Source organism: Pseudopipra pipra, chromosome 14 (assembly GCF_036250125.1).
Source record: "Pseudopipra pipra isolate bDixPip1 chromosome 14, bDixPip1.hap1, whole genome shotgun sequence".
NCBI lineage: Eukaryota > Metazoa > Chordata > Aves > Passeriformes > Pipridae > Pseudopipra > Pseudopipra pipra.
This window is the reverse complement of record NC_087562.1, coordinates 17,530,169-17,818,526: the sequence shown is the minus strand read 5'-3', so window position 1 is coordinate 17,818,526 and position 288,358 is coordinate 17,530,169. Positions and strand designations below refer to the sequence as shown.

The following is a 288,358-nucleotide window of genomic DNA, read 5'->3' as shown; positions in this document are numbered from 1 at the left end:
ACTTACTGGATATTGTCACCCTTCTGTGGCACACAAGAGATTCCCTTTTTCCAGGAGCAGGATCAATAGGATTAGGGGATTTGTGCTCAAAGCTTGCCTGTGGCTTCTCGTTAAGCATGTCGTGTGCTTTAGAGCTGGCTTTGACTGGCTCTCTGCACTGTTCTGGGGTGTTAATCACCTAAATAATGTTCCTTCATCCTGCTGGTCTGGGCAGTTTTTTTTTCTATTAGCACTCTAAAAAATATGGTATTTAAAGAGGAGTCAGAAGTCGCACTCCGAAATTCCTGTTTCGAATTTTTAATAATAGTCCTCCGAAATCCTGAGTCCTCTTCAGCTCTCCTAGAAACTGGTGGTGCTCAGGGTTTTATTTTTATTAGAAAAGCTGTTTGGCTGCGGGTGTTCTGCAGAGGAACTGTGGCCTCTGTGCAGCAGACAGGATGCCCAGGGAAGCCTGCAGAGCCAGGGGAGCGATGCAGTCTGGCAGACACATCCAGTCAGACGGGGAGAGGACAACTTGGCTGGCTCCTTGCAGGTCAGCTGGCAACCATCACAAATGCACCAGGGGAGGTGCATTTTGCAAGGCATGATTTGCATGAAATGGTGAAGTTTAATGGTAAAATTTAATTAATGGGCTGCCACTGAAGTGTGGAGTTTAGGCATTTTTTCTCTGGTCTTTATTGCTGGTGGTCTAAGGGATTGGGATAAAGCAAAAAACAAAGCTCAAAGAAGTGATTACAGAAGCAGCTGAGGAATCAAGCCTGTTGCAGAACCCTACAGGAAGCACTTGAAGTGCCAGCTTTGAATGATGGCACATAATATTTCATTGCCCCAGTTCAACAACAAGGCAAGAACATCTTACCCCCTTTAATCCAGTTTATAACTTCTATATGTGCCCCCTCTGTGGGGACAGAGGCTGTTGGGACAAACCCTGACTGCACACACGGGGGCTCATGAGGGGAGAGGGGATCAGCTAAACCTGGAGCTGGGCACGCTGGGAGGGCCCATCCCTACACAGAGCCCTGGAGGGGGAAAAGGAATTTTGTTACCAGTGTGGGATATTTTTAAAAGATCTCCCATAGAGCAGTTAGAAAAAAAGATGCAGCATACCTGCTTTGCAATTGAGCAGTTCATTAGAAAGCTAATTAGATGAAGTGCTTGATCAGTGATGGGTAAAATATGTCAGAACTTATCTAAGCACTGGTTTAAGAATAGGCTTATCCTTCTACCGTGCAACAGAAATAGACTCCAAAAGCAGAATGAGCTGGTTCTCAGGAGAATTTGGCTTAAGAAGTTCACTATTAAAGAGAGAGATTTAACTCAATTTTATTGTTTTGGAGCTGAGTTAGTGGACATGAATTAAGCTTTATCATCCTATCAATGGAAAGGAAAAAGCACATAATTTTATGTAAAGGAGTCCAGGAGGACAAGACTGCATGGAACTTGTTGAAACTCAATATGTGTAGATTTGAATATTTGGTACTTGAGCAGAGGCAGGTAATAGTGACTGAAATTGCAATAGGAATGGACATTGGTGCCAGCTCAGTGAAAATAAATGTACTGGAAAAACTGGGCATGAGGAAAAGCCTGGTTATATATACATCCTCAGCTCTTTTATAAAGGACAAAAGGACACAGGAATCATTGAGAAGAGTGAGTTATATGCCTACTAAAGGATTAAACTTTCTCTGATATTCCTCGTCTAGCAAACTGGGATGACTTTTGCAATGATACTCTTCAACTGCAAAAATGGTCAGCTAAAGAGAGGAGGAAACATTTCTACTAAAATTGTCATACAGACTTTTAATGAGAATCTTTGAGAGTTACTTTTCTAAGGACACAATCAATGATCTTGAAAAAAAAAAGATTTCTATTCACAACTAAGTACAGATATTCATCCAGGAAATTATACTAAATAGATTACAGATAGCTAATAATTTTCTAATTTATTCTGTGTTAGATACCTGGTGCCCAGATTGAATGGATGACTTCAGTTGTGCTGGTTGTGCTACAACAGCAGCAGTGATGGTCAAAATAAAGTTTAACACCACGAGAGAAGTAGTTTTGATTAGAAAAGGTGAACAGGCAGTAGCACTGATAATAATCGGATATTTTTTAAGTGACTATCATCTTTAATTGGGGAAAAAAATTAATTTTGGCATAAATATTGGAGAATAAGCAGAACTGATGGAGTACACTTATGGCTTATGCTAAGGGAAACCAAAATTTTCCTGTTCTTGTCACAGATCTCTCAGTGGTTTTAGTGTGTTGAGTATTTCAGTACCAGCTTCCATCTCTCCTTTCTGTTTCCAGATTACAAAATTAGTGAGAAAATAGTCTGAACCAAAAGCTTCCTTGAAATTCAAACTGTTGCTGAACATGTTCCTTTTTTTCTGTACTAAACTTTGCTGATATTTTTATTGGTGGGGTTTTTTGGTTGTTTGTTTTTAGTTGTTTGGTTTTAGGTTTTGCTTGTTTGTTTTTGTAAATTTTAAACAGAAAGGAGAAAAAGAGCCTAAGTTCCTGTCCTCAGAATGAAAATTACACTTGTTGGTGGAGAATGTTTGAGTTGTGATAAAAATGGTGTGAAAGGTCCTGAAGGGAAGAATCTATTATTTTAAAATGTAAGGAACTGTGAGAAAATAAGAATTTCTTAGGTAACTCTATGTGCTTGTCTGTCTCTTCACTTGGGTTAAGTTAATATTACCAGCTTTAGTATATTTTAATAATAAGGGAAAAGAGAATGATACAGTCAGTACTGTTGTGGTGATCTGTATGGTTTCCTTGATTTTTTTAATGACAGTTTTTTCCACCATCCTTGGAGTGAAAGTTAGGACTTCCTAGTAGAATTATGGAGTAATTAAGTTTGGAAGGAACCTCTGTGGGTTAACTGGTCCAGCTCCAGGTACAAGGCAATTGAAACTGGTTAACTTATAAGAGACCATAGTTGGATTCTTGGTATAGGAATTTTTAGCTACCTTTTGATTTAACTTAATTTATTTTGTTTTTAAATTTATCTTTACATTTTTTTACATTTACATTATGTGCAGAGCATATTCATACTACTTATGGAGGTAATAAAACCAGGCCCAGTCTGAAGAGCATGGAGTGACAGGACAAGGGGGAATGGCCTCAAAGTGACACAGAGTAGGGTTAGATGGGTATTGGGAAGAAATTCCTCCCTGTGAGGGTGGGGAGGCCCTGGCACAGGTTGCCCAGAGAAGCTGTGGCTGCCCCAGCCCTGGAAGTGTCCAAGGCCAGGTTGGACGGGGCTTGGAGCAACCTGGGCTAGTGGAAGGTGTCCCTGCCCATGGCAGGGGGTGGAACAAGATGATTTTTAAGGTCCCTTCCAATCCAGGCCATTCAGGAATTCTGTGACTGTGACACAAGATTATCAACTTCAGAAACCATTTACTGGTGGGCCACTGAGTTAAGATGGCTTTGGCTACCGGGCTGGCAGATGATTCTGACTGCTGAGGTACCTGTCACAAATTGTTCATCAGAAATGCAGGATTGTTGTTTGCAGTTCATGGCACAGAGCCAGGAGTGCCCTGAGCAAAATGACCCATCATGTCACTGTTTTCTTGTAGTTCAGGGAGTGCCAGGAGACATTCCTGGCCGAGGTCAGGCATTCTGGATGAGAATGATGAAGCAGCAAGGAGCTAAAAATGCAATAATTTGATAATTTGATGTGATAATGCACATTACTAGGCCAGCCTCAAGAAGACTGGGGAAGGCTGACAGTAGCAAGGCTTCAAACAACTGAGAACAATCATCACAAAAAGTCACACAACTTCATAGGTGTAGTGTGAATAGGAAATAGATGTCATTTTTAATAGTCTTGTCTGAGAATAAGGTGCAGGATTTCATTACTTAAGGAAAATGAACGTCCTGTTACGAGAAAAAATAAGGTGTCAGAATTACCTTGTCTTTTTAATCTTGATCTCCCAGTTCAGCCACTTTGCCCTCTCAGGAGTCAGTGGAAGTTTGCATTCCTACCGAAATTCCTGATGCAAAATGTCTTCCTAAGTCCAAATATGAGTAAGTAGAGGTATAAAATTTCACTTTAGAAAATATGAGGAAAAATAAGGAGAATGTTCATTTTTTACATATAAAAGTACTAGCTAAGAAAGTTTGAGTTTGGACACAATAAAGTTTGGGGACACAACAAGTGTGTGGATAAGTTTATCAGCTATTATGGTAAGAAAACCTATGGAAGTTTATTATTTGATGATTGTAGAGCATCTGGATGCCTTTATCAAAGAGAAATCACTGCAACACATCTCATAAATTCTTTTTCTGAAGAGCATTGAGTGGGAATTCCCTACTTGTAATTTACTGGGGCATTTAGGAAATCACTTTATATACCCAGTGAAAATATTCAAAAGACTACTCCATCTAAATCAATCCAAAAATACAAATGACTAATCAGTGAGATCAGCAAGTTACAAATTATGAGCAGCTCAAAAATGCAGAACTTGATTGGATCCCAGTGACAGAGGGCAAATAGGAACGACAAGACTTTGGGAATTAGAGGTAAAAATGCAGGTGCACAAAAGATCAGGTTCCAAACCTGCTCTCAGATGTGTTGGCTCATTTAGGTTATAAACAATTTGGAAGAAGAAATGCAGAGTAAGGCACAGAAATATGCTGAGGAAACAAATCCAAGGCAGGGTGGTCAATACAAAGGGCAGGAGAGTAACAGCAACTCACTAGAAAGGAGGTTACATCCCACCTTATTAATGACCTAATGTGGAAAGATTTGATGTTTTAATTGAGAGAAGCCTGGAAAAATTCAGGTGACAGTGCAAAAAGGAGCCTAAAAATGAAAGTCTGCAAAACTTCCCTGGAAATACAAAAAGACAAAGCTTCTTGTGAATTTAATGGGCGTTTTTATTCTCTGCCATAATGGCTATTTTAGCTCATAACCAGAAAATAACTCATTATTTTGAGCTATTGTATCCATCTAAATTGGGACCATGTTTGAAGGGTGTGAATCAGAGCCAATGATCCTTTATTCTTTGAACCTGAAACCTCATTCTCTGAGTTCTGGTTGTTTCTCTACAGTAGAGGAGATAAAACTAATTCAGAAAAGAGTATAGATTTTTGTCCATCATCAATCTTTATTTAGTTTATTAATATTTTTTTACAGAAATAAACATCATTACACTTCTGAGAAACACTATTTACGTTATTCTGGAAAGGGAGTTAAAAGTAATAAATAGACATAAGATAGACCAAAGTAAAAAAATTAAAAATCCTTCTTGAAAAGAAGGCAAAATGTAGTAGCATCACCCATCTTTATTCTTAAATATTTTCTATGATTTCAAGTCACTAATCATTACACACGCTTAACAAAAGGGAGAGATATGGTTCAAGTACCTATTTGAAGCCAATGATTTACAGTACCACTTTCTTAGTAAATCCAGGCATAAAGAGTGGGATGGAAGGTCACTATTGGTTTGCCTTTCATTGTTCTCAGATTAACTTCCTTTGTCTTTACCTGGATAGTCCCCTTCCTGAGGGAATTGGCTTTTTTTTTTTTTCCCATAAAAACTGGCAGACACACTAGAGATCAAAAAAAGAAATTTAATTTGTGACAATTCTGGCCCCTGTGTCAAGGAACTGAAACACAGCCCTGAGTAGGTTCTTTTCCTTTGATGGACCAATTATTGAAAAACTTTCAGAGATAAACAGAGCAATAATAAAACAACAAACCCTGTGATTATAGTAGTAGTCTTCTGAGTTTCCAGATATTTTCTGTTTAACGTTTGAGCAGGAACACCCCAAAATGTTTTTTTTTGGTACTTTCTATACATTGTGATATTTGTTTTCTGTACCTGTCACCGTTTTCCCACTAATTCTACTGAAGTCTTGAATTTTGTTATGCTTATGCCCATGTAAACTATTGTAAAATGTGAGATAAAGGGTGGTTTTCCCATAACAAAATGAGATTATCTTTTTTCTTAAACAATTATGTCCATTTGATTAACTTATCCTAATGACTTCAGGATGTTCTAAAATCCAATACATGATTACATGATTGAATTCAATCACCTATGATTACATGATTGAATACAAAAGCCAATTTGTGTTCCCAGGAGACCTCCCTGAACGAACACGAGGAATGGAAAATGACCCCTTGAAACATAATTTCAGTTGCTCTGAAATCCAGCCTTGGAATTCTGGATGTTTCTCTTCATGCCTTCAACAGCAAAGAGATAGTTCCCATATCAGCTGAGTGGGCAATTTTGCCTATAGCCATTTTAGGGCTTTCAATGTTTGTGTTACTAAAATATAAATAAATAACAATTAATTAATTAATTAATAGGATATCTAAACTAGATGTCAGTACACAAGTAAATTAAGAGCTGTTTCATCCACTTCCACATAACCTGTTTTAAAATCTAGGACTTGTCAGCTTTGTCCCCAGTCACTTTGCTGAAGCTCCTTATCTAAATCTTATTACTAATATTTCTGCAGGGCTGTTTTCTGTCATCCTAAATATATTTTCTCTCCATAGTCATCACTTTTTCCATCATTCCTGGGACAAATCTTAAATGCTGAGGATGTGAAGGTTTTGTTCACATTTTCAGTGGAAGTTTTGCTCAACATAAAAGAGGAAAAAATATCTATAGTTACCAAGAAAGAGTTGTAGGTACTTTGCTTATTAATCATAATTCCATGTTTTGGGAATTCTGGTTCTAGGTGAGGATGTGAGCCTCAGAACTTTTAAAATCACAACTAAATTAGAAGTTCTGAAAGTAATTTCTGTTGGATAAGACACTTCTATGTTGGATTTGGGGGGCTTTTTGTGCAGGTTAGTGCTACTTATGCAAATGAACAAGAAATATCTCCTACTCTTCCTTTTCATGTTGTAATTATTTATGGAGCAACAGCAAACAAGAGGTTTTTTTTCCTCACACAAAAAATATTTGCAGTAATTCCTACAAGGTAGTCTGACACCTGTGAGTGAGATTGGAAGTGCAACTGTGCAGAAACTCCCCAAACCTTCAGAATTAAACCTTTTTTTTTTTTTTATAATTCTGACAATTTCAGGATGCATATAAAGCTATAAGTACACACACACAAATTCCTCTCAGAAAGAAGCATTTCTGTGGTCATAAACTTGCCACAGAGCAGCAGTAAAAGAGTAGAAATAAATCACCAGGCTAACCTTTCACTGAGACAATTAGCAGGGTGGGCATTTAACAGTGTGAGATAATTATTTTTATCAGAGGCAGGGGATTTCATACAAAACAAGAATAACACTGCAGGTGAATGGATGGACTCAGGGTGTATCTATGACTCGTACGAAGTCTCTAGTTGTGCAATGATTTTAGAATATTATTTTTTTAAGTATGTATATAAGGAAAAGTGTACACACATCTACTGATTATTTCCAGCCTTCTACTTTCACTGCAGATTGGGAAAAATCTCATTTTCTATTTAATCTCAAATTAGAGGTGGCAGTTTTCTGCCACGATTTGTTTCTTGCAGGATGGCATGAACACAAAATTCACCCAGAGTTGGCTTTCACCCCTTCCAGCATCACTAGGGAAATGGGAAGTGGTCATGTTCATCTTTCCACTGTGCCAAGGATTGCTTTGAACTATTACTGCCCAGCTTTTGAGCCCAAATCCCTCTTTATCTTGCTCCTATTGGTTATGAATATACAAATTTCTCATTCCTTGCTCAGAGGGAAGTTCACAGTTATAGAATCACAGAACCTCAGAGTGGTTTGGGTGGGAAGGGACCTTCAAGATCATCTTGTTCCATGCCCACAGAACACAGACAGAAATCCCACCAGCTTTGAGGAGCTACAGGGTTTCCCCCCAGGAATTTAAGTCTTCCAGCCTGTATTTGATTTTTACTCTCATGCTTTGCCTCATTACTGAAGGGTTTAACACACTGGAACATCAAAGATGAGACACCACAAATCACCTTTTGCTCCGACATCAGAGACTCAGACATTTTGTTCAAAGGTGTAACAAATAGCAACACAAATTTAATCTCCTTCCACTTCTCAGAGACAGTCCTGGAAGAAGCAGACAAAATGCCTTTGAGCCTTCCCACACTTTCCAGGCTGATCTGGCTTTGATAAAATACACGGTGTGAAGAATTTGAGTTTGAAACAGATTCCACTAATGTTACCTATTTGTTTGAAATACACGTTGTTCGTGTTATCCTCAAGTGCTGTACCCAACTATATTCGTGTTTTTACCAGAGAAAATGTGATTATCATAGTAATTATGGCATTAAACCTTTAAAATTAATGTACTTTTTCAGCTTTTATAATCATCTAAAAGGGCATTTTCTTTGAGCCAAAGCAGAATCAAATCTTATCGTGTAAATAGTTTAGGATAGACCTTTAGGTTCCAGGGGTTTTTTCCCTCCCACAGTTACTTTAATATTAAAAAAAAAATAATGTTCTTTGGGATATGTCCACCTCAATTCCACCCACACATCCAGCAGAAGCTCCAAACAGCAAACAAATTAGATTCACATTTTTAAAAAAATACTTTTAAAGCTCTACTGGAATCCAACACAGTTACAGAATAATTTATGGAGAAGGGAGTAGTTACCAGGCTCTTCTAATGCATCTGAGTAGCTAATTATTAGCTATCTCTAAAATTGGCAAACATTTTTTTATTTGAAATTATTTAACTTTATCAATTTAAATAACATCAAAAGTAACACTTGTCCTGTCCATTTTTTTTCTTGTCAGTATTTAATATCTGAATATTTGTCTACTGATCAAAGCTACAGAAAGCACTTTTCTGTAGGGAATTAGTGCAGTTTCACTAACAGCATCAGACATTTATCTATACCATATGTTAGACAAATAGCAGAATTCTGCTGTATTTCTATTTCTTTCCCAAGGGTAGCCATTTTAAAGATTTATTCTCCACCACCCACTCCTTTTATTTTGTTCATACTAAAAAAACACTTCTTACTTCTTCTTCCTACTGTGTTCAACCTAATCACTGTCAATACACCCATACCATAAGCTCTCAAAAAGCACTATAAGGTGGAGAGAATATCTGTTAGGTCTTAGTTAAGAGAATAGCAAACCATGAGTATCCAAACATTAATATCCAGCCTTAATTATTTAGAGGGAGAAGTCAGAAAAAGTACCTCTTTACTTTCATCTAAATATTCCCCCCCCTACCCCGAAGGAAAAAAAGGATTCTGAAAGCTTTATAAATAATTATAAACAGCTTTTCAAGGAAATGGGATACATAGGGGCTGTGCATTGTTTCAACATAGTAATTGCTACAGCTAATTAATCACATTATCAGAACAGGGGCTTATTTTCCTCATGAAGTTATGATGAGTGTTCCATTAGCTCCATAAGCCACAGTGCATTTGGCACATCCCAGGAGGAATATTGCAGTGGTGCCTCAGTCCATCCCCTGCTGTCCTGGTGGGCTGACCTTGGGGCAGTGCCAGGTGCCCACCCAGCTGCTCTGAATTCCCTCACCTTAACGAGGCAGGAGGAAAACACCAGCCAGAAGGTTAAAAGCAGAGAGGTCTCCTACAATCACCTTCCCAGGCAAAACAGGCTCTGGGACAATTCATTTTATTTATTGCTGATTAAAGAAGATTTGGGTGGTGAGAGGCAAAATCAAAAATGCCTCCTTTCCACTGGCTCCATCTCAGTCCTTCATTCCCAGCTCCTGAATCCCCACCAAGTGGCACCGGGAGGTGACCAGGAGAGGCTGCAGTGCCTCCAGAACAACTGCTCCTTCCTCCTCGTGCTCTTCCCCTGCTCCAGCACGGATCCTGCTGTGCACTGCAGTCCTGCAGCATAAACCTGCTCCAGCACGGGCTCTCCAGAGGCTGCAGTTCCCTCAGGACACATCCCCATCCCAGAGCTGCACTTTGGATATCTGCTCCAGCGAGTCTTTCCACAGGTAAACGTTGTGCCATGATAATCCTCTGTACAGGCAGCAGGGAATTCCCACTCCAGCACTCAGAGCACCCCCTCCTGCCCCTTATTCCCACCTCAGTGCCCCAGGACTGTTTGTTTCCTCCTTGCTTGACACAGTTCCACTTTTCCCAGATGCATTTTCCCAATTGTGACACCTGGAAGTGTTTCCCCCAGAGAGGGTTGGGATGGTTTTATTTCTCCTGAAAATATTAGGGGGGGTGAAATATTTTTGGGAACCTTAAACTTCCTCTGGATCATCCCATCCAATTGTCTGGAGCTTAGAGGTTTTTGGAAGTTAAAACTTGTGGATTTAAAGGGAATTGTGTGCAACTGTAGTGATTTCAGTCTGTGTTGGTGCTGGTCTTTCCTGGTGTAATTTTGATAAATAGGAAGAAGCAGGGTTTGTTTCATAAGTGATACTTCATAATTTTATCATTTCACATGGTTTTAAATTCAAAAAGGGCTTGAAAAGCAACAATGTGTGTGGTGTTCTATTAAATTATATTCCTTTAGCAGTGTTTTTACATGAATGCTGGTTTTGCTTTGAGATCTGAAGGCAAAACTAGTAGTTGGCATCCAGTATTAAGTGGATTCAGGTGTGGGAAAACTTTGTTAGGCAATTTCTCACCTGAGGAGTGGCCTGGGCTGCTGGGTAACACTGTGGCTGAAGTGGCTGTTTTTCTGCCTTCAGAAGACAATATACTTCGGTAGGACCAAAATGACCTTTATTTGATTCTTTCAGTTGGCTGTTTTTAATTTTGTGCAATAATGCAGTTTTCCACGAAACATTTGCCTTGTTATTCTCCTCCCTCCTTACAAAATTTCTCAGTAGTTGTCCTTAATTGCCTCCTGACATTACTGCTGTGGACCTTCACACGCTCCTATAGACAGCATGGCTCATGAAGCTTAATGAGAGTAAGTTCATTAAATTAATCCTAGTAATTAACAAACTTGCTGCTTACTTCTCAGTTGTCTAATTTGTGACAGTCTTGGCAATGGGCTTCCACTGTAAGTAGGATTGCATCCAAAAAGCCCACAAAAGTGAGAAGTAAATTCATCTTCATTAGAATTATATTATTGAATTTAAAATCTTTTGCTGATACCTATTGACGTTGAAATGTTTTTTCTCTTAGAAAAAGAAATCAATAAGAAGAGATTTCACTACAGTAGCTCTTCTTCCTTTACACTAATGTCTGAAATAGATTTTGGATACAGTGCCATTCCTTGAGTCCTTAGAATACACTTTTGGGCTCGGTGGGAAGTCCAAGTGGACAAGGTGGATCTAAATAACATGTTCTAAAAACCTAAAACCAAATGCTCAATGCCTTCTGGTAATGTCTCAATCTTAATTTAATATTTGTATTCAGTATTAAGAATGTCAGTCAGAATAAGATGAATCTTTTGTAGCAAGTCCTATAAAGGAGAGGTGATGGATCTGACAGTCCTGAGTGCCAGCCTTAATAATGGAGATTGATTGGGAAGACTCTGGATGTGCTTCGATTTTTATTTTTATTCAGTTGACTTTAGTGAAGTTACTTGTTTATGTTCCTCTATCTGAAACTAGAGTTGGGACTGTTGAGATTTTATTATTGTTAAAAGGTTTTATCCCTGAGATAAATTTTGGTCTTTGATAGAATTAACCATTTGCTGATACAGGAAAAAAACTTTAAAGCCTCTTTTCTTTCTCTGGCTAAAATTAAGAAAATGTCATGTTATTTCAAATGCTGAATTTAGGTTTTTAAAGCAGGTGGGGCTTTGCAGTGAGCAACCCTTGTAAGTGTTCATGGGTTTTATTTGAAGCAGGATGCAGAGCAAGGGGACAGTGTGCTGTGTCAGGAGACCCCAAAGCTTCCCCCAGCCCCACACTGCTGTGAGAGCTGAACTGGGGAGGCTGCAGGGCAGGACAGTGTTTGTCATCGAGGTACCAAACCCATGGAGACACCTGAGTTCAGCCTGGGGGGAAGGGGAGCTCCAGTAATTTGGGCAGTTGCTGCCTGAGGTGGAATTGAGAGTGTGGCTGGAGGGAGGGGCCTGGCTTCCTTTCCCATGGGAAGGGTGAGCAACCCAAAAGCTACTGAAGCTTATCACTTCTAGGCTTAGACTAAACTTGGACCAGATGTGCCTCTTTCTCCTAAAAGTAATTTCTGGAAAAACATCTGAAAGAATAATGATTTTCTTTCTCTTCTCATGCCATACATGTAATATCACAGTGGTTGGGCTGCCTCCTCCTGGAGCCACTTTCTTGCAGCTAAACTCCAATTCCTGCCACCGAGGTACCCAAATGTATGTTTTGTAAACTGCAGGCCCTTCCTGCAGTCAGCTGGGGGGTCCTGAACTGCTGCTTCTGAACACCTGGGGCTGTGCAGCAATTCCAGGTTGGTGGATGGGAGAGGGAAGCAGTGGGGAAGGGGAGTGTGCTGGCCAGGACTGCACTGCTGAAGGAGTTCAGGATGCACAGACAGGCTGTCCTGTCCAGGGCCCCGGGCAGGAGGAGCAGTTGTGGTGATTGTGGTTTGTATGGATACAGGGCATTTGAATTTAAAATAAAATTAAAAAAAAAAAAAAAGCAATATGTTGTTAAATAGAATTCAGCTTAAAATAACTTTTCTAAAGTTTACTTTTGTAAATGTAAGCTGTTTGACCAATGGCCTGCTTCCAAAAATAAGAATATTGCTTTAATTGCAGAATTAGCAAGGCTGAGGAGATTTGTCTGATTATAAAATGCCAGAGAGATTATGATGTTCTCTACTATTGCATATGGGAATTTATTTTTAATTTTGCTGTTGGGTGGCTGATTTTGTTGACTGTCCCACCATTCTTACAATTAGTTATTTTTGTAGACATTTGTTCATGGAATAGATTCATGGTGCTTTTAGGCAGGTGATCTAGGCAAAGATCTTCACAAGTGACTGTGTCTACCTAGGTTTTCAACAGCTTTATGAGTCTGCAAATCAGTGGTATGCATGTGAAGGGACACAGTGGTTTCCTTTTTTCTAACCTGATTTAATTCAGCTTCCCCAAGGTGATTCTGCTAATGATGATCTAATTCAAACTAGGATGCTTGGCTCCAGGACAGGCTCTTTTTCTGTTTAAAGACCAACAGGAGAGAATGCTCTAGGGAAGAGAGAGGCTGAAAGCAGCTTATATCAAGCTAAAAAAAATAAAAAAGAGTTGTAGGAGGAAACATTTCTTCCTAAGATCACTGCAAGTACATGTATAATCACAGAATCATTGAGGTTGGAAAAGACCTTCAAGACCATCCAGTCCACCCTGTGCCTGATCCCCCCCTTGTCCCCCAGCCCAGAGCACTCAGTGCCACCTCCACTCCTTCCTTGGACCCCTCCAGGGTGGGGACTCCACCACCTCCCTGGGCAGCCCCTGCCAAGGCCTGACCACCCTTTCCAGGAAGAAATTCCTCCTGAAATGCAAAAATAAGTATCTGAAACATGTAACCAAGTGCCTCTTTCTTCTCAAACAAAGTTTGCAGAGCTCGAGTTGCTGGTGCTGGTCTGTGAGAACTCGGAATGTGGTGCAGGCTGTTGCATTATGAGATCTTATGCTTCCATCTGTTTTTTATGGCTTTTGATTTCACTAGTTGAGAGGCATCCTACCTTTCCAATTTCCTTGATTAGCTGCAGTTAGGAGGTTCTGAATGTGTGTCTATTTGTAATCTTACATAATTGACTCCAGGCAAATTGTTTATTTTTAGTGTTTGAGTAACTGAGATCAAAATTACTCTTGCATTGTTAGCACTCATCCAGGTGCTTTCTTTCATTTAAAATAATGAAGTTGTTCAAAAAAAGAACCAAAACCCTTTGCATGTGAACATGTGCTGCATGTCTGATTTCCTGCTTTAAGAAAAAAAAAACAGGAGAAAAGCTCAGATTTAAAGAGTTAGAAATCTTTGTTCAAGTTTTGTAGCTAAGATTCACCACAGTGGGTTTGAGTATGTTCCTGGGCATAATCTAGAGATTAGGAAAAAAAAACCCCAAACTTTCAAATTTGCAATTTCCAAGATTTCTGACCAAAATGTAAACTCTTCATTTGTAAGCACTGAAGAAAAACAGAAAGGTAGTAAATATAAGAGTGAGAAAGCAACAGCACTGATAGCTTTTCAGACCCAACTTTAATTATTTCAGTAGTAGAAATTTAATAAAGGACTGTATAGGATTTTCAGGTAACTTCAGAGGGAAGAGATGTGATTTAAATAGTCTGAATCTACTTGATATAAAATATTTCTGTGTATCAAAAGCTAGACCATTATATATATTTTTTTTTTAATGCAAAGTAAGGAAATCGCTGAAAGGGCAATAGAAAGCTTAGTACTGAATGTTACTTGGTGAAGAAAAGAATTATTATAAGAGGTTAATATTTAGGAAAACAGAGAAATGTTGTATCTGCTCTGAAAAATGAACCTTCTGTCTTCCCTTTACCCTACTTTTTGGGACTATTATGTTTTAATAGAACAGATATATTAATAACTGATGAATAAACCATGATAACTTTCTGTTAAATAGAAGAGTGAAATTAGCATCAGCCTTTTAATCTTGATGATTGGTTTAAGACTAAGTCATTAAAATCATAGTTAGAATAAGTCATTTATTCTCTAATGAATTCTGTAATCAATAACAATAAGGGATTTTGTGAAGTCATTATTTTCCTGAGTAAAATGTGGCCGTGTGTTTAAATCCACTTTTTTCCCCCATTTACTGATCTGTTTATTGCTGTTCATGTTATTTATCCTCGCACAAAGTCCACACTTTGTGGAAGTTCACAAGCAATATTCCAGCTCTCAGTTTAGTAGTCTGGGGAACAAAACTAGTGGCTCCAGAATTGCCTCTGCTGTAATAAAATTTTGAACAAGTTATTAAAAAAACACCAAAAAAGCAACATTTTTTTATTGTAATTTGTTTACCTGCTATAAAGAAAAACATATATAATTGTATTTTCAAGATGAAAGGATTATTTATTGAAATAATCCAGCATATTACTCTCAGTCTTAAATAAGTATTTGTTTAATAAGCCTGGGATGCAACAGGTTCTTGTGGGATACAGAGAATATGGAACAGAGCCAGGAATTTTCTGAGGGTTGTGCTGAAGTGTGACTGGGTAGTGATGACCAGTATTGATCCAAAAACCTAAAACATCTTTTTATATTTTTTTTTTAATGGCGTTAAGACAATTTTGGTACTGAGGTAAGGAATGGAACTGTGCAGGTGACAGCGTTTTCTCAGTAAATTGGCAGGTGGTTCTGAGTTTTCTATGGGCAGAGTTGAATGTATCCTTGAAAGCTGCTTCAGATGTGAAGACAAGAATTCAGCCAAGGCTGTTTTGTGTCACTTGTTTGCCCCCCAAGACCTTTGGCTTCTGGATTCTGGTGTCATTCTGTGAGCTGAGCCACAGGGAGTACACAGCTGCCACGCTGACCTGAGAGAAATGTCCTGCCATGCCTGACACTTGCCTGCCGTTATCAAATGCAAGAAAAACTTGATGCAGATGAAGTTGTTCATTTCAGAGTAAACTGAGCCGATGTACTGTTTGCTTGAGGGAGGTTAAGAACATAAACACAGCCAGCTGTGGGAGTGGAGGGCGTGGGAAGCGCTTCATCCACGTTCCTGAAGCGCTTTTCAGTGCAGTGTGATCTGGCACCTCTTCAGCTGAATGATCCACAGATCTTTGCCTTTTTAAGTAATTTCTTTGATGGCCAAAGAAAAAGAAATAGGAAAGGATGAGTGTTGACAAGTCTTCATATTTGTTGTGGTAAGGCTCTGAGTGATAGGTGTGTGCTGAGTGGTCAGAGGGTGATAAGAAATGGAGAACCAACAAGAAAGTACTGCTGACCTGTTTATTTTGTGGGGAGTTAACAGACTCACAGAGTGGTTTGGGATGGAAGGGACCTTAAAGATCATCCAATTCCACCCCCTGCCATGGGCAGGGACACCTTCCACTAGCCCAGGTTGCTCCAAGCCCTGTCCAACCTGGCCTTGGATGCTTCCAGTGGTGGGGCAGCCACAGCTTCTCTGGGCAACCTGTGCCAGGGCCTCCCCACCCTCACAGGGAACAATTTCTTCCTAACATCTAATCTAAATCTCCCCTTTTTCAGTTAGAAGCCTTTCTCCTTGTCCTCTCACTCCAGGCCCTTGTCCAAAGTCCCTTTCCAGCTCTCTTGGAGCCCCTTTAGGTACTGGAAGGGGCTCTAAGGTCTCCCAAGAGCCTTCTCTTCTCCAGACTGTCTTCTCTAATTATAAGTTTGGAGTAATGCATGAAGCTCTCATACATTTTCTTAGTGGATAACAAGCAGGAATTTACTTCCAGTCTCTTATATATTTAACTACTTTCCAAAATATGCCTTTATACAATGTGTGTGTTTTTTCAGTGCCATGAATCCTAAATCCTAATATTTTCATCTACAGTGACAAAGTCATAACATCTCCCGGGAGTTTGACTTCTCTCAGATTAAGACCACAAAACAAAGACTTTCTTGTGCTTCTAAAAGTAACAGAAGCTGAAAATTGATTCTTTGCATTTTTTTTTTTAAATTTTCTTTGGTCCTTTAAAAAAAGGAGGTGTTTATAACAATATTGAAATGTCTTTCTAGCCTTTGTATTTTCTGTTGTCTCTTGAAACCTCAGATGCTCAACTATTTCTAGAAAATGTAATAATATTGCAATGCTTCCCAGTGATCTGTCAAACCCAGACATTTATTCCTGAATCAGATTGTTTGTGTATGTGGACATGGAATAGATGATCTATCATTCAGCACCTTTTGTCTGTTCTAGTCTTGTCTGGAAGTGTATGTTAAGTCTTGTTGGTTTAATCCTGTGTTCCCCTGTTTCCCAACACACTCAGATAAAACATGAAAGGCAAAATGAAGATAAAGAGAAGTGACAAAAAGCCTGAATTTCTGCTGATTTTTATATTTGTGGTGGTTTCTTCTGTGCTGAATTTCAGGTTAAGGCATGTTGTACTAGCCTTTCATCCCTTTGATGTTAGAGTAAGATCACCATTTTATGCTGTCATAAAACCTCTTTTAAAGGCAAATCTTTCAACATATTTGAAATAGGGGAAAAGAATAAAACAGTTGAAACTACTCTCAAAGCTGTAAATGAATCTACCTGCCAAAACAAACCTGATGACAAAATTGAAGCATTGAAAAGACAACAAGGAGTACTAGAAACAACAGAAAGGTGTCTCAGAAGTAGATGGGCTTATTTTTAGTTTGGGGTGGTGAGGTAGAGGAGAGCTTTTGATTTCTGATATGATTGTTCTGGAAAGTTTCCATGCAGACATGGAAAACATTCCACTAAGTTTTGTGTGTATTAAATGACTTCTTACAGAAAGTGGATGAGATGAGCACGTTCTTCTCTCTTCTGTTGGTGAATATTTTCGAGCTTTGCTGGGATTTTCTTTTTATTTTATTTTTTTATATTATTATCTACTTGGGAGTGATTGAGTTCATGGTTTTGACTTCCACCCCTCTGCCAGCAGACTGGTTTGTACAGGTTTTGAATCTCCAAACAACTTTCTGTAGACACTCTGTGGGGCTCAGAGTAATTTACCCTGTGGCTCAGTCTTGACATAAGAATGCTCATGTGATTTGCTGACCTTTATCTCGTACCTCAACGTGATACCTTTTTTCCCCCCTTATCTTGCTTCATGTCTCTGTAGAGTGTATATTTTTTGGCAAGGTGAAAAAGGCTCTGCAGTGCTAAAATACACTTAGATTGCAGCGTGTTCTCTTTTCCCAATAATACTTTGTATATTTGTTTTTCTGTGTGAAAAAAGCCTAGAGAGAAAGTGTCATTTATTTCTTGCATTAAAGCATGAACAAAGTAAACAAGTGGGAAAGAAGTTGAGATATATCCAGGTATTGTGTTACTTTGCTCTTGTTGACTGAATTGGTATTTGCTTTGAGAGAAGATGTTTCCCTGTAGAGTCTGATGCCTTTCTCCAAGTTTGAACTGTTTGAGGAAAATGAGCGGGTTTTTTTTTTGCTTTGTTGCACAAAGGTAATAACTAATTCAGTTAATCAATGTATGGTATCCTTTGAGAAGAGCTTGGAGATGAAATTTTTAGGTGCATTTTTGATGTTAAGACTCGTACAGTACAATTTCTTTTTTTAATAATAGTAGTATAGGTGAGGTTAAGCAGACTTATTAGTGCATGATGACCCCAGAAGTGTTTCATGCAGATTATAGCTTTTGGAGAAACTCTTTTCCATGCCAGTGTTCACATACTTAGAAGCTTCGGTCTTGAGTATTTGGTAGTGATACCATTATTTCAGAATAAACTTAATTAGGTTCCTGTGTATAAACTTCACTTTAAAAGACTAACTTGCAATGTGATATGAACATAGAATATATCAGTTCTATGCTCTGAAACACAGAAAACTGCAGATATTTTAACTGATTATTGCTTAATGATTGCTGTTGACTTACAGGAATAATAAAAGCAGAGTCAGCTGCAGAACTCAATATAAATTCATGCATCATGTAATGCTGTGATAGGTACACCAAGGACTTATTGCCACTGTAGCTTTTAGCCTGTTCATTTGTTTGAATGGTCTCTAGCTGGTCTGTGACCAATTTCTTCATCTCTTGTTGCAGAATGGAAGCACTAACAATAATGCTCATGTGATACTTGGGGATAAATTGAAAGAGCAGTGCCAGCAGGAGCTGCTCTCTAATCCACTGGCATTCTTTCAGCCCCTGAATATGACAATTTCTTTGTCCTAGATTACATTTCTAGCAGGAGAGAACACTCCAGCTCTGTGACATAGTTTCCCCTCTCTGAAGAATGCTTGTTCTACCCTGTTTGTGTCTGAGAGGGGATGTGATTTATGCAACCAGCAGTTGGTTTCAGCACCACAGAACAACTCTTTTAGAGTAAGTCAGATTATTTACGTGTTGTGGTAGCACTGCTTATATCTCTGCCTGGTGACTTCTGCTTCGATTTATGTCACTGCAGAAAGCATCTGGTTGTTCTTTCAGTTTCCTGACAGTTCAGGTTTGGGTTTCACACTCTGCTTGCAGTGTTTTCACATTTCTGCCTTCCCTGGCTGACTGTTGTTATAAATCAACATTTGGTCAATTTGTCTTCCACTCTGTCTCAAGGCTCCCCTAGATGCATGTTGACAGTCTGAAATAGTTTCTTCATACTAACCACAGTGGTTCCTGCTTGCATGCAAAATGTATTAACTTCTGCCTCTCCAGGAGGAGAAAGGAGTGAATGGAGAAATTAAGCCTAAACTGTATTTATCAAATAAATACTATGGAAATCCTCTGCATTCTTTAGAGCACTTTAGTACAGCCCTGCACTTTATGAAATTCAGAGTCCCTGGTAGTTCTCACAGTGGAAAGTGTCACCATAATGGTGGTGCCAAAAGAATGGTTCCTTCTCAGGAAGGTTTTGTGTCGGGAAACAGTGCAGAACAACAAATAATGCACTGTTCAGAATGACCATTTCTTGGGGAATAACTGGTTGTACAACTCCAGTGCTGCATGTGGAGCTGATGAGCTCCCCTGTGGAAACAGGTTGGGAGAGCTGGGGCTCTTCATTCCGGAGAGGAGAAGGTTGTGGAGATCTCCCAGCACCTTCCAGGATCTAAAGGGGCTACAAGGGAGCTGGAGAGGGACTGTTCATCAGGAATTGGAGTGACAGGACAAGAGGGAATGGCTTCAAACTGAAAGAGGGGAAATTTAGGTTGGATATACGGAAGAAATTGTTCCTGGCTGTGAGGGTGGGGAGGCCCTGGCACAGGTTGCCCAGAGAAGCTGTGGCTGCCCCATCCCTGGAAGTGTCCAAGGCCAGGTTGGACGGGGCTTGGAGCAACCTGGGCTAGTGGAAGGTGTCCCTGCCCATGGCACGGGGTGGAATTGGATGATCTTTGAGGTCCCTTCCATCCCAAACCACTCTGTGATTCTATGACCTGGATGTAGTGCAGATTTTTAATAATGGTGAAGTGGTTCATGGGTGACATTTTTCTTCAAGGCAGAAAGATGCTGAAATACCTTTAAGCCCAACAACCTCTTACAAAATGAATGAAGCATGGGAATGGAATTTGCCAACAAGTGAATTTCCTGCCTTGCCAAAAGAATGTTTATTTACTGACAGGTGAAACCAAAGCTTTCATCTGGAGTTTTGAGCCTACTTTAGTATGTCTGGCTGTACAAATTCACTAAGCTGTTTTTAAGTCTGCATAGGGAAAAGGTAGGAAGAATTCACTGCAGTTTTGATGAAATCAAATTAAAAATTCATGGAACTAAAGCACTGTTCTGCCTGATCCAGTTGGAGACAAGTTTGGGAAATATAAAAGCATTAGGAGATGCAGAAGCCTCTGGTGCATTATTTTATTTAATTTTAAATGTAACTTGTCTATTTTGTGATGATATTATCACTTGCCTCTTGAATACAGTAATTCTCAGAGGAATAATCTTCCCTCCTACGCTGCTGATGTAGGAATGTGCTGTATTTGATGATCAACAAGAGTATACTCCAGAAAGGGCTTTAAGCCAGTAGTGCTTGGAGGAAACAGAGATTGTATCAGTAGCAAATCAATACTTTCTTTTCATATGTGGGGAACATACATATTTGTGCTAGATAAATACAGCAATACCTAGCTTTGTTTAGTTTGCTTACCTGCACAAATTCCAGAGATCATATCTGCATTTTTTTCATTATGATCTCAAAAGTCTATTCACAACAGATAGCTGCAATATTAGGCTGGGTTTTTTAGCATTCCCTTTTGCATGATGGAAGTAGGCACGGTCTGGAAAATAATACAGGACTAATAGTAAACCTTCATTAAATTAGTTATTGCAGTCAGGATTAGCAAGGAAAGTTAATTCTCCCTTACAGGGAGAATTGAGCTATTTCAGTGGGATACCTCACAGATGAGGTATTGTTCTTGCTTTAAGCAAGAACAATAAAGCAGGAATGCTATGTGACTCTAATTTGCAGCATAGTAACTCAATTAAAATGAGAAAAAATACAACAGTGTGGAAATGAAATGGTGTGATGCACAAGTGCAAATTGTATCTCCAGTTTCATGCATTTTGATAATTACAATTTCTTGACTAAGTCTGTGTACTTCCAGCGGTGTGTCAGGCAATTTACAGGAGAGAGAGAAGGTCAAGTTCAGTAAAAGTCCAAGTGTGGTCTCACATCATTCCAGCAATAATAAATCAGGTTCCTTAGAAGTTGGGGCCACTCAAACCCATACTGAAGTGTGCAGAAGAGACCTGCTCATTAGATGAGCAATATTTTGAGAACCAGGCACCTTGGTATGAGATCTGCAATGAGCAGATACCCTGAGCAGGAAGCTGGAGGGGCAGGGATGTGACAAGGAGAGCTGAGCACAGAGGTGTGCAGACCACAGCTCAGTCCATTTTTGGGGCACCCCGGGCTGCAGGGACGGCAGGAGACATTTTGCTTGTACAGCACAGTGGCTCAGGACTTTGTTCTCTCCATGTTCAACAGTGTCAATATTTTCATGAAACACTCCTGGCATCCAGGACTCTTCTCTCCTGGAGTTGCCTGTGCTGTCTAAGCAGCAGGAGACTTCCAAACTTATAATGATAAAGCAGCCAGCACTCCAAAGAGCCATCAGTGAGGAGAGGGGGTGCATTTCTGCTTCCACTGCAAAAGGGCACATGAGAGGGACGAGGTGGGTTTTTATGAGTGCAGAATTTTCCAGTTGCTGAAGTTCTGTGTCCCACTTTCCATATTAATGCTCTCCATGCAATCGCTCGGTATGGCTGTAATTCCTGGGATGTAAGTGGTAGCCTAAAGGAATAGATTTTATAAAGTCCTGGGAAATTGCTTTGCATTATGTTCAGGGGAGTATTATGTAATGGAAGCAGTAATTTAAAAATTATGTACTTTCGTCTCAAGATGGAGAAATGTTGGGAAATCTTTATTGTCTAAAATGTTTAATGGTTGAGAATTCCGTATATACTGCTCTGGATCTTGTAATAAATATTGTCCTAATCTGCCATAGAAATGCAGCAACTTCAGCTCTAGTAAATGAATAGTATTGTCTGGGCTCTGTAAGTGGATTGGATTTAAAATGGTTGGATTCTGGCTTTGTCAAGTAGAGAAAAAGGAGGGCTCCTTCCTGAGATAGCTGTCTAACTGAATAGTCCTTTTGAGATAAGGCATCAATAACTTTCTCCTAATCTTAGTTGAGCTTAATCAAACACCTCACTTATCAGACTTAGCTGCTCTCAGGTAAAAGCCTCCTTATCTGGCATTCACAGGGTTTTATAGGAAGTTAGTTAACATCAGAAAGCGCAGATTTTGAGCATGACAAAGTCACCTCTACTCTGCAGAATACAAGCAATCACACTGCTCACATCCATAAAAAGTAGCTAAAGCTGAAACCTTTAAAGGCTCCAGTCACAATTGGGGAAAATTTTCTTTATTAATGATGATAATTGCTGGGATTTTTGTTCTTTGGAGCTGTTGTGTTCCTGCACAGAATAGCGTCAGGTTAAATGTGCATGGTGGGTTGAATCTTTACTGCTTAGGGGGAAAAAAAAATATAAAGGACAGTGAAAGGGACATAAATTTGCATTGTTGAAGGATTATTTTCATAATAATTCAGTACACCAGTGGGCCTACATTGCCAAGTTAAGTTATATATAGAAAGCCAACTGTTAATTTTGCTTGTTTGATGCATTTCTATCTCTGAATTTTTACTTATTGGACATGTCATCCTGTGCAGCAGAGGAGGGCTGCCTTAGGATCCAATTCTGCTAATTTCATTTAGAACAGCATCTTTTTTTGTTAGTAAATACCCAGAGAAGATCCAGAGAAAGGAATTTGTTTGTTAAATAGTAAAGGAGATATGAGAGAAAAGATGTAATCCAGAAAGGGAATTGACTTGGCACTGATGTAAAGTAATAAGGGTGATATGAAAGTCTAAGGGAAATGTTTCATTTCAAAAGATAAAAAGCATTATGAAGATTTCAAAGACCTAGACTGCTACTGAACTGTATCTGGTGAAAGAGGAGTGTGAAATATTAAGCATTTGAGATGTTTTGTTCATATGGGAATTCATTTGAAATTGTTGTTGATTTTATTATGCAGTTCATGTTAATGGATATTTGACTGTAAGGTTGATTATTAATGAAGGACAAATGAAATCTATGCCTAATGTTATGCCATAGCATGTCACCTTGAAACTTTAATTGTAAAAATTCAGTAGGGCCAGACTTGATCAGTATTTCAATTGAGAGCCATGGGATACATGAAGTGGTGCTGTGACAGGCCCCAGAACAGCTTTGTGACGATTCAGGCCACCTTTAGAGACAGGGACTGAAGGGCTGCAGCCTTTCATGAGCTTATATTATTTTAAAATAGAAAAAAAAAAACACCCCAAACCAACAAAAGAACCCCATTTTAGAAGTTCTTGGCTGGACTCCAGTCAACAAAACCTGTGTAACACTTTCTATAATAAATAGTTTCTTGCTGGCTGTAATATTTATTTTAAACTGTTTAGAGAATGCTGAGTGATTGTTTTGTTTTACCCCATGATCTACAAGTACAAATTTGCTTCAGAATTCGAGGCCCCCTTATAAAATGTTTTACAGTGGTACAGTAATACTCTTTGGAGCAGGACAGGACTCTTTGATGTCCATGTGGATGTTGAGGGTGGAGCTCTTTGATAATTTTTTTTTTTTTCTGGTAGAAAATATTGGTTTGTCAAAAGTGCTTCCCCAAGTATCAAACGTTAGCAGTAGGATGGTCCTTTTCTCCGAACTAAGGAAGAGCAGTCTGCTCTGTTCCCTTCCCACAGTCCCAAAGCACAGCAGCTCCTGGCAGTAACCCAGCACTCAGGGTTGCAGCCTTGCTTTCCCAGCAAAGGGACCCCAGGAGAGTGTGGGCTGGGAGCCTGGCCTTGGCCATGGTTCTAAGTGATGGAGAGTGATGGGAGCAGAGCTGGAGAACAAAGCAGTTGTTTCAGAGGACGTGTCACCCACGTGTGCCTTTCTGTGGGTTCTGTCACGAACTGTCTCCCTGCTCCAGGGAAAGAACTGCACGTTTGCAGTTGGAATGTCACAGTGCCACGCTGTGGTTGTTTGGAAGATAGATCATAAGCAAGGAACTCATCTGTGGACCCCCAAAACCATGGTACAGAGCTTTGGGCCTTGCTCATCCCTCACTCAGGTGAGACAGGCTTGCATCAGGCTGATACCTGTGAAGAGGATGAGCAGGGCTTTTTGTCTCCTCTGTTATTCTTTTCCATGTCGTTGGAACCAGCTCTTGCCTTGGACAGGTTTTTATATTCCTGTGAGTAACTTGCTCTGAAGTGAGCAAAGGGGAATAATATCATGAGAACCAACGTAAATTCAGTAGTCTTCAGTTTGTTCTTGTTTTCATTTCTTTCCAAAGCAAAAAAAAATTTCAATATCCAGTTGCTTTAGTCAGGCTTCAGATGTAACCTGTATATTTAATATAATCTAATATTCATTAAACAATTCTAAAGATTCATTGTTCAAAACCGTATCTGCCACTGGAGCCTCCAAAGGATTCCCTCAGGTGATCCCTGTGGAACTGTTCATCTGCAGAAATCCCTCTCTGATCTCATCTGTCTCTCCACTCAATGTGCTTGTGAAACTAAAAACCTGCACAAAATCAAAGAAATAAACCGGGAGGGAAGGACAAATCTTTTAAAGCTGCATCTTTATGTGTCTGTGGCCCGAGCCACAGAATGGTCACCCTGTGCCTGTCAAACAGCTCAGGGTGATGCCAGAACATCACCTGCACAGGTTCAGCCTGAAAAGTAAGCAAGAAGAGTAATACTCAAGCAATTATCCATCTATTTGAACTTCTGCACCTCCAGCTGGATTTCCTCAGCTGCCAGTGGGAAGCAGGCACAGATAGTTGCAGTGTTATGTTGTTTGTCTTACATGTCCCAGGGATGTTATAGCCACACAAATTTCAAATCTTTTGAATGATGGCAATTCGAAGAGGCCTAAAGGGTAGAGAACAAAAGAAACGTAGTCGGGGTGTGCAGTGGCTGTAGCAGAGCTAGAAAGAGAATTAGAAGTTCACTCTTCCACTTCTGTACGTTAGCAGAGATTCTTTAATGGTGTCAGGTCTCAATGTTTTTATAGGTGTTGAGAAGAACAATTGAAATGCTAAAATTGATTGAAAATTTAAATCAGATTTTTTAATGAACAAATGAATGTTCCTTTGTGACATGGGATACTGCTGGAATCTTTAGAATTGAGACATATGGCCTTACCACGGGTTGAGCAACCTGCATATAATTAAGATTATAGAAGTCTTCTCAAGTTATAATAACAGTTCAGTGTTTCAGGCACTGTTGTCTTTTCCCATTCCTTGCTACCAGCAGCACATATGTGACTTTGCACTTTAACTCTGTACATTGTTCACATTATATCACATTAATAAGGTCAGTGCACCTGAGGTAGGATGAGCTATTGCACAGCTTTTCCCCCTCTCTGCTCCAGCATGTGTCACACCACAGGCTCCACAGGTCATTGTGTTGGTATCTCTGGGCTTTCTTCTGCCAGATGGTTGGGTTGCAAGTGTGAGGTCTCAATCTCATTCCTCTTTTATTTTTTTCCCTTCCTTTGGTTTATCTTTAATTCTGGAGAGTTTGTTAAATCTGAGTGCAGCATGTATAATTTTCTCATTAAATCAAAGGACAAGGTCATTATATGTTAAAAGGAGGAAATAACTAGTTCACACATGTTATCTTCACAAAAATATGAGCTGAGCAATTCTGTACTGACCTTTCAATATCATTCAAAATTAAATTCCATATGCACTCTGCTGCTATCTTCTGTTCTGCTGCTATGATGCTGGATTGGCTTTTAGTAAAAATATAAATGGGAACTATTTCTTTGTAACTGTTCCACTGCAGTTGCCTGGCTCTGATTTTTGTTTGTTTATCTATATTTAACTTTGTAATGTAACACACACATGTTTTCACTGTACTGGTCGTGGGAACATCAGGTAGTTGCTAATGGCAATAAACCCCACTATGATCTTTGTATGCACTTCTGTCTCCAGAAATCCAGGCCTTGATGTGCTTAAAAGTAACAAGTGGAAGGACTTGCATCGTTAAATACAGTAGAAAAGACATTAATATAGATTTGTAGTCATAAAATGAATTGGTCTGTCTCGGTGGCAGGAAGTAATTTCTGCAGGGTGTAATTCCAAACACAAAAGAACATTGCTACAAAGGTGCTGGGAAGATATAGAACAGTAACAGATAAGCCCCCAGAGCACACATTTACTAGAGCAATATTAGAGTGATTTGAGAATGTAGAAATGGAATAATAACACTCAGGGCTGCACTGTTCACATCTGTGAATATGCTTAATTGTTTTATTGCAGAGCTTTAAATGTGGTGCCTGACAAATAGAAATGTTTAAGGTGCCTCCTTATTAGGGCTTCACCTGAGGCCTTAGGATGGAGGCATTTATCTTTGGCAGCAGCAGGGTCCTGTGTGAGCTAATAATGTATGAAAATGCATGGATACTGTGCCAAGGGAGGCAGCTACTTCATGGGGAAAGCTTTGCCTGGCTCTGTTTTCAGAACCTATCCAGAGATGGCTTTCAATGTTTACTGTGGTCTTGGAAAATAGCAGAGCATAGAGAAACATTTGGGGGATGGGGTAGAGATGATGACTACTTACTTAGGCACTTTCTCTGCCTAAAAGTAAGGTTTGAGGCCAGAGACTGTGCTGGATAAGTGGGTAATATTTTATTGAAGTCTTGATTGAGATCTGATCTGATGGTGATGAAATTAGAGGTGGGTAAGAAAGTGTTTCATCTTAATGCAGGTTGTCTTTGGAGGCTCCAAACAAAAGATCTGTGCAGAAGGAGAACAAACTTTACCAAGGTTGAGGACAAAATATTAAACAGCAGTAGGAGTGCCATGTTTGGTTGGTTCTGTTCCACCCTAGATTAATGTCCTGACCTTCCTATTTTATTAGTCTGGGATATCTCCATATCTTTCTGGGTTTGACCAGAGTCCTTTTTCCAGTGTATTGCTGAAGCTGGTCTATTATCAGCTTTTTGTCTATTGTGGCTAAAAATAGTTTAGTTGAGCTAGTCAAGAATTTGGCTGTTTCAAATACAGACAGACAGGGTGACTTGCCAAACTAGAAAGAGCACAATGAAATAGTTTCAGTTTGAAGTTCAGTTCATCCCTTTGCTTTAAGATAAAAAATTCCTGAACTGAGAAGGCAGCTACAACTTCGACTTTAAGAAAGGACACAAGGAAAGGTCAAAACAATTTAGAAGAGATTTGCCTCTTCAAATAAGGCAAGTAGTTATGTTGTTTTAAAAAAGGAAATGAAATCTTCATTGTGGAGGACTTATTCATGTAAAACAGATTAAAATATGCATTCATAATATGTAAATATAGAGTCAATTAACATGAAGCTTTTTTACAGTATAAGTGATTGTAACCTGCCAGTGTCCTCTGGGACGACTTTGAAACTGAAATGCTTCTTCTCTGTAGTCCCAGTTAACAAAAATCAATAAACAGTAAACAGAGCAGTCTGTTGCCAAGTGAGCAGTGTCTGAATAGGACAGTTTAATTTTCAGCAGATGAGCAGAATTCACTGGGAACAGATAGACTCAGGAGCCCTGCCTGCATTCCAGGACCGGTTCCAGTAGGCAACAGAAAGTAAAATTCAGAAAGAGAATTAAAATCCGTGTGTTTGGGCTGACTCCTTTCTGGTTTACCTCAGATTTCATCAGTTACACCCCTATGAAATCAAGATGAAGGCGGTATAAAAACACTGAGACGTTTATTTCCAGTTTGATCTTTTCTTTGATCCTTGAAAGCTTCCGTCAAAGCAGGACAGCTGGAATCTGTCAGGAGGCCTGTTGGGGAAGAAGGTCGTGGTGTGTCAATTTAGCAAAGGTGACATCTTTCCCCTGCATGTGATTCTGCTCAGAGTCCATGAAAGGGGTGCCAAGGACAGAGGTCAGGCTATTACTAACTCTTAGCACTGCCACAATTCACTGTGACTGATGCTGTCAGGGATGCTCGAGTCAGAATAAAGACATAACATTGTTTATATATAAAATTAGGCGAGTCCATGTCTGATTTTTTTTTTTTTTTCCCCTTGAGCAGGTGGGGTAATTACTTGATAACTGAGCGATCCTGTGTAACAGAGTCTTCTAAGTGGCCATGCTTTGCTCCCTTATCTAGGAATTAGCCTTTTCGAAGTCAGAGAATATCCTGAGCTGGCAGGGACTCACAAGGACCATCCAGTCCAACTCCTGGCCCTGCACAGACACCCCAACATCCCACTCTGTCCCTGAGAGCGTTGTCCAAACCCTCCTGGAGCTCTGGCAGCCTTGGTGCTGTGCCCACTGCCCTGGGGAGCCTGGGCAGTGCCCAACCAGCCTCTGGGGGAAGAATCTTTTCCTGAGATCCAACCTGAGCCTGCCCTAACAGAGCTCCTGTCATTCCCTGGGATCCTGTTCCCAGTGACAGGATCTAAGGGAACAGCATGAAGCTGTGCCTCCTATATGAATTCTCCCTGTACAAACACACGTAACAAGATATTTGAAAATTATTACGTGGGATCTGCTTATGTGCCATGCTCGGTTCATAGCTCTGAATTTCATTTTGCACATGATCCTTGATCCTCATGACCACACCTTTAATTGCATTAATCCAAGTTGCAAATAGCCTGCATGTTTCTGGCAGTGCAGAGTTTGGCTCAGCTAAGTACAAAACTCTGAATTTTAAGTAGATTGATGAGGGTTTTGAGCATTTGGTATGTTCAGCTTTTGAAAGCAGTTTCTGCTGAAAGTCTGTCTGCTTAAAATTCAAGCACTCTGCAACTAAGGAACTCCAAAAAGAGGTAATGAACCATAAATTATTGCCGTTAGATATTTAATACTCAATCAGTATGTGCTCTCTCATGCATATCCCACTGGCATTGCATTTATTCTGACAGTGTGGTACTGGTTCAATTACTTTGCTCATTTACAATAAAAGATTAATGAAAAGAGGTATATTTTAGTTCACAGAGATTAATTGCATCCCCTACTTTCCCTACTCTAGAAATATTCAACCCATAATCCTGATAGCTTTTTCGTCAACAAGTACATGGAAAATTAATAGACTTTCTTCTGCTGGAATCCTCGGTAGGCTTGCAGATACAAACATCCAGGGAAAAGCTGACTGAAAGCTGGCTTTCTGGTATGGAGGAATTAATTTACCTCCTCTCTCTCATTCTTTCTCTTTCCTTTGCTCTCTAATCCTTTCTGATGACACTTTGAATTAGCCAGAAAAAAAACCAAACCAAAACAAAAAACAACAGGTTTTATGCAGCGAATATTTGATACCAGAACACCCTTTGTCTTATGTCATCCAACTAAAACTTGTGGTGTCTTTTCCTACTGATGTGTGTCCAAAGAGAGCTGGTCATTGTGAGGGGGGATGGACATTTGAAGAGCTTTCTGGGGTGTTCATGCCTTATAAAATTTATCAGCCTCTATATTTGCAGAGTACTTGCTAAGGTTACTAGTAAAATTCATTTTTAACCTTGACATGAATGGAGTTGATACTTGCTTAAAATTGCAAAGGTTCTCATGTCGTTTAAGACTAAGTAACCTCTTGGGCATTTCAGTTTGGAATTGTGGCTCTACTGTGTAAAGATAACTGGGGGGGGAAAAATCAACAAAAAAGGCATCATGTGTGCTTTGACATGTAGGGAGAGAAAGACATCTTGTTTTATCGGAGTCCTATCCACATTATGAGGAAAATGAATCTAAGAAAAAGGCCATAACTACAATATCACAAGAAAACACACCAGGGAAAGTCACTTATAAAAACACAAAGTCGATGCTTCCATGCAAGCTGCAGAACCTCAAGGCAGATCTTCAGCACTTCACATTTGTAGCAGGGCAGATTTCAAGAGGATTGCTTTGAGTTCAGCTTAGATAAACATGCACAAGTTCAGAACTTATCACAAATTGCTAAACCTGTTCAGCTTACAAAACTAGAAGGGAAATCTGATTAGAAGAATAATTCTTGCAATGTTATGGCATTTGTGGATCTGTTCGCTACTGGAAACTACCAGTGGGGGGAAAAAAGGATAAAACATTTCAGTATTTTGAACTTTAAACATTGGTATAAAAGTAGATGTACACTTTAAATACGTATCTAGTAAATGCACGTGTTTTACCTAAATTGTTTGCCTCTCTCCATGGTCACATAGAAAAGGCTCTTGGAACGCCCTTTGAAATGCTTCCTGGATATCCTACTCTAGATCTACAGTGGAATATGTAACAGCTCACCTAAAGTCTATATCCAGCTCAACCTCAAAGTGCAGTTTTATGCATTATGATTCTTTCTAATCTGTACTATTTTCCATCTTATGAAGGCTCAGCATTAATTCAGACTTAGGGAGTAGAATGAAAGCTGGCCTGGTTTGTGATGGGATGGCACAATTTGTGGGCAGTTTAGGCCAAGGTAAAGGAAGACTCCTGACTTCAAGGAGTCTCTGTGCTCTGTGGCCACTGCACAGCCAGATTTGTCTCTTCAGAGGGCTGAACAAAGCTGTGGATAAAATATTCAGGCTTGGGTTGTTGGCATCTTACTAATGAGGGCTTGAGAGGGCTGTTTAACCCACCTGGAGTAGGGCCTGTGCCTCTTTTCAACTTTGTCTTGCTACCATTGGACAGTAGAAGGGATTCTGAGTTCTCAGCTTGAAAAGGAGGGATTAAATCACATATGCTCGTACAAGTTCTGAAGGACTGAAGTTAGACAATATTGCTTGATCCATGAGGATCTTTTTGTACGATGCTGTTGTTCATTTTCCTCATCCTGCTAAGCATGGGGCATCTCTCCAGAAATGATTTCACTGGGGGGGAAATGTTGTTTGCTGTTCTTTGGGATAAACTGGGTTTGCTTCTTGGTACTTTTTAATGAGAGCTGAATAGTTTGCTGGTAGCTACATCTGATTTAGAAAACTGCAGCAAACCGCTGCTGCAGCATATAATTCTTTTCTGTGTGAAGACTGTGTTTTAAATCTGAGTAATTTAGCTTATTTCATGTCTGTCTATGCCCACTATTTCTTTGAGTGCTGGATGATTCCATATTTAATTTCTGATCTTTCGACTAGCGGATTTTTTAATTTAATAATACAATAATATGCTTTAGAGCTGCCTGTAATTACTTGGAAGATATGACTTCTCTTTGTGTAAGTTATATGTCTGTAATTAAAAGAAGATCTGGCACATATATCTCCAGTTAATAATACTCATGATAATAGAAAACTTGTGTCGATTTTAATAGGAAACAATTTTTAATTTGCTTTTATTGAATCCTGTGTAAATTGACACAAAACTTCTTCCCTCCCATTGCACAGTATGCCTGAAGGAGGAAATCTGATAAAAAGACAGTTTTAAGTTCTGCATGTAGAGCCTGCTTTGAGCACTTTTGCAGAATTCCACGTGGAGCTGTGTCCTGCCATCGGGTTTCTCTGCAGGAACACGACACAGCCAAACTTGCAATGGTGAAGAATCATTTGCCTTAACCCTTGTAGGCATCAAAGCTGTGTGCACAGCTCAAATTCTGACCTTCAACCTTTTGTGCAGAGCTGGAATTTTAGATGTTTGTCCTCAGTGTGTTGCTCTCCACAGCCTGAGAGATGAGCCTGAGAGTCAGACCAGAGCTGGTGGGTTTAAATCTCCAGTGGCACAGAGCCAGGCCTGAGGTCAGGATCGAGCCTCAGGTCCAGTGTGACAGGAGACAAAAGAGATTGTCAGAGCTTTTTTCAACAGCATCCTTTATTTCTTGACACATATCATCAAATCCCAGACTGGCTTGGGTTGGAAGGGACCTCAAAGATCATCCAGTGCCACCCCCTGCCATGGGCAGGGACACCTTCCACCAGCCCAGGTTGCTCCAAGCCCCGTCCAACCTGGCCTTGGACACTTCCAGGGATCCAGGGGCCGCCACAGCTTCTCTGGGCAACCTGTGCCAGGGCCTCCCCACCCTCACAGGGAGGAATTCCTTCCCAATATCCCATCTAACCCTACTGTGTCAGTGTGAAGCCATTCCCCCTTGTCCTGTCACTCCAGTTCCTTGCCAATGGTCTCTCTCCATCTTCCTTGTCGGCCCCTTCAGGTATTGGGATGTCGCCAAAGGATTTTTTGTCCCAACATAAGAATGAAAAATGTTTTGAATATCTTGAGGCACACTGATGGTTCTAGACTAGAACTCCAGAAGTTATAGAAAAAGGGAAATCTTTTAAGTTCTGCTATTTCTTCCTCAGTCTGATTACCCAGCTCATCGTTAATATTCTGCATGAACATTTTGTCTCTGTTTCTCTGTTTCATACCACAGAAGGACCGGGTGGTCTGTAATTTGAAAGTGCAATTATTCTTCAAGCAGAGACACCCCTTGAAATAACATTTGCAGTTCAGCAAGTCTTACATACTCATACAGAACTCCATCTTATTGCACCCCAAATCCTGAACCAATTAATTCAGTGTGTATTAAGAGATGAGAGCAAAGGATATTTGAGAGAGAAAGATGTATTTTTAAGCTGGATTTGTTGATCTTGTTTCACTTTCCCTCCACTCTGTCTTCTACCTTCTATCACAGACCACATCTTAAATTGTAACATTTTCAATCTCTTTGAGACTCTTCAAAAATAATCTTTGTAAAACTGTATGTTTTTCTACATCTTAAGTCTTAACTGATTCTTAATCTAAAATTTTGGACAGATAATTTTCCACAGCCCTCATTAGATAAATCAGAGCACCTGTTTCTTTAGCATTTGATTTTCTTGCTGTTGCAGTCAGGGATGGACCAACCAAGGGAGAAAAGAAGAGCATTGATCTCTTTTTTTTCCACTTGACTGAGTAAGATCTCTGGTGATGTTTGCTTCTAGGATGTAATTCAAAAGTTCAGGAAAATCAAAAGTCTTCCCATTTACTTCAGAAATCTTTGAATATGGCTTATAGTGGAAAATTACTTTCTTTTTTTTTTTTTGGGTGTATGTATATAAATATTAAACCCAGGAAAATCTCTGTATAGACCCAGCTTCTTTAATTAAAAATTGGCTTATACAGGTATTGATTCTTTAGTTCAGCAAAAACACAAGCAAAAACAAGGCAAAGAGCCAAATGATGATGTGTCTTGGGGGAAAAAAATCTAGCAAAACACTTTACATCAAGCCAGTAAAAAGTAATATGGAATAAGAAACATGGACTGATGTGTTGAATTCTTCTCATGATCTAGAATGCTGACTCAGACTGCACAGAATTTGAATTATTTTCTTGAGGAGGAGGAAAATCACCTTCCTACTAAAAAATGCAATCAAATATCCAATGCAATTCTGCTCTTCCTTTAAAGAAAAGAAGGCAAACTTTAGTTATTTTACTTATAATTCAATTCTACTGAAACTTAGTGTCTCAACCTTATTTATTAATGCAATATTTTAAATCGGAGCAACTCAGTGAATGACTTTGTTGGGCAGAATAAGCAGAAAACAATCAGTGTACATATCAATAGTTGCATATAAGAGTGGTTCTATTGTATTCTCAAAACTGTTGTCCTTTAACAACATCCTTTTCCCCTGGAGTCAAATAGGGAAGGCAGGGAAGAAAGAAGTTGCTTGTATGTCTCTGCATCAAATATACTTTAATATTGCCCTCAAATCCTCATTCTGCTACCTCCCTAAGCTGACACTGCTTAACTCCCTGACAATAAATGGACTATATCAGTTTATGGAAGGGTTTATATGACAGAGGCAATTGCTCAGGAAATTCCATCTGCCTCTACGTACTGGGGCTCAAGAGGGAAGAGCAGGCACAGTTTGAGCTGTAAAGCTTAAAATTACTTATGCATTATAAATCATGTAAGGGAGAGGAAAAGGTCTAGAAGCTTAAAGGGTAATGTAGGCCAAGCTTAGGTATCTTTTCCCAAAATCACACTGCAGTGCTTCCATGATCAGCCTTTCCATGGTTGACATCCCGGAGTTCTCAAAATTGCTCTTAGTTGGGTTTTTATCCAATGTCTTATTTTTTCACTCTTGGTTTTTATCCTCCAGAAGTAATAGTTAAGGATGGTAAAACTGGTTAATGTTGGGAAAGTTCGTAGATGCTTCATGAAATGGATTTTCTTTTGTACATTTACAAACAATACATCTGAATCTCCATAAATTCAGAGATTTTCTTGTGTTCAATTTGATCTTGGTGTGAAAAAATATGGAATTTCATTGCCTGGCCCTTCTGTATCAAAAATTCTACTGCAAAGCAACATATCCTGATACTGGCTATTCCACTAGATTTTGTGTTTTGTTTCTAAAGGGTAAAACTGTTGAAAACAGCATTTATTAGCTGAGAAAGAAGGCATTTTTACTAAACTAAACATCACCAAACAAGTTGTTATAGATCACTATCTTTACAAAAAGGTAATTGAGTGAGAAAGTTGATTAGGGATCAGTATTTTCTGCCTTTTATTACAGATTATTTTGTATTTAAGTCTAACACTTTAGGCTTAACATTTTTTATGAGCTGAACTTTCTGGAAAGAAAACCAAAACCAGCCGTTGAATTCATGATGTTGGGATAGCTTGTTCTGTACAACAGCAGTTCTTTGTGAATATATTTAATGACATCTAAAGAGCTGTCATTAACTACAGGGAAAAAATAGTTAATTATGTCTTGAAGTAAAGAAACAGCATTCTAAAACAACTTAGAAACTCACCTGTTGCTGAAGGAAAGGCATGTGTTTTCTTCTTCCTTCATCAGGAAGGTAATGGAGCAGTATATTTTTAGGGATAGCAATATTGATGGTGACATATGTCTCACTTAAGCAGACAAAGGAACAAAAGCCTTCAGAGTACTATTGAGGGTCCAGTGGCTCCAAGATGTATGCCTAGTTTTGTAACTGGTGTATGTTTGCTAAACTTTTTGAACTTTTCTAATGGCAAAAAGAAAAGAAAAGTACCTGAGAAACAAGTTAAAAGGAAACATTGCACAAGTGCTGTTTGACTAGTTGTTTAACCTTCCCACACAATATAAATCATTCTGAGGAAGTGCATCTGTGTTCTGAGGTTTTGTTCATGGAATTATAGAATATCCTGAGCTGGAAGGGACCCACAGGTCCATCCAGTCCAACTCCTGGCCCTGCACAGACACCCCAACAATCCCACCCTGTCCCTGAGAGTGTTGTCCAAACCCTCCTGGAGCTCTGGCAGCCTTGGGGCTGTGCCCACTGCCCTGGGGAGCCTGGGCAGTGCCCAAACATCCTCTGGGGGAAGAACCTTTTGCTGAGATCCAACCTGAGCCTGCCCTGACACAGCTCCAGCCATTCCCTGGCTGCTGTCCCTGCTCACAGAGCAGAGCTCAGTCCCTGCCCCTCCTCTGCCCCTCGTGAGGAAGGTACAGACCCCAGTGAGCTCTGCCCTCAGTCCTCTCTCCTCCAGCTGAACAAGCCAAGTGCCCTCAGCAGCTCCTCTTATGGCCCCTCCAGACCCTTCCCCATCTTCTTTGCACTGCTTTGGACACTCTCCAATGGCTCAATCCCTTCCCTCCATTGTGTCCCCCCAAACTGCCCCAATGTTGAGGTGAGGCCGCCCCAGGGCAGAGCAGAGTGGGACAATCCCCTCCCTGGTGCCCCAGGACAGGGATGTCCCTCCTGGCTGCCAGGGCACTGCTGACTCAGGGACAACTGGCACCACCAGGACCCCCAGGGCCCTTTCCTGGCTCTGCTCTCCAGCCTCTCATTCCCAGTCTGTCCGTCCATCCGGGGTTGCCCCATCCCAGGGGCAGAATCCACTGTTGTACTGTGCTGCCAATACAATCACTGAGTATGTCCTGCCTCTGCTTCAAAACCACAGGAGTTCAGATGTGGGATAAAAACTAAAGGATTAAAATAAAAGTGGAAAGGGAGATCTGACTGAGCCATCTGAGGTAAGAGTGGCAAGTCAAAATTAAGTTGCAGTCATTGCTTTTGTGAGCCAGCTAAGTTTAGAGCATGAACCTTCTACATATTTATTTACCTTTTTTAAACACCCTCAAAGATAAAAAGAGCCAAATTTGGGCATCAATTAATGCAGCTCTGCTGTTGATGTTTGAGACATTACTTGTCTGATAAAGGTATGATGACAATACTTGGATCCTTTGTGTTCTGGAAGCTGAGTGTTCTACTTCAAAGTGAGAGGTTAGGTGTGTGTGAACATGTCTGGAGCTGAGAAGGAAAAGGAGATTGATGGTAGCCAGCCTCCACAGATGAAGCTTGGGATAGATCAGTTCCATAAAGAAGAGAGAAGGTGAGGTGGTGATTTCAAGGATGAGTACATAGACATCCTCACCCTGTGCAGGGGGGATCATATCAGTTTATTTCTTGCAGCAATAAGAAACACCAAAATACATTAAGACCAAACAGTTCTTTGTGACGTTCTTTACTCTGCTATTGCTCTTCAGCTGTGACATGTCTGAGAGCCCAAACACTGGCTCAAACACTCATTTGGGGGCATTTTTCTCATGAAGGTAACTGTCAGTATGATCAGTAGTTCAGCTGGACTCAATAGTTTGCTGTTCAAATAAAGAAAAGGAAAAGACAGTGTGTATGTGTGGGGAACACCTTTATAAAAAGCCACTTTTCTGTATCTCTTTGCACTTAAGGCAATGTTGTAGCTACAAAGCTGACTTGAATGGAACTGAATTTGAAAGAAATAAGGACTACACGAGACAATTGGCTGTAAATCCATAGATTCTGTGACATTTGGTAAAAGAATTGGTTCTTGTGGGTTAACAGGATAATAAAGAGAAATTCTTGGAGCTTATTCTTTTGTTTGGTCTTTGTCAGAACATTGTTTTATTTAATGTCAGGTCTTTGCACTTAGTCAGCTGCAGAGATGTTCTACCAGTTAGTCTCTGCCACCACTGACTGTCTTGCTGATCTTGCCATGACCCAAGTGTGGAAGAGAATGCTTTGAAAGGCTTATTTCTTCTTCTGAAGGAGTTAGGCACTATACCTTGTAGTCATTGAGATTACACTTAGAGGGTAAAAAAAAAAATCTCAAGTTGCCAAAGTAAAACTCACATTGATTTGTTTTGTGACTCTGAGGAAGAGTTACTGCCAAAGATTCAAGAAAATAGTCCTGCTTTGAAGGGTGAGAATAAAAGAAGCCAGGAGGTGTAGTGGTTTCTTCCCAAAATAGAAAAGAAATGGCTGGTGGGTAAACAAGAGAGTGAGAGAGTCTTGACAGGGAAGAATTGGGTCATTGTGGAAAGGGTGATGTGCCCCTGACAAAAGGCACCAGTTGGGCAGAGCAGTCAGATGCAGACCAGGAGAGAGGCAAAAAAATTATATGAAAGCTAATGACATTATTAACAAACTTATCACACGTATTTCAGAATAAGACTTGATGTGAATACAACTGAAATGACCAGCTGGTGCATTTGTAATCCTTGAACCTTTTGGTTTTATCCTCTTCCAAACTCTCTAGTGATTTTTCTTCTGTGAATTGTTTTTTCTTTGCAATCTCTATCTCACTATAGGGTTCTCTATTCAAAGCAGAAAATGAAAGAGTGGAAAAAGGAAACTGAACCATTTCACAAGAAATTTATTGCAGATAGCAATTTAGTAGACTCATTATCCCAGCATGAGGAAAATACAGTAGAATCCTAAGAAAACCAACACAATACAAATGCAGTGAATATACCCAGTCATTGAATAGACAATATCATAATTTCTCAGTTCAGGTTAATAAAGATCCTAATTCATTTTGCTGTAATAGAATGTATTAAGTAAATGTTAAGTGCTAATTAGTATCCTGCTATTGAAAAAGCAAGAAGTAGATCACATGAGATGAGTTCAAACCGGTAGAAATTCTTAAGTTTCTTGAGAATTCTATACCTAAGGTATGGGCAGAAGCCTCAGTAGCAAAAAGGTTAAAAATGCTTGTAAGAATTATCCAAGCAAGTCTAGTTACAAAAAGAAAATAGTTTCACTGCGGAGTTGGTGGGGAAGGGCAGTTTTAAGTTTTCAATATATATTTTAAGACTGCAGCAAACAAACTAGAAGGGCAGTTTCAGCATTGCTGGTGCCATTAAGTTTTCTTCATTGCAGCAGTTTTAATGTATGCTGTTTCCTGATGGATTCCTTCTTGTATCCCCACTAAACACTTTTTTGAAAGACACCCTTGTGAGTGGAGTCAACAGAGCTGGTCAAAACCAGTGAAAAGGCAGTGATTTTGTGGAACATATTCTGACTGGCTATGAAAATCAATAACACTTCAGACACTGCATTTAGATATATGCTCATCTCTGTGGTATATCTCAGCTTTTGACTCAATAGGAGGTTTTGTTCCATGGCTGTGCAAGCCATGCAGTAAACTCTGCTGTCTTGAAGGGAATTGCATTTGTCAGCCAGCTCTGACAGCCTAACCCGGGCTTTCCCCACCACTACAGAAACAGTAATTCTAATTTAGACGGTGAAGTGATAAGTAGTGCATCAATTTATTCTTAAAAGACACATTTCATAGAATCATAGAACAGTTTGATTTGGAAAGGACCTTAAAGATCATCCAGTTTCACCTTGGCAGGGACACCTTCCACCAGCTCAGGTTGCTCCAAGCCCCGTCCAGTCTGGCCTTGGACACTTCCAGGGATCCAGGGGCAGCCACAGCTTCTCTGGGCAACCTGTGCCAGGGCCTCCCCACCCTCATAGGGCAGGATTTCTTCCTAATATTCCATCTAACCCTACTCTCTGTCACTCTCTTGTCCTGTCCCTCCAGGCCCCTCTCAAGAGTCTCTCTCCATGTTCCTTGCAGGCTCCCTTCAGGCACTGCCGGGCCACAATTAGGTCACCCCAAAGCTTCTCTTCTCCAGGCTGAATAATCACAATCCCAGTTCTCTGAGCCTTTCCTCACAGCCGAGCTGCTCCATCCCTCTGATCACCATTTCAAGTCTCTATCCACATTATAGCAACTATGAGCTGATACAGAAAGCACAGTTTGCCTGACCAGCAGCACACACACCAGAATGCTGAGTTAACAGATTTAAACTTTGTTGACTTATGGTGAATTAACACAGCAACTAATGAAAATACTCCCTGCTGTTACTGGAGTTCAAAAGGTCTGCCACATGAAAACTGGATGTTTAAATGAATTCAGTCAGGTAAGGGATACTTTCTCAGTGAAACTGTTCCCAGACACCTGGGAACTGTGCAATATCCACATGCCTTAAAAGCCATCATAGCTGACCCTTCCAGCAAATCAAAGTTTACTGTGGTTTGGGCTCTCTTTTGTGTAGTTCAGTGCCAAATATCTAGTGCAGGTGTAACGGTGACTCTGTTAGTAAAAGCCAAATATTGACAAGAGTGATCTCTGGCTTGTCCAGCCTGTGTAGGATCCGAGTGCTCGTAACAGACTCTGTAGTACCAGCCCCAAAAGGATAAATGTGCAGTGAGTGGCTCAGTGTGCTGAATGTTATCACAGGAATGAAATATAAAAGAGTTGCCACAAATAGCTTGTGGTGGTTTTGAAAGCTGCACACAAAGAACGTTGCCTCTTGCAGCAGTGGGGAATTGCAGCAGTTATTTGCAACAGGGTGTATATTACTGGTATCAATGCTTGTAATACCAGGCCACCCTTCCTCAGACGGAGAGAGGACAACCAACACATGATTAGGACATGGTGGAACTTTGGTAGAGTAGAACTTAGAAACTTCAGGGCTGGAGATGGAAGGTCTTGGCCTTTTGCCCTCAGCAGCAGCATTTGCTTTATAGGAGGAACTCGACAGCTTGGCTGTTTTCCCTCTCTTCACCCCAATTCAGCCCCAACACCAGCTGTGGTCTCTTTGCCTGCTTTTAATTTTACTTTCTTAAACTAGAAACCTGTTCTTTGGGGGTTTCTAGACAGGAAAGTAAAATATCTTCATCTCTAAGTTCCCCAGCTCCTCTGCCACTGCTGCACACGTGTGTGATTACTGCACTAAACCCTTATCCTGACTAATAGCACAAAAATGTGGGCATTTACTGCTTCCTGAGGGGAACCAGCTACAAATCTAATTTTAGGCTTCTGGTGAACAATGGGCAGAAAGACTGTTCCTGTTCGTTCAAGGACTTCACTGTATTGTTCCAAAGGCAACATCTGTGCAAGTGTTTGCTTAAACTTTGGGTTTGACTGACCTTTTTGGGTCTGTGAACAGTCTGAAATGTGTCGGATAGATGTCTTAGTGACACAGAGAGCAAACTGGAGAAATGGAGTCTGATGTCTCATAAAACTTGACAGAGTAGACTGAAAATGTATGCTCTTACTTAGTTCAATATAAAAAAGAATAGATGACCTTAATCCTTTCTCTGTTAAGAAGAAAAATGTGTTCTTATAATTAGTTATGTTAACTACTTGCCAGAGTCACTTTGTGCCATCCCAAGATCTTGTAAACCTTTACTAAATTGAGCTATTGAAATGCACTTTCAGATAGACTTCCTGTAATGGATTTGTATTTGTGCTGCTGATGCATTCAAGAGGAGTTATTGAGTCCTTCTGTGCCTCTTTGCCCATTCATTCAAATGGTGCCCATAGAAAGTGCTTTCCAGGGCTAATGCTGCATTTTCTGTGACTATATTTTTATAAACTCATTAAAATTACTTTTTATGTGAATGCTACTCTTTGGGGATGAGATGGCAAAAAGTCTTCTACTTGAGAACAGCAGGGAGAAAAATAAAGTCCGTTTAACAGCGCACCAGACTTGGTGTACAATAAAGTGTGTATTAAGCACATGAAGAAAACTTGTACCAAATGAGGTGCTTCAGCATGTGAGGTGGAGTTCTATATGTGACATAAATGTGGGGAAACTTACTGTTGTCGCTGAGCTGTTGCAGAATTAAGGATCTAATTTTAATTGAGTTTCCATGTAATGATGACTTCAACAGTAATTTACTAACTTTAATTAAAATACTTTCCAGCTAATCTTTGGACATTATCCCTTTAATTATAAAAGGCATCTGTTATATTAATAGCCTTGGAGATGGCCTTATTTGCTTTAAAATGTAGGTGCATGTACAATTAAACTTTTGCCATGTTTCACTGTGTTCTGGGCAGGATCAGTGACCATTAAGCATTACAAGGTTTACAGAGCTGTGATAATGAAGCAAATTTGTGCTGAAAACCTGTACTTCAAGGGAGTATTAAAGCTCATTAATTTCGTTAGCTGAATGTATCTTCTTCAACATAATTTTAAAGAAATCTTGCTACACCATGTAAGAGTACTGTGGCACTGCAGAATGGACCAATTTATTTAATAACTGTGACTTCATAGCAAATAAACATTTTCACATGATTAGTCTAATAGTGTGCTAAGGCAGGATTTTCTTTCAAAGTTTGGCATTTTCTCTTTTGCATATTTCTGAACTGCATTCAGCAGTGACATGTTATATTCCACATCATTAGGAACTAGTAGAGTCTCAAGAAATGATATTGCTGGTACAGAACAAGTGAAGCTCAGAGTTACACAGAACAGGCTCAAGCATGAGCAGAGCTGGAATCTAGGATGGGAGGACAAATCAAACTGATGTCTGAGGAGGCTGGAGTTGGCTGCTTTCAACTCAGCTCTTGTCTTATTCTTGCAACTTTCAAGCTTCAGTTGTTGCCTTTTCTGCAGATATGAATCGGAAAAATCTAGTCTTTTGGGACTGCTGTTCTAGTTGTACATCTTTCTTCTGAGCTCTTTTATTTCCTGAAGTAAGAGAAGACTGCAGCTCTCTACTCATTTTTTTTTTTCATTGGCTGGGAAGGGTACACTGTGGAGGAGACAGAAAAGAAAAGCTACTTCTATTGCAGAGGGCGTTGGCAAAAGCTTGAAGGTGCACAGTTTTAGGACAAGAGACATATTGAATGTCAGAGGAGTTTATGATGAGCAAGGGGAATTTTAGGAGTGAAGTGGACTGAGCAAGGTTGGCTTTGAGGTGTGTCTGAGTTCAGTATGGGGTGGTGCAAACAGGACTCAGAGTTCTTGGAGACAGAAGAGCTCTCCTTTCCCCTGGTTGGGTGGGCAGAAGATGTCATTCACACCTGTTTGGGTCAGCTTTAAATACCATCCTGATTGTTTTGGGAGACCACCTACCAAAAGATGAACTCCCCTTCTTCTAATGAACCCATTTCCATACTGATGCAATGGAAGTGCTAAATTAGGATCAGAAGGGACCTCGAGGATCACCCAGTCCAACCTGGCAGAAACAAATGTTGGTTTGCATTTGTGAGGGCCCTGTATTGTGTTCTACAGGGTTGACTCTCTCCAGCTACCAAACTGTGGTATGTCAGAGGTGACACCTCATAAAGGCTGTTTCATATTTAGGTGAGTGTTTGTTTAGGTGAGGTTAGGGTTAGGGTTGCCTTTTCAAGAGTTTCACGTCAACAACAAAAGATGGTTCTTTACAAAATGTGGTTGTGGTTTCTGCTCTGAAAGGAGCAGCAGCCCAGGCTCCAGCACTGGTTTCAGAATCCCACTGACAGCAGTGTTATTGTCAAGAGGCTGCTAAAGGGTGTCAGAATTTAACCTGAGTCAGTCTCCTGGAGATTATACAGCCTCAGCCAGTTAAGCATTTTGGTTACCTAGCTGTTATTCCAAGAAATACTTGCTTTTCTCAAATAACAGGCTATTGGTGATATTCAGTGCTGCACTTAAGAAATGAAAATGTCTAAATATCCTTTCTTTGACAATACACTATTACATAAATATTTTCCCCCTTTTTCTCTTTTCTAATGTGAGATCTAAGTGTTGTGGGCCCTAAATTTAAAGAATCTCCATAACCCAGCTACTTAACTAGAAGTACTTACTGGAAATTGTTGCCTTCATATCTTCCACATGATAATTGTTTGCTTTATTTATGTGAAGAGCTAAAAACAAAGAAACCCCACCTGCTAAAGTCAGAACAGTTTAGTCTGATAGGGATGCATCTCATAAGGATAGCTTAGTCTAAAGGCTCAGTTTTGCTGTTAATTGAAGAACTTCACTGCACCCACTCAATGAGTTACTAAAAATGTACACCCCCCCAAATAAACACAACTCTTTACTTTTAGAGAAGTCCCATATTTGTTTCTGCACTGAAGGAAGTAATTTAAATAACGACTTGATCATTATAATGATCATAATTCATCATAAAATTGGTTTAGCTAATATTAACTCTGAGCCTCTTTCCGTAGTTCTTGTTCCTCTGGAGTAAGAACCTTCTGTACAGAACCTTCTGTACAGTCTGAATTATGGTTTTGTTTCTGGCGGGTCATTCTCCCTGCTGGTTTGGTACTCTGTATTTCCAGAAGTGTCCCTTTGCTTTTTGCATAGTCACTGTTCTTTTTTTAATAGGCAGAAGATGCAATAAGAAATTCAAGAGAGCCAGATGTTCCTAAAACAGGGTAAAAATCAGGTTTGCAGTTTTGAAAAATGAGTTTAAACGTGATTCCTTAAGCATGAAACTTAATCCTTTCAAATAATGGCAGTACATTTTCTCATAAAAATATAAACCTGTTATTTCTTCTGTCCCAAGAAGGATATTAAGACAGGAAAAGTGCAGCTCATATAATTTTCTTTGGTGTTGGTTATTTCCAAGCTCTCTGCATTTGTTGTACATGCAGCACAACATCAGCTGTAGAAAGAAGGGCAAAGATCTTGACACACGTGCAAGGAGCAGCCAAACCCAAGAGCAGGGAGGAAAGCCTTCATCCTAAGCCAGGCTGGTACCTGTTCTGAAATTTCAGTTCTTTCCTTAATCACTATCATGTGACACCAAGGGTTTTGGGTAAATCTTGTCTCCTGGCTGAGAAGAGTTTGCATTTCAATACATTTTCACTGAACTGTGTTGTTTACCAGGTTTTGTTGTTTACCAGGTTTGGTGGTTTTTTTTCCCTTCTTTCCCTGATTTGTCTGCTTTAAGTCACAAAGTAGCATCTCCCCTGATTTACACAGCCAAGATAAACCCTCAACCAGAAAGCAATTGTTGTTAATTAGTATCACACTGCCTTAAAGAAGAGTTGTTGAGTCTTTTAATTTTGCATAGTTGATTTTATTTTAATGTCCCTACAGACTGCTTTCTCCATGAAGTTTAGTGATGTTAATGATAGTAAAGTCATTTGCAATTACTGTGATACAACTTTGGTTAAGACAAGCTAAAAGGGGAATTGAGCTAGAAACTAGTGATCCTCTCCTTATTTAGTGGTTGCTTTTAATGATGTAATTTAGTTGAAGGGTATCTATGAGGTGCCTTGGGGTAGAAGGATAGATGTTTGCCTAAAATTAAATCAATGGCCTGAACTTGGTGGCACAGACAATATTTCAGTGTGGTAAAACTCTGGGTCAGCTTCTCTGCTTCAGTTAACTCGATTTGACCTCAGTGGAGTCTTTGTGCTGCTTCCAAAGTGACTTCCAGTCCCATTATCTTCCAGGGAAATATTCATCAAAGCCCTGATCTGTTTTGAATAGGAACCACTTGGCAGAAGAGAGAACGTGTGCCACCCTCTCCCTCATGTTTTTTTAATCCTGTTTTTGAAGAGCATAACACTGCTTCTATTACAATGGTCCCAGTGCCAGTGTTTTCGTTATGAATATACTTTGAGGGGAGGGAAAGGTGAAAATAGAAGGCAGCATATGCTACATTTGGATTTTCTTAATGTGCTAACCTTTTTCTAATTACAGAATGAAAAGACAGGCTTTTGTCACACTCTAGGTATTTGTAGAAATAATGTTGTCTGCACTTACTGTGATAGGAGACCAAATAGAACACAATGAAAAATGAAAATATAAATTTTTTCAATCTTAATGCAAGGTGTTGTTAATGCCCCTACCCTTGTTTGTCCTACAATGCTGATATTGAAATTGTAGTTGTGTGGTGTCTTGCTAACTTGCTAATTGTTTTATCTCTAATGGAGTGTTACTTACTAGGTCTTGCTCTTGATCTTTTCAAAATTATCTATTTAAACACTCTTAAATGTAGTTCAAGACCGAATTAAGACAGATTTATTCTATTAGTGCTTAACTATTGCACACTACTTTCAGTTTGCAACACAACTGTGATTAAACACCACACATTATATAGTGAGAATAACTTCTTACTCTTTCTAAATGTCTCACTTGCTCTCTGTGCCACCAGGTCCAACTTACTGAGACTGAGGGTTTTTTTGTTTTAGTCATGGTCTAACCTGAGATAACAGATGAAGCAATGTTATTCATGTAAAAAGCAAAAGGGCTTATACCATTTTACATAATCAAGTTTTTGACTGTTTCTGATATAGGACTGTTCTGTGATAATCATCTTGCTTTCAGGATTTCCAGAGGTTTCAGCTTTATAAAAATCAGGCATTTAGTAGAGGTTTTTGCAGCAGAGTTAGTTCAATAGTTATTAGTTGCTTCAAAAAATCATAGAACCATGGAATCATAGATGGGTTTGGGTTGGAAAGGACTTTAAAACCATCTCATTCCCCCCCCTGCCATGGGCAGGGACACCTTCCACTAGCCCAGGTTGCTCCAAGCCCCGTCCAACCTGGCCTGGGACACTTCCAGGGATCCAGGGGCAGCCACAGCTTCTCTGGGCAGCCTGTGCCAGCCAAGAAGTTCCTCCAAATATCCCATCTAAACCTACTCTGTCGGTGTGAAGCCAGTCTCCAAGTATGTCATTTATAAGCATATGATTTTTAGCCTGCATATGTCTTTGTTTGAAAATCTTTCTTGGCCCTGAAGCCTTGCAAAGGTGAAGGCACTGCCTCGTGTCTCTTTAAAAACCAGAAATGGGACGTTTGCCTTTGACTTCCAATTACGTAGAGTTTTGAACAAACTGCATTCATATGTTCCTAATTTAGAAATATCTTACAGTGTATATTTTAGAATGAAACTGTATTTTTGATAAGCAATCCTCCTTCAGGCATTAGTAAAAAAAAAAGTAGCAAAGCAGTAATTTTGTCAGCTGGGCCACGTTGATAAGAGACAGGATCAGCTGGACAACAGGGCGTTATGTGCTGTGTGGTGCAGAAGGGGTGTGTGGGATGGAGGCCTGAAGCAGAAAACCCAAACACTGGCTACTGAAGGGACAGGCCATGAAGTGAGAAGGGGACACTGGATGCTTGAAATGACATGAGTTCTTAGGAGAAAAAAAAAACAACAGAAGATGAAGGCCCTTGATTAAAAAAAGTAGTGTGAAGAGATTTCAAGGTTATCTTGAGAAGAAACATCTCTTGAGAATCCTGGGACAATACTGTAATACGCTTTTCCTTTGAATTAGCTACCTGATCTGATCCCTTTTTCCTTCCAAAGGTCCAGCAAGGCATCTAAAATCATTTGCACTCAACTATTCCAAGCTGTATAAATATTTGATGACATAAAGTCCTGTGGGCACTGCAATAATTATACAAATTGTAATGCTAATCCTTGGTATCAATAATGCCTTTGGAGAAAATAGCATTATATACTTCACTCCCAGAGAATAATAACAATATTAACGCAGCGCTGACACTTGGCAGAACTGCTTCCCCAGCCTGTGTTCACTTGGCAATTGGAATTACAAAGAAGCATAGAAAGCAGACATTTCTGGCTGCAGTTCTGCTTCCAGAGTGGCAGAAAGAATTTGGCATTTAATGATATGCGAAGTGTTGTTCCTGTTTGATTGTAGTATACTATACATGCCTTGGAGCATGACTTAGAGTAATTTAACAACTGGAATAACAGGCATTTGGGAAGAAAGTAATCTCATATGAAGGCAGATCACAGACATTAGGCTTGTTCATAAAAATGTTGCCTTGTCATGCTGTGTGAAGTTGGATGCCAAGCTAGCAAGGTGATGATGTGGGGGGCAACATCACTGAACTCAGACTGGATGAGATCCACTTGAGAAAATAACACCATTAGTGAGATGTGAACACTGCCCTGACCTGCTCTGCAGCCCCATATCAAAAGTCAGAGGTCTGTGGTTTTTCTTGATTTTTCTCTGATTTTCAGTTTGGACTCTTGCACAGGTTGCCCCGAGAGGTTGTGGACTCCCCATCCCTCAAAGTGTTCAAGGCCAGGTTGGACAGGGCTTGGAGCAACCTGGTCTCTTGGAAGGTGTTCTTACCCATGGCAGGGGTTTGAAACAAGATGAGCTTCAAGGTCCCTTCCGACCCAAACCATCTTGTGAGATTCTGTGAGATCACAGAACAGAAGGGCCCACAGTGGCTCATCTGGTCCCACCTCCCTGCTCCAGCAGGGCCACCCCAGAGCACAGGGCACAGGAGTGTGTCCAGAGGGTTCTGGAATATCTCCAGTCAGGGAGACTCCACACCCTCCCTGTGCAGCCTGTTCAGGGCTGGGTCACTGCACAGCCAAGAAGCTTTTCCTCCTGTCCAGGTGGAACCTCCTGGGCATCAGTTCCTGCCCGTTCCTCCTGTGCCACTGCTGGGCCCCCCGAGCAGAGCCTGCTCCAGCCTCTGCCCCCTCCCTCAGTACTGTTGGGTCCATCCCCCTGGGCCCAGAGACTCGTGGGTGTCTAACAGGCACAGCAGGTCACAGCTATTTCCTCCTGGACTATGGGGGGTTGGAATGAGATGATCTTTAAGATCTCTTCTAATCCAGACCATTCCATGATCCTGAGGGCTTCACTCAGCTCCCTGGCACAAAATTCCAGCCCTGGGAGCTGGGTATCCTGATTTCAACTTCAATAGGTTTGGTATGAAAGACTTAGGCAAAAGTACCTCAGCCTTTTCCTCGTGCCCTGACACTGCTGCCCTCTGCATCCAGCAGAGGATGGAGACTTGCCTGAGCCCTCCTTTTCTTGCCACTGTATTCACAAAAACTTTTTTGTTGCCTTTAGCTGCAGTTTCCAAATTAAGTTTGAGTTTGGCTTTGGCCCTTCTAATTTTCTTCTTCCATAACCTAAAAACATCCTTGTATTCCCTTCAAGGAACCTTCCAGAGGTTCAGCCTAAGTTTAACCAGGCAGGTCTTTTTCCCTGCCAAAGTGTATGTGATGTAACTCTAAAATACCTTTAAATATAAAGATATATAAATATATAAATAAATCTATAAAATAAATATAAAATACCTTTCTGTGAGATGCACAGGTATCCTTACTTAATGCATAACTATATAAAATAGGGTGGAAATAATTCGGAAAAATCAATATAACCCAGCCTTCAATCAGTGGACTTTACAATTTCTTGATATGGATGTCTTGCTTAAAAAAACCCTACCTACTTCCAAAATAAATTAGGAAATGCAGAAATAAGACTAAAAGTGGTATATTCTTGCCATTTCTGTGTTACTTTTCAGAATCCAGTGTGTCTGACAATGCAATCTGACAAGTGCAGTAGGAGATGGGTGTTATATCCTATTCTGAATTTTCTTACACTTGCCATTTTTGGTGAATAATAAGTTCTATTTGACACCTCTCCTGAAACAGTAGAATTCAATGGCATAATGAAAATCATAGTAGAACATGCCAATGCTCATTTGAGAGCTGTTTGTCTTATTCCCTTCAGTTAAATGAAAAAAATCACTTAGGAAATGTTTTAGGTGAAATTATAGATTAGTGTTCTATGTGTTCATGCTTAAAATTGGGTTCAATTTCAGCTGTGGTGGCCTATAAATCTGATATTTTAGAGACTTTTTTTTCCGCGTTAGTTCTTAAAGTTCATTGTGTATCAGCAAGTGATCCTTTTTCTGCATTTTTAGCAACTAATCTCTGATCAAAGGAATATAAGAACCTAGACATCAAAAGTGCTTTTTAAGGGTTTACAAATCTCTGCTTTCTTCTGTATCACAGAATGTGGCAGCTAGTTTTGAGGATACTGCATTTTATTTTGGGGGAAGAAGCCTTCAACCACGTAAACAGTAACAGATTTACTGTTAATTTATATCCCTATATATTATATTAGTTTTTCTGTTTCTTCATCAGAGCCATCTGGGAGTTAGATCACAATAAAGACATTGAATATAATTATAGTAATTCAAACAAAAAAACCCTGTTATCTAAGTAAAAATTAATATTGTTAAAAATTCTAGTATGACTTTCAATTACTGAAAACGCTCAGCAAAACCGACTACTCTGAAAGACCAACAAAGCAAGTGCAGTAGAGAAATCCATAAAAAGAAGGAAAAAAACAGAGGAGTCAACTAAACATCAGTGACTGAATGCTGGTCATCTCCCCCACTCCTGGTTTTTGTAGCAGACTTTTACAGGATTTATTTCTTCAACTTAGTGTGTAGGGTTTTTATATGCATTATTATTCCTTTGTTCAGGAACTTTGACACTACGAGAAAATCTGAACATCCACACACAGTGGTACATTTATCCAAATTTTAGGCATGAAGCAGAAATCAATGACTCCCAGAATGGTTTGGGTTGGAGGAGATCTTAAAGCTCACCCAGTCCCACCCCCTGCCATGGGCAGGGACACCTTCCACCAGCCCAGGTTGCTCCAAGCCCTGTCCAACCTGGCCTTGGACACTTCCAGGGATGGGGCAGCCACAGCTTCTCTGGGCAACCTGTGCCAGGGCCTCCCCACCCTCACAGGGCAGGATTTCTTCCCAATATCCTTGCCCTCTGTCAGTGTGGAGCCATTCCCCCTTGTCCTGTCCCTCTAGGCCCTTCTCAGTTGTCTCTCTCTATGTTCCTTGCAGGCTTCTTTCAGGTAAATCTTAGGTTAGTTGTGTGGTCTGTATGTGCTGCCTTTGCTGTTAGAACCTTCAATAGATCTCAATAATCAGCTGTACTTTCTTGAAATTTTCCGGGGAATATCCCCTAAAATCCCTTGTTTTCTGCCAAACTTACTATGTTTTGATGTTTCCTAGTGTGCTTTGCCATGACACTGCAACTCTAAAAGCATATATGATCAAAAACCTACCATCCATGTAACCAAAAAGAACACTTATTTCACAGGTCAGGTGAGATCTCAAGGTCTCTAAGACTCTGGTCTCATCTCCTTTCCCTTTGTCAAAGCTCAGATGTGATCTCTGCTCTACTTCCTTTGACTTTTCTGCTCGTTTTGAACTCTTTCCTTGCTTGCTTTCCGCTGGACACAACCCAGCATGTCCTCTTCTGCTCTGCTCCTGTAGTTAATCACTGCTGGGCCTTGTCAGGTTATCATAGAATATCCTGAGTTGGGAGGGACCCACAATGATCATCAAGTCCAACTCTGGGCCCTACACATCCCCATGATTCTTCCTCTCTTACCCAATCTACAGGATTTCCATTTCCCCTCTTTTTTTCCTTCCTGCTAGAGATTCTTCCTAACGTTGTGGTTATTGGGTTTTTAATTTACTCTGCATTTGGCAATTTCAACATTTGGATACTCTTTTTCTTTTTTCCTCCTTCTTTCTCTCCTGCCATGGTACTACATGACAGATCCCTTGACATGACCATAGGAAAGAGTGCCCTGTGCTCCTGGAGGTTTGAAGAGGTTTGGTGGCTTTGTGTTCTCAGCGTGTAGGTGGTGGTACAGTTGTGTTGCAGTAGTAAACTTCAGCCAGGACAACACTGGTTTAAACCAAACTGTGACAGGTCATCACTTCATACTCAGGGGAGAATAAATAGTAAGGGAGATAGTAATGATGCATGTGGGAAGAGGATCTGCAGCCAAAACCTCTGCCCCCGCCATCTGCTTGTATGGAGCGCTGACAAAGGTTACACACTGTGTTTCTGTGGCAGACCTTGGGTTGGCCCAGATGTGCCAGGCATAGATTTTTGGGAGGTCTGTGGAGTCCCCATAATTATCCAGTGTGATGGCATGGAATTCTGCACAGAGTAGCTACGTGGCTCTTCCCTTCTGATTGCTATTGTCCTGGAAAGTGATGTTAAACTCCACATTGATCCGTATGGGAACTCAGCTGGACCAGCTCCAAATGCTTCTGAAAGTCCTACTGGTTCTCCCTACACTTTGATTTATCCGGTCTATTGTAAAGGGCAGTTTCAATCCCTAATGGATGCCATCAGTTTTTTCAAATGAGGCACCTTCTAAAACGTGGAAGGAGCTTGGAGAACAATTCCTGGTAAAGCAAACGTTGAGTGTTAGCTTTTTGTCGTTGCTGTGCAGAAAAATACAGTTTTGCTTGGGGTCGATAAGAGATTGAAAAGTGTGGGTAATAATAAAAGCTGAAGTGGGAGTTACTTTAATAATGGGATGTCATGTGTAAGCCTATAAAATAAACAGTAATTATCACATTTGAGAAACGACTCTGTTAGAATTCACATTGCTCTTGACAGCTTCGTCTGTACATCAAGCCTTTCTGGAATATGCACTTTCTTGTTCTTAATGAGCAAACAAATGAAACAGGAATTCTTGCCCTGATAGAAGGTGTTGATTTCAACAAAACCTAAACAGAAAACCAGATAAAAGAGAGCCAGTGAAGCAGCCTGCAGTTAGTTCTTGCTAACACATTTTGCTGTTACAGAACAAGATGAAAAACCAGAGCTATAGTCTTATTGGTGATGGTTTCCCTCCGTCTTCTATATGGCACATGTTGAAGGAAATGGGCTTTACATATTGCATCAGAAAATTAGAGGTTTAAAGAGCAGTAGTGAAAATCAGAATAAAACTGTAGTTTTTGCAAAGACACGGTAATGTCTCGTGATTGCGAATCCAAAAACTCAGGTATATAAAATTTGGAGGAAATAGTGAGTATTTGTGGTGTTTTTATTCTCTTTCTCTCTATATCCCCTCACAGCTAACATTTAAGGAAAATTCCACCTGTATTTGTTCCTTGAGGAAATTTATGTCTTTATCCAATTTAACATGATATTAAAACTACAGATTTTTTCAAAATGCTCACAGCAAATATATCCAGGAAAATAATCTATTTGCCATATCACTTTTATAACTTTTATTTAATTATTTTTATTTTTTTCCCAGCATTTATAATTGAATTTCCATATTTTTTTGCATTCTTTGGGAAGATTGAAAGTGCAGCACTTTCCAGCAATGGAAAAAGCTCTTTGTCTTATCAAAATGAACTTCATCAATACCTAATCCATAAGAACACAGTCCAAAGTGGATTCACTTTGGCAGCAAATAACATATACTGGGTTACAAAGATAAAACTAACTTCAATAGATATTTAAAGATATGTAACTTATCTTCTACACACTGGTCCTGGATTTAGACTTTTGAGGCTTGGAGAGCCAGAGTCTGAATTGGGGTGTATCAAGAAATAGGAAGAGTTCAAGGGAAGTAAGTTCAATCAAGGGAAGTAAGGAGCAGAAAATAAGTTGCTGGAATCTCATTACACTGTCCCTTGGAAAGAGTTTTGCCATGTTTTTAAATTTTCTTCCTTTATTTGGGGCAATAAATTCACTAGTCTGTGAACTGGAGGCGCTGTGTGTGAGGAGGGTGTAGGGCACACACCCCACCACACGCACGGATTTGCAAATCTGAATCACTTAATTTTTCTGTTTATTGATGAGACATATTTTCAGTAAAAGTTGTTTCAACCGTCGACTTCATTTCCAGGGAAGTTCGTGGCAAAGCCATTGATTTGGACATTAGCAGGATTAGAGAGTCTTTACAGTGTTATCTGAATTTAGCCTTGTGTCCGCAGGCACACTCTGATGCCAAGGAGAAAGGGCAGACGTGCCCGTCCAGCGCGTCACATCAGAAGCTCAGTTTTCCAAAAGCACCCGAGGGAGCAGCACCAAAGAGCAGCGGCAGCGCTGCCTGAGCTTTGTTTGCACCGCGGTCCGGGAGGAGGGACCGCCCGGGCGGGGTGGGAGCGGGGTGGGAGCGGCTCCCCAGCGCACCCCGGTCCCTCCCGCGAGGTGGCAGGGCGATCCCGGCTTCATCGCGGCCACTGGGGAAGTGGAAGCAGCACAGTTTCGTTCCAGAACCTGTTTGTCATCCTGCTGCAGCACGCATTGATGTTGAGTTAATCGCGGTGACAGCGCGGCGGTGGCGGGTCGGGGCTGCCCGCGGCTGTCGCGGCGATGCTCAGTGTCACCCTCCGGCCCGGGGGGTCTCTGAGCCTCTGGCCGGCCCTGGGGCTGCTTTGGCAGCACTGAGGTAACAGCGGTACTGCAAAGGCTGTTTGCAGTTCCCTGACAGTCACACAACAGCCCGAAGCTTTGCTGCAGCAGAGATCCTTTTTGGACAAGGATAATGTTTGAGCTACACTTCTAATGCAAAGCTGCAAAGTGAGAGGCATTTCATTTAAGCAGCCGGGGCACAAGTGCCAGCAGGTCAGGCTGCAGCCCCAGTCAGCTGCAGTCCCAGTGCAGCACCTCAGCCATTCATTTTTCCCCATGGTACTGGCTGTTGGCACCCAGTTCCGGAGAGTGAGGTACAGTCATATGTTCCCACATCTGGGAACGTGGCACTGCGTGTTGATGGTGTGGGGAGGGAAGGGAGCAGGGCCAAGCAGTGCAGATGGCATGAGGGGCTGTAAAACCCCAGGTGCATATTCCTGGGCAGGGTTTGAGCAATAGGGCTCTGTAGGGAAGAGCCATATCTGAAATCTAAACAACTGGGGAGTTTATCTTCAGTTATTCTTGACTGTTCAGTGAGCAGTCAGGGTTTCCTGTTGGCTCAGTCACAGCTCTCAGGCACTTGAACGTGGTCTGCAGCTTCCTCGTGTGTTCCTCCAGTAAAGTGTTTTAAACCTATGTGTTGGTGCCTTTATAAAGCATTATTTTCGTTGTGGAGGTTTCCTTTGTGGTGATGATGCAAAAGAAAAATCCTATAATGCCAGAGCTGGTTACGCACAAGGAATAAATGCTGTAGGAGATTGATGTGCTGTGGAAGCCTGGGAGGAGCAATAACACAGGACTAAAAAACCCTCCTGAATGCATTGAGCAAATGGATTGATATTTTTTTGTGGTTTGTGTCATCCCCCACTCCTACTCAAGGCTTTTTAATGTTCCAGAGAGAGCTAAATACAAAGAAAATCAAGGGAGCAACTTGGCTGTGTTTTTGAAAGGGTGAAATGAGACAACAGAATGAATGTTAGGCCACTGTCCCCAGTATGATACACGCTGTGCTGTGTCCAAGTTCAACTCTATTAGCTTTAGAAAACTTCATAAGTGAAGAAACCCTTCCTAATTGTGGGGTGAGACGAGCCTGGGATTTATGTTCATTTTGTGCTGCTTCATTGTTGCATGAGAGTCTGCATTTTAGTCATGGAATAAAATCACTGCAAAAGCTAATTATGATAAATCAGTGGTGGCAGAGGACAGTGCCAGCACAAAACCCTAATGATCAGGAATATCTTGGCTAGTCCACACCACGTTAGGCAGTCAGGCCTGGCCTCTGCTGATGCATTCTTTTTATAGTTTGGCTTCTGTTCTCACTCCAGTCTAGAGCCAACTGGATCACGAAATGGGGAGACTCTAATATTTGCTGTAAAAAATAGCAAAGGTGAGGCAGAGAAGTGATTGAGAGCAGCCCTGGGAGGGGGAAGGACTTTGGGGACTGGTGGGTGAGAGGCTGGACATGCCCTATCCCAGAAGCCCTGGGCTGATCCCACAGCGTGGGCACCAGGGGAGGGGGATTCTGCCCCTCTGCCCCCTCAGGTGAGACCCCACCTGGAGCACTGTGCACAGTTCTGATGCCCCCAACATGAGAAGGACATGGAACTAAAGTCCAGAGGAGGCCACCGAGTTGATAAAGGGAACTGGAGCACCTCCCCTGTGGATGTAGGATGGGAGGGTTGGGGCTGTTCAGCTTGGAGAGGAGAAGGTTGTGTGGAGACCTCAGAGCACCTTCCAGTGTGGGAAGGGGCTACAGGGAAGTTGGAGAGGGGCAGTTCATCAGGAACTGGAGTGACAGGACGGGGGGAATGGCTTCACACTGACAGAGGGCAGGGATAGATGGGATATTGGGAAGAAATTCTTCCCTGTGAGGGTGGGGAGGCCCTGGCACAGGTTGCCCAGAGAAGCTGTGGCTGCCCCTGGATCCCTGGAAGTGTCCAAGGCCAGGTTGGACGGGGCTTGGAGCAACCTGGGCTGGTGGAAGGTGTCCCTGCCCATGGCAGGGGGTGGAACTGGATGGGCTTTAAGGTCCCTTCCAATCCAAACCACTCTGTGATGCTGTGATTCTAATTCCAGTGAAATACACTTATTTTCCAAATGTCTTTTCAGCTGTTCCCAAATAATGAAAACAACTTGCTATGGTGTTTGCATTTCTTTTCACTTAATGCAGTGCCTACTCTTTGCTTCCCTCTTTATAAAAGCACGGATCATCCCATATGGGGTAGAGCCATAGCTCTGCAGTAAATTTTACCTGAATTCAGAAACCCCTGGGAGTTAGTTTGCATTTGAAGCAGAGGTGCTAGCTTTTGCTGTTAAAAATTAACATTCAGAGATGTAAGTCTTATTTACCAATGTCCTGCTGTGTTGAGAATAACATTAATATACGACATAGCTTCAACTAAGCTAAGATTTCTATCTTGTAATTATATTTTTTCCACCTGAATTTTTCTGTCCCTCACTGAGAAAATGCTTTGTGTTATACAAAGGAGTTTAAAAAGCCACAAACTGATCTGGATTTGTGGTGCATAATTTCTAGTCATTTTTATGTATATTAATGTTAAATCATGTTCTTGATTTCCATAAATGACCCACATAACATGCCAAATTTCTTCCACACTTTAAACAGCCTTAGGTTTTGATGAACAAAAATTGATAGGTATGAGATGAACAAAAGAATACTGATGACACATAATATAAGCCTTGATCTAAAGTTGTGAACTTGTCAGATGGTCTGCCAAAAAATGGATTATTTTCTGAAAGTTTGAAATATGGTCGAGAGGCATGCTGGCCATTATTCAAAGCCTTTAATTTATTCCATTGATGCTGTTAGACAAGTGATAATCATAGGCTTTAATTTCCTGCAGAATTGGGCATAGGTGTAGAATGCTTTATATCACTTAACATGCAAAAAACCCTTCAGAGCAGAGAATGGAATTTATATCCATGTCACTATAGGTTGTCTAATCTGACACAGACTGATATTAATACTCTGTATAAAATTGGAATTTTCCTAGACCTGTGGCATTTTTGCTGCATCCTTGATGTTCACACTTCTGGAAAAATGTCTATATTCAATTTTATGTCCATCTTTGGTCATATACAATCTGTAGCATTTTGTTTCATAAAGTGTCCTATCATTTTCTTCTGACTTCATTACACTCTTGTTCTTTACTCTTCCTGGATTGCTAAGATCTCTAGAAGGTTGTGCATAAATCATAAACTTACTAATTCCATTGTCTTTTTCTGCACTTAATAGTAACCCACAGTACCTGTGAACTGTGTGACAGTTCTCTAACACACATAACTGTTTTGAGTAGGCACGTTTTTCATGTAGGTTTTGAGGTTTTATTTTTTGTTTCCTTCTGCAAGAGATAAAAAGAAGGTACAAATTGGTAAAGAACTGCCTGAAACAGTGTCTGTTCCCCAGGACATGGCTCCTCTGGCCCTGCAGGGAGCCTGAGCAGCTCAATAACACTGATATTCCCTGGGACTTCACAATATGGTAATTTTACTCAGCTACTTATAGGATTCCAGAAACAAGAGATTTCCAAAGATTTATTTATTTTTTTTTTAGGTTCTTGTGAAAAATATTTAATGCAAAATGTTTGGAGGATAACTCTGCCTTACCTTAAAGCAGCTGGTTCCCTCTGCAGGTTTACAGTAAACTTTGTATTTCCTTCCTGAGGCTTTTTTATTAAAAACTTTAAGAATATTTAACAAAAGGTGTCATTTCAGCCTGGAGAAGAGAAAGCTCCCTAATTGCAGCCTTCCAGTGCCTGAAGGGAGCCTGCAAGAAAGATAGAGATTATTTCCAAGGGCCTGGAGTGATAGGACAAGGGGGAATGGATTTGAAGTGACAGAGGGCAGGGTTAGATCAGATATAGGAAGATATGAAGGTGGGGAGGCCCTGGCACAGGTTGCCCAGAGAAGCTGTGGCTGCCCCTGGATCCCTGGAAGTGTCCAAGGCCAGGTTGGACAGGGCTTGGAGCAACCTGGGCTGGTGGAAGGTGTCCCTGCACATGGCAGAGGGTAGAACAGGATGGGCTTTAAGGTGCCTTCCAAGCCAAACCATTATGGAATTTTGACATTTTCATGGTCTTTATATTACTCAAGAGTCTGACACAATATTCTGTGGTCTAAACGTTCTAAAACATTTTCCTATTTAATGTATTTTTTTGTTGAACTAAGAGTATAGAAGGATCTGACTAACTTCATGTTGTAGAAAAGAACAGGTTATGTCTATTTGTAAGTAAAAGCTAATGTTTTGCATTTTAACAGGGAAGGAAATGAACAGTGGCACTAAAACCACATCTGCCAGAGCAGAGCCTGGTGGCAAAAGTTACTTCTTGTTACTGCTGTGACAGTATCCAGATGTCACACAGTTAGGGGCGTTCGCTAAAATCTTTTTGAAGTAGCAACACCTGTGACCGTCAAAAGTGATAAATATTAGATAATAAAATGCATTCCTGGTAGGTGTGCTGTGTAACCTATGCAGTTAGTGATAGAGCAATCAAATTCCTTGCACTTCCCTTCAAAACACTTGCTTGCCTCTTTTTATTCCTATTTATATAGCACTTCTCCCTTGGCTGAATGAATCTTTGAGGGCCTCTGACTTTACTTTTTTTGCAGCTGTTTTATATGTATGTATATATTATTGTGTGGCTTCCCATTTACTTTCCTGCTTTGTTTTTTTTTTTTTTCTTTCATTTTTAGACTGATATTCTGCAGGACTTAAGTTCAAATGTCTGTAGTTTTAGATTCAGTTAACCAAGGAGAATTGAGGGTGCATCTCCCTGTACAGTTGCACATTTGCTTAAAGTCTGCTGGGTGCTGCCCCATTAAAAGTAAAGAAATTGGATACAATGAACACATTTCCATGAGCTACTTTTAAGCAAAAACATGTGAAATATTATTCTGTGGCTTTGAGATGTTATTCTGCAGTCTTTGCTTTCCTTGGTTCCAGTGAATCTGAAGTAGAGTTTGAGGCTCTTGTGGAAACAGAACGTCCAGCACGCTTGAGTTCTTTATTCATTTAACTCAGAATATTGCCTCACCTAAAGCAAAAAAGAATCCAAACTCATTTATTTTGCAATGGGCCGTAAAAGCTTGACCACTTGTAATCCCTCTGTCTGGATAGTTGACTGGTGCCATTGCTTTGAAGCTGCTGGCAATTCCCCCCTTCTCCAAAACAACAAAGAGGATAGTACAGCACCCTCCTATTGCCATGGAAAAGGATGTTGTCTTCTCTAACTGCACTGCTTTCAATCCCAAAAGGATATTTAAGGTGTCCTCTGAGTATCTGGGTTTAAAGGGAAATGCATGCAATTCTGCATTTCAGGGGGAAAAAATATGATTACACTTTTAGTTTTTGAATAAAAATGAAATGACGTAAGTCCCTGCTGTATCAAAATCCCCTGTTTCTGTTTGATACATCAAGAGTGACCTCTGGGGTTGCTGTTCTGCTTCTCAAGGGGATTCTGTCTCTGCTATTCTGGCTGGACTCCAGGTTTGGATGACAATTTCAAGGTTACAGTTTGTTTATTTTTTTATCCAGAGGCAGGGGAGATCAATCCTAATCTATAGAGAGAGTGAATCTCAAATGCCAGAGTGCCAAAGGCTTGACCCTTGGAAGTGCTGAGCACTCCTTGCAGGCTGTTGTGTGGCATTTGGCACCTCACGGGGTCAGACTCCCCACTGCCATCCCCTCCTGTGCCCTGAGGACTGAATTAGTCTCTTACTTTGCTTTCACACCAGAGGATTTTCTTCCAGTTTCTGTTGATGCCATTGAATTCTGTCTTTGCAAGTAAAGTGGATAGTGGCATTTACTAATTTTGCTCTCGAAGTATTATTTGAGACTCACTGGTTGTTTTCATTTTATCCTCAGAGTGTTTTCCACTGGTCTTCTCTGCTCTTGCACCCTGTGATCCTTTGTTTCCTGCGTTAGCTCAGAAATATAAGAAGTCAGGCTCCTGGTTCAGGCAGCAACATCCTTTTCTAGGAACTAACCTTTGGTCTTTGATGGACTCGAGGCAATGCTGAACAACACAAGGCACTGCTGTTCTGGTGTTGTCAGCAACAGCAAAGAGAGACGTAGGAAAACTGTTTCAATTCCTTCTGCTTCATGTGAATCCTGAAGATGTTTCCCTGTGGTCCCTGAAGGGAAGGTATCCCTGCCTGTCCCTGGTGCTCTGTGACCTTTAGCAGTCCCAGAAGGAAGCTTGGTGCTGGTGACAGTAGGGAGATGTCAGCAGACTGCAGAACCTGAGTGAAAAAAATCCAAGCGCAGCACTTCTCCAGGATGACTGAAATCCTATTTATGGAGACGATAACATCATAACCTTTTAATTTTCCCTTCTATTTTCTTCCCTGGTGACAGATTGACAAGCCTAGAGGATGAAGGTGTCTATTCATAGCTCAGGTTTGGTGTGGGCAGCAGCACCGAGTGTTTCTCACTCCTGACCTCGGGAGGCTCCTCCTGAGCCCTGGGAGTTTGGTCCAGAGTCCTTCTCCCTCCCACTGCCCAGGTGAGGATGCTCAGTGCCTTTTCTGTTCTTCTCCCTGGTTCTGCAGAGAGAACAGCTGCCCACCAGGCCTTGCACTGATCACTAACCAGCCGAGCTGTTCAGAGCCTGCAATTCCAAACAACCATCTCATTTCCTGCCCCAGCCAATTTTTTTCTTCTGTTCTCTTAACCACTGCTCCCGCTTCAGATGGCATAATTAAAATCTAAGAGCAAAACGTGGGTCTCCTCTTATGCAAAATTACTTCAAGTATTACTAGTGAGGTAAAAGAGATGGACAGGATCATATGGAATTGGTTTGCAAGTTGTTTATTTAATGTTTGTTTACAGGTTATAACGCAGGTTAAGAAAAAGATGTGTCACAAATTAATCTTTTCAGTTTATTTTTTCTCTTAGATAAATAACTCCCCTTTTCTAAATCCTTCTTTCCAGTGTTGATAGTAGTACTGCCTCCATTTGTTGTATGAGAAAGACACCACTTTTTGATAATGAAGTTATTAGTCATACAATTACCAGAATTGCTCCTTCTGAGTGTTTTATTTTAAAAGAAGTTGGGGGGCCTTGCAGCAAATATGCAAGAGATGGTGCACAAAGAGAATGATTCTGCTGTCCCTGCTCTTGCTCGTGTGAAATCTCATCCACTGCCTCTGAGAATGAACAGCAATAAAGAATATCCAGAACCAAGATAGGATAATATCTAATAATTTCCTGCATGGACAAAGAAAGTTTTAGGGTGACTTTAATGATATGATACTTATATTAATTTAAAAATCCTCGACTTCAAAATATGCTCGTGGCCTCCACTCTCAGCCCACACAAACCTGTTAAGACAAAGTACCTTTCCAGGCTAAAAAGAGCCATCAGTCAGCAGCACACAATAGATATCAAAGACATCACAGTTCTAAAGGCATCATTAATACCAATACAGAACAAAGTGCACTGCAGCTTTTCATACCTTGCCTGAAAGAAAACCACACAGTAAATCCCACTTTGCCTAGCTGGGAAGGAGGAAGGGATGATGCACTCTTAAGATTTCTCAAGGATGAGCACAAATTATGTCTGGTCAGACAGTGTTACTTGGCTTTGTATTTGCTTGTGGATCACTCCAGTTATTCCTTTAGGAAATAAGGCATTATACTGTCAGTCTTCAAAACTGTGTATTGTTAACATTAGCTTTGCTTTGCATTAAACATTTAAATTATATATGAGACAACTCAGGGTAAGGGTGTGCAGTGAGCTGTGGTGTGGAGACTAAAAGTCTGTCTGGAGGCACTTTAGCAGAGCACTCTGTGTGAAGGCCATAGCCCTGTCCAAGCATGTCTGGGCTGAACTGGAAAGGAAATGATGAATCCTGTCTTACTGCAAACGACAGCAGTCACTGACTTTTCAGAAGAGGTCTTGCAATGTCCTGAAGGTTTGCAGAGCTCTGTGGTAAAAGCACAGGTGCCCAGCGACCCCTCTGTGTGCACACACGTGTGCTGGTTGTGAGGCTGTGGGGACAGAGCAGCTGGGCAGGATGGTGGGAGTCACCCCCCCACACTGGAGTGAAAAGGAAAGGCAGAATTGCCCTGGGAAGGCATCCTTAGCTGGGGGCTTCCAGCCCTCCTGTCTCTGCTGGCAGCATCTTCCCCTTTTCCCTGTCAGCCCAGCCAACCCAGAAGGAAGGTATGGCAGGGGGTCCTTTCAGAGCATGGCAATCACTGAGACGTGCACCCGAGGGAAGTCTTGGTGGGGACACAGCTGGGAAGTGGTTGCCAGGGAATTTTCAACATTCCCTTCACTGTGCTTGGTTGTACCTGTGCCTAGGAGGACTGCCTTATCTTAGTGATCCATTTGGAACCACGATACATATTTTATTCCTTGTTTGTCCTACAAATTAAACTTTCTATTTGTAAGCAAAGTGTCACTTTTCAATAGTCAGTATGTTGCCAGTCAGAAACAGATGCCTTATTTATGGAAACTTTAAAGCAAAGTAAAACATAGCACTAGTGGAAGCTTGGGTGTTATTTCTACTGCCTCTTGAGCCTTAGTTAAATGAAGTGATAGGAGATGACACTGCCTTTTTTTTTTTTTTTTTTTTGCCAACTTTTCCAAATAAATAATCTCCTGGAAATAAGGTATGACATTATGAGGCAGGTACTGAAGTGAAAGCTCAGTGCTTGTTTGCTTTGTAGCATTGTTTTACTTGTGCACTGAAAAGAAAAGAATATTGTAGCAGTGTGAGTGGCAGCTTTACATAATGGAATATGTGTTTATCCTTGGTTATATTTGCAGCATCATGTGTGTTAATTAGAAGACTATATCTCCAGTGCAGTCCTAGCTGCCACATGTAAATAAAGCTTACCTGGTTTTAGGTGAGTTATCCCCTCGTGTAAACAAGCAAACCAGACTTAGTTCAAACTTTTTTGATAATTCTCAGGAATATTCTTTCACTAAGATTTGATTTATAAGATTCTTTAATATTCTGCACAGTGTTTACACTGCATAATGGCAGCACTCCTGCCAGCAACCCCATGCACCTGTCTACCAAAAAATAACATTTCTGTAATTACAGTATGGGTGATGAGGGATAGAGGAGTGGGAAATGGTGAGGGACTGGGAAGTTAATCATAGCGACAAAACACACAATCTACAGTAGACAAGTCAAAAGAATATTACAAAAATAAACAAGAACTTGTAGGGATTACATCAGATTAAGTGTTACTCTGGTAAACAGAATGGCTTAGCTACAAAAAGCACAGTAGTTGAATAGAGAGGGCTTTTTATTTTTGTGTGCTTGTAAATGAAAAGAATTTCCAACTAAAGCACCATTAAATTTTAGCCTCTGATAGATGTGAAATGCTGATGAGTTAGATTTGGTTTATTACTGTTTGCCATTTGATTTTAATCAGTGTTTCTGTGCAGTGCAAAGCTGAGACAGGCAGGTTACCTGGGTGTGGGCTCTGCACCTACAGCCAAGGCACAAAGAGCAACGGGAGTGCCCTGAAGAGACAGAAATGTTACCTAGAAGTGCCATAAGTGTAGGGGCACACTGGAAGTTTTGGAGGTGTGCTAGAAAAAGAAATTTCCTTCTGGCAGGGCTGCAACGTTGTGGGTTAAACTGTTACCTGGCATTTGGTTTGATGGAGAAGCTTTTGGCTGCAGCAGTTTGTAGAATAATTAAAAAGGCTAAGAGAGAATAAGCTGAGATAAATTAATGCCAAGGAAAGAATCTGTGACACCGATACAGGGATGATGGGGGGGCTGTATCCCTCTCAAAGCTTTTACTGCCCAATCCTTTGCAGCCAAACTGGCCCTTTCTCTTGTTTGCAAGGTGTGGACTCCTGAAGATTTCCTGGATTTCCAACTGTTGCTGTCACACCTGTGCTCTGCCAGTGACAGCAAGGGGGGGACTCATCTCTGCAGGCCTGAAACTGGTCTTTGAAGCCCTTTTAATGGGGTTAGATGCTAAATGGAATGCTAGAAACACGGATGGTGACAGGCTTTCTTTGTGTCAGCTTAACTCAGTTCTTCAGCACAGATAGAGCCAAGCTAGGCCTAGAAAATGAGAATAACTGAAGAAAAATGCTTAGCAAAGATGCAGCTCCTCACCAGCCCATCCAGGCAGGGAGCTGAGGCTTGGGGAAGTACAGGTTGTTCTGTCCTGAGAGCTGACCTTGAGTTGAAGAGGTAACATATGGCTCCCTTCTCCTTTTTCTGTAATTGCAGGGCTATCCAAAAGAAATACCTCTTCTGTTCTTTTTTTTTCCTTCTTTCATATCTTAAAGGCATTTTACTAATGTAATAGATAAAAAAGAAATATGTTAAATAAAAACATTTATTGGAGGGCATAATTTTAAATATTTAATGCTATAATTAAGTCTTATTAATGTAATGGTCTTTATTCTTCAGTTTAAAAATTCACAAGGTTAATTTCCCTTTCATCTTTATTACGCAATGTTTGCCACAATTATTTGTTATATGCTCTTATAAATATTTTATGAATATTAGAGATTTTAATTTAAATACAAATATGGGTTGTTTTTTACCACAGTGTTACTCCAGTATTAGGCTGGAATTAGTGAAATTAGCACAATAGTGAGGCCCTGCTATTCCTTCAGTTATTGCACAGATGGGTTATTTGATTTGAGTACTTCATGGAGTACATGGGTTTTACTCCTGTCTCTTTACTTCTAAGGACTTGCAAAGAAGCTGAGGATCAACAAGTAGCAGAACTATTAGTCACATCCTTTTCATGCTCTTTCCTCCTGGGGACATTATTTGCATCATCTCAGTCTCAGATACTTATTCACTTGATTTTACTACATTTGACAATAAAAACCACCTATCAAAGTTCGTAAATTAATGTTGAATATATTTCAGAAGGTATTTACTTGATTCCCTAAATTACTGGCATTAAAAATATGTAGTTTGAGTAAAATGGTCCTTCCTCGACATACTCTGCCATTTTAGCTCCTTACTGAAGAAACGTCCTTCAGCTCTAAATCCTGTGGATTTAAATGGTTTATGTTCTCCTTCATTAGCAGTATCTGTTATATATGGACCAGAAATATTTTTAGGGGAAATGGATGCTTTCTTTTACCACAGCATTACCTTTTTTTTAAGATCAGTCTGACAAACTACGATGTCAGCACTTGCTGAAAAATCCCTTTATGGGCAATATGTTGACTTACCTTCTTAATTAACTAAAGAAACAAACCAGAAATCTCTGGAGAAAAGTACTTTGAAACAAGCACATACTCCTAATCTGTCACTGCATTCAGAATGGCAAAACAAACAGGATTTGAGCTTGCAGCCAAATTTCAGCTTGTGCTGCCGTTAGATTTGGGGTATGAGGTGTGCAAAAATACCTTTTGGGGAATTTCTTCAGGTGGTATATGCTGGAACCTGAGACTTCTGCTACTTTTCCTTTTATTAGTAACCACAGGTACCTTTGGAACCCTTGCCTGCTGTCATTGTCCCCTTCACATGGCCCTGAGACATGCTGTTGCATGCAGGGCAGGCAGCACATGGGGCTAAACTGAAGAGATTTGTTTGGTTCAGAACAGAGGCAGGAGAGTGCTGTCAATCTGGAAGTTATCCATTTTATAGCAGGAAGCTCCCCTTGCCACTGAGGGGCTTTCCCCTTTCCTTATGTGATCCTGGTATCCAAAGCAGTGTACTGGCTCCTGCTGTGATAGCAGCTCACCCTCATGGCTGTGATGATCTCACATCTGATGGTAAGGAATGCAGGTTGTTGTCCCAAATCACTGCCAAGACCTATCCAGCCCCTAAAAACATGTACATCAGCTCTGTACTTGCTCTGAAGTGGGAGAGCAGTGTTTCTGGAATAAGTCTGGTTGTTACATTACTGCCACCACCTTGCCTGGGTGCAGTGTGGCTGTTAAAATAGATAAAATAGGCCATTAAATGTTAGAAAAGTGTGGATTGGCAAAGTGTGATGCTTAGGTCTCTATTCTGTAGCCTCCTATGCATGTTTAAGCTTTGCTAGAACAGTGTATTCTCTGTAGAATGCAGGAGGAATAGTTAAGGCACGAAAATTAACCTTCCAAAAAGCCAACCTGCCAAGCAGGGAAGAGTCTTAGCTGGCAAACAGGAAGCAATCCTGTGGGCTTCTCACTTGGAAACCACAGCCCCAGCTCAGAGACAGCAATGATGAGTCTTTCCACTTATAGGAAGTCCTACTGATTTTACAACTCATAAAAGATTCAATTCTCTCACCTTGCAGCGTATCCCTGTTATAGGCAACCATTTCATCTCTCCTGGGATCCACCCATCCCTCTTACCTCAGCTTTCAGAAGTCCATTAAAAATCTGGTTTATGTAGGGTATGCTTAAGCTTGCTATTATCTTGGAATTTTATGGTAAATCCTGCTTGAAAGTGAGTACTTGGCTCTGATTTCAGGCCACAGTGAAATGAAGAATGGGAGGTAAAACGTAAAACTCCTCAGTGATTCCCCCCAAATTAACTCGTTTGTGCAGTGGAGAAAGTCAGGTGGGTAACTCAAGTGTTAAGTCTGATTTTTAAATACAGAGGAGCCCCTCAGAAATAGGATTAAGTTAAACAACCACCTCTTGCAGGTACACCTACTGATAATTTTTTATTCTTTGTTCCTGGAGCTGCACCCAGTGATTTTACCTCTCCAGACTTTTATCTCCCAACACCTTCTCCTCCTCCCACTGTTCTTTATCTGTCATCAGGAAGTTGCTGTACAGAAGTTGCTCCCACTGACAGACCTGGCTCCATTTATCCAGCCCAGGGATGGCAGAATTTTGACAGACAGGGCAGATCAGTCCTGCTGGAGATCACAGATGAGAACACACAGAGCTTGTTACATGTGTGCCTCAGTCATTAGATTCATGCAGAATTGCCTGTTTTCTAAACTGGGGACAGAAAGTACTGTTAAAAAACTCTGGAAGCATAATTAAGGGGTTTGTTGTTAAATCTTTTTCTAAGGTCATGCTTTGTTGATGAATATGTTAATTTTCTTTATCAGAGGGAAGGTTTGTTTTGATTCTGATAGCATGGAAAACTGTACCTCGACATTTGCACAATGCCCAGAAGAATTTTTTGGGCTTTAGTTAACTAATACCTCTGAGAATAAAACCTTGACAGCAACAGGGGTGATTTGATTTTCCATGGAGGAGATAATTCATTTATAGCCACACGATTAATGCAGCGAACACTGAATTTCTCTTTCCTCTGGAAGAAAAGCAGTGTTACACATTACTTTGGGATTTAGAAGAGTGGCTGTTAGGGGAAAAAAAAAAAAAAGGGAAAAAAATATTTTAACCTGCCTAATTACTGCACACTAGAGGGCACTTGAGGTAGAGCAAACAATATTTGCACAGCTACTGCAACCGATCCAGTTATCGACGCTCACAAAGTACAGTGAAAACTAACAGCAAGATTAACTTCCCAAATTGCATCCTGTATGACTTTTACCCTTTTGCACATTAATATGCAAAAAAAAAAAAAAGAAAAAGGGTTGAACTCCTTGCTGGATATAATTTTCTTTCGTCTTCATCCTAGGGTTTGATGCACAAAAGGAATAATTGTTTTTTCTAATAGCCAACCTGACAGCAACTAGTCAAAATTGCAAACAGTGCCCAAGGAATAACAAAACCTGATAATGTGTTGTTATTTTTATGCACTCCATAATACCATTGGTGTAAATGGTACACAAATGAGTAGTTGGGGGTTTTATATTTTATAATCTCTAGAGAGTGAAAAGGGCCCAGAACTACTTATGTTTTATGGTACTAAATGGAGTGATCTGGGGATGGGAAAAGGATAAGTTAAGGGCCCACCAGCCCAGTGCTGCTGTTGGATTAAACCTGTGTTTCTGTTTGAGTGTCCTTAGGCCAAAAGAGGAATTTCAATAGTTATAAGGTTGTGTTTGTCAACAATCTTATATTGTTGACATACAACAACATATGTGTGGAGTAACAAGGGACTGGACTTGGATTAGGTGTCTTTCTCAGAGGGCCAGACTGGAAAGCAAGTATTTTTGGGTGGTTGAGAATCACTTTTGTCACTTATGGTTGCTGCTGCTACTTTATGGGCTGCTCTTCCTTCAGTGGGACTTTCCAAGCTTTCTGTTCCAGTGTTGGATATGGATACTGGAATTTTAACCTCTGCAATCCCTCACTTGAGTTTCTCAGTGTTCCTATGCTTCCCTGTTAAAATGTAAACTGGAATTACTTTCAGAGGGGGGAAAAAAAAAAGAAAACCAAACCCACCCCAAACCATATACCTTTATCTTCCTTTGTTTTAATCTACAGCATCAGTTGTAAGCATTACATAATGGATTTTTTTCAAGTTACAGATGTCTTCAGTGACTTCCAAAACACAGGAGATCGTTATTTTTCCCGATAACCAACTCGTGATAACTGTATACAAGCAGGTTTTAAAGGTTGCAAGACGGTGATAAGAACCCATGTCCTAAAGGTAATTATGTCTCTGTGCTGGCACAGGGAGCTGATAAAAGCACATATTTTATTCAGAAATGTTCTGGATTTCAGATAAATCTTGTTTCTTCTTAGTTTATGGAATGTGAATTCTAGCATGCAAAGCAAATTAAATTTAGGAATAATCCCTCTCATGATCTGAGCAAAAGGTGCAAACGATGCAGAGTGTTTGGGTATCACCTGAGAAAACAGCACTGATTGTATTTAAAACTTTAACAGAATAATGGCAGGTGACACCACTATTCTGTAAACTTCCTTTAGTAACTTTCAGATCAGTTATTAATTTCTTATTAATAGTATTGCTTTGAAGTGGCATTGTAGTGGTAATCCCTATAAGCAAAGGTAGCTTGCAGCAAAGTCATTTATCTTGATCAAGCAAGTCACGCTGGACCCATTAATTTTGGATCAGGCCTTATTTTGTGTATTAAAAACTGAAATGAGCTACTTTGAGGGAAATCTCTCAGTGCTAGGTGATCTGATGGAATAAAACCTGAACGGGAGGAATTAGAACAGTGCCTTCTTTTCCCTTCGCTCTCCTCCCCACCCCTTTCAAGTCCCGGCTTTGGCATCGTAATTGAAATGAGATGACGCTGAGCACTGACATCAGCAGCAGCCCTGCTAAGGCTGGGCTGTGATTGAGTTGCCCCTGAAGAGCTCATTTCAAGTCACTCCTATTGAATATTTTTAAGCAGTAAGGTCTAAATTCTCTGTCTTCACAAAACAGTTTATTGCACTGCTGAGGAACAAAGAATTAGATGATAATCAACAACTGTTTTCATGAAAACATAAAAGCGAGAAAAGATGGTTGAATTCCATTATGCCACGTATTTTAGGTGATAGATATTTCCTGTCTTATATGAAAGGGAAGTCACATTGGGGTTTTAATCCTTCTTGCTCATAAAGCAAAGCAATATGGAAGAAAATCTCCAGGTTCTCTTCCAAAAAGAGGTTATTTTTTTCCCCATTGTCAGTCATGACCAGTCAAAAACCAAACAAAAACAATCCCAAAACCCACCAATAACAACAAAATAACAAAAAACCTGCCAAAACCCCTGAACCAAACCAAAAAAAGGAACCAAACAAGATGAAAAATAAACCCCAAATAACAAAAGCAACAACCAACTCATCCCACAAACCAATATACTTTTTGAATATTCTGGTTTGTTGGTTTTTTTCCTGATGCAAAAATTTAATATGAAAATTGCATTCCAGTTTGATCCAGGATGCATTCAGTCATATGCATTTTGCAGATGACATTTGTTCTTCGGTACAGTTATTAAACTAAAAATTTTCATCCCATTTCAATTGGAGTCTGAGCTGCTTTTTGCTTAAAAAATGAAATGGCCATTTAGGAGGTAGAGGAATAATCTTCCTTTTAATATTTATTTAAGAGGAAACAATTTTTTAGCCAGCATATTCATCAGTGTTATGCAATAGTGTGTGTATATATATCTCACTATGGTAAATATCATTAAATCATTTCATTTGGATAGGATGCAGAAGGTTGCAAATGTTCCTTTGCTGTTCCAAGATTATTTTTACATTAATTTTAATCCATACCCTTCTTGCTGTCAAGATTTACTCCATCATCTGAAAGGCTTTCCAGCAGGGGAATCCATGGATGACATAATCCATTTTAACAAGACACTTACCATCCTCTCCTACAACTTGAGGATGAAAGAGCAGAGCATTTGCCCCAGCAATTTCCAACTGCAAGAGAGGTCACATAGAACAAATGGCACAAGTCAAAGGTTGAAATCAAAACAAAGACCTAAACTTTTAAGCTGCACTTGGAGGTACAACCTCCACCATTAGCTTTCTTCCCACACTACTGCGCTGCCTGTTTAAAGCAGAGACACAGGGGATCTTATTAGAGAGAACTTTTATTCTTGGTTGCTTCCATCAGGTGTTTTTAATAGAAATTAAAGCAAGGGGTGCAACTACTCTTACTGAAACCCTAAAAAAAGTTTGAAAACTGTCATTAATTACCAGGAGTAAAGCCAGGCTAAGCATCCTCATGCTTTCCTTGTGACAGCATCTGTTTTCTCGCCGTGTCGTTCAGTTGGTAGAAGGACGGGGGAGAAAAACATCCTTTGCCTCTGCAGAACCTCAGGTAAAGGGAAGCCACATTTCTGACCTTGTCTATTGCACTGCAAAGTGTTTTGTATTTCCCTCAAGGCTCTCTGCCTGCTTCAAGTCAGGATTGTGTATTTTTATATCCATCCTTCTCCAAGGAATCTTCCCAGGCTCTCAGCTTGGAAAGTGGACGTTTGGGCTGAGGGAGGCAAAGAGATAGTTGGATGTTTCTTCATTGTCCTTGAAAAATGTCACATTCTGGGTACATTTTGCTACATTCCCATGAGTTGGAAACTTTTCAGAATGAGGATTTGTGCAAGAAGAAATGCACCTCTTACCTGCAATAACTTGCATTTAGTTAGAATAAAGTCAAGCAGGTAAGAGCTCCAAATGTGATCTCATTCACTGTCTTACATGTGTGTGTGCACACATTGTAGTATGAGCATGAAAAATAAGATTAATAATCATTCAACTAAATTATATTGTATTCTTACTATATAGAAGAATATTAGGGTTCACTTTCCATCATCCTAGATTGATCTTCAGCAAAAGAGTCATCTTATCTTTTGCTTAGGGTGAAGAGGTTTCCAGGTGCTCTGAATGAGTTTAAGACGACCAGCCTTTTAAACATAAAGTTGAGCAATGAACCAGGTTCAGTAACATAGAACCACACTGAATGTTCATTTTAAACACAGCATATTACTGGTCAAGGAGAGTTGGAGAACGAGGATGGAACTGAGTGCACTTAAGCTTCCTCAAGAGCACTAGTTCAGTGTTGAATCAGTCCTCCATTTTAAGTCACTGTCTGTACCTGACCACGTCTATACCTTGTGCTCTTACCTCTTCTCTTTTGGCAAACATTAAACTTGGGAAATATTCAGAGCTATGACGTATGTAATTATCAAAAATAATACATTTAACCTGCTGATGGATAACCCATGCAACATAAAAAGGGGAAAAACTCAAACTCAGTGGATAAAGAGGGTGGTCACGGGGCAGGCAGGGTTCCCTTCGCAGGGTTCCTCAGCCCGGACCCGTGCGGAGCCCTCGGATGGGATGAGCCACCTTCAGCTCTTTAAGCCAAAGGCAGGTGCGGATCCCCAGCGCTCAGGATGCCCGAGCCTCTCCCGGGCTGTGCTGGATCCCGGCGCTGCCAGTCACAAAGCGGATTGGGAAGCGGGGCGAGGGTCAAGGACTTACTGCGCGGCGCTGCCCTCCAGCCGGCTCCTGCTGCGGGGAGGTCTCGGCGCTGCCTCCGGGTTCCCGCTCCCCGTCCGACCGCCACCCGCGGCTCCGGAGCAGCGCCGGAGAGCGTTCAAACCCGCCTGCGGTTCCCCGGAGCGCCTCGGGAAAAGGGCTTTTAAAGGATGCCCTCCCTGTCCCCGGGGCGCCCGCCTGCAGCGTCTGTCACACGGGGATGAACAGCTGCCCGCGGCCCCTCCGGGAGCATCCCCCGCATCCCCCCGGGTGCCCCCCGCACCCCCCGTGCCCGCTGCCTGTCTCCCGGCCTCCCCTTCCCGGCGGGCATCGCCCCAATCGATGGGGGGCTCTGGGCACGTCCCAGCCCCGGCGGGCGCCTCCCCCGTGGCCCCGCGGCTCAGGGCCCGCCCGGTGCCACCCCCGCCCTTCTCCATCCCTCCTTCCCTCCCTCCCTCCCTCCCTCCCTCCCTCCCGGGCGCAGGGAGATGCCCCGGCGCGGAGTTGGCGGCCGCGGGGAGCGGGCGGCACGGCCGGCCCTGGAAAAGTTGTGTGCTTCCCTCGCCGGGGGGAAGGCGGGGAGCGGGGTGCGCGGGAGAGGGAGGGGGAAAAAACCACCACCCCAAAGTGCTTACACGAATTTCCCAGCGCTAGACCTGCCTCCGAGATCAGCCCAATAAGAGCTGTCAGGGGAGGCTCCCGGCTCACTTTTCCACATCGCTTCACAGTTACATTTGGCAGGCAGGCAGGCACGGCAGCGCGCTCAGCCCCGGAATTAGCGGATTTATTTGGAATATCCCTGCTTTCCTGGAGACGTGCTGCTGCCGCTGGCTCGTGCGAAGGGAGAAATTAATAACTGCGCTCCAGCATGCAGGCACAGAGAGCCGGGAAGCCCAGCAACCAGCGTCTCCTCCAGCATCAGCAGCCTCGGAAAGCATGAGAAGAAAATCTGGAGAATCTTGCCTGTTCCCACGGACTGGCTGATGTTTTTTTACCTCGCCCTTTCAATCCGTGCGTGAAGTGGCTGTGGGCGAGCGGTTCCCTTGCTCCTTGAAAGAGTGAGTATTCATTTTATTAATACAATTTGTGGCTGGCTGGCAGAGGGCTCTCGCTCCGCGGGTTTCTGTCTGACTTGGGCTCTGTGTGCGTGCAAGGTGCGCTGTGCGAGCGCCTTCCTCGTCCATAGGTGCGGTATTGGGCTGAACTGTGGTGCCTCATTCGGTCAAGACGTTTTCAATTTCCCGATACTGAAAACGCTTGTTAGGATTTTTTAAAATTATTATTATTATTATTATTCCCTCGAGAGGAGAAGTGGTGGTAATTGTGTTTCTCCTCCCGTTTGGTTTTTTTGGGGGTGGTTTATTTTCCTTCCCTTCTTCACCCCCCTATAAACGATCAGAAGGACTTTGGATCACAGAGGGTTGCTTCCAAGGCTGGAGAACCCGTTTCTTTTCCTTGTTTTCTTATTTAGTACAATAAGTCTCTGGGCTATTTCACTGTGTTGAATAGATGCAGGGCTGCATTCATGCATTGAAATAGATTGCAGTTTTCGTGCTGAGAATAAAAATCACCCACCAGCCAGATATGTAAATGAGGGAGGAGGAGGCTGGAAGAACCGTGAGGGGGGGAAATCCCCCTGTTTTATCACCATCTTCCCTCCTCCAAAAGCTTTGCATCCCCTAAATAAGTAAATAAATAGGAATGGCTTCAGAGCTTCCTTTCCTACTTTCGGAGAGGAAAGCATCCCAGAAATACCGCTCTTCCTCTTAAAAGCTCAGATGGGAATGAATCTTTAGCCATAACTAGCCAGGAGTCATCCTTGTCCCACAAGTTGTTTTGCTTTGGTTGACTAAACAGAGAATGCACCCAGCTGAAACTTGGGAGAGGGGGAAAGCTCCCCAGCTCCAGTCCCTCGCTGCCAAGGCTCCCAGAGAAGAAATGCAGGACTCTCTGGCCCCCGGAATCTGGCTGTGCCACTAAACGCTTCATCTTGCCTTTGAGGGAGGCAGAGGAGTAACACATCTTTCCATTCTGCTTGGCTACACTATCTGCCGGGTAGCAGCATCCCAATCGGGAGCCCCGAGCTGCCAGGCAGCATCCCTGCTAGACAGCATCAGACCTGAGCACGGGCTTGGCTGGGGAGCCTGGGAGGCACTGCAAAGCTTCAGCACAGAAAGCCTATGGCAGTTTCTAGGAGGGTAATATAAAAGAGATTAATTCAAATCCTTATTTAGACTCTGCCTACCGCCATGAAGGTGACACTACTTAACACAGGCAGGAATTCCTCTGCGGTTCGTTGCTATTCAGTCATGTCTTGAATTTGTCTCAATTCAAACAGTTTGCATTTAGTACCAGACTAAATAGGGTGGAATCAATCCAACCTGGCACAGAACGGCTCTACACAAACCTGCTCGTGTTGCCAACAGGTATCAAAGTCTGTACCCTCGCTTCTCCCTCCCTCTTTCTCTCTTTCAGGCAGGCACAAACACACGCTCTGTTTCATGCAAACGAGTCTGTCTCCTCTGAAAGTAGGAATAAACACTCATACAAGTTTTATAAAGGCTGACACCTCTAAACAGCCAACTTGATCTCATAAGCGGCTCACCATTTGTGGCTCTGGTTATCGCTGCCAGATGTTTTTTGGGGGATGCTGGTTGTAAGAACTCAAATAGCATTAACTGTTTATTGTTTCAAATCTACCATGTTAGTGCTTAATAGAAGGGAAGCTAACAGCTGCTCACTTCAGTTTCAATTAAAGAATAGAGCTGATAACTACCAAAGCTATAGATAAAGAATCCTCTTAACTTCACTCATCCTCTTTTGGAAATTCTTCAAGAGTTTCTCTGCAATGAGGAGAAGGAGAAATATGCAGTGCTCTTGTATGAATGATGATCCCCTCTGTGTTCAATACTAGGCTGCTATGAACCAGCAGAGATTTCACAATAGACTTCTCAGTAAATATAAGTAAGTAACAAATAAATTCAGAAGACTGAAAAATTACCCTTGTGCATATTTTGCCTCTCTTAAATGAAATGATAAAGCATCTACAAGGAGTCAGCATTTTGCATACCTGTGAAATTATCCAATTTCACACCCATAAAATCTGATAACATCAAACCCCAAAAGCTCTCTGTAGTGTCACCTCCCAGCCTAATTGTGTGGATATTTGTGACAGAAGAACCCTAGGAAAGGAAGTGATTATTACATGACATTTTAATCCATTAAACCTTATTGTTCCACCTTACTGCTTACAGAATGAGCCCAACTCTCTCCCGGCTTTCTCCTTGGCTATTATCTCCTTTCTTTTTCCAAAACTTGCATCCTGACTGTGGAGAACTTTGATTTCCATGTCTAGTTGTAAGCTGAGGGCCTTCAGTGTCCTCAGAGATCAAAGTATTTTGTGTAAGTTGGTTAAATTATCCAGCTGAGCAACTTGTTAACTGGGCATGCTACTGGCCAAGAAACTAACTTTGGACATTTTCTTCAATATTAAAAAATCAATAACACTACGTGTGCCTGCTTAACAAATGCAACTGGTTTTAACAAGAAGTATCCCCACATAGGACAGCTACTCCTTCTGCATCTTTCATTAAAAAATAAAGGGAGTTTTCATCACTGTGAGGTGAAGTAGAATCCTCCTTAGATGAAGTCACCCAGTGCTTTTTCAATATAGTCATTCCCATCAGCTCCTGCTACTTAGGTCCAAACCAGAGTTGTAAGGGGGGAAGTAGTCCCACAATCAGATTTAAATTCACTTTTTATCACTTGTAACCATGTTGCACCCTTATCAAATACATTTATTTGATCCCTGGACACTGTATTTGGATCGCTGTGAACACATGATGCATTGTCTTCTCTGGAAAAAATATACTTGTACTCCCTCCTTCAGGATACACAACCGTTCCAAGAACACACAATCAGCCATGGATGTAGATTTAGGTCTGTTACCCCTTGAAGTACTTCCTGAATTTTCTGTCTCCTCTTGCACGGTTGCAGGTTTCATCTCTTTAAATCTTCATTTTGAAATGAGGTTCCTACAGACTTTAGCTGGGATTTCTTCAGACACTTATTGATAATCAGGGCCTGGAACCCACCTACTCGACTCTTGATATTCACAGATCATTTAATTTCCAAAACTTGAGAGTCTTTAAAGGGAAACAAATAGTGACCTTTGCCTTTATGAGAGAGAAGGAAATGTGAACACACACTGTAAGTTATCGGAGCCGTGTATTTCTAAGTGATGGTTGTGTGTGCTTTGTGACAGGAAGCAACTGCTCATGATACTTAGTAAAACAGGTATTTTTATAGCATACCTCATAACCATATATCTTAGCAGTATTCCTTTTCCATTTTAGTATTATTAAAGCCTGACCTACTGTTAATACTGACAGTTGTATGCTTACATTAGACACTAAAGTGGTGTCATAAGAGTCTTTCAACTACGAGTATAAAATAATAAAACCTAAATTCTTGCAGTAGGAGGCAAATGCTAAGGCAATTTGAGCTTGGAACGTTTTAAGGATCATTGCTACCAGAAGATCACATCAATAGAATTAAATTAGATCATGGAAACTCAACATTTTTCCTAGTGTTGTTGCCATAGAAAAGGTGGCTCACTTCATATCTTTCCAAACATAACTATTTGAGCAGTAGACAGACAGAGAACAAGGTAAAGTCCAATTTGAGATTTCAAATGTGTGTGTATATATATATATTTATTTGTTTTTCTCTCAGACAGATCCCTTTGTTCTAGAATCTCTTCGGCACGTTTCTCATTTTGTAAATCGAGTAAATAATGCCAACTCAGTGGCATTAATAAAATTTTGTTCCCAAAATACATTAGGTACTGATGGTATCTGGAGTAGTAAATTCAAGCTGAAAAGAAAAAAAAAGTATTTCTGAACCAGTTCAGTTACCAACAAATGGATTTCAAAGCATCTGACTCCAGACAAAAGACTGATTTCTACCTGCCTTAGTCATGAGCCTTCATCCATGAGCTGCAGTGATAACACTCATAGAATTGATTTTCCAAGGTGCTGATCATGATGTGCCTTGTGAAAATCATTTGAAATTGAGAATGATCAGCACCTTGGCTTGGCTTGCAAATTAGCAGTGCCTGCCAGTCCTAGAGCTGAGCGAGGGAAACCTTCCAGGAGAAGTGGCCCCTGTGCCCTGCGGTGCCCAAGTCACAGACAAGCTCAGGAGGGGCTTTCTCGGTGTGTCTCGATGAGGTCTTTGCAACAGGTTTGGGAGTTCAAAACATTATGAAAACAGTCAGTCTTGGCAGTCACGAGTTCATAGTTTCAACCTTCTAATCTGGTGTGTGTTTGGCTGAAGTGCTTTTCTGCAGGGAAGCAATGTTCCTGTTTGAGGAACTCTGACAAACCCATTTCCTTTGCAGCCACTGATGATCATAATCATATGCATGTATATATTTTAGAGTTTTATGTTTATATATAATATAAATACAAGCATAGGAATACATATTTGTCTTTATATGTATATATATTATATCCAAGCCCTTAATACTAATGCAAATGGACTGTATGCACTCAAGAGGGAGTGCAATTCACTAATTGAGTTTTGCAACACTTCAGATGTGAATCTCTCTCATGGATTAAATGTAACAGCTCTGATTGCCTTTTAAGTAACAGATCATCAAAACTTAATGTCACTGAAGCTTAGACTGAGTTCTGTATTCTAGTCTGTGGCCTTTATTTTTTGTGCACTTCCTAAAGTTAGATTAAAAAACCAAACCAAATAAATGGGGGAAAAAAACTCCAAAACCTCAACTTGGCAACTGCCAAAGAAATAAGTCTAACGTTGAAGAACCCTGATTCTTTCCAAACAACTCATTTTAAATCGATGGTAAAACTGCCATCAAATTCAAGGATGCAAAATTGAAGAGCTTCACTGCTAATTTCATATGTCTCAGCAGAAGAGATTTGAGTAGGTTTGTTGCAATCCATATATACATGTGGATGTTTAGGTACATGTGCATAGTCCAGGTAGGTTAACTTTTTTCCTTTTAAAAGATTTTTTTATGTACACATTCATACATATGTAGCTTTCACTGAGTCATGATGTCCACTCATAATTTTATATTCTGAGTTGAATCCAAATAAATACCAGGAAAACTTGATTATAATTAAATTATAATTAAGTTTTCCCGGTATTTATTTGGAAAGTTTAATAATAATTAAACTTTCCTTAATTATTATGTTTTGTTTAATTCTGTGGAGAACACTTAATGCCCTTTAAAGAAATCCAGTAAAAATGAAAGTTCTGTTATATATATATATATATAAATCTGAAAAAGAAGCCCAGAAAGCAAGATATTTATGTCCTTCATTAATATTTAAATGTTTTTTTCGGGAAGTACAGGATAAGCACATCCCAGCTGCTGGAACTCTCCTGATAAACAAAGCCCCAGGCAGAGCATGGGTAACACCTTTCTCAGTCGCAGCCCAACCTGTTTTCCCTTTTTATGAGCTCTCTGTCTTGTGCACAACTCGCCTTTTTTTTTCCCCTTCTCTCCTTTAAAAGTGATGTAGGTCTTCAAAATCTGTAATACACCTTCCTAGAGCAGGCATGGCTGTGAGAGATGAGGTTGGCATGTGCTGAGGCTGTTAAGTCTATAAGCAATGCAGTTCTATTTTAGTCCAAGGAAAATCGCTTTAATCAGTAGACTGGAGAGAATAAAAATGACTTCAGATCACTTCTTCCTCTTACTACAGGATGGAAGCAACACTGATGCACCTATTTTTGTTCTGTTTAAGTTTCTGGACCGCTTTGGTTGTCTGTCTTTCTGTTCTGAGCCTCCCCCGTGGGATTCTCAGCACGATGGCATGAGGTGAAGTGATGTTCTGACACACATCAGTGGAGTGTCTGACTCCTATAAATCCCCAAACCTTTCTTTTTTTTTTCTTTTCTAAGTGCAAGGAGTTGAAAGGGACAGTTTCAAACACCTTTTGTTCTATGGTAGAGCTAAAATAGCTGTGTTGTCATTTTAATGTCTATTCCACTTTTATCAGCTGTCATGAAAAAGAAAAACAAAATCAACCAAAAAAATTCACACACGAAAAGCCACAAACCCAAACCCACATCCAAACCCCCCAAACAAACAAACAAACCCAAACCAACCTTAAAATGTTGTAGATACACATTTCACTGGAAACTTCAGCTTCCAGCTGTGGAGCACATGGGGCCTCTTTGTCCCGTTCCTGTTGGATCCATGACTGGAAATCCTGAGCACTACACAGTGCAAGGAATCATAAAGGTAAAAAACAGTTTGAAAGTTCTAACAACACACTTGGTGAGGGTTTTTTTTAATGCATTCTGGTTCTCTAAAGTAGTGAACCCTTCTGGAAAGACTGACAGCTTTATATACAAAGAGTCTGAGTCTTGGCAGCTATAAAGTTGGCCCATATTGATTTTACTACCAAAGAGCAACAAAAATATCCCCAATAAGCAATTCTGTTGATACCAATAGAAGTTAAAAAAATAGCATTACATCACAGGTTCAGGATACTCTTCTGGGGTTTATTTGTTTGGATTTTTTTAGAAAGGGATTTCCTGATAGTAAATATTTCCCAAAAATTATTAAAAAAAATAAATTAGATAGTCACTTATCTAAAATAGTCTTTGTAGATGTTAAGTATCATGTTGAGAAGTCACAGAATAACAATTTGTTACAATAGATTACTTTGATTAAGGGAGATATATTTCAATGTCATGTACATGTAATTTTTTCCTTATCCCAAAGCATTAGTCAAGTTGTGTAATGACCTATATCCTCATCTCCACCAGTTATGGTGTTTCCCAGTTAAAGCACAAAAGTAAGGAAACTAAGGAAGAGGAATTTATCTTAGAAAAGCTTTTTTAAACCTTCCTTCTCTCTGCCCCTGAAACAGACCCCTAAAACTGAAGTGCCCCACTTTTGCTAATAATAACCTTCTAGATTGATTAATGAACCTCTCAATAAATATTGAAGGTCTAAATACTGAAGAAACCGTTACATTTTTGCACCTGCATGTGCATTTGTGCATGTCTGTACTTCCTCAGTGCAAGTACACGGATTCCATCAGCTCCATCCAGTGCAAAGACTAACCCTGTGCTTAAAGCAGTCCCTTAGCATTTGACACAAGCTTAGGAACTCACTTAATAACCTAAAGAACTGTTCAGAAGTGTTTAACTATAAAGAGTAGCAGTGCATGACTAAGCTTAAAAAAAATAAAGTGGGATATCTCTGTTCAGTGATTTACTCCGTGTGCAGGGTAAAGAAAGAGAGAGATGGTGTCTGTTGCCATTGCTGCTGAAATAAATAATGCTTTAGAGATCTCCTTTTGATTTTCCAGGCAACCATAAGCAAATTGCCATGAGTAATATATCAAAATAAACTCGGACAATAGATTTGCACTTGTATTGGCAGCATCCCCTGACAGCACGAAGTATAATTCACCCTCCTGCAATCATGTAACATTTCCCATCTCATTTCCCTTCCTTTGAAATTTCAGGTGCTTGGCCAGGGGAAAGGATGTGTGGATAATGCTTTAATGCTTTTCTGTGTTCCAGCTAACTCCAGGTGACGTAACAGTCCCTTAAAATCACTGTTAGTCGGGGAAATTTAGCGCAGCTCCCCGGGATAATTGTGACTTCCAGCAATGCCTGGAACGTGCCTGGCCCGGAGTGTGGCTGCTGGCTCGAGGCCACTGCCAGCCCCTCTGCCTGTGCAGTGGGATGTGCTGGATCACAGGAGTTCCCCTGGTCTGAACAGCACTTTGATGTTGCCTGGCTGGGGCAGGGGGAGAGGCTTCCATCCCTAAAACCTTCCAACACCCATGAACAGAGGCACACGGGACTGCCATGGTTGGATACCAGGAGTCCATCAGAGATTTAAGTTTACTGTCCCTAATTGCCTGTTTTCTCCTCTTCTCCAGAAGTTATCCTCCACTCAGTTTTGTTGATTCAACTATTTCTCTGACTGCTTTCTGAAGCATATAGTCAAACTTCACATGCTTTTTGTCAGCACAGTTGTTTCCAAAACTTCCTGTCGTCGTTTTGTAGTTTATGGGCTTTTTAGTTGTGGTTTAAAAACTGGAAGGAAAAGACTTCTCAAAACAAGGTTTTGTTGAAAATTCTTTTGTTAACCCACATTTCACTGATGTGTCTTGCAGTGTTGATTGCAAACAGCACAACTTCAGGGACTGCAATGGAGAAGGGATGGGGATGGAGATGAATTATTTGAAATGTGTAGCTTGCATGTTGTGGGGGCTGAGGGGGGGTGGGACAAGAACCTCTTAAATTAAAATTGCTCTTGGTGGAATAATAGCATGAGCAATGCCCTAACCCAGCTCTGTCAAAATGATTTGGCTTTAAAAACACCTTACTATTAAAGGCGTTTAAGTTAACAAGATCATTTTGACAGAACTGGGTTAGGGAGTGACTGCACACACAGTTCTGCTGGCAGATAAGAGGCAGTAAAGTCTAGCCAGGGCATGCAAGTGGCACTTTGCAGTGGGCACTGTGAGCAGGATCTGAACTACTGCCATGGCAGCGTGTCTGATTTCAGCCTCAGTCCCTCTGGTCTCACAGTTAGGTGGAGAATCGCTTCTTAATTTTAATTTTTTGGGAGTACATGACTGATCTTTGTCCAAATGAGTAATCCAGTGAAGAATAGGAGTTGTTATTTATGGCAAGAAGTATTCATTCCTTTGCAGCATGACAATGCTGCCTTATCCAAGGGGATTTCAATCACGTTCAGGTACAATTTAATGGATATATACTGGAAACAGGGTGAGTGCAGAGCAAAGGTGTGCAGGCATGACATGATTATTTGTTGGTCATGGTTCCAGTGGACTTTGGTTTTGTTCCACTTTATTGGCAAATTAAAAACCTTATCACAATTCTTGTAAGGGTGAGGGATGGAGCAGCTCTGCTGTAGGGAAAGGCTGAGAGAGTCGGGATTGTTCAGCCTGGAGAAGAGAAGCTTTGGGGTGACATAACTGTGACCTTGCAGTGCCTGAAGGGAGCCTGCAAGAAACATGGAGAGAGACTTTGAAAAAGGGACAGGACAAGGGGGAATGGCTTCAAACTTACAGAGGGCAGGGTTAGATGGGATATTGGGAAGGAATTCCTCCCTGTGAGGGTGGGGAGGCCCTGGCACAGGTTGCCCAGAGAAGCTGTGGCTGCCCCATCCCTGGAAGTGTCCAAGGCCAGGTTGGACGGGGCTTGGAGCAACCTGAGCTGGTGGAAGGTGTCCCTGCCCATGGCTGGGGTGGAATGAGATGAGCTTTAAGGTCCCTTCCAATCCAAACTACCCTGTGATTCTATGAAGAAGGGCAAGAAGAATTCCTACAAGTGGGACTGGAGCACTAAGACCTACTGTTTTTTTACTGAAAACTTAAGGCTCTGTTGTGCTGCCTGCTGGGAATCAGTGAAGGGAATATAGTGGTTCTTATCATGGTGGGAAGCCTTTGCATTGTGTTGCTGCTGTTGTTGGGAAAGGACCCTGTCTGAATCCTTGAGAAGTGGGGCTAGGAAGCATAAGGTAAAAGTAAACCTAAAAAAGTTTAAGGAACAAGAAGAACAGTGTGAAATAAATAATAATAATAAAAACAAACAAACAAAAAAACAAAACAAAAAACAAAAACAACAACAAAAAAACCAGAACCAAATGAAAAGATATTTCAGATACTGTGGGGACAAAAATCCAGGAAGGTGAGAAATAGCCATAGGGAAAAAAAAAAATAAAAAAAATTAAAAGAGGAGTAAATTTACCAATAATAAGGGATTTGCTTGGATGATGCCAGAGGAAACACTGAATGGTACAACGTACCTATACCTGTGTACAGACAGCCATAATGGATCCCAGTTTCCCTGACCTATTGAGAGGGGAAATACAAACCCTGATCATGAGCTGTGGAAAATGTGTGATAGTGTAAAGGGAAACTCATTGTTGCCTAATGAATTTCAGATAAAGGAAGCCACAAGATGTAAATTTTTATCAAGGACACCTGCTTAACCTTCCTATTTTATTCTCCTAACCTTTATGAACTTACCCACAGCTCTGTTTTGTAGTGTTAAGGATCCTTGTTTCTGGCAGACATTAAGTTAAATTAATTCTTCTGGATAAGAAGCCCATGTGGGTGTCTGGGTGGAATTTCAAGGCTCTAAAGGAATCACACAGAGTCCACTGGAACTCTCTGGGTGGTCAGTAAATGAACACCTCTCATCAATTATTTGAAGCTGCTTGTATTGCAGTGTGGATTCTCATACTGAATTAGCATCAAAGGTAGAAATTACTTATTTAATGTACAAAATATAATGGATCCTGAAAATTCTACAAAAAAACCCCAAAAAACTTTAGGCAAAAATCCTCAACTTTTGTCTGGTATTTCTAGTGTAAATTATTTAAAGAAACCAGTACTCAAGGGAGTACTCAAGGGAGGGGTTTACCTTAATAATAGTTGCTTAGGAACTGATAAAATCTACCATAATGAAATAGGGAGGTCAAAGGGCTTAGATGCTGCATATCAACACTGAGAATAAAATAAAGACTTTGTTGCAATTCTTAAGACAACCCTCCATGTCTCTTGTGTTAAAAAACCCTAGAGTGGGTCTAAAATCTTTTAAACTAAGATCTTGGTGTAAATCAATGCACTGGCATTGTAATAAAGTGGTTCATTTGACCAGATGAATATTCTCTGGTTTGAAAACTAAACTAAAAAAGCTTTTTATGATCTTATTTTGCTTCTTTTTCAGTAAGTAGTTCATATCTTCTACTACCTTTATTAACTTCATTAATCTTTTTAACAAAGCTACTGCATTCCAGTGTTCACCTTTTAAAGCTACAAGATGATTTTAAAGTAATTTTGGCGAAATGAACCCCATCAGAGCTCATCATAACATTGTAAAGCTTTCCACCACTCATGCACAAAATGGGAACTGTGCAACTGTTACAGCTGCCTGCTGCCATACCTGGCTCTAACTATGCAGGGACTGAACCTGTAACCTGCGTAGATTTTAGTTCCAAAGAGTTTGTAGTGTATATTACATTGATTTCTGAAGTTGGTGTGCGATACTGTGAGGTTATAAACTTCTGCTTTGTTGTAACCACTTTCTGTGTTGTGCTTACACAAGACTTAAGCACTCCATGGCCTAGAGCTTTATGAGTAGTGCTCCAAGATTCAAGTCCCTGTGAAGAGAATAATATTTTTCTAAAACTCTATCAGCTCCTACAGTAAGTAGACAACAAACCACTCAGCTTTATCTGTACTTCTCTATAGGCTGTGAAATGAGAACAAAATTTATGAGCACAGAGTTAAGTTTTTGAAACATAACACAGTTATTTGAATCTCTGCTACCTAACAGAGTGCCACATTTTCTTTCATCTATTTGCTGCATTAAAGAAATTCTTTATATTTTAAATATCACTCTCCCCTCTCAGGGATGAATGGAGAACTAAAGCTGTTTTGTAAACAGCTTTGCTGGATTAGAGTTTATCTGTAGTTGTATATATTGTACAGGGAGACCACTTAGAACAACAGTGAAGTTTTATTAAAGGAAAGAGCCCAAAGCTATTTGAACATGTGGAAATTCAAAGCAAAAAAAGCACTTTTATCAACACTAGCAAAGTCTTGATGAGGATGGAGTAGTAGGAAAGACATGGAGCTGCTGGAGAGAGTCCAGAGGAGGCACCAAGAGGATCAGAGGGATGGAGCAGCTCTGCTGGGAGGAAAGACTGGGAGAGTTGGGATTGTTCAGCCTGGAGAAGAGAAGCTTTGGGGTGACCTGATTGTGGCCTTGCAGGGCCTGAAGGGGCCAAGAGGAAAGATGGAGAGAGACTATTGACAAGGGCCTGGAATGCCAGGACAAGGGGGAATGGCTTCCCACTGACAGAGGGCAGGACTAGATGGGATATTGGGAAGAATTTCTTGGCTGTGAGGGTCGGAGGCCCTGGCACAGGTTGCCCAGAGAAGCTGTGGCTGCCCCATCCCTGGAAGTGTCCAAGGCCAGGCTGGACGGGGCTTGGAGCACCCTGGGCTGGTGGAAGGTGTCCCTGCCTATGGCAGGGGGTGGAATGAGATGAGCTTTAAAGTCTCTTTCAACCCACCTCATTCTGTGTTTCTGTGGTTCTATGAAATGCACTCTTTAAGGTCCCTGTACTTGTCCTCTTTTGGTTGCTTAGCAAAAGGTAGTTCTGGCTTCACTGGAATAATTTTGCTGTCATTCCACACTCACCACTTCTTTAGACCTTGGCATAATATAAGAAGAGGAAGTGCCACTGTGCCTTACCTGCTCTAGTCCTCCTTGATTGCCAGGTCTACCTTTACATATGGCTTTTTAATAGCAACCTGATTCAGTAGCCAAATCATTTTCTCCTACATATCTAATCCAGAAGATTGCATTTTAGCTGCCAGGCATTTCTTGATTTTCCTATTAGCAAATGTGAAAATTGCACAGCCAAGTATTTAATAATGCCTTCCATCAGCTCCCAATCACATCCATGGTGTTCTGCTTCCAGGAATGGAGAAGAAAAGCAATTCCTCAATTTGGTAAAGAAATCTGAGGTCTATAGTGTCTCCATGCATTGCACAAAGTTGATGCCATGATTCACTGATAGAGCTGTGAATCCTAAAGGAGGGTCTGTTTCTCAGATAGCTCTTAAAATGCTCCTGCAGTGCAAGTTAAACTGCAGAGAATTATATCCAGCTCTGTTGTTACACGCTGATCACATTCCTCTGCAGAACCAGCATGTGCCAAAGGCCCAGTGGATTTTTTTTCTTTGCCCTGCACTGTCCAACACTTGCCCAACTTTGCTGAGAATCTCACAGCTTGGTGTTCAGTGAGCTTGTGTAACTGTGCTTCCACAGGGTTGTTCCACTGAATGAGGTTTAACAACACGGGATGTGCATCACTAACATTTCTGATGTGGTTCTGACTCGTTTGCCTTAAGGTATTGCTGAATACAGAGCTACTGTGAGGACACTGCAGTCGCAGTGAATCTGAAGCATTAGTGTGAGTGGATAGGACCTAAATTTGATTGGAGTAAGTGAAGAGTAACAAGCAGGAAGTCTGGGGGAGGAACCGAGGAGGGTTGCACTGAAATGAACTTAATGCTTGCCAAGGATTGAGGAGTGACAGTCTGAAACCCAAATATCCTGTTCTTTCTTCAAACAAAAATGTTTCTGTTAGCATCACATTGTTTTATCTCATTTATTTCATCTCTTTTAGAAGGCAGCCTGTGTAGATTAATTAGGAACTGTTTTCAAAAAGCTTCTTGAATATGAAAGGAAGCATTTTGCTTTCTTTATTAACAAGACCAAGTAATAATAATAGAACTATGCCAACTTGTACTGGAAGAGTAAGAAAATCAGTCATGACCCACTTTGGCTGTTTTTAAGGTTTGGACAGAGTGAGGTGTAACATACTATTCTGTTTCTGGGGTGACTCTATTTCTGGGTCACAAATAAAACCTGGAAACTCAGCTACAGAAAAGGACTCTTAAGTTGGATTTTCAGTTTATACCCCCAGTTTTGAATTTCATCCTGGATGTTGTTTGAAGATGATGACTCGTACTCTGTTTTGAAGTGGTTCTATTTCTCCTGTATTTTGATTCTTGCTCCACTGAATAAATCAGAAAAATCTGTCCCCTGGCTGGCACACGCACCCACATGTCAAAGGGGATATGAACCCCTATGAGCAAACTTCACCACTTTCACTGAAAGTTTAGCTTTTTCTCTCTTTTGATACTTTCTACCAACAAACGTGTCCCAGGAGATCTCTTTTTATCATGTCCCAGGAAGCAGTAAACTCCATTTAATGCCCTCAGCTAAAGAGGGTTTTCAGGTGGTGATTTGACCAACCCTTCCCATCAAGCCATGAGACTGTTTGTGGCTCCTCCTTTCCTGGGATGGAGAGAAGGATGAGAGATCGAAGGCCTCTCTTGCTTCCCTCACATTTTTCCCAAAATTTCCTTGCAGGAGCTCGCTGTGTTGTCTGGTTTCTTTGTTTCCAGCTGAGCTGGCAGCGAGGCCCATCAGCCTCCCAGTTGTGTCTGTAATGGATGTTCCCTCATCCTGGATGTGTTGTCCCAGCACTGCACTATTAGCTCCCTGCTCTTCCGTGCTGCTTGAGATATTGAGTTTTACTTTGGTAGCAGCTCTTCTCCCCTCTTAACAAGACAAGTTTCTCACAGTTTCAGACTTTTGTGCAGCAGATTTCACAGCTGCTTTGGCAATTAATGAATTATAAAAAAGAAAATACTTTTTACATTGCTTTTAAAATACCAGCTTACTTTTACTGGTGTTCTACATGCTTACAGATATTTTCTGCCATGAGTGTGTACGAACCTAAGAAAAGAACAACAAACCTCCACTATCAGAAAAAAAAAAAACAAACCTAAGCCCTCAGCATTTTCATAGACATGCGACACTGAGAACTCATTTTAAATCGAAAAAAACAGCCTAAGACACAGTGTAAGCTTAAGAATAGACATTTCTACCTCTGTTGGATATAGTGAGAGATGGTTTGGATATGAATCAGTTAAAGAAAGTTTATCAGGAATCTTTTGACAGAAGTGCAGCCTCTTTAAGCAGCTGTAATGCAGCCCTTGCCCTGAGCCACGTCCCATCGAGCTCCCCAGGTGATCCATGGCTGCATTTCAGATTTTGCCATCACAGTGGCATCAGCCCTGCTAGGTTGTATTTCAAGGCATATTTACACTGAGATGAAACCTGATGTGACCTTCTGCTACATGAAAGGGTGGGCAGGGAAAGACAGACAAAATGCTCCCAAATGTCTGTCAAGGAAAATGTCTTTGAAGTAAAACACGACTGTGTGTTTTCTCTGAAAGAGAGACAGTGAGACCTGTAGTGCAGGTGTGCATAATTGAGCTTCCTTAAGGTCTGGTAGTGGTCTGGTTGGAATGGATTTCACAGAGGATTTACCAGTGCTGTTCCTCTGCTGGGCTGGGAAGGTTTTGCTGGGCAGTGTGCTGCTGCAGTGAGGTGGTGACTAAATTGCCAGTGGACTGCTGGAGCCTTGTACACGTAGGAGAAGTTTGTTTTATTGTTTTTGGTTCTTTTCTTGTGGATGAAGGAGAATAAGAATACAAGAATATTATTTTGTTTGACATACTAGGTGTTTATGATTGACCACATTAAATTGCAAGCCAGCAGGAAGGCTGGGAGCTTCTTCAGACCCTGAGAAAAACTGCAGGTAAAATCCCAGAATGGTCTGAGTTGGAAAGGACCTTAAAGATCATCTCATTCCAACCCCCTGCCATGGGCAGGGACACCTTTCACTAGACCAGGTTGCTCCAAGACCTGTCCAACCTGGCCTGAAACAACTCCAGCTCTCAGACCCAAATGTTTTCCTGAGCGTTTGTAATCATTCATCTGGGTCTTCTCTCACTATTTCAGGCAATGACAGAATTTACAGAATCAATTAATTTTTAACCCATTTAATATGCAACAATATTATGAACTACACATTTAAAACCTAACATGTATTGTTCATGGTGTAAAAGTAAATAAGATATTTCAGAATGCTTTCCTAAGCTATTTAGTCACTGAGTTGACCATTTATTTTTTTTTCCCCCACCAGGAATCTTTAATGACTGGAAAACTCAATGGATCATGTTTTTATCATCTAAGCTATTTTTACATTGACTGTGCTGTAAACACATGGAGGAGCTGTAAGTAAATGTTCTGTACTGCATGATGAATTGGATTGCTACAGTCTGGAGGAAAGGAAAATAATAATTTCATTTCTGTGGTGATTTGCGTAGCTCGTGGTACAATGCCAGAAAGACTAACGGAAATGCTTATGGATACATGGACTCCATTAATAATATTATGGATTACTGTCCTTCCTTCCATTTATATGGCTCCAATGAATCAATCTCAAGTACTACCGAGTGGATCCAGTACAGGACTAAAAAGGCTAAATGAAGAACAAAGAGTTTTGAACCGCTCCAAGAGAGGCTGGGTTTGGAATCAAATGTTTGTATTGGAAGAATTTTCTGGACCTGAACCAATACTGGTTGGCCGGGTAAGCAAGATTTGGTTTTTTTTCTCTGGGTTTATAAATGTGTGGCATGAGGAGGTCTTCAGCCATTCAGGCTCTTCTGAGGAATTCGAATCTGGGGTGCTTTGTGATTCCAAAACTCTTCTCTAATATCCATACTTTAAATGTGTCTCACTTTAAGGGCATGGTCTCCTGGTGAGCTAACCTGCTATCTTCAACGAAATTATGCATATTCCATGTGTCAAAAAACCCCCACAAGCATGTACACATCCCTTCTTTTGTATCATTAGTCACCACTCCTCACCTCTGCCAGCTGAAGAGTTGTACCAAAACAGCCCTTTGCAATATGTTCCTGTGCATTCCAAAAGGTTGTTACATCTATAGATTGTTTTCTATTGAAAAAAACAAACAAACAAAAAAACCGAGAAGGGAAGCTTGGGATTTAAAGCAAATTACAAGGTCCTGGTTTATAAGAAGGTCCTGGTATGCACACAGAGGAAATAATATTATTGCCATGGATTTTGTAATTTACTTTCAAAGTTAGAAAGATAACACAGGGGAAATTATCATGTTGTTCTGCGTGTCCTGGCTTGCCTGTTGCCTTAAACCTTTGCTTGTTGCCATGCATTAGTTTGTTCTGTAGCTCAGTGAGTTACCTCCAGTCAGTGAATCAGCTTTGCACTTAAAAGAGATTCTGAGCCATCTGCATCCATCAGGGATGAATTATCCATAGATTTATTCTTAGAAAAGAATGATCTGTTCATAAATGCACATTTGGCACTGAGCAGGTATAAATACCTGAATTGTTTACCACTAAAGTTCAGTTCTCTTTGAATAACCAGGGATGTTATTGTCATATTAGCTGGCTACTGAAATGGAGTAAAAAATTCTAGAGAACCCAAATCATGGATAATTTAATTTCCTGATAATTTTAGAAATTCTGTGGCTAAATGGGTAGCGTATATTATAATATAGGGACTGTCAATAGTCATATTTGTTATTGAAGAGAACACAGGTCAAGTGCATTCCCAAATTTTCCCTACTCTAACCACTTTCTAATCAAAACTTGGAGTCAGAAGGTGTAATGAGCTTTGTATCCAGTGACTTTTGATGCTGTGCCAATTTACATTTATATCAGGTATTATATATCTGTTCTCATTTATTTTTCTGTGGTTAGTAACATATCTCAATTTCAGTGAGACAGCAACGTGCTTACTCCAGATCTTAAAATGTTTTGTTCAACCCATTCTTTCTGGAATTATTTAATCGAGCTTTTAAAATAATTTTAAATAGCTGAGGAGAATCCTGAGTTTGTACTCTGTAGTCCTTTGCTTTTCAGAGCATATCCAGGTCTCAATATTTTTACAATATTAGCTTTTTTTTAGTGGTTAAAACATCCTAAATTGAGTCATTAGTGAACAGAAGTGGGTAGGTTAAACTAAGCCAGACCAATAAAGACATTATCCCATCTTCTGCAGGCATTTTGAATAGAATTAGCTACTCTAAAATGCTGTGACAATCTATTTGTTGAGGCTGCTGCATAATTAAACCACTGCATGATATAGATGGAAACGAGCAAGAAGTGAAGTTGTGTCCCATAGGGAGCAATCCGAGATTTATTCATTAAAATGACTTAAAATATTCTTGCAATTCTTCTCTGTATTTTTTTCTCGCTCTCCAGAACACTCATCCATATTTCTGACTTACTGTCTTTCCTGAGTCTCACGAGTGCTGTGAGTGCTTTCAGACTCTGGTGTGTAGTCGGAGGGAGCAGAGGTGCTCCACAGCTTTCAGAGCTGCTCGGAATCCTTCCCGACTGCAAAAGCAGCAACTCCCTCAATCACAGTTCTTGACAACCCTTCTTCCCGAAACGTAAAGGTGTGCAGAGTGTCACCAGCAAAACGCTTTCCTTCTCCGTGAAGCTGGGCTGTGGTTTGTCCTTTGTCACCCTCACGGGTTTGTTATCCATTGCAATTTAAAAATAACCTGCTTTTCAGGACTCACAGTAGGTTTGCACTTACCTGGTTCCTCCTCATCGCTTTTTCACTTATACTCTTCCTCCAGCCTTTCAGTTTTGCCCCCTGGCAAAGGGTTTGCAAGCCTGGGGTATCTCCTTCATTGTGTGATTTTCTTTTTTGACTATTTTTTTTTTTGGCAAACTTTGAATGAAGGACAGTCAGTAAAATGTGATATAGTGAATTAGTGTGGAGAGGCTTAACGCTGTGGAGAGAATAATATCAAACCTGTGCCACCTGTTTGCTGCATTTTCTGGACAGAAATATGCTTTTGTGCCACTACAGAGGCAGTATTGCTGGCGTGTGCTTTTCACATGTTGAAGGTTTTTTACTATAATCTCCAAACAAATTTTTTAATTGACTGTTCATTGCTTCAAAGGAAACTTCCTTGAAGCAAATCTAATTATGTAGATTTTGGTTGCATTTTTCTTCTCTACACCATTGTAGAGTGTGGCTGATCCTTTTCATAGCCATGTATGGTTTGTACAAACATATAATTAGGTGCTTTAGGGACTAAATACAAAAATAAGTTTTGCACAGACAGAAATAATACACACACAGAGGCAGAATTTGTTGTGTGTTCTCAAATGTACCTTCAAAACCCACTGAAAATTCAGCTAAGAACTACTCAGAGCAAAATTGATACTTAAATAATGGTTTTCATGTTAGTGCGTGGAAAGGCCTTGAGTAGGAGCGTTTGATTCTAATGGAATTGAATTGAATATATTGGCAAAATAGAACTGAAAATTGAGATTAATTATAAAGAACACAGACAGAACACAAATCTCTTTGCAAATAAAAGCCTGAACGTAGAGTCCATGTGTTCCTTCTGTTAATTAAAAAGATCTTGTACCAAAGTTTCTGGAGTGCAGAGAAAGTTTATCAAGACAGGATCTTTATGTAGTATCATTTATTAAGCTGTTCAGTTTTTCCAGAAGAAACAGTTCCTAGGCATAAAGACCCTTCTTCAGAGCTTTAAGTGTTGCAATGCAACTGCACACGTTTCAAAGGTGCTTTTTCATTGCTGTTCTGCAGGAATATATAGTAATAAAGGCATTCTCAATGTATTTGCTCTAATAAATGGAATAATCTGGGAGACTAATAGGGGGAATTAACATGACCACTTTTTTAAAGTGAGGTGCTTTTCTTGAGTGACTTGAGTAGTATGTTTTGCTGTCAGTCTTCAACTTCTTGGAATGGAACTCCCTGGGGAGCCTGGTCAGTGCCCGACCACCCTCTGGGGGAGGAACCTTTTCCTGAGATCCAACCTGAGCCTGCCCTGACACAGCTTCATGCTTCACCATCTTTGTGCCCCTCCTTTGGATGTTCTCTAATAGCTTTATATCTTTCTTATTTTAATAAGTTCCTTATTGTTTTGATCTGTACACGTAGAAATGTATATATACATTTTGAGGAACCTGCAGAGTAACCTTTCTCATGTTCGTGCAGCACACTTTGAACGAGTTTGATTTTATCCACAGCCACAGAGAAAGGCAAATTTGCAAATACCCTTTTGTACTTGATTTCTTTTTTTTCCCCTTCACCCACAGAAACAGGGACTTTACAAAACCACTGTGTCTACTTTATACGGCTCCATATACTGCACATTGCTGTCAGCAGTTTGCAGCCTCCCCATGGCTGACAACCTCATTCAAGTGTAGAGTGATATGTCTTGTGACACTGCATGCTGTCCCTGTGGACTTGATTAGTTAGATAGAACTTTTACTTGATATCCACTGCTGCATTTTCTCAGTCTCCTCTGCATGCACTTACAGCACCACGGCAGATGTGCTGTGAAATCTGTGCTGTGCCAAATGCCACTGTTCCTTCACAGGAGACAGTCACTGAATCCACAATGACATAGATAATAAAATGGAAAAGCATTAGGAAACCAGATTTGGGGTGTCGTAGCTCCTGTTTTATGGAACATGTGTTATTCAGGATGTTTTAAATGGGTTAAGACCTGGTTTAATAACAGTTTTTAAGCAAAAATCTGGCATAGTTAATGTAGTAACTGTTGTTGTTTGTAATTAGAATCACAGAATCATAGAATATCCTGAGTTGGAAGGCACCCATAAGGATCATCAAAGTCCAGGACACCCCAAAACTCCCACTCTGTCCCTGAGAGCGTTGTCCAAACCCTCCTGGAGCTCTGGCAGCCTTGGGGCTGTGCCCACTGCCCTGGGGAGCCTGGGCAGTGCCCAACCACCCTCTGGGGGAAGAACCTTTTCCTGAGATCCTCCAACCTGAGCCTGCCCTGACACAGCTCCAGCCACTCCCTGGCTGCTGCCCCTGCTCACAGAGAGCAGAGATGGAGCTACCCCTCCTCTGCCCCTCGTGAGGAAGCTGCAGACCCCGATGAGCTCTGCCCTCAGTCCCCTCTTCTCCAGCTGAACAAGCCAAGTACTCTCAGCCACTCCCTGTATGGCCCCTCCAGGCCTTTCATCATGCTCATTTCCCTCCTTTGGACACTCTCCAATGGCTCAATCCCTTCCCTCCATTGTGTCCCCCCAAACTGCCCCAATGTTGAGGTGAGGCCGCCCCAGGGCAGAGCAGAGTGGGACAATCCCCTCCCTGGTGCCCCAGGACAGGGATGTCCCTCCTGGCTGCCAGGGCACTGCTGACCCAGGGACAACTGGCACCACCAGGACCCCCAGGGCCCTTTCCTGGCTCTGCTCTCCAGCCTCATTCCCAAAATCCCTCTGTCCATCCGGGTTTGCTCCATCGCAGGTGCTGAATCTGGAACTTGTCCTTGTTAAACTTGACAAAACATGGAGGGAACAAAAGAGGGCATGAAGGCAACCAAAGGTGTTTGTTTGGGTTTTTTTAATGTTCTCTGACTCACCAATAAATGAATCAGCAGTTGAGTCCAGACACAAAAGAACACTGATGGTCAGTCAGGTCAGTGCTGTCTCTGACACCACTCCACTGGCAACACTCCCCAGGTTCTCTCAGAACTTTCCCTGGACTTCTTTTGAATTTCCCTGTTTCTGGACACAAAATAATACGGTGCCTATTTTGTCTCTGTGATGAGAGATTTGGAAAACGAGCTGGGCAGGGAAGAGCAGCCCCTGTGCCATGCACAACTGCTGTGGCACGTCTGTGGCCGGGTCGGTGCCAGGGCTGGGAGAAGGTGCTCTGCAAAGCCTGCATGGGAGGGAACCAGTGAGACTGCGTGACTGGGACTCAGAAAGAGCACAGCCAGGTCAGCTCCTTATGGAGCGAGCTCAGGTGGGCGTTTTAGTGTGACTGTGGAGCTTTTCTGCCTTCTGACTTAGGTGGTTTGTGTCTCTTCACTCAGTTAAACACAGACTTTTTTCTGTGGCTTGTGGGATGAGGGAGTTGGGCAACTTTTGCTGTTTAGAGCAATGAAGATTTTTCCCGTGATGTGAGGGTGCTTGGGTTAGGCCTTTAGAGGAGAAATCATTTTCCTGTAGGAGGAGCAGTGGAGAGGCATCATGTTTTCACAGTTAAGTGCTTCAGGCTGTGTTACTGTAAAAACCAAACCTGGAAATGCAGGGAGCACTTATAAATAACTTGGAGCTGTATGTTCTACATTAGCCATGCTTTGTGCAAGCTCTGGTTTCTTCACCAACACACATTTTCTCTCTTAACAAGGAAATGGTAAAATGTTACTTGTTTAAACTCGTGACTAGTTCTGTTGAAGTGATACATTCAGGCAAAGTAAACAAGGTTTTAATTAGACAAGTTCCTTCAGAATGTTTTCCTTTTCATTCCTGAATTGAGCTTGTGATTTTTTATGATGGCTGCCTGGAAAGGCTGTTGTACTCAAGTGATGCAAACCAGGAATGTATAGAACTAAGGCTATCATTATTTTAAGGGATGAATTACGAGCTGCTGCCCTGAGTGGAAAAAAGCCTTGTGAGATGTAGGTACAGCACAGCCCCAGCACAGGTTCCATAGGGTGTAACAGTCCTACTTTAATCCTTTGTAAGAGTTTTCACAGAATGACATAAATCAGAACCTCATATTATGTAGATTCTCCTCTTTTCCTTCTAATACACACTTGTATGTTTTGTTATCTATGATTTAAATGCATGCCATAAAATATTCAATATCTGAAATGTTGCAAAGTCAACGCTGCCTTCTGAGCCCTCAGTTTTTGTTGTTGTTTTGCAACCATAATTATACACTAATTTTCCTACTTATGTTTAACAAACTCCCAGAAGCTGAAATGTATCAATTATTTTGCTACTGTATCCTTTATGGAAAATACTAATTCCCCTTGCCTTTTGTGTGCTTCCGAAGGGGAAGAGATGACTGCATAGTGCATAGAGTGCTGCAGTTTACATAGTTTAAATCAGCTTTGTAAGCAGGAGTATAACTAAGTCTAAGAAAAACTCTTCTTAATTAAATGTAGCTGCAAAGACAATAAATACAGTATAAAACATTTAATAGAAGTCTGATAAAAGTACTGGGTTTTTAACAAATATTCCTGAGCCTGCCCAAATTTCATTTGTTTCTTTCTGACTAAGTACAAGTTCCAAAAAGAAATTTTAATCTAAAGTATAAATTTAAACAAGGACAGTTTGACTGAGCCAACAGTGTCTGCATTTTCTAATACAGTGTAAAAATATTTCACTGATTTCACTTGGAGTTAACAAAGAAGACATATCTTCAGGCACTGAAAATCTCATGTCTGGAGGTTTCTGGGAAGCATCACTGAGTAAGGCTGAACATTTTCATGCTCCCTCATCTCCAGTCTGGGGGATATAACCACAGTTTAAGTAGAGACACAACTTGAAACACTTTTACATCAGTCACATAAGTGCACAGGCTATAACTTCAAAGAGGTATTTTGTCAGTTATTTGTGAATCCAGGCACTTCCTATGCTGTCTGTATTTTCTTTAATGAAGTGGGAAACAATCCGTGATGTGAAAAATAACTTAAAAGTTGGGTAGGGGGTTTGTTTGGGGTTTTGTTTGTTTTTGTTGTTGGTTGTTTGTGTTTTGTGATTTTATTTTAGTTTGCTTCTTTTTTTTTCTTTTTCTTTTTTTTTAATAAGAAGGAATGCTGTATGATACCCGAGTATTATTCACTTAAATTTCTTTGTCATGTTTTTGTAAAGCCACAAAAATTTCTAATCTTCCAAAGAAAAAAAAAAAAATTAGCATTTTGTTTGTTTGTAAAGAGTTGGAAGTTGTGTACTTTTCAATAGATTGATCTGAACACTTTCTCTTTCTCACAGTGAATTGAAATGTTGTCCAAGTGTGTGTGCAAAATGCTGAAGTGACAGTATGAAAAATTAAGTAGAGCCTTCCACATGATATTCTGCAGATGCCTTATGATCGTTTAGTCTTTCCAACATTGCTCCAGTAAATGGTTTTCAATTTCTACCTGTAGGGCCCACCCCTGGTGCTGTCAGGATGCTTCAGTTCCAGTTGTCAATTTAACTCCCAATTAGTGCCAATTGTGATGGTAGTTTTTTGCTAAAAGTTTGTCCTTGCTGAACTTGACAAATGTATTTCCCATCCACGGCTGAGCTTTCAGGTAGTTGTGACTTCCCAAAGGTGCCAGAATATGTTGTTTCAATCAGTAAAGTAAAAGGGTCTATTTCTTGTTCTCGGGTCCTGATAGGATGTTCCTCAATTTTCTAGGGATTCATGTAACAAACCCCTTGATTTTGCATTAAAATGAGGGATGCTTTGGGATTAATTCCTTTGGTGTCTGTAGGGTTCCAGTAAGAGTTCTGGAGGCGAAGTGGGTGATACCTCATGAGTCACACCTGAGAAAGGCTGGTTTCTTTGGCTGGTGGGCAGCACTGCAGATTTAGGATGTAATAAACACACTCTCACAGGAATCACGAGAAAAGTGGCTTTGCACATGAAAATAATGAGAACGAGTTTGCATAAATTGTGTTTCTCCAAAGTTCTGTTTTGAAAGTTGGGTATTCCTTCTATTCTAGTAAAGTCAAAGATAAAGAAAGGCATAATATGTGTGGTGCAACAGACCAAGGACTTTACAGCTGAGGATCTTCTGTCTGGGTTTTGGTGGTGTATTTTTTTGGGTTATTTGACAAAGCCGGGGATGCCAATGCTGTGTTTTATTACAGAAATAATTTGCTGCAATAAAAATATTTCAGACAGTGTTTAAAGGTAACTATTATTTGAAAGCAATGTGTGAGGCACATAGAATTGAAAATAAATGTAGATAATTTTCCTAGAGATATTTAGGCAAATATTAATGTATTTGAATAGCCTCCTGGTGATCCCCGAGGAACACCTGTAGTGATGCAGAGTAATTTATAACTTTCCTTTTTCCTGAGGACTCCCTCTTAGTGTAAAAATTCTCCTTCAAGAATTCCTTTCAAAGCCTTTACTTTACAGCAGTCATGCCAGCAGCTAAGAAAAAGCAAGTGCAGCTCTCCCTGGAGACTGTCAATGCCATTCCTGAATTAACCGGAGGAATCATTAGGAGCCACAGAAGACATCCCTTATTTTTGCTTCAGGGTCTGAGCTCTGTAACTGTTTCTCATCCAGCCCCTGGTGAATAGAAGCAAAGCTGAGGGTTTGTGTTCCAACCTGATGAGCTGTGGGGTCACGCCTCAACAAGGGGGAATGTGCTGAAATAAAGGACTGACTCAGGGAGGATCACTGGAGGCAACGAGCAGAGCTGTAGGCACAGCCAGCAAAAGAGATTTCTGAGCACTTCAGAGTGCCCATGTCATTTGCTGCTTTAAATCCAGAAACCATATTATCTCATTTTCTCTTCCCTGCCTGGGAGAGCTGCTTGTGCACAATAGGGCTAAGGTGGATTTTAGTATATGCAGAGCTGGTGGGGGGCATCCAGCCATGAAGAACACAGAGGATAAAGGAATTGAACCCAGCCATAGCCCTTCCATCCTATTATTTTCTAAGGTCATCATGCTACAAGCATCATTAGGATCTATGACATGTTGTACACCCAACCTAAGAAGTCAGGATATTAAAGTGAGTGGGGAAAAAACACCTTATTTTTCAGATAATTTGGGATAATCTGCAACAGAATTGATGCAACGTGAACCTGTATGTGAAAGCATGATGCAAAAGGCTCAGCATCTGATAGCACTCACCTCAAAAAGCTTAGTGAAAATCTGCCATGTTTTTACAGAATAAGTTTTCTAAATACAGTTACTGACACTCTGGATATTCTTTTTTCACTCTTATTTCCATTTTTTTTTAATTGACTGTTTTTTTAGGCAACCTATTCTCTAATATTTATGCAGTCTGAAGCATTTAATGTAGATCACTGGCACACTCTGCAATTCCTGGTGTTGTCCTGCCTTACAGACAAGAAAATACAATGTCCACAGGCAAAAGCAAACTGTGTTTCTTACTTTGTTCAAAGTCATCTGAAACAAGACTTAATGCCAGCACAGTATTTGCCATTTGTTCATTTATTTCTGCTAATTAGTGGGTCTTGATTATTATATCCCACATGAACTGAGAGCAGGGGCTGATCCAAATATACAAGGACTTTTTGCTGAGTTTTCATTTGAATTAATAGAAGTTATTGAAATAATTGAAATTATTTGAAACGTATGCCAGGATTTTACTTGGCATGAGAAGATTTGAATGGAGATTTAAGCCACGGGATTTTTTTTAAGGGAAAGTCAGTGTGACCTTGTCTCTTGGGCAGATTTTTAAAGCATTTTACATACCCTGAAAGAACACATGGAGGGCAGTTTTGTAAATGAGGAATAGTACACCAAGCAACAGAAAACATGAAAGCTGTTAATGCTGCCATTTATGAAGCCTTGACTGAAATTTTGATCTATCTTGTTGGGTAGGAGACAGCTTCTGCCTCAAAGCTATTGCTGTCTGAAAGGGGATGCAATTTATTAATAACTTAAATATGATGTAATAGCAAATATGTTTATACTTCAATATGTTGGGCATAGGGCTTACTGACACAATGGAGAAATAAGGGGAGAAAATGGATAACTCTTAATTAGCCAATATTAGTCTTCTCATTCTGTGTAGAAGGCAACTGCACTGATCATCCCATTAAGCAATCATTTTGTAATTGATCTAAATTCTGTCCTTCCAGAAGGCCACCTGCTCATTACTGCAATTACTGATAAGCAAAGGAATGCTGAGCAGTCTATATGCATAAATAAATATTTGAATTTTTAAGGGAACTTAGGGACTAAATGTTTCTGTCTAAATCAAATGCATTCTGCACACACACTGTAACAGGCAATTCTCTGTGGGACAGTCTGATGGACAGGAAAGCAAAACCTTCCTCTGTCAGGCTGGACACCCACTCTGAGACATGGGCTCAGTGCAGTGCTCTGTGTTGGGAAATGCATGTGCTTCATACCTGTAGAGTGAGAAAAAGCAGAGCACGACTGAGTCAGTATTTATTCCAACTGATGACAACTGTGCAGGATCAGGAACTCATTCGTAAATCCTGGAAGTTGCAGAACAGCTGGAAAAGGCAGGAGACACTTTCCTGACTCTAAACCAGGCCAATGTGGCTGTGTTTTGTCCCAAGGCTCGGTTTCCATGGACAGGCTCTTTGTGAGAGGGCAACTCTGATGTCACTCTCGGGAGGCAGGTTGTCAGCCTGGCAGAATACAAATCCTGCCTCACTTTGTGTTCAGCTCTGAGAACCTCCACAGCACAGGAGGATCTGGGCTGGTGGAGGACCAAGTCACTGACCTCAGGACTCTCTTTTTCTTGACCTTTGTGCTGTAATAACCATGATAAAGTCTTCAGGCACTCAGGTCTGTCATTGCCCCCAGGAGACACTATCAAAAGAAATCTCTGAGGATCATTTCTTTGAGAATTCTCAGGGAAACCAATAATCCAGTAAGAGTTAATGATTAATTTATTCTTTTCTCAGCCACTTAATTGATAAGTCATTTGTCCTTATTATGCCTCGTGATATGTTCTCTTGCAGAGCCTGGATTTCTGCTTTGTTGAGCTTCCTGCTCTGCAGAGCTGCTTTTAGTTGATAAAAATAATTTTGAGGAGTCCACTCTTCCCGATTCTTTGAATTGCATCACATCCAATAGGTCAAATTAATTCCAAATTTGGTCAGTAAAGTCATTAGGCATTAAGTCTGTGTCAATGCATTTAATGTAAAGCCTTAAGATACAGCTTATGCAGGGTCTGGTGGAGCCAGGGAGGTGAAACAAAAATTATTGACTGCACTGAGATGAAAACTGGTGTGCATGTGTTTATGTGTGTCTATGAGAATATTAAATGAATTTCTGTTGAGAGGGACAATAATAATCAGTTAGGCAAGTGTTTCTTTAGGGGAACTGTTGCTCTTTGTGGAGTGAACTCAGTGTAGGAGCAGAAGGAATCTACAGCACTTGGGCAGCTCCCTCTGCATGTCAAATGGCAGCAATTAGGTCACCCTGGAGCCTTCTCTTCTCCAGGCTGAACAATCCCAACTCTCCCAGCCTTCCCTCCCAGCAGAGCTGCTCCAGCCCTCTGATCCTCTTGGTGCCTCCTCTGGACTCTCTCCAGCAGCTCCATGTCCTCGCTGTGCTGTTCCCCAGGGCTGGAGCAGCTCTGCAGGGGGGTCTCACCTGAGAGGCAGAGGGGCAGAATCCCCCCTACCCTGCTGCCCACACTGGGGGATCAGCCCAAGATGCAGTTTCATGGAATGATTTGGGTTGGAAGGGATCTTAAAGCTCATCCAGTCCCACCCCTGCCATGGGCAGGGACACCTTCCACCAGCCCAGGTTGCTCCAAGCCCCGTCCAACCTGGCCTTGGACACTTGCAGGGATTGGGCAGTCACAACTTCTCTGGGCAACCTGTGCCAAGGTCTCATCTCCCTCAAAGGGAAGAATTTCTTCCAAATCCTAATCTGCCCTCTGTCAGTGTGAAGCCATTCCCACTTGTCCTGTCCCTCCAGGCCCTCGGCAATAGTCTCTCTCCATCTCTCCTGCAGGCTCCCTTCAGGTCCTGAAGTCCATTAGACTGATCCTTGTAATGTTTGTGGCCTTTCTCATTTCTATAGAAATAGTGTTTAACTTTTCTGTAGTGACTGTACAGAATCCTCCCTTGATGCAGCAGGATTTTGAGCCAAAAGGGAGGGAGGGGAAAAAAAAGAAAGAGAAGGCACTGAAGGCAATTTTCCACGTGGTACCAAGTTCTGCTTTGCAGTAGGAGGAGAGCTGCAGCCACTCAGAAATCCTTTTTTATAATCACACTTGTATTGAAATACTGTACGTGGAAGCTCAAATGTTCTTTGCTAGGGCTTCTCAGAGGTAATTGAGTTATCATTTATTTCACTGGAGAATCAAAAAGTGATAATGAGACATACTTTAATTTCTAAAAGTCTTTTGTCATTCTGCACCTTACCACTGGTCTGGATTCTTTTGGAAGTGCAGGTTGCTCATTAGGAATGCGTGGAGTGAAATCATTTGAAAGAGGGAACATTTGTCCTCTGTTTCTAAATCTCTATTATTTTCAGTCGACTCTTAATATGAAACATTTCTTGTCAAGTCTGTTTTGAGAGGCATAGAGTGTTTTGGGTGCTAAATAACAGCTGATATGGTTTCACTTTTAGGAATTAATGGTGGGCTATGTAAGTAGGAAAGATATTCTTGTATATAACCTGCCAGAGCAACACTGTGGAAAGGTTTGTCCTTGGTACTGTACTGGCCTTTTATTACAAAGAGCAGGAAGAACAGTCAATAACCACTTATTAATGATTTTCTCTCTCCTTTATTGTAGTTTTAGGTACATTAGGCTCTCGGTAATTATCTCATTCATAATCCTCTATAACAAGTAATATTTTCTGCATCTTGTGAAACATAATTGGAAAATATTTTCTTTGGATGTACATTATTTCTATTCCCTCTTTAATATAACTTTCCCCAAGAGTATCTTGCCTAGGAAAAATGAGCAAGCATAATTTTATACAGGTAATCAAATCTCTCAAATTGTTGGCACATTTTCCTTCATCTCCATGGGACCAAAAGCTAACCTTCAAATAGACCTAGGCATTAAAGGGGAGGATTTCAGCACACAATTAGAACTCAAATAAGCTTGTACAAGGCAACTTGAACAGAAGTGCTATTTTGAGTTATTAGTAGTATATTTCTACTACAGAATATTCTATTTTATTAATACAGAACTGCAGGGCAATATATATATGTATGTATTAGTCTAAGTGCGTGTGTATATATCTTTGTGTATATATAGATATGTCTAATACATTATTTAAACACTGGCTTATAGCAGGAGTTTACAGCCTTTCTAAACAGTTCTATTTTTGCCCACTTAGGGCTCCAAACCACATCTTGGTGCAGGCTTTATCTTACTGGGTTGAGCAAAATAAATGTGAGGGGGGGAAATAAAGAAAGAAATCAGCATGTCTCTAGAGTCAGCATGTCTGTAGTTGCAATACCCAGCAGAACAGTTAACTTATTGCAGACCTTCTGACATAAATCCTGCTGAAGTGGGAGACAAGGAAGCCACGTGGGACCACAGATAGAAAGCCAAGGACTGGTTTCAGGCTGAGCAGACACTTTCAAGCCATAGTAGAACCACAATGAAACCTTTCAGTCTCTTATTTTTGTTGTGGAATTGAACATTCTCATTTTTTTTTCACCCATTTTGGTATCAAAGGCTCTGGTGAGTACAGAACCCAGGGAAAGATGATACTGGAAGAATATATGACTGCCCAGTTGTAAATAATTTACTGGGTGGTGTGTAATCCAGCTACCATTTTCACTGTGCTTGATTTAAGGGAGGCACTAGATGTCTCAGTGAAGATTTATTTTTTTTTATTCTACTTTGAAAGTTTGGCTTGACTTTGGTTGCATATTTATATGCAGCAGTAGGTTTATGCTGGTAATTAAGAACCTTGTGGTGTGAATATGCTCATTCTGCAAGACCGGTTTTTGGATTATTTTACATTCCATTTTCATATGTAAAGTCTGATAATTGGGGTTGAAACTTGTTTCTTTTATGTTCTTGGGCCAAGATTTTTCTATTTTGTATTACCATGAAAATATCCACTGAGTTCTTCCAATTATAAGACTTGAGTTCTAAGATAATATGCTTAGTAAGACCTTTTTGTTAATCATTGTCTTAATTTACCATGAAAACATTGTTCAAAATGGGACATTTAGTAATTGGCTTTTCAAATCTGGTGCAAATATGATTAAAAAAACCAACACCAAATACGAGAAAACAAAAGCTCTCAGTACAAAAGTTATGTTTTTAGCCTGAGTTAATCCAGAAATGGAGATGAGGTAACTTGGCTGATAGTTTTGATAGTCTGTTGGGTATATTTGGTGATGCAACAAGCTCAGATCACCTGTCTCTGCTTGGGATTCCAGCTCAGGTCGAAAGTACCTGTAACACAGTGTCAGTATTGACCCCCTCCTGTGTCAGGGTCGTAGCTCAGGCCAATATTCCTCCTCCTTCCCCATCTTTCAAGGGGTCCTGGTAGCCTGAGGTGGGTCTGTTGTCAGAGTTCTTCCCTTTGCGCAAAAAAACTAAACCTGATGAGCAAAATAAGGACCAGGGCTGAAGGGAAATGGTATAATTTGAGGGAGGGAATTAAGAAGGGTGGAAGCTGCTGTTCGGCATTCTGGTCTTGGAGGATTTTCAGATACCTGCCCAATTGTGCGAGTAAAACATTGGCTTAGGAGGTTGTCAGCATGTTCCCTGTGCTCTCTGGGTGTTGGCTGTGTGATTCAGTGCACCAGGCCCTCTGGAGAGGGGGGGTCTGTCTGTGCACCCAAGTGACGTGGAAGGGCCACACACGTCAAACTGATGGCTGGCAGCTTCCACAGACCTGGAAACAGGCACTTCCTTGTTCCAGGACTAGAGAGAGAGTTTACATAGAGTTGCCTGAAGCTGCTGGTAGATTCCTAAGTGTCTCTGTGACTCTAAGAACCCATCTGCCAATCTCCATATCAGAGAACTCTCCTGAAATGAACCTAAATGGGCACTAAATGACCTGGGAGCTGCTTAGGAAATCAAATTTTGTCATCCTCTGATGGCATTTCTTCTTTGTAGGTGGATGACCTCTCACATTCCTTATTTCCTCTCAGTATTCTTTGAACTGTACCTCAGTCTATTTTATTTATATCTAGTTTTAACATTATTTTAGCAGTGTTTCCTGTGAAGCTGACATACACTTTGAGCTTGTCTGCAAACCAGGCCTTGCAGATAAAAGAACACGTGTTTGCACATTGTGTCAAGTCTTAGGGCTGGAAAATGTAGTCAGTTTTTAAAATATCACTTAAAAATAATGAAAAGCCACACAGTACAGACACTCTAAAGGCCACAGCAGGGTAGTCAGAGGAGTGGCACGTTCACTTGCATGAGTCAGAGCATGTGCCATGGCATCTTTCTGAAGAGCTTCTCCATGAACTTGTACAGGCAAACTGTATTATTTGCTGAAGTAGAAATGGTACCTTGTGACTTTTCCAGTTGTATTGTGCCTCACTGGTACTGCAGTGAACTTCCACAAACTTCCCTTCAGTGTAGGTGACATTTTTATTGTGTTTGGATTGCTTTGTCCTGTAAACAGTGTCCTTTGCACATTCCATTCATTATTCACAGGCTCATCTCCAAAAGGTTCAAGAACTTAGTGCAGCACTTCTGCTGTGAGTGTGTGCAACCTTTGTTCCTCAGACTGGTTCTTCTCCTTCTCTGTATTCCTTTATGTTGATAAGGAAACTAAAGTTTGAGAGAGATAAAAAAAAATTAAAATCCTTTAACACTTACTTTCAGTTTGTCCAAGTGTAGCAAATCTATGCTGACTCCATGTTCAATATGATCATTAGACAAATTAGGGCGTGAGAAGAAAGGAAGATTTCGAATGAATTAATCTTTATTTTTACTAAAATACATTTTTTAAAAATTGTCCAGCTGTTCATTGTCATTTAAGATATTAGTCAACCTCACAAATTTACAAGACTTCCTCTTCTGGAAATAGGAATTTTGGAAAATTAGTTTCTTTCCAAACTTAATAATATTTGAGATGAATAGAGGCTATGGGCTGTTTTATTTATTTGCTTGAGAAGTCCATTTTTCTTGGAATGACTTTTGAGTTCAGTGAGACATTTGCACACCTTTCATCACCAAGACTTTTACACAGCCATGCAGGTCTGTGCAGGGAACTTGCTGCTCCTCTGTTTCTCTTGGTGTTCATCTTAATTCATTACATGGGGTTCACGTGGCATAACAAAGTGATGCACTTCACTGAAAAACTGTGAATATGTACTCAGAAATGTGCAGTTGTATGTACTCTGAGATGAGAGAGTCACTTTTAGTATCTATATTGGCTTTTCAAGCAGCAATAAAGGAAACTCTGCAATAATAACTGAACACTTGTGACTGGCAAACACACTCCTGCAGTTCAGAACTGGAATATGAATGGACACCCTGGGAGGCTGGCCCATTTCTGATGAAAACAGTTTTTAGAAGCATGAATTTATGAATCTACTCAGTGCAAATGAGAGTTCATTATGCTGAGAGTCCAAAAATGATGCTTCATTTATTAAATTAATACAAAAATTGTATTCAGATACTGTTGGAGCGTTTTGCAAACCTTCCTGAATACCAGAGCTGAGGCTGAAACCACTGACTTGGGTTATGGGAGGTAATGGTGAAAACAGGACAAGCTGCCAAAAACTTCCCATTCTTTGCTTGATTGAAATGAATGTGTATTTGGAACAGCACCTGTCACAGTTTCCCAATCTGTGCACTAGAGAAAATGATACTTGCCTATTTTCAAAATTCCATGTTTGTTTAATGAAAGCTTTTTAGAATTATTTTCCCCTCTAAAAAAGATTTTACCCTTTTAAGACCATCCCTGCACAACATGGATCAGCTACATCTAATTGCTGCAAGACTGGGAGCAATGGCATCTCCTGTGGTACAGTCTGAAGTAGCTTTGTGATTTACATGGACGTGGGAGAATTCATCACATAAAATTCAGGCAGATTTGATACCTAGTCACACATAACTCGAAGGCTTATTGCCAGATTTTGATATCTAGTCTGCCAGCTGCACTGTGCACTGCCCAGCTCGTTCAAACCATATGCCTTGAGCAAACAATCAGCAAAGTGTGTTAAAAGCTCTGAAAAGTACCACATTAGCCATACGTCAAACAGCTGCACGTCCTGCCCTATTAATTTGGATAAAAGCTTACCCCTTCAAAACTGATTTCTTGACTTCTTTGTTCTAAAAATGTGGCTTAAATAAAATCTGTGCATCTGCAGTGAGGTTTATAGCAACAAATTCATTCTATCTGAAAAATAATATTGAAATTCTGGCTAGGTTTTAAAAGTTTCCCCAGAGATAGAAGAGTCCATTACCAGCTTTTCTGTAGCTGGAAAGGAAACAGTCACTCACAGAGCACCCTGAAGCCTTTGTAGCACATATTCTTCATACTCTTGAAAGAGCCTTGCTCGGAGTGGAGTGCTCATTCTTGTGCCATGAGCAAAATGAAAAATGTATGCATTGTTTTCCCTCTTTCTGTTGGATTTGGCCGATGCTCACCCTGGTCAAGTCACTCTCCTGAGGGTATTTGCAAGAATGAGTCAAGAATACACTGTCAGTAATAAACTTGTAAACTGTGTATTTCTATGACTTCTTGCCTCTGTGAAGCACTTCTTTGTCTTCACTTCTATACATTTGTTTTATGTGTCCTGATTAAAATGGGTTCTGTGGTATTTACATTTGTATAGTTATGGATTGTGATTATCTGCATATTAAAAGAAAGAATGAATATGAAAATAAGGGGATAGAGTTGCTATTGTGACTGCTATAAAATCATACTTTCTCAGACCCAGAATAGTATTATTTTAGATTCAATTTTGTGGGGTTTAAAAAAAAAAAAGAACAATGCATATATTAATAAAAATGTTCACAGTGTCTCTGAGCGAGAATGAAATATTTTGCTCCGAGCAGTCTTAGTTAAATAAAAAAGGGTAACAACTATATTGTGAATGAAATATTTTGATTGTTGCTTCTTACCTCCATAATCTTCTGCTTTGATCCTCTGAAATATTTTATCAAGAGAAACCAATGTTGCAGCTGCTAATACAGAACAGCAGAGCAGCCTACTGGGGTTAGTTGTCTGTTCTTCATAGTGCTCACAGTTAAACCAAAGTGAGGCATAATTAGGCAGGTAAATTCAATCTACTTTCTATCAGTCAAACAAGTTTGTACCATTATTAATATCACCCTGCAATGTTAGGAAAAGAATCTTTGAATATAAAGGTGGTAGAGAACCTGACAGACTTTTATTGTTTCTTTTGACTGGAGCATCTCTGGGAGCAGCAAAGGCTGAGGGAGCTGGGGCTGTTCAGCCTCCAGAGCAGAGCCTGAGAGGGGCCCTCCCCAGGGTGTGTCAGGGGCTGCAGGGAGGGGGCAGAGGATGGAGCAGGCTCTGCTCGGGGGGCCCAGCAGTGGCACAGGAGGAACGGGCAGGAACTGATGCCCGGGAAGTCCCAGCTGGACAGGAGGAAGAACTTCTTTGCTGGGCAGTGACCCAGCCCTAAATAGGCTGCCCAGGAAGGGTGTGGAGTTTCCCTCACAGGAGATATTCCAGAACCCTCTGGACACACTCCTGTGCCCTGTGCTCTGGGATGGCCCTGCTGGAACAGGGACGTGGGACCAGATGAGCCACTGTGGGCCCTCCTATCCTGACCCATTCTCTGATCCTGTGATTGTGTTTTGTTTCTCTGTTGACTCGTGAAAGTTCTGACAGCAAATACAAATGACAAGGACCCAGTTCCTCTCTGCAGGGCTTAGAGTGTGGGCCACAGATGCAGCACATCATTATTTAGCCTTTGTTGCTGTTCATCACGTCACAGACCTGTAACAAGTATTGCGGAGTTTATCAACTCAGCTTCCAGTTTTCTTTTTCCTTCCATTCTAGGTTATTGCAGATGGAATGTATCTTGAATTAGCACAAGATATCTCACTGTTCTACATAGCTAAAAAGCACTAAAACTCCTTTGCATTTGTGCAGCAGTTTGCTGTTTGCTGTCCTCCAAATTCTGGTCCCCAGGACTAACAATGTCAAATGTAGTGTAAGACAGTGGCACATCCTTGGAGCTTCACACTTTCCACTTGTGGTGGAAGTGGCTGAAAATCCAACAGCATTTTGCCAGGTCTTGATGGTGGCTATGAAGTCTTAGGACTTTAGGTCTGCAGGGACATAATAACTGATATAAATACATGCTTATAAAGTTTGCTTCAAAACTGGGGATGTGGCTCCCTGCAGAAGAATTCCTCCAGCGTTAAACTGATGCCACACTGGACGGGATCCAACAGGCTCTAAACTTGCTTTTAAAAAACCTGAAGCTGGAAAAGCTTTTCAGAGAATACATCTGTATTTCTAATTTCCACCTTGAAGGATGAAATCAACTGGAGAGTTGGTGAGAATGAATAAATTGATTCACAGTGGGTTGACAACTCCCTGTGTCTCGTTTTCTGTGAAACATCTGTGGGTGATGCCACCATGAAATTTGACTGCTGGCTTGCAAGCTGGTCTACCACCACTACGTGATTAAAAACCTGTTACTCAGATATATGCAACTGGATTCATGGCACTGTTTTCCAGATTACTTTGTGTAACTTTGAATGAGTGATAAGGGGACTGGAGCAGAGCAAGGAAAAACCTGTTTCTTCGAAAAATGTCATCTCTCCGCTCTGCTGACTTTCTAGATGTGCAAGTGGAATAATGCAGCAGAAACTCAAGCCCAGAACTGAAAGTAATAATTTAGTGAGAAAATATTTTTCTTTTGAAAAAGTATTTTTTTTTCAGTTTTAGAGAAAAAAAATAATGAAGATGACTAAGTTTTAGCAAATATTACAGGGTGAAATTTCTAGCAGCCAAATCATTAAATGCATTCATTTGTAAACATCAGTGATGGAGATGACAAGTTATAGAGATCACAATTCTTCTCTTCTTGTCATGAGGAGTAGTAATTTATTATTTGAGTAATCACGCAGCACAACACAGAATTTAGATTCCCCGAGAAAAAGACTTGCACTGTTTATGAGTGTTTTAGTGTTTTATCATCATAAAATTATGAACTCAGAAAAAAAAAATTACTTTCTAAAATGCAATGCATGTACCTTGAATACAGCTGTAATACAAACCAGACAGGCAGAGCTGTGAAGCAAATGCTGTTGCACACAATATATTAACTAAAGATTTTCCTGATTTATTTCTGTAGTAGACGAAGTACCCTCACCTTCATACTACTTTAGTCAATGATGAAGGTGCAGAATGTACTCAGAAAAACATCCTTATGTTGAGCACACTTATTAAGTGCAACTGTGCTGCTCATCTTTCTTTCATCCTGAGAATTGTCCAATTTCATACAAAGATTAAATGAGACAAGAGACTCAGATGTCCTGCCAGTCTGCGCTTGGTGCTGAAGAATGAATGGATTAAAGACATGAAATTCTTGCCCAATATCTTTTTACAAAGGAAAACACAACATCATCTGATTATACAACATGGGCATTTAAATTTATTCAGCCCTTGTAGAATCTGCCTGTGGTGCTTCCCCCCCCCAAACAGACATTATTGTAGCTTTATTCTAAGGAATAATTTGCTGTATCACAGCTGGTCATCAGTGAGGCATTGTAGACTTAATTCCATGGATGGCCTTCAGTGAGGCATTGTCTGATTCACTCAGTGCTGCTCGGTGCCAGGACACACACTTGCTTACTAGCACAATGAGGAGCTTTTTATGAGTATTTGTTGTGAGCACAAGCTGTAAGTTTGTTTTTTTCAGGCTAAAGAGAAGGACTATTAACCACAAACTCCAGAGCCTCTGATTTTATAATTAGAAATCAATTGGGCAAAGCTTAGTTTTGCATATGTGACCTCTTCCCATGGCTGTATCCCAGAATGGTTTTCCCCTGAAATGGTTTGCTTAACAATTTTACGTTAACAGCTAATCTATTTGCAAAATCAGTTTGAAATAGTAAATTACCTGTGTGCTTTTGGTGGCCTCAGAGAAAAAGGCATAATCAACATGGAATTACCTGAATGGGTGTTTTTTTATAATTTACATTTTAATCTCATTGTTTATTTGTTTTAATTAAAAGCCATCACAAAACTTGTTGGCACTGTGGGGTTGCATTGACTTTGGGAAGGGCAAACATCTGGAGTTTATGTTGTTCATTTGTGTCCCAGGAGGGTGAAATGCAGCTGGACTGTGTGATGCCAGACAGATTGCTAAAGCACATTGACTCAACTGATTTGGCCACCGTGGGCCTGTGTGGTGGGGTGGACTCATTCCTGCCCTGATTACCTTGGTATTTGGGAATCCTCAGGAGGCACAGATGCAGCAATTCCCATTCCACTTATTTGTCTGGTGTTGTACACGGGGAGCTGTTTAGCTCCCTGAAAACAAGGTGTCTGGCCAGTGTGTTTAATACCACTGACCTTCAGAGTCAGTCTGACCTTCAGACCTTCAGGGGTGGGGGAACAGGACTCAACAGCTGTTTCGTTTTGTGGAAAGTAAACTACAAAGTAAACTATTACCAGTGCCAAGTGTTGTCCCTCAGGGGACAACATTCATGCCTTCATTAATGACATAGATGAATGGATTGAGTGGATGGATTGGATTTGGGAAGGAACTGTTGGCTGTGAGGGTGGGGAGGCCCTGGCACAGGTTGCCCAGAGAAGCTGTGGCTGCCCCATCCCTGGAAGTGTCCAAGGCCAGACTGAATGGACCTCTGAGCAACCTGGTCTGTTGGAAGGTGTCCCTGCCCATGGCAGGGGTGGGACTGGATGAGCTTTAAGGTCCCTTCCAACTCAAATCATTCTATCATTCTGTGATAATTTATAGCAGCCCACATTCCATATTTCTTCTGGGTTCCTGGTATGTGAGGGATGAATGCAGGCTAATGCCACTGTTGCTTTTTCCTGTACACGTGGTGCTTGATCTTAACCAAACACAACAACATGGTACAGATGTTATGTGTATGTGTATGGTCTCAATGTATAAAATATGTTGCTGTTCTGGTTAATATTGTGTTAAAAAGCTCTTTTCATGTTAAAGGGGAAATTTCTAATTAATAGCTTGGGCTTTTGCATTTGCAGTAATGAATTTACTGCGGTGGTAACAACTTATATGCTGGGGGAACAGGAACGAGGACATTATCTTTTGGGTTTTTGTCTTTTTGTCTGAGATCTCATTATCTGTGCAAGCTTATTATTTACTACCCCACAGTAATGCTGTTGTAAAAAGTGCAAGAATATCTGAGATTTGTGGTATGATAGGGCTGAGTTGAATTGAATTGGATCTAAGTAACTGCAGATGTGGCTGGTTTCATCTTTATCAGCTTATCTAAGCTTTTGCACTTAAAGGCTTCTGTCAGTTCAAAGCATAGGCACTGCTTGGTTGAACAGAGCTAAACTGTGGTAGCACTTCTTAGCCTTTCAAAAATAATTCTAATTTAATTCAAACATATGTACTACAGAACTTGGAGGAGTTTAGATATATATCAAGTAAAAATTCCTTTCCATTTTTGTAATATAAGGAGGCACCAAAAAAAAAAAAAAAGAAACATATCAAAGCTCTTGAAGTTTAATTTTAGTTTTCTCAAAAAATTCTTTTTCTTTCCAAATGAACAAATAGAATTGAGTTCTTCTTCCCCCATTCCATCACTTAAAATAAAGAAATCACTAAAATATAAATCAAGATTTAGCATCAAAGAGCAACTTTGTCAATGCGGGAATTTGGGGAGATTCTTAGAATGTTGGAATAATTATAACACTGGATTTCTTTTCAGAATAGGGATAGACAAAAATTTGCTACTCCAGAGCATAATGAGATATCTGAGTAGATTTCTGCATTTGAAATGATGGCAGAGCCTACTAGTGCAGCATAGATAAAAGGGCTTTTTATTTTGCCTTGGGTTTGGTTTGTTTGTATCTCCAGTTTTGATAGTTTGTACTTCAGCTGTGCATCATGGCACATTCAGAGGAGAGCTGGCATCCTTCCTTTTGATTGCACTTTTTCAAAGGGCAAAAATATGGACCAAATATGGAACACAAACAGATCACTTCAAAAAGAGCCTCAAAATTATGACTGGAGATTTCCGAAAGTCAGAGCAAACTCAGCCTCTTTCATTTGCTAGTAAAATATATTCAAAGCAGTAACAGAAAGGGATGTGTGCAGGAATGATTGGGTTTGTGTGTCAAATCTTGTAATCCAAAATCCTTTGGCCAAGTTAGGATCTGTGAAAGATAAGCAGGAAGAAATGATTAGGAAGAGACTGTTGAAGAACTGAGGAGGTATCAGGTCTAATAAATCCTTTTCCTTTCCCAAAACTGGGTGCATCAGCTTTCAGACTCTTATATGGCATTTGATATTTAAGAAAACTTGACTTGCCTCATAATGAGTTGCTCTATAAGGTGACAGTGTGTTTTAAAAACATAATATTCTGATCCCTGCAAAAAATAAGCAATTGAATCCCCTGCAGTACTTGTGGATTCAGCCTGGGCTGATGAGAACAAAAAGACCAAGTCCAGGAAACTGTCTGTAGTGCCTTATAGATCAGTCAGGTGGCATCAGTGTGACCCTGTCTGAGGGATCATGCATCCAGAATGGCCCTGTCATCCTGCCCTTTGGTGCAGGGGGTTCTCATGTCTAACTCAGCACGGTCTTCAACACAAATTTTGGATGGGTCTCAGATAAAGCAGCAGGATGCTCCTTTATGCACGGCACCCCAAGTGATGCAAAGAAAAGGCACAGTAGGAAAAAAAGAGGGAGAAAGCAAAGGTTGAGAGATTGGTTTGACTGAGCATCTGAGGCTTTGACTCTGTGGGACGACCCCCTCACTCCCTGGTCTCTGAATATTTCCTCTGGCAGGAGTGCACTGTGCCCATCCTTTTCCAAGACAGGCTTCTGCAGTGTTCCCCATGTTCTTTTGGAACGTGATTTATAGTGATTGTTTTCCAGGGGAAAATTATTGCCTTCCCAGGTGAGATTTCTCTTTGCTTAGTGTGGATTTCTGACTAACTGAAGAGAATCCTGTTACTGGGAATGAGGAAACTAATTTAGGAGAACATAGTGTGTGGGTGTTTGTCATCCTGTGTTATAGGTCAAAGATTTTCATTACAAACTACAAAAAAGTTTAAATAATTCAAAGGTCTTTCTATTCAAGTCAAGAAGGGCTCTCAGCAGGTACACAAAAATGTGGATTTTACTCCAGTCTTAACTCGTCCTGCTGGGAATATTTATTCAAGTTGTGCTGGCAGGTGCCAAGTCGTGGTTGTGACACTCTTTAACACAAACACACAAGACTTAAGTTTGTTTGTTAAGATATGCTAATAAGAGATATCTTGAGCTGTATAACTTCAGAGTACAATCTGAGGTCTGATTTTAGAGATAAATAAGTATGTACTAGATGGATGATTACAATGGTTGCTTGGCTCCTGTTTATTTGAAGTCTGGTGGACAACAGGCTCAATATGAGTGACCAGTGTGCTGCTGCAGCAAAAGAAGTCAACAGGATGCTGGGTCACATCACCAGAAGAGACAGAAAAGTCTTTATCCCACTCTGCTCAGTGCTTGCCAGGCCACACCTGGAATATTGTGTTCAGATTTGGTCCCTGCTATACAAAATAGATGTGAGCAACCTGGAGATGGTCCAGAGAAGGACCACAAAATAAATCAAAGGCCTGGAAGCTGCCATGTGGGGAAAGGCTGACAGGGCAGAGTTTGTTCAGACTCTGGAGTAGAAGGCTACTTCTACTCCAGGGGAGGCCTTGTCACCCTGTTCCTGTCCTTAAAGGGTGGCTGCAAAGAAGATCACAGAATGGTTGGGTTGGAAGGGAACTTAAAGACCATCTTGGGTTGGAAGGGAACTTAAAGACCATCTTGTTCCACCCCCTGCCATGGGCAGGGACACCTTCCACCAGCCCAGGTTGCTCCAAGCCCTGTCCAACCTGGCCTTGGACACTCCCAGGGATGGGGCAGCCACAGCTTCTCTGGGCAACCTGTGCCAGGGCCTCCCCACCCTCACAGCCAACAGTTTCTTCCCAATATCTAATCTCACCCTGCCCTCTTTCAGTTTAAGGCCATTCCCTTTTTCACAGGGAATCACATGGAAAAAATGAAGGGTTATATATAAAAGCTACTTGTAGGCAGATTCCAATTGGATAAAACAGGAAAATTTTCCACAATGATAACAATCACCCAGTGCAATAATCTCCCCAGGGAAGTGGTGAATTCCCCAACATTGGACATTTTTCAAATTCATCTGGACAGGGTGCTGGACCATTTTGTGTAGACAATAAAGGTTGGACTAGATGACCTTGGAGGTCCCTTCCATCCTGGTATTCTGTGGTTCCAAGAAGTCTTTAAAGCACTCAATAAAATGAATGTTTGCTGTCTACTCCTGAGTTGAATGCCAATTCTTGTTTATAACATTATAAAGTTCAAAAGAAAGTCCAATAATTGTCTCCAGCAGACTGATTTGCATCATTTCTTCATAGTAATTACATGAACAATAGGGACTCTCTACCTAAGAGCAAAATATATGTTGATCTGTATGTGCTGAAATATAATCACAGCAAATGTGTTTTAATTGTGTTTGTGACAGTGCAAAAGTAAAGGCAGGGCAGAAAGTTGCTCTAATATCTACAGAGTGAGTCATCATGTAAAAAGACCAAAACATTAAAATAAAGCTGGTTCTAATAAGGAAAATAATGAAATTATGATAAACAAAGGGAATGAAATTGCTTTATTTTTGTTGGAAGTAAAGGTTTAATTGCAGGATTTGTGTAGGCAGTAAGAATGGTTTTGCTTTTAAAGCAAATAAGAATTTAATTCTCCTAGAGCTCGAGTGCTGCTTCTGAGATGAGGAACAGATTTCCATTTCATGCACAGTTGAAATGTTGGGGAGAAAAGATACTTTTGTGTCACTTTTGTTTTGGAATATCAAAAAATGTTTTGGGCTAGACATAGTATTTTAATTAGATGGAAATAACCCCCCTTATATGATATCAAATGAAATTAATTTAAAAGGAAACATTTTATTTACATTTTAGAAAGACAAATACTTCAAAAGAGTGAAATTAATGCATATACAGGTATAAAATTTGTTGAATAAAAAAAAACAGTGAAGTGTTCTGGTCAGGAAACATTCAGAAAAAATACTGCCTTGGTCCTTTCCCAAACCATTTGTTTCAACTTTCCAATAATATTCAGCTGAATGGTTGAAGTGAGAGACTCTCCAACTCCCTGACAGGAGGGGGGAGCTTGGGGGGGTCGGGCTCTGCTCCCAGGAACCAGCAGTAGGACAGGAGGGCACAGCCTTGAGCTGCCCTCTCATAGGTTGGATATTGGGAAGAAGTTCTTTCCAGAGAGAGTGATGAGGCGTTGGAAGAGGCTGCCCAGGGAGGGAGTGGAGTCCCCGTCCCTGGAGGTGTTTAAGGACAGACTGGATGTGGCATCAGTGCCATGGGCTGGGTGACAAGGTGGGCTTGGGTCACAGGTTGGACTCGATGGTCTCAGAGGGCTTTTCCAGCCTGGTTGATTCTGTGATTCTGTGATTCTGTGATTCTGTGATGAGTGTCACTGAATTATTATCCTTGTCCGAAAAGAAAAAGAATCACAGGTGAAAAAATATATTCAGCTCCAAGGGTAAGGCCAGTATTTTAAGGGAGGCTTCTTGGTGATCCTTAGGATTTGTAACTACTCAGTTTGTCCCGAATATTAAGCCTCTATTTGTGTGAGAGTTTCACCAGCAGCAGCACGGGAAGACAGTGTCATCTTTGCTCTCAGGGCTGTGGTGCTGCTCACTCGGTTACTGTGGTGACACATTCAGCCTGTGCAGGGATGTCCCTGATGTCCCTCTGTTCACATCCAGGTGATAAGGATACCTTGATTGCAGGAAGGCAAACATGATGGGTTTGTGGCTCATGGAGGGCTCCAGGTGACTTGCTGGTGTTCAGGATGTGTGACCTGCACCCCGGGCTGGGTGACATGGCTGGTTTGCTGATGAGTGTCTGTGCTTGGGCTATCAATATAAAGTGTCACTTCTAGATGAGAATCAGGCCAGAAGAGAGCTTTAGCCACAGGGAGGGAGAAGAAATGAGCTTGGCAGCAAGATTCAAGACAGAATAAATAAAGTTTGGGAGTATTCTTAACAAAAAAATACAGTCACTATTGAATATAACGTGGTCCAAATCAGGTATTTTTCCTGGAAAAAAAAATAAACTCAAAGGCTCCATATCCATTCCTTTCACTGTCTTCTGCAGTCAGAGAAGCTTTTGAAATCCATGTTATCTTTGCAAACAACTTGTGACCCACCTTACAGAATGTAATTCTTTGTATTCTCCTTGATTTTAACCAGCTACTCTCCTAATTTCTTCTTGTAAAGATTTCTTGGAAAAGCTTCTTCCCATCAAGCAACTCGCCCATCCCTTTGATGGTGAGGGATTGTTTCTCCAGTGTTTCTCCACAAGCTTAAAAAATCAGTTATTGTCCAACCCCTTGTAGACAAGAGCAGGAAAAGGAAAAAAAAAAGGACTTACCAAATGTAAAAGTCTCCAGGTAAGCCTCAAAGTGAATATTATCACAGGCATTCCTGGATCTGGGGGGGTTTCCTCTTTGCCTTGGACTGTGGATTGTTAGGCTTTTACATCAACAACAAAAAAAAAAGCCCTGACCATGTTGTAGTCAATAAACTGGCATCTGGAAGTTAAATATTCTCAGCTTCATTTTCCATGGCAATATTTAAATTGCCTAACATTAATGTAACTTTTTTCTCCATGTGTTTTAGGAGCCATATGCTTGGTATTTATTTTCTTTTGTTTCTTCCTGCTTTCCCATTTATTTACTCTAGATATTTCTATTTCTTAGGCATTTTCATCCTCCAAACTGGCTGATATTTGGGCTTTGAGTTTCACCCCCAGTGTCCCTTTGGAACTACATCTCAGCAGACAGAAGAAAGATGAGATATGATGATTACTTTTTTCTTGTGACAATATAGCATATTTTAGCTGGAGGCTTTTTACATTTTTCTCTATTATCCGTCACCTAATCTGCATAACCTCATTCCTTTTTATTGGTAAAGGACAGATGTCAGACTTGTAACTATTTAACTCATATTAAAGTTATTTTTTAAAGGCTGAGGAGTAAGTAGAGAGTATATAATACAACTCCACTGCAGTCTGCCATTCTGCCTTAGAAATAAAAGCACATTCTGTCCAGGTCTAGAGAATGGTTGGAGTTAAGGTCATATTCATCTAAACTCTTAGAATTGTACTGAGTAGAGAGTGACCAAACTGGAAAACAGCATCCAAGGCTTAAAGTTACAGGAGAGCTGGAAAAACTCCAAGGTATTCAGAGATCTATTGGCAATGAATCTTTAAACTGATTTCTCTCAATACTTATGCATTCTACGAGCTCCAAGAACATGACCCGTCAGCAAGGGACTGTTCAGGCAACAATTGACAAACCTAAGAATTTTTCAGTCTTTTCTGGATTCTTTCACAGGCTTGGACCTGTTTGTTAAACCTGCATATCAATAATATATGAAACCAAAGCAGAATGTATAACTCGCTCAGGAACTCTGCTTTTCTTATGTGTTTCTCTCCTATTATAGGAACTGTCAGTGTTGCAGTCCCACAGAATTTCTGTGTGTTTCCTCTTGGGTTTTGTGCTGGTTAGAAGAGCAGGGTTTCATTCAGGCTAATTATTTTTTTTTTCTTAAAAAATAACGTTTGAGCCTGTTCTACCGCTGTGTCATAGCACATTCAGGAAAGCAAAGGAGCCTGCAGAACCCATGGGGTTTCCCTGCTCAGCCACCTTGCTAACCCTGATCTGTATAATCAGGAGCAGTTATGCACCAGACTGGAGGGAATTATGGCTCCAAGCATCCTCATCCTGGGGGCTTCTGCCTTTTTCTGAGAGCAGCAGCTACAGTGGAGTTGGCACAGCTGAGACAGGGACCTGTGGCCCAGCTGACAAACACACACAAGCTCAGAAACCAGTGGGGAGACATTTAAAATGGCTTTGAATTTTTAGTATGGGTGGAAAAAGAGGTTGGTTTAATCATCGTGGAATCGTGGTTTCTGACAGGCCACGATTCCAATTTGTCTCAAAAGAGAGTTAACATTTGGTGAGCCAAGATATCTTTCTTAATTTTATCAATTTAATTTTATCAATCAGTCAACAGGACTGATTAACAGTGTGTTTATGCTGCTGATATTTTGTTGAAGGAGTTCATGCAGCAGATTATCTTTTCAGTTAACTTTGCCATCAATGTCCATTTACATACCCAATAATCCCATCTCCATAGGCAAACAAAATATTCCATCTCCTATATCCTGAGTAAATGTGAAAAGGCAGCTTTACAGACTCGATAAACAATCTCAAATATTTTACTTTACTTCAGGGCCTTGCTATTTTCAACACTTGATTATCTCACAGTCAGATAATTGTTAATCTCATTATGGAAGTCAGTTACAATTGATCTATTAGCTATCAAAAAAAGTATAAAAAATAAACTTGCAAATTAGTGTTAAATTCTGAATTTAATTGGACTATAAATTGTGGAGTCATAATATGAATTCATAACTGGATGTTTATTGTGGGGGTTTTTTTGAGGGGTTATCTTTGGTTCTGTACCCTCCTTTACAAGTCTTTAGAGTTTTGTCCAGTGTCCTTTCAAATTTGAGACATAGACTCCTACTGAGTTCCTGGGGTTTATATCAGGTCCTAAAACCATACACATTTAAAAAAAATCATCCTAGGATTAGAAATGTATGAAGGAATTCAGCCCCATTTTTTCTGTGAGTTTGGCTCCTACTGAATCCATAGGTGGTAATTATAGAAATTAGCCAGTGCCTTAGAAACTCATTTCTAAAATTCTCTATTCTGGGTTCATTCTTCTCTGTCTCTTGTTCAGAAAAGGGGAAGGGGAAAAACCCACCATTTGCCATTTCCCCATGAGCAGAGGGGAGTGAAGTAAGCTCAGGGAAGGCTGTAGCACACAATATAACAGAGTCCTTGTGTCAACAAGGACCTCTCTGTGTTATTGTAATGCAAGTAATTAATAACCATTATTTACAGCTGAGTACTGACTCTGCTGTTGTCACTGCCCAGCTGCCATTTGGTACTCGCAGTGGGGTTCTTTCAGGGACTCCAGCAGGAATAGCAGGAATGTAGATGAGATACTCAGATTTTATTTCATTCTAGTATCTAGGGTACGATTTGGAACATTTAAAAACTCAACTTCGCAATATTCTGCCACTTTTTCATCTTTTTAAAGGTGAGTTATTTGCCCTTTTCCCCTGAACACTAATTTTATTAGAGAAACCCCAGCAGAGTCCTTGGAGAGCTTCAAAGTTCCCTCTCACACAGCTGTTTTCCTCCTCTGTTGTTCCTTTTATGGTCTTTATGTTCTCAAGTGGACAATCTAATGATCAGTTCTTTGAAGGAGGGGTGCATGTGTCACTTGAAAAGAGGTCCTGAGAAATCATTATGTATCTGGAGTGCTGCCTCCAGCCCTGGGGAACAGCACAGGGAGGACATGGAGCTGCTGGAGAGAGTCCAGAGGAGGCACCAAGAGGATCAGAGGGATGGAGCAGCTCTGCTGGGAGGGAAGGCTGGGAGAGTTGGGGTTGTTCAGCCTGGAGAAGAGAAGCTTTGGGGTGACCTGACTGTGTCCTTGCAGTGCCTGAAGGGGCCAACAGGAAAGATGGAGAGAGATTATTGACAAGGGCCTGGAATGACAGGACAAGGGGGAATGGCTTCAAACTGCCAGAGGGCAGGGCCAGATGGGATATTGGGAAGAATTTCTTGGCTGTGAGGGTGGGGAGGCCCTGGTACAGGTTTCCCAGAGAAGCTGTGGCTGCCCCATCCCTGGAAGTGTCCAAGGCCAGGTTGGACAGGGCTTGGAGCAACCTGGGCTAGTGGAAGGTGTCCCTGCCCATGGCAGGGGGTGGAATGAGATGATCAGTTATTAAGGTCTCTCCCAACACAAACCATTTTGTGATTCTGTGATTCTTTGCCTCTTATCTTAAGTCTCATGTGTGTCCTGCTACTTGCAGCCCCAAAAGATATGAATGCTGGGTAGCTGGTCACCTGTTCTTTCTGAGAAGAACATTAGAGAAAGGCAAGGAACAGCTGAATGGGGACAGGACCATCTGGGGTTTTGGCTGTTCTGTGCTCACAGAGTGATAGGAGCTCTACCCAGCTTGTGTGGGTAGAGAAAACCGACAGTGATTCAACAATCATTAAATTAGTACAGATGCCTCCTGCAGCCTCCCACAGAAGTCTTCTCCATGAGCTCAGACAATTTGGATAAAGGATTAGACTAAATCATTGCTAAGTCTATATGGATTCTGGCTGGTTTGAGATTGACATATGTTCCACACTTACAGCTCTTGGGATACTGATTTGTGTACAACTTGGCTGCATTCATGCTGAGCCAGAGTTTCTGTTTTGATGGGACACTGACCCCAAATTTTGGATGTTTTGAATCATGGGTAGGTTAGGTGTTTACAGCAAATGACATAAATACTCCAAACAGTGCCCACACTTACAATCATAGCACTGCTATTTTTGCTTCCTTGGGCACAGATCAGATTATCTGATGTGCCAGAAGAAAAGTGATAACTGTCCCTGAGACTTTAGTCTCCATGTGCACTGGGAAGGGAACTCAATACAAGTTGCTGGAGAAGCAGAGGTAATAAATTACTAGATATCAAACCCTGCTGGAGTGGGCACAGTTGTTTATCCCTGCATATTTAATATTGGTGATGTGTAATGGTTTATGTCTCCTCTCCCCATTCAGTTCTTCCAGAAAAAGCATTAACAAAGGCAGGAGCTGTGATCTATCTCTAGTGGTTTAAAAAATATTTCAAATTTAATGGTATTGCAAATTGATCACATTATGAGATGTAACCTTTGTAAGTGAGTTTCTAAGAAATTCACAGGAATGCATGACTTAGTGGAAATGCATGGAAAATTACATTAGGAGGCTTTGAAAGCCACAGAAGTGATGAAGCAAATAACTTCTTGTGAAACTGCATGAAATCGTAATAACTAGTTTCAACCAGGTTCCAAATAAGTTACAATTCTTCATGAGTTATCCCTAATAAACATCTAACTGCAAGAGAAGAGGGAAAAATAATCAAATTATCCTCATGTTACATCTATTTATTCTGATGTATGACACTCTGATGTTACTGTGTAATTGCAAACGTAGCAGCTCTGAAGAACTAATGTTTTGTTTGGCATCTCAGAAGGAATTTGTTTTGTAGCATTTCCTGGCTCTGTTTATTTTCACATTCTAAGTAATGTGAAAAATATTTCAAGTATGAAAAAACTTATACTGCACCCGTGTGCCCAGTTCACAGGTTAGTGGAAATGCACTGCAAATAAGTTACATTGTCACCTGTAAGCAGATAGTTTATAAGAGAAGCAATATGTAAGTACCCACAATTTAATTTTTCAGCTCTCTTTATTTCACTGTTACCTTCTCAACAGTTTTCAATTTTAGCTCGAGCTGGCTGCATAGCTGATGTTTATATTTCTGCACTGTAGCTGTGTTTGACAGCCAATTGCTAGAGAAGAGCTTTCTATTTGCACTGCCAGCTTTACACATTATGTGGTTTTAGACAGTACTTACTTCCTTATGTTCAGACACTGAAGGATGCTAAGCAGTAATCTTAAATTTGAAAAATTACCTACAAAAAAAAAAGGTGTTTTAATGCTTTCAGGCCAGTTTTATTAAATATTATTAACAGAAGGCATTCTGCATGAATTTAAAATTCTTTTATTAAGCAGGAAGACAGATTAAATATATTATTACTGGGACCCTCCTAATCATTTTGAGCAAAATATGAAAAGAAGCCAGGCTGGTGAAAGCAGCTGAAAGCAGAGCCTTGAAGGATTGTAAAATCAGGACAACTTAAATATGCTTAAATAAATAGAAATATCTTCTCACCACTCTGACCTATTGTACTTTTTGTGCCTTGGCTGATCTAGGCTGCAGCTTGTCTAGTTTGACAGATTTTGTAAGCAGCCTTCAAATTACTGCTGTGGGTAGGTAGTGATTAACTTTTTTATTCCTCTTCTGCAATCCTAAGAGTATGTATTCTAAGATATTGCTTTGACATTCACTTGAGAAAATCATTTGAACAACACAAAGAGGTCTTAGCACTCAAGTGCAGTGTACTCTGGGCCTGAGAAGGAAGCCTAGCAAGTTATAATAAGCTTTTAAAGAGGAAAGGAAAAATAAAGCCCAAACATCACGGAAGGAAAGCTCAGGACATGGTGAATAAGATGATGATGATTGGAGGAACAACAGGATAGGATTTAGGGTGCAGGAACTGCTGGACTTCTGGCTAGCACATTGAATGGGAAATGCCTATGGCTCAGGGCTTTTTACAACCATCCCCATCTTTTTTGTCTGTACTGAGGAAGGAGCATCAAGTCAGACTCTGCTGGCAGTAGAATTGACAGTCAAAAGGGAACAGTCCCCTGAAGTTGTTCCTGGAGACTTCAGTCAGTCTTACAGCAGAAACGACAGCATAGTTTGTGTCCAAGGCTGACAAGCAGGAGGAGGGAGGAAATGGCTTTGCTGCTCTTTCACTGAGTTGGGAAAAGAGTGACAAGTGCAGGAGGGAGGCACTCTTAATTATAATGCCTGAAGCACTGGAATTGTTAATGTAAGTGCTTGACCCCAAACAGTGGGAGATGACAGATACTTTTTTTCCCCCATAAAGACACAAAAGAGGGAATATGTTTTACAAGACTAGAGCTGCATGCAATTTTTGAGGCTCTCTATGCCCAGCTTTCAGATCTCCTGTGGTGAGCCACAGTGCACTGCAGATGAAATAATAGAGAAGTAAATGAGATGGGAAAGGACTCCTCTTTGGCAGGGTGGCACAACTTCCTCCCGTGTTTCCAAGTGTCAGAAGCAGTCGGGTTAAAAAAAATCCAGGCCTTCTTACAGGAGCGGTGTCTGCTGGAACACGGGGAAGGAACAGCAGTCTGGGCTCAGAAATAGTTCCATGGACTCCCAGCTGGGCAGAGAGCCAGCTACAAAAAGGTGCCAGCCATCTGAGGCCACTTGACACGGGACACCTGGGCGTTAAAGAGCTGAGGAGAGCAGGGGCTGAAGGCGGCAGTCCAACTGCGGTGGGACACGGGTCGTGCGTGGTGGTGCTGTTCTCAGGACAGAAGGGAAGACAGATGGTATTCCCAAATGGAAAGGGCCAAGGCCAGAACTAGGAAAACAGAAAGCTTTAGCTATCATCTGGCTTGACATAAGGATTCAGGAGCAGCAAGGTATATAAGAAATGCATAGAGGAAAAATCAACCCGAGGGGGCGGTTTGGAATGAGGGAAGTGGGGTTGGAACAAATCTCCTTGTCTTTGTTGCCATCACAGCTATGGAAGACTTGCGTGGGATTGTGGAGTTGGGGAAGACTTTGTATCTGGGGGCATGGGTACAGCAGTGAAACAACACCAGCAATACATAAATTACAAATCAGTATTGAGAGTAACTGGAGATAAATGTGTAAAGCTGGCCAGGAATGGCTCAAGTGGTCCTATGGTCTGGATGGTTTTTCCTAATATGAACCTTTGTGAGGCTGAATGCAGGTTTATCTCTTCCTTTGTTCCTCCCATCTGTAAAAACAAGTATAGATATTAAATACTATTAATTCAATTAATTAATTAAATACTATTAATTCAGCCTGGTGAGGAAGGTGATACATGATACCTACAGAAAGGACCAATGGCACTGTGATCAGGAAGGACTTAGATCAAGATTCGTTTTCTTGCATGAGCTGGTCACAATCAGTGAATCAGAGTAAAGAGAGTGTTCAATCCCAGTCTTGTCTCCAGTTTTCAAATAACAGTTCACTCCAGTGTACTATGAGATGATACCAAAAGGTAAGCAATGAAAAGCTGTTTGTGCACCGTTGCAGCAGGAATATAAACAGAGACAAAATTAGCAAATCAAATAGAATGAAAAAGCAATAGCAAAGAATAAACAGAAACATAAAAGAAGCCATCTGGAATCAAAGATACTCAAATGACATGGTAGGAAACTGAGGCAGACAAAAGCAGAGATTACACTCTTAAATGAAAGCGTTAGGGGTATTATTGCTTTAATTCCCTTTGAATATGGTTATGAAAGTGCAGCTGAGAAGTGTGAGCAGTAATGTCTTCTGACAGTTACTCCAGAGGCTTCAAGTTACAGGATTCTGGGATCTTAAATGGAACCTTTGTCATCCATGGACATGTCTGTTTCCTTTCTGAAAGTGTTCCAAGTACTGACATTATGTCAAGTGCATCAAGTCTGTGCCCTAATTTGTCATTACCCTGAATAATAATGCGGAATATTTCTCCTCTTCCCCATTGTGCACTTATAATTCGCATTACTAAAGATGGGATCAGCCTATCCGTGGAGAAAATGACAGATTCTATTAAACTGAAATTACATTCACTTTATTAATTCTGTGTTGTGTGCAAGTGAATCAAGTCTATTTATAATAGTTTAATTATGAATGATTCTTCAAACCTTGGGTCAACAATAAACATGCTCATTGTCCGTGATGTGTCAGAGCACATCAACAACACACAAAAAAACCTTCTATGACACTTAAGGATGTTCATATTTTTAGGAAAAAAACCCAAAAAAACAAGCCTGCAAAGCCACTTACAGAAAGAAACACGTGAAGAATAAGGTGCATTACAGTCTTTGAAAGCACTGACATATATATAAAAATGATTGTAAAAGTCACTAAAATCCTTCCATACTTTCACAGAATGAGCAAGAGCTTCTTGGAACCCAGCGGTTTCAGAAAAGAGTCATAAAAAGCTGAAAATTCCATCTCTAAGTTTGTTAAATGGGGTCTGCCTCATAAACAAGGAATTTTATTGCAACCTACAGGTAAAAAATAGGAGAACCTGAAGCATTAGGGTAGTGCTGGTGTGTTGTGTATGTACCTGTGTAACAGCAGGTGAAAACCAGTGATGCACTCTTTAAAAAAAGATTCCAGATTTAGGAGAAGGAGAAGGATGATGCAAATTTTAAAATGAAGTTTTAAGGGCAGATGATTCCTTTTCCCTTGAAACAAGTACAGGGTAATTCCCTTGTAATTACATGAGGATGAATTAATTACTTTCTAACAAATTCAAATAAAATCTTGACTACATAATGCCACCTTCTCTTTTCTTAATTAAAAATGTCCAGGAGCATTTTCATAATATGTAGATTTCCTCCCCCCACCCCTTCATGTGACTTATCTCTACATTTATGCTTTTTTTACTAATACTAGGAAATTGGGATTACAAATCCTTCTTTTGGTGATGCATCTGTTATGGGCTGGGCTTTGTCAAGCTGTGCATCAACACTGCACCCAGAGAGGACTGGAAGTGCCCAATCCTCCTGCAGAGGCCAGTCCACATCTTTGTGCTCATCCTGGGGAAGGACCAGCCCCAAGTGCATTCTGTGCTTTCCTGATGGTGAACACATGGCTTGAACGTGAAATTTGTTGTGCTGAGCAACCTGTTGTTTTGACTGCCATGGGTTTGCCAGGTAACACTGAGAGCAGGTGAGACAGTTTCCATCTGCAGCAGAGACTCATAAATCTGCTCAGAACTGCAAAAGAGCTTCACCAGCCTCCCTTGGAGCTCCTTCAGCCTCTGTCCATACAAAGCCTGTGGCTGCAAACGTAGTTTTGAGCCAAGAAAACGTTGTTTTAAATATAACAATGAAATATAAAATGAACAAATAGCTATAGAACAGGAAAATTTCATAACAATACCACACTCCTGGCTTTGTGTTTTACTGTAGAGTGGTACTTTTACATCCATAGAATCAAGAGCCTCTTTGAATAAGTTTCCTCTCTGCAGTTCCTCTGGTGTTGGTTGTAATGATGCATGTTTGTCATGTATGTACGTGGGAGACTCTGAATATGTGTTATGGATTTGAATAGTGTGTTGGCAATACTTTTAGATGGTTATTAATGAAAATAACACCCTGTGTGTGCTGTTACTGTTAATCCTGGCTTCATCGATTACCATCTGTGTTATAGGGTAGAATAGCAAAGGAATTAGTGGTGATTAGAAACTGCTGTGGTCCGAGGGTTCGTTTGGAATGGAGTTAATTTATTAGGAAAAAAAATGAACTATGCTGAGGATACATGGGAGCCATTAGTAGGACATTAATACAGGGCATCTGCATCACCATTAAAACTAGGAGAGGATCCAAACCCTCTCCTGTCGCCATAAATCCAGGCACAAATTGGGTGATGGGGTTGCATCTGCTGCTTTGAGGGAGAGAGGTGTTTGGATTTGTAGTCCCACAGGCAGGGCAATGATGGAGCAAGAAGATTTCACTTCCTTTGAAGTCTAATAAACCAAATCTCACATAATGGAAGTGAGTTTGAAGGTGCTGTTTCCCAGTGAATACACTTGTCTGCTTGTTTGGGGTGCTGTCTAGGAGCGGGACACAGGGGCTGGTAGAGAAGTTTTCTTTTTTAAACAGAAATTCTTGTTGCATTCTCAATATGCAACAAGAGGTCAGCCTTCAGGCACAGGTGTAACAGATAAAGCTATAGATGTGGAAAGCAGTTTCATATTTACATTTGTGAGGCTTTTTCAGCCGAAACCGATATTCATTTATCATATTCATTATGCCTCTCTATCATTCACCTCGACCCTATATAATTATGTGTTTAATGATCTTTAACCTGCCCATGAACACAGCTTGCTGAAGCTTGACAATTGCAGTAAATTATCATTCATGTCTGGTAGAAGAGAGGAAATATTACTTGGGAAAAAAACACTGTGCTATCTGACTCAGAATTTAACTTCAGTTCTGTGATTTACCTTTTAAATAGGTGGTGATATTTAATCCTAAATCTAAACAATAAAATTATTGTGAAAAACTGACTCTTCTATAGGTCATTTACTATAAAATTTAGAAATTAATGTGTAAGAACTTAAAAACCTAGAAAAGCTACCTTAGTCTGTCAGTCTGGATGCTCATCATAGAAAGTACATATGATTTTAGTAAATGCCACATTTATGTCTTGTTTTTTATTAAAAAAAAACAAAACAAAACAAAAAAATATTATCAGTTTTGCTACTATAAATATTCTGGTAAAAAATACTGATCTTCTATTCATCACTCAATTTCAACTTCAATATCATAAAATGCTCCTGTCTCTTCCCCTTTGTTTAATGTCTAGCCCTTCATTTTATGGTGTTTTAAACAGCAACATCAAATTCTTTCTTTTGATACAACAGAATTTAACTTATTTTAGGAAACAATTAATAGTAATCATAGGCAACTTTTTTCATTTCAACTCTTGGTATCTCAGTGGCACTGCAAAGGTTTTACTGCTCTGCATTAATATCCACCAGAACTGATTTATGAGCCATAACTGCTGTTGGATATTATGGGTAAAACCTGAGATTGTACTGACAGCCTCTCATACTTACTAGCAAATGGAAAATGGGAGAATCTTTGAGCATTCTCAGATATCTGTGTAGATATCTAGTTTATCCTGCCAGTGCCTTCGTAGAAATTCAGATTACAGTCTTTCAGTATGTGGCTGGGTGAGCTGAGCTGGGTGAACCTTTGCTGAGCTGTGCTTGTCCAGACAATGCTGTGATATTACATCACTGTAATCCAGCCATGAATATCCTGCCAAAACCTTCCTGTGCAATTTTAATAGGATATAGATTTATTCAGGGATCGAACAGATGCTTAAATTATAAACAATCCGTTTAAAACACAGATTCTGGATTGATCTTGACGGGCTCTGGGGTCATAAGAGTCATAAAGACAATAATATTAAAGGCCAAAAAGAGTTGTAATAACTTTCTGAACAGACAAAACTGTGGTACCAGCCAACAGGAGAGTTCTATAACTGAGTAAATGATGCTGATTGTTCTCAAGCAAGAATTGACAGCAGGTGCAAAAAGAAAAACAGATTGAATTTTTGGAAAAGGGGCTCATCTGTCACTTGACATCTCTGTGTACATTCCTGTATGTACATTAGAGTGAACTGGATGCAGTCACACATATTCACCCCTCAGGTGCTTTTAAAAAGCTATTCAAACAGTGGTGGTGTGATAAAATATCACCCAGCAAAACACGGGGGATGAAGTTACACCTCGTGCAGTTGGTGGGAGTGGTGCTGTTACTGCAGAGCAGAGAATGCTCTGGTGGCCAGGATTTTGGGAGTGCAATAAACCAGAGCAAGGGGAAGATCAGCCCTGGCTGCTCTTGTCCACTGGGCTCGTTGCAGCAGTCCCAGCTTCGAGTCTTCTGAGGCCTCGAGCAGCCGAGTTGCTGAGGGGGTGAGCTGCAGCTGTACCAGTGTGTGACCAGCCCTCTGCTGAAGGACCTGCACACCTACTGGTGGGGTGACATGAGGCTCTCCTGGTGGCTTGGCTGTAGCTGCTCTTACAAGGCTTTTTTTCCCCTCACCTACTTTAATATCCTAATGCAAGTTCTTATACCAAATGGTGATGCTGCCCAGCCCTGGCAACCACTGCTGTCAACTGAAGAGTAAAATGCATAACCAGCAACAATTTCTACTGAGCTGTCTGACAAAACGAGCAAACAGGAACAAGTCTAGCAGTGGTTGTTTTGTTACAACCTAAACAGGCTGTATTTCCTTCAGAATAACTTTTGTGAGACAGAGATAAATAATAATAGATGCAAATTACATTTGTAATGTCATGTTATTCACTTCTTATTGATCATGATGAGTGTGTTACCCTTACTAGTAAATAGAATTTAAAACATTATTACTTTACATTTAAGTTATTTTCCTATATTTTGAATGTGTTGACACTAGTACATATGGTCCACCAACTGACATGCTCACCTCACAACTTATAAATTATTGGAGATAATCTGGTATTTATTACTTGGCTCTGAGCCTACCAAAAAAAATTAATGGAAGTCCTTTGTCTCCAGGCTTTTAATGAATTAAAAAAATTCAAAGTAAAGAAGAAAACCTTTCTTATACTGATTCAGATTATTATAATCCTGCCTTGTTTTTTTGAAAACGACATACAAATGAAATACAATTGTTTTTTCTACTGGGGCTTTTATGAGAATGGGAAGATGTGTGTAAGGGTTCTTCTTTCTTTTGAGCACCTACTTTGAGAATAAAGATCTTAGAATCTTTTAAATTCTGCTAACAGGTGAGTTAAGACACAGTTCTGAATTCCTGCCTGTTACAACACTCCATAGATGCCAGTGTTCAACCATTTTCAGTCACCTGGAAATAAGCTGAAAGTAATAACTGAAAATAAGAAGCTTGATTAAAGCATTATTATTGTTAACCCTTCACTCACCCTTTGATATAATAGGTTAAGGACATTTTGTACTTATTCATTTTGGCTGATAATGGTTCTGAAGGCATTTACATTTTAGAACAGGAATTTAAAATATATATATAACAGCTGCTTTTTAAATAGAAAGTCTAATTATGCCTATGATTGCATTCACTTTTGATTAGTATGCATACAAATCCCTGCTCTCCATGTGTATTCAAGCTGAGCTATGGATCACTGGTGCCAGGATTGAAGTACAAAGGAACAGCTTGACAAAATGTATGATTAGCCCAAAGTAAAAAAACCCAAAAAACAAAACCCCACAAAAATTCTGTGTGTACACTTTTTTATCTCTAAAATAATTCTTTTCTCCCCTTTTAGTTACACACGGACCTGGACCCTGGCAGCAGCAGAATCAAGTATATTCTGTCAGGAGATGGAGCTGGAACAATCTTTGTGATCAACGACAAGACCGGAGACATTCACGCCATGAAGAGGCTGGACCGTGAGGAGAAGGCTGAGTACACTCTGACAGCCCAGGCAGTGGACAGGGACACAAACCAGCCCCTGGAGCCTCCCTCAGAGTTCATCATTAAGGTCCAGGACATCAACGACAATCCCCCCGAGTTTGTGGATGGTCCATACCACGCCACGGTCCCAGAAATGTCTCTCGTAGGTAGGTGTGTCTGAGCACCAGCAGCTCTGATCGCTCCCGTTCAATCCATGCCAGGATGCCCTGGAGTTGCTGAGGAGTAATAAGATATTTATTACGTTGTTAGCATTAATTTGCATGCTTTCAAATCTCCTCATGGCCGAAGCTTTCATCTGCAGCACAACAGTAGAGTCCCTTAGTAGTAAGAAAATGACTAACAGCTGTATTAATGTGTCTGTCTTTGTCCAACAACTCTTTAATGGGCTAAATTTATATTTCCCTTATGACGCTGTAGTTGAGAGTGTTGTTGTTGAGAAGGATTTATCAAGATTTGCTCCGGCATGACACTCTAATCCTATTGATATTTTGGTGATGTTTAATTATCTGTTTGTGTGTTTTCATACACTTGCAGTGTGTTGATACGAACTTATTTGTTTTCCTCTAAGTGCAACTGTAATCAGCAAAGACACTGAAATGAAAGATGCTGTGTCTGGGAATTGATGGTTAGACTCCAGAGTGGACTTAACCAATTAGCCATAGGATTTGCATGGATGATGGAAGGGGAAACAGAGAAAGCTGTGGAAAAAGATGGTGAAAAGGGAAATTAACTGTGTGAAAGCAGAAAAGAGAAAAGAGTAGAACATAATCTTCTTAATACGTTTTACTTATATTTATTCATTTTGTCGGATTAGTGTGAATCTATTTCCTCGTGGATTAGTATATTAGAATTTTTTTTGCATGCTTTGCCCCTTGTTCTGTGTTTGCAAGTGTATAAGTATGTAGTTAGAGAGGTAGATATTGAGGTACCCAGGTCCTGACTCCCCACCTTCACTCATTGAGGCAGGTAATTTTTAGCTCTAGCTGAAGCAAAAGGGAAGCAAACCCATCAAACCAAAAGACTCAGTTTAAGGGCAATATAAGAATTCAGCATAAGCAAAGACATCAAAATCTGGCCATGAAACACAGAGGAAATTCTAATATATTTTAGTGTTAGGTTGAGGATAATGTGCTTTTCAGTGATTGTCTACATCTGTCAAAGCAAGGTAACTGAAGGAGTGCCAAGGCACTTTGTAAAATAAAGCAGCATCCTATCACAAAGTTCCAAACCCACCCTTCTGTCTTATTTAGCTAAAAAGAGGAGGAATGTGAGAAGCCAGACCCGTCCCCTCTCTCACACCCAGCCCAGTGAGTTGCAGAGTCATTTCAATGACAGGCATGGTGTGCTGACTACATGGTGATACCTGAGCCTTCATGTCTTTAATCAACCCTTCTCTAACACGTTTTCATATCTTGGATGCATTGAATTGCTTGTTCTGAAGCTGATATGTGAATTTTCAAGCCTGCACGTCAGTTCTTTTACTAAAACATAGGCTTAATTTGATTAGTTACTTTTAATTATACAGCAGCACAAACATAACATGGCCCTGGTTTCAGAAGATATTTTTGCCAAGCTCTAGGTGAGAAAGTGACTTATTAAATAAAATAAAATAGAGTGAAAGAAAATAAAGAAAAAAAAAGCGGGGAGTGGGAGAAGGAAGAAGGGAAATGGAATGCTATTTTTCTCCATATGAATGGTACTCTAAGAAAAAAGAAAATGAAGATATATGCAGACAAGAAAAGATGGTTTCTGATCACATATCCTACTATAAAAATAATTTATATCTGTGCATATGAGCAATATTTATAATCTGTAATAAAGACATGGCCCTCATCCAAGGAGTATTCCCTGTAAAGAAGAGGAGGGGGAAAAAAAGCCAAAAACTTTGACAGGAAATTGGTCAGGAGATCAGATGAGTAAAAATCTAGGGAGTTGTTTAACTCGAGGTTTAAAAGGTGGTAAATGCAATGAGATCAGGAGAGTAAAAGAGAATAAAAGATGAAACATTAGCATTAGAGAGGGAAAGTGAAACAATTGAGAAAAAAGTTAGGGTGAAAGAGGAGGGGAAAATGTAAAGAAAGGTTATGGGAGATGAATTATAAGATAAAACTTAATCTGGGAAAGCTATAAATAGCTAAAAGGGTTGGCTCCTGGAGGATAATATTTCATCTGTTCCCCTGGCATGTTGGGGGAAAGAGAAATAATTCTTCATTGAACTGCCTCTGAAATCACATAGTTCCACATTTTTATGTATGCTTAGGCTGCATGGCAGAGTTTTGTCCAACAGCAAGTTTGTTCTAACAACACAAATAGGGGTAGAAATTTGCAGTAGATTATCTGAGAGGTCTGAGGTTTATTACTGTAACTATGCAAGTTTTGCTCATTTATCCCTTATGATCCCTAGACCTTCCATGTGTTTTATGTGACATTCCTAGCTGTGAATGCTTTCAGGCTGTTTCTCTAAAGAAGCACAAACATACACTCCTGCTCTTTTGTTGAGAAATGAAACCTAATTCTCTACTGTTGCTTCAGAACTCAGAGAATGTTTCCAGTTGCATTACATGGATCATGAATAACTGTAAAATCTGTGCAGTACAGGCAGTGTCTTATTCTCTGATGGAACCAAATTTCAAGGCTGGGAAGTGGAAGATGAGAGTGCTACTGTTGCTGTTACTATTTCCTTCTTCTTTCCTCTCTTGACCCACAGGTAGCAACACCAAGAGCTGTACTAAATGATTCTCTGTAAATTATTTTAACTTTCTTGAAGTTGTTTTAGTCCTCTTAAAATTACTTAACTCCTTCATGATGTTTATAAGAAAACTGTTTCCTTTCAGAGTTCAAGGAATTTTTATTATTTTTTCCCCCACCAAGAGTATTTCTCTTCCATTATCCACTTAGTTCACCTTAAAGAGATCTCCACCCACTGCCAACTGCAGCCTTGGCATTTGTACCACACAGGCAGTGTTCTTATTCAGGATAAAACAAAGTTCTCCTAAACCTTTTCTTTCCTCAAAATGCTTATATCAATTCTGCTCTGAAACACAAGAGGAACTCATATGCTATATAGATATATATAGTACTTATGTAATGAGGATGCAGTACAAGGCATTTTATTTTTGGATGTCTGTGGAAAGCAATTTCTAACATACAGATGAAGGCAATAACCTTCCATTGTTCTGTGCCACAGAGCTGAGGCTCTAACACAATGCAGGTTTTCTAATAGTTATGTTAGATCTGGTCTTGTGTTCCTTGCTGGGAGAGGGGTATTGATGAAAGTCAGTGGTATTTTTGCATAAGTATGCAAAAGAACACGAATGGTACACTGTGGGGATGTGAAAACTGGGTTCAAACTGATGGAGAGTAGGGTTAGATGGGATATTAGGAAGAAATTCTTGTCTGTGAGGGTGGGGAGGCCCTGGCACAGGTTGCCCAGAGAAGCTGTGGCTGCCCCAGCCCTGGAAGTGTCCAAGGCCAGGTTGGACAGGGCTTGGAGCAACCTGGGCTGGTGGAAGGTGTCCCTGCCCATGGCAGGGGGTGGGACTGGATGATCTTTAAGGTCTCTCCCAACCCAAACCATTCCATAATTCTGTGATTCACCTCAGTGTCTGTGCCAGCCTTCCATGTGTGCTGTGTAGGGGTGTGTGTGGCAGTGGGTGAGATCAGTGCTGAGATCAGTGCTGAGATCAGTGCTGAGATCAGCACACAGGCACAGCCACCACCTGCCCTGCTGGAGTTTCACTCTGTTTTGGTGATCTCTGGAAAATCCTTCTTCCCTGCTAAAGCAAAAGGATTTGCATGGCTTTCCTCCCACTCCTGGGAGCAAAGATGATTAGTATTACCCTGTGTTATCTGTGGTGGGAATGATGCTCACTTTTCAGCTGCCTTCCCAGCACACACACCCACACACGCACCGAGTGCTGCACCGCGTCACTGGGCTCCGAGTTATTTTGAAATAATTTATTTCTCTCTTTGAGGAAAGAGAGCAGCACATTCCAGAAAAAAAAGAAAACACCCACAAACAAAACACCAACTTTTGAGAACTAAATTGAATTTTCCCTTATTTCATCCTTGTGATCTTTTTTTTTTTAATGTAATTCCTACATAATCTACCATGGTAAGCCCTGTTCCCCAGCTCCAAAAAAGATGAATTTGCTTGTGAAAGCTAATAGTGTACATGGAGAATATGTTCTTTGCTGAAACTGTGCACTTTAATCTTTTAATTCTGATAGTAAGTATCTTAAGGAATTAAAGAACAAAAAGTGAAATCTGTGGAATCACTTAATTGTGACAGTATTGCATTTAACAAATAGGAAATAAATTAATTTGTCTGTAAACCTTGTTTAATCACTTTTAAATGTAAAAGGCCATACTGGGTTAAAAACCCAGTTAAAACCTTAAAAAAAAAGAAAAGGTCTATCTAAGCTTCTGGAAGGAAGAATGCCATGACTCTTTTTTTTTTTCTCCCCATTTTTCTGTGAGCTCTGTATCTATGCCTGCAATGAAGACAGACAGAATATTATGTAAATGAATGAGCAAACTTAGAAGATCCACAAGGGTAATTGGAACTAGTCCTGTAACTAATTAAAGGGGAAAAAAAAAAAAGAAAGAAAAGAGAAAAAAAAAGCTAAAAACACGCCCTCCCTCGAGTATGTTCTGTTTCTGTATTACCTGCTCAGCCACACACAGACTCATGAGTTCCCCAAAACACGCTGCAGAGGTGGTAATGGCAGCCAAAGTGGATATTGTCTCCCAGCAGTTTGGTTTCAGGATCCTTTTTTTTCCAGGAGAGAGATGAGGAGTGAAATTTCCTGATTTCCTTCTCAGCGAAGCCAGGAGTGTTTAGACAGCGAGTGTCATGTTGAAAGACAGGAGATGACGGAACCAGAGTGACAAACGTGTTGGTGAAATAAAAAAAGGACACAGATGGAAAAAGAACAAAAGACATAAGGGAAGAGAATTCTCTCATAGTTTGCCTGAATTAAGGTAAACAGACAAACTTTAATAATCTCCAAATATTAAGGATTCTCCTGACAGTCATAAAAAAACCCGTCTTAAAACGCATGCAGTGGAATTCAGTCTATTATTGGTCTAAAAATGCTCTTGCCTTTAACACTGTAAAATAATAACTGTGTGAAAAAGCTTAGAACAATAATATTTTTGTCCTTAAATGCTTCCATGAAAACTACTTACTGGGGGGAAAAGGTCTTTACTGGCAATGAGAAAATGGCTTTTAGTTGAGTCAGAATATCAATTTTCAGTTTTGGCACAAGCACATCTACTCAGGAGTGTTTTCCTTTGAATCAAGGTTTGCCCTTGATTGCACCACTGCAGATAAGAAATGGTACCATTTTTATACTTTTTCTCAAAAGCAGAGTTCTTTAGCATAGCCAGGTGTGGTAGGAGCACGCTGTACACAGTGCAGCTTTGCTTTCCACTCCTCCCAAAGATATCAGTTCTCTCCCAGTCACAAATCGTTTGCAAAAGGGCAAAATCTGCTGCACATGAAATCAACGTTCCACCTCTGATATGAATAGTGATAAAATAACTTGACAAATTAGAAAGTTGTGATAAAAACCTGACCTGAAATGTTATCAAGATCAACCACACTGTCTTACTGGGGGTTTTTTTTCCTATGTATTCATTGATTTTTAAGGCGCTGAGCATGACTGTTAAATCAATGATAGTTTGTGACAAAATTGTGGAGTAAAATGACTGCATTACTGGGGTCAACTACAAATTAGCCCAAAGGGTAAATGCAAAGGCAGTGCAAAAGCTAAGGGAAAAAACCAGCAGATGTTGTAAAATATGGCAATAATGTAACAGCTGTTAAAAACCAAGTATATTTTCATGTTGTCTTGTTCCTCTACTTGTTCATCTTGTGCATAATCACATTCCCTAGCTGTGGTACTGTTGAGCATTTAATGTGAGAGATTTATTTGGTGAGCACATATGGGTTTAAAATCATCATACAGAACCTTGAGGAACTGGGAAGGATATATTCAACATGTCAACATATTCAATATGTCTGCTCCCTAACCTGACCTGCTCCTGAGCCTTGAAAAAATGTGCTTCTGAGTATGTGCTGTTGTATTTGTACTTTTCCTTTCTCGTGGGGTCTGATTAAAAGTGTCGTTATCTTTCTATATTGTTCTTAAATGATCATTAATGATCTTAAATGATCACTGTGAGCTTCAGGGCCATGGATGAAATCAATATTGGTCTTTATAAGCTGATCCTTAAGTTGTGCCCACCTGTATCATCCTGAGTGTGCTGAGCTGGTTGACTGACAGCACAAAACTGCCAAAATCAGTGGGATTGCCCAAAAGAGTTCATAGCAGTGGCAGGTACTTGAATGTTCAGGTTCTGAAGGCGCTGCCTTGTTCTTAGAAGCAAGTCCTACGTTACCTGTACAAAGTATGGAGCTATTGATGTGTGCTGGTTCCTTACACAAAGCTGCCTGTCTTTCTGTCCATTCCATGGCAACAATTTGTCACAGATTTTCCATTTTTTGCACACAAGCATTCCTTTTGCACGAAGGGAAGTTGTGCAGATGACACCTAGTGAAGATAAAGTCCACAGGAAAAATCCTCTTGGGTCACAGTTCCCTATGGAGTTCCATCCAGAGGAACACATCTTCCTATGATGTTCCTGTTTCAAGGACGAGGACAGACAGACAGACAGCACAGCTTATGTTGATCACATGATGGCAGAGCAGAGAAAACTTTGGCAGTTTTAGGTGCAGGCTTCTCTAGTCCTGCTGTTGTTTTCCCAGATGATTCCTGCCTAATAGCCACAAACATCTTGTTCTTGTTGCAGACATTCTGCTTCTGAAATCCTTTGGGGTTGCTTCCATTTGTACATATCAAACACATCATTGTCTTTGTGTTCTGTGACTGTGTGAAATTAAGTCTGACTCAGGGTTCTGATACATTCTCTTTTGCTTACAAGTTTAAATCTCCTCTTAGTGTGGATTTTTCACCATTTTGCTGAATTTCAAATTTTGAAGAAAAAAAGGTGTTTCAAACAGTGGTAGGGGTTGAAAGTGTGCCATCTCATTTTTTCCAAACATCTTGGCTTGTGGCATGAGCCCATTTGCTTGCCAGGGGATGATGCCTAAGTGGAAAACAGACAGATGAGAGCAAGCAGAGCAGCACAGATTCCTGCCAGACTGAGGCTCTATGAGATGCCACACAACTGGTCTGGAGCATATTCTCACTTTTTTCAACCATGGAAAATGTAGACAAGCTCTAACCCTGAGGCAGAAACTTCTAGGTCAGAAAATTAAATTCGGCGTGGTTATATTTGCACAGAAACTTTTATTAATATGACTTCTTTCACTCTGATAGCACAAAGACTAGACTTTAGAGCACGGGGACCAATATTCCATTTAAAATTCTTAATTCAAGTGGCCTTTGTTAGATGTCTCTCTTTGAGGGACACACTTGATATTTGGCAAAATAAGATTTGGGTGTGATTCAGGCACTGGTCATTCCCCACCTGCCCCAAATTGATACCTCTGTCTTTGTTTAGCTGCTGAATCTGCAGCACTTAATGTTGCTCCCTGAATACAGCCCAGCAGTTGTCCCTGGAGCTGCTGTCACAGGGATTCCTTGGGAATCCAGTGCTGGAGATTCCACTGTGCCCCTTCCCTGGGGCTCAGACGGGCTCTGCTCTGCTGAGTGTTGGCTCTGCAGCGGCCTGAGGGCACAATATTTCAGTCTGCTTTGCCACCCTGGATTGCAGTTGGTGTCATTGTGGGCTTTCCTCCCCCAGACAAAGCCAGCAGAGCATCCCAGCCGGGAGGTGACACCAGCCCTTTTCTGTTCTCACTGCAGAAACTCATAACTGAAAGCATTTCTGCAGTAAACAGCCAGGGCTGCTTTATTATTTATTTATATTTTTTTACAATACACCTGAGCCTAACCCGAAACTTTCATCGAAATCAACAAGACTTATGGTACCTTTTTTTTCTTCCTGCTTGGTAATATAGTGTGCAGTGATCATCCAATTTTACTGCCTTTGCCTGGGGACCTTGCAGAACGAATGCTGATGAAATGGTCAATTGATTAGAGACAAGCAGTCTTTCAAAAAGTCCTGAAAAGAAGAGTAGCTATTTCCCACTTCTCTCACAAATATCAATTAATATTCTATAGAGAGGGTGATATACAAAGGGAGGATAAAAAAACCAGCATGAAAGGAAAACATAATTCTTTAAACCAAACATAAAATATATTTTACCCTTCTACTGTTGCCTGTGATGTTCCAGACCATGTACTAATCCTAACAAACAGCCACCCAGGGGAATTTATAAAGGAATACCTGCAGGCTCTCTAATGGCACCATCTCATAAGTTGTAGCAAAAAAGAACTGCCAGCCTTAAAATGGAAAAGGCAGTGTCCTTTCTTGTTAGACCCACACAAGGTAAACCCAAGCAACATCAGCAAGGATAATTGCCAGAGAGGAGTCTACATCCTGAAATCTGAATGCATACTTCTCACAGAAAATACTTTTTGTTTCCAAAAAATCACATAAAAAGGTGGTGTTGCAGTTCCAAAACAATTAAGTTTATGCACAAAAAATCGGGCACTGTGCAGCTGATTAGATTTCCCAGCCCTGCCTTCCCCAGCCCCCATTATAACCCTGTGGTGCCCACCCTGCCAGCTCTCTCCGTTGGCACGGGATGGACAGACAGCCCCTTTCTCCAAGGCAGAGCAGGCACCTCTCATACTTCTGCACTCACATATTTGCATAGAATATGTGTTTTTTTTCCCCATTTCCCTCACATGATAAAAAAAATCCTTAAAATGACACGTGAGCAATCCAGAAAAGCATTGTTGTGTTGTGTGTGGTGGGTGGTTCAGTTGTCATTGGTTTTGACTCGTGCATGTACTGCATGATGTTAACAGTCTCCAAAGAGTTCATTAACTTTCTAAGCTATCTACTCCAAAAATTGCACTGAGAAATATGGAACATTTGCAAGAAACAATTTGGATACCTCTTCTGCTTCTGGAGATAAATCTCACTAAGTATATCAAAGGTATGAAAAGATTATTTTCCTGGTGGAATCAGGAAACAGTTTCTTTCATTTTCCTGTGTGGTACTTTATAATTTATTGTACATCAAGTTGCTCCAGTTGGATTCTTTCAGATACCTTCACTAAGGTGTTATTTTTCAGGTGTTAAAACATTTGGTGTAGATTATCAGTTCTTTTAGGGCAGCACAAACCATTTCCTATAGGTCTATAGAGTACTGAGTTCTCAAATCTCTTTTTCTCTGCATTTTAGTGACTGTACATGCAACTACTTACATAAAACAAACTGGCAAAATAAGCAAGTAATGATTTGTCTCTCCAATGTTTTATGTTAGTTTTAAAAGACTGAATATGAGCTATATCAGTTGCAACTTATTACACAAAGTGTATACAGCTGTTTAGGTGAGTACCTAAGTGCACACAGGTGTTTATAGGTATATATGCTTACAAGAGAAAATGGCCTCCAGCTGTGCCAGGGGAGGGGCAGGTTGGACATCAGGAGGAATTTCTTCCTAGAAAGGGTGGTCAGGCCTTGGAAGGGGCTGCCCAGGGAGGTGATGGAGAACCCATCCCTGGAGGTGTCCAAGGAAGGACTGGACATGGCACTGAGTGCTGTGGGATAAGGTAGGCATTGGGCACAGGGTGGACTTGATGATCTTGGAGATCTTTTCCAACCTTAATGATTCTGTGATTCTATTTTTTTTATATATATATATATATATGGAAAATAATGTAAACAAACCCAAAAGTCTTGCAAGGTTTCTACTTGTCCCGTGCAGTGGTGTGTCAGCTTTACATGCCTGAAGTTCCTGGAGGGCTGGTAGAGGCTGGGGTGGCCTATTTTGAGCACAAACATCAGAGAGGAGTCATTATTGTCATTTAGGCATTCTCATTAGCTGGCTGGTTTAATTGGGATTCCTCTCTGGTCTTCCAAGAAAGGAGGATCCCAGGAGAGGACGACTGTCTTCCTCCCTTAGGTAGAGCAGGAAGCTGGTGCAGCAAGGTGTGTAATTTAGCCAGTTGTGCCTAAAACTGAGTTGTATGAATAACCCTCCTTTCCTTCTTCCTTACCTTAATCATCATAAACAAGATCATGACAGCATCACAGTATTTCACTACTTAGAGTCAAATAAATTACAGCTGGGAAAGACAAATTACCCTATTAGTTAATCTTCCTGTCTTTCTAGGGTTTTCCCTTAGAATACATTATCCAGCATCCTGTGCAAGAGAGTGAACTCTTCAGTGAGGAGGATTCTGTTATTTCCCTTGGGGAGCTATTCCTCCTTGTACAATTTCTCATTGCAAGGAAGCTTTTGTTGTTGTTTTTCTCTTGGCAGAAGATTAAGTGAAGTCTTGTATCTGTGTATTTGTATGGTTCTCATCAGCAACACATCAGTATTACATCTGTAACACACAAATTTTCTTTCTCATTTCTCCCCCTAGAAATGACTGTATATTGGATTTCTACCATAGATACAGTAGAATGCATTCTGACCTTCCTGTCTCCCAGCATGTCAAGCCCAAGTTGCTCATTTTTCCCTCAGTGGACTATTCTGGCCCATATCTCTACCCTTTACCTCTGCTTCCATTCATTTTCCGTCACTGAAAGGACTCCACTGGACACTTAAAGAGCAAATATTTTTCTGTTTTTCACATGCTTTCCTTTAAGTGTGGGAAGACCTGAAAAACTGACGTGAGACCTCTGTCAGCTGTTCTCAAAGCAGACCTTAAAGCCCTTCCCTGCTGCTGATGTCCTGTGGGCACGTGTGACACCTGACAGCAGCACCATGAGCATTCCTTGCCATGGTGATTTACATCATGGAATCAGAGAATCAGGGAGTATCCCGAGTTGGGAAGGACCCACAAGGATCATTGAGTCCAGCTGGCCACACAGGACAAACTCTTTGTCTGTCTTTGGTTGTCTGTCTGCATTTCCCTTTCCTGGCACTTGACTCTTGGAGTCTTTGGAGAGAGAACTTTCCCGGGCTGTGAGATCTGATCCATGTTTTGGGGTCTTAAAGCTTTTGCAATAAAGCAGCCATTAATAACAATAAAAGCACATTGAAGTGCAGTGTAGAAGGTAGGGATGAATTAACATATGATCTGCAAAAGAGCCCTAAAACTTGTGCAACATACCTACAGTATATGTGTGTATATTTGCATGAACACCAAGCTATGCATTGACATTTTATGTGTGTAATTTGAATATGTTAACAAGTTCTAAAGTGCCTTACACAGATTCCTATTTTATATACATTTTCTTTATTTGGTTAGTGAAACCTCTAATTCATAGATTCTGTGTTTAGAAATGGTCTGATAGAGAATAATAGAAGATGATAATGCTTAAAACTATGGTTTTGTATTTAAAAACCCAGAAACAATGAAAAACAAATAAGAATAAGTTTCTGCAGCTTTGAGGCAGTAATAATTTACATGTCAAGAAGTTATGCAGGTTTTTATGAGATTATTGCAGTTTTATTCAATAAAAAATTGTTACCATGACAACAACTGTCATGCTACCTGTGAGATTATAGCAAGGAAGGCCAGTGAAGAAAAGGCTTCATTTTGGAAAGAATGCTTATCTGACCTGCTGGAGACAAACAATGCCTTGCTGTGACCACCCCTGACTGCAGGGCAACTATCAGCCCAACTCCAAATCCAGCTAGGGGTTGGAAGCACAGTGATCCTCTTAGGAAAACAAAAGAGTTGGTAAATAATGGCAGGGCTTTGTCATGCAAATACTCTCTTAATGGCCTGTCGGGTTGGTAATCAGATCTTCTGAATTAAATGGAGATTTCAGCCTGTCAAGATTTGGGAAGATTAGGAGAGAAAGAGTGAATGAGATCAGAAAGGGCATCAGAAAAGCAAAAAAAAAAAACAACAACCCAGAAGTCCCTGGGAAGATGAGAAAACATGGTCCCACTAGGTTGCATTATGGTCACATTATTTATTTTCACCAGCCATTACAATCTTTCAACAAAATGGTTGCTTCATTGAATATGGATTCATGTAAATTGCTGGCACCGACCATGCATTACCTCCTCTAGAACATTCAAGTTTGATTTTTGGGGATTTTTTTTTTTTCCCCAGTACACACATTTCACTGCCACACCAAAAAAAAATTTGCTTTCCTACTCCCTGTGGCAGCATATGCATTTTTCTTTCTGACTAATGTGCAGAATGTGTACCCTGACTTGCACATAAAAACATAGCCAAAACAACAGAAAAGCACTAGCTGAGCACACACATCTTATTTTTTTATGGTGGTTTTTAATCTTAGTTTGCCAGCAAACACAGCCTTTCCTACCTAGCCATACAAAAATACTTCTAGTTAATTGTGTCTCTGATTGCTGGCCTGTTGCAAAAAGAAAGTCTGACACTAACGGGGTAAAACAATCAGCACTGGTTAATGGCTAAAGCATAGTAGAAGTGTTCATTAATTAAAATCTGTTGAATCTCTTTGCAGTCCGTATTTATGGTGATTAAATCCATAATTAAGGGTCATTAGCATTGCAAAAGTGCACCTCAGGAAGAAACCCAGAAAGTTTTTTACCTAAACATCTCAAAATTTGCCTCATGTATTGAAAAAAAAAAGGTTTTGGTTTGCATAAGGCAGCATTAGGTACATAAAGAAAAAAAGAAACAGTGATTATGTTGTTGGGCCAGATTATATAAAACTGCAATATTATTGTAATTAGGACAACAGTGACTTGGACTATAATAGTGGCTTTCTTGTAAAAATGGCACCATTTCAAATTTATAGTCTCTGGCTAAATGAGTTTGTTGTAGCATTGACAAAGAAACAAACACAAGCCAAATGCAGTCAAAATTAAACACAAACACAAACCTTCACTGTTTATTTGCTGGGCAGAACCCAGAATGTTGTTTTTCCAAGAGCATTTACGTAATAAATACTCTCCCCTGCATTCTTACAGCTTTTCCAATGCAAGATTTTTATCTTTAAAACTTTAAGCGCATTAGGCATGTAAAAAATATTTATGTACGTGTAGTTTATAACTGCAGTGGAGTAAAATCCTGCTTAAATATTGATAATCCAAAGCTTGGAGAGTTCTGCTGTGAGATTGCCTAAATAACAGCCATGGTGGCTGTGAGTTCCTCTTTTTCTGCATCATCTTTCCCCCTCAGGAATCTCTCAGTTCTCCAAACCTTTTGGTGCAGAGGGTTCTGTCACCTGTGGGATTGGGATCAGTTGCTACATCTGAACCCTTAGTGGAACCAGCACAGCACTGATGGAGCAACATCACCTGCAGCTGCAGAGGGGACACAGTTTGATCCTAAATATACTTCTTATTGCCACCGTGAACAGAATAATATGGCATATTTCACACCTGCAAAAGATTTGATTCACGGCACAAAGAAAAAAAAAAATCAAATTAAAGGTGATCAAATTTAAACTATGCCAAAGCTTAACTAATTTCCATAGTGGAAGCAATTTCTTTAATTTCTGTTTCATGATAATGTGCATCTTTCATAAACAATTTTCATCAGTAAGATCGTTGAGAGCAAATTACTGACTTTGAGAGACCTTCTGAGAAGTGTGTGATGGTTGGTAACGAAGTGCTGAGTGGCAGAGACTGGGTGGGTAAGAAGTTGATTTCTAGGAGAAGGGAGAGTATTTTAGCTTTCCATTCCCTTCATTAGTTATATTAGGTGAGATTATTGCATTTCAAGTGACTTGTAAGGGAAAGAAAAAGAAGGATGTGCCACTCCCCCCACCTTCTGTGTGTATAAACAATGAATGGGAATACTGGCATACATATGACACGTGTATTTTTAATATATGTATAAACTTCAGTTGAACTCGGGCCTCAATAAGTGATTAAATTATTTTATATCAGAAGAAAAAAATCTTGATAGCTGAGCATCAAGATTTGAAGCAGTGTTAGGCACTGATTGCCTCTTTTTATTAGGGTGTATTCAACTTTAATATCTAATGAATACTCGGGATAAAGAATGCGCTTATCAAAGAATCAGCAGACCCATTTAAGTTTGGGAATCTTGAAATAAATATCTATAAAAAGTTCTTCAGAAATTCTCAAGTGAAATAAGATAAGAATAGACATTATATACCAAATCTTTCTAAACAAGCAATGTAATTATTTCTGAAGGCCTTTGAAATGAGAGCCAGCTAAGCAAATCAAACACAATCTCCAAGAAGTCAACAGTCTTACTTCTTTATTTTCCTTTGTGTATAAAGTATATAATGGAAACAAAATGAAACAGCCTAGATAAAATACTCCTACAAAAATTTTCACTGTTCTGTGATGAGCCTTATCTTATTCCAGCCCTGCCCCATTGTAGGATGTTCTGCACAAACCTCCTCTGTCTTTGAAGGTTACAAACCAAAAGTTTTAGGGTGGCAGCCACAGAAACAGGTACATCTCCTGCTGTTTCAGCTTGAATCCAGCTGAAGGAAGCTCTGACCCCCGACATCCCTCTCTGGTGTCCCACACAGCTGAGAACTGCAGGGAATGTTGTGCTGGGGCTGTAGCCTGGATTTGGTGAGAGAAGGGGCACAGCCTGGCTGAGAGATTGCTGTCTGTGGGAACACCAAAGGACTGCTCTTGGAACTGGTGCAGGACTTGGGAAAGGTGAACCAGCAGAACTTAAATATGTGGGACAATCCTGTTAGCTACAGCTTTTCCTGCTCTGGAACTGCTGTGGGCAAGCCATGACAGTGCCTTCTGTTCCCCTGTTCCTGCAACATCCACACTCAAGCTTCCTGCAAACCTCCTTGCTGTTGTTCCCTATTTTGTTTATTTTCTGTAGCCTGTGTCATGGCCTCTGGGTGTGCCCCGTGGTTGCTTCCCTGTTACTGTTTGTATTTTCCTATATATGAGGGAGGTCAGTCAGGGTATCACCTACAGGCAGAGGATGCTGTACCTGCCCTTGGGCTGGGGACAACATTTGGGTCACCTGTCCCCTTTATCATTTCCACTCGAACCTCCCAGGCACTGTCTGTCAGTGTCTGGGTGTACAGCAACATCTGTAGTTGGCTGGACAACAAATTTCTGACATTAATTCCCTACAAACCAACCATCATGTTGAGGATAAAGTCCATTTCTCAAGCCTAGTTGCAGGTTAAGCACTGTTATATTAAAGGTTGGGTATAAGATCATCTTTCAACACCAAATTAAACTTCAAAACATGAACAGTTTACATGTTTGCAAGAACAGGTTCAGCAAGCATCTCTCAGTGATAGAGATAGTAGCATAATATTCCTTTTCCAAGGGGTGCATCAGCTGCAGGACTACTCTGGACCCTGCTGAGCAGAGGAGAGATTTTCCTGCCAGGTGGGGCTGTGGTGGAACTTGCACAGCAAACTGTCCTCCCTCCCTTTGCTGATAATGTCCCCTCTAAGAATGGTTAAATTTACACCAAAAATAAATGACCAATACAAGCCATAGGATTTTTTTTTTTCTCTAGTAAGATGTAGTTCTGCAGCCCACATTCCCTTCCCTGGCAATTATCCCATTACTTCCATGCAGCAAACCTGCCACAACTTCAGTCCCAGCAGAACGTGCAGTCCGTAAGCGAGGTGTTATCCATCTTCCCAACCCCTGCCAGCCCCACACCCTGCTCTGATGTTGGAAGTGGAGGGAAAGAGTGAATTGGCATCTCCTGGGTCATATGCAAATTATATCTAAATGTGCAAACATTCCTCTAAATAATTAGCATGTGCTGTAACCCACAGGAGTGCCCAGAGCGTATCAGCTCTGTGCCTACAGGGAAAGAGGGAGAGAGAGCACGGGGCCAGGATGTGCCAAAGGGATCTCCTTCCCTTTGCTTTCCTACTCCTGTCCTGAAGTGACCTGTCCTTTGGATTCAGCAGCACACAAAGTGTGAGAAGGCACAGGAGGCATATCCAGGAAGGGGCAGATTTGGGTGGGTGCTATAATTCTTTTCCATTCTGAGCATAAGAATTGTAATTCAGCCCTTATCCTCCCTCCTGCTCTTGCTGTCTCTCCTCCTGTAGATATTGCCTTTATTGTAAGCCTAATTAATGCAATCATACTTTTATTTCAGCCAGAAAAAAGGTCTCTGCAGCAACCTTAATGCAACCAACTGAATTTTATTCCATTTTGCTTCTTACAGAAACTGCAAGTGCTACGTTGCCTTAAAAAATAAAAAGGGCAATTTTCTTTAATTTTTTTTCTATTTATTTTTGACAGAGTATAGAATTTATAACTCTGGCTAGACAATGGCCCCCTGAGTGGCAGAGGCTCATTTCAGAGGCAATAGTTGTTGTCCTAACTCTGTCACTGTGGCCACATCAAATCATTATCATGGCTGCAAGCCAAGAGAACAAAAAAGAATCCTTTTTATTATTGTTTTTCAGTGTGGTCTCTGTAACTTGGCAAGGTTCTTTCAAATGTGAAATTGTGTTTTAAATGCAACATATTATATTTATTATTAACCTTCTATTTCGTATCCCTTTGATATGATTCCTTTGCAAGTGCTTGAAGTCTACACAGATCTATCAGGTAGCTTTAAATGCATTCTACAAAGAAACCTTAAATAATACAGATACTAAAAGGGTTTTTGTTTTACCCAGAAATTCAGGCTGCTGGCATATATCAGCTTGAAGGAAAAATGTTTTGCTTCTGTTCCACAAGTAATGTTTTAACTGGTTACCGATGGTTTTTATTTCTTACTATTGTCACACAGCTCACAAGGAAATGAATTTTTGTTTCACATTAGTTTCTGAGAAACATATGCAAATCTCTAGTGAGTGCAAACATTAATTGTGTGCATTCTTTCTGTTTAGGCACCTTTGTTACTAAAGTCACAGCTACAGATGCAGATGACCCAGTGTATGGGAACAGTGCCAAGCTGGTTTATAGCATTCTGGAAGGACAGCCTTACTTCTCCATTGAGCCACACACAGGTGGGTGACTCGCAGTGGGAATCCCTGGGTTATGAAATGACTTTGAGCTGCACCAGGAGAGGCTTAGGTTGGGCACAGGAAAACTATCTTTGTGGAAAGGGCTGCCCAGCCCTGTGACAGTCACCATCCCTGGGGGATTTAAAGCTGTGAGGATGTGATTTGTGACATGGTTTAATGCTGGGCTTGGCAGTGTGGGTGTGTTTGGACTCCATGATCTTAAAGGTCTTTTCCAGTGGAAACAATTCCATGGTTGTATTTATACAGGTGTCCATCCCGTGCCTCTCCTGTATCCCATACAGCAATCAGAGAGTGTGGGTGTCTGTCAGCATCACCCAGGGGTGACAGGGTCTAACCTGGCTTCCCTCAGAGTCTGATCCTGTGACAAGAGAAAGGAAAAATATGTGTTAATGACAATAAGGGTGATGGTAAAGTTGCAGAAGTTACCAAAGCAAAACTGAAGGCAGAGAAAGAGCTGTATGTGACTTATAACTGATCAGGGATTTTAAGGCTTGGCCCAGGGAATTTAATGAGCATAATGTAATTTTCAATAGGAGACTATAGTGTTTCCACTTAAAGCAAGTACAGTTTAGCTTGAGAATTTTAGTGAATATGTTTTGTGTTTCCATTAAAATTATTTTTCTTTTTTGCTCGGGTGGATCAATCTGGGGAGAGAAAGAGCATCATACTGAGTGTTGATGTGGAGTTTTATGAGCATGCATTTAGGATGACTATTTCTCTGTGGTTTTATAGTCTTGCAAGTCATCTGAAAGAAGTGCCAATAAATCCATTCCCACTTGTTTTCTGGACATATGTCGTACTTACAGTAAATTCATTTAAGTTATGTCTAAAAAGTGTTTTTTTTAAAGTAATTTGATATTATTTCTAATATTCTTTCACTTGTTACTAGAAGCTCTTTTTAATCACTGTGAGTCAAGCAGCTGTGATCTCCTAAGGAGAAGAGATCTGAAACTCATTTTAAAACATACAAAAAACCTCCTGAATTTATACAACTGTAAAGGATTAAAGCAGGAATAAAAATTCTTCTTCTCGTGCAGATTAACTAAATTATAAAATAAATGCTAGGAGAAATCATTAAAGGATGCTTTTAATAGATCAAGTGTACTATGTTTTCTCACCAACATTGAACACATTACTCTTGTGCTCTTCAAAATCTGGAATGTCTTTAAATTTTTCTGGTGAAATTACGTGGAAAAAACTATTTGCCATTCCTGGAAATTCCCTAACTTGTAGGGACTTCATGTAAATAGTCAATAATATTAATAGTATTATTGACTATAGTCAATAAATCAATAATATTAATAGATTAATGGATTAATCCATTAAAGTTTTTTCTTCTGGTTGAAGGACAACGCTCCTAAACATGAAAGTGACCTCCAGAATGTGATTCAGTCTTTTATTTTTATATTGCATGTAAAATAGAGTTTTACAGAGAATAATTCCAGCATAGTACAATGGGAGAAGAGCAGCTTGTTCCAAAAATAAGTGTATCAAGAGAGAGTTACTGGTGAAGCCCCTTAGTTCCTGCTGCCTGAGTCGTGTGGAAATATAACTCTGACCAGACCTCTGACCATTAGGTGTCAAAGGATACTGTTTGATTCCTTTAATATTACAAATTATTGCATGCAGTGATGACTGGCATCACCTAATTAGAGGGAAAGTGGCTGTAGGATTTTTCTCAGTTTCTATTAGGGAAAGTTAGTGCCTTAGCACGAGAACACCTCAGCCTTTCTAAAGGAGCTGAGAAATGTATTCTCCACCTACACAGAAGATTTTTCACTTCTTTCACAGAAAAATAGACTGAAAGAAATATTCCAAATGTTAAAAATTGTTTGATTTTACTCGAGTTTCTGATTTGCATTAAAACCTGATGCTTAATCCAAAGAAGTAAGTATTCCTCACCTAGGAAAATTGTTTCCATTATCGTGGAACTCCAGACAGAACTCCAAGGCTTCCTGGTGAACCCGAAAATCCTGATTTTTCTCCTGTTTCACTACCATTAATTCCCCCTTCCTACCTTCATTTCCAGTCACAAATATTCCTTTACATAGCAGTTCAGTTACCATGAAAACGACATTTTAGTTTCTGAGGGGAATTTATTCATAAAAATTCAACTGTGGCCGCAGTCCCTGAGCAAGTGGCTTCATGTTGAGGAGCTGCTTGTGAATCAACAAATGGTTTGAGATTCCCCATTCTTCTAGATCAAAGGAGGGCATCAATTATATTCTTCTCTAAACCATTTCCCTGGGTGAGTTTATGTTCTGAGCCTGTCCTGCGTTTCTTTACCATCTCTATGCACTGGCCTCCACCCATAGTGGAACCACCCCCCGACTCTCACAGCTACCACCAAACAGCACACATTTGTTTGTTTGGAAACAACAAATATACATAAAATTCTAGACATTCAGTCAACCAGACACAAGTAGCTATGTAGAAAGTGCAGCCACATGGCACTCAGGGTGAAAAAGACTGTTCTAAAACAAAATGTCCAAAGCAAATAGAAAGTGTGTAAGTGTTTCGTTGTTTCTTTCAGTTTATCCCACGTTAGCAGTGTGAACCATCTCAGCTTTAATAACTAAGCCAGGAAAACACATTCTCTTGCACATTTGTATGTAGTTCTTGGGACCTTCAGGGAAAGTTTTCCTGTAGGAAGATGTTTGGAGACTGTTGTGACAGTGTAAAACTGAAGCAGAACAGGTGTAGTAGTGTTTTACCCGACACAAATCAAACCTCAAGCTCATCCTCCAAGCCTGGTAGGTATTTTAGGGTCTGTGCTCCATTGGGATTTTTTGGGGGGCTGGGAGGGGACGTGGGTGTGTGTATGGCTGCGTTTCCTCTGCAGTTGCATTTCATTAGAGCCCCTGCTGAGTTGAGAACCTATTCAATTAATTTGAAAAGGAATTGTTCCTGAACACAGATCTTGTGTCTTTCCCAAAATGGAATCACTATTTTAAGAAATGGACTATGTGAAAGTCATCCACTGAAGAGTGTAAATATTTTCTGTCATTCATGGGAGCGTATCAAATGTTATCAAAAGTATAGCTATTTAGAGCTGATTTACTCACTGTTTTTATAAATGACTGGCCCCTTTTTATCTTTGTTTATTAGAAACTAAGAGTAAATTTAGATGTGTGCAGCTACCAGCACGAGGGCAGCCACAGATAGGCTGCACTGTCTCTACATTTTTTAATTTCCTGGCTCAGAGTAAGGATTGTCTGACCTTACTGCTCTGTTTCAATGGCACGTGGAGAGCCAACCATCGGGAATAATCCCAGCCATGCCTCCTGACTGCTCTGCCCTCTGTAGCACCTGAACAAAAAGAGGGAGCAAAGGTGTGAGATGTGGTTTCATGCCTGTGGTAGAAAGGATTGTCACACCTGAGGGCAAATGTGAGGAAAGCATTGCTTACTCTTCTGCTCCTTGGTTCCTACTGACTTGTCAGTAAGTGGGTGTAGTCCTCACCTGAATCACACTCGAGGTTGAAACTCTGACATTACTCTCAACCTCCTCACTGAAACAATTCTATAATGCTGGGCACACAGAAATGAGTACTTGTGAGTGACCCGTGAAACAATAATTTTCCATAACCTGAGATGAAAAATGCATATACTGCTGCAGTTTGGTTCTCAGGTTCTTCTCTGTGAGTTATAGACACATGAAAGGAGGTAATTCAGAAGTTATTTTTCACTCAGTGCTCTGAATATGGCTTAGGGTAAGTGCTTTTTTGATGGCTTGTTCTAAATATTTTTTGCTTTCCACAGGTGAATTTTAATATGACCACTGGTTTGGTGGGTAGAGGGTAGATATAAATAATACATGACAATAATAGAGATTTAGATTTTTCTGTGAGAGTTAAAACTTGTGACAACGTCAGAATAGTAACAAAACTCATGGTGGACTGGAATACATTCCTTGTATCATTATTGTTACATCTCACTAACTGATGTCAGGCTTCCTGCCTACTGTGTTTTATTTATAAAGGTATGTGAGCTGTGTGGATTCTCTCATAATCCAAATTATGACAATCCAAATGCTGGAAAAGGGGGTTCCTTAAGGCTGCTAAAAGTAGCTGGAGTACACTTCTCACTTTTAAGCTTTTTCAAGCTTAAATCATGACTGTCAGCTTTAAAATAAGATTATCATAATGGAGTGTAATATGAAGTGACACTGTGTTCTACAATATAGGGATGGCAGAGGAAATACATTTTCAGCTGTGTCTGACTTATTTACATTTCACATGAACTTAAATTATGTCACTCCTACACATACCTGAAATAAAGCTCCATGAACAAGGCAAATTACACCCAACGCCCTCCTGCACTGGGAAGCACATGGGATTAGTCAGGCACAGACCTTCACTATGTGTGAGAAAGAACACATTTCAAACTGGGCTATGGCCCTTTGGTACAAAGCCAAGGCTCAGGTTACTGCAGCTGAGATGAATAGAAGAGCCAGGAAAACTAGAAAGCTGAAGACTCTCCTAATAAATGTGGGTATTTTTATGGAGAGTGAAAAATCAACTCTTTTTCCTATACCTGCTTTAACTTGCAGTTGAAAGTGCACATGCTTTAATCAACAGAGCTTTTAATGATTTAGTGTGTGGCCCTCTCTGGTCCACAGTGTTGAACCCTGTAGTTCTGAAATCAGAACTTAAATGAACAGGTCTGGGAGAAATGAAAACTGCATTCAGCAGAAGCCAGGTTTGAATCTTTTTTAATTTACAGTCCAGCAGAATAAAAAGAAGTAAGAGAAGAAGAGGGTAAACAGCAGCAACTTTTCAGTTATTGGCATTTTTGTGATGTTACAGAGTGTTTCTTCTACCTGGTTGTTGATGTCCAGTTCATTAGCAATGGTACAGCAGAAGGTGCCCTCAGAATATTGTGTGTAGGACTGATAAGACCAGTCATCATAAAAAAAGCCTGCTGAGATACCGAGGGCAGTTCAAAGCAGCGTAGCTGAGGTCAGAAGCATATTGCTTATAATGAAAGATTGATTGAACTTAATTTGTATAAACTGGATAAAAGGTGATTAAAGAAGGATATGAAATCACTACACAAATATTTGAGAGGTGTTAATAAAAGAGAGACATGGGAACTGTTTCTGTAGTAACTCATGATAAAATGACAAGGCAGCATTTCAGACTGGAGGGAGATGGGAAAGCAGTGCTGGTACAGGAAGGACTCTGCAACTGTACAGGGAAAGTAATGAGCTGCTGGGAGCAGAACTCACTCGTGTTCAACAGAGCCTTTCTAAACAGTGCAGCTTCTAAATACTTTAGATTTAAAGCCTCATGGGATTAGTGTAGAGAGAGAACTTGTTTGACATGAGTCAGAGTGTGGATTGAACTGCTGCTTTCTAGCTCACTTTATTGACTAGTGCTGCTGCCACATCCTTGCCAGTTACCACAGATTTAAAGTAAGTAAACTTCTAACTGCAAAAATGAAAAGAGGCATGAAGTGGGATGGTTAGATGTGTTCTGTCTTAGCAAGAGAGGTGAAGGAACTCCTTTTTATGGATTCATAGAGTGATAGGATGGTTGGATTGGAAAAGGGACCTTAAGGATCATCTCATTCCAACCCCCTGCCAAGCACAGGGACATCTTCCACCAGAAGCAGGCAGGTGTTTGCAGCATCATGCAGAAGGCAGGTCCATGCAGCCCAGACAGCAACATTCCCAAGGCAGCAGAAAGGTTGCAGCAGATTCAGGGATTTTTAGAGTTTGTCACTGATTGCTGCTGTTACAGCACCTTCAGCTCTGGCTTGACAGCATTTGATGTGCTTGGGCACATCTGATTTCAGAGCCTGTGTTCAAGCCAGTGGGATTCCTTTCTTGTCTTTGTGCACTGAGCAGACTGTGCAACCCGAGGAGTTGCATTGAGGTGTTTGTACAGAGTCTCTGGTGGCTCTGCGAGTTGTCTTGGTGACAGCCCATTAGGAGAGTGGGACTGACACAGAGCACAGACCTGAGGGTCAGGCCCACCGCTCTTGCTTTTAGTTAGAACCATAAGGAGCAATTATTAGAGATGAGGGGCTTGGATTGAGCCCCTCAGTAGCAGCAAGAGCTGTCTTTTCTGATTAATAAAGGAAGTATAAAATCACTGCAGAGACGTTTGACAGCAGTTATGATGGTCTGGAGCTGGTAAAGCCGAGTGGCTTAAGATCAAGGCAGATTGGCATTTGGGAAAAAAGTGGTATCTGCTTCTAGAGTTTATCAAATAATGGCAGTAACAAGAAAGCTGATGCCACACACGTTTCTTGCATTTCAGAGCAATACCTCTATCATTTTAGAAAGCTAGTGGGGTAGTTTGAACTTGACTGTTCCTCACGCCGAGTTAGGAAAACGGGCAACAGATCTAAATAATGTTGTGCTTCAAGAGCCTGAATTAGAGAGAGGAATTTGAACTACACAGCTGGAGCTGGAAAGCACCTGAAAAAGAATCCAAGGCTACTTTCTGTAAAGTGTCTAGTGTAATCATAGCTATTAGAGGATCGTTACAAATAAAATCCTGAGGAAACAAGGTCATAAATGCAGTGCAAAATATCTATTTACTGCATTCAGTCTCAGTTGTTGAGAGAGTGATACTTTCACTGTGCCACTGAAATGGCCCCAGGGAAAAGGAGATGGCTGGTAAGTAGAGATTATAGCTTTTTACCTATTCAATAAAACCCAGACACAAGTTCACCTGAATTAAAACATTTAATGTTCTAATAGGTGTTATCCAGTCATATTCTATATTATATACTTCTAGCAGAATGCACACAGTGAAAGGTAGGTTGTGTTATTTCACATTCAATGGCAAATTTGCAAGGTCTACTTCAAAATGAAAACAAGATTGGAAAACACAAAACTGGCAGTAATATGGGCTGAAAAAGAAAATACAATAGATGGGAGGTTACACAAGAAACAAGAATTAATATAGTTATATTCAAACATCATCTCACAGTTCAAAAAAACCTGCCATCTTCCTCATAAAATTTTCAAAAATAAGTATTAAAATAAATTATGTACACTATTAGCTTCTCTATTAAAAATACAAAAATGTCACAGAATCCCTCAACAGAAAATGGTGTAATATAGTATTTGATTCTCCACCTAGTCATTATTTTTGCTGTGTCTAATGTTTTTGATTTGAAATATATCTATATCTGAGTGTAGTTCAGACAACTCCTGGAATTGATAATTTTTATAGAAAGTTAGACAACTTTGCCAGAGATTGCAGATATTTTTCTTGTCTTGCTAAAACAAAAATTCTAAGGCAGTAGAACTAAACAAGGGATTAGAATATTTGATGATAATTCTTATTAAAGAGATTATGGTGAGGGTAATTAGAATTAAAACCAGAGGATCAGTATTCTTGTATCATATCAGCAAAGTACTACATTTTTTCAAATTTGGAATGAAGTTAGTTGTGATCTATTCATTTTTTAGGATTGATAGTACAAGTTTTCCATAGATCTCCACGTGAGCCTTTTTTAAGGACTGCTAAAACATCACTGAGGTCAGTGTGCTTGACAGGGATACAAAGAATGCTTCTCACGGCTCTCTGAAGAAATTGCAAGATTGATTTTTCAGGAGTTTGGGTCCTAAAAGACTGTTCTGTTTAATGAGAATCTCCACCAAAATTTTAGCACGGAAGGAAGATCAAAGCAATTACTGAGCTCTTCCAAAATGATGTAGGGAAAGTTCCAAAGTGTGCAAGTTGAAATAGCAGGAAGTCTTCAACAAAACACGTGAGATGAATGAGATGCTTAAGAAAGGCTTTTCAGGGCCAGATTCCAATTTTGCATAGTGCCTGCTTGGTTTTGTTCCATGTTCTCAATTATTATTATGTATAATTTTATAGCATTACCATAAAGACATCCTTAAAAAATGGAGAGAAAAATGAAAGCCAGATCTTATTTCTTTTGCTTCTTTTGCTTCTCCTCTTTCTCTTCATGAGCTATGGCCTCTGACACGTTGCTTCTTTTCCCCTGGTCCTTTTCAGTGTGAGACAGTGTATATTCTTCCAAACAGGTTTTTGATAGTAGTCCACAGGGGTGCATTTTAACTGATTCAAGTTGTGAGGCAGATTGTGCAAATTGCTCAGTGTGTGCAGTTAAGGCCACTGCAAAAGTAAATCCCCTTCTGCAGCTGTTTTATTTGCCATTGAGCAGTGTGACACCAATGGCTGTTTAGGAAAAGCAACTCAGCCAAAAAAAAAAAAAAAAAAAAAAGAATAAAAAATAGGTACTTCCAGTATTGGAGGTTTTCATTCTTGAAAGGAATAAATTGCTTCTTGACTCCTTTACCTTCCAACCTGCTTCCTGATCTTTCCCTCTTGAGGCAAAGGATCTGTAGGAAAATTCTGATGCAGGTTTCTGTTTAGTGGTTGTACTACATGCCCATTGAATGTTTTCATAAGACAAGGTTTGTGCAATATTTTAGGCTGCATAGAGACAAAGCCTTAGCTTAGACATTATGAAGGGAGGAAACCTCTAGTGAAAACTGAGTGCCCTTTCCCCCAAAAGGATCAGGTTTATTCCTTCCCACTCTTGACAGATGATTGACTGATAGATTCTTGAAATCTTATGGGAATGAGAATACTAGAAACTCTACAGGCAGCCCTTTCTGTCAGTACTTGCCTTCTCCTTTAGAGAGTGTTCCCCTAATGTTTAACTGAAGTCTCTCTTGGTGCAGTTGAAACCCATCTTGTGGTGTATGATTTAGGCCTGTGATTTCTTCTCTTATACCCAGTGCAAAAGGAGAGTAGTTCCCAGTATTTTTTACATATTTCCTCCTTTCCCTGGCTGTATAAATCAACACTTTTCAGAACTGGGCACACCAGTCCAGCTGCAGCCTTACCTGTGTGAGTGAAGTGGAAGGATTATCCCACAGCTCTTCCGTATAACATGTTAATGACTGTACCAGGAAATGTTTGAGCATTTTTATCAGCACTCAACTCATTTTGACTCCACATTCTCTTCTGTCTTGTGAGTCATCTGCTCTATTGTAATTGGGAAGTTAATTGTTTCCCCCCATGCAAAATGCTCTTTACTTGCCAACTGGAGTTGCATCCTGCTATTTTAGACCATCCAAATTGTGAAAATTGTTTTGAACTGTTCTTCCTGTACTTGCAATGACTCCCAACTTTGTGTTATCTGAAAGGCTTGATAAGGCCTTCCTGCCTTCCATCATTCAGGAAATATTGAATGATGCTAGAGGCAGAACAAAGCCCATGAACCATGTCATCCATCTCTCCACTCTGACAGTAAGCCATTGATAACTGTTTGGAATACAGTCTTCCAACAAGCATCTACCTGCCTTACATTAGTTCATGGTAATTCTCTCGCTTTTAAACTGCTCCTGTTTGGCACATCCCATTTCCATCCATCATTGCATGCTGCAAGTGATTATGTTTTTATTCTCCATTTGTTTCTGGGTTGAATTGAAGCAGAGCAGGTTGAATGCTCAGTGAGTTAATGTTCTGTGTGCTGGATGTGTGTTAGTATTTGCTAAGCCTGAATTGTGTTCTAAAAATAAACAGAAGGTTTTAGTCCTTCCTGCAAGCCCAGGCTGAGAGCTGGGGAATAAAGCAAAAGAACAAATAAATATCCTTGAGATACTCTGTGCATAGATCAGTCTGTGTTTGTCTTGATCACAATGGGTGAGGATGGAGCTTTATGGTGTTTATTAATTTGCCTCCTAAGAGGTATCAGCACTTCTCCTTTGCTGACCTCAATTCTGCAGATTCTGAGTGTAGGAATACTGGTGGCAACAATGAGCCTGTGTAATTTGGATGGATTTAATGTTTAAAAACCTTCCATTCCTCTTACAGTCCTTTAAACAGTAAACTGCTTTTTAGCTTTTTATTGTGTTTGAAATTGAAACTTGACTTTGTCTTTGACTCAGCTTCTGGCAAGTGGTTTATGGTCTGAGACAGCAGATATGTATAAAACTATTGAAATAACAGCTTGTGTTATTATCTTTGTACAGAAAAAGAAACCTCCACATCTTTATGTCTTAGAACTCAGAAATTAGAGGGGTTTTTTAGGCACTTTTAAAAGTATTTAATCTTCCTAATATCTTTCAAACCATAGGCAGGGGCTAAACTGTTCCATACATTAAGAGACAAATTAAAATACATGTCTAGGAAAAATCATCACTTTTGTGAAATAATTGACTTGTCTCAGAGGAAACTGCAGAATACAAAATATGGCATCTTATACAAGTCATCTGTAGGCTAGACTTAACTATGTAAATTAGGGTAAAAAACCCAAACAAACAGAGAAACTCTGCCTAAAAAATAATAATGGAGAAAAATATAGGAGGCTTAATACAAACCCCATTGAAATATGGTTTATTGATCTCTGGATCAGCTCTATTAATAAAAAATATGAATGTGGACCAAATTCTGATACCCTAAGTTTGCATTAACCTGCTTTTCATGAGCCATCTCATTTATAACAATAGACTTATTTGCTGAATGCATCATTATACCTAAATAGTAACCCAGTCAGTCCAAATTGGTCTCAGCTGTCAAATACTTTTAGGAATAAGGATCATTTCCTCTCCTTACCCAGGCTGCCATGGAGGAAACGACCCTACTCTTCTACTGAATGCATTTTGCACCTATCACATCTCATAAATGTTTATTGTTATCTTCTGGGGTTTGCTGTTCTCTTGTTTTCCTTCAGAAAACTTAACACAAGCATATTCTTCAGCGTGTTGCAGAGTAACTTCTGTTCTCTCCTAACTCCCGTTTGCCTGCAGTGCTGCTGGCCTTGTGGCTTCAAACCTCACTTGTCCTGTCCTGGAATGAAAAATCACTGCCTGTGCACCTCCCTGGGCTTGTCCCTTTGTCACCTGCTGCAGGTGACCCTGCCTTGGCAGGGGGTTGGGCTGGATCATCTCCAGAGGGGTCCCTTCCAACCCCAACTGTTCTGTGGTTCTCAGTTCCCAGGGAACATGAGATTCCTCTGACTTGGCTGTGGCAGAAATAAAACAGGGGTTTCGTTTTCGTCCAGAATTAGACTTCCAAAATATCTAAGGAAACAACCAAAAATATTTTATAGCAATAATGTACAAAAGTGTAGGTTGCAAGAGTGCTCCCATGTCATGTTTGGTGGTTATAGAACATTGCTGTATTAGAAATGCCTTCCATCCCCTTGCTCTGTGTGGTTCTGTGCTCAGCCACGAAAAGGAGGGCTGATCACACTCTTAGTATTATAATATTAAAGATAAATGGATAATTAATAAATATGAGCATTTACTTTGGAAGTGATAAATGTTAGAATTTACTAAAAGGCCTCTCTATTAATGGTAAAGACCAGGATCAGTTCTTTATTCTACATGAATAGATAATCTTAGCATTTCAGCCAGAGTGTCATTTCTAAGAAGCTTATTTAATACAAACTGTGCCACACAAAAGAATAAAAGCTGTATGGAGTCTCCAAAGCTGTGCCAGTCCCAACAGAGAAATCAAAACTAACAGATTTACAAGAACTATTGATTGACAACCGAAAACTCCTGACAATACTTAACAAATAATGGGTATAAAAAACCAACTTAGAGCATGAGAGCTAATGAAATATATGAATTACAAAGATTTGGTGAGTTATTGTCAATGTCTGCCCAGACAAATGTGTGTTTGGTTTGGTTTGGTTTGGTTTTTGTGTGTGTGTGTGTTTTTGTTTGTTTGTTTGGGTTTTTAGTTGGTTTTGTTTGTTTTTTGTTTTGGTTGGTTGGTTTGTTTTGTTTTTGTTTGTTTTTTTGTTGTTGTTTTTGTTTGGTTTGGTTGGTTGGTTAGTTTTTTTTCGGGTTTCTTTTGGGTTATTTTGTTTTTTTTTAAATAGAATTAAAACATGAATTAAAAAGGAAATAAAAAAGTCCATATTTCAGTTTAACATTTAGAATTTTTTTCCTTAGGCTTAGAGAGACTTTTTAATCAATTGTGATCTTATTATTATGGTGGACATTCCTAAACTCCGATGAACACTTGTTAATTTTACCATTAAACATTTAGTGTTGCACTTTGTATACATATTGAGAATATAATAGCACATCACAGGTGGAAAAGTTTTGGAAAGAAAAAGTGGCTTTATTATTTCATTGTCCATGAAATCTATAAGAGTTTGCCCTGGTTTTAATTGTGTTGTCCATTGCTGATATTTCCTGCTATCCCACTGACATTTTATATCTTGATATACAACAGATTATTTTACTTCTCTACATTGAAAAGATTTTAACAACGTCACAGATGTTTACAGATTCAGTTTCCCATGTATTTGTCTTGTTTGGGAATTCTGTGGAGAAACAAGGAATGGATTTCTGTGGGTGGTGCCACAGCAACCAAGAAGTTTGTCAGGAATAAAATGTAAAAAATAACATTTATCACACAGGTGTGATTAAGTCTTGGGTTTTGAACAGCAGTTTCATTACATTGCTAGTTAAATCAAGGTAGGTGACCTCTATTATGCTTTTTTGAAAATCTCAAATTCTTCATCCTTTGTATCAAGAGATGGACCTTTAGCAGTTTTTTGGATACCAATATTTATGTTTATCCATAAAACCATCTGCAAACTGAATTTGGGTCTGTACCTGACTGTTTTTCCCCCCCATTATTGTAGCTATAATTAAAACAGCTCTTCCCAACATGGACAGAGAAGCCAAAGAGGAATATTTTGTGGTCATCCAAGCAAAGGACATGGGAGGACATATGGGTGGACTCTCTGGAACTACCACAGTGACAATTACACTCACGGATGTTAATGACAATCCTCCCAAATTTGCACAGAGTAAGTGCCATTATGCGTATGTGTTCTATATAAGAAAGTATTCTAGTGTTGTTTTATTGTTTTTTTTTTATTCAAGGTGGTTTTTTATTTATTTAATGTTTATATTGGCTGGGTTTGTACTGTAACTTTAAAAAAATGTAGCTGTTACTAGAGAAAGTTTAATAGCCCTCTGTCTCATTAAGAGCTTAGGTAAGAAGGAATTATGTCCACAAGAGTGTACACAGATCTGAGTCTTCCTTGTTACCCCTCTTACATCCACACAGAAGGGCTTGGGGACTTTTAAAATAAACCTATTTACTCTCAGTGCAGTTGTTTCTACATGCTTTGTTGCTTCCATCTCATGCAGACAAGTGACCCCACCAGTAAAAGACATATATAACAGATAAAAGAAATAAAGGTTTGACTAATTAGGTAATAGTGAAGAAAACAAAGAAGATAAGTCTGAGTCTAGATAATTGTTGATCTTTAATTCAAAATCCATATTTACTACTGTGGTTCCAGCGGGTTTCTTGCTGAGCTAGGTTAAAATGATTTGGCATCCTGCTGAGATTCTCTGCAAGCTTTGTAGTCTATTTCCAAGATGAAGACAAAAAGAAAAAAGGAGAGGGATGAGAATATTGACTGGATCAATTTTATTTGGAACAGGTGCAATCTAACACACTATTAGACACTTATCATTTTATCCAGCTTGTTCTGGAAAATTAAAATTATAAGGTATTAAGAGTCAGTTTGGTTTGAGTTTGCATCTAGACTTTGTATCATTTTTGCTTCATTAGGAGTATGTTTTTTTCTATTAAGGTACTCATGGAATCAATGTAAAATTAATTCTGTCTTACATATGCATGACCTGAAGTCCACTTTTGCCCTGTTCTGAGGGCACAGAGTAAAATGGGTTTGTCCTAGTACTCTGCATGAGATAACTACTCTTCTGTAGTCTAGAAGATGCCCATAAAGATGGACAGAGGGAGAAATCTAAAATAAATAAGCAGAGGCAAAAGCTTATTTGCACAATATATATTTTATTACCTCATCTTAGTGGTTTTTAACAGATAAGCACTCTGCACAATAAAAGGTTTTCTCTCATAAAGTAGGAAACATGTAAATTTTTTACTTTGTATCCCATTGCACTGCTCGTCCCTGTGTGTTAGCATTTTCCAACAATTTCCCTGATAATGTGAACTCCTACACATGAACCATATCACCAGAATGCAGGGGGACATTTCCTTTATACCTGCAATGCACTGTCCCTGTAGCTCAGGGACTACAGATCTACCCTTGCCAGCTTACCTGGCCTTTATATTTGTATCACTGCTCCTGTCTCAAAAAGCCTTTGGCTGCCAGCGTGACAAAAATCTGACCCCAAAATCAGCAGCACAACTGGTCCAAACTGGTACCTTTAGGGGAGGTCTCAGCAGGGAGCACAGGGAGATGGAAGGGCCCTTTCCCTGTGCAGTTGGCTCCCATCTGTTCTCCTGCAGTTTGGGAACAGTGACACACTGACTGGGAGCATCAGGAAGATTGCAGCACTATCCCTGGAATATATTTTCTCCTAAGATCAGTTTTCCTCAACAAGCAAGGTGCTGCCTTTGAAGCTGTTTACTCAGTGCATTCCAGTGTAGGAGTCAAGTTTCCACCTGGGAATAACCACCCTGGTATAACCCTGACCACTATGCAAATCCATTAGGAGAAACAAACCTGGGTATTCTCTACATATTGCATTTAATTATGAGCCATAGTAATATTATAACTAGATATTGTCACAAATTCTGCCTTTTAAACCCCAGCAGCCAGAGCTTGCTGCCCAGCACTGCAGATTAGCCACACTCTGGCCTTAGACAGGAGCTGATCAAGCCTAACATTTTTTTATACTCTTGAAGCACGGTTTGCATTTGCCTGGAAAGGAAAATAGGAAAGGATCAAACTCACAATCAGCCTAACCAGAATGAAATCGAAATTCATAAGATGTAATACATGCTGCTTGCACAATAAATGGTAATGAGCTCAGGAAGCTGTGTGTTTTATCGGGTTATTGTTTCCAGGCAGGACAGAAATGTATATTTATGGTTTGATTTCAGAGTGTTAGCCTCCCGGGTTTTAGAAATGAAAAAGATGAACTTTCACTACTTCTGTGATCTCTTTGAAATAATTTTAGAGGCGTTTTATAAGTCACCGAAGTTTTTAACCCGGCAGTTTACCACAGAATTGTAATGAGGAGAACCGTGCGCTGCTGTGGAAACCGAGGGCTTTCAAAGATGCATAACGTGGATTTTTGGTCAGCTCTGCACTATGACAGCACAATTGGTAATTCCGGAGAGGGATTTGTGTAAAAAGAGTCAACTGCAGCATTATTGTCTTGGTTACAATGCTTTGTAAACTGTCTTAATAAATCCGAGAAGCAAAATTTCGACTTAAAAATGCAGTCGGCTGTGCCTGGAGACTCAAACCACAACGTGTGGCCAGCACTGTAAATGATGAATACATAACTTAGTCTCCCGAGGCACTTCATTGCTTTGGCTGCTCATTGTTTGTGAGCCCTTATGGATATTCTGAGGAATCTTGATGATCTCCAAATTATCTCTAATAATTTAGCCTGGGAACGTTAAAAACAAATCGCTTTGGGACAGACCCCATGAGTAGCTAATACATGTGTTTGTGAATTCCTCCCAGTTTCCTTCCTGTTTTCAGCTGTTGCTGCTGCAATCAGTCTAAAACAGGTAAAGCAACAACTCCAGAACATTGTTCTTGGAAAAATATTACTGCACATAATAGAAAAAAATCCAGGTTGTCGTAAAACAACAGGGGGACAGAGAAGAACAAGGCCAGAACCTTCTGTCAGAAACTATCTTCATGATCTCATCCTTGAATTCTTTTTGCCTCTTTTAACTACTAAATAGCACTACATTTCATTAGATCATGTATTAACTGTAGCTTCAATAAGTTTAAATTATGAAGAAGTAAAAAGACAGGGACTCCAGAGAGAGTTTTTTATGTAAAACGTGCATGTGTCTTTTGGGTTTTAAAACACTGTTAGGAACAGGGAGGTACAGTAGTAAAGTGGGTATTTTGAGGTTGTCTTAATAAAATGCCTACCTAAAATAATATATTTAAATAGATTTTGGACATTTTTTTTGTTAAAAGGTTTGAAGTAAGTGTAACAAAAAATAAAATGCTGACAATTTGAATGACAGTTTCTAGTGGATTTCAGTGTAACTCTACAACCAAATAGTAAATACAGTGATGATTGCCATGAAGTTATTGTTGCCAGTAAAACACAAATCTGGGGAGTTTCCTTGGATGTTTCTTGATTAGTTTCTTATCACAAGTGGGAGGTGGAAGGGCTTAAACAAACAAACAAAACCAAAACAAATTTTAAAAATTAGTAAATATTTGAAGTTATATAAGTATATTTACACAATACTTTTTTTAAAGTACGAGACCAGTTTTCTACAGGTTAAAAGCCAGAGTTTCATGGTCAAATTCTAACTCCATGTAAATAAAATGTCTATAAATAAAAAGGTAAGTTCAACAGTGTCAGCAGGAGAGAACTTCACGTGCTTCCAGCGTTGAAAATAGCTTGATATTTGTGTTTGCCAACACTAAGCATCCCTGCAAGGAAGATGCAGGAGACTAGTGGAATGAAAAGAACATTCACATACAGTAAACTGAATATTCCTGTGTGAGGAACACATTTTGCTGCTTTCAGTAAATAACTTGTGTAAATGTGGGTTGTATCAGTTGGGCTTCTCAAGAGTTTGCATTGGGGAAGTATAAACATTGAAGAGCACACAAGGGACACTGGAACCAGGTGTAATGTTTAGTGTTTTCCTCTTATTTGTAAGGTCTGTATCACTTCTCAGTAATGGAAGATGTTGCTCTTGGTGAACCAATAGGACGGGTGAAAGCAAATGACCTGGATATTGGAGAGAATGCTAAATCATCCTATGATATTATTGAAGGAGATGGAATGGATATATTTGAAATTACTACAGATGCACAAACTCAGGACGGCATTATTAGAGTGAGAAAGGTAAATCATCTCTCTGTTAAAAAAAATACACGTTTATTGTACATACAAGTACCCAGCCAGGGATTCTTTTCTCTATGGGTGAGGTGTCAGGCCAGAGAAGTGATGAAAAAGGGGTGTATTGGCCACGTCCCTCACACTTCTCATTTAGGTGACGACTGGGGAGACATCCAGGGATGCTGGGAATGTGTTAATCTTATCTGGGCTTCCATGGGGTCAAAGCAGAAGAATAGATTAGATTTGGCTTTGGGGGTGGTGTAAACTTCCATAAAATCTTGGCTGAGTTTTCATCAAATACCTTTTCTCAATGATTTGGTTTTCTGCATAGCTGTTATGGGAAAAAGTAAATCATGGGGAATTACTTAAACTGCCTGATGTGTGAGAGGCTTAGTTTTCCACCTTTTCTCATGTTGAACTCTCAACACTCAATGAATAAGGATTTCAGTGAATGTTATCAAGGAGATCAGTAGTTTCACACAAAAAGTGTCAAATTTGGGCCCTAAAGAAAATTATGTGAACTTTTCTATGCTTGTACAGTTTTGATGTGTGTAAAGGGAGGTATTTGCACATACACAACAGAAATGCTACCCAATTATATACAGGAATATGGGGACAGACAGCATATCTAGGACAAAACTTGTCCAGCTAAGCCAGCAAAACATTAATTGCAGATTTAGTTGTCATTATTTTCTGGGGAAGGATAAAAAAAGCTGTTTCTCATGCTGTGTTCAAAAAAAGCACATGAATATAACTTACAGTGCTGGCAGAGAGAGTTTTAACTAAGTACCACAGAGCACTCTAAATGAATCTTTGTTTTTAAAAAACAAAATTAAACAAAACCCAAACCATGACATCCCACTGAAAAAAAGAGAGTCCAGTGAGTACAGGTAATTAATAGTCCAATTTTACCTGTAATTAAAGAGGTCAGGCAGATTGCCTGTCAAAACTTTTTCTCAGTGACTAGGTCAGCACTGTAAATTTATAATAAGCTGATGTATATTTATCTAAATTTAGATTTGTTCTTCTAAAGAGAAAATTGTGATATACATCCCAGATCTTCCTTACTGTTGTTTACTGTATGCTGTGGCCTCTTTTGTAAGCTAAGGCAATTAGCCTTTTGCCCCAGTTCCCTTGGCTTTATTTCATAACTGAGTCTCCAGCATAATGTTGTTTCATATATTCATTTTGACAGCAATAATAATTTTGGTTCTACTACAGTAGATGATGTATGGAGGGGACTGTTCACCAGCAGATTTTCTTGAGCATAAACTCGTGGGCTCCAGACAATGCTGAGTAAATTTTCAATATGATATTCTGATTAAGCACGACTAAATGTATTGGGGTGCTGTCATTTCTGTAAAGCACATGAAAAGCAATGGAAAAAGTGCTGCAGGAGCCATGATTGGGAACTTGTGAATATGCTGATTTGTAAATCACCATTCATAATTACAAAAGCTCACTAATTTAAGAGCTGCTAAAGAAGCAAGTTTTTCTCATGTTTACTAGACTTTGTGTGAGAGAGCAAATCCCATTAGAGCTTGATTCATACCTGAAAAAATCAACAGAATTTGAACATATACATATTGAAGGCTTTGACAGACTTCCTGAAGATTCCTGTTTGTGCTCTTGCTGGTATTTGCATTGCAGATTCAGAATGTCTATGTCCTCTTTTTTTTATCCCTGGGACATTATAATGCAAATCTTAATATCTTTCCAATGCTTGGCAATTTACATCTTTGAAATTTGAATCGTTGTGAGACACAAGAGAATTATATAGTGAATATACTGGTGTGCTTCAAGACACAAACTTGAATCTCCTCTAATGAAAAAGTCTAACACTCAAAAGTGTCACAGATTTGGGGTTTATTTGGTATTTCATTCCTTTAAATCCACTGTGTTTTCATCTTTTATGCTTTAATATGGAACTGTAAAATAGTAAAAACAGTGGTGACATGGCAGGTATATTGATGGAATAAAGTAATTGGTTTTGAGATTCCGTTTCTGGGGAAAAAAAAGAAAAAAAAAGATACAGTAGTAGGAATTGCTACAGTTTTAAGAAATTCCTGAGAGATGTCTACCTCATTTACCCCTCTAAACTGAAATACAGAGGAACCTGAAGTGCAATAATATTGAAGTAGTTTCTTATATGATTAGCTCTACATTTTTCCACATAATGCCTGTCATGTCCAACCAATAGTAATTGCTAGTTCTTTGAATTTTTCACATGGTTCTGGAAGTAATAAAATATTTATTCTTTGTGGAGCTAGTATATTTTTTTTTCTTATCTCCAACTACCAAAGCACTGATCAAGTGCATTATTACTATGCAAGTCATGCCATCACCAACGAATTTGTAGTATTTATCTGATATGTAATTGTAATGGTATAATTCAGGAGAGAGAATATTTCAGTAAATTTCTTGTGAAAAGAAAGGAAACAGTTTTGTTTTCTCTGAGGCTGATAAATAAACAGATATCAATACATGCCTAGAAAATCTGCAGGTTTGGGTTTCTGGGAGTGGGAAGCGATTGCATTAAAACTCACTGAACGTGCTTAAATGCACATAACTCCCATCCATCAGCATTATAGTCACTGGTTCTTTCTCTGTGGCCATTAGTAAAAGACATTTATCTTTGTCATTCTTAACAGCCTCTGGACTTTGAGACCAAAAAATCCTATACTCTGAAGGTGGAGGCGGCCAACACCCACCTCGATCCTCGCTTCATCAGCGGAGGCCCCTTCAAGGATACAGCAACGGTAAAAATCGTAGTAGAGGATGCTGATGAGCCACCAGTCTTTTCCTCACCTACTTACCTTCTGGAAGTGCATGAAAATGCTGCTCTTAACTCTGTGCTTGGTCAGGTGACGGCCCATGACCCCGACGTGTCTTCCAGCCCTATAAGGTAGTGCTGCTTTAAAGTGCTCTTTGGAAAAACTACTGGCAGAGTCCTAAGTGTGCTTCCCTTACCCATTCTGTGACACTGTTCTGTTTCTCTGAAAATACTCATATAGGATTTGGTCGATGGTGTTAAAGTTTATCAGTTCAGATCATTTTCAAAGTCCCCCAAATGCTCCTTGCCACAGGAGTAGTCTTATGAAACAGAGGAATGCAATGAAAATGAGAAATGTGAGCATTTCTTATGAGAAATATGAGGTTGGATGGGGTTGAATCATCAGTGTGAATCTCTGAAGTGAATTTAAATAATCCTGTAGTGTCTGCACTAACAATACTGAGTTTGTGCCATGCAGTTGTAAGGTCGTCAAAATGTATTTTGTATCCTTTTGTCTAAACCCATTCCTGCTTTAAAGATAGAAACTCAGAGATCATTATGCCCATATGACTTTTGAGTCTTCAGTTTACAATGTTTTTCTCTTTTTGATTTAATTTGAACAAAATCTGTTATTCCAGTTCCATCAGATTGTTGGTTTCTATCTCATTTGACGAGCACACATTTTCTCCTCCCCCTTTGCAGCTTCCTCATGAGGGGCAGCTCCAATCTCTGCTCTCTGTGAGCAGGGACAGCACCCAGGGAAGGGCTGGAGCTGTGTCAGGGCAGGGTCAGGTTGGATCTCAGGACAAGGTTCTTCCCCCAGAGGCTGGTTGGGCACTGCCCAGGCTCCCCAGGGCAGTGGGCACAGCCCCAAGGCTGCCAGAGCTCCAGGAGGGTTTGGACAAGGCCCTGAGGGACAGGGTGGGATTGTTGGGGTGTCTGTGCAGGGCCAGGAGTTGGACTTGGATGATCCTTGGGGGTCCCTTCCAGCTCAGGGTGTTCTGTGATTCTCATTTCTAAATCAGACTTTCAGAACTAGCTAAACCCAGTGTTAACTAAGATTTGTAAACAACAGTGACAGAGAGTGGGCAGTTTGATCTGTCACAACTGGAGCAGTGGCTCCATCCCTTATTTTGTTACTGCTGACCACTGGTGTCTGTGGAAAATGCCTTGCATTGCTGGTGCAAAGCCAAGGGCCTTGGAAAGGTGTGTGAAGGCAGACACAGGGACAGAAAGTTGGATTTCTTCCTTTTATTCCAGCTCAATAGTAATTTCCCTTTCAGTTTAACCTTAGTTCCTTCCCTCTACCCTGCTCAGATTTACTCTTGGTTTGGTCCTGGGCTCCTCAACCCTTCATCCTGTCCCATTTATTCCTCATCTCAGCCTGGCTTCACTCCTGCTTCTGTTTTAACTTGGCTATTTTTCCACTCTTGTTCTGTTGCCCTGGAATTCTTTTCTTGTCCTGCCCCAAACCCCTAATAATTTAGACCAGCTACAAGCCCACCTGTGTCCTAAAATTGAGCCTCTTTGTTCTGTCCAAGCCCCAAAAGAGGACTGAGTTAAAAATTTACTTGATTTCCATTTGTTCATCGTTTTATAAATCAAGAGACTTTCAAACTCTTAAAAGCAAAAATATTTCGTGTGTGCAAACTGAATTTAGAATGTTGTTACTCATCAAGTCATATAGAAACACTTGGCATACATGAAACAGAATTGGCCAAAATTCCTTACATTTAAACAAAAGGGTAATCAATTAGTATGATTTATATGTTCTTTTAATAATCATATGCACTACTTTAGAAGATTTAATTTTTTCCCACAGTATTGGCTTAATAGCTAATTAAGAAATATACAGACCTCAATTTTCTATGCAACTTTTTTGCTCTTGTCTGCTCACCTGATTAATTTGTCTTTGTCTGAGGGAGCTCTGGAAAGCCCAATTTTTTTTTCCCATGACTTTGCATAAAAAAATATTTTAAGACAAAAAAAAGTGGATTTCAAATTAGTAATTCTACTACTAAAGGAGAAAAAATATTCATCAGATACAAATAGGGGGCAGAGATGCAATTACTTTCTTTCCAATTTGGAACAAAATAGGAACGTGTCAGGTTTTAAGAAAAATAGAAGCCTTTTTTTCTTTCATTGGAATGTGCATTTCAAGTGTTTATTCTGTTATTGTATCATGTATGTGATGTAAATTTTATGTATATGTTCTATGATACAATTTCAAAAATGCTAAACTTTAATTAAAAATTCAAAAAAACAGAGTTAAACCAATCTGTTCTAAAAATGATGGGCTGTTTTAGTGCTCAGTGTTGCCTGGCCTTTTTTAATGTATCTTTTTTTCTTCAAAACAGAATTTTGGGAGGCAACAACCAATTGTAGTTCAAGGAAATTACATTTTTCAATAGCTATCTGTTCTATCAATATTTTGGTTAGACAGAGCTTTTGTGTATTATTTGTTATGAAAACCCAGGCAGCACAAACAGAAATGAATCACCTCGTGTGCTCCCAATACCACGTCTGCTTTACATGAGTCTGATACAAAAAAGCTCTGTAAATTCAAGAGTGTTGCAGTGCCATAAATGAAATGAAACTTGAATATCTCTGAACATGGGAATGAATATTAAGTAATGGGACAAAACATTAAAGAATTCAGAAAAATTATTCTAAACAACAGCCTGGTAAGAAACCTGTCTTTTGGTCTAGTGGGAGGTGTCCCTGCCCAGGGCAGGGGGTTGGAATAAGATGATCTTTAAGGTCCCTTCCAACCCAGACCATTCTGTGATTCTGTGATTTCCTGTGGTTTTTTTTAAGAAACAAAAAGTGTGTTCATCCTCATCTCTGTGCAATACACCATCACTTTGTTTTTCATTCTTGCTTAGAAGAGATGGAACGTTGTCTGATCTTTGCATCACTTGATCTAAAGGTGTGGAGCCTCTCAGAGGTTCACAGGCAGGTGTATAGTTGGGATTGTGGGGCTGTCCTGTGAAGAGCCAGGAGTTGGAATTAAATGATCCTCGTGGGTCAGGATGTTCTATGACTCTATGATACTTTTCCTTACCTGTTTCTTTTAAAACCAAGCAGCAAAATCTCTCCTTTATCCTTAATTGCCATTCTGCAGAGCATGTCACTTTAGGGCTTCCTCATTTTTAATCCTGATGGTGGAAAGGACTTACAAATTTGGCTAATAATTGTAAAAAATGGGCTGTAGTTTGTCTTATTCTAGCCCTGTCATTTCAGAAGCATGTGTTGGAACCACATCTGGAGCACATGGCTCTCTCTTGGGAGAGGGACTCAGTGGGTTTAGCTAAGCTGGGTGCAGAGCTTTGCTGGTGCAGTATCAGCCTTGGGGGATCATTCTCCCTTAACACACAACTATAGACTCCAGTAGCACTTACTTCATGTTTCTGCTGCTATTTTCTGACTATGTTCTATTTATCTGCAGTAAATTATCTTGGATAAAGCATGATCCAAGCACATAGCAAAAACCATGAGTAATAATCTTTCTTCCTATGCTGCATCTGCCCCCCATAAATCACTGCCCCTCAGTGTCTCTTTGTGGAGAGATAAGCTTTGCTGTAGCAGCTTCTCCCCATCCATATCAGCAGAGATTTCATCTTTGGCAGCAGTTGATCATTTTCTTAATTCACAGCAGGCCTTGAAAACCTAGAGACAACATTTTGTGCCTCCCCAATGGTGCAGGTGTTTATCTGTCACTAAGTAAGATGTCCCATCTGCCTGGCATTAATAAACAATGGGGATTTACCACTGCTGGGGTATCAGTGCTGGGATTCCAACCTCAGCAGGGGCAGCAAAAAAGGATTTCTGCTCATATTTACATTGGTGCAAATAAAGAGCAGATCAAATCAAGTCAGAACAGCAGCAGTGCAGGAGCAGGACTGAGAATCAGTTTAAGTCTTCTGTTAAATCACTGTGGGGTCGTTCCTATAATTGCCATAGCAGACTCATAAACTAACCCAAACTTCCCAATAACCTGTGCTGGCTTTATGGCAATTTCCAAAGATATTATTTCCCAAGATGTTCTTTTCTCATTTTTAGAGTAATATATGTTTTATGTATGTTTTATGGATCTGACAATGCATTCCCATTAAAAAGAGTTACAACACCATTATCATGAAAAGGAAACTGCAAATGAACTATTAGTTTTCCCAGGTTTATGACAGTACAGATTTAATTTTTTGGTTTTGCACCAAATATTTATCAAATAAAACCAGGGTAGGGGTTTTACCTCTTTGTTGACTTGTAAAGACTTGTAACTTATTTTAAAAACATTTCCTCTTGAATGCTGGGATTGTGTTGTGAATAAATACTATTGGGATGAGATGAAATGCAACATAATAAACTCACAAATGTGTCACTCCCTGTTCTATAACTTCAACAGGAACATTTAAAGAAGGATTGATCCTTAGAGAAAAACTGTGTCTTCTCTCAATAAAATTTATGTCAAGACCAGGTCAACTAAACATTAAATAGCATACAAGCATTTCACATTTTATTTTGTTTGTAGACTGTAAAAAATTCATAAATGTTTGATATCAGTAGAGTTCTTTCAGCGTCATTACATAAAAATCAAGAAGTAAAAGATAGGAATCAACCTTTTTTAAGGAGTCCTCATTAAAAACTGTCTTTCCTGTATTTTCTTGAGTGAAATCTTAAACCTGTGAAAGGCTATAAGGTATTTTTTACTAACTTCACTAGTACCAGAATTTTACTTTTAATACTTTGATTGGAGCTAGGGAGACATCAAAATAAGGTTAAGATCCATTTTCAAAAATGATTGCCTGAAGTTAGGCATCTACAGCTTTATTCTTCCACACAGGTGACCTGATTTTCAGAAGTGCTGAGTTTAGTACAATTCCCATTAAACCATTGAGCACTGAGTATGTGGAGCTCACTACACAATCAGTTTACTTAAATGTCCAAATATAGATGCATGTGCCAAGTTTTAGGCACAGATATTTGTAATTTTACTTCATTTTTTTCTGGTACTCTTCTTAACAAACTAGTAATTTTTAACTGAGTGAAACTAGTTCTTCTCAGAACTTAAAACCAGAACAAGTAAATATCCAAAAAATCCCATTTCCTAGTTAAATTTCCTAGGCTTTCACTCTTAAGTTGTTAATGACTTTACAGTGTTATCGCACTACCCTTGATCTTTAGCAATACATCTTTAAACGTTTTGATAAATTTTCATAATTTAGAACCTAAGGTTCTGAAAGTGAGCCGTGTCTTGCAGAATGCATTGCACAAGCAATCTAATTGTGATGTAACTTTCATTCTAAATATGAAAATATCTGGCACTGAAGTTAAAAAAAAAAAAAAAAAAAAGAACACAATAATCCCAAGCTTTGAAATCAGATCCTAATGCTATGTCTGTTAAAATCAATTGTGTCAGGCTGGAGTGAGATTGAGTTCATCAGAATGTGTTTATTGTAGCACATAAAGGAACAGCCGAATCAGAATTTTTTTGGAAATTGCTTATGATAAAGCATAAACCAGAATGGAATAGCTGATTTTTAGATAACTGTGCCATTGTCACTGTAGCAAAATATGCTCTTGTTCTTTTATCAGTGAATTTGAACAGCGTACTTGCAAAAAGTAGAAATGTGATGAGAAACCGACAGTCTTGAGTCACTTTTCTGACCACTCCATAACGTAATCCAGGCTGATATCCCAGCTCACTCTATTATGCCTTGATACAATGCAGAACAGATGTAAAAACTGTCAGTGCATGCTGTTAGTTGTGTAATACACAGACACAAAGGCCTGAAAGGCTTTTATATAAATCCACAATCAGGATTCAGTAAAACCCCTTGAAATCAATTTTTGTTGAACCGTATCAATAGTTTATCACTGAGCTCCCTCGTTCCCTACCTCTCCTTGTCTAAAAATTGAGGGCTCAATTTTGCCATTCAGTTTCTTTTTGCAAATAATTCACTAATAGAATGACTCTGTGAAAATGGACAAACATAAAAGCTTTCCTGGAGATCCAGTTCTGAGCTTTAAATCATCATCCTGCTTAATGCACCGTTGGACCAACCTACCACAGCTCTGTCGCCTTGTCGGGCTGCCTCTGTTTAGGCTGCATAATTTACCTGGACACCCACATTTGCAAACTGTGGCTACCTGTCAGCTGAAGCTTGTTTTGTTAAAAATCAGTGATGTCAATCCATAAAACAATCAGCCCCTCAGCGTTTGCAGTGTTTTATAGGAAAATGGTGATTCACTGACTGCGTTCTGCCCATGGAGCTGCTTGAACCATAACCAACTAATGTGCTCGGGGAATAGTTCATGCTTCATTAATCTGAAATATGTTGGTAAAATAATATTATTCAGCTTTTTTTTTACAATAACCACAAAGCCCACCACTTTTGTGTGCTTAATGCATTACTGTTGAAATTATCATCATTTACTGTGGAATACCATAGAAACTGTCTAATAAATGTGATGGATTATGTAATTAACTCTTGATCATCGCCGTTTTTCAAAGATCTTACCCAGTGAACCTGAGGGCATTTTATGACCTTCACACTGGGTATACAGCTAATTACTCCTTGGGCAATAATTATTAAGTTTTTTTAGCCTCAGTTTGTCATTTTGTCTTATAAATTATTGCGCTCTTAAGCTTCTCAATCCATTTGGCTACAAAACTGCAGCTCTCAGAGGGCTCCCTAAATTGTCCTGTGACTGTATGGATTACACCAACTTCATTAAGTAGATTACAGGGATGTCTGTTTTGCAGGTTTTCCATTGATCGCCACACTGACCTTGAGAGACAGTTCAACATCAATGCAGAAGATGGGAAAATAACTTTGGCAACACCACTGGACAGAGAAACGAGTACGTGGCACAACATCACTATTGTAGCTACTGAAACCAGTAAGTATTTGTGTGCACTGGCTGTTAGTTCCATTGGGTTTAGAATTGATTTTAACAGTGGAAACTATAGAAATCAGTAAAGTAAAACATACTGTGTGTTTAAATTATTGAAAGAAAACTTACTTTCTGTGCAAGTTCCAATTTTGGGGGGTTTGTTTTTTGTTGTTTGTTTGTGGTTTTTTTTTTGCAGTGAATATGGTAGTCGAGGTTTTGAAGAGACAGTTGAGTACTTATGTACAGGGTATACAGGGTAAATGTTAAGAAAAATGGTTTAGAAAGCCCAAACCAAAGCCTTATAACTAGTTAGTTATATTAAGACAGAAGAAAATTAAAGCTTTGCTGTCGTAGAGGTAAATTGTGGGCTCAACCCAGACTCTCTTAACGCTGAGTGCTATTATGTTTCAGTGCTATAAATGATTAAGCACAGGGGTAATGTTGCATGAAAGTGGTCCTGTTGGATACCTATGGATAAGTTTACTCATACACAGCAATAGACAAGAGCCTGGATAGTTCAGGCCCACAAACCCAACGCCAGTGCTCTGCACACCTGAGTCACCGGCAGCCAGGAGTGCCCTGCCTGGGTATGGGGGTCAGGGATCTTAATCAAGGGGAATTCTTAATTAATTTGGAGCTGCAAGCGCTGCTGACAGGATCACACGTGACAGTGTAATTTATTATTAATATTAGCACTGTGTTTTACTCTGTGCATTTGACATAAACATATTGCAGCAAATGAACACGTTGGGAATGTCTGGGAATGTGGGGCTCTCACCCCGTGTCATCACCTGGACTGAGACACAAACCCTAACAAGGTTTCTGCTGATGTGTCTGTTCTGCAGTCAGTGGATAGGCACAACTCCCTTCTGTGCATACACACTGGACACATCGTTGTAAGGATAAATGTCTTCAGAGCCTGGTGATCAGTGCTGCTCATGTAGAAAATAGGGTGATGTGAATGTTTGCTTTTCCCCCGAGTATCTTTTTTAAGGATGTAGTATTTTGATACAGAATTTTTAATGTGGTTTCATAGGACTGTAGCTAGGAACATAATAAATTGGGGGATAAAATATGTTTATTTAGCCCATTTTTTCATCTAATATTTCTTTCTGTGGTACTTCTTTGCAAAACCAAAAGTTTTAGGAATCCATGACCTATAAGCAAAATGGAAGACATAAGTAGAAAGGTGGGTTTGGGTGTAAACTAAACTCTCAACTTACACCCTTTGTAACCTGTATTCCTACGACCCACCTCAGTAATTTGTGTATTTCATTGCCAGTAGTGCAAACAGTGCCCTGGTAATTCCTGTTATGTCTTGAGGGCAAACACTGATAAATTAGCATAGATAAAAACATTGATAAATTAGCAGGAATAGTTTGTGCTTGAAGGAAAGCCAATCCAACACAGGGAACCAAACTACACAAGGAAAGAAAGGAAGGTCTGGTTTCACAGGACACATTTTCCCAGTTTAATATCTAACCAATTAATAATCTTAATGTTTTAAAAGGAGAAATATATAAAATTACCATACCAATTGCCTCAGATCATGAGGTTTACCAACACCACGGGAAACAGAATTATTAGTTTGTGATCCAAACATTGGAATAGTAGGATGCAAAGTGAAGTTGTTTTACATTTTGTTTCCTCCAAAAAGTCAAAAAAGAACGAGATAAAATGAATAATTTTGCAAGAAACTCCTCCAAATCACTTTTATATCTCCCTCAAATGTGTGTGTCAGAGCAGTGTTAGCAGAAGCACGCTTTGCTGAGCACACAGGAGTGAAGTCTGCCTGTTACATCTTCAGATTTTTAAAACATAATTATACTTGAGACTTTTGTAAGAAATCAGCCTCGTCATTAGACTTCATGGGAGCCTCAGCATCTCTTGCTATTGTAAAATTGCCTCTTATCAGACTGGCTATGAAAATAATAATGCCAATCTTGTTCTAAGCATTTGTGTTCCTGCTGATGGCTTATTTTTTGCATTCCTAATATAATTATTTGACATTTACATAAAACAAGGGCTTAATTTCATAGACTACTCTTTTTGCTTATTTAAGTGAAGTTATTTTTAAGCTCCTCATGCAGAAATTAAATTTGTTCGTAGAACTGTCAAGCAGAGTAAAATGGGCATTTTTAGCATTTTTTTTTTCCAAGACAGTAATAAGCAAAATCTCTGCTCTAAAATAACAGAAATCTGTTGGAGGCAGACACAAGGAACAAATGCAAACACAAAGTGTGTCATTACAGTGCTTTCACTGACAGTTATATTAATGGACTGCTGATCTCTCCCATGACAATAAATATGTTGGCATTGTTCATACAGGAACATTTCCTCTTCCTGGGCCTGCTGCCTCCCAGGGTTCTCTATCTGCAGGGCAATGACCAGACCGTTTCACTGCCATTAAACTCACTAATCATAAGCCATGACACTGGTTTTCTCTTCTTGATTCCATGGTAGATCCTAAATGTATCCTGATTTAGCAACACTTTCATAGGTAAACACCAAGTTTTGCTGACCCATAATTGACTTTTTCAGAACTTCATGCTGGCAGGTTACCTGCAGCTAAACTTGTGCTATAGGCATAGGTAACTTTTGGCAGTTATTGTGAAAAAGTATCTTTGTGTCATCCTTCAGCCACTGCCTTAAATAGGAATCTTCCAAGACAGGATTGGTCTGCTCAGTGGAACATATCTGCTTCTGTGTTTTCTCTTGAATTGGGGATGAAGATCCTCAGCTCCAGACTGGCTGATCTTTTCTGTGATCAGATTTAAAACATGTGTGGATAATTTAAACATGCTACTGACCCCAAGTGTGCATTCAACCTTTTTGTGTCTAGCAAAACTAGGAGGAAACAGAAAAGCCTGAGCCAGTGGGGAATGTGACTCTTTTCTACATGTACTGGACAGGCAAAAGAGCAGTCAGTGGAGTGGGTGGGAGTTTTTTGTGTGTGTGGTATTTTTTTTTGTGGTTTTTTTTTTTTTTTCTTTTTTTTTTCTTTTTTTTGCTTAGAAGAAGGACATTTTCTTTTCCTATTCATAGAAGTAGGAAATCTGGCCAGTTCTTGTTCAGAACAAACTCCTGCTCTTAGTGACAAATAGCATTACCGTTGTATTCAGAGACCTGTGCAAGGTGAGACATTTTGGATAGTGCTGTTTCCCTCCTTTACTTTCCCATTATTGGCAGGGTCCTTCCAGCCCCTGGGAAGGAGTTTCCAGTTTTCTGCAGCCTCTGTTTTTGGGCAATTGTAAAAACAAACTAAGGAACAGCTGCCTTGAGTGGCTTTCCCTCAGATACTTGCCCAACTTTTGCATTGGTTCCCAAAATATGTAAAGAAGTTGCACAGAGCTTTGTGTCCATTAATCAAAGCACAGTAAGGACACTGTGCTCTGGGTGTGTTGAGGAACAGTGTGAGGGGTGGGACTGTGGCTGCCAGGGACAGTGAATGGTCACACTGGGAAGTTTCCTTAACACTTGCATGCTGATTCTTCAAATATTTCCTCCACCTGAATCCTTTTGTGGTTACTAAAGATGAAACAATGCAAAGAGCTATGTGTGAAAAAGAATGAACTGAATGTGATGAACATGGTACAGGTGACATTTAGGTGATACAGGTGATGTTTAGGTGGTGGTTTCATTATTTCACATTTAGTTAGACACTTTCCATTAAATGCCTTCTGCTGCTTTGGTCCTCTCAGCTGCTACACTTAAACCTGTCTACTCCTAAATATACCACTTCTTTTGCATGCTTTTTTGTATTGTATTTTTTCTTACATTTCTTTCTTATATTATCAGAATATTTTTTGCTTCTTTGTTGTTCAATGTTTTTTCCGCTCTGGTCATGTGGTGACTCCTCTGTGTTGATGAATTCTGTCACAAGGATTTTTTAGAGAAGATAATATTAGAAAGAATTTTGACATCTTTGGAAGATCCCCCTGAAATACAGGCTTAGGGTGCTCAGAAGAAATACAGGTATTAACACTCATGGCAAGGGTGAGATTGAAAGTTATTGAACCTGTGAATTGATTCTGAAATTTTCTTTTTACGTTGCCATTCATCCAAGTTTGCTCTGGTGAATGGACAGGAGCAGGAACATCCAGGTGATTCCAGGCTAGAGGAAGCAGGTTCACAGGCAAAATGATTCCCTGAGAATGTACCTTTGTGTTCTGTGGATACAAAGGGTGATCTTTGTTTTCTGTCACTGACTCTGGACTTTAAATATTGGACTAATGAGATTTCTCACTGGTTTGTGGTGTAGCTGGGACTTCGGTGAGCCTAAAGTTGCACACCAGGGGTGGAAGGTTTATTTTATCTAAATGCTTGAGAGAACAGGGGTGGATAGTCTTGCTTTATAAGTCAAGGTTGAATGTGCTGCTTGCATGTTTGGGCTCTCTGTAGCTATACCCTCAACAGGACAGAAGTCTCTGGGCATGTGGAAGTATTTTTTGAGGGCCTGAATTGCAGTGCAGTAAGAATGAATGATCAAATTACAGAGGTTTCTTTCGGTGCATCTTTTTTGTCTGTACAAAGGCTCATCACATCTTTGGTTCTCTGGTACTTGTTTGAAATGAATTTTCTACCATTCAGGAAAATCCAGTGAAGTCAGGATCCTAATAGTTAGGTGTGATCCCATTCTTCTGAACACACAAATACATTTTTAGTTGTGCAGATTACAATTATAGCTGTAACTACTGCTCACATTGACATGCCTGTGTTGTTTGCATTAACTGGTTGGCAATTTTGCTGGGCAGTGAAGCAGAGCAGGGTTCAGGCTGGGTTAACCTCCTCAGCATTCTCCCAGTTTCTTGGACAGGTTTTGCAGTACTTACCACGTTATGTGTTGTCAATGTTAGTCAGCTAGGAAGAGAAAATCAAATAGCCATGACTTATTTATTAGAACATTTTTGCTCCAGTTCACACAGATTCTGAATGGAGTTCAGAATCACTGATCATTCAAGCAACCAGATTGCCAGACATGTATAAGGCATATAATAATTAAACTCCATCTTCTTTAAGCCTCCAGCTCTGTGGATTTCCATTTCCATCTTCTATCAGCTGTAACAGCCACGTTTCAGACACTTCTCTAGCACACTCACCGTGTGACTCATTAATACTAAGGAAAGGCCCTGTCCTTCAGCCATTGCTGGTTAATTGATATAACAGCAGTGATAAATGGAGAACTGATGGAGTTTGAAACCAAAGGAAAGACTTAGAGAAGCTGGTTTAACTTAGGCAAGAAAGAAGAAACCTAATTTGACTGCACAACATTCCTCCAAATTAAATATGAATGTCCTGATGTTCGCATACTCATCCCTAAGCTGTGGCTCAGGTCTGCTTGAGGTACAGGATTCTAGTGAATTCTTTGAAAACAAAAAGTATACTGTAATGCCTTCACTATTAGCAATGCTTCTCTGAAATTCTCTTTTTAAAAAGTGAGGTAATCCTCTCCCCAAGAATATGTGTATTACATGGTGGAGCTTCATTGAATGACACCATAGGTTGCAATGAGTAAAACCTTCTAAACATATTCCCACTGACAGCCTCAGTGACAAACACACCAACAAATAACAGCAAGCTGGGTCACTGTCTTTAAAGACAGATGATCCCTTTAAAATCCCCGAGCTTTCTGTCACCTGATGTAACACTGAGTGAGCTGCTCAAGGTTTATATTTTCCTCCTGGGTGTGTTGTGACACTGCATTCCTGAGCCTGCCTTCAGGTCGACTCTTGGTGACCCTTTTTAAGGTACTACCATGAGGATATTCAGGCACAGACAGGTCCTTCTATAATGAGTTTAGACTCCAGCCTTTTCAGACATACTGGGAAATACAGGGATGAAGTGTGGATATGTTTGCTCTGTTGTGCCAGGTTGCAAGAAGGCTCTCCTAAAACTTACCCTTCTTAGATTAGATATTGGGAACAAATTGTTCCCTGTGAGGGTGGGGAGGCCCTGGCACAGGTTGCCCAGAGAAGCTGTGGCTGCCCCATCCCTGGAAGGGTCCCAGGCCATGTTGGAGGGGGCTTGGAGCAACCTGGGCTAGTGGAAGGTGTCCCTGCCCATGGCAGGGGGTGGAACAAGATGGTCTTTGAGGTCCCTTCCAACCCAAACCATTCCATGATTCTGTGATTCTCACTCTCTGCATCACACACACAGACACAACAGAGCAGTCCCTGGGGAATTCTAAAGCCAGAGCAGGACTGCCTGGGAGAGGATATTTCTCTTAACCTAGAGCCATGCTTTCAGCCAAGTTTTAAATCTCTGAATGAAGGGTTTTAATGGAATTTCTGTTCTCCTTATTCTGCAGGCACTGCAGTCACAGAGCTGTTCTTTTCCTTGTGATTGACTGCTTTGTCAAATGAGTCTTGGTGTTCAGGTTCAGGTGCCAAACAAGCAGCATTCCTGTGGCAGGCTCAGCCCCTGCCCAAGGAGTGGCAGGACTGCCACAACTAGTAGAAGTCCATGTGAGTAATTGGTCAAAGCATGAGATGAAAATCTGGACAAGGTCTGAAATGTAAATGGCCATTTGCCCACAATAAATATTTTGCAGGCACAGAGCAGAGGAGCCTCAAGGACAAAGCTGTGGGCTCTGTCTGACAGAGGTAATTACCCATACCAACGGCATTCTTTAGAAATGAAGAAGAATGAGGCAATTTTGTCACCTAATGGGAAAGGGCATAAAGCCAGAAAGACTCTTTATGGTTTACCAAGAATATAAATACAATAATTGAATCATCACCCAGTACACACTCTGCTAAAGTTATCTATATTGTGTATTCCTTTAAAAAATACAAGGACACTAATTAAAAAGGAAGAGAGACATAACTGTTCTTCAGAATAATCCTTCAGCTACAATGTACTTTTTAATGCCAGGTATACCTTTGCTCATACTTTCATTTATTTAATTTTATTTAGCCTTTTATTGTAAAAATTACTATAGATATTATTAGCAATAATTCTAACATTTTAGGGAGTTACTTTGGTGCATCATATAAATTATCTTTAATTTAGGGCTGAGTAAATTTCAGTGAGTTTGAGGAAGAGAAGGAAAGGAAGCCTTTATGGAGGTTTAAACAGGAGAAGCTCAGGAATATTAACCTTTTCTGCTTGACCCTTTTTGCTCTGGCTTAGTGGAACTCAAACTAGATAATCCATCATTTTTACACTGAAACACAGAATTTACTAAGGTAGTTTTTATTCATTTGCACATAACTACAGGGTTACACAGAACTCCATAGATCCTAATGGGTCACTGAGCGTTTGCCACTGGGCAGTGGAGGGCTGGTGCATCCTGTCAGGCCACTGTGCAGTTCTCAGCTATGAAAGTGTTTTCAAACACAGCACAAAGTTTCCAATTAGTGTTTTGCACAGGTCAAGAACAGCAGGAGAGGTGATCCACATGCATAACAGCATGGGAGTGGCCATCTGAGGAGGAAATAGAGTGGGAGTGGAGTGTACTTACTGTATAAAATGGCCTCAATGGTTCAGGTTAAAATTCAGGTATGGCATGCTGAGCAGAAGTTAGATGCCTCTGGTTTCAGAGGGAAGCATGTAAGGCAGCTGTGAATAAAGCATCTGAGTAATTCAGTGCAAAAAAAATATGTCAGAGAAGGGAATAAACATCATTATGGCGAGGAAAAGGAGAGAGATTTGCATGAACAGTCTGAAATGTTTCATTTCTGATTTGCTGGCGTTACAAAGGCAGGCAAGACATCCTGGTTCTAGGCTTGCAAATATTCATTTCACAAAGACAAACTGGAGTCAGGACACTGTTCAAAGTTTAATACACGAAAGGTTGGGTTACTAGGTGGTGTTTTAGAAGGAAATAAGGATCCCTGGGGCATGAAACAGAGGGATTCATGTAAGGAATACAAGGTTCATTAGTGGAAATGTGCACAGATTAGTGACTAATTCATGCACAGCATGTTAAGTTACTTTGATGAAATCTGGAGGCATGGCTAAGCTGACAATATACATATTATATTAATAAAGTGAGGGCATCTTTACTCTGAACAACTACCAGCTGGCCATCTGCACTTTGAACAGTTGACTCCAAAGCTCTAAAGAAAATAAGATTAATCTTAGAAACACTGGGTAGTATTCATCTTGTTTGGTAAGCTGAATTTATCAACTTTGACTGGAATGTGACTGTCTAAAATCCCCTGGTTTTTCTGTGAGGCTGAAGCATAAGAGCAGGTCAGAGTAGAGGTTTGTAACTGAATATAACTCTGGACAATCTTCTTTAAGCATATTTCTATCTAGAATAAAGACTCTACTCAGGATAGTGTACTTTGAGCTTCTAGGAAAGGTGCTGGATAGCGAAAGATGACACTATTTTCTGGCTGAAAAACAAAGGAGGTGATTTTTTTAAAGGTTCATACTGATGTGTTGGGACATCTTTTTGCTTATTTCTGAAGGTATGGAAGTAAGAAAGGTTTGATGGTACACTTCTAGAACCTGATTCATATCCAGCATCTCCAATAATATATTGTCTGTGAAGGAAATATAAGATTAATTAAATTACACTGTTAAGAAAAATCAGTCTCAGAAAGGAATAGGAGCTCTTAAAGTAATGACATTTAAATACTTCTATAATAAATTCTGCTTTAATAATAATTTTTATTAAAGCATTTTGATGTTTTGTCTACCAGTAAGGGAGGGATTTCATTTGAGCTATAGATTATTTTACTTCAGTTATGAAATCATTTAAAATAAAAAACCCAAATATTCCAGACATCTTGTCCTCAATCAAGCTGCTTATTGTTATTATTGTTACTGCTACTCATTAGAAAATTTGAGAGCTAATCATAATTGACAATAAGACCTTGCATATCTAAGTCAATATTTTATGACATTTTAATATGCATGAGGTATTAGCATATTAATAATATAATTGCTCCAAAGTGTGGGCCAGATTCCTGACTGGTTTATGGCAGCACAACTCCCTTGGTTAACCTGGAATTGAGAAACAGAGCAGCAAATCACGCCCTGGAACTTCTGTTGTATCTTAAAATTTTTCTTTTGCTGCCTATTCACTGGTTAATTTTTTAAGGTAAATCCTTTTCTGTCACTTAAGGGCACCATATTATTTTCTGGAATTTTTGTCTCGTTGTTATAGTTAGATATTAAAAGCTATTATTTCCTCACCACAGTTTAAGGCATTGCTCTGCCTCAGAAAATCTGGGCTCCTAATTAGGCTTGTGGTGCTGTGATCCACAAGAAGTGAAGATCCATTGGCATCTCATCCCACTGTTCTTATTTCTAGTGTGTAATGAAGGGATCAGAAAGATGTGGTTCCCTCTGCTTTTCTGTAGTTCCCTTTTTCCTAACTATCTTTTCCTTCCTATTGGTGGAAGTATTTTCAAAAGCATTTAGTAGAAGACTCCAACTTTTGCTGAAATGATGTGTCTGTAGACTAAAGCTTCCTACTTTCAGATGCTTCCAGAGATTACAAATGTTGTTTTGTTATTCCTTATTCTTGGTTAGTTATCATTTTTTTCCACCTTTTTTTTTTTTTTTTTAATTTTCATTGCTTTTTTTGCCAAAAAAATCCCAAACCTGTAAAACTTCAAACATTTCTACCTTGCCATTCTTTGGAGTTGATAAGTGCCCTGCTAATAAGTGCTAAAACTTTGGCTGTATTTTTAATTTTTGCACTTGTATAATTATTCCCCTCCTTCAATATGTAACACAGTTAATTGACTGCAAACTTCCTCCTGACTTGTACCCTAGTTAGACACAAATAAGGCTCAATAACACGGTGTTTTATCACAAATACAGGTTGTTTTCTGCCAGCATTTGTTTCAGTTTGGTCTCTGGATAGATGTGTGGGTGGAAGGATGTTGGCAGTATTTTTTTTTTTTATCCTTTTCCCTTAAGGATTTACCCAGGAGCTGTGAATAAACCAGAACTGTTTCATTGTCATAAACCTGACATGACTTTAGCAGCTTCCAACACAACCCGCTCCAGCAGCTATACTAATACTTTATTTTGAATTATGTATTTGTTTACCCATATTGATGTGTCACATATATCTTGATTAGGTGTCACTATGAATATAAAGCTCATTGTGGTCAAAATTAGATATGCAGAGCAGTCTCTAAGGACATACTGTTTGCATCCAGAGCTTCTGTCAGGAGACAAGTTACCCAAATATTGCAAAGATGCTACAATTTTGAATTAGGATGCCCCTTTTAACTCTTTTCAAGCCTCATCCTGTCCCTTTGTTCCCTCTGATTTCATATCCCCATTTCATATCCCATGCATTCCTAGAACCACAGAGTCATTTAGGTTGGAAAAGATCTCCAGGGTCATTGAGTCCAACCCCTACTCAATGCCCACCTTGTCCCCCAGCCCAGAGCACTCAGTGCCATGACACCACCAGGGATGGGGACTCCACCACCTCCCTGAGCAGCCCCTTCCAAGGCCTGACCACCCTTTCCAGGGAGAAATTCCTCCTGATGTCCAACCTGCCCCTCCCCTGGCACAGCTGGAGGCCGTTCCCTCTCCTCCTGTCCCTTGTTCCCTGGGAGCAGAGCCCGACCCCCCCCGGCTCCCCCCTCCTGTCAGGGGGTTGCAGAGCCAGAAGGTCCCCCCTGAGCCTCCTTTTCTCCAGGCTGAGCCCCCCCAGCTCCCTCAGCCCCTCCTGCTGCTCCAGCCCCTTCCCCAGCTCTGTCCCTTCCCTGGACACGCTCCAGCCCCTCAAAGTCTTTGATGTCCTGAGGGGCCCAGAACTGGACACAGTTGAGGTGCAGTCCCAGCTTGAGCATCACTGCCCTGGTCCTGCTACCACACTACTGCTGGTACAACCCAGGTGCCCTTGGCCTTCCTGCCCCCCTGGGCACACCCAGCTCATGTTCAATCACTGTTGACCAGCACACCCAGATCATTTTCCAGCTTTCCAGCCCCTCTGCCCCAGCCTGGAGCTGCAGGGGTTGTAGTGACCCAAGGGCAGGACCCAGCACTTGGTTTTGTTGATCCTCACACTGTTGGCCTCATCCCATGGATGATCCAGATCCCCCTGCAGAGCCTTCCTGCCCTGCAGCAGATCAGCACTCCCACCCAACCTGGTGTCATCAAAACAAGGTGGATTAAAGGCAGAGCACCATCCCAAGTGATTTAGAATAACCAGAAAGCCTGGAGTTTCTGGTTTGTTGGGTTTTTGGGTGGCACAAGGGGTTGGGGTTGCCTTTGCTTCCCATTCCCCTCCAGTCCTGAGGTGGATATCAACTTGCTTCAGCATCCTCTCCCTCAAGGAGAGGATCTCACTTACCCTGGCCCCATGTGCTGTCACATTGTAGCAACTGATAACTTCTCTTTTCTAAATACAAGAAATCTAAATACAACGTGGTCTTTTGATTTTCCCTTATAACCAGGGTTATGGTACAAGAAACCCTCTTCCCGCCTGTGAACTACATTTACTTTTCCAATCTATTTTTTTTTCCTTTCCAAGCCCTTTTGATCTGTCTGTTCATTCAGACAAGACAATATCATTAATGAAAGTATGCCAAACATAACAAGATACTTCTGAAAAAATTTACAAACCTTTCCTAGTTTTGCAAATGGATCTCACAATTCAGAGAGTATCAGAAGTAATTACTCGGTAGCTGTTTGTAAGACTCCTGAATAACTGCTCAGCTTCATGGTATGAAAAAGAACAAAGAGGTTGAATTTGAATACCAAATTTAGCCTGACCTCAGATAAACAAAATGAGGGTTAACTGATTCTGTCAGTATGTATTGTGCCTCTGTGAAGGGAATATATTCACTTTTTTAAATTTAGTTTTATTATCAAGTTTTATAAATCAGTGTTGTTCCTTTGAAGTCAACAAAGTACCCAGTTAAAGTCTCTGTTTTAACTGAAATTATATTTACATTTAAAATCTTAAATTATTTCAAATTTAGGAAATAATGCAGTGTTGCTACTACAGTGGCAGACAAAGAACTGAGTGCAGAGTTAGGTGGAATGTCACTGATAAAAAAAAAAAATCCATTTGGTCTTTTTGCAGGCACTTTTAGTTTAAATCTTATGGCTACATGAAACAATGTAATGTCCTGCATGCATTAATGAGCAAACAATTTTAATGTCCTACATGGACTAAGATGGAAATAAAAGAAAACCTCACAGAAATAGAAAGTGAGTGAAAATTTTGTCTGAAGTTTTCTGAAGGGCCTGAAGAATATGGTTTATTCATTTGATATTTTCTGCCTTGACTTGTGCATGCACCACAGAAATTTTGCTCTTTATCTTTTCTTCTGGCCTTATCAGCAGCCTCAAAGTGTAATCTGTCCTTTAGTCCCAAGCTTTGGTCCCATCTTAATTATATTGGTTAAAGGTAGGTGTACGTGGCCTACCTGAGTCAGCCTTTACAGATGGAGCTGCTGAACTTTGGGAACCTCTTAACTACAAATTCAGCTTTGAATTCACGGCCTTGCAAAACTGGTCTGTCCTCAGTTTCCCCTCCTTCTTGTCCTCCTTTTCCAGGCTATGCAGTGGAAATGCCCTCCCCGCGCTCCCCCTGGTCAGCGGGTACGTATGGCTCTTCTGGAAGCATGTCTTGGGCAAGAGTCTGACACTGCCCCATGGCCATCAGAGGTAGAAAAGTGGATTAAAATGAAAGAGTTGGATGATATTAAGCAGCTCCTTGGTTAAACTGGTGACAGTCTATCAGTGAGGACATAAAACCAGAGTGTAACGTGGCTTTGCTCTTGACTCGTTACATTCTTCTTCTGGAGCCCGGAATAAAACAAACCCAGCGAGCTCCTGAAAGGAGACAAAACTTTTCAAATCTGCTCTTGTTTGTCTCCCGAGGAATGACTTAAGGAACAAACCCAAGAAATATGTTTCCCATCTTTTCCTTTCCGCGCCCCTCCCACGCACTTGTACACACAGAAATCGCCACAATCTGCTCCTCCGGAGCGTTCCAGGGGGCTGAAATAAATAGAAATGGAATATTAATTTGGAAGCAGTGATTGTTTCTTGTCTTAGCAACTTGTACAGGAACCTTCCTGCTGTGTACTGATATGTTTGTATTGCTGTTTAGGTATTCCACAACTTAGTATTTTCTCATCCTTTAAAACCACAATAATTTCAAGGGAGAATCTAAATCTTCACGGTGAACAATCCTGTCTGGGTTTTTAGTTTGGTTGCTTGAATTTTGTCCTAATTCAGAACTAGCTTGTGTTCTGGTATTTTTAACAGAAACACTGGCAATTCCTGATGTCTCCTGACAATTTTGGAGTCAGTTTGAGGCACTCAGTCTGTCTTGAATCAGATCATTACACAATGCTTCAGACAAATGAGCACAGGATTTGCTGCTGTATCTGATTTCTAGACTTAAGCTTCAACATAAATAAAACTTCAGTTTCACAATAGCATCTGTGTTTCTCGGGATTCTTGAAGTCAGATTTGTCAGTTTTATATGACAGAAAGATTGTTATAAGCTGTGCTGTTCTAGAGGTAAAGGATTGCCCAATGAAAACAACAGCGTAAACTCTAACAGGAGAAATAAACTTGTCCTGCATGTGGATTATCTTAATAAAATCATCAGATACAACTTTGATAAAGTCATGGGGGATGGATCTGTTAAAATACAACTTAATAAGTTTGAAATATAAGGGATGTAAACCAAGCACCCTTGTTTTTATTAAGTCAGTGATTCAGATTTTGGTTTGATTTCTTTGTTAGAACCAGGGCTTCCTCTACTTCTAATTTAAAATATTATTATAGTAGAAATTTCACTGAGCCACAGAAGCATGAAATAGCCATTTCTGAGCTATGTAGTGATGATAATAATAATAAAAATGTGTTATTTTCTAGGAATCTACTTTCTGTTCAGGTACTTCATTTTAGTTAAAATGCAAGACCACTAATGAATTCTTAAAGAGAACCTTGAAGTGGTTTTGGATGATTTAATTAAATAAAGAAAAACTGGATTAAACTGAATTCCCATGGATTTAACAAATTATAAACTTAATTTTGGGCTACAATAATTCTCTTTCTCAAAGACAACTTGTATGTGTATCTGTCAAGGAAAGACAGGGGGAAGTGTTTTAAGCATGTTTATGAAGTGTTTAAGTGTTTATGGGAGTTGAAAAGCTACATTATGTTCTGTTAGTTATGGCACAAGACCAAAAATTTATTTATAAGCTCCAGTTACTCCTGGTATGACTTGTTGCCTGCAGTGACAACGTTAACAACACTCAGTGCTTTGCAATACAACTTTCCAATGAAACAGGAACATCTCAGTTGTGAGGGGGTTTTTCCAGGAAGAAAGAAAAATATTGATGTGGTAAAACATGCATCTGTAACCTCCAAAAGATCAGGTTTAGAGATACTATAGGGCTTGTTAATGTTTTGTTGTTTGTTTGTTTTTTTTTTAATTTGACTTTGGTTATCTCATCTACCTCATCATTTTGGTATCAAACTCAGCAGCCTTTTTAAATCCTGAGTGGGTTTGAATGGGTTTGGTACTCAGAGGAGTACCAGCTAGTTGTGTGTTTCAAACTTTTGGTGTTCCAGCAGAATCTTGAGAACAGGGGAGAAAAGCAGGAGGGCTTTTTTAGGTGCTTATAATCCCTGTAGACTCTTCAATATGCATTTCTAAACTCAGTTGGATTTCCCATTATTTTTTTGAGTTTGTTTATTCTCACAAGTGAGTCCCCACTAGTTATTTCTACACGGAGTGATCCTTTCCTTATTTCTGCCTGGCTGTTCCTTTCTGTGTGTGCTGTGCTCATCCAGAGCACCCTGCTGGATCTCAGGGCTGTGGGCAGTAATTGAGACCTCAGCAGAGCCACGGATGAGCTGCACTCTAGGAAGGGATGTACACAATTTGCACATGTGTTCCTTACAGCTCCACGCTGTGCTGTGCCACTGCTGGCCCCAGATGACCAATTGAATGTATTAACTAAGTCCTTCTGTGCAGCTGGGACTCGAAAAGACTTTTTGTTAACCAGACTAGTTGAAGTTTTCTCACCGTTTTTTATAATTTTGCGCCTCAGGGTGCTAAATTTTCAAACGAAGCTGATGGTTCTCAAGTGACAGCCCTAATGGCACACTTGTATTGCAAGATTCAAGGTAGGTCTTTTTAAACTGCATCACAATAAAGCTTTTAAAAATCTGTTTAGCTCCTTAGAGAGTCTTTAACTTTAAACTGTTCTATGATTTTGCATAAAAGATCTGATTAGAATTTAAGCAATCAGTCTTACTGTCTACATGCAAGAAGACTCAGTCTCCTTTAATTCTATTGACTGAGGGGTTTGTTGGGAAAAAAATCTTAAAACAAACAAAAAACCCCCACCCAATAATTAAATCTGGGTTTTGTCAGTAGTTCAGAAAGAACTGACTCTCCATTCATACAAATGAGGAAAAGTCCTAAAGGCTGAATACTATTTAGGGAGACATGAGGGGCAGCTGGGATGCAACGGGAGCAGTTTGTGCTCTCTGGGATCAGAGTGGAGCCACTTCAGCCCCTTCCCACTTCCAGTCCAAGGATTTTGGGCATTGCTAACAGAGCTGGATTCAAATATCCTCTGAGTACCTTTTGCCCCTGACAAGTTTTCAGACATTAAAAGTACGAATATGAACAGATGGGACTGTTTTATCTGGACACTGTTTTCAAGCTGGATTTGCTTAGTGAGGAGTCATCAATGTGTTGGAAAAGGTGTGCTCAGTAAACACTTAGCATAAAGTGAAATTTCCTCGAAAAGTTGGGAATGCCAAAATAATTCAATGTACTCAGTGTGGTGGGCAGTACAAGCTGTAGATAAAATTCCCTTTCCATCTTTCTCTCTTTCTCAACAACAAATTTCATCACAGTCACAAGAACCCTAAAAGACAGAAGATATCCCCTTGTTTGGAGATCTCCAAACTGGTTGGGTCTCTCTTGTGTTTAGTAAATTAATTTTTTAAATGAATTCTCATCAAGTTTCTAATTATAATATCTTTAAATTTAATGTTTGTATTTCTGATGAAAGACAAACATTTTGGGGGCAGTCACAAGGGACATGAATAATTTCTTTAGAAGCTTATCTAATTAATTACATTTCTCTGTAATGTCTTTAAAATTTGAACTGCCATCATTTCATTAATTTGGATAAAAGTAAATCTTTAGTGTTTAAATATGACACTGGTGCTGAGAATTCTGATAAGCTTGAGATTCATTGTCTGTATTTTTTTCAAGTGAAGATTAAAAAATGTGTTTAAAATGTTTGGGATTCATGATTTGCATATTAGCTTTTCTTTGGTTTCAAATACATTATTATTTCATGGCATGAGTTTCACCTCACATGTTAGTAAGATCATATGATGCAAAATGGACATAAGTATTGGTCCTAAAATATTTTAGTAGGGTTTCCTTTTTTTTCTGTAATGTATTTCTCTCCAAACAAAAAACTTTGGTGTCCTTCAAAAGGGAAACATTTAAAGTCTGATGTGTGGTAATCTTCCCTATCCTATACTGGTAAAATGTTAATGTTTGAGGCTATCCAGCAAATATAAAGCCTTTCTTAATAACATCAATGTCTTAGGGCTTGTGTCTTTTGAAATTGTTATTTTTATGCTATTTCAAAGCAATGCCAGTTGGGCAGTTGAAATTTGCACACTTATAGGTGGAGCCCCACGAATTATGGCCACCTTAGCATAGGAGGAGAAAACAGGCTGTAAGATTTAGGGTTGGATTAGGTCACAACACAATTAACCCCGATGGAAACCACCAAAAATACAGTGGTTCTCCCTTTATTCATCTCTGTCACTCGTGGGGCTGCCACCAGTTGCTCCCTGTGCACTGGGGGAGCCCAGTCTTTGTGTACTTTGTAGACATTTGAAATGATAAATACATTGAATACCAGGCAGTGGGAGATCTGCCATTGTTGATGGTAAAACCAAGGTAGAATGCTGTGATTGTAAAATATCCCTCACTAAGTGATGGACTTTGAAATTAGTACTGAGTTATTTGTAGGGGTGTGTATGTGCTATGGAATTGTTTCTCAAACTCTTCAAATCAGGTGGTCACCCCAGTTTAAACAGAGTTCATGTTTTTGCTCTTTGGGGTAAAATAATCTATAATATTTATAAAGAATCTGTAAATAAATTAGCTATACTGAGTTTAGGGAAAGACACTAACAGCTGACTCTGAAATCTATTCAAATGCAAACTGATGGTTTAGCTTTTCTTGCCTTACAGCTCATTCTCCTCTTTACAGGGGTAAGCAATTTTATGCAAAATAGCTCTATATTATAAATAATGGCTCGTTACTTCGGGGAAGAAAGAAGTTCACAGGTCATGGTTTTGGTCAGTGGGAGATGATCAAAGTGCTTTAATAGTCCAAATTACTTTCTAGTTTTGCCTGTGTCAGTCTACCATCCATCTTCCTCACCATGTGGGTCACCACATCAACCGTATTTGCAATGAAGAAATAATAGATGTGCAGTCAGAACAATTAATAGAGTGAAATGCTCTGTGCTCTGCCAAAGATAAACAAAGAAATAAATCTCTGCTGTTTACAGCCTCCCCTTTTCCATGTATAATGGACTTTATCAATAAAACAATACAAACTTCATCAAAGAAAAATCTTACCAATTTAGCCCAGGAAAGGTCTTCATTGAGCTAATCTCTAACAAATGCTGTTTGCAATAGGGATCTATTTATTCTTTTCAACCATGAAACTCTGGCCATCCCTCTTTATCTCCCACTCCAACTCCACGATCCGTTCTGGATAAGGCAGCCCAGGTAGGCAAGGACAGGGGACGGGAAGGGCACGGTTACTGTGTGTGCATTTCTGGGGGTGTTTAGGTTCAGATTAAATCTGCTCACCTTCTATACTTTGGTTTCTTGCCTCAGGGAACCACAGCCAGGTGTCCCGGGTGCCTGTTGCCATCAAGGTGCTCGATGTGAATGACAACGCTCCCGAGTTTGCCTCCGAGCACGAAGCCTTCCTGTGTGAGAATGGGAAGCCTGGACAAGTAAGTGTCTCCATGGTTTTATGTTGTGTGACACTGAGGTTGAGTTTCTCCCTGTCCCCTTATGTCATCTTCACTCCCAAAATATACACCTGTGTATTCATGCTAACAACCCTTAACATTAACTGAAGATAAACCTGTGATCACATTCTGTGGTACATCTCTCGTTATATGGGCATATTTTATTTAAATATAGGCTTTAAATTAAAGCTTGAAATAAAAATTCTGAGTGTTTTTATGCTCCCACTGATCCCACTCTGTGTGATGGAGCTCAGCACTTCATAAATTCAAGTGTGTCAGGAGGTAAAAGTATAATCCAACCTGAATTCCAGTCCAGTTATTGAACTATATTGCAGCTGCTTCCAGGTATAATTTAGAAGAAACAGTTAAAACAATAAACCCATTTCTCCTTATCCTTATTTCAGTAATAATCTCTATTTAGTTCTTACTCACTTTTTTATGAAAGTTGGGAAAAAACAAGACAGCAAACCAAAACTTGATGGGAAATCACATAAATTGTAATTGTGTTTAAGGTTTCTAAGGAGGAATGGGGTGATGGAGAAATGGAGTTGGAGTTTTCATTATATTTAAAAAAAAAGAGAGAGGAAAAAAAGAATTAACAGGTTATTTTCTCCCTGATTTAATGGAAAAAAAGAGGAATTCACACAACACTCCACAAGGTGAGGTAAACATAGCAAGATATGGATCCAAACTTTATAGTCTTTTTCAAAGAAAATGAAGCAGATCAGATTTGTCAAAAAGCATCCACTTTGAAGGACAAATGTACAGAAATAGGGAAGGATATCTCATATCCCACATAAATGCCAAGGCAAAGATTCCAGAATATGTACAGACATTTAGAAAGTAATGCAGTGTAAATGAGATGGAAACTTTTGTCCAGCATGAGAAACACCGTGTGTTGCAACAATTCACTGTTTTTAAACTTTGTAATTTATTTCTAGATTGTGACATTTTATTTGAATAAACAGCAGCTGACAGCATGACACTAGGCTTGTTAATCCAACTATTCCTGTGTCTCATGTGGGTGTTAGGCATTAAATTCACTGTTCTCCAAAGAAGGTTACCTGACAATAGAGTTAGAAGTTATTTTCTTTCAGCAGTGTGAAATGACAACCTATATAGCAGCATATGACAACCTACCTCTGGCAGGATTGCATTGTTACAGCAGATGACTTGACTTCTAGCACCCCTTTTTGTTTAGTAAAATGGTGTCAAAAATGTGTCATTTGAGAAATGAGAATTCTCTCTAACCAGTGCAAAGGAGATTATTGAGATGTGCCCTTATGGGCAGGCAGTCATGTCACTGCTGGCATTTAAGTTCCTCCAGCTCAGGGTGGATTTCTGTTTAGCTCGGGGTGGATTTCAGATGCTGAGTAGTTAAGTTTTCTAGAATACATTAAATTCTAATGAGGATAACTTTACCCAGGACTCAGTAAGCTTCCCTAAAATCAGAAAGCTCTGTTGTACAGTGTTTTCTGACTATATTTATCTAGGTATTCCTGTCAAATTTCAGGTGGTTTAAGACATGGTGAAAAATGTTCACATTTCATTTTGGAATGAAACAATAAATGAGATGATTAAGAGTCAGCTGTTAAAAGAGGCTTTTGTTTAAGCACTTACAGAAAACTTTCATTAAACCACGATATTCTTTATCTTACCATTACCTTTACACTCTTGATCTGATGGCAGATGTCACTCTTGAACATGGATCCTGTGTGAACTTTACAGATGGTTATTAAATATTTGGCTGTCAGCATGGATGAGGTGGCACTGATCCTGCAATTTATTCTGTGCTTTAAACAAATAAAATTACTGGAACAATAACCAGTCCAGAATAATCACCAAGGTTAGGTTCTGAATTTGTCATTCAAAAATTATCCACTCCTGCAGAGATTTTAGTATCTCCACAATTTTATTGTTTTTTTCTTATGCTTATTTCTCTGTTCAAATTTCAGAAGAAATCATATTCATCAGTCAAGATGTAAAATTCAAAAAATTAAATATATGTCAGCTATGAGATAGCTCATATGAGAAAGATACTACTCCTTATATAGTAGCAAAAGCCTAATTTGAATTGTTCTCCAAAGTTTAAACCCAAATGTTACATGTGCAGGAAAGGTGTAACTGTGCAATTCCAGTCTATTTACACTTGCAGTTCAACTTGAATCTAAGTTTAAATCAAATTTGAATTACCATAAGGGAGTTTGCATTTGAACTGTTTATAAAACCTTATGTGCAGCCACTAAATAAATTGAACAGTCTATTCCAGTTCACTTTCTAAGGGTTCTATTTTGGGTTCTGATATAATTGCAGTGGCAAGTACAGCTGCTGGTGATGTGACAGAATGTATTAAAAACTGTTGATGTATAATGTTACCAGATGCATTTTCGTTGCCTTCACCTACCTCTGAGAGTAGAGGTGCCACAGCTGATGGAGAGGAAAGGGAGGAGAGGAGGAAATATATTTGTCTAGGTACATATTTATGTGCTGCTTGCACATTTTTGCACACAACAGAAAGTTGCCAGAGATGTTTCTTGTCGGTTTTAGGGGGGAAAAATTTAAATTATTTGAATGTAATGTTACAGTAACTCCAAGTTAGCCACAAAGCTCATGCCTTTCCCTGCTACTCCTTTTTATTTTGGCATAATTCTACTAGCAAAGCCAGAGTATTCATGGTTTGCTGGCTATGATTCTGCACTTGCTTGTTCTCTAGCACAGTGAAATTATTTTCCTGTACTCCTAGAACAGAACTTCTGTCATGTTAAGTAAGAAAAGTGCCTCACTCACTGTTCCCCAGTCTACACCCAGACCTTTCCAATGAAGTGCTGTTTTCTCAAAACAAAGCTACAGAATTTTCACTTCAGTGCTTGAGTCAGTGTTTAAACCAGAGCAATATAAAAGTGAGTACAGTGGTCCTCCAGTCTCTGGCAATTTGTCTCTTATTTTATTGGTTTCTCCTGCTAGAATTGCCTTTTTCTAATAGAAGAAATCTTCACATGGATCATTGTCTGTCTGAAGAGTCAAATGCAGGTCCTGGCAGTGAAGGGCCCTGGCTAAAAAGGCAAAGTTAAAATTATCCTGTGAAAAGTCTACTCTCATGGTATTTTGAGTCTGCAAAGTCATGCACAAATAACCATGAAGAGCAACGGGACTGCAAAAAGGTTTTTCAGACTTGGAAGATCAGTTTTAATAAAAATAGGAAAGAGTTTACTAGTGATGAGGAAACATTGTCAGTGAAGTTAATAAGTTGCATCCCACAAAAAGGGTTTGAACATTACCATGTATTAAAATTGCACGTAGATAGTTATTATAGATTGATAGGAACTTTATTTTTCTGTTTATCCTTATATGTATTATTTCAGACATATGTGGTTTCATAGAAATGCAATTCAAACCTACAAATTATAATGCCATATTGTCCTGGGGGATCATTTAACTATTCACTACAATACAGAACTGCCTGATAAGCAAAATATGCTGATTTGCTAAGCTTCTGCTAAATGTATGTACAGAATCAAATACATGCATGAAGACTTAATGAAACATCAAAGTTGAAATTTTACATGTAAGAATTTCAGAAATTTCAAGACTAAACAGCCAAAGGGTTATTGACTTTCACTGATTACGTAGTGCAAAAAACCCCCAGTTCTTGTTTTCTTTATGACTATAAAGATAAGCTGTGCCAGGGGAGGCTCAGGTTGGGCATCAGGAGGAATTTCTCCCTGGAAAGGGTGGTCAGGCCTTGGCAGGGGCTGCCCAGGGAGGTGGTGGAGTCCCCACCCTGGAGGTGTCCAAGGGAGGAGTGGCTGTGGCACTGAGTGCTCTGGGCTGGGGGACAAGGTGGGGATCAGGCACAGGGTGGACTCAATGACCTTGGAGATCTTTTCCAGCCTAAATGTGATTCCGTGATTTTGTGATTCTCAACCATGTTGTGAACCAAAAATTAAGAGTTGGAGTATTCAGTAGAGTTCCATTCCATGATCACACAACACTGAGCAGTAAAACATGCCCATCAGCACACTAATAAAAACATGAGAATTACTGGACTTTTCTCGCCCCTATGGAGTAAAAGATACCACAGCTTTTTATCACTGTATATATGTTATGCTTTTTTTACTTTTCTTTTTTTTTTTTTTAAGAGCTTATTTTAATGCAAAGGCACAAAGAAATAAGGTTGCTATGGGAACACTAACTCTTAATTCCGTGATGTGTGTGTGTATAACACAACAAGTGTAGTATTCCACTAAGATTGGCTCTTGCATAACATTTTTGGTGTGTTTTCAGAGAAAGAAGGATTTGGTAAACAAGGAAGGGGACGGATGGAAAGAACTGAAATATAGGAAAGAATTCTATAGGACAGATAGAAGTGCCTATAAAAAGATATAAAGCTGTTGGGAGGAGTCCAGAGAAGGGACATGAAGACGCTGAAGGGCCTGGAGGGGCCACACGAGGAGGGGCTGAGGGCACTTGGTGTGTTCAGCTGGAGCAGAGGAGACTGAGGGGAGACCTCAGTGCAGTTCCAATTCCTGGGCAGGGACTGAGCTCTGCTCTGGGGGGACCAGGGACAGCAGCCAGGGAATGGCTGGAGCTGTGTCAGGGCAGGCTCAGGTTGGATCTCAGCCAAAGGTTCTTCCCCCAGAGGCTGGTTGGGCACTGCCCAGGCTCCCCAGGGCAGTGGGCACAGCCCCAAGGCTGCCAGAGCTCCAGGAGGGTTTGGCTGATCCTCTGGGGCACAGGGGGGGACTCTTGGGGATGGGCCTGTGCAGGGCCAGGGGTTGGACTGGATGATCCTTCTGGGTCCCTTCCAGCCCAGCATATTCTGGAATTCTGTGATCTATAGTTCCTGGAAAAAAAAAAATAAAATAAATGAAGTACAAAAAAGATACCTCGTTTCTATTTCTTGAAAATTTCCAGTCTGGGTGATACTCTAAGCTTATTTCATAAAATGTCTGTGAGCTGAAAATCCCTGTTACTAATGGTCTTGGCCACTGACTTTCAGGTATATTAATTGAAAACCTGGAGACAGTGAAGTGAATTTTTACAGCCTGGAAAGAATTAACAGTTCTGTAGCCAGTACAGATAAAATTGTACAACAGTTTGATAAACTGCACCTGTTATGTGCACTTGACCTTCCAGATTTCACTGTGCCATTATCCTTTTCCCCTATTGCTTTCCCATTCTAGCAGTGTTTGAAAAATTGAACACTCATAAAATATATCTGTCTAAATATATCTGTCTTGTTCCGTTTTAAATTGCACTTTTTTTGTCCATCTCTTCTAATACATGTGTTTGAAATCTTTTCAATCAAGGTTCCCACCTTGGCAGATCCAGTTATTAAAAAAAAATTATATCTATTTACGGGGTATTTAAATAATCTAAATTTTTTCAGTAATTTTTTTATAATATTAATAATAAATCTGGCCTATCCAGAGTATGATTAGACAAGGAATTCATTGCCTCAAATTCCTTCCTGGGTTGGGTTGTCCTGGAAATTATATTTGCCTATATCAGTAGCTGCTCAAAAATCTTTTTACGTACATGATTTCAAATATTTATGTTTTAGGGTTGCTTGCTCCTTGTGGTTATTTAGTAAGATTTATTCTTTCTTTGGCTCCTGAAGAACACAGAATGTGATTTTGACAAGTCTCATGTATGGAACATACACAGATTATAGTCATTGTGGTTAAACTAGTATAAAATGTTAGTTATTGATATTTTCTTAGGGAAACATTGAGGATTTTTAAAGTATAAGTCTATGAATTTGGACAGCAACAGACCCTGCTTCCATTTTTCACTCTACCCTTTAAAAATAAAATTTGTAGTGATTCCTAATTTGAATTTAATTGTCCAAGAAATTATTGGTGCGTTGCTTTAGGCATTGCAAGAATAAATACATGAGACAAACATGTTATTGAAATCAATGGACATGGGAAAGGTCAATAATTCTAATTCAATTTCTTATAAAACTCATCTAGTGTGAGCTAACTAGCACTGAAATTCAGCTCTGAGGGTGGCAACTGGATCCATAGCTGACTTTGTTTCCATTTCTCTGGAAAATAAATGGGATCAAAAGTAATTGCACCAAGTCCTTAAAAAAAAAAAAAAAAGAAAAAAACAACAGTCCTCCTGATTATTTTAAAATAATGTTTCTTCCTTTCATATTCCTGTGCAACTTTGTATGATTTGAAGACCAACTGCAGTATCTGAGTGATGTGGGAGGTAAATGGGAAAATGGAGATAAATACACTGTAGATACTGTAGCTGGTCATATGAATCATGTGAGGTGCTTCATACAAAGTTATTTGATTATTTAAAGTTATTCAAATTACCCAAACACTCCTCTTCCAACCTTAGTATCCTTCATTATTTGTTAATAATGTTATTTTAAAACAAACAAGAATATTTGTACTGTTCCTAGTACAGGAACAACTAAGGGTTTATTAAAATTAAAAAAAATTAAAACTCACAAACATAGACTTAGATATTTTCTATTTTTTTTTCAATTTAGATTCTTTATCATCTAAAATTTCACACCAACAGTTAATTAAAAAAAAAATATTATTGAAGTGAAAAATAGTGGTGGGGGAAAAGAGAAAGGATTAAAGATAGATTATATATCCTGGTCCAGTGAGAAGCATGGCTCTGTAAATGAAAGACTGCTATAGGCACCACGAGTGTTTCTGAAGGACAATTTTCTTTCTTTTTATTGTTGAATAATAATTTATTACTTGCCAAAATCAGCAGCAATTTTTACTGGCCTCCCTCACCTCTCTCTCCTTATTCTCTGCCTCCTTGTTCTGGAAACAGTTTAAATGGGCCAGATATAGTTCCTGTTCCTAAGACTTTCAGTCCAAGGTCTTTAAAGTCCTTGCAAGGGTACAAAATAGCTTTATAAATCTGGAATGCAGAGAAATTAAGTGCGTCCAATAAAATACAATTTTTTTCAATACCATATTTATCTATCTATCTATCTATCTATCTATCTATCTATCTATCTATCTATCTATCTATCTATCTATCTATCCATCATTCTGTCTCTATATCTATATCAGGAGTTTGAATAGCTAATGAGACTGTTTCTGTTGTAGGTAATTCAGATTGTCAGTGCTGTTGACAAGGATGATCCTAAGAATGGGCATTATTTCCTGTACAGCCTCCTTCCTGAAATGGTCAACAATCCAAACTTCACCATCAAGAAAAATGAAGGTAAATACAAAACATGTACAACGTGCATCTCAACAGCTTAAGTTTTGAATTGTTTTTTTAACTTGCAGTCACTTTACCAGTTTGTCCTTTGGGCAATTACAGTGTAAATAATCTGCTCAGTGGTACCTTGGTTGTATCTCTTAAGCTATTTCCAATAACTTTACAGTAGATAAGAAGAAAGTAAAATGGATATGGAATTTAGATCCAGAAGACAGCTCACTGGCTTAAATAAAATGAAAGGATGGATTTACTGCCTGTATTATTTCTATTAATTTGAAATTGCAGAGATATGCTGTGAGATGAAAATCTGGAACTATGTTGATAAATAAATGTTGATCCCTGCATTGAGTGGTTACAGATGGGAACATAAAACTAAATATCTACTAAACCTCCCAAAGGAAGCACCTTTTCAGGCTGTTTGTTGTGTGTATAAAGGTTTCAAAGTATTTCGGTGAGGAACTTTTACTAGAAAGAGAAATCTGCTGGGCCAGCAAAGCCCCCAAGGGCACTTTGTATCACCGTGCTTTGGAGCACTTCTGGAAGGGCAAAATGTCATTTTGTAGTGCTGTAGAAGGGGACTTTCATGCGTGATGGAAAGAAAAGACCCATTTAATATTGTTGAGCCATAAATTTATACTGATCCTTTTCTTTGGCACACAGATATGTTTGAAGGTCATGTGAGAAAGAGCTAGGATTGATCCCAAGAATGCTATAAATAGTGCTTTATGTATTTCTACTGACTTGAATATTCAGCAAAGTTTTTCCATCTTGGTGGGATTTTTTTTTTTTTTTAATAAAACATACCCTGCCAGGAATTTTAGTCAAATTCAGTCCCTTATTTTTCTTATTTCAAATTATAATAAAGAAAATCCCTATTTAGTCTATTAGTTCCCTATTTACTAATAGGAAGATGTATGTGTGAGCTGTGTGTGCAGGAGTGTAAGAGTAATATATGAAATATCAAATAAAGAATTGATACTGTTTTCTTTTCTTGTTCTATCTGTCCCAACCAAGAAGCACGATGGCACTGTTTTGTTAAATAACATTATATAAACCTAAATTCTTAAATCTGCTTTAAACATATCCTGTATTTTTCTTTTCTTTAGATATTTTTTTCTCTTCCAGCATTCACAAAGTGTGTCTCTACTTCTATCTGTACTTTCATGTAGGAAATGAGTGTATGTTTTCTGCACTTACAGGAGAAGATAAAACAAACCTCTTCAAAATGCATTTCATAATCATCAGTGGAGTAACATAAATTGAATTAAGCATCCTGAATGTGAGGTGCTTTGCTTGGCACAGCATGACAAAGTAAAAAAGATCTCAGCATTTCTCTTCATGTTTAAATACTGAGCTCATGTTGCTAATTACCCTTGTCCTTCCAATCTGTTACCCATTTAAGATCCACTCTCACTCCTTGTCACAGACAGTGGCAAAATGAGTGCTGATCCAAGTGAGAGTGAGGAAATTTCCTTTATGACAAGGTTGAGAGAAATAAGTCCAATTTTGTTACAGCACTGCCACTCAGTTTTATACAGTTTTTAATGTGTTTGAATCAGTTAAACGTGAAAATCCTCTTAAAACAACCAACTGAAATCTCTTGAAATTAAAAATCCGCTTGAAGAGACTTTTCTGATTTAATCCTTCAGGATCCAATAATAAAATTCCTGCTAGGCATGCCATCCTTGTCTATCAAGATTGCTCAGTCAGGGGTGCAGTGCATGGCTGATGCCAGGACATGATCTCCTACAGGAAGCAAAGATTCCTGTCAAAGCCAAAATCAGGGTATTATTTGGTTGAGGTGAGTTTTCATGTCCTTTAAACATCATAAATCTTCAGCAAGTCTTTATTTCGTTTTGCCACTTAGACAATGAACTTGGCTGTGACTTTGTCCTGCATACATCTGCTAGATAAGCGTGAGTGGTTATTCTTGCTGAAAAAAATACAGTATACCTAAAATAACTGAATTCACAAGGCAAATTCCTCCTTCCTTTGTATTTCTGAGTGTCTGGGCTGCCCAGAAGCCAGGCTGGAGTGGTTTGTGAGCAGCTCTGTAAGGAAATGCCTGTGACAAGCACCAGCCTCATTTCTGGAGATCAGTTGGTGCCCAACACACCAGAGCTTGGAACAGAAAAACATTTGCTCACACTGGTGGCCAAAGTCCTTGACATCTTCCTGACTGTCCTCAGCCTCAGCCTCCTCCCACAGCTTTGGCCCTGCCAAATTCTCCAAGGCAGCAGAGACTGAGGTGGTGATGCTGCAGAAGTGCTGTCCTCCTGTGGATATCATACAGGGATGGCATTTCCTCAGGAAGCCTCCTCTAGAAACCCAATTCTTTACTTGCTGGAACCAGCAATTTCTTTTCTTTATTTAAATCATTTTTCACCGCTTGCCTTTCTCCAAAATTCTCTCAGGGGCGGAGAGAAACAAAAGTACCCCTCCTCAAGAGCATTTGTGAAATGGTATTGCCCTTTTGGGTCCTTGCTTTGTGCTTTAGGTAACTTTGGCATTTGGCCCTCACTCCTCCACCACGTAATGACATCATTTAATCTGCTGGCATTAGTATGCAAAGAGTGCAGCTTGGCATCTGCCAGGAGCAGAAAGCTGCAATGTTCTCTCTCTGTCCCTCATGCTAAAGAATATATAAGATGCCTGTGGAATTTTCTCTTGCTGTATGGAACATAAGCACAGCCATTAATCAATTTAGTTTGTTGCACACAGGCTGATTCTCTTGTTTGAAACTTTCCAGACTGCCCTAAGGCAAGTTCACTTGATCCTTCAGTAATTAATTTACACTGCTAATATTATGATTGGTCACCATAAATATGTTCAACTGAGTGAAACAAGTATATTCATCAGAAAATACAAATACCCCTCCCTTCTCCTAAGATTATCTTATGTATTATAGAAGTTATCCTGTGCTCACAGCAGAATATAATTCCATATTTACAATCTTTTCTATAGACAAGATGCCCAAAACTATAGAGACTTTAGTGCCTTTCTGATGTAAATAATGTAAAAAATGTTAATTTAAATGCCATCATGCGTCTCAGTAGATCCTCTCATATCAATCTTTATTTTTCATGTCTCCTGATCCATTCTCTGTTTTCTTTCCTGAGCTCAGATGTCTCGTACTGGGCAGTTTTTGTGGATTTTGTGCCTTGGGTTCATGGGCAGTGAGTGATGTACTGAGGTAAAGCAGTGCTGCTCTCTCTAACTGTAATGCAAGGAACACTGATCACTTAGATTGCCAGGTGCTAAAGCTTTATCTGCTCACCAGAGAAATCATAAAATTATATAACAAAAATATAAGGATTTATTGCAACGTGCAAATCATGGAATGTTTCCTGGTGACTAAACCTGTGACTGTGACATAACAAATCCTTGACTGCACAAACTCCTACAAACTGACTGGGCACTTCACTTTTCATGTGTCTTTGTGCTGGGTTTGTGCAGAGGAGCAGAAATTGGGGGGAAAAGTGAAAATATATATTTTGTGTAGTGTGTCTGACAAACCAGAAAAACCTAAAACTTCAGATGAAAATATCTGATGTTCAGACAAATGTTGTTACACTCCAGCAATGTGTCATAGACTGACTGGAATTAAACCTTCCAAAAAACCATAGGATCACAATAAATGACAAAAAACTGGCAGGTATTTAGACAGCTGATGAGGATTTTATACTGTCATGGCACCAGCAAACTGAAATGAGACCTCTGGAAATGGAATTAGCATTTGTTGACAGTCTTTTTTTCAGGTGAGTGGTCTTCACAGAGCAACCTAAAATCCAGTGCCAGTACAAGGATCGTCTCCTGCATCCCAAAAAATACCCTCACAGCAGTACCTGTTTTCAGCATTGAATTCTTAAGGTTTCCATAGATTGTTCAAGTGAGAACAGAATTCTGTGATAAAAGCCTTTTCACATATGCAAGCATTCTGATAGGCTGCCAATGCATTTTTTACTTTCAAGAACTAGCAAATGCATCTTTGCCATAAAGAGACCTCAAGTTTTTCCCAAAAGACGTTTCCATTGCTGCTCCACATTTCTCATGGCAGATTCTGTTTCCTAATGGAATAAACCCCAAATCAAACCTTCCACACTGCCTTTGGATGCACCAGTACTTCTGAGAGAAAAAGTGGTGCATCCCTAATGTATAAATGGGATATTCCACACCTCTTACTGGGGCAGAAGCAGTCACAGGGTTTCCTGGATCATGGACAGGGATTACTTTTGGGTTAGAAATCTTAGTGGCACGACCTAATATTCCTGCAGAAGTCCAATAGCCTGATTTGGCTCATAATAGACTGATTATAAGTAATCAGCCTCCCCTCTCCCCAAAAATATTCATCAAAATGTCCATCTGGTGAGTTGAGTTCTGATTTTGGTCCGAATTGATTTCTGTTCATTCTCTATGACAAAATTAATATTTATTCTCAGCCATGCTTAGTCTCTTATACCTGTGACACCTTTAATGGCTCCAGGAGTGTTCATGTTTAAATGACCATTTCTGTAGTCCTTTCCATGCAACAAGTTAAATCTGTCACTTTTGGCCTCCCTGTGCTGCCTTGAAAGCGTAGGCAGTGAGTGTCTAATGTACTTAAAAGGAAATAGCCTGACATAATCACTTCAATCACTGCCTTTGTATACTATTGCTTATTTTAAAATATCTTCTATTTTTCATTGCCTCTTTACCATTAATAAACAAATATTTCTGAACTACTTCACAATAGCTGGAGAAGCCAATTACATGCCAGCTCTCTTTTAGATATCTCAAGTAACAAAAGCAAATTATCAGCTTTTTTTTTTTTTTAATACTTCTGTGTCATTGTGGTTTTAACACAATAAACCCTAGATTTTTCCCACATCTTTTTTCCTGAAAACATTTTTAGCAGCATCTGTCAAATACATACCTGGAGGGTGAGTCTTTTGTTCCCACCAGAGTAACTCTCCAGCGTTAAGATGAGTCTTTCCCTGAATCAGGTTCTTTTGGCATTTCTATATAAGTCTCTCTGCCATTGTCTCAGCTGCCAGCTAAAGCTCCTTTGGTGGTTTTGATTGACTTTTCTTTCCAAATGTGTTCCCCAGACAGCTCAGGGGTGGCATTGCTGTTTCACTGCCCTCCTTCCACTTTGCCCAATTTCAAAGTTAACCTGCTGACCTCAGGTACAAATTGCCTTAGCAAGGACATCATTAAACCCATCATTTCCTGATGGGAGTGCAGTGAACACCCAGAAAAACAGCACCCATGGGTATAAGCAGCACATCCTTGCACATTTTTTGTGGTTTCATGCAATTTTTCAAGAGCCTTGGGAAACTTTGTGGCCCAGCTGCCACGTGCCAGAGGGGGTTTCACAATGGCACTTCTCAAGGGAAAGCAAATGTTTATATATTTCTAATGTGCTTAATTATCACCCTCATTTCTTTTACATCTCAGTAATTAAACTTTCAAAGGACAACTCTAAAACATACCAAATCACAACCTTGTTAGTGGTTTTCTTGAGAAGTGAAATTAAGTGATGTGCTCAAGGATGTGTCTGGCATCTTATAAATAAATATTTTTCTCTCCTGTCTGCCAGTAGTAGTGGTATGGAATAACATCTAGGAGATGTAAAGGAATATGCTGCATAATCAAGGAAACAGCATTGATCAACATCTCTCTTCACAGACATAGTTTTATCACCAGAAATCACAAAGAATCTTGCATAACAAGGTACAATCAGTGTGAGAGGGGTAGAGTTAAAAATAAAGTATTCCAATGTATTAAAAAATAACAACCTGCAAGCTAACCCTTAATCTGGCACTTGTGTGTCAGTATCTGCCATCCACAGGCACACATCATGCTTCTCCAGAAGTGTTCCTAGTGTGAAAAATGTATTATAAATATCAGACCATCAATCTTTTTCTCAGCATGGCATTTAAACTGGAATTGTTTAAATAGCGGAGTTCAACATTTTTATGACCTGTGTGTGCCACAAGAACCTCAGTTTATTGATTTTTTAAATGAATGATAGAGTTAATAATGAAATTGCTAATATAAAATTGTTGAAATATTTCCTTTTTAGCGTGGTTGAAAGATTTTGTTCAGGAAGGTCTTTTTTGCTTATGTTGGAAATTGTAAGTTATAGAAATTAGAAAAAAGCATATAGGTATTGATATTTTGCTGGGTAGGAGAGTCTAACTATTATCAAACCAAATTATGTGATAGTTAAGGTAGATGAGCTCCATGAAACATTGTAGTTCTGTGAATTTAGACTATTCAGGAAAGCACTGGTTCCAGCTTCTCCTTGATTAATATGCAAAAAGTGGTGCTCAGCCAGTGCAAATACTTTTGCTGGAGCCAGTGGTTGTGTCTTGGGTGGTAAGTGTCAAGTCCTTGAAATAATTCATTTTTGTAACTGAGGAAATGCAGTTCCTTATTTATGGTACTCAAGTTCCTTCATCCTTGGTCGTCAGACAATTCACCTGATTGAAACTGCTTTGGATCACAAACTATGTTAGATCTTCCTCTGTAAGAAAAGTAATCAATTTTCTCATTTACATATCTGACAATTCTACAATGTAATGTCATCCTGTGAAATAATAGACTGTGTCTAAAGACTCAAAGGGAGGAGCCCTTTCTGCCAGTGAGAAAGTGCTAAAGCTACGGGAGGTGGAAATTGGTGCTATAGATCTTTAGAGTATTCTCAAATTCCAGAAGACTGGTAGAATTTCAAGTTAATGACAATATTACCAAGGGACCCCAACACATTCCAGGAGTGCTCAGAAGTTCTGCCTTGCCAGGCACGGAATGCATTTCCATTTTCACTGTATGATTTCACATTGCAGTTGAGGTGATATATCTGATTCCTTTCTGCTATTCCTAGCAAGGTTACACTTTTCCATCGTGCAGTAGTGTCAGTCTTGTCTAGTCTGAGAATGCTGGTGAAAATATTCTCAGTATATATCTTTCTGCTGATAACTTTCTGCCTCCTTTCTCCCTTCTTTCTTGACTCTCATCACTATCAACTCTGCTCTGTTATTCCCCAGTGTTCTGTTTTGCCTTGATGTTGAATATCAATTGAGTGCAATTTGAAACAACTTCTCTGGCAGAGGAGGACGTGCTGTTGTTTTCTGAAGTGATTACATTCACATAGATGGAAAGCCAGCATTTTTCCTCTCCTGTGTGCCACTTCCTTTACTGACACCTGCTTCTGCTGTCTTCCCCATCTATCTTCCTGCATGAAGATCACTGCTCTTTCTGGATTCCTTTCTAATTAGAACCACAAAACAGGTGAAGATTCAGTTCAGTTCCTCTGTAAACATACTTTTTAGCCCTATCTGGGTGATTTACACCTTCTTACAATGGTTATGTGCTTTTCAGCACTTGGATAGGCTAAAGAGGCGAGTCCTTCTTGGTGCACAGAGCTGCTCTAGCTGAAGCAGAAAGCCAGAATCAACTCTTGGAAGGCTGACTCAGCTGCCACACTCCTCCACACTGTGACCATTCTGTCTGTTCTGTCCATCTGAAACCTTATTCACTCCTCTCCTGTATTCAGGATGCAGGACTCCAGACAGATTCCCTCCCTCCTCCGCCCTAAGCCAGATGTGATCCATCAAGGCTCCATTCGACTGGACAGGCCAACCTGATGAATGAACCAGCAAGGAGGGGGCCATCTGGTAAGCTGATTGTCCTCTCCAGGCTCTTCCTCAGCTCTGCTGTGCTCCCCAGCACGTCTGTACTTCTTATATTTTTGTAGCTCCAAAGTGTTTCTCTGGGAGCACTTCTGCTCCAAATGCTGTTTAACCTTCCCCTCCTGTTTTAGTTTAGCTCTGGGGTGACAACTCCTTCCCGAGCCTCACACGTGCAAGCTTTCAGACAGAAGAATTGTATATGGACATTGTAAAATAAGACTCATTTCCACGGCATCACATCCTTTCAGAAAAGCGCCCTTTTTTCGGTCGTTTCAATCAACCACAATTACACAGTTATTTCAGAGCGTTAATGTAAACATGCCCCAGCCCAAAACAGCATCAGATGTGAGGGATGAAACCCAGGAGAAGCCCCTGTCCATGCAGCCTACCATTATGCATACATGACCAAAGACACTTTTACTTCACTCATTCTTAATTTATTATTTGTGCTGCTGGCAACGTAATGTTGCCAAAGCGTCAATTATGTTTCATTTTATAAATCAAACTAATTGAGAACCAGATGCAATCTGAGTGAAAAAGATCTGAGGTCAGTGTTGTGCACCATATGCACGACAGTGCTTACTCATGATGAGGGAATGGATTGGACAGCTGTGAATTCTCCTGCTGTAGGAGTTTCATCAAGCTCAGTAGTGGAACATACTCAGCTCTCCTTTTCCAGTTTATTTCATTAATTTCATAATAAAACTGAAGGAAAGTGAGCAAGGCTGCCATGACTTTAAAAGACTAAGTAAGGGATAAAAGGTTATGAAAACAAATCCAAAGAGGAAAATAATCTGGTCAGCAAATTAGCATGAAAATCTATCTATTTTAGTAATAATATGGAACGTGGATGAAAGAAATAGCAGAGAAGAACAAATTGAATCTTCAGTGTGACTTAATTTCAGAAACATAGTGGGGAAAACAGACATTAAATCAGGGTCTCAAAACTGAACTGCTTAGCAGGCAGAAAGGTGTTATTCTTAATGAGTACAAAACTTCTAACTTCCAGCAGTGAGGTCTGTGCAGTACCAGCTCCCTGGAATTTAGCAACAGGCAGGAACTGAATCCCAGGAAGTTCCACCTGGACATGAGGAAGAACTTCTTTGCTCTGCAGTGACTGAGCACTGAGCAGATTGCCCAGAGAGGGTGTGGAGTCTCCATCACTGGAGATATTCCAGAACATCTGGACACAATCCTGTGCCATGTGCTCTGGGGTGGCCCTGCTTGAGCCACTGTGGGTCCCTTCCCACCCCACGTGTTCTGTGATCCTGTGAAATGTTGCTCCACCAGCCTTTTAATGTTCCAAGGCTCCCTAAATGCTCTAGAAACGTAACTCCTTGAAAACCAGCAGCACCCATGATTATTATATTCTAGGACCTTAAAAGCATTTCATAGCAGTATTTCTAGCTAAGTGAATACATAATGTTTGGAGATAAATTTCCAGATTTTTAACCAACTCCCTTCTGGAAGTATCTTAAGAGATTTCTGTCAAAGTACCACTTCTGGTTCGTTGGGTGCATATAATGCCTCCATGAAAACATTTCTGCCAGAAAACATTTCTGTAGTTGAAGTGTTCACAGACAATGCCCTGTGTAAATGGGTTTAATTCACTGAGGAGGAGGAATGATCTCCTAGGGCTGAAGGTTCTGGGAGAGCCTCTGCCCCTTCACCACCTCAATGTATTTGTTACCTGACAGAGTCATGCTGCATATAAGAAGCCCATCTCTGTTTTCACTTCATTGTTAGGTTTGGTTTTGTTTTGAATATTTGGATTTTCTCCCTAAATACCTAATTAGTAAATATGGCACAGGATTATTTATCTTTCTTTTTTTTTCCTACACCTTGTAATTTTATTGGTTTCTCTCATTATGGACTATTTGTTTGTTTTGTCCAGTCCGAAATACAGACTGTTGAAGGAGAATAACAATTAACTGATTAATTACTGTAATTGACAAAAATTGATTTTGTCAATTAATGAGAAACTAGATAGGAGTCTAATTTTAAACTTTCAGTCTTAGTAAAGATTAAAAGAACACCAACACTCTTCTACTAGAGGAAAAATCTAAACAGGCTAAAAATGAAAACAATTTAAGCACGAACCATCATGTATTAACTGTTAAATTTTCCTTTGATTATTAAAAATCTCCTTTTGTCATTATATCAGACCATTTGCTCGTGGTTCCTCCATTAAAATAGAAGGTATTAATTTTTCACACTTAGCCTCAAGGCTTATCTGATAAACTATTACACAACTGACATTATAATGTGAATTAATAAGACTAAGATCATGCTCCAATTGCATCTTGTTTTGGACCAGTCCCACAAATGGTGTGCACAAGGAAGGAGTTAGTGTTGGAATCACAGTCCTCCTTCCTCCTACGAGGTGACCATTGCCTTGTACTGGGATGTGAACTCTCTGTCTCTACATTCCCCTGAACCTGTCTGGTGTGGTCACAGTTATTCCAGACCCTTTTATTTCCTCCTTACTCCTTTTGAGGAGATGACTGTTTAAGAATGGGCTGTACTTCTCTGTCAGAGCAAATATAACAGTGACACGTTGAAGGAAAGATGAAATTTTTATATGAGTTTTACCAAAGCTTCTCACATCAACCTTTAAGGGAGACAAAGCTTTTATTCAGTTGGTTGAGGGTTTTTTTTATATCACTGAGGTTATTTTCCCATCAGCTCCTGATTTTGTAATGCCTACGGGTGACCTTGTTGTAAAATATGTCACTTTGTTGATCTTCATTTAATTCTATCTAATTAGGATGTATTTTATCTGGCAAGCATCCAGTAATTAGTGATATATTTATGTAATTATTAGCATGTAATATTTATATAATAAATATGCCTAGAAGGCAATCCATTCAGAGGGCAGAGAAGAAGGAGAGTACATGATTTCCCTGAATGCAGAGATCTTACATTTGGAGCCAAAAGCAGAAAATAAATGAAAGGCATAAGTTGACCTGTCAAGTCTGGGGAGAGACTTTGCATATCCTCAAATGATAGGATGTGCACACTTGGTAATCAGGGCTGATTAGAGAGGGAGTGAAGATGGGCCCCTGTTTGAAGTGAGATAATAAGCCAGCTTGTTAGGGAGAGATAAATAGAACTTGAAGAAAAGGACCAGATGTCTGCTTGATGGCATTGAAGAGGAAGAGCTGGTGGGGTCCTGGGAAGGTAACGTGGATGGATGTGGAGCCAGATTCCAGGGAATCAGTAAAGCAGTGGTAGCTGTCTGCCTGTATTGAGAGAGCAGAGTCAGATCACCCCAGCCTGGCCTAACTAACTGTGGGCTTAGCAAGCAAACTTCACTTTTCCTATGGGCCAAGGACTGTGTACATCCTGGAGCAGGAACTGTAACACCACAGTTTTTGGCTTGTTTCATACATCTGATTCTGTGATAAGAGATAAATCAGGAATAAAGCCCTCTCTGTGGAATTATAATGTCAGTTGTGTTTGCCATTGAAGTCATAAACCTTAAAAGGAGCACCATCAGTAGTTCACTGAATGCTGATGAAAACACTCTGTTGTGCTCTGAGAATGTTAGACTCTTGAACAAGAACACCAAATTTTTTCTTCCCTTTAATTTTTGTAATGTGATAGATGACGAGAAAGTTTCACGTTGCTTTTGTAAAAACTCATAAAACCTTTTGGGGTTGTTTGTGTTTTGTTAGGAAACGTTCATTCAGTCTAACCTAAACTTGAAGCCAAAATCTAGGTTACAGGAAATAATAAAAAATAAAATAGAACTGTTTCATGTAGCCTTTTTGAACTTGTCACTCCCTAACCTTGCTTAGCTCTGCCTTGCCACTTTCTATAACATTTTCATCCATTATATGTGACCCTTCTGTAAAGTGCTCAGTGTTCCCCCCAACAAAGATTGAGACCTTGTGATCTCAGAGCACTCTGCAGGAGTGATGGTTTTTTGATTGAGGAATTGCTCTGGAGTTCAGAACAGTTTTGTAGAGCTGGGTTATGGGTTTCCTGCATGAATTTGGACAAGTCATTTAATCACCGTGGCTGTCAATGTGCCATGCAAACACTGCAGAGCTGTGGGCACTTCCCTCTGCAGTGGGAAAGACTGAGGTTTTCGAGAGGGGTCTCTTTGGATTCTTCTGAGACTCCTGTTAGGAAACATATAGAAATTATTTGTCAGATCAGGGCAGGAAATGTGAAGCCCACTCTGATGCAGCTGTTGTATTTTTGATTCTAGCAGCAATACTAAATACTGAGGAAGGTAGTTTAGACTCAATTCTACATCATTTATCTCCTTCTATATCATCTTTATCTATCCCACATGTTGCAACTTCTGTCTTTGTACTTTCTATTTTTAAATGAGAAAAAAAATTATACCAAATCAACTTTCTCTTTATTTGTGCTTTTCTTCTGCTAACATGCAAGATCAAAAGATGTAGTTGTCTTAAACTTTGTAGAGTTCTAATGCAGTCTGTCTAGTAGAACCATTTACTTCAAAATTTGTATACAGAACTTAGCTTTTTCTTGGCTAAAAGTGTTTTACTTAAACATTTTTTCTTTTCTTTTTTTTTTCTCCCAGTAAGGAAATGTTATTTTCTCAAAGTATCTGTGCTTTTTTTGTTTTCTGTCCACCTTTTTGACTATTTTTTTAATTCAGGACCATGGAAGTATTTTTGGCACATTGAGATGTATCTTCCTTTGCCAGTAGAGTTGCCATCTCTTATAATACTTTTACATGATCCTGCTTTGTATTTTTATTGCAGCTTCAGCCTGCACACTTCACTTGTACTTTATCAGAGTCTTCATCACAAATGGGAAGACAACAAGGAACATTTCACTGTGATCTGCAAGGTTCTCTTAGTACACAGATGCATTATATATTTATACCTCATAACTTCTCTGCTTGGCACAAAGAGAAAGAATGAATAAGATGTCTGTTGTTTTGTGGCAGCTATATTTCAATAATGAATAAGAGATGTTTTACCATTTGTAGAACCTCCATCCTTGGAGGTACTCAAAAGCCACCCAGACAAGGTCCTGGGCTTTAGCAGGAGGTGGACCAGATGACCTCCAGAGGTCCCTTCCAACCTCAATGATTCCAGGACTCAGTGAGAACCCTGAAACACCTCCTGAGCTGATGCTGCAGTTGGCAGATAGTTACCAATGTCAGCACTGACTTTGCAAAGTCTCTGCAGTGCTGAGGCAGAATTCAAATGTTGACTTCTTTCTCTGGCTCCTTCTTCTTTCCAAGTTATATGTTGTGTCACAGAATGTATATAGTAAAATCAGGGTCTTGCAGTAAGTCCCAGTCTTGGAATCCAAATTCAGATGTGTGTGTGTGTTTGCCTGCTTTGATTCTCAGCAATCCAACTGCGTATCCTACTTTGGAACTTCTGGCTATGCCAAGTTTTCTCCATGTAATGTTTGCATGCTGTGCAGAAACGTTCCCAGGAGTGTCTGGAATGTTTCATTTGAAAACTTTATGCAATCTATTCCACCCTATAGATGGGTAATTGTGGTGGGTTGTTTTTTTTTTTTCACTTACTGCAATTCCTTCTCTGGATGCCTTTTGCTCTTCCCTGCATTTCAAATGGCCATTAGTCTTCACCATGGGAGACACATCCTCAGTGAGAGGTGTTCATATAAGACATTATGTGTATACTTTGGGTGTAAGACAGAGATATAAATTACTGCCATTAATGGCCTGATGATAACAAATTGTTATTGTTATATGTAATCTGCATTTCAGAATGTCTTCCAAAAGTCATTATCATGCTGCCTGTGTGCCCAGGGGCAATGTTATACCATAGCATTTCAGTCTTTCAAATTACAAAAAGCTAATATAACTCTTGATGACATTTACAAAAATGTATAATGGCACTTCTTTCAGTTCTCTCACAGAAATTATTCTCAGTGAAGTTAAAGGGAGTTCTGCACATATAAGAACTGCTGGATCTGGCACTTTTTAAAAATCAAAGCCACGTTTTTGTTTTTGTTTTTGTTTTTGTTTTTTTTTCTTCAATGGCACCAGCTCAAGAAAATGTTCAGTCAAAATTGTTTTTAATTTATTTTCAGACTTAAAATGCCCCAGCCAATGTAAGTCATATTTAACTTTCAATATTCTTTGGCGGAGAGGACACATTCTAAATTTCTTCTCATAGTAAGTTGTTATGTCAGAGTTATAAAGCTCTGAAAATTGGCATTTTGTAGTGGAAGTGCTGACAAGACCTTTATTACATCAGTACAAATAAGCAACATTCCAATAAATGTTGGTTGCTGTTTTTATAGTCTGGTGTTTGCTTTCTGCCACTGTATTTCAAAGTGAACATTATGACAAAAGTAAATAGCATAATAGAAATGCACTAGTATGGCTTGAGTTTGGCTCTTACTGTTATAACAAAACTTCAATATGGTTGATAGGTCTGATTCCAGATTTAGGTTTAAGGTCTGTTATATGATCTACTGGTAAATTGTTTTAAACTTTTACTGTGTGCATGAATTTGTTCCATGGAGTATTGGAATGGAAAAGACAGTTATCATGGCAAGGGAAAGTGGTTGTTTTTTAAGTTACTTAAATGCCAAGAACACATCACATTTAAAACCCAAAAGGTTCCTATTTAAGTTTTATGTTTCTTACTGTGGCACTCACAGTTTACATTCTGGAAAGAAAGATTCACTTCCGACATCTCTGATTGTCTTCATAGTCATGAAGACTCTGAACTTTTCCAGAGCCTGGAAGTAAGTCATTGAAGTAAGAATTGAAGGACGTGTGTGAGGAGCGGAAGGTGAAGAACATGGGGATGGAATTCTTTTGGAACTTTTCCATCACCTACCAAAAGTAATATGAATTTCACTGAATCTGATAGAGATTTAGCTTTACACATAAGAGAACCCCAAAGCAATGGGATGTGTAAAGCTGTACATCTCACAGTGACCCAAGGGCCTTAGGCATCTGTCTGTCATCAGCTTCACCTCCCACACTGCATTTGTAAGCACACATTCATAGAAAGAGTAAGAATCCATTATCCCTCAAGAGAAAAACAGATGGCAAAGCCTCGGGGTATTTTGGCTTTCTTATTTATCTTTGCAGCATTTCTGTTGGAATCTGGTAATACAGTACTGGAAAGTTCTTGGTTCAAATGCAAAATATAGCCATTATTTTATCAAAGCACTGTAAAACACAGTATTACTTTCTGAAACTTTTTGGTTAAAATAACAAGAGAATAGAATTAACTAGAATATGTAGATTTCAAAAATGATCCATCAGTCTATGCAAATTGCTGTGTTAATAATGTATTTTTAATGCTGAGCACATTTGACAGCCATTTCATCTCTCTTTCTAAACCAGAGCTTGGCAACCTGCATTAATTCTTACACTTTACAGATGTAACATTCAATGCACATGCCATGTAGTGATGTGATCCGAATAAAGGAAAGCATGTCAAAGCAATGGGATTATTAGTAAACAACTTTGTGGCTGGTTTGTTGAATACAGAAGAGAAAAATGAGAGGCAAAAGCCATCACTGTTTGAGCATATCTTACATCTTCCCCGGGCTGGATTTGCTGCAGATTATGGGAGTGTCAGTCCAAAGTGGCACCAGGGGTTTAGAAAAGATAACTGGCCACAGCAGAGTGGGTGACACTCAGTCAGGTGTGTTGGATGCAGTTCAGTGTGGGGACTGGGGGGCTTAAACACACCCAGAGCCCCAAGGTCCCTGGTTTGACTTGCCTTCTATGTCTGTAAATTAAAAAAGAGGGAGAGGTACCGTGTCCTAATTATTTCTCTACCCCGTTAACAATAGAACCAGTATTATTTCAGACTCAGCCCTTGCTTCTACATCATTATTTCTTCAGCAGGGATTTTCTGTCCTTTCTTCAATGAGTTAAAAAACCCAGGTACAAAATACAAGAGTTGCTGCTAGACTGCAAGTGACCATATAGTTATGTTTGATTATAGATCTGCAGGCCTAAAGGTCAAAGGAAAGTTTTAGAATACTTAAGAGACAATTATCTAAAGTTCAGACTTTTCCAAAGGAATAGAACTAGAAATTATACAGACTATTATCTAAAGTTCACATTTTTCAAAGGAAAAAAGTAGGAGGAAATGCTCATTCATCATCACTTTGCTGGTAATTTGTCTGGCTTTTTTTTTAAACTTCTGTCAAGAATTTATTTACTACAAGTTCTATATCACACAGTAGTACTAACATAATTATTCCCCTTTCCAAGAAATTTGAACATATGAGAGTGATGTATACATGATTAAATATTACTTTGCTCATGATTCAAAATTCCCAACAGTGCTTTTTATTTCTGCAAAGGGATACATGGAAATATGTTTATGTTTTTTTATTCATTAGTTGATTCAGCCTTTCAGTTCTGGCATAAGCTATTATTATTTAGGCCAACTGGTAAAGAGAATAAAAAATAATCAAAGATACAAAATATGTGATATATTCCAATTTTTCTTCTATCGATACATTTTCTCCCATGAAATACTTTTTTCCTGTGTTCTTTTTGTTGTTTTAAGGGATTACAGAAAGCCCAGCTCCCGAGGCAAAAAAAACAATTGAAGAATGTAATTTATTATAGGAATGTTTTGAGTGGCCATTAAGGATGCCAGTATGACATGCAACTTCTTATGGTGCAGGAGAGACAGTTTGATCAGTCAGCTGAATTTTTATAGCACAAAAACTTTTTTCTTTTGAACCTGATGTCTGCTATCAAATTTGATAGCAGTCATCAATCTGCTTTTTTGAAGACATCACAATTTTTTGACATTCATGAAAAGCAGGTCAGTTTGAAATACCTGTGAATGCTTCAGTGCCCATATGGTTTGGCTGTCATAAATCAGAAAAATATACTATAAAAATGGCACTTTTTATTTTCAGATTATTTTGTAAGCCTTGTACTTGAATAGAACATTTATGCCATTACTATGCAGATTAGACAAGGGGTCACTTTTCATGGAAACTGCTGTTCAACACAATTTTGTTTGAGACACACATCAAGGAAGGCCTAATACACATGTAAAATATTACACATGACACACTTATGTGTTTATATGAATATACATACAAGTTCTCATAAAACATATTTGATATGCATAAATGCACCCATGTTGAAAACACCAGATTTAATCATGAAACAAAATTGTGGTAGTAATGCTAATGAACAGATAGATTATTTTTTCAGCTACTAAAGACTGACAACTTTATAATATACAAACTCACAATTGTTCCCTTTTAATTAGGTCCCCTTTAAAGAGTGTTTCAGCCTAAGGCAGAAATGAAAAAAGTACTGCCTTAAATGCTCATAAAGCATTTTGACAGCATTCTTTTGGAAGCAGGAAACTGATGCTTCCAACTTGTACCAAAGTGGAGCCTGAAACCTATAAATCAGCTTTTCAGCCCAGGGCCTGTCTGTGAACAGTGTTCTTTTACAAGGGGAACATGGATGAGGGTGTGCTTTGAGTGCTCCTGGTTCTTGTGCTGGAACAGAAACCAGCTCGTGGTTATCCTTTCCCAGGGATTTTGTAATTATGAAAATTAAACAAAAAGATTTCAAAACAGTTGAGTTGACAAAGATGCCACGTGTGAGACTAAGGGTAGGACCTGCTGGGGCTGAATTAATTTGGTTTGGTTCTACAGTGCAATCCTATGAATATAAATATGTATTATTTGTGAATCTTTTCATGAGAAAATATGCAAAAGAATAATGATTAAGGTAAGGCTTAGAGCTCATGGAGTGCATAGAGAGACTTTTTGAGAGGTCTCTGTGTTTTGACAACTTGATTGATTCCCAGAATCTAAAATGGGGATTGGAATTTTCCCTATATTCTGCTATTTCTCTGTCGTTAGGTTTGAATTTTCAAGAAAACCTAAAATACCAGTATTACTACAGATCTTTTAAAAAATCTGTGTTTGACACTGAAAGGACTCCAGTACTGAAGAGTAACAATTACAGAAAGCACTTGAATGAATCAATGGTTATGCAAAGAGCTGAAATGTTACCTTAACATTCTCTGGAATGTTCTCTTCAAGTGCATTTGCAGATTGCTAAATGTTATAGTGCCAATATTTCGTAGAATGTCATATGTTCTGTTTTTCTGCCTGTAATTTTGTAGTTTCCACTGAAACCTTGATGATAACAACTTAATTGCTCAGTTATTTCAAGTTTTGGGTTTTTTTTATGTAAGAATAGACGCCACTTATGAACTGAGAGAGGAAATGAATGAGCTGTCCTTGTCTTTTCATTATCAGAAGAAGCAGGGAGCATCACAGTAAGGATATTCTTTATGCTCTTCTACTTTTGTAAAGGACTCTGTTTTACAGGGAATATCTTTTAAGTTAAAAAATGTACACAATAAGATATCTCTTATAAACACGAAGACATGTATTTCTGGTGTTTCCAGCTGTAAAGTTTCCAATTAAAATTCTTTCTTCACATAAGTAATATATCCAGCATAGATAACAACTTCTACCACAAAGTCCTTAATACCAGTGGTCGTTTGATCTGTCTGGAAATGTTCTAAAAGGGATAGGAAAAGAAAGACAGAAAGGGTTATGTAGGTGTAAGGTTACCCAGCAGGGAAGTCCACTGATCTCCACATATTAGAGACCATGAGGGAATTAAAGAATTGCAATAGTGTGTGCAGAGAAAATGAAACTTGGATGCAAACTGACTGCTTCTGATTTTTACTTTTGTTCTGTGATTCTATTGTCTGGCTTAAAATTGCAACATGTGTTCCTGTACAAAGTGGGAGATGAAGAAGTTGAGTCCTGCCTGCTAATTTCCCATCCAAATTGGTGTCAGTGCTGTTAAAGTCACTCATGTCCAGCAAATCCAGAAGCAACTTTGTATAACAATTACTACGTTTACATTTTCTTAAAATCTTGCATCCAGGAGCCTCAAAAGAGATCTGGGAGTCTTGAGAACTGTTGGGGGGATCTGCAGGAAGCACTTGGCCCTGCGGTAATTACGGTTGTTCAAACTCCCTTTGTCTGGAAATCACACTGGACGTCTCATAAAGACCTTCTGCATTGCCATTCTTTGTTCCAGCTGTGAGGGAAATATTCCCAAAACAGTCTCTTTCACAACTGTTTAAAAAAATCTACTTATGAACTTCAAAAACGGAGAGTCAGACAATGAACTGATTTGGTTTTATATTTAAAAATGGTAAAAATGAGCTCCAGATGTGAACTGCAGTTGTGTATTCCTGGTGCTGTGTCACTCTGAGCTGACACTGAGGGTAAGGCAATTATTAGGGTCCCTCATCTGGCGCTATTCCTGAAGGCTGTAGGACAGACAGAGCTCCTTGTCCATCCTGGGTAGCTGGAACATCACCCATGAGAGGGCATCTCACAGGACTCAGGCATTTCCATGACCTTCTTCAGCCCCTTCCTCACATAAAAGGGCACAGATTTCAGGGAGACTCGTTTTCATGGAGAACATCAAAGGCCCTCCTGACTGTACCTCAGTGACTGGAGGTCACATTATTATAGTCAGCTATTCTCTAAAACATACTTCAACCTTGGTAAATATTCTTACATGTTTTTCTTTTCAGGCAGTCAAAGTACCAACAAAGTGAAACAAAATTTTATAACATGAAGTCAAATATATCTTTATAATGGTTTGCTGATAGTGACTCACAGAAACACATGGACAACACTGGACCAGCACAACACCTAATTCATGTGCATCTCCTCAGGGAGCCTGTGCTCAGCCTCTGCATGGCACATTTTTGCACAGGCTTAAAAATGCTTTTAAGGAAAAGTTGGTGTCTCTTTGCCTGTGGCAGGTTTTTCCTCAAAGCTTTATTAACAGACAGGTTTGGGGGGTTTTCTGCATGTAATTTTCCTTGTTTTGCTAAAAGTAACACGATAAATAAATAGCCTGAACAGCACTATAATGAAGGATCAGTGGGTTAATTGGAAAGATGAGTGGAAAGAGACTGTCCCCTCTCCTGTTGAGCACCTGCTGCCAAGATAATTCCTGCAGCAGTGCTGGAGGTTGTTCCTGGAGGAGATTCCTGCTGTTTTGTCACCTACCAGTAAGGGGAATGTCCACAGAGAGAAGGAAGCAAATCAGATAAGTTAAGTTTACTGCTAATCAACTGCTAGGATTTAGTTTCAAGTTCTAGGATTTAGTTTCAAGTTCTAGGAGCCAACTGAAACGTCAGTTAGAGAGTCATTGTTCTTCACTCGAGCCACATTTCCAGCAACACCAAGGTATATTTATTTCAGGATGTAGCAATGAAGGGAAAGGAATTCATTGCTAAAGAAAATTGCCAAGGCAAGTGGAGGGCTTACCATCCATTGGCAAAACAATTTGGTTGTTTCATTTTGCTTTTTCTATTGATGACTTCTGATTGCCAGTTTCTTTCCAGGCACAACATATTCACCTTTAGTCAAACACAGCAGCTTTCAACCAAAAAAAAAACACCCAAAAAACCCCCCAAAAAACAAACCCAAAAATCCAACCAAGCTAGCCATCTGTAAGAAAAGAAGGGTTATTCTCTTCTCCTTGTTTTGCACCTCTTCTGCACAGTACTGATTGTTCAGCCATAACAACTTCTTTTGCACTTAAATATTTCAACTAACTGTCCTACATATCTTGAATATCTTTTACTTTATCTCATTTCTTTTGAAGTGGAATTTAGAACCGTTCCTGGTATCAGGTGGTTTCTTGCACACAGTTACAGCTTCACTAATTGGCAGTAGTGGGCATATTTTCTCCATCTCTTCTTCCTCTCATTTTTTCTGCCCCCTCCTATTTGTCACTTCAGAGCACATACTTCCTTTTTTGCTGAGTTTTACACCCTGATTCTGGCTTATTAGAATTTGCTGTGCCAGGCAGGATAGCAGAGAGTGTGCCAGAAGGGATCTGAAGCTGCCACCAACAAGCACAGCTTCTCTTCATTGTTTCTTCCTAAAGCAGGTGCCTTCCCTCTTTTGCATATCTGTAAAGTGCAGGGCTGCTGGGGCTCAGCTCTCAATCCTCTCCTCCAGCTTGGACAGAGAAGGACTGTACCAGGTTCCTAGAAAGGAACAGGCTGTATCAGTACAGATTTTAGAGCACAGGAAGTCACTGTGTAATATAACTGTAAAAGTCTCTGGAGTTCTGAATAAATGACTACAGATGTGACACTTCTGAGTTGGATTTGTCTCAAAGACAGAAAGAGCTGGAAATTGAGCACCACATAGTCTTTTTCTTCTTTAAAAAGTTAAAGAAAAAGCATTAAGTATTCAAGTTATGCTGAGATATTTTTAATTTTGCAGGAGAAAGTCAGTGGACAGATGAATTTATTTTGCAGTATTTGAAAATAGGGAGGGGTGCCGAGGAGGAAAAGAATGCCATCTGATAAAAAAAAAAAAAAGTATTACCTTTTACACATCCCAATGTTATGCATTATTGATTCTTACTTTGGTAAGAATCACACCCATATTCAGGAAAACTGAACTACAGGGTTATTTTCCCAGCATAACCTTTCCCTTTGTTCCTTGCAGTTCAGCCAGAGAACAAGTGTGACACTGGAAGTGGTTTAATTTGACATGTGGTTTATGCTCACTTCTAAATGTCTGCTAATTGTTGACTTAAGACATACTTGACTTTTCCACTGTAACACAGTGGCACATGTGACTCTGGGTGTCTTCGGGGAGCTTGGTCCTATTTGAGTTGTCAGGATTCTTAAGAGCTTATACCTGAAATTTATCTTCAGTAAACACATATGCTCCCTTTAATTTTCAAAAAGGGCACAAGAAAGGACTAGACTATTTATTTAGCTCCAGGGTGCCATCAGTTTTGATGTGACTGTTTCCAAATTAAATAGATAATAACTCAGGATTCCTGGGAAAAAAAATTGTTAGGAATACTTTTTGTTCTGCAAAGTGACTGTATTTTTTCTGCTTTATTCAGTGGTTGATTTTTAGATTGATCTTCATGCGTTACGTACTCCAAATGTGTGAAAAATGCTGAAATGGTTACATCATCTCTAACATCATTAGCAATATGAATTATAGAAAGAACCTCTCCAGGTTGCATAAGTGTGATTGGCAGGTGGTTCTGCTGTGGAAGGGTTAGAGAATCATAGAATGTTTGGGTTGGGAGGGACCTTAAAGCCCATCCAGTCCCACCCCCTGCCACCTCCCACCAGCCCAGGTTGCTCCAAGCCCCGTCCAACCTGGCCTTGGACACTCCCAGGGATCCAGGGGCAGCCACAGCTTCTCTGGGCAACCTGTGCCAGGGCCTCCCCACCCTCACAGCCAAGAATTTTTTCCAATATCCCATCTATCCCTGCCTTCTGTCAGTGGGAAGTTATTTCCCCTTGTCCTGTCACTCCAGGCCCTTGGGAATAGTCTCTCTCCATGTTCCTTGCAGGCTCCCTTCAGACACTGAAAGGCTACAATCAGGTCACCCCAAAGCTTCTCTTCTCAGGCTGAACAATCCCAGTTCTCCCAGCCTTTCCTCCCAGCAGAGCTGCTCCATCCCTCTGAGCATACACAGCAGGCCTGCAAAATCAGAGGTCCTGATCTTCACAAGGAGCCTACTTGGCTTCATTTTCTTAGTCACTGAGTGGGAAAACAAGCCTTCTCTGTTCTCTGTGTGAGGCAGTTACGCCTGTGCTTGAATACCAAATAATCTTTCTTCCTCTTTTGTTTCATGGAAGTAATGAATTAACTATAGGAGTTATCTACTGATTGATATCTTGATATAGGTTGAGGCCATGATATAGTTTAGTAATATTTTGTTCTGTAATCATTGTATTCTGTATCTTTATTCCTTATTAATATGCCTCCTTATTAAGAAGGAAATTTGGGGTTCAACTCAAGAATTGAGTCTTTGCTGTAGTTGTCATATGAACACTGCCTGTCTTCCAAGCCTTCCCTGCCTCATGCCTGCCACATAAATCCCAGTAATTTCTTTCCTTCCATGGAATGACATTTAATATTGAAAATGTGCATTTTATAGCATAAAATATCAGGAGGTTTACTTTGGTTCATGATGAATCAGGAAAATCAACATTAACTCCTTCTCCCAAACATGATGTGCAGCTTTAAAATTGTCATTGGATCCTGCAGTAACACACACACATTCCTATTCTGTGTGCCTCAGAATCCTTTTATTAAACAAAATATCATTTTATTAAATATCTTTTTATTAAAAACAAACCCAAACTAGTGCAAGTCAACATGCACTCTGTTAGTATATAACTCATAATACTGATTTTTTTTTTCATTCCACAGAATGAAACAGTTAAAAGTTAACAGTGAATATATAAGTATGTAAATAAATCAGAGTTTTTCCCATGCTTGGCATGCTCACTAGTCACGATTTATACCTGAGCATTCTTACACATACAAGATCACTGATATTCAGTAGTAGTGTGTTGTTAACTGGCTAGAATCTATAATTTTTACAGCTAATACTTGAGAGAATATATATGATTATCCTAAGCAAAACCAACTTGTATTCTTTTTGATGGTGAACTGAGTGAGTATGAGAGATTTAACTGTGTGACTCTGTGTCTGGGTAGGATGCCATGCAGTCAGATGCCTCTATATGTTTCTAAAATTAAGTTTCTGCATATGTGTGCAGAGGTAAGAATGTCCCAGACTCATTTCCTCCAGCTGCCTCCACAGGAGATACATTCTGGTTCCGTTTGCTCTATTTCCATCACCGGGGTCTAATAAATGTTTAAGTTGCTGAAAATCAGGCCCACAGCTTTTGATGCATTGAGCTTTTCTTTTGTCTTTATATGAAAAAGAAGAATCTTTTGTAGCAAGGGAAGATATTGTGCAATTTGTAACTGTAATGGAGGGAACATTTGTTTTAATTGATGAATGTGCTTTAAGTTTGGGTTACTTTAACATCTCGTTTCCTTCTTGCTTTACTGGGTGAATTTTTATGACTGCATGACTTGAGAAACAGTGGTGAACCATGATGGGAAGATATCTATAGGGATGTATGCAGAGGAGAAAGTGAGGGATTGCCTCATGGTCATACCACAAGACACAAGAAAATGCATATGTTGCACTTCTTCAGAGCGGGGACAGAAAGGGGAGGGATTTCTGTGTCACGTGCTGCTGGTGTGAGGAGGTCATAAAACATTTGTGGAGAGGTTTCCTGAAAGCTGTGGGTCAGCAGCCCCTCTGTGTGGTGAAACGTTGCCAATTTTCCCTTTTCCAGACAACACCCTCAGCATCCTGGCGAAGCACAGCGGGTTCAGCCGGCAGAAGCAAGAAGTTTATCTGCTGCCAATCATCATCAGTGACAGTGGGAATCCTCCCATGAGCAGCACCAGCACCCTCACCATCCGTGTCTGTGGCTGCAGCAGTGATGGCATTGTCCAGTCCTGTAATGTTGAGGCCTATGTGCTTCCCATTGGACTCAGCATGGGAGCCCTCATTGCAATCCTGGCCTGCATCATTTTGCTGCTGGGTAGGTATTTGTGTCACAGCTCAAAACTTCTCTGCTTCCTGCGTGGCCCTAAGGGAGCACAGGAGTCACAGAGAAGGACTGACAGTCTAGTCCAATGGAACGTGCAGCAGTACTGAAATCCTGTCAGGGTTGTGTCCCTCCTGTCCTGAGAGCTGAAGCATACAAAGCAAAGTCCCAGACTGAAGTAGTTGTACACATGAGTTACATAGTAAGCAGGTATGGAACGTGAAACCAAAAATCCAGCAAGGTGAACACTGTATGTGTTACACATGACAGAAGTGGATTTGTTCTGTCTTCTAAGGCTTGTATGAATCATAGAATCTCAGAATTACAGGATATCCTGAGATGGAAGGGACCCACAAGTCCCTCCAGTCCAACTCCTGGCCCTGCACAGACACCCCAACAATCCCACCCCGTCCCTCAGAGCATTGTCCAAACCCTCCTGGAGCTCTGGCAGCCTTGGGGCTGTGCCCACTGCCCTGGGGAGCCTGGGCAGTGCCAACCACCCTCTGGGGGAAGAACCTTTTGCTGAGATCCATCCCAACCCCCCTGGCACAGCTCCAGCCATTCCCTGGGTGCTGTCCCTGGTCCCGCAGAGCAGAGATGGAGCTGCCCCTCCTCTGCCCCTCGTGAGGAGCTGCAGACCCCGATGAGCTCTGCCCTCAGTCTCCTCCAGCTGAACAAGCCAAGTGTCCTCAGCCCCTCCTTGTAAGGCTGTAGACCCTTTATCATCATCCTAGCCCTCCTTTGGATGCTTTTAAACAGCTTTAGAGCTTTCTATTATATATATTTGTATTTATATATTTCTAATATGAGTTTATTCCGGATTGTAATGGCACAAGACCCACTGCAGCTTTACAAGACAAGCAGCAGGGTATATTTTAATAAAACATACAGAATTTGTATACAACATCAAGTGAGGGAGAGAGCAGTGAAGGAAGAGGCCTATTTCTGCACTTCACAGCTTCACTTTGTAACTGAGATTTACATCAGTAACTGAGATTTCAGCATTAAGCTGCAAAAACAACACTGCAACCCATTTAGAGTTTTTTATACATCTGTCCACAATCCTGAAATCGAGCTAAGCTCTTTTTTTCCCCCTTATTGTCTCATTTTCTTTTCAGTTATATAATGTGAGTCTCTTGCAACAGGTAAAAAAAAGACACTGATTTCCTTCTGTCATTAGGGCTGTGTTTTCAGAAAAACACTCTCTAATTTTGGAAAACACCATCCATAATGTAGATCCTTATAGTCTGTGTTCAGTGAATGATAGCTTCACTTCCAAAAGGAAAAGTTGTTTACTGACTTTGAAGCTCAAAACTAGAAGTACGTTTTATAGAAGTATATAAAAGTTATATAGAAGCCTATATAAAATTGAGCTTCATATGTAAATATGAGCTGATAATAAAAATCTTGAGGGCTACTCAGAGCTTCTGATCAGATTTCCATCACGTGAATGAGGTTGAAGTTATAGGTCTTTCAGCTTTTCACCCTTATTACTCTCAATTTTACAAAAGCCACCCGACCACCTTCCACAACTGCACTTCCCATGTCATGTTTTGATTGGAAATTTCTTACCTAACCAGCCTGTGATGTTTTCTTTGCAGTCATCGTGGTGCTGTTTGTAACGCTGAGAAGACATAAGAACGAGCCTCTAATCATCAAAGATGATGAAGATGTGAGGGAAAATATTATCCGCTATGATGACGAGGGAGGTGGAGAAGAAGACACAGAAGCGTTTGACATTGCGACTTTGCAAAATCCGGATGGAATTAATGGCTTTTTGCCTCGTAAGGATATTAAGCCTGATCTTCAATTTATGCCCAGGCAGGGTCTTGCACCTGTTCCTAATGGTGTTGATGTTGATGAATTTATTAATGTGAGGCTTCATGAAGCTGATAACGATCCCACAGCTCCACCATATGACTCTATCCAGATTTATGGCTATGAAGGAAAGGGGTCAGCGGCTGGTTCCCTGAGCTCATTGGAGTCCTCTACATCAGACTCAGACCAGAATTTTGACTACCTCAGTGAATGGGGTCCTCGCTTTAAAAGACTTGGAGAACTTTACTCAGTTGGAGAAAGTGACAAAGAAACTTGACAGTGGATTACAAACTTCTTCCCTGTTGACTTAATGATCATGTAATATTCTAGGGCCACTGCTGGTAGTTAAAACTAATGTGGCTTTTTGTTTTAGAGGCAAGTTTAGCGCCAGTCATCTATAAAATCAACTACATTGTAATGTTGAACCAAAAAAAAAAGTATATGTTAGGAGGTTAAGTCTTGTGGAGTGTGAAGTAAAGTATGTGGAGTGTCTAGAAGTCTTTGGATATTTGATATTCACTTGACCACTCTGAAGATGGAGATTCGGATCTTTGATTATCTTCAGTGAATTGAAAAGAACAAAAAGAAATTGGTGCTCTCTTAGAAAATGGACTTGCAGGGATTTTGCTGTTGAACAGTAGCTCCTGCCAGTATGTGTAAAGCTAATGGTTTGTTTCTGCATTGCCAACAAAGATCCCGCCACAGAAATGTTTAAAAGCAATATCTTGGTCTTCTTAGCAATGCTGAGCAGAAATAGCATTGCCAATTCCTACTGGCTTCTACTGTGCAGTGACCATCCATTGTACATACAGTAATTGTTGGCCACGTAACCACAGACTGAATATCATCTTTAAATATTGTGTCAAGCCTTAAAATATTCACATGTTCTTAATCCATTCCAGTGATGGGTAATAAATCCTACTAATGTGTAGAGATTCAGAGGCAGGGCTACAAAACCTTGCTTTCCAAAAGGATCTTTTTTTCTGGAAGGATCAGTCTCGTGCTTCGTCTTCTGAAAGAGAAAACTGTGAAATGGGATGGACTTACCTAAATGAAAGAATTGATGATTTTATTGCTAAAGATCGAATTTATTTGTTTAATCTTTGAAATAAATATTTTATTGATGTCCATTACTGCTTTTATTTATCAAAACTGATAATCTATAGAGTAAGATTATGAAGAAAACTAAATTATATCCGTTAGATTTTTTTTCTATATATAATGAATGTTTAATACATGTACATTTTGAAAAGAAAAATGACAAATTGTTGCAGGTTAAAGCAGTTCCCTATCTATTTGAAGTAGCTGAATTTTAAGAGAATGCTGGCAGGAATTAAACTTTCCCAGAGAAAACTTTTGACAGTTTTGTATCTTCATAAATCTAGTACCTGGTGTTTTTAATACAAGCACAAACAGCTGGAAGTAAACTGGTTCATGTGAATATTTAAACTATAGACTTTTAGAAATCCACACATAACACAGTACAGTAAAAAAAAACATGCTTATAGTTCTCCACTGTATTAGAGCAGGAACCAGTGTGTACATAATTTTACTGCTTCTGTTATTAGCATTTCTTTTCTATAATATTCATAGTGTTGCACCAGGGCTCTTGCACACAGAGAAAGAACACTAGAAGCTGCAAGCATACTCAATTTGTAATGCAAACTTGCCATTTAGAAGTAGCAATTGTATAAGAAAACTACGTATTACATGCAAATCATTTTAATTTTCTACTTTGTTTTGAAGCTATATTATTGTTTGTTTATTTACTCCATGTATTGTATTCAGAGAAACTCCTGTATTGTTTCCTACTTTGTGAAATATATTTTTATAAATACTTCTCTTGTTGCTGCTTTTCTTTCAGGTTTACCCGTGCACTGCAGAAATGAATCTGCCTGAATAACTTCATGGTTTTTTTGAGGAATGTAGTTTCTTCAGAATTTATTTATTAATTGAATACAGTCAAAATAATATTAAAAATAGGATAATATTTGAAACATTTTTTGACAGTGTTTGCAGAATTAGATAGCAGCCTGTGGCCACAGGAGCTATGAGTGTCTAATTCACTTGTGCCTTGCTGAAAAACAAGCTCACAGATCTTTTGTTAAATTATTGTCAGTAAAAACAACCCACTGACTTTAAATTCCTCAGTAACATTTGTTCTGCAAACAAAAAAGTCTTAATGCATCACCCCCAATTTTACCTGTGTTTCAAATGGAAACATTTACTTTGCTTTAGCTGCAGCATGGCTGGGTTTAATGACTGTGGACAACTAAGACACTAATACCACTTCTATATGTGTTATAAAGATTTTATTGAAATTAATGAAGTCTCCAATAGATTTAAGTTACATTACATTAAAAATTGTATCTGAATAGCTTTATCTAGCAAATTTGGTGATACTCTAAACAGTGAAGTTTTCTAAAGATAGAACAGAAGCAGTTATGAAGATTTCAATGAAATCAAACATATTTATGGAACAGACTGCAATTAAAGCCAAACACACTCTTGCTAATCACTTGCACCCCATGCCAGGGTGTTGTGAGTTGCCATGCCAGATCTAATAGGAGTGCAAATGGGAAAGTCTGATTCAAAACTGAGCCAGTTTTCAGTCTCCCTGCCAGTCCTGGGAGCAAAGGAAGGTGCTGTGAGCTGTGGATCACGTTATTGTCTATGGTCCCATCAGCGCTCAGGGCAAGTCGCTCTGACCAGGAGTTATAGTCTGCACTGAAGAGTTTTGCAAAGCTCTTTTGTAGGAAAAATCACAAATGGATAACCTTCTGATTGCCTTTTTGATTGAAAGTTCCATCTGAGACCGCGACAGCGCATTCAGTAATAAGATTTCCAGGGAAAAAAATCCCATCACTGGCACTGTAGGAGAGGCAAAGCATGACAGAAATCTCATCGTTGTCAGTCAGAAAGAGATGGGAGTTACTACTGCTGGGCAGAGCTCTAAATTGTGCATTTATACAGGTATTAAACATGAATAGCTACAATGCAAAGGGGAGGAAGAAATTAATGAATTTCTGAACCTGTCAATAGACACAGGATGTTTCTTGTGTCACTGCTACCCCACCGAAGGGAAATGATTAATTCCACAAACTAACTCCAGGTAATTTGAATCTAAAATTTATACAAATACATGTTAGGGGGTTAGATGTTGATCATTCCGTTTTCCAGGACTTCTCCTTTTCTGACAATGAGATGGATTCAGTATAAAATTATTTTTGGATAACGATGGTATTTAGGGGGATTAGATCATATCTCTCTACATTTCACATCTAGATTTATATGTATAAGCGACGCTCTTTAAAGCATGTAAAATGGTAATTCATCTTTTCAACAACATTTAATTAGTGATTGACTCATTGTAAGTGACAAGGAAAATGCATTAAATTAGAATTATTAATACTGATAAATCTGAGAATTAAATTCTCCGAATTTTTTACAAGTGCCAAGCGCCTCCCTGTCCCATTGACCCTGGCTTGCCTTCACCTCGCTGTGCCTCACACTCATTTGTCACAACTGCTAAAGGAAATCACCCCACACATCAGAGATGGAGTTTTTGGCCTGGACGTTGCACAGACACAAAATTCAGCTCAGGCTTTTAAATATGCAAGTCCCGTGAAGTGAATGTGTGTACACGTTTACTAATTATAAGTGGGATGACTAAAGGCCTTCCTAATCTCCTGTCCTTTACTGCAACTGAAAGCATGTGCTGTTTGTGTGCTATGACCTTGAAATCGGATCACAAAAAGCTCATTTAAATGCATTTTTTACCTGGTATCATTATACCTTTTTGTCTGTGATGACTTTGAAATGACTGTGAAATATGCAGGAGAGAAAATGGCTCCAGACTTTCATTTAAATCAGCAGTTGCTGATCACAGGAGAAACATTTAACACTATGGCAACTCCAAATCCCATCAGCTCTGTCGCAGCACAGCAGCAACAATTCTCAGTCTGGAGAACAGACAGAGTGTCTGCAAAATAGTCTGTTTGGAATAACTCTATTTGTACAGCTCTGCTAGAGATGGATCTGCTGATTTTAATATACAGAGAAAAATAAATCAGCTACACTATGCCCATGCAGTTGCACCTACCTACAGATGTGTGTGGCAATCTTTTTTTACAGCCTGCGTGGTGATGGAATTCCAGAAATGGATAAATGGGCTTAGGAAGCTTCTCCAGGCTTTGTCCAGCTGGAGGAAGCTTTGGCAGGTAGCCTGTTTCTGTATGTGATTTCCTTGGGATATAATTTTGGTCTGAATGGAGCTGTTTGGTTGTTTCTCTTCTTTTGGTTGCTCCTCTCTCCACCAGTCCCCCTATCCAGAGCTGTGAGCACCAAATTAGGAAGTAGGGTCATTAAGACCACAGAGCTCTTTTTCAGCTGGTGTGCTCAGTGAAACAAGCAGGGTAACGAGCTTCACCAAACTCTCCCTCCTCTAAGGAAGACTGAACACCCTCAGTTATTCATACCAAAGGACTGCTTCTGTATTTTAAATTATGCTGAAAAGTCTGAAGCTAATGATGGTGGTTTTTAACTGAGTATAAATAATAGAAAAATTGCTCACTAGCAGCAGACATTCACAGGCGTTTCTGATCTAGAGAAGTGAAAAGTTCCTCAAAAGTTCATCAGGAACTGAGTGACAGGACAAGGGGGAATGGCTTCAAACTGAAACAGAGTAGGTATAGATTAGATGTTGGGAGAAATTCTTTACTGGCACAGGTTGCCCAGAGAAGCTGTTGTTGCCCCATCCCTGGAAGTGTCCAAGGCCGGGTTGGATGGGGCTTGGAACAACCTGGACTAGTGGAAGATGTCCCTGCCCGTGGCAGGAGATGAGTTTTAAGGTCTCTTCCCACCCAAACTATTCTGTAATTCTATGATTCTATTGCTCAGAAAATCCTTTTTCAGCTTGGGAAAGTTTTTATCAGTGGCAGGATGCCCTTAGTAAAAATAAAAATTAAAAAAAAAAAAAAAAAAAGAAAGAAAAAAAAGTGAGTGTGTTGACTGTTGTAGAGTTTGCTTTCAGACCAGAGCACGTGTCGTTAGCAGCAAATAGAAACTACTGATGGAGTGAGCAATGGAAGATTTCTGTGCTCTGTCATTCAGAAAAGCTGGACTTGTATTATTTCTACATTTGTACACTATTTGTGCAAGATAATATTCTGGCTTTGCAGAAGGTGGAAACCAATTTTACTTGCTGTATAATTCACAGTGATGGGTTTTGTAATCACACTGCAAAATGAGTCTTCCTGCTGTATCACACAATACTGATACTGGCTTATGTGCTGCAGAACCAGACCCTCTTCAAATAATGTTGTAGCATTCTAAATGAGAAAATATAAAAATCCTGACAATGTTTTTTGTGCAACTGCAACTAAGACATCTTCCAAAATGGCTAATGAAAGCAAGCTGAAGCACAGAGTTTCTGGCAGAGCCTTGTAAGTGTGCTCATTAGCATTGCAACACAACTATCCCTCCTTTTTTTTTTTAAAATCTCCTACCCCCCCCCCCCTTGAGAAAATTAAACAAGTGAAGTAAACAAAATGAAAATTTCAGCCTTCTCTTCACAGTAATAATTTGCAAAATTCCCTTTCTTCTCCTTCCACTGTCTCTGGTGCCTGCTTGAGTAAGGTCTGTGTGATGGCAGGTACATAGAGGGGATGAGTGGAGATGACCTCTTTTATTCCATGAATGGAGAAAGCCCTTCTGGTGTGGGAGCAGCAGTGCCCTCGCCTGTTATTTTGCTGTGCACTCCTAAAAAACTAATTAAATTCTAATAGTGACAGCTCAAATTGCTCTTTATCAGGTGATCACAGGCCAGCTTTCCTGTAGTGGATACCTATAGAATCATGGCTTGCATTGGAAGGGATCTTAAAGCTCATCTCATTCCACCCCTGCCATGGGCAGGGACACCTTCCACTGTCCCAGGTTGCTCCAAGCCCCGTCCAACCTGGCCTTGGACACTTCCAGGGACGTCTATATAGAGTCTATATACAGACTCATGCCACAGGACTTACAAACACAGACATTTCTTTCTTTCCTCATGTGGAAATGCTCTGATTTGTGAAGTTTGGAAGAAGCAGCCAATAAGACAGCAGGCAAGTAGCACTGATGGCAAAGGATGGATGATTCTGGGACTGGTCCCCATGTTGTATCTTACTTGAGTCTTTGTGTTAACTAAGTCTAGCCTTGATTTTTTTACCTTTAAAATACTTAACAGCAAAAAAACTCAATTCCCTGCTTTTTATAACAGCTTGGTTTTTGAATTATAAAACAGGTCTTGTGGTTGGCAGGGGGTCTTTTTGTCATTTCTTTCTTTGTTAATGGAACGTTCACTGATGGCAACATTGACACAGTTCATTCTGCCAAATTTCACAAGCTGGCAGTTTTACCAATGAATATGAAAACAAAAGATGTGCATTTTTTAACTGAAATATTATTTATATAATTTGGAGCAATGCAAACCCAGTTGAATTACCTTTAGAATAAACTCCAACAATCCCACATTTCCAGCCACAGATGGGACTGCTTTTGGACTCATTTTTAAATGCACTGATAGACCAGTGTTGGTATGAGCTCTATGTGCAAAGGAATAGCTCAGTGTCTTTAGACATTGTTGAGGAATCACTTTCTTGTTTTTATAAAAAATTATATCATGACTTAAACCTGTGGGCATGGAAAGAATAGGGTTTTGTTACTCATGCAGAAGTAGAATTCAGAGCTGGAATCAAAGTCCTGGTCCAATATCTCGACTGGGAGATTGGGGCAAATGGATTAGAGGTAAGTAAGAGATTATTTTGGCAGTACATCTGACCTCCTCTTTCACACAGCTGAGGGCAGTTGGAGCAACTATGAAGCACATGGTTATTTTGTAGAGGTTTATCCCAGTCTCCTGCCAGGTAAGTCCCATGGCAAATGCTGAAGGTGGCCTGACATCTCCAGAGGGACAGAGGTACCTTCATAATCTTTGTATCAGGACAGCTTTTACTGTCTTCCTTTTACAGCCTTCCAGCCAAATTTGGCTTCCTTTCCATTTCTGAAGTTCCAGGTGTGAACTGCTTCAAGCTGCAGCAGCTCAGTATAACCTGTTATACCAAAGAAAGGTAGAGCATTGTTAGGTAAAATGTCAGTGCAACACAGAGCTTGAGATACAATTAATCCTTGCAGGAAAAGGTCAAGGATGAATCATCAAATGCTGGGGGGTTTTAATGGATATTTTCCAACCCTCTTATATCACATGAAACAACAGCCATTTATTTTATTGTATATAATATTTCTTCCATAAATAAAAGTGAGAGTCGATGACAAAGGGGCTTTATTTCATCTGTCATAAATGTCTGCTGCTGCTTTTTTAATATAAATTACAAAACAAACAGGAATTTTTCAGCCCATGACTATACAGACCCAGCCTAATATCTGAACAGAGCAGAAAAATACATTACTATCTTCTCTCTGTCCTATCCTCATGAATGTTTTTGGCTTAATTAATTAGTTAATTAATTTAGTTTAGCATTGTGTCTACTCTTGTCCATGTGTCAGTGTCTTTGAGAGTTTTTGGACTCACTCTAGAGAGAACCATTTTCTTTCAGGCAGCGTGAATATATCAGAAAGGGAAGAAAAGTGTTATCTTACAAACCTGCAATTGCCTTAATAGCTATTTTTCAAGTTTTCCCACCATTTCTGTTTCAGAATATATTTTATCCCTTAAAAATGCATGAAAGAATTAGGTGAGAGGGGTTATTTTCCACCCCAACACGAAACAAACAGAACCTAATAATTTTGAGGATATACTTCCCCTTATGTCACCATGATGGGCAAATGGGCACATGTTCTTGTGAAGAGTTTTCTCAACTCTAGTTGAGAACACAAAGAAAAAATACAGACTTTTAAAATGTAAAAAAAATATATTTTTTCTTAAATTTTCCAAATGATTGTCTAGTTTTAATTTTGATTTTAATTTCCTACATATGGATTCCAGTAATCCCCAAATTGCACTGAAATCCATGTCTGCCAGTGAGCTTTGCATCACTAAAGGGTTTGGATTTAGCCCCAAGAAATGTTACACTAAATGTTTACATTGTGGAACAGAGTACATGGATAAAATCCATATTCTCCACTCAGAAGATAAAAAAATGGCAGTTCAGGTAAGCTTTTTTTCATAGAAAGTTATGTTTTACATTGAAAATCCTGTTTCTGCTGTTGAACATTCTCGGGTTCCTCCTACATCCTTCAAGCCTGATTATAAGTACCAATACAACATACAAGTCTTTTGCAAAGTGAAAATTACTGTTTCTCCTTATGAAATCTTGAAGAGTGGCTGCAGTATTTTATTTCAGTCATATAGTCCATGTACTTTGGCGAACTTTTTGTGCTAAGAAATACACATGCTTGTGCTAACAAATACTACGACAGTCATAGGAATATAATTTGTCTTAAGAGAACACACATAATTGCTGCAAGTGATCTTTTCATGTGGATCATGGAACTTGATGGCCTGATATCAATATAGTTCTCAGCAAGCAACCAGGGGAACTGTAGTCCTCTTGGAGAGCTTGGATATAGTCATTTGGTACAAGTTGTGGTGTGTGAAACGTACAGTGAGAACTTCAGAGTGAACAGGAGGTTTACAAGGTGTAAGAAAAGGTGTTGGGAAGACAGTGATTGTGCTGCAGGTTTTAGTTGGATGCTGTTAAATGATTCCTCATGCTGTGTTTTTGTTTTCACGTTGGACTAGAAAATGAATAAGCTCTTCAGGGAGTGGACCCGGCCACAAAACCTCTGGTGGGGACTGAACAACCCTTTTGTTACAGTCACCTGAAGTAGAGGAGAAAGTGGGGCAGGTCCATCTCTCCTCTGTGTGACCAGGGACAGGACTGGAGGGAGTGGCTGGAGCTGTGTCAGGGCAGGCTCAGGTTGGATCTCAGCCAAAGGTTCTTCCCCCAGAGGCTGGTTGGGCACTGCCCAGGCTCCCCAGGGCAGTGGGCACAGCCCCAAGGCTGCCAGAGCTCCAGGAGGGTTTGGACAACGCTCTGAGGGCCAGGGTGGGATTGTTGGGGTGTCTGTGAAGAGCCAGGAGTTGGACTGGAGGGACTTGTGGGACCCTCCCCACTCAGGATATTCTGTGATTGTATAATGTGCTATCGTGGAGATTTCTGGGAGTAAGGAATTCACTGCTGAGTGAGGCAGCAGTGAACTGCCTGGTCCCACCCAGTGCCTCCCACCCAGCCCTGCTCCAGGTGGGAGGGCTGTAGACTCAGAAGGGTTAATCTCCCTAATTCTGTTTGGGCCTTTTGTTTCTGATTGCTTTTAGGTGGTAGGTGAAGCCCAAAAAACTCAGCAAGGCACTAAGTCAGATGTAATGCAATTCATCCTGATCTAACCTAATTCCTAACCAGGTAAGTGTGTAGCAACAGTTTTTTATATTTACCTAAAAAAATATCTTTAAAAGCTGAAATTCAATTTATGGATACTTGGAAGTGTTTATAAAATGTTGCTTGTATTCATAGTGCTTGATGCTTCATGTGAAACATTCAGACAAGTTTCCAGAAGTGTTCAAGGGCTAATAATGAGAAGATGGTATAGCTGAAAAAAAGAAAAATAAAATTACTGCTGTGAATAGTTCACCCAGCTCAAAGGGGAGAAACTTCCCCTGTGCAGGGAACCAGAGTGAGACCTATTTACCATTTAATTAACACTTAAACCCACAAAATGTGGCCCTGTGCACTGCAGTGATTTTCTCTGAGGACACAGGCTCAGAGAGTGAGCTCCAAACTCGCAGGCTGGTGCCATTCCTCTGGCAGTCTCATACATCACTGTGCCTTTCCTGCCTGCACCCAGTGGTTTTACAAGTGTGCCGTGCAGTGCAAGCTGAAAATGTTCAGAATTGTCCCACTCAGCTGGTGAGAACTCCAATAATGCACTAGAGTTGAAAGTGAATGAGCAGCTAAAACATAAGGTGTCACTTATAATCCAATCACTGTGTTGCAGCCTGAGTGTGGGTATAATTGTTTTTAGTGTGTGTGCAGTAAACCCCAAACCAGACCAGGAATGTAGCGATTTCTGGGATGAGTAGCAGAGCAAAAAGCAGCAGAAATGAGAATAAAAACCAGATTTTTTCCTCTAAAATACACTCTAAATTTGAGACAGAGTATATGTGCGGAGGATGAGAGAGAATGACAAAGAAATTATCAACATTTTGAAAAAGATTCTGCAAACATGCACATTTAAATCCCTGACATGCAGTTTTTATAAACAGGACTGATGGGCCCGTTTATACAGTGCTCAAGCATTTCTATTCTTGTGAGATAACTCTTAGAAAACTTAGACATCTACTCATGTTATTTTCTTCACTGCTCTTTTCTGCAACACAAACAACTTTATTTTTTCTTGATATAAAGGAAACCATCATCAGAGTCACATGCTCTGAGCAATAATGTATGTCTGACGATCTCACTATGTCCTAAATAGAATTTCATATTTCAGATTGCCTTTCACCCAGAGGTGAAAGACAATCAGACGTCTTACAGGAGTTCTTCCTGATGCTGCAGTATTTCATCCCTTTGATTTGATGATATTTATACAGATCCTTTGCCTGTTGCAAACTGAGGGGATGGTATGTGATGTGCTCTTTTTTTAAAAGAGGAACAATTTTGACTGGTCAACTTCAGAGAAACAGCATTGGGGAAAGAAATTATTTTCATCCAGTTTGGTAGAATTTTACAACAATAAAGGAATGTAATTTTACTTTTTATAGACCATTTTCTAGTGCAGATGGTTTTGTGCATCACCACTGATTTGCACGTGTATTAGGGAGAGGACTGCAGTGATCCTGATGATGTGAGCATTGATGATAAAAGAGAGCTGGATAACTCCAGGTTTTTCTTGAAGTCACAAGTTTAAGGCTGCATTTGATTGCCAGTGAAACCTTCCCTGTGACATAGACAGTGTGGACAATACTGACTGAGCTGGGAATTGCATCCACACTGCACAGCTGTCTGCAGGCAGGGAGCATCACCGAGTCCTGCTGCAGAGAACATGATTATTTTCCAAAGAATCTTAGAAAAAATGAGTTTGGAGGAAAGCTCCTGAACCCTCCTCCCCTCCTGGTACAAGTTCTAAGCAAGTCCAAAATTTGTAGTGGCTTCCTTCCCCCTGTGAGTCTGGAATGTCTTTCCATGAAAACCAGTGTATGAGGAAGGTCTGTACATGGGCTAAGCCTGGGTTGCATTCCTGGAATTATCTTTTTAGATGTAACCTAAAGGAGTTCAGGTAAAACAGAAAGTGTTTTTCTGAATCATCAGGGGACCAGAGTAGGACTATTTTGCTCTCTCAAAGTAATACTGAACACATTACTAAGGGTGAGTAAAGAAGGGCATTAGAATCAAAACCACAGCAGGTGAAGATTAGAAGTAAAATATCCAGTCTCTTGCTAAACTAATTCCTCTTGAGAGTTAAGAAAAAAGGACCTTCAGTTCTTGTTCTGTAAAAATATGCAATAAGCTTAAAGCAGATCTATGAGACTATAAATTACTTGAATTTTTGAGTAGGAATTGTCATTGTAATACATGGATCAATGAAGAGGATTTATGTAGTTCCCAAGCAGATACTTCAGAACAATGGTCAATTCCTCATTACCCCTTTCTCTGAGCCTGTCTCATTTTATGTGCTATTCTCTCAAAAAATATTCCTGACTGATGTCTGTGTGCTTTGCTGGTGATGTTCCCGTGGAATGTGTTGCATGCCAAACTTTTATGTAGTGTAGGGTGGCCAGAAACAAAAAAATCCACCCTCTTGCCAATTCCCCTCTCCCACCTCTGCTCTGTTTCCTGACAGGAAGGTAGATGTTGTTTATTAAGCTAGATACAGGGCTGTTTTTAATTATCACCCCCTTTGCTATGGCATAGATGAACTGTATGTTCACCACATGTTTTGAGTTACATTTGAGTCCTGGGTGATAAATATTTTTTAAAGGCAATGTCATTCCTTTAAACAGGAAATTTATATGCTGAAATAGTGTCCTTTTCAGGAACTGGTAATGTGTTTACAGATATCTGTGCAAAAAGAACAGACAAACTTTTCTTAAATTATGGACTTTCTGAAAAAAAAAATGAAATGTGACACTCAAGCTGGGTGATTTCTGAAGTCTATCTCATCAGTAAAGAAAGAATATGGACAATTTACCTTCATATTACCAGAAATAAGTGAAGGTAAAAAGGAACAAATGATACTGGATTGGTGAGAGATAAAATGATGGAGATTAAAAAAAAATGCTACTACTCACAGGGGGTTCCTTGACCATTATTTACCTCCCTGTTGGAGCAGAGAAACAGCACTTTGATAGTTTAATTAATGGCCAGGCTTTACAGACTCTGGCATTTGAAGACACTGTAAGATTTTTTTCTGGAGAGATTGGTTCCATCAGGAGTCAAAGTGAATTGAAGGGGAGCTCTACAGTTCTGTCTCTTCAATGAACATCACTAGTTTCCACTGCTGTAGTAGCTGGATGCCTCATTTTTTTCCCCTGTTACCTCAATGATATAACAAGATGCTGTCTGGGACCTTGCACAAGTTGAGGAACTGAAACTGAGACGTTGAAGGGCTTGTGTAGGGCCACACAGAAAATGTGATAAGGCAGGAACCTTAACCTAAAAGCCTTCTTCCCTATTTGTGTTAAAGCAGACAATAACTGGGACAAGTTAACAGAACATGCTGTAGGTAAAGAAAGTACAGAAAATACCAGATTATATATTTCTGTTTTTGCTTATAACTTCTGTTAACAGAGTTGTGATGTTGTTCAGCTGAAGAGAACAAGAATCTTCCATTGAGTTTAATCAGTATGACCAACTATGAACAATTTCTCAATATTTAGATGAGTGAGCTGCCTCTTTCCTTAGGAATATTTTAGATGAACCAATCTAGAATTTCTTACTCAGTTCAAAATCTGGATATTTTTTGGTCTGCAAATTAATTTGCATGTCTCTGCATTCCTATGAGGGACCTAGGAGTGGAAAGGAAATGCTATGTGAGGAATGTATTTCTGAGTAGTCCAAATGAGAATGGTAATCTCAAGAGATGAAAAAATTACTCTGGCTTGCTTTTGTACCAAAGGAATGCTCTGGATAATCAGTTAAAAAGCCTTTGAAATGAACCTTCAAAAATTTTAGAATCATCCCTCTCTCATAAAAGGCCTTTTCTGCATCACATCAGTGAGATGAGATGAAATGAAGATGAAGGTTGCTCTATTTAAAACTATTTCTTTCTGACATTAGTTTGAATTTGGCTTTTTTTTTTCCCCTCTGCAGCAATCTCAGTGGAGATCCTGTGGCACTGGCTGCTGTTCCCCTGCTCGGGAATTTTACATTTCAATGCTATGTTTGTATTCCTAGATCTAAGCAGATAGAGATAAGTAGCGACTTGAGCATGCCCTGAATCTGGGATGTGCTGTCCTCGAGCTAGGGAATAAAAGCACTTATTATGGGTTAGTCATTCGTGTTCCTGAGGGAGCTGGGACTAGAGGAGAGGATTCTGAATGTCAGGGATGCTCAGCTCAGCACAGCACACCTGGGGAGTGTGGGGAGTCCTGGGGTGCTGGGACCCTGCTGAGGGTGTGTGCTGAAGTCAAGTGGCCCCCACAGCAAGGACTGCTCCTCTGATTGAGTGGCTTTGGAGGTCTTGGACAAATGGCCACTACTGTGTGTCCTCAGCTGGGCTGTGAGGAGAAAATATAGGTGGCCTTATCTTGGGAGAAAACGGAAGGTGGGTCTCGTGAATGGGAATAACACATTCTCAGTAGTACTGGCAGCAAGTTTGCAGGTTTCCAATTCAAATCCCTGAAGTCCAATATGCTTGACAACCCTGTTACTCTTCCTTGTTGGTACAATGTGATATATGTGACAGTGGTGAAAGATAGTTGGGTCTTACTTATGTCGTCCCCACACACACATCCCCTCTCCCTGAAACTGTCTCTGATGGACAGTGTGATTTGTCCTGGGGTAAGAACCCCAGGCAGGAGTAGTCCCAAGATAAATACCACAGGTGGGAATTGCAGGAGGAACTCTCTGGATGCTTTAATAATGAATAAATTTCAGAGATGGGGAGCTGTGGGGATGGACATTGACTTTTTGGTGCACATTGGCCTGCAGAAGGGTACAAAATGTTTCTGGAGACTGAGACAACAGGGAAGACTGGTCTCTAAAAGTTGCAGGCAGATTCCAGGTGTATCCCCTCCTGGGCAGGGACACCTGCAGGGCATGCCCAGCCTGGCCATGGGAAACATTCACTTTAGGACAGGTGAATAAAAGCCCTCAGATCCCATCACACAGGGAGATAAAATCCTGAAGCAGCTCCACAGGTGCCCTGTGCTCTGTAACCGTGCATTCTACAAGGCACAAACCCATGCATTTCCAGCCCAACCTGCTTCTGATACCACCCTTTAGACCTGCTATTATTCCATCCTGCACTGGCAATATTTAGATACTGTATTAGATTTATTATCTAATCATAATCATCCCCTAATCAGTGCCATATTTCTCATACCTGACCCAGAGCCTTCTCTCTACTACTCTGCTGCAGGGGGTCAGGCTGTGCACCAAATAAGCAGAGGGGCTTTCTAGACAGATGAGCTTTTTTGGTAACAGTTATGATCCAGGAGGCTTTAGGTAATGACATTCCATAAATTATCTGTCCAGATTCCTAACCATGTCTTACACCAGTGTGAACCTGCAGTAATTTCAGTGAAGTGAACTTGGAATCCAGAGACAGCTGAAGCCAGTGAAAAGAACTGGTAGCACTGGGTTTGCCTCCTATCCTGCTTTTGATTTCTACTGGAGTAATCATGCCCACATATGGATGCTGATCCCTGGTAACACCTGTGTAAGAATCTCCATTAGCAATTCTACTTTCATCTTGTTTGCTATTTTATTTGTCCTGTATGATAAGAGGTCCTAGAGATTTTTTCCTTCGGTGTTTTAAGGAAAAACAGTAGGCCTGAAGAGAATGTAAATGGCTTCTGTTTTGCTTTTTATGTTGATTATGGATAAAAGGATGAGAGAACAGTAGTTCCATAAAAAATCAACATTCTTTAAAGTTACGACAGATTATGCATTATTTGTTATCTAAATGTTTCCTCCTCCCTATTCTCTGTGCTTTGGAAATAACAAAAGTTATCAATCACCTGGAACTGCTCTGATGTTTCCATGGCAGTCCAGCAATTAGGTCTGTTCACCAGGGGCTCCGATTAGTCCAATAAAATCCTTTGTGCAATTCTTTCAGGCAGACTATTACCCTCTGTTGCCAGCCCACGAATAAAGTAAAATTATTCCAGTCGCAGACACTTATTTTCTCATTGATACACAATACCCGGGCTTTAAATGCCTTTATTGTGTTCTTTTCGGTTTCTCCAGACAAGAGGATGTGACCTGCCGATCCTTTGCATAACAAAGCGTCCAGGGATCCGTGGCACAGCCAGGTGAGGGACACCCAGGGACAGAGGGACACCCAGGGACAGAGGGACACCCAGGGACAGAGGGACACTCAGGGACAGAGGGACACCCAGGGACAGAGCTCAGCGTGTGAGAGGATAAAAGCCCGGGGTGTCCTTTGTTCAGGGTCCCTCCTCGGAGGCACTGGCTCAAGCTGTGATTTTGTTATTTAGTTATTTCTGTCCTACTTCTGTCTCTATACTCCTGCCTACAAGAATTGCCATTTCCTAGGAGGGGATTGGTGTGATTGACACGGGAAAAATTTCACATACACACTGGACAGTGTAACAAATAAAGTAAGAAAAATATTGCAAGTAATATAATTTTTTGCGGGGGGGGATGTTTGGTGCTTAACAATTAACTTCTTCTTCGGGGATATTTTAAATCATAAAACTGATATGTTCTTTGATTTCTTTGAAAAATTCTCCATTTCATTCAACTGGCAAATAGTAGGGTCTATGGTGGATAAATTACACTTAACTCATTATTCCTTGGCAGCTTCCCTGCACCAGAAATTTGTGTGGTTTGATTCTGTGTTCGCTGAGATGGGACAAGTCTGTGCTGTAGACTAAAAGAACATGGATCTTATGGGAGAGCACAACCAGGTGATGCTATAATAAATAACCTCACATGCACAGAAAGCTTAATTCTGGAACATTAGGTTAATGTTTGCAGAGTGGCATAGCTGGCTTTTATTAAAAAAAAAAAAAAAGAAATAAGAAGATGGTTCTTAAGAACGGGACATTAAGCAGATGACTCACCCTTGCTGACACTGCTTGTCTGCCAGTGCAGGATTCCAAAGCAAAAAGAAACTTTAAGGTATTTGAATATTTCACTATTTTCAAATCAAGGGTATAACAAGATCTCTTCAGAAAACTCTTGTCATCCTCACTCTTTCTGCTGTCCAAGCAGGCAACCTTTGTTTTTAATTCCTGTCAATTAATATGGCCTCTCACCTTCTCCTCTAAGAATAGAGGGAAACATGATGGAGCGTGAAGATCTCCTAAACAACTAGGCTGTGACTCTACTCAAAGATAATCAATGCCAAGTAGAATCAAAATATGGTCATCACTTTTTATTCAGAGGGAACAGATGCTCAACCCACATCATTGCCATGGAGACCTTGGAATTCCTGAATACCCTGTTGTTGAACCTTTAGAGATGTAAATGGGACACGAAGAGCACACAGCTCTTATTAAGGCTTGAATATGCATAAATATAAAAATGAGGTATCATCCACCTATGTGCAACCTGTAATTTTCTTCAGATTGATTTGTGAGTGTTAGTGCTAATTTTAGCCTTTGTGAGGAAATGCTTGGTGTGCTATGAACTAAATGGCAGAGGCTGCCCTTTGAAAGTATCTTGAATTTTCAGATGTGTACCCAGAAGCTGGAGCAATGCCTAAAGTTTCCTGGTGTAAAATCAATATACTTTTGCCAAGGGGTCTATTATTTTGAGCTTTTTATGTAACCAATGTTTTGATAAGAAGAACATATAACTACTAATACTCTTTCTTGTGGAGATGCTTTCCTTGGCAGATATCAGAGGTTTACAAAGGTACTGAGGTGCCTGTCAGTATATTTGATGTATCTGAGGCTTTATTGCAGATCTGTTCATGTGTGTCCTGATCAGATAGCTGGTTATGTAATCACCATGATTATCCCAAATTAATGTGTTGAAAATTATAATGTATTGCACACTTCATTTACATTATTTAGTCTTACTGGATTAACTCAGATCAGTAATGCATGTTCTCTGCTGCATCTGTTTAATATTTCACTTTTGGGTACACTGTTAGACATCATGCAAATAATTCATGATTTGAGATGGACATTGACACAAAAGCTCCAAATAATTCCTATACAGGGAGCAATGGTAGACTAATTTGGAGGTTTTGTGAATGAGTGCAGAAGAAAGAATGAAATATGAGTAGGTCTGCTCTGGTAGATACTGAGACAGCACAGGGTAACACAGCAGCCTCATACTTAATTCTGTGCTTTTTTCAGACTACTGGGTACACAGATTTTTAAAATTAAATATTTTCACTGCATTAACCATTTTTAAGTTAGGAGTGTTGTCCATATTATTTGTCCTCTAGTACATTAGGCTGCCTGGGATTCTTCTAGACAGTCAATATTAAAAATGTAGGCAGCAGCAAAAATTTTCTGGTATAAAACAAGGAAAACCTCTATAAAACCTCCTTACCCCGCTCACCTCACCTTGAGATGAGTTTTGGAATTGAGCTTGGTTTTAATGAAATATAAAATTGAATGTTCACGTTCAGACCATGCTCCCTTTTGATACTGTACTTGCTCAGTAGATATTTTCCAGTATATTCATTTCTTCCCACAGTCCATTTGAGAGCCACGTATTCGTCAGCAGCTCAGTCCAAGCTGAGGCTTTTTTTCTCCAAGATAAAACAATGGCACAGTTCTTCCAGTAATGCAATATATTTTTCTTTAATTTCTCATTGTGTTATGCTTGAATGTCAGTTTTCAGTCAGATGAAATGAAAATTATATCCTTAAGCAAACAATGGGGGATTCTGCCAGTGTGACCTTTAGGGTCAATCATCTCATTAGCAGTCAGCTTTTACAACTGCATGTTATTTATAGGAGAGGGATTTACAAGCTGTTAAACTAAACAACAAATTAAATTGTCCGTGAGCCATCATCATCTGATATAGAAATTCCCCGTGGGTAACAAGCTGCTGCTTTCTCAATGGGAAGTTTTGGAAAAAATTTAATACAGTTTATTTTTTGCCAGCATAACCTTTATAGGGAACAGTCCCTTTTTTATGATGACAGAAAACTGTGCCATCAGTGCAAACAGCTCCAGATGCACAGTGAAATTCAACAGTCACAAACCACAAGCCTCATTTTAATGAATGCTCACAGGCATCTCTCTCATCTGCTAATTGTTTTCAATCAAATTTAAAATACCACAAATAGAGAGTAGCTCAGTAGTGCATTTACAGTCTCCATTAACTAACATTTTTTTATTAAATATATTTAAAAAGCAATAATCTGAGAAGATAGCTGTAGGAAAGGGTTCCATCTCTGCACTTGGAAAACAGTAGGATTGTTTCAAATAAGCTGTGAGCCTGAGCATAATATGATGTAATAAATATGATGTTGTGACATCATGCACCCAATATTCTTGAAGAGTAGGTAGGGCAGATTTTTAGCAAGTCTGATGATGCTGTTTTGCACTGACAAACTCACTGTACAAGCACTTTAGTTACTCTCACAGGGACCCTCCATTTTACATGTTTTGCTATTTCTGCCTCAGTCTTTCAGGTATTACAGTCTTATTGCTAGTCTTCTCATACAAAGCCTGTTAATTGTTCTGTTTGCAATCAAATTGCTTATCACTTTCTGAAGTCTGAAGTCATTGCTCCACTGTGTGTTTCAGTGTACCTCTCTTTTCTGCATTCTTTTTTAACACTGTCCTTATGAAAAAAAACCCCATAGTCCAATCCTAATCTATCATTTCCCCTTGTTTCAGTACTTCATTTCTGACTGGTGTCAAGACAACTCCAAAAAAAAACCTCCTTCTGCTACTCATTGCTTTGTGCTTGTTCTGACCTGTCTTTAAACTGCACATGGATAGGCAGAGAAATAGAGAGCTGCTTCCAAGGCTTCTGAGCTCCTTATGGACAATTGTTTCTGGAACAGAAAACAAAAAAAATCCCACAGAACCCACAGAACCTTTCCACACTTCAATATTTAGTCTATTGGCAGGTAGGGTAGGGGAGACTCAACGCTGATACTGTAAGCTCAAGTGAAACAATGCTCACTTTTTATGAGAACTAAAATGTAATTTATGAAATCTGCATCTCTCTGTGCCATGGTCCAGCCAAGTGAGCAGACCTTTGATAACTTACTTCCTCTATGACCTTAACCAATGCAAGACTAGATTCTCAAATATAGTCAAAGCCAATGATTTTTGAGAAGTCTGGTGACTCTGTAACTAATACCACCACCAACAGCAGGCCTCTGTGCTGACCTTATGCTTAAATTCATGATACATATACCAAAAATGCCCTGCAGGACATACAAGGTTACACAAAACTGTTCTAATTCCTCACACAGCATGAACCTAAACCAGGTATTTGCAGAGAGAGCTTTTGTCAGAGTAGTGGCTTTACAAAGGTCATGACTTTTTTCCAGGCTTCCATGGAAAGGTGAATCTAAGTTTAGACTGGCAAGAAGCCAAGGAGGACATGGAATTTTCACTGCAGGAAGGGTAAGATCTGTACCTATATTTAGCATGTACCTGATATATTTACCATGGATTGGACAATGGCACAAATCACCATGTTCCAAGCTGTGGCTGCCCCATCCCTGGAAGTGTCCAAGGCCAGGTTGGACGGGGCTTGGAACAGCCTGGTCTAGTGGAAGGTGTCCCTGTCCATGGCAGAAGGTTGAAACAGGGTGATCTTTAAGGTTCCTTCCAACCCAAAGCACTGTATTGTTCTTTGATTGGATGATTCTGTGCCTAATTCTGGATAGCTCTCAAATGTTACTCAGTCAAAACTCACAGTTAGATTTGCATTTTATTTTTTCCCCTCGCATGTCAGAAGAACAGTGCCTAAATCCCACAGTGAGAGTCCACTTTAAAGAAGGAATTACATTTAAGGACAGTTGAGGGCTTTTGGAAAAAAACCCTCAAAATAGCAAAATACGAATGATGACTTTAAACCCACGAAAACATTTTAAGAGTCGGGTACTCCACATTCTCAAATGCTAATATTTCATACACCGTGCTCAGCTCCAGCAACTGCATCTCAGTGAAAGATTTTGGGCATAAGCTGCTGACATCCCCCTGTCCCACGTGACTCCTTCAAGTCTCTCACAACCACTCGAGTGGCATTTGGTTCCCAGCTCTGTTAGGGCTGCAGAGCCAAGGCACGACGAGCCGGGCTGTGTTTTGCTCCCGTGCGTCATCAGCAGAACTGCAGCTGGGTCTGGGTGTAGAACTTTTATTAGAAGGCTGATGTATGAAGCAGAAGGAACACAGCTTGACTTTCAGATCCCAGACTGAGTTTGCTGCTCTGGCAGTCGGAGAAGTGGGGGAAAGGCTTTTGACATGCAAATTTCGCATCTCTTCGGTACAAAGGCGAGTGATGGGTGATAAACACCCCGTCACACACACTTGGCTCTGCGCAGGCACAACCACACTCGGAGATGTACAACCAGGGGAAGGGACTGGGATAGGGACAGAAATGTCTACAAACAATGGAGCTGCAAGAATCCCAGTTGTGTTATTGACAGTGGCTGAAAACGGCATCATAAAGAGCAATAGTGTGAAATTACTGCATACAAGGAAACATTTAAATCAGGCATTAGGGAAAAAAGACTCCTTAAAAATGAGAAAAATTAGACAGCGGAAGTCCCTATTTTTAGAGATATCTGAAACACCATTGTGAGTTGTTCCAAAGTGTGATTTCGCTTGACAAGTAGTTATAAAAACTTCAGTTTCTTTGCCCATTGTATCTATTCATCCAGATTTACTGATTTTTACTGACAACAACTTGGTTTTATACCATGCAGTTCTTATCCTGGGCACTGACAAGCAAGAGAGGGAGAGAATAAGGTGAAGTTTACTGGGCTTCGCTCATAATCAAACTTAGAATTGAGAAAATTCCTGGAAGAATACCTCTATTTTAGGAGTAATTTTATAGTAATAGAAGTAAGCATGTCACTCGAAGTGCAAAATTCAGCCACATGGCTATTCTCAGCAAAACCAAAACTTTTTAAAACTGTGGAGTAGAGAGTTACTGAGTTGGTGCGAGAATGTGAGAGAATCTAGGGGACCTTTTTTGAGAAATAAGATCTTCAATTAAACTGCTGATATTTCCATAGAGCCTCTTTTTCTAATCCAGCACAACAATAGCCTTTAGGTCTCAGTCTCATTTTGCAGATCAGAGTGAAAAATTGAGTGAATTCCAAAGTTTGGGGTAGCATGAACGGGCTGAAATGGTGAAAGTTGGCACCAGATCATCTCTACAAGAGATAATGAAGTTTCCACTAAGAGGTTATTTTGTGCAATGAACTGTGATAGTACAATTTTTTAAACAAAAACATCCTGTGGCACAGGGAACAACTCAGTGGTTTTGCTGTGTTTTCATAGGAGCTCATAGGGGATATTTGGGGTTGGATTTGAGTGTTATTTTGGTTTTGTGTTTTAGCCTTTGGTTGCTGTAGAATCAGTTTGTTGCCTATTTGGGGTGTGTAAGGGCAAATTGAGGATCGATGGCAAGCTCTCCTACTTTTGGCTATAGGACAGAAGCCACCTGTAAAGCCTTCTCCTGGTAAATGTGCATCTCAAAATGCAAACATGAGGCAAGTCCTTATATCAGGGATGTTTGCAAAGGATTACAGGTGACTTTCTGCAGTAATAAGTGTGGAAAAATGAGGGGAAAAAAAAAAATCCAGGCTGCATTCCTGAGTGCTGGGGGTTTGCAAGAAACAATATTCTCATACAAAGTGGGAAGATACCTTCTAGAATTGGATGATTCTGCTTATTAATTAAGATACATTATTCATTATATCAAAATCTATCAGAAACCACCAATTTCTTCTTTTTATTTCTCACTTTTATTTCTTCAATTCTTTGGAAGGAAATTACCTGTTTAGTCTTTTGAAAATTCACAATATTTTCACATACAGAGTTTACTGAGGCTCCTGTCCATCCCTAATTTGAGCTGGATTCGATTATGAGCACTCAATACTTGACACTCACTCATGAACCACAAGAAATCCATTATATGTGGTATGCTACAGCTTTTAATGTTGTATATTGTATGTGTTTAGCTTAGACTATTTTATTATTTAGCCTAGTTTATTTTAAGATAGATCAATACCACCTGCTGAATTTGTTAGTTTCCAAGGCATTTACTAGCACTGTGGCAAAGAGAATGAGTGCCCAACCACAATGTATTTTCTTTTTTATCACTTAAGATAATTCCAGGTAAAGCAGCTTATGTACACTTTCAGAAATTGAATGTTAAAAGCATTTTAAGAGGATTCAAGGATAGAATTACTGACGTTCTGAAATCATGCTTGAAGGCCAATTTTATCTACTATGTATTAAACTTTTCAAGGTTTTTTAACTTTCCTCTTAGGTCACCCTTGTGCAGTTGTTCATTAGCCCCAGGGATGAACTCCCACGGCTTGTCACTTCTAAATCACAAAGAGACTTTCTCTGTCAGTTCCCTGTGCAAAGTTATTTGGTAAATGTAGTATTAAACAGATGTTCCACCTTGATGAGTCTTTCCTGAACATACTTATCCCTCAAGAAGAGGGATCTGGCTGCCAGTCTGGAAAGCTCTGCCTGCGTTCAGAGTCAGGCAGGTGGTGGTTTGGGTTTTTTCCCATTTCAAACATTACTACTGGTAATAACCAGTCTGTTTTCTGAATTAAGCTGCTGGTGGTGCTTCTGTAGCCCCTCTTGTACATCTATAACTGCCTGCAACCCACCAAACTATTTCCAGGATGTACTGGCAGCAATACCCTGCAGTCAACTCCAAACCATTTTGGCTCTGCAGGAGCAATAGGAATAAACTTTTGTCACTAATTAGAAACGACTGGATCCATATATAGATCAGATTTGTTGAGAAAGGAGGTGCCTTTTTCTCTTGTCACTTCCCAGAGCAGGGCAGGGCAGTAAATAAGACCTGACAGAACACTGCTCTTTCTGGTGTCTGAGTGGACAACGTGGGACATCACTGTGTAACATCCCCATTTGTTTGCAGCTCCTCAGCCAGCTCCCAGGCCAGCTGGCTTCTTTCCAAGTCATTTTGAATTACTCTTGGAAGATTGTGTAAGACATTCTGTCCAATAGTTTATTACCATAGAGATCTCGAGCCGGATCATCCTTTCAGAAACTTTTTTTTCCCTCCTGTATTATTCTATATTTCAGTCAGGGGGACCAGCCCCGAAGACAATTTGCAAAACCTTCAGAGGAGTTCTTCCAAGGGGAAGATGAAATACCTTTATGGGTATGATGGGGCTGTAGGGTCCCCATCGCTTGTCATGTCTGTTGTTTTCTGCCTTTCTTACACCTTCTAGAAATACCAATTTCCTTAGGTACACTCTTATTTTATAATCCTGTAGAAAGATAAAATTAATGAGGGCAGTGAAGTGCATCGTGGAGAACTTGTTTTCTTTTCAAACCTGCCCAGTTTGCAGATGGCATTGAGAGCTGGTGTAGTCTTTTGGGGTTCAGCCCTCAATTCCATTTCTTTGTCCCAACTCTTTGACAGGACTTCTCTCCTGGTGCCTCAGTCTTCTCTCTGCTAAAACAAGATTAATGAAACTGACCCTTGCAAGTCACTTTATCACTCCTATAAGAAGCACAAGTTGAAATGATTTTTCCTTTATTGATAAGATTTTTTTTTTAAAGACCAAATCAGAAAGTAGTACTGAAACATTTGGGGAGGGTGGGAGAACTGTGACTTTTAAAAGCACTCTTCCCATGCAAGATGCACTAAACAGTGTCTGCCAAGATTATCCTTTTGGGGCTAATCTTATCCTAAAAACTTGTTAATTTTGATATTTAAAAAAAAAAAATAAAAAAGGAGTCTTGTTTCTCTCCTACAAGATTTCATCTTCCCTTGCATCCTTTTTCCTACAACAGTGGCAGAAAATAACTTATAGATCTGTTCATTATTGAGCAAGTTCTAGTGCTGGAGAGATTTCTTCAGTGCTTGGGTGGGTCGTTGTTCAGTAAGATCACAATGTTTCTTCCTGAGAAAAGAAATAACAGACCGGATAATTTTTAGCTTTCTGTTTTTCTAAAAATGTAATGTTATAACTCTTCCATTTCCATGTTTTCTACTTCCTGTTATTTCTAAAGGAATGAGTCAGAGAAATAGAAACAGAGCTGTTGTGAATAATTTAAAAGTGGTCTGAGAATAGCTAACCATTACTTCTGGTGGTGCTGCTTGTGATGGTTACACAATGATAAGATTATCAAAAGGATTGTGGGAGACAGAAAAATGGAAAGGATGCATTAAGTCATGTAGTCATTTTTGTTATTGCAGAATTATGCCTTACATTAGCTTTACTAATGGCTTGTCTGGCTACTTTTAAAAAGTTTGAGAAAATGGATTTCCAGTATTTCTTTAACCTTATCCCTATACTTTCTGCTTACACTAGAAGATTTTATTATTATTATTTCATCCTATTATTTCTAGAGATTCTTTGTTCTGCTAAAGGCTCTACAGGTTAAACCAGTGATCACTCCCCTTCCTCTTTGTAGAAGTGATGAAAAAAATCACACTTCATATTTGTGTGTGACAACACATTTTCATGGAAATAACAGCATATCATAAAAATGATGGAACTTACTGAATAAATGTCTTTACTTCTTTGCTTTCTCATCTCTTCTGCCTTTCCTTTATCTTTCACACCAGTGAGGGCCAAGTATGATGCATAGCTCAGAGACTGGAATTATTTTCCAGCCAAACCATTTATGGTTTTTAATGAAAGCAGAATGTCCCCCTGCTTGTCCCCAGTAGTAAAAAGCTAGTATAAATTTAATTAATTTTTTTGCATCTTCAGTAACCCTCAGCAAATTGTGTAGTCCCAATTCAGTAAATGTTTGATACTGAGCCTGAAGATGGGGCAGAATCCCATTTACCCCTTCTTACTTGTTTTAGAAGGTTAATACTATAAAAAGCATTTAAAATTAACTTATTCTAATTTGTTAACTGATTTCACTGTTCTGTGAAAAGAAACTTTGGCTTTGCCTTAAGCAACCAAATGCTGAAGAATTATAAAGATCAAATTTTATCTGGATGGGAGGATAACACTTCCCAGACTGAAATTTCAGAGTTTAACTTCCATCTCAAAACTAAGCTTTCCTGTTTGCTTTTCTCCTGTTAACACTGTTTTCATAAGAGATTTTAATCCTTAACTCTGACAGAGAAAAGGTCTGGAATTAGAGATATAAATGGCTTAGGGATACGTAGAAGCACTGGGAAATTTTTTCCTGTGTTGCCTGCCAAAAGAGAACACTGGATATTTCCCATTTGGCTTCCCTTTAATTAGTTGATTTCATTGTAACTACACAATTACCTATCTATTAGTATTGCTTAAGCCCTGTTAATTTTCAGGAAAAGTCTACCTGTGAAACTGAGCCCCTTTTTATGGCTCTTCACTGGGCTTTTTCTCTGGCTCTAAGCTGCTCCACTGCAGGGATATGAGCGTGAAACAACCCAGCCAGGTGAGCCCCCAGAGCTGGATGTTTGCAGAATGAGGGAATCTGATTTTCCTGTTTGTCTGAAGGCTGAGCTAACCCAGAGGAGTCTCTACTTTCTGCTCCTTGGAGTGCTCAGAAGTGGCCTGGCCACTTCCTCGGCCTTGAGCTCCACTGACCAGGATCAGTGATATCTTCTGCACCGGCACGTTTGACAACAATCATTCACTTCACTTGAGGCTTGAAATTCCTCCTGTTTCATCAGTTCCACGTTTCCACCCGAAGCTGTGCTGAGCTTTTATCACCACTGTTGCTGTTCCGATGGAAAAAGCAGCTGGGCAGCCTCTCTGCTTCCTTTCTTCACAGTCTGTTGAGCTCCTGCTTAATGGGCAAATATAAAACTGGGACCAATGCCTTGGAAATCCCTGTAAGTTCCACTTAGAGGTCGAGTAGTTACAATCCCCTGAAGTGATCTGTAATTTAACCCTAACAGCTGCTGATTTTCACCTGGCTTCTCTATTTATCCTTCTCTCAACTTTTTTTTCCTCATGGATTCAAGTAATAGCTTTAAATCTGGAGGAGAATTGGCCATTTGTCGTTGCTGCTGGATCTTCCAGCAGGACAAAATCTACTTCAGGGAAAGACATCGTCACCTCTCAATCAACTTTTCTGATATTGTTCTCTGCAAGAAACTACTTCCATTTGGGTTTTGCTTCAACAAGTTTCAATTGTGTAAGTTAAAAGGTTTCCAGCTTGGATCTGTCTCTGGTTTTGGGGATGAGAGTGGGAGACAAGACAAGACAAAAGGTTTATCAAGCAACCCTTAAAGTGGCTCTTGCATTTGCCTGTGTTGAGGGACAAAAGGCAATCTTTTCCTTTGAAAGTGCTACCTTGCTTACATGTGGACTGGACATTTTCCCCCTCCTTGTTTAGGAGATACTATTGGAATCTTAACATTTTTGTGAACTTTTTTCTAAATTAATAATTGTTTTCTGTAAAAACACTATAGAGAACATCCTTTAAAACTGGCCCCACACAGCTGGTGTAGGTTAATGTAGAGGTTGAGGTGCCTGTGCTGCAGCTCCACGTGCATCAGCTCCTCTGCTGATTCCTGTGGGTGCCACAGAATGGTTGAACTGTCAAGAAACCTATGGACTTAGGGCTCTTCCTAAGGAAAGAAATACAGCAAGGTTTAGTAATTCCTTCTTAAAGGAATAAAATTAAGTTCTTAACAGTGAGGAGTGTTAATGTAGAACTCCCAGGCATCTGTCTACATGGTCACCAATCATATTAGGCTGGATTTTAGGGAAAGGTTCTTCCCCCAGAGGGTGGAACAGGCTGCCCAGGGCAGTGGGCACAGCCCCAAGGCTGCCAGAGCTCCAGGAGGGCTTGGACAATGCTCTGAGGGCCAGGGTGGGATTGTTGGGGTGTCTGTGCAGGGCCAGGAGTTGGACTGGATGAGTGGGTCCCTTCCAGCTCAGGACATTCTGTGACTCTGTGGATCAATCATAGGTTGATTTCCTGAAGAAGAAATGATATTTAGCTGTCTGTCCTCCTTGGCTCTAACTGGGTGATTGAGAGCATGGGAGAGATGCTTCCTCAAGGTGATTTTTACATTTTACTAAACTAAAGGCAATTCAACTGGGACACATAAAAGCAGGCACTACTTGTTCCCATGCAAGCAGGTTCATTAAATTAAGGTGCACGGGGCCACCTCAGTTTCTATGTTTTTTTCCAAGTGGTGTTTGCCTTTTCAGTTTTAAGCATTTTAAAATAAACTTACTGTATAAACTCCAAGGTATCCAAAGTGCAGGGATTTGTACAGAACTGTAAGCCATGTTCAGAGGGTGGAGTGGGTACAATCTCTGTAGCACTGCATATTAAACATGGGCTATTTGTCAGCCCTGTGCTGGACTTAAGTTTGCCTTTGCTGAATTCATGTTTATGGATAGATTTAATGTAGGATGAAGTAGAGCTCCCTGAATGACTTACAGAGGCATCTGTGCTCCTTGCTGTGGGCTGGGCTCTATCTTGAGCTACCAGAACACATGGATTGGCCATGATCCTGATGAATACCTTAAAAGTTTAAACAGGCTTTTACACTTTAAGATGCTTTTCTTAGACAATAATTTTGTGATTAAAATTCTTCCTGTACCAAAATTTCCATATTTGATTTTACCAAGCAAAAAGCTTGTCGTCCTCATTGGAGATTTGTGGGGTCAAAGTTTTACCCCTTCCAGTGACTCATTTTCAGTGGTGTGCTGTCAGTTTAATTTAAAGCAGACTCAACTGATGAAACCACAGATTAAGGGGTCACAGCAAACAAAAATAAATCAATAGCTTCAATATTCTAGTAGGTTTTCATAACTCCTTGCAGCCTCTGTTTTGTACTCCTTGCTGCTTCCTCCTTTCTTCCAAAGGATAACAGATTGTTTCTTATTTTAGTTATTGTTGCAGATGGCAATTTAAAGAAAGCAGAATTTGGCCAAAACTGACCATCTTGGAGTTCAGACCATTCACTAGTGGAGCAAAAGGGTTTGTGGCTGTTCATAAAAGCAGCCTCTCAATTTCTTTGGGGATATTTAAGCAACCACTGAGTGGTGGAACCAAGACATTTGGACTTTTGCCTCGTTAGTGAACATTTACAGAGCAATTACATTTTTATTACACATTGAGTCTGTGTTTTTATTTTGAAACACAAAAGTAGTCTAAAACACTTGTGTTTTAGCTGGAGGGGGTAGGAAGGAATATATTTTTGTTTCATAACCATGGCAACTCCTATTTTTTTATTACTCCTTAAAGGGAAAATTTGCTACTCTTTAACCTCTTTTTAAAAAATTATCGAAACAAAGACTTTGTTTTCTATCAAAAATATATTCTGCTTATTAAAATATTGAAGTAGCTCTTTCTTTTTAAAATCGAGTAAAAAGAAAAATTAATATAGAAGATGAAACACTTTAAAGTAGTATCTTTCTCATTTCAATTCAACAGCATTAAATATTTCAATGCTATGTAACTCCCAGTATATTTATTTTTTATGCTAGGGAAGTGAAGCCTATGCCTTTTTAGAGAATCAGTTGTAAATTTTGGTTCACTTCTACTTCTGATAAAATCCTGCTTTTTCTTTATTTATTTTTTAATATTTTTTTACCCCTGAGATACATGTCCCAGATATTAACTGCTCTGCATATACATTTTTCACGTTTAATAGGTGACACTTTATGTAGTGGTTTAGCCCTAGCATGCATCTTTTGGAAGGAAAGGAATCCTTCATGCTATTTATTTATCATTATTATTTTTGACGGGGAGAGAGGAATTATTATTTCTTAGAAAAATAAATAGATCAAACCCTGTTTTATATGTATGCACCAAAACAAGGCTGTTTTACATGTAGGCTCAAGAATATCGAATTAATAACAAAATATTGAATTAATCATAGTAAGGCTTTTTGAGTAAGAGTGGATTTTCATGAAATTTAAAAAGCAGAGGAGCTGGAATGGACGAGGTTAATTGTAGTCTGTATTATTCCCAGGAACCACTTCCAGTGGTGTGTATGAATAGGAAATAACCTGGAGCTCTGTGCTGGTCTGCAGCAGTGTCCTCAGGCTAACAAAGCTGCTGTAAACCTGCCTTACTGGTGACCTGTCTTCAGGTTGGTCTCGGAGGTTTAATTTTCATCAGCCTTGCCACATTTTCCTTGAAGAATGAATCTGTAACCCCCGCTCAGGCTTGCACTGCTCCACCTGTGAGAAATGCAGGTGATGCTGTCTGAGGAGCTGCTGAAGGAGTGGCTGTTCTGCAGAGGGACATTTGCTGTGCCACTGCCACGGGAGAGGGGGGAGTTTAGATCTGTGCCTGTGGGTGCCCCCAGGAGAGTCCAGGCCCTGCTGGTGTCCCACAGTCTGTCAGTGCCCTGTGACGAGACCCTTCACCGAGAGAGTCACAAGGCTGGGGGGTACTTTGGCCACCCTTTTAAGGGGGACTCCACAGAGCCAAGACCCCTCAGAGGACCCTGCCAAAGGTTTATTTGCTGCTGGCAACTGTAAGGACTCACCTGAACAGTTCAGGGAACAACCCTCTCTATTAATACAAACTGTGACATGTTAATCAGGCTCGAAGGTTGTCGGTGAGAGCTTCTGACTGCAGAAATGGCTTTTAAAGCAATCCACCGGTGCAGAAATTAAGCAAGCATGAGCTCTAGCACAAAGCAATCTACTGATATGCTGTAGGGTGACCATAAATGCAATTTCTAGTCCTAAAAGCAGCATTTAACGTGTGTAGAGTATAATTCTCACCCCAGGCATCCTGAGGGGGGAGAGGTGTGCTCAGCCCCTCGACCTGCCCCAGCAGTCTTGGTGCAGGTGATGTCCAATTTCGTCCCTATCCCCAACTTCGATACTATTTTCATTCTGTTTGGGTGGAGCTTGAGTGACCTGAGTCATAAATACCTTTTATTTCTGGTTGGAGTAAAGTTCTCTCATCACACCTAATGGGTGGCCGTGGCTTGGCCCCTGAGGAGGGGGTTGGACATGGTTGCTGGATTCAGCAGCACAACACCTTGATTTTCCCTTGGCACACAGGTCCTGCAGTCTCAGGACCACAGTGTTCCCCCATTCTGCTGGGGTTTGGATGGAGGGGGCCACGTGGTCTCCACTTTGTTCCCTGCTCCACTCTGTTCCTCTGAGCAGATGATTATTGTCATATTGGGGAGTATGTCAACCTCAGACCTCCAAGGAGTTGCAGCTGCTTTTTGCCCTAGAATTCTGAATCTCCTCTAAGTTTTAACCCTATCCACAGCTACACTACTTTTCTCTGAAGGGAAGAGATAGATGAGGGGTCAAACAGATGACATAGAATGTGTGCACTGAGAAAGGGAAAAAAACCCACTTTGGTTTTATTGCTTCTCCCTTTCTATCAGACAGGGGCTGCCTGGGGTGAGCCTTACATGGGATTCTCCTCCAAGGTATTGTAAGCAACACAACAATTTTGCCTTTTTAAAGCTATAAGAAAATGCATTTTTTTAAAAAAGTGAATGATTGAGACAGAAACATTTGGGTTTTATTTAATTTTTGCTTCGCTCTGTGTTAGGCTGTATTAGTTTGAAGTGACTGCTGATGAAAACCTCCTGGAGGAAAGGAGAGATCATCTGCCATGGGAGCAGCTGAGCAGGCCCTCTCAAAAAATGGGAGGTTCAAGAGGCTGCAGGTGTGGTGGGAGGGAAACCCAGGCAGCCTGGCCAAAAACAGCTCAGGGAACTGCAAGTGGATCCAGAGGGTCAGGAAAAAGCTGCAGCTGAGGAAGTCTTCAAATGAGCAGCGCTAAGCCAGGGAGTAGGGATCTACCTGGAGGGATGCAGGAGGTAAGGAAATATTCATAATATTAATTTAATAGCTAGAAAAGGGTGCAGTCACAATTGCTTTGATGTTTTATGAAAGTGGTCTTGATGTTTCGCTGTCCTTTCTCTTATGTCAGTGATTTTTGTATTCAAGTTTTTATTTTTAGTTTCTAGGCTCATTTTTGAAAGGTATCTGGGAGAGAGGTCTTGGGACTGTGAGGTATCAAGGGTGGTGACACAAATGTTTATACATCTGTTCAGTTTTTGGCACCTGAGAGCAGTAGACTAGAGTTTACCCACAGTTTAAATTAAACTTTGTAGCAGATCCAGCCATATGAAGTTTTATTTGTGTATTCCATAAGAGAGGCTGTGTGATCCATACTTTATATCTGTAATTAGTTGTGTGATGCATTTGAATCGTTAGCACTCAAAGAGCCAATCTTGAATATTCTTCCCAAATACCTACATTTGGCGCAGGGGGAGGGAGGAGAATTATTTGTTTTCAAAACCTCTGAAGTTCTCGAAGTGTAAAATGTTTTCTTCAGGTCAATTGATTATTGACATCAGATATTCCTGTTTCTCACGTGGTGAACTGAAACAAAGCCTGCTTGGTGAGAACAAAGGCTGTTCTATTACAGTGGATTATTAGACTTGCAAACCTAATTATCCCCTTTGGGACTCAGCACAGGCCTAATACAGCTTGGATTAGGGAGGCAGGTTCTTACTTTCAACTTTTTCAATAGGTTTCTGACAAGTCTAGTCTTACAGATGATTAAATTTCAGTACAATGATTAGAGACTTTTCTGCAAAGGAATCCCTGGAATTTTTGGAGGTTGGGACGGAACAACTCTTTGCTTTCACTCTGAGGTTTTGTTGGGTTTTTTTCCCTGCTTTTATTTTTATTTGGGGGAAAAAAAAGTAGGATTTTCTTTTCAAGCAGAGCTGTCCTTCGGGTGTGACGTATGAGAAGTGATTGATGGGTAACTTCAAACTCTACAAGGTTTAAGTTTGCAGAATTAAATTGTCATAAATAAGTGGTAACTCTGGTTATTGCCATATCTAGAATTAGCTTGGTGAGCTGCTGAATGTCTACTGAGTGTCTCCCCAAGGCCATCAGTGAAGGTGTAACGGGTTGTTGGGAAGCTCTGGAGCTTCAGTGATAAAGTCAATTCAGGCAGCTTTAGGTGTTTGCATCAGCTGATTGTTACTGAAGCTTCTGAAGGATGACAGTGCACTTAATTTCCCAGAAGAGGACAATAAAAAGAGAATTTTATTGAAATCTAAATCCTAAGCCTCAAAAACTTATTTCTGGAGTAATACCAGTCTAAACACCAGTTCTTTTTGCAGGCTCTACTTACCACTAAATGTACATCTTTATAACTAAGTCCAGCTACCCATAAAAATTATCCCTCTCTTTTAATGTGTTCTCCACTTATGTTCCTCATTCTTGTAATGAAGTTAGGAATATTTGCAAATAATTCTGCAAACACTAATAGTAGAAAATTTGTAAGGGTTTGTCTTGCAGAATTGCAGTTGTGAGCACCCTTGTAGAGAAGCTTTTCTTGTGGGCTTTCTTAGGGACATTTTCTTGTATCCTTTTGTCCTTAAGAAGGGTTTTAATAATCTATCAGCCTATCCTATTTGCTGTGAAATGTAAATTATTGTCATTTATGAGACAGCCATCTCAAAAAAAAAAAAAAATAAAGGAAAGTAGGTGTCCTGTAGATTAAGAAATGACTGGGAGGAAGAGCTAAGTGAGCTGTTTGGGGGGTTTTTAAGCCTTCTTTCTGCATGATAGGCTAAAATATTTTCCCCTAAATTTGTGATGTTCTCAATGAGCTACATGTTTTCTACACTGAAAGATGAATGAAGCTCCACAGCCCTACGAACAGCTATTAGACAGGCAGTCAAAATTTTGTTGCCTGTAAATAAATCACTCAGGTAATAATTTAGTGAACAGTAAGAATGCACTGTACATCAAACTGATTTTTTAAAAAAAATAAACCAATTGAAATGTCATACATTAATAAGATCACTTTTATTGTAGTTTGGCACTGTCAAGCATCTAATGAATAGTACAGTAATTCTGAAAGTTATAAATATGTAGTCTGGACAAAATTATTGGCAGTCAAGTGTATTGTGCTCTATATTGGGTTGTGTATTGACAAATCTGTACTGGTAGAGAAAGAAACATCCTACCAGAACAGCCTGGAGTTCTTCCTCCACTGTTTTTGATATCTTATCAGTGGCTATGGATTATTGGCAGGATGGGCTTGTCAGAATTGAATGACTTGGAAAAGGGTTTTATGCACAACTGGAAGTAAAGGCTGTTGGATCCTTCAGAGTTATCTGCCTGCTGAAGAACAGCCAAACATGCAAACAGTGCAAAAGCCCCAACCAAGATCATCTTACTCCCATGAAAAATCCTGGGTGACCTCTTGTGTGCATCCTCAATCCCTGTTTGATGTTCATCCACGTCAGAATTCTTGAGAATCCTTCCCACAGCAGTCTCATGTAACTCATCTGGACAACAAAAGTATCGCCCACGTTCAGGCATTTGAGATGGTTACACCTCCTTCTAACCAAGTCCTGGTTCTTTTTCCAGCTTCAGCTATTGTAAATTGATAGAGAAAAAAAACAGAATTTGCTTAATTCTAGATATTTTACAATATTACAGTGGAAGGAAACAAAAGAGAGTTCTGTGGGGAGGACCCTTTTGTATGACCCACACTTCCTGCACTGCCTGGGGTTATTTTTGTATGGTGGTTGTCTAGCTTGTTAGTTTGTACTAATATTTAGTCTATTTAATATAAGAATAATAGTTGTAAACCTGCATCCTAATCTCTCTGAATCCCTCCACAATTTACCTCTCTGTAGGGGTAAAATGCAGCAGGTCAGTTCCTTGTGTGATGTTAAATAACTAATGATTTCTCCTCTGGCATTTCTGAAAGTGTTGTCTCTATTGATAGGAAAAAGAAAACCCTGTTGAAATAGGAAAAAAACCCCAAACCAAATCCACCTGAACTTTTAAAATGCATACTTTTTTCTTGGAATCTTCACAGCTTAGTTAATGCTAGTCCCTTAGAAGATGTTAGTAGTGTAGGAAGATGTGGAGAATGGTGGTACCTTCAGCAGAATTCAAGTGTTGTACTGCAAAAGAGTCTATTTTATGGGTTCTTCTGTGAAATTAGGATTTGTCTGGAAGAATTGCATGTTTCTAAGCCCATTTTTGTAGGGTGCACAGCAATATTTAAAGTGATATGTAACAATAATAATGTCAGTGTTTCTCAAGATTGGACCCTTTTGTAAAATACCAGTAAATTGCTAGCAATAAGATTCTTACTTTAAGACTGATAGCTGAGGTTACAAATGAGGACAGAGATCTTAAATTCATTGTTCATTCAGATCCACACCTGTAAACAAGAGAAACTTTTCAGCATCACTGTCTTAGAACTTCCATGAAACTTGGATTATGATTCGGGCTCAGGAGTTTGAGTCTAGGAAAGATTTTGTGTCACATGCACGGCCATTTATTGTGAATTTAGTGGGTTTATATTCTGTAGGAACATAAGTACTGATTAAAAAACTTCTTGTTTTTAAAACAAATAGTTCATTAAAACATATTTGTTGCTTAGTCTGTCATTTGCTTTCTGTTACTAAGGCAACTGACTTTTTCCTGAAGGGCAAAAAATTGATTACCAAGGCTATCTGAGGTGGTTTTTTAAAAAAAAATAATTCCTGACTATAGGCTTTGCAGATTGTCTTGATTTGCTCCCTTGGGAATTCTTAAGGAAGTACCAGCAAAAAAAAGAAAACCTGCTAGTTTTTAAAACAATGTATAAAATAACTTCAGCTATAGCAAGAATCTTGTGAGAGTATAAGATGCCAGTTGAGCAGCTGATAGCTTGAAATCAAAGTAGAAAGTGGTATTTTGATAACATTTTGGTAATTATGGTGTTGGACATGGGGTTCAGTTTTTATTTTAAAATGTTTTGAATAAGAGGGCCATCATATTGTTGTGTGCCATGTTGCATTGAGAGCACAGTTAAACAACCTGCTTTTTTATATATTTAAAACTTCAAAATTTAACATGATTTTATTTTTGTGTGCATCCAAACAATCCAATTCTCTGGTGCTGGGAGAGTTTGGCAGAGTATCTTATAGCTACAGTCCTTAGAGAATCCCCATTCAACCATTCTCTGTGATTTGAATCAGACTTTTGACTGGAAGCAGAAAGAAAATTAAATAAAGCAAGAGCAACTTAAGCTTCAACAGTATTTATTCTATGTAGCACAGAGATAGTTTAAATTCTGAATACCTTTTTTTTTCAATACCAGTTCAACTGTTTCCTACAATACTTTTTAGGCTCCAAGAACACTTTAAGAAAAGAAAGAAAAAGGCTGGTGGGGGAAACATTGACATATAAAATATTTGTAACCCTGTTATGAACACAGGTACATGTTTTGGAAGCAGCATCCAGAATATTTCTTCTTTGCTTCCACTCTTAGATGGAAGTTAAAGGGAGTCCAAGAGTGAAATGACCCTGCCAGTCTTTAAGTATGTTTGGTTTCCTATGTTGGTTTGGAGGGTTCCTTTCTGTAGCCTCTCTGTGACTTATCATAGAGGTTTATTTTATTAAAAAGAAAAGATGAGAACAGGTTAAAACTTGCCAGTTTAGGTAGATTTAGAACTCTGTTTCAGGCCTGTCTCTTGTTGAGTTGCAAGCATTTGATGTGGTTTAGCAGTGTAAAAACTTCTGTGGTGATTCCTTGGGAATTTGAGCCTTAGTTTTTTAGTATTTAGATCCAGTCCTGTGTGAAAAACCTTTATAAATTGAGTGAGGACATCTCCAGGGGAGCATTGTGAAAAACATTTGCTTCATGTATTTTCATATATAATCAGAATATTATAAAGTGCTGCCCAATTATATTAAATCCAGGTGTCCAGGGGTGTACGAGAATTTGGGATAACTGGCCCCAATGACCCAAAGGATATTCCACACCATATACCTGCTTATGCATAGTTCAAGATCCTAGATATGATAAATAAGACAGGCATTGTATTTGTGGCTCACTCACACTGTTAAAAAGAACATATACCATAAATACACACACACATATATATATATATATGTACATGTATATTCAATGATCAATAAAGAAAAGTCTCACCCATCATTTGGGTTTTCAAATCTGACAACATCAAACATAGAGTTAAATTACCTCAGTCTTCAGCAATTACCAGCATTAGATGTTATCTCCAGTCTGAGGTGAAAATAGAGCTGATAATTTCAGTATGAATCCTTTGCAGTAAGCTGAGCAAGCCAAGACATTTTTAAAAACCATACTAAAATACACAGCAAATGATTATTTCTCTGCTATGACCACGGAAAGACCATGCAATGTGCACCTCAGGTATCTTATTTCAGTTGAATATTTCACTTGTGACTGGGGGAAAGGCAGCCAAATTACTACAATTTCAGCAATATTAGTGAGAAAATCTCCCTGTTTCTGTCCTAGATGAAGAAAAATACAAAGTATTTTGCCTTCAACTTACTAGTGAGTGAAATTGAAAGTTGATTCTCTCAGAGAAGGAACGTTTTCAAATACTTCTTGAAGACCTGTATGAGATGGAACGTTGCTATTGGGGGGATGGTCTGAGGAAGCAGAGGGGAGCAAGGCTTGTAATAACTTTTATTGGACCAGGTGTTAGAGTTGGTAAATGAGTTTTAAAGCCCTTCTCGCAGTCTGAAATAGAAATAGGGGGTTTCAAAGCTAAATGCAAGTGGAGAGATATTTCTGAGTTTGCCTTGGCTTTACAGAAAATTTTCCCTAGGCAGGATCCCTGTTGGATGGTAACCTTGCTACTCAACGGCACAGCAAGAGTCTTGACTCCAGAGCTTGTAGCAATTGCACTTTTTCCACTGAAAAACGCAAAAAACCTTTAATTTTGGTTTTGATGTGGAGCAAAAAAAGTATGTGCAAGGATGTTTTCAGACTCTTCCAGTTAATAGTCATGTTATGCTATTTTTCTTCCTGAGAATTTGTATAACTGAAACTGAAATAATATACATTGTATCTGCTCCAGTAAAATTGTTTAGTGTTTGGAATTCATCTTGTGTTTTTGTTACTGTTTTTTATGTTTGAGATCAGAATGAATACATTTCTACTGTGGAAAGATTTATTTTATTTTTTTTTAAATATAAATCTATTTAGTGAAGTATGTTTCAAACCAATTCTTAATTATTATTTCATGTATCTTAATCTATCAATTTATTGCTCTTTAAGTAATGACATGACTTAAACTTCTTTTTTACTTGTAAAATAAAGTGCTCAGTTGTTTAGTCACAGGCTGTTTCTTCTGAAATGCAATGGTAGTGGAAATTTGCCAAAAAGTAGGGATGTAAGGGAAAATAAAAAACCCAAAACAGTGATTTGCTTGTTAAGTTCACAACAAACAGGAAGGTCTGGCCCTGCTGTGTGTCAGGTTCTCATCATGTTGAACATACTGTGAGATCAGACTCACGCTTGGCTAGTGTTTAAATCATGGTTTAAGAGAAGGGTGAGAACATTTCCTTCTGTATTTCATGCAAGAATTGCAGTATTTCTCTTTGCTGTGCCGTGGATCACTTAAAAATATTGCACTTTGTCCATGCCTAGAGTCGTGTTGATGCCAGTGGGTCTCCTGTGTTAAGCCATGCAGATTTGGGACTGGATTTAGGACAGGTATCTGGCTCAGATTTGAGCAGTCTGGCTCTGACCTAAGTCCTCTGTCTCCTGCTAAAGCTCTCTGCTGTTTGTCTTGGGAGCCCAGTCAGCTGGAACAGCAGCCTGACTTGGAGTGGATCTGATTTCCTGGCAGCCAGGTGCAGATGTGGACACTTTAGGCAAGGTGTTCAGCAGTGCCCTTGGATGGATCTGCTTTTCTACATCACCTGAGGTTTTCTATGTTCTTTTCAGTGAAGAGATATTGATGGAACTCTCAAAAATCCCTAGTGTGGCAGCTGAAGCCTTGATTCTGGGATTTTACTAATTTAGGTTGATATCTGTTCCCGTATAGGAAATAATTTTCTACTGTTCAATTTAATACATTTCCATCTAGATAGACTGAGTCTTGTCAGTTTTTAACCTTTCTGGTTATTTGGTCATTTTTTCCAGAGGTGTTCAGCAGCTCAGACTGTTCAGCTTCTGTTGGAGATACTTTATCCCCAGTTAGAGACTCTTTGTGCCTCTGAAAACTGCTTGGCTGCTTCCTTCTTTAGTTGCATGTAAAACATTCCACAGATGATGTACTGCCTCATTTCAGTGTTTGTGAGCCAGATTGGAACTCACCTGCTTAAAAGGTGGCCCCCTCTTAGGATGTTAGCAATATTTTCTAAATAATTGTAGTTGTTAAAGTGCAAGTACAATGCAATTAAGTAGAAATGTCACTTTATAGCATAGAATTTAACACACAGGCAGAGCTTGCTTTCTGAAAGGAGCAGAGAGCATGAAATGCAGAGCTATTTAATTCAGCAGGAAAGGTTTACAGCCCTCCCATTTTGAAATAAGAACAAAACTGTATTATTGCAAAGGTAATACACAATACTTCTTAAAATCAGAGGTGTCTAACCTTCTTTAAATATTCTTCAGAAGCAATCAGATGGCAAACACACATTTTCACAAAAGCAGTTTCTTCCACAAAGCAAGCAGGCTTTATAAAGCTGCTAAGCCTTATAAAATCTGTTATTACTTGTGTCCTTTATACTCTAGGTGTTTTAGCTTTTAAAGTGATATTATCAATTTAATTAAAAACTTATCAAAGTCTACCTCTCACGCAGAAGCAACTCAGAGACTCCAAACACAAACATCTTACCATGTAAATTAGATGCTGGAATCATATCAAGCTTCAGGTATGTTAATTATTAAAAAAAAAAAAAATAAAAATCCCCTGTGCATTGAATGAACCAGATAACCAGAGTACCTTGTTGTTAGAGCTGAAAGTGGCTTTGACCTCTGAGGGAGTGGAAGCAAGTAATCCCTTTGGTGCAAGTGAGCTTTGATTTTTGGACTTAAATATGTCTAGTAACCTAAGTCTTTTTCACAGAAGGTGTTATTAATTATGAGCTGACAGGACAGAAAAGCCATTGAGAGAAGTATTATGCAGAAGTATTCATCAGCTGTTAGAAGACTTTGGATCTGGTTTTCTGTAAGGATCAAGTTTTCCTGAGCTCCTGTAAATGCACCTTGTGAAAGAACACACTTTTTCTCTGAGGATTGTCCACCTGGTTAGATTAAGCACCAGAAATAAGAGGTATTTTTTTTCCAAGAAATATAATGAATGAAGACCAAGAGCTTCTTGTATCTATACTACTTATGTTCCTTTAATAAGAAACTCAGTTATGACTGAACTTTAAACAATAATAATTCTTACCGTGAGTTTTAGTTTCTTTGAAGAGTTTCTGCTGCTTGGATATGGGCTGATGGTCTTTCCCAGGGGTCATGTGTTGTACCTGGAGCAGAGTTAGGACATGGAGGGGCTGGAGCAGGTCCAGAGAAGGGCAACGAGGCTGGGGAAGGGTCTGGAGCACAACTGGTGTGAGGAACCCTGAGGGAGCTGGGGGGGCTCAGCCTGGAGAAGAGGAGGCTCAGGGGGGACCTTCTCACTCTCTCCAACTCCCTGACAGGAGGGGGGAGCTGGGGGGGGTTCGGGCTCTGCTCCCAGGAACCAGCAACAGGACAGGAGGGCACAGCCCTGAGCTGTGCCACGGGAGGTTTAGGTTGGCCATTAGAAAGTTCTTTCCAGAGAGAGTGCTCAGCCATTGGAAGGGGCTGCCCAGGGAGGTGATGGAGTCCCCGTCCCTGGAGGTGTTTGAGGACAGACTGGATGTGGCATCAGTGCCATGGGCTGGGTTACAGGTTGGACTCGATCTCAGAAGTCTTTTCCAACCGGGTTGATTCCCAGGTGTTTTATTGACAGGGGATCAGTAATGTTGTTGCTTAGAAAACCGTGTCTTTTGGATAAGATTGTCACTGTTACATGATGCTGCCAAGTCTCAGTGGATGTTGAGGTGGAAAGTGCACCTTTGTTGTGAATTCTGGCATTCCAAACTAGATGGCAGGCCCTCAGCAAGTGTCTGGGAATGTCTTTCAGGGTCGTTATGCACCAGGTAGAATCTTGCCCTGTGCTGAAATGGAGTGAGGAAAAAGTTCTGCCTGTAACTTGCTAAACATGTAAAATCAGTTTTCAAACTTTGCACCTTTTAAGTACGTTATTAATAATGGGTTGAAGGACATACATGTTTATTTCTGCAAGTATATTTTTAAGAGACTGAAATTGCCTCAAGTCTTCCTTCACTTCCCCTATACAAGAATCCTTATCATTGTTATTCATTGTGACAAATTAGCTAGACAGTCTCATCAAGTACATATTAAAATCTCTTTCCTTCTTTCTTACGTGCCTTCAAAGTGTAGAATAAATAGGGCTAATATAGGATTTTAAGAGTTAAAATTCACTACTTAAGCTGTATTTTTTTTAGTTGCAACTGGAGTATTTGTTGAAAACACAGTGTAAATAATGTGCATATTTTAGTGTTTAGAGTCCAGTCAACTACCTGCACATGTACATCATAAGCATACCTCTGCTGTTCAGAGACAAATCTTATATTGATGCAAGCTTCCACAAGTTCAGTAACTCACATGGAATAACAGATTTGCCTCAGTTGGAGTTGTCTCTGTTTTGTTTTTCTTTGTTTTTCATCTGTATGTGGGTTTTTTTAATAGGGTTTCTTTCATTTGGGAAGCTGGTGGGTGAAACTGCAGCCTTGCCTGGTCTAAATTAAGTATGGAGTGTCTAGAAATCTAAATACAGGATGTATGGAATCACTGATCTATTTTAAATGTTGAATTACTGTGAAAGATTATGGATATTGGTTTTTTTCTTCTGACATTTAAAGGTTATTGATTTCTTAGCACCCAACTATAAACATTTATATTAGCAGTTGGAAACAAGGTAGTGGGTTCCTGTAGTGTTAATGCAGTAATGGATATTGTGTGTTATATACTTCTTTGCCTTCAAGATATTTCATTTTTTTTTCTGGATTAAAGTACCTCCAATCCCAGAGTAGACTGAAGATTTGCTGTTGTGATTTTGAGCTGTGTTAGTTCACTGAGGCAAATTTGTAGTGGGTTTTTTGGTGTTTGGTTTTTTTTTTTTGCCTTTGAAGTGTAACAAATTACTAATTCACTTTCAAAATAATCTTCTGTATTTGGGCAAATCCTATATAACTTTCTGATTAAATATTTCTGTTAATACCAATTTTAGATAAGCTGCTTGGACTGAGCACGTCCAAAATCCTCTGGGGTCCACAGTTGCTGCTGGAGATGTGTTGTGAACCCAGAAATATGTTGTTTCCCAGTTGAACTGTCTGGGTTTCAGCTCTTTACCCAGACAAGCTGAGTGGAGCTGAATTTCTTGAGAGTCTGAAATCTGTAGGTAACTGCAAGCACAGCTCAGACTTCACAGCAAGCTGAGAGGGCAGAAGGAGACTGTTCTTAAAGAATGGGTTGTCAGGGCACAAATTTCCGTGGTATAAAGAGCAATACTGACTACATGATAATTAGGGTGGAATAATTTTGTCTGAGAGCTAGGGTAGAATTGGTTTTCTTCTGTCATTCTTAGGTAATCCTAAGAATTCAGAGAAAAGCCATTGATACCAGTGGTGCACCAATGCCTCTAAAACTAATTTTTTTTGACATGTGCATTCTCAATACTTTTCCACCACCCAAGTCCCCTTGCCAGTCTAATTATACACTTTCACAGGGTGTATTATTCTGAACAATTTTGATACTACTGATGAAAATCCAGACACTTTCAGATTGATAACACAGGATTGTTCCCAGCTGGTATCCTCAGACTTACTCCCATTGTTTTGTTTTTTCTAAAAATGAGCTTTCTTTTGCTATATATTGTTTTAAAACAAGCACGTAGCATTCTCTTGAGTTGAATGGATGGTGGAGGAAGAAGAAAGGATTTTCCTAATGGTTCAACAAGAGCACTTAGTAAATAATTTATCATCATCAAGTGCCAGCTTTATCTGAAACTTGACAGGTCTTTTTCTTATGATTCAGTGGTGTCTGTGATGACCTGCTGTACAGGCTGACTGTCAATGTTTTAATCCATTCTGGTGTTATCCAGGCACTGTTACACTAATCCACTCCTTTTTATGCTTTATAAAATGTCTGCTGGCGTTCGTGAAGTGTATGTTAGTAAATGGCAGAGTAAGTATTTTAAGGCTCATTAATATCTTAAATACAGAAATACAACTTTCATATTCGAATGTGTAGCAGACACCTCGTTTTGTGAGAACTGTAAGAAAGTGATTTTGCTTATTGACTGACATTATCAAGCAGCCAGGCAGACACTCTAGCAGGTGGAATCACCTTTTTGTGTTGATGTCTGCCAGGAGTTAACAGCAAATGTGATGTCCTTTCTGGCAGTGAAAGCTAATGTGCACCAAGGTAATGGGTTTTAAAAATGCTGCAAACTTTAATGGTGTGAGATCAATATTCCTGCTACTATGGGTAAAATGATACTGCATATATTATTAAGACCTTCTTCAAAAGTGAATTACTTGAAGCACTTTTTGACTGTTAGAGGATTCAGTATTTATCCTCACAATAAAATGCTAATGGACCTGTATTTGGGGAAATAATATTATTTTTCTTCTTGCTCAGGAATATGAAAATTTATTTTAGGAATGTAGAGAGGAATGCCCCGATGCCCCACAAATCTGTTGGCTTCATTGCTACTAGGTAATGTTAAATTAGCAGATATAGGAGCCAGACAATTTTCCAAGGATTACATATATGCCTGTGTGTATCTTTGTCTGATGGAAAGAGAATGAGCAAGATAATCCTGTTTTGTTCTATTAACAGTATGTTCATAACCTCGATACCAAGGGTACATGTCCCCAGTGAGGCCTCAGAAACACTGTAGGATATTTTGCAAGCCCCACTGTTTGAATATTAATGTGTGTGTGTGTGACTCTGAGGTTACATGTGTTAAGTGCAAAGCACACAACAGCTCCTCACAGTGAACCTTTTTATTTCTTATCTCAAGATTGTTCTCACATTCTGCAAATTATCCTGTCAAATTTTAACCTGGCTCGGGGAATCAACTGTCATTTAACCCTTTGTTTGGAGCTGGGGTTCAGGCAGGTGGTGGGAGAAGGGTTTTGCCTTCCTGATTGTTTCCCCAAAGCATCCAGGGGAAGCCAGTAAAGTAAAAAATGATTTTTTTTTTTTTTACTAGTTAAAAAAAATGAGGTTGACTCAAATGCTGGAAACTGGAAACAAATAGAACTGACTTCAACTCAGGTTGAACTGAGTTCCCCCTGAAATGCATTACAAATATATTACAAATATGTAAATATTACTTACAATTAAAAAGCTATTTTTCGTCTTTTTGTTTTGTTTTAAAACAATTAGATTTACATTGAAATGTATTATTCAGTATCCTTGTTGTCTTTTCTGTTAGAGTGTACAGTGTTCTCAACAACCTTGGCAGTAAATTATAAGAGGAGCTGTGTGTCAGGATTGCAGCTTTATTGCCTGTTTTCCTTTCCTGTGACTTTGACCTTCTCTGAACAGTGTATGGTTGCTTTCTCTGTGGTGTGTGAGAGAGATTCAGCTTTAACATGCTCAGACTAACACATAGAAAATGAAATATTGTGGCATAAGCACCCAGCCTAGTCTCCACTCCAGGATAGATGGGCAAAATCATAATTCCCTAGAGATTTAGCTTTGTGGCTGGATCTGCTGTCACAGTGAATATATTTGGTGTTCCAGAACATTGGCATAGTCCAACATGAACAAGCATCACTGCAGTTGTTAATCCTCCTCAGGAGCTTTCCAACACTTTCTCTGTGTCCAAACACGTGACCAAACATGTGTTTGACATGGAATGGCAGGGGCAGAAATAAGGCCCATGAAAAAATAATGATTAAATATTGCCATAAGGTGAGAAGCACGTGGAGATGATCCTGCTCAAGCCTGTGTTTGGTAGAGATCTCCCAGATCATCTGCCAGCTATTCTTTTTTTATTTTTCTATGCTTCTCCCTTCAGTGCCAGTTGGAAAACATAAAAACTCGTTTTCTCAAGAGAAAAGGAAATAAATTTTCCTAGTTTTGTGTATATGCATTCACCCACATACATATGTGTGTGTATATATTTGTATATATATAAACCTGTGTGCAAATCTCTGTATACATTAAAAGTTCTTTATCTGTGTATCACATGGCAGCAATGTGAAAATTTATAGCAAAAATAAGAGACAGAAAAAATGTGGGGAAAAAAAGAAAATGCAGACTTGGGAAACTGAGGTGCAGCATGCAAAATATGACACTTTTATTTTTTTTTTTTTATTTTCATGGTTATGTCTATGTGCATAAAGTGTCTTTTAAATTATTTGCTAGTTTAAAGCAGGATTGTTACAACCTAATTCATGGATAAGTTAATTCCTGGTGTATTTAGACAGGAGAAGAGATGAGTCATGCTGGGAAATCATGAATTTAATTGTCCATATTTGGCTTTTCTCTACACTCATGTGCTTGTAAATGCATAAAAATGCAGTTAATATTGAAACATAATGTGTACCTGTGTTTTATTGCTAATAAGTTTAAATCATTGTACTGCAACAAGAACTCATTGTAGTTCAATGTTTAAGGGGAACGTGTTTAAAAGTGAACTTTATTTACTTTTTTAAAATTTATTACTTTTTCTTCCATGGAGCAGTAAGAAAGTGAAATCCCAAAACGTTGTTGAACCCCAAAACATTGTCAGCATTTCTTTAGATGCAGGAGCCTCTGTTCTGCAATGGAGAATCAGAAGTCATAAAGAACATTCCTACCTTGCATGTAGCCACCCTCCTGCAGAGTCAGTCCTTTTTTAAGAGAAGGTGAGAAACTTGAAATAAAAATGAGTTTCCAGAAAGTACCACTCATCTGATGGGCATGGGAATATATTTGTAACTATAATGAGTCTAAATCTATGGCTTAAGCCTGGGAGGCACAGGGTACAGTTTCTGATAAAGAGGACTTAACAGTGACTGCAGGATACATGATGCTGTGATGGAAATGGAGGAGTGCTGCAGAATGGTGCATTTGCTGAGTCAAAAAATATTTTGGGGTGTCATTGGCAAGTATATCCAAGTAGGCTCCTCTGGAGTTACATCCAAGCGGGTTTGACAGCTGTGTCTGTGTTGATAACAAGCAAACCTGGATTACAGTGTAGAAAAATGTTGAAACTGTGTCTTCAGTTTATGTCTTGCAGGATAGCTGCTTTTCATATTTTGAGTGTAAAAAGCAGGGGGACACGTCAAGGTGATAATTCATTGTCCTCTTTACAGCTCTAGCTTGGCTCCTTGTAGCTCAGATGAGTAAGAGCAGTGAATCTACCCACCTAAGAACCAGTTTCACTGTCCTTCACACTGCATTTGCTTCAAGCTGCTGGCAGTCTGAAAGGTTCTGCAGGGAGGTGAGGCTAAAAGTTCTGAACAATGCAGTGTATTCATCAGTCTGGCTGTGCTTCCAACAACTATTGTTATATGTGCACACCCACAAACACAGAACACCACTGCATTGCTGTCATGTCCACTTCATTCAAACTCACCCAAAATATTACTGTGTTCCCTGCTATCAGAGTGAGACCCACACACAGAGACAGGCTGGTCCCAGCACAGGAAGGACATGGAGCCATTGGAGCGAGTCCAGAGAGGCCACCAAGAGGATCAGAGGGATGGTGCCTTATTTACAGGAGTGACAGGACAAGGGGAAATGGTTGCAAACTCTCAGAGAGTAGGGTTAGATGGGATATCGTGAAGAAATTGTTCTCTGAGAGAGTGTTGAGGCCCTGGCACAGGTTGCCCAGAGAAGCTGTGGCTGCCCCTGGATCCCTGGAAGTGTCCCAGGCCAGGTTGGATGGGGCTTGGAGCACCCTGGGCTGGTGGAAGGTGTCTCTGCCCATGGCAGGGGGTGGAATGAGATGGTCTTTGAGGTCCCTTTCCATCTTTCTTATGAACTCACTTCAGGTGCTGCAAGGCCACAATCAGGTCACCTTAAAGTCTTCTCCAGGCTGAACAATCCCAACTCTCCCAGCCTTCCCTCCCAGCAGAGCTGCTCCATCCCTCTGATCCTCTTGGTGCCTCCTCTGTGCTCACTCCAACAGCTCCATGTCCTTGCTGTGCTGTTCCCCAGGGCTGGAGCAGCTCTGCAGGGGGGTCTCACCTGAGGGGGCACAGGGGCAGAATCCCCCTGAAGTGGTCCTGAAGAACAGGATGTGATGGAAATATAAGTTTGCATCATTTGGAATTGGGCAATCACTGGCTCCCTGTTCCCTGGAGCAGCATCCTGAGGTTAAAGCATAAAAAGCCTTAAGTCAATGACAACCTGAAAAATATGGTGCCAGGTTATTTCTGGAAAACTACAGAGTTTTGTGCCATTCTGAAACCTGAACTGATCAAGTGTATCTTTTATTATAGCAATTCTATCATAGTTCTTAATAATGTTGCTGTTCATAAATTTTCACTACTCTTTTGTGTTGACTTTAGTCTGCCTAGTTTTGAGTTTGTGCTCTTCTTCTTTTGGCTGAAAAACTACTTGTGAATGAAAAAAGTTGCATTCCGCTAAAAGGTTTTTTTTGGGTTTTTTGTGGGTTTCTTTTGTTTGTTTTGTTTTGTTTGTTTGTTTGTTTTCTTTGTTGTTTGGGTTTTTTCGGAAAGTTACCCCTCTATTTAAGAAGTATTTGACCACTTGTCTATTTTTTTTTTGGAAGTGGATGCCTTTCTCTTTTTTTCTTTTAACATCTACACTTTAAACACATCTTGATATGAGCATGTGAATAATGGAAAACATTTCACACATCTAGTGGCACTTTATCTGTGGAAAGGTATTTAGTTTTACTTGAATTTCTAACCCTGCAACAAAGGCAGACAGGGTGTGCTTTTGTTGTAAGTCTGTTTAAGTTGTAAATTCCTGAATCCTGAAAATTACTACCGTTGCCTTGGTTTTGTGTAGCTACAACTTTCTTTCTGGAAGTGCTTTTCTGTGAGTGGGCTGTAAAGGCATTTTTGTACCAGGGTCACTGGCTGATGACAGACTTACACTTAGGTTTTCCATACACTTAGAGATACTTTGTGTATAGTTAAAACTTTCAGAATCTGGGGTTTAATTCTGGCAAATAGGTGTGACCAAAATATTCTTTTACTACAAAGGATAGAATTGCTTTCAGTTCACACTCTGTGCTGATCCAACTGCAGCAGGGTCCTGTCTCCTTGTGTAGTTTTGGAAGAGAAGTTACATTTTGTGAGTCAATCCCACATAAAGGGCCCTTTGTGTGGTTACAAAACCATAACTACTTTTTACTGATGTTACAGCATCAAAATGTTTGAGAGAGATAGAGAGAAGCATTTGTGTCAGCCAGCTGAGGGTTTTATTTGTCCTCCTGAGTGCTGTCTTTGGTTGCTCTAGGCACGAGTAGCTGGGCTGCAGGGAAGGATCTTGTCTAATTCCAAGATAATAGTTGTAAATCACGTGCTGTTCCTTAGAATTAGATTCAGCCACCTCACAGGACAGAGGGCAGCCGTGGATTCTCTGGGAGGGGATCTCCCCAGGGTGTGTCAGGGGCTGCAGGGAGGGGGCAGAGGATGGAGCAGGCTCTGCTCGGGGGGCCCAGCAATGGCACAGGAGGAACGGGCAGGAACTGATGCCCGGGAAGGTCCAACTGGACAGGAGGAAGAACTTCTTTGCTGGGCAGTGACCCAGCCCTGAACAGAGACCAGAGAGGGTGTGGAGTGTCCCTGACTAGAGACATTCCAGAGCTGTGTGGACTCAATCCTGTGCCCTGTGCTCTGGGATGGCCCTGCTGGAGCAGGGGGGTGGGACCAGATGAGCCACTGTGGACCCTTCCAGCCTGACCCATCCTGGGATTCTGTGAAGGGAAGTTCTTGTGGAGCCTGTGGCTCTGATGCTTGTGAACAGTGTTGCTTATTTACATTTTGGATCCAAACTATGGACAAATGTTGTCTTCTTGCTTCGCAGAGGGAAATCTCTGGCACTGCAGTCAGACTGTGCCTGGAGTTAATGTGACCTTGGTGGCTCTCAGAGCCTCAAACTGCACCCAGTGCCAAAGGTTGCATAAAACATATTTGGGAGAATTGCTTATTGGCTTTTTCCTAAGTGTTTCACTGCTCTAAACGAGTGAGATAACTGTGCTAACCTAACAAAAAAATGGATGGAGTTCTGTGTAAACAGGAGGTGGAAAACAGCTGATTTCACCTTCACAGGATGAGTTATAAATTTTGCAGCAGTTGACACAGAGCAATTCTGCTGTAACTTATTGCTCTCCAGGCATCTCAGGAAGGTGTTCAGGATCTGATTATTCAAAAAATTGCTTGTTGCCAGAATAACACGTAGGTTTTAGTCTTTGACTTTTATGTGCAGTGCCCAATAAAATGCAACACTGATTTTGAAAATATACTTTATATTTACCTCAGAAGTTACATTAGAATGATCTTTATTTCAGTCATATAAACTATATATGTGTTCTACATGTGTAATATTTATTTAGACTTTGCTAGGGACATCATGATTTGTTTCACTGTGGGATCAAAAATTGTAATGCTCGAGAAATCATAGGGTCAGTGAAACTCATTGGGGTAAATACAAAGCAACTAATTAGAGTGTACTGCTGAATTCATGCAGCAAATTGTTTTAGAGAAGTTTCTTGTGATATGTGCAAAAATAAGATTCTCCTCTGCAACAGGAGTTTTGGAACTTATATCCAAAAATTATTACTTACTGTTAAATACTTTTATGCAGGTAACTTGAATGTATAGAATTCATAACAATAAAATGCTGTTCAGGTTTTAATGAAGTGAAGGACCTGATCCTTAGAGGCTTTTGTACACAGAGTACCCATAAATTTCTTTGCAAGTGTGAAGTCTTTAGAGATTGATGGAACTCAGTATATGAAATGGTAATTATGTGTATCACACTGGGACAGAGGAGTACTTTTGAGTGCTACTACTCAACTGAGTTCATTGGGATTTATATATCAGGTACTTTTCAAGATACACAGTTGAATTCTTGAAGCCCTGATGTACAGGTTTTATTTATATCTGTACCTGAAGAGTTATGTCAAAGAAATATAAACAGCCTGAACCTCCAGGCTACTTCATCTCAGTCCCATAATTCCCTCCTGTTATAAAATCCTTCAGTTGGCATAACAGGGCAACTTAAAGCAATTTTTTTGCTTTACTTTAAACAACAGTCCTTGATATTAAGCGACCTGGTAAGTGAATAGAATGTTTCTGGAAATTAAGCCATTACCCTTAAAATTTCAAATGAGAAAAGGGGGGGAAAAGGAAAGAACAAGTATAAGCACAAAAACAAGAACAAAACCCATGTAAGAGTACTATAGCAGCAGTACTAGTCATCAAGTATGTTCCTGGTTTATTCTAATTATGTGGCTGTCTTGACTTAATGTTGGCAACAATATATCAACAATTCACTAAATAATTTGGGTTTTTAGCAGCAGTTTCTCTGCTGATTTCTGTGCTATTAGTAGTAATAATCAGCATTGTATCCCTTGGCCTTTACACAGCAATATTGCCCCTTAGGTCTAAAAAAGTGTTGTGATTATCCCCATTTCACAAAGACTCATAAGACACAGAAGTGGAGTGACGTGTCAAAGGCATTGAGGTGCTAGGTAGAGCCTGAAATTTAACTTTGGACTCCCAAGTGTCTCTGGCTGTTCTGATGTCAGTAGTATTTTAATCTTGGTAGAGTAGAAATGTTCAGGTTTTGATCTCCACTGTATCTTTAAGTAGTTTCTGTGTATAAAACAAATATTGTCATATCTTCAGTGTAGTAGCCTTGAAAAACTCCTAAAATGTAAAGAAACACAGACTATTAAAATCTAGAAATATTTTTAGTATATCCAGTGTTATTGCTAATTCACTCAAGGGTCGTAGGAACCACAGTGAGCTAAATCATCAGACTAAGGGATTGTAGTTTGATGGACACAGTCTTAGAATCAGATCTATTACAAGAGAAGAGGATAATACAGGAAGACAAAAAGTAGATCAAAATACTAGAAGATTAAGAGGATTAAATGTGAAGATCAAGAGTGTCCAGAGTGAAGACAACATTTGTGTGCCTGAGAAGTTAGGACCAAAGTAAGCACTGTCATTGCATCCCTGAGAGGCAGCCAGAGCTTGGTCTGGAAGAAATCTTTCTATATTTTTTGTTTGTTTGGGTTTTTTATCATGTTTGTTTGTTTGGATTTTTTTTTTTAAACTGGTTCTCAGTACAGGATTCTGTATTTGGGAGACACCACGTTCATGATGTGTTTCCAAACAAGGACAAGCTCTTCCCTGTGGTTAGAAAGCGAGGAGACACAACCCCAGGAGTCCTTGCAGCCGCCTGCTGAGCTCCTTGGAGATGGAAAGGCTGCTGGAAATATCACCTTGGAGGGTCTAGTTAGCTGCATGATGAGCCTAGGAATTCAGTTAAATGTTCTATTTTGTATATCCTATAAGGATGTGCTTTGGTTTGCTTTTAATTAAAGGACTTTCACTTTATTTCCATAGTATGCACTTGGTTTCTACTGGGTTGGCAGGATAAGGGTAAAATGACTCCCTGTAATTGGAGGTCAGTCTGGAATTTCATGACAATATTCAGGACTCCAGTTCCAGTGCAGGGTGGTTCCCAGGTGTGTGGAACAGCCTTTGTTTGCAGCATGCGCTGGTGATCTGGGCTCTCAGTCTGAAATCAAGTCCCTGCAAAGAGATTCTAGAGCTGGTGTGAAACTTGATTAAAACCAGTAGGGCTGATGGAAGGTTCCTTTCACATAAATCTGGCTGCAGGCTAAATCTGAAACAGTGTTTGTGTCCAGGCTTGTCCTTTTATCCTATTTCTTATTCATTTAATCCTTAAACTTCATTCCTTTTCAAATACATAAGCAAGATAAAAATATTCAGCAATATTAAAAAAAAGAAAAGTTGTTTTGTTGTTTGTTTGTTTGTTTTAAGAGAAATGGTATTATTAGGGAAAATAGACATGAAAATTTATGTATATATAACTTAATATAGTGTGTCAATATAATTGACTACATCTTATGACTTACTCTGGTTCCAATGAACAAATCCTTTTTTCAAAGAAAGAAGCATTATTGTGAACCCCAGAGAACACGTTTTGTTTTGCTGATTGAAAAGGTGGCATTCTGATTTAGGAATTACAAGCCTTCTGATACTAATTTTTTTTTTATTATTTATTTTTGATGTTCAGTACAAACACTCTAGTGTTGTGCTCTGTAACTTTTCTGGGGTGCACTAATGACCAGTTGCTGATCCACTTGCATAGGAACTCTATCACTGGATACTGATAATATGCTGCAGCTGCTTCCAGCTACATGTTGCTCTCCCTACAGCTGGGAACAACTGAATTTCTCAGCAAGCAATGATTAGCATTTTGATCTTGACAAGCACTTTACTGTCTGAATACCAATGTCTGAATGATTGTTTTTGCCAAGCAAGGCATAAACAACTATTGCATATAGAGCTTGTAGTTATCTCCTGCTTACTGGAAACATTTGATCCAATACTTGCACACTTGATTTTTTTAAAAACTGTATTAGAAGTAATCCCCTCTGATTTATAGTTGTAGAAAAAAAATTTAGTTTTATGTGTTTAAATATGCTAAGTCAACTAATTCCAGTATGAAATGCTGGATGTCTGAAAGAGCATCCAGTGTCAGGTGTTGTGATCTAATATGTTAGTGGTTCATGCCAGTGCTCCCAGCTACATGCAAATTACCAGTATTCAAGTGTAACCAGACAGCATTTTTAGTCTACAGATTAGCATAGCCTGAGAAAAATCCAATTATCCTTTCCTTGGTTGTTTGCCTTCATTATATTTTTGTTTCAGGGTACCTCTTTTTTATTAAAATTTTAGAATTATTTAGAGAGCTAAAATCAGATTTATAAATAGCAAGTGATAATACAAATAAACAGGCAGAAGTATGAGAGAGTGTGTGTCGTGTCTATCTTTTCAGTAAAGGAAACATCTCACAAAGGAAGCTCAAGTACCAGGGAACAGGGGAATGGAAGTTAAGCTTTGCAATGTGCTTATGCTTTCCTGCAAAATAAGCTTAAACAAAGACCAACTTAAGCTCCTGGTGCCATTTCAGCTGTTAGAGAAAAGCCTCCTGTCCTCCAGTTGGGGCAGAACAGCCACAGAAAAGCTGTCTTATGGAGAGCTGAAAATAAGAGAGGGAAGTGTCGTGGAATCCTAGAATTGCTTTGGGTTGGAAGGGACCTGGGTGATCACCTGGTTCTGCACTGCCAGAGTGGCTCCTGGATGGATGGGCAAGGAATTTTCCTTAACATAACCATGTCATGTGTTGGGGTGTCCAGTGTATCCAGGTGGGGAATGGCAGCCTCTTGTGAGCAGATGTGGTAGAAGGCTGGAGGGAGTTTAATTGTAGCTCGGCTCTAATTCACTGTAAAACACAAGAGCTTGGGCTGGTAGGGCCTCAGCTTCTGGGAAGGGCTTGCAGGTTGTCACATCCTGATGAACCAAGCTGCCTCTCAGACCAATTTCTGACTGGCCTGAAGGATCTGGGGTGGTCCAAATACAAGTTGGAGCAGCGTGTTTAAGCAGAGAAAATCCTAGCACTTCATAGAAGTGTCTAGAGCTGTAAGCGAAGAGTGACCTTCTGTCCAGAAACTTTGTTTGTGATCTTTCATCTGTATCTGAGTGTATAGGAAGGAAAAACGTTTGGAAATCACTTAAGAGGCCGTGATAGTAATAGAAGTCATATGAAATGAATTAGTTTGGCAGTTGTTGGAGACAGGCCCCTGAGCAGTGCCCTCCAGCTTTATCAGATAAACAGGAGAGCTGATTGTGACAGAGCCCCTGTGAGACTCAGGGTGAGAAGGAGCCATGGCACAATAAAGAAACTGCTGAAAACACTCAGAGATTTCTGTGAGGAATTTAAAATATGAGTAGTATCCATCAGCAAAGAAGAGGTCTTAGACTATAAAGGTCACAGAGAGTATTGATACCTGGTAGGAGAACATTTGGAGATAAGATAGTGGGAATCACAGAGGGACTGTGAGAATACTTTGAAGCATAAAAACCAACAGGTATTTTGAAGATTGTGTGAAGAACAAAGGATGTATTTGTGTGGTTTAATTGAGGAAATGAAGCAGATTGGAAGTACAGCTGGAGAGTTTTTTGGGGGACCATCAAGAGCAGGGATATTTGTCTTTACATTGGCACATGCTTGGGCTTTTTCTGAAGCAGGAAGACCTTTACAAGGTCTCAGGCAGCACTGATGTTACCTTGGGGATATTTTGTACAAGTGTACTGGAGCATGAATGTTTCTGGAGCCCTTGTGAAATGGTGCATTTTCACGGGAGCAGAACTGGATATTGTGAAGAAACCTTTCATTCAAGTCAAACTGAGGTAAATGAGGGAGAAGTACTTAGTACTTCAAAATTAACAGGGTGTTAAATTGCTGTCAAAGACCCTTGTGACACAAGTGGACAGGGAATGCATAATTTCCTTGCAAAAAAAATAATAAAAAAAAGAAACTCAAAAGGTATAAAATGCCAGGACTCCTTTGCTCATCCGAGGTGCTTGGACTGTTCAACAAGATTGCAGCCTGTGGGCAAAGTGTGTTCTCTACTTCCACATTCTTCTTCTTTGAAAAGATTATATTTCTATAATTTGGTTTTAGAATGGAATTTTATATGGAACAATAGAATGGTTTGGGTTGGAAGGAACCTTTAAAGATTATCCAGTTCCAGGCCCTTGCCATGAGCAGGGACACCTTCCACTAAACCAGACTGCTCAGAGCCCCATCCAACCTACTCCCCTACATATCATTGGACCCACTCAAAAAACCAGCAACAACCACTACCCACTCCCCAAAAAACCACACACAACAAGATTAAAAAAAACCTAAACCCCACATATGAAACAAACAACCCCTCCTCCACCCCACAACACAAACCCACTCCCTGAACAAAAAAATCATCCCCAAACATAAACCCAACCAAACTCCCTACCCCTTTTTTTATTGCACACCACACCCCCTCCCCAGGTGGTACAAGTTCCCTTAGGTGACAATTCTGTTGATTCACTGGATTGCCAGTAAATTGCTGCTCTATAGTCAACAAAGTCAGATGCACAAAAAACACAATTCTAGCTGGTAATCTCATGCACAAATTGAAGGGTACATTGAAACTTCTGTTTAGTTTCTGTCCACTACTTTATACCACTACCTTATATAAATACAGATGTAAATGGTGTTAGTAAAGCTTCTCTTTGTTTGAGGGGAGTGTAAAATACTGGGGTGGTAATCGATGGTGGGATTGAATCCTTGAGGAGCAGGTGATGGAGAGGTATGGATGTGTGAAACAATAAATGGGCTGAAAATCCAGAATAGTTGATTATATAAAGTTTGAGGTGGTTGTGCAGTGAGTCTTAGTGGTGACATGAGCAGAAAGCTATTTTCTAGACAACTGAGTTGTTTGTGAGGAACTAGAACGTGGTGAAATTCAGAAGGCAGTCAGAACCCTTGGGAATAGGACAAGAGGCACAGTCTTAAGCAGCACCAGAGGAGGTTTAGGTTGGACATTGGGAAGAAGTTCTTCCCAGGAGAGTGCTCAGCCATTGGAAGGGGCTGCCCAGGGAGGGGGTTGAGTCCCCGTCCCTAGAGGTGTTTGAGGACAGACTGGATGTGGCATCAGTGCCATGGGCTGGGTGAAAAGGTGGGGTTGGGTCACACGTTGGACTTGATGATCTCAGAGATCTTTCCCAACCTGGTGGATTCTGTGAATAACAAGGCACCAGGTGTTGTCAGTGTTCCAGTTGGGACTCAGAGAATTATCAGCTGGATTTCATTAGTTTGGGGCAAAAAAAAGCCAATGGATAGTAAACATCAGTCATAATGAGTAGAAGATAAGATTTTGTTTGGTGGAGAAGAGCTATTTATTCACTAATACAGAAAGCAAGTGGCTGGAACTGATAGAGGCCAAGTGCTGTGTTCACCTCCTCAGTGGAGTCACCACTGAGTCACTGCCAGGCAGGATGTCACCCCTCGGGGGAAGGTGACAGCCTGTGTTGCTTTTTGGAGTGTGATAATTCTGGATCTTTCTGTACCACTTTCCGACTCATTTGTCTCTTCACATCTGTGTTTTTTTTCTCTCTTAACTACTACCAGCTCTAAAGTTTTTATTTGTTTCTAATCACTAAAAAAAAAAATCTTTCAACTCTTTAGTTTAGTGTTGATTGAGCCTTTTTACTTTATAGCAGAGCCAGGGTCATACAGCTGTGCTTGACAGAATGTGACCTTATACTGGGGATGGTTGATCCTTATTTACTGGATCCTGGTTTATAGTCCATCTATCTGCAAAAAAAACCCCAATAATGCTTTTATTATTTTGCTCCCCCCCTTCCTGCCTATCAAAGGTTTTCAGAATGATAGGGGAACTGTGAGGAATTTTGGTGAAACACAAGGACCGAATTAACAAATACAAAAGTAGACTAAATAAAAGTAATGTTAATTTTTGAAACCTATGATAAATTCTGGTTCATCTAAGTAGCACAGAATTAATTTAATAATTCATATAAATTTTAAAGGTTCAGTAAATCACGTATCAAGTTAAGATCCTACTTGCTATTACATGTTCAGATATTATGAGTCATCAGCTTTATAACTGTACCCATCTGAATTTCAAATGTTAAATGTATTTTTAACACTGCTCTAGAATGCATAAGAGATTACAGAAGGTCACCCTTTCGAAAAATTTACCTGAGCATGTGTAATTTGATATATGTAACATAATCTGTTATGCACATCAGGTTTGTATTGTGCAATTTTATTATGTTAAACACAGCACAAGCTGCATTTTTCTTCACCTTCTGCCAACAAAATCACTGAGAATTGCATTTCTAAGGCAAAGATTTGGCTTTTTAAGAAACTTCAAACACAGAAATACCATTTTTACTAGACAGGTACAAGCCTGGGGCTCATTTTGGGCACACCTTTATTTGAAACCATGCATCAGCTTTAACACTTATTTGGTGCTGGTTAAGGATTGTGATCAAGGGTCTGGCCTCCCAGCTAGAAAGACCAGTTATCACAAAGAATTCAACCTATAAAATCTGATTATTTTTTTTTTTCCATTGACCTGTCAATAGTGATAATCAGAATATATCTGTATATGTTAATGTTAAGGTGCTTGCATTTATATACTATGCAGTAATATGTTTATAAACACTCTCGAATCCTCCTTAAGGAATAGGAAATTTAAAGCAATATTCTTTTCTTGATAGAGAGGTCCAGTTTCAGTGTTTGCTAAAGATGCACTTGGCACAACACTCAAGATTCCTCAGCAGTGCCCAGCACAGGTGGAGAGTCTCTTCCCTAGTCTTGAAGAAACATGACCAAAGAAAATTAATTTGATGACAGGAAGAAACTTGAATTAAGATATTTGAACAAATATAAAATACTTAGTGTGCAAAAGATAATAATAAAACCTCAACATTAGGAGCTGCTCTGACAGTGACTTTTCCATGAAGTCTTCCTCTGAAGGTTCTGTAAGTAAAGCAGGACAGGGACCAAGTGTAGTGCATGGAAATTGTATTCACATTCGATGAAAAGTCTAATAAGAACTTCAAAGGTGGATGCTGATTCAAAGCTGGGAAAGTTCTCACATCCATGTATTGAAAAGGATGGAAGAAGGCCCATTTCTTCAGAGAGAAATTATTTGGGAATATTTATAGAGACCAAGTGAGCAGGTGAAAGGTACAGTCATTAAAATGCATTTAGATATTGCACTTTGGAATGTGTGGTTTGACACAGGGCAACACAGTCAATTTTCCCAGGAAGAGCACAGAGGGAAGATGTCACATTTACTGCTGAGGAGCATCACTGCTCACTAAAACACCTGCATGGCACTAAAAGCACTGCTTGTGTTGAGCCAGGCAAATGCTTCTGCTGGTGATGAAGAACAGTCAGTTATGCTACCTGTAACAAAACCAAGTTAGTCTCCACAGGCAGCAATTGGCTTTCTAAATCCATAAGAAGCTGCAGAGTGTTTCTCACCTTGTCAGGCAGTGCTGCAAGGCTGGGCAGGGAAAGGCAAACTGCAAAGCTCTCCAAACCAGGAAAGCTTTGTGACCAGCACTAAATGGCAACAGTGGGACACAGCCAGCTGTTCAACAGACCTGCTCTCAACCACCAAACTGCATTATTTATGTTGACACTAACTACCAGTGACTGCTTGAGAAATTGGAGGGGCTGGGGCAAAGCTACAGAGCTGAGTTTGTGTTCAGAGGGCTTCAAGGAACAGTGGAGTGATGCAGTGTGGAAAATAATTAGGAGAACTCAATAGTCTTGCTACAGGAAAGAGATGACTCAGGGGTTTTGGTTTTTTTTTTTTTTTAAGTGCTGAGATGATTTGGGATGTACTACAAGTGAAAAAATCAAGCAAAAATTAAAGTTTAAAGAATGCTACTAGGAATTTTCTACAAGGAAAAAATGCCCTTACGAGGAAGGAATTGGGGAAATCTAGAGTGGTAGGGCATGAAAGAGGTTATAAGGATACTTATAACACTATTAGGCACAGCATAGAGCCATGAAGTATGACTTAAGTAGGTTAATAAATACCTCTGTACTTTAGAGTTGTTACTGGAATATTCTGTTGTATGAATTAGACAACAGGGAAAATCCACATACATTTTAATTGCAATAACAGTCTCAGCATTAATGAATATCATAAGAGGAGGAGGATTATGGTAGTGTTTGACTTCTGAAAAGAATCTCAGTGTTTTCAGTAATTCAGGTATAACTTAACTGCCTGTGAGTAACTGCCTGTGAGTAACTGAATATTCACTGTAACTAAATATTAACCAAGGACAGTGTTGACCTATGGTATTTGCCAGTCCTTTTTCAGTCTGGTCGATGCTTAGGGATTGATTCATGATTTCATTTTTAATTATACATAAAATCAAAGAATGGAAGGTTTTCTTTAACTCTTGTGCATGTACCGTGGGGATTCCCCTCACAAGGTGTACACATGAAGCTTTCCTTTTTTGGAACAGTGTGACATTTCTGAACTGACTTGTGGTCAGTTTTGGGAAGTGGGGATGGACTGCTTGGGAACAGAGCTAAAGGCCTCTTTGAAAGCAGGTGAAAGTGATGTGGAGTTCACCTAACTTGAGAGGATTTCAAAACTTTGATTTTTTTCATTTTCTTGTATTAAAGTTACTGGTTTTATACATGGGGCTTTTTTTTTTTTTGTTTAATTGGGATAGTTACATAAATTAGTGAGCTCAAGGGGTGGTGATACAGCTTTTAATACATACAAATAGCAATATTTAGGTAAGAGGTTTGTATTATAACCATCATTGTTACTGTCACTTGTAGTGCTGACTTGCTATATAAAACAAGTAAGGAGTGTTACTCCACTTCTAGTTGTACTTTTGTCTTGCCTAAGATGAAAATAGTGTTCAAACTGCTAGCCCCTCTCCTACCTCTAATGGATAATTGACCCTAGTCACTAATTATTACAAAAATAAAACTGGCTTATGCATCTTGAAATGTTTTGTGTGCAGAGATTCCAGTTGGTGCCACTTAAAGAGGCAGATTGTGCATTTTGATCTTATTTTCTTACATACTTAATGCCTAAAACCATATACTATGATGGTTTAGTTTATTTATCAAAGCAAGTATCTCTGGAGCAGAAGAGTTACCTAAGGATGAACTGGTTTGGTCTTCCAAATTTTACTTTAACTATTCTACTTGATGAGTGGGAGGCATGTGAAAAAAACAGGAAGGGCCCACTGTAGACCAGAAGTGTTAATCATTAAATATAAGTGATACTTATTCTGTTAAAGAAGCTGCCTTAAATATAAGGCCAGTACTTCCCAGTAGCAAGTTCCAGCTGCTTGGAAGCTTTTAGTGGGAATTCCCTCAAATAGGTCCCAGAAAACTTGTGAAATTGTTCCTGTAAAATACCAGCATTCAGCTGGGTTGATTCTAAACTAAGAGACCAGGCAATGCTTTCCAGGGAACCTTTGTTCATACCCACGTGAAGCAACTCATTTGTGATGATGAGTAGTTTGCACATGCAAAATTATTTTGTTTATAGGGGTGGAAACTTGTCTTCTCCATCAAAATTTACAGATCCTACAAACCCAGCAAATTCACATGCTTTTGAAAATCCCCAGTAGTCAATGGTAACAAAACCAGGAGAATGGGAATGCAGCAAATAGTAAATGGTAATACAGTGAGGTGGCAATAAAGCTCCCAGAGTACTGAGTGAGAGGTTAGAACAGCAGAGGAAATACTCATGGAAAAATTCACTCTGTGCCTGAGTGCTGAAGTTCTCTTCCTCTGATTGATATCAGATATTTTTACAATGAAATAAATTATTAAGATCAGAGAATTTTATTATTAAAAAAACTCTGGATATACTTTTTAATCTGGTGAGAGGGGAATAGAGAAAGAAAGAAGCCCTTCCATTGGGCCTGTAAAAGGTATTTTCTGAACAAAGCAGAGGCTGTCATCTATTGCCTTAGTTTTGATGGTATTTGAGTGAAATTTCTGATGTTCTCATGCCTGGTGCTGCAATGACCACTTTTATACTGTCTTACTTTTGTCTACTCATTCACTTTGCCCATCTTGCATCAGTCTCCGTGATGAAGGTAGAGACAAACTGTACCTGGATCACAACACTGACAGTGTCTGATGCCAAAGACATTGTTAATATTTCATTGAATAGATAAGGACATATGAGGAAAGATTTTTCATTTAAATATGGTCACACCTGACCAATATAGTTCAAAACCATGTCATATCTGTAGCATATAGAAGGTTTTGTAGGTGCTACCCATTAACAGCTCATTTCTCCTGTTCTGTTTTCAGATTGCAGAGTAGGCTTCAAAAAGAAAGAGCACAGGATTTGACACTTGAGATGGTTAAAATCAGACTCTTACAATACTAGAATATATAGCTTTGATTTTCTATGAAGTCTTGGAAAGTGTTTGTGAAGGCTGAAATCCAAAACTGGCAGCCAGGAGGCTGCTTCTCTCTGCTACATCTCTAGTGGCTGCCTGAGAAAGATGCCCAGGAAGCTGTAGATCTTTTTGTTCTCTTAGTTATTTCTTTCACCTGTTTCCTTTAAAATGTTGCAGCTACAGATTGATTTAGCAAATATAGGGAGTTCAGAGTTGCAAGAATTGTGTTAATTTTACCACTGAATTCATCTGGCATTTTACTGTACGTAAAAGTAGGGTGAACATGACAATATTTAGGTAATTATTTTAGATATTATAGAAGCTCCTATACCTTTTACTCACTCTTACAGGAAAATGTGATGGGTTTCTTGCTTTTTTGTTAAGAGTTTTGAAAGAGATTAGAGGCACGAGGAGATTTAAGGTACTTCTGAGTGAGGTTTATGTCACTTTTTGGTCTGGTTGTTGTCACCCTTCAGACCACCCTGCTCCATGATAATATCTTACTGATAGCCAAATACATTTTAACTGGCTTTGTGATGTAGAACCCATGTTCACTATTTTCACTGTTCAAGTTGTGACACTGAGAAGCAGAGGTTGTTTGAAAACAAATAAACATGTGTGTGTCCCTAGCCAGACATTAACTTAGAGAAATGTATTTAAAAACTTGTCAATTGATTGAAAGAAAACCAGACTTACAGTGTTAGAACTCAATGATCTTTAAGGTCCCTTCTAGTCCAAGCCATTCTATGATATATGGAGGAACATTATGAGATTATATGTTCACTGAGCATTCAAACCCTGCACTGAATTGATGTCCAGCTTGTTAAAGCTCATTATTTAACTGTTAAAACATACATATTACATACAAGTGGAACAGATTATGTAGAATGCTATTGTTGCTAAAACAATGATGGATTAATCACACAGGAACTCAATTATCTCCCATATTTCATAGATTTCTGCCTTGTATCATCAGTTCATGAATATTTGATATGCCAAGCATGCTTCATTGAAATAACTAATTGCAAATGCTGTGATTTATTGAACATACTTTACTGGAGATTTAATAGAAATATCTATTCCAAAGTAATTTGAACACAGATTGTGTGTTTGCTTTTTAAAAATTCCACCCAGTATAATAAATTTTCTGCTTTAATTGCATGTTAACCTTTGAGAAATCATACCTCTGGGAAAGCCTCCTACTGGAATATATAGTTTCTGAATCTGGTGATGATACAGTTGCAGGTAACTATTATGGTAAAAAAAGTATAATCTGCAGTTATGATCATGGTGGATCCAGACTTTTTGATCTGTAGGGTTTTACTTAAGGCCTTCAACTCCTAATAAAAGTGCTTCCAGACTGAGTTATGTGACATTTATCATCTGTTTCTGAGCTGGGAGAAGGCTTTGACCTACACCTGGGACCTAAAGAAGCTCGTAGAATTTCTGTTATAAGACCTTTTCTTCTTCAGGCTTCTTTGCTAAGATTTTAAGAGACAAACCTCCATTTCGAATGGGGGGGGGGGGGAAATATTGCATTTGAAATCAACATCCCTGAGCCCTGCACAAAGTCTGACAGGGAGAACTCTGTCATCTTGTGAGGAACATGTAGGATCTGCTGCTGGCTGGCAGCTGGTTCCTGTAATAATGGGAAAGACAAGCCCCAGCAGCAGGAATTTGAAGAGGGTTTCTGGAGGAAGACCGTGGGCTGTAGCTCTGGCTTTGAACTGTGGGAGAGTTCATCTCTTTTTGGCTCTCTCAAGAGTAGTGTCAGTTGGAATTTGATGCTGCACTTGCCCTCGAAGGTCTGAAAGGTCCCTGACTTCTGTAATCCTGTGGAACTCGGGGTTTAAGTGGCTGCAAGATCATTTCATTGAGTCTGGACATTGTGTTTGAGCAAAGTCCTCTTTTTTCCCATCTGGATACAGAGATGCTCAAATACTGCTTTTTGTGAAATTTAATGGTGAAACTACTGCTGGTTGCAATAACATACAGATTATGCTTATAACAAAACTTGTCTTCACTGTCAGCAGACTTAAGTATTTTAATTCTTCCTCTAAATAACTGAATTGAGATACTGCTGCCATGCAGCACAGCACTCTGCTTTGGGATGGCAAAGAATGACTCTCCCAGAAGCAGATTTTCTCTGTTATGGTAGAAAGAGAAAATATGTTCAATTCACAAGGTAGATTGGTTTGGGTTTTTTTTGTTTTTTTTTTTTTTTTTTTTTTACAAATTTTTACTGTAATTCTTAATAATGTACAAAGATATTTTTTTTTTTTGAGAGAGAGTCCTCCAGATGGACTGTCAGACTTGTTTCTGCTTGTGGGTGGTAAGGTGTGTATGGCTTAATTCTGTTTGATTTGAATTTGAAAATGCTGCTGAAAGTTTGAGTTTCTACTCTGCTATTCTCACCTTCCATATTTTTGACTGTTGTGACAAAACTGACTATGGTGAACTCGTTTACTGATGAACTAATTAGCTGAGAGGATGTGGGGAATTGATGTTAATGTATTTTGCCCCTTCATTCTTCATTCCTGATCAGTGAAAGGCACTTGGTAGGGCCTGGAGGCAACACATGCAAGATGCAACTAGAAATATTTATATTATAAGGACGTGTAGGTGTGAATACTCTGTTCTTTACACTTTCTGGAAGTAAAATTAAAAATAATAATTAAAAAAAAAGGAATGAAAGACAGTATTCAAAGCCACATCAAAATTATTCTAAAATATTATAAGAAGTTAAATCTTTTAAGTAATTTTTCAATGCTAATCTTCATCTCTTCTCTGTGTAAACGCTGGATTAGAATGTCAGAAACAAAAGTAATACACTGACTCCAGAATCTGCAAGTTGGATTTTACTGTTATTAAATATATTTAATTAAGAGTAATTATAAAAAAATCTCAATTTGATTGTTGGTTGAAAGTCTACCTATTGTGGTAGAGTATATAAAGATAAATCTACTTGGCATGTAATTAATTCAAACTAGCAAAGCCAGTAGGTGCATGACCACCTTTCAATTGTTGAATTAGGCTTCTGAGGAAAGTTCCATAATTTAATTAGTGTTTAACCACGTAACTAAAAAAAACATGAGCTACTGAATGTGCTGTCTAATTAATTTGTTGCAAATTATTTGTTAAATAATGATTAAATACCTAAACACTTTGTAACAGTTTTAAGTTCAAGTGTTGTGCAGGTTTAGATAATGTCAGATACTTCTAGATAATTTAAATGCAATGAAAGAATACTAATTGCTATTACAATTTAGATTATCAGACATCTAAAAAAGTTGGAATTTGTGCTTTTAAAGTTTTCTGAAAGTTGAGAGCCCAGTCGAGTAAATCAAGTCTGAAATAGAATTTTGTTCAGCACATCTGGAAGTTTCCAGCTGTAAAATCTGTAACCTCCCAGCAGTGAAATCACAACATTTTGTTGTTAATTTAACATTATGTACCTTGGACTTTCAGATTTTTCAAAATGAATCCCTTAGAATTTTGCATGTGAGGAGAATATTCTGTGAAATCACTGAAAGGATGTTGTTCAGGTGTTTCAATACTTCACCTTTCTCCTCTCCAGGCAGAATTCCAGTCCTCACTACCCTTCATCACCTGTGTCTGTCCTGTTAGGCAGGTTCATACTTGTATCTGATGTGCTTTGCCCTGTGAATTAGAAAGCAAAATGTAGCTTAAGAGCCTTTCAAAGCTAAAAATAATTTCCTTTCATTTTTTTTTTAAATGCAGCTATTATGTATTTACCTAGATATCAAATTCATTGCTTTGGGAAACCTTTTAAATTGGTCCTGATACAAACTTGATAGAGTTTTGGACTGTCCTTTGTTCCACAAAGTCACCATACTTTTGGTTCTTTAGGAAATGTTTCTGCAAGGAATATTTTAGCCCCTATATTATTCCCCTTGAGAAGAATTTAATATCATGGACTTGAGGGCTAGATCTGTTTGAGGACTTTAAATTTCAATTCCTGACTGTAAATAAAGGAGCCAACTTCAAGGAGTGTTTGACATAGTTTAGAAAATCATTGTGTTCTCAGACTAAAAGTGGCATTTTAATATAATAATTTACAACTTAATATTACAATATTTAAATTATTTTTTATTTAAATGTTCAGTGTGTACTTTTAACAGCTTAATTTTGAGGTAATGGTGATGTCTGCTAAATGTTTATTATCTATGTGGAATAATTTTGTCCCCTATTTAAGCTGTGATATCTATAATATATTTAACTACTTTTATGATCTTAGATGTTATTGCTCAGAAATACTGTGAGTTGTATTTGGCTGCATCAGTTCAATAACCTGTGACCATCTGAAGTAATTGGCATTGAGAAAGATATTCAGTGATAATAAAGAAATCATAGCTGCACTTACTCTTTTTTGGAGGGTAAAAAAAGGTAAAAATAAATAGAGTTGATGCAATCAAATAAAGTGACAGGCATGTTCCTTGAAGTGCAGTCACTGATTAACACATGTAGATAAGAGATTTAATGGATTTGAACACTTTTATAGTTGATAAAACAAAGATAAAACAAATGGTCTTGAAAAATTATTTAATGCATCTTAAATTATAAGTTTAAATAGGTTAAATGATGTAAACTGTGAGCAGAGCAAGTTATAAGAGTTAGTTGTATGAGCAAGTTACCATTAGAATAACTGTCAGTCCACTGACCTGCAGTGACTGTTCAGGTATTTGTTGTTTATCCAGAGCAAATACAAGAAAACTTACCTGTGTAGCAGATTCTCAATATTTGACTATAACGGGGTGAATTGGAGAAACAGGAAAGAAAGCTTAAGAGACTACTCCAATTTGAGTTCAAATTAGGGATTAGAGATTTGAGCATAAAGTAAAATGCAGAGTTGGGATTGGAACCAAGACTTTCACCTTTGATCCTGGGCCGTGAATAAGAGACCTGCTTTAATGAACTCAGTGGCTATTGGTGCATTTTTTGTAACAGTGTAGTCATGAATGTTGTAATGATTGTGGCATGTTCCCAGTGGGATAAAACAAATGGGAAAATCCCCATAGTGAGAGGTGGTGTACTTTCTGTGGTCTGGAGTAACCTGTATCTGGGCAGGTAAAGATTACTTGTAGGAACTAAGAAACACAGGGATTTTTTTTTTCTCCTTTTGAAGGAGATTTTCATGAATGTCCTGTGTGTGAAGGTACTGAAGGCAGGAGGGGGTCACTGGTTTTGTCACTGTGATTGCAATAGGTGTGAG

At 39.7% G+C, this 288,358-nt stretch overlaps 1 protein-coding gene and 3 long non-coding RNA genes across 7 annotated transcripts; 1 reads left to right on the top strand and 3 right to left on the bottom strand.

Annotated features, from left to right (window-relative positions):
• Window positions 1–27,707: 27,707 nt before the first annotated feature.
• On the bottom strand, window positions 27,708–34,887 carry LOC135421806 (uncharacterized). The gene is made up of 2 exons (XR_010434206.1): window positions 34,656–34,887; window positions 27,708–27,800 (listed from the first exon to the last, which is right to left on the bottom strand). It is a non-coding gene; the product is annotated as an uncharacterized LOC135421806 (long non-coding RNA).
• A 17,406-nt stretch (window positions 34,888–52,293) lies between these two features.
• On the bottom strand, window positions 52,294–56,850 carry LOC135422213 (uncharacterized). Its single transcript, XR_010434374.1, has 2 exons — window positions 56,501–56,850; window positions 52,294–53,649 (listed from the first exon to the last, which is right to left on the bottom strand). It is a non-coding gene; the product is annotated as an uncharacterized LOC135422213 (long non-coding RNA).
• Window positions 56,851–71,255: 14,405 nt separating this feature from the next.
• CDH8 (cadherin 8) lies at window positions 71,256–224,869 on the top strand. Of its 4 annotated transcripts, XM_064671266.1 has the most exons (14): window positions 71,256–71,694; window positions 87,245–87,335; window positions 87,429–87,691; window positions 128,358–128,652; window positions 145,327–145,446; window positions 158,070–158,237; window positions 162,077–162,264; window positions 164,910–165,163; window positions 171,798–171,934; window positions 184,412–184,456; window positions 189,770–189,891; window positions 196,998–197,115; window positions 220,957–221,208; window positions 222,816–224,869. In XM_064671266.1, the coding sequence occupies exons 2-14, from the start codon at window positions 87,254–87,256 to the stop codon at window positions 223,307–223,309; spliced, it is 2,538 nt and encodes an 845-aa protein (XP_064527336.1). In that variant the 5' UTR covers window positions 71,256–71,694; window positions 87,245–87,253; the 3' UTR covers window positions 223,310–224,869. The 4 variants fall into 4 exon arrangements, with proteins under 4 accessions (XP_064527336.1, XP_064527337.1, XP_064527338.1 ...); XM_064671267.1 differs by lacking the exon at window positions 184,412–184,456 and having other exon boundaries at window positions 71,259–71,694; XM_064671268.1 differs by lacking the exons at window positions 71,256–71,694; window positions 87,245–87,335; window positions 87,429–87,691 and adding an exon at window positions 117,914–117,928.
• LOC135422214 (uncharacterized) lies at window positions 95,959–98,171 on the bottom strand. Its single transcript, XR_010434375.1, has 3 exons — window positions 98,006–98,171; window positions 96,756–96,965; window positions 95,959–96,186 (listed from the first exon to the last, which is right to left on the bottom strand). It is a non-coding gene; the product is annotated as an uncharacterized LOC135422214 (long non-coding RNA).
• Window positions 224,870–288,358: the final 63,489 nt, after the last annotated feature.

Coding starts and splice junctions, on each gene's coding strand:
- CDH8 (XM_064671266.1), top strand. CDS start 87,254: ATGACTGGAAAACTCAATGGATCATGTTTTTATCATCTAAGCTATTTT. Junction 128,653..145,326: donor CCCAGAAATGTCTCTCGTAG/GTAGGTGTGTCT, acceptor CTTTCTGTTTAG/GCACCTTTGTTACTAAAGTC. Junction 197,116..220,956: donor CACCATCAAGAAAAATGAAG/GTAAATACAAAA, acceptor TCCCTTTTCCAG/ACAACACCCTCAGCATCCTG.